Source organism: Cotesia glomerata, linkage group LG4, assembly GCF_020080835.1.
Source record: "Cotesia glomerata isolate CgM1 linkage group LG4, MPM_Cglom_v2.3, whole genome shotgun sequence".
Taxonomy (NCBI): domain Eukaryota; kingdom Metazoa; phylum Arthropoda; class Insecta; order Hymenoptera; family Braconidae; genus Cotesia; species Cotesia glomerata.
Window position 1 is genome coordinate 28,474,801 of NC_058161.1, and position 202,515 is coordinate 28,677,315.

Genomic DNA, 202,515 nt, shown 5'->3' on the forward strand with positions numbered 1-202,515 from the left:
GGTTACACAGAATTTCGTAGGACCATATTAAATATTCTATCCATAAAATTAACCCAATAATTAATTAGATGTAATAAATATATAATTATATATTGTTATATATAGTTAGATAGGATTATATTTGGCCATTTTTTATATATAATCATATACGATCTATTTATATATAAATATATATAAATATTTTTTATCGGGATTTAGATTATTTTAGTTTAATTTAGATTTGCCTTGCACGCAAATCTATTATTTATTATTCAACAAATTACAAAATAAAAAGTACCGACAATAATTTCGAAAAAGGAAAATTTTCGTAGTGTACTACAGTCTTGCTTTTTGATAAATGTCTTCTTGTTCCTTGGTTTTCGACTCCCTGGTTGGGATGTTCGTACCTTTTGAGTGGGAGAGTCCCAGAGGGTAGTGAGGGTAGTTGCGTGCGCCTCTGCGACTTCTATCTTCGGCAAGCATCCCTTCTCGAGTTGGCAAAAATGGGACTATGCTGCGATGACGTCACGGCGACTCGACATTCTCAAGGTGTAACCTCATGCTGACGATTGACGCTGGTTATGAGCGTCAAATTGGGTCACGTGGTTAATTTAGGCCGTGCTGTCACCTGGAAAAATTTTAGTAGCGTTAAATCGTAAAAGCTAAATTCAAATTAGCTTTTTTTATTTGAAGGATTCAGCGGAACAGCGGAAATTTAAAATTTGTATAATCGAACTCGAAGGCAATCGATATTGAAAAAGTTAAGAATCTTGTTATCGTTTATTTTAAAAATAAATTTTTATTTAAACATTAGATTAAAGTTATTTACTTTTTTTTTTATAAAAATGGCACTATTTGAAGATTACGAAGATATAGAAGCGTTTTAAGATGTAAAGCTTAAATTATATAAAATCTAAAAGATAATATAGTAGTAGGAAATATTTTTACATTTTTTTTTGCAATAATAAAATAAAAATATGATTTGTTCTTATTTCTAGGAAATAGCACTTGTTTACGTTTGTGGTATATGTGAGGAGATTCGCAACAATTATTTAGATCATTGTTGTTTGAAAAAATATGAAAATCATCATATTGATGAGAATCATTATTGTTATCCTTTACTAGGTTAGTAACTTATCAATTTCTTAGATTATTAAATAAATAAATAGTATTGCAACTAACAAAATTCATCGTTTTGATGTATTTAATCTAAAGAGGATGGTATTACAATAATTCGGCGTGCTTTATTGGAAAATAGACGTGAGGGACTAATAAATGAAAAAAATTTATTCAGTAAATAAAGAAAACACTGCTGTCATTCGGATGTAATTTTCAATTTTTTCAGAATACGGAGAAATAGTTGGGAATATGGCCTCAAAAAAGCCATAGTTTCGCCGTAATTTGAATAAAGGAATGAATCCAAAATTTTTTTTGTGTATATTTTTTTCTACAATTTTGTACAATTAGTTGATTGCATAATAAAGTACTAATAATCCTTTTGCGCCTGATTGGTTTTCTTATTTCAGCTTCACGAATTATTTTTTGACACTGAAAATCCACAATTGATAATCATATTCACCTGTCATTGAAATTTTGATAAGTCACTAAAATTTGATGTAATTATTTATTTAATGTTTAACATTTATTGTTGTCATAAATTATTTTACTATTACCATGTGGTTTTATAAAAATTTGGTTAAAGATTACATATAGCTTCTAGGTACTGTTGTGAATCCGAAAGGATTGATCACAACGCTCTCTATATATTGAAATGAAATTTTAATGTTACCAACAATCAAAATTTCTTATTAAGCCTTTCAGCCTTGCGGATTCGCTTGAGACCTAATAAGTTTTCTTATAATTAATGAGACAATACCGTGTAGGAAATTCATCCGCTAAATTTCTTATAACACGACCTGCGGTAACGGAGAGTTTTTTGGCGTTGATAATTGTCTTTTGCGTAGAGACCCGCGAAAGAACTCAGACTCGGCCAATATAATCAACTTTATTTACTTACATAAATTCCAGTAATGTATTGGAAACCTTGGGTGGCCTCTTGGTCGCAAGTTCGAGGTGGCGGGTGATTATTATGTAATAATTATATTTATTTACACTGGTATTAGTTACGCTCGTACTGCCTTAATGTTCATATAATTCTCAAAGAGCTCAAAAGCATAGACAAGGTATTTTTTTGAGATAAGAGAGCTCAAAACAACACATAGATTGTATTTTTAAGCTCGAAGAGCTCAAAAACTTTGTAGGTGCAATTTTAAGCGCCCAGGTATTAACGGAATTGACGGGAAGTTGCAGGGATGGCCTTTAGGGTCAACCGTTTTCCTAATTTGTTTACTTATTATATCTCGATAACAAAACGGTGAGGTGCTACTTTCATTCTTTTAACTTAATCTAAAAACATTTTTCAACACTCTCCTCACTTTTTTTCCGATTCTGTCTAGTAAATTTTTTGATATAATAAAAAATAGTTGGGGAGACCGGACATTTTACATACTTTAAATAAAACATGACCCTCAAAATCGCTAACTTTGACTTTAAATATCTCGCGATCTAAACGTTCAAAAATTATGAAATTTTAAGAATTTATAAATAAAGCAATTCTAAACCTGAAAAAAAATTTTTTCGCCCTCATTCATCTCTAAAAACTGAACCTTTCATCTTATTGAATATGTCAAAATCTCAAAATTTGGTCACATATTTGTTTATTCTATAAAATAGAAAACAAATTTTGTTCGATTATGACTTTGTATAATTTGATAAACGTTTAGATAACGATTTTACTGCTGATGGATTATCGATGGGGAATATTGTTTTGTAGTTGCTTCGTTTATCTAATGACTCGGGTGTCATTAAATATCAATCAGTAGTCTCATTTCCTAAAGAGCAGACATCGTTGATAAATAATTCAATTGATACACATTGTACGACAAAGTTATTGTAGTTAGAACATAAGATCGCTGATTATCTTCGATTAAACGAGAATGCAGAACGTTTCAGTTACGGGTGTAATTTTTGTATTAGTTACACTGATCAGTGCAATTGATACAGTTGTAAGTTTTCAAGACAATCAACCATATCAAAATCAATTAGAGGACTGTTCAAAAATTTATAGATCGGTAAATATAAAAAAATCTATTATTGATACGTTAATATTATCATTATTAATTCTTTCAGTGCATACCTGGTGTGAAACTGTGCTGTCCTCCACTGACTTGTAGACCAGTGTTTATCCCTAATCTGAAATATCATTGTGTGCTATTTTCGGATAGCGTACCAGAAAAAGATGAGCTTGTGATGATTTGACAGAACAAATGGAGCCGTAATCATTTAAATGAAAAATTTTTATTTGTAAAAGTTATTAGTACAGTTAATTAATAAAATGGAATACATTTTAAGTACAACGCAATGTTTTATAAACGTTTTAATTGCAACAGAGTGAACATACTCTGACCGGGTCAGTTTTTACAGAATTCTTCTGGGAGCGACTGGCTAACTTCTCACAATAATTTTTAAATTATTGAAATCGAGTTGCTCTAGTAAATAAAAAAATTCGGCAGCAATAACTTAAGAATAAAGAAATTATATGCCTTGTAAATAAAAATATTATTATTATATTATTTTATTTTTTATTAATACAATTTAATTCTTTCGTTCTACATTATAAAGACAAATTGATATGAATTCCGTCAGCACGTGGTTTAATTTGATAGATATCAAACTATTGATAGATATCATACTAATGCTTATTTAATGTTGGGGTTTGTTGTATTTTTACTGCTTCCATTGTCTATTGGCTGATATCTTAACCTCATTAAAACTCGATCAGTAGTTGTAATATTATCCGTAGCATATAATATCTTACGTAGCTCGTCAATAAATCTTTGTATATTTACTCAAAAATGACTATATTCACTCTTGGATGATTATCTGAGTATTTTGCATCTGATTAGAAATTTAGGTAAGGCGTTGAATAGGCGGAAATAAGGCACGCCGAATTCCAAATTTGTGCCTCATAAGGCAGCCAAACTAAGCCTTGGTTAATAAAGTTAATAAAACTGTCATCTATGGAGTATTTTACGAATCTATCTGTAAACGTGACATATTTTCACATGCATATATAATTTATAATTTTAAATGCATCATTCAAAAAATCATCGATATTTGCCCTTAATCTTGATTCACTCCGTCAAAATCTCCATCCAAATCCTTAAGCTTAATTCTCACACGCATTTCAATCTCCCAAACGATTCGATCGACATTCCTGGCCAAAAGATCAAAGATACAAAGAATTCATTAGAGACCTATCTTGTAGAAAATTAATTTCTCTACAAGAAAACCATGGATATTTGCTCTTTATCTTGAATAACAACGTCAAAATCTCCAACCAAATCCTCAATCTTGAATCTTACCCACATTTCAATCTCCTAAAGGATTCGATCGACATTCTTAGCGAAAGGATCAAAGATACTAAGAATTCATAAGAGACCTTTCTTGTAGAAAATCAATTTTTCTACACGAAAAATTCCGATATTTGCCCTTTGTTTTAAATCACTCCGTCAAAATCTCCGACCAAATCCTTTGTCTTAAATCACACCCACATTTCAATCTCTTAAAGGATTCGATCGACATTCCTGGCAAAAGGATCAGAGATACAAAGAATTCATAAGAGACCTTTCTTGTAGAAAATCAATTTCTCTACAAGAAAACCATCGATATTGGCCCTTTATCATAAATTACTCCGTCAAAATCTCAAACCTAATCCTTAAGGGGTTATTTTAGTGTAGAGACATGAATTTTAGGTAATTTTGTAAGTGTCGTAAAAAAAAAGCAATCAATATTTTTACGATCCATTTTTTCATCAGTTATTTATTAATGTTTCAAAAGTACACAAAAAAAAAAAAAAAAAAAAAAAAAAAAAAAAAAGTCGAAAGTTTTGAAAACTGGCAGCCGATGAAGTGGGGGGCGTCAAAAAATTGGCAGATGAGTTTTGACATGATTTCAACCCTCGTAGTCATCTGAAATGGATAAATTAAAAAGATTGGTAATCTGCAATGATGTCGTAAGAATCAGAACTAGCGATGAGTGAAAAAAAAATTTTTTGACAAAATGGCGACTATTTTTTTGAGTTTCTCGAATTTCTTAAAAATAGTCAAAATTGAAATTTGGGAATGAGGCTAGTTCTAATTCTTGAGAGGTCTATAAAGAAGATTCTCTGAAAATTTCAAGTAAATCCGTCCAATAGAACTCGAGAAATCGTGACAAATATAATGAAAAAGTCTGTTCTGATAAAAACGCATTTCAAGTTTCGCGTTAAGTTTTTCACCGTCAAAGTCATGAAATGATATATTATACTTTCTTTTATTTAATCTGCCATTCCCACTAAATACATACACACACACTCATATCTATTCTATATATATATATAAGAGATTTCCACCTATATAGTCACTCATCACGATATCTCTGGAACCATTAGAGCTAAAGACTTGAAATTCGGTAGGAATATTCTTTTCACCGAGTAGAGGTCAGCTAAGAACGGATTTTACGAAATTCCACCCCCAAGAGGGGTTGCGGGGGTGTTAATTGAAAAAAATTCACATTTGAAAAATACAGCTCTTATAGGTATTAAACTTAGTCAGGATATTCTTTTTGGCATGTTTGAATTTACTAAGAACTAATTTTATGATATTAAACCCTAAGGGGGTTGTGCGGGGGCGTTAAAAATATTAAAAATTTGTATCTTCCAATCTATTGCTTTAAGAACTTTAAAACTTGGCCATAATATTTTTTTTTTGGCATGTTTGAGTTTATCAAGAATTAATTTTATGATATTCAACTCCAAGAGGGTTGTGCGAGGGCGTTAAAAATTAAAAAAAAAATGTGTATTCCAATCTATAGCTTTTAGAACTCTGAAACTAGGCTGGAATAGAGTTCGGGAATAATGCCCTTAGAAAAAATGCATGGTGTAAAATAAAAATAAAAAAAAAGTCAAAATATTTAATTAATAGCTGCAATAGATCAAAACTTGAAACGATTTTTTATTTCGTCCTGTTAAACAACCAAGAATAAATACTTATCTATATATATATAAGAGATTCCCACCTATATATTGACTCATCACGATTTCTCTGGAACCATAAGGCGTAGCGACTTGAAATTTGGTAGGAATATTCCTTTCGCCGAGTAGAGGTCAGCTAAGAACGGATTTTACGAAATTCCACCCACAAGGGGGTTGCGGGGGCGTTAACAATAGAAAATTCCCATTTTTAACCTATAGCTCCTATCGACTTCAAATTTGGTAGGAATCTCCTATATGTGATGTAGAAATGATCTAAGAGCGGATTTTACGACAATCTACTCCCAATATGGATTGCGGGGGTGGACGTTAACAATGAAAATTAAAAATTTCCGACTTCTAGCTCCTACAGACTCCTAATTTTGTATGAATTTTGTGTAAGTGATGTAAAAATAATTTATGAACGAATTTTACGATATCCCACTCCACAGAAGAATGCGAGGGTGGGTCTTAACAATGAAAATTTTAAATTTTTTAGCTGTAGCTCCTAAAGGCTCAAAATTTGATAAATATCTGCTATATGCGAGGTAGAAATGATCTAAGAGTGGATTTTATGACAATCTACTCCCAATATGGATTGCGGGGGTGGACGTTAACAATGAAAATTAAAAATTTTCGACTTTTAGCTCCTACAGACTCCTAATTTTGTATGAATTTTGTGTAAGTGATGTAAAAATAATTTATGAACGAATTTTACGATATCCCACTCGACAGAGGAGTGCGGGGGTGGGTCTTAACAATTAAAATTTTAAATTTTCGAGCTGTAGCTCCTATAAGCTCCAAATTTGAAAAGAATCTGCTATATGCGATAAACTGAAACTAAGGAAACGACCCAAAGTCGAAGAAAGTATTTACTAGCGTTATAGATTGAAATATAGATTAACTATCAAGTTGAAATACTAAAATAAAATAATAAATTATAAAATTAGTGTAAGAAAAGTAGATTTAAGCGAAAGATGTATCAGAGTTTGTTAGACAAGCTGTACATCTGGTGCCAATAAATCTATCTATATATATATATATGAGATTTCCACCTATATATTGACTCATCACGATATCTCTGGAACCATAAGGCGTAGAGATTTGAAATTTTGTAGGAATATTCCTTTCGCCGAGTAGAGGTCAGCTAAGAACGGATTTTACGAAATTCCACCCACAAGGGGGGTTGCGGAGGCGTTGACAATGGAAAATTCCCATTTTTAAACTATAGCTCCTATCTACTCCAAATTTAGTAGGAATCTCCTATATGTGATGTAGAAATTATCTATGAGCGGATTTTATGATAATTCATCCCCAATAAAGATTGCGGGGTAGGGGTTAACAATGAAAATAAAAAATTTCTAAACTATAGCTCCTATAGGTTTCAAATTTGGTAGGAATCATTTATATGTGATCCAGAAATGATCTAATAGTGGATTTTATAACAACCTCCTCCAAATATGGATTGCGGGGGTGGGTGCTAACAATGAAAATTTTAAATTTCTAAGCTAAAGCTCCCACAGGCTCTAAATTTGGTAAGAATCTGCTATATTTGAGGTAGAAATGATCTAAGAGCATATTTGATGATAACCTACTCCAAATATGGATTTCGGGGGTGGGTGTTAACAATTACAATTTTAAATTTCCGAGCTATAGCTCCTACAGACTCCAAATTCGGTGAGAGTCTTCTATGTGTGATGTAGAAGTGATCTAAATGAGGATTTCAATAAATTCTACCTTCAATAGCGATTGCGGGGGTGTGTGTTAGAATTTTCAATTTCAATTTCCAAACTGTAACTTTTATAGACTCTAAATTTGGTAGAAATCTTCCGGTATAATTTTCCTGTCAAGTTCAGCTAAGAATGGATTTTATTAAATTCCTCCCCCAAAGGGGTTTGAGACGGTGTTAACAATGAAAAATTCCCGTTCTTAAACTACAGTTCCTATCGACTCCAAATTTGGTAGGAATCTTCTGTAAGAGATATAGAAATAATCTATAAACGAATTTTACGATACCTCACCCCACAGGGGTTGCGGGGATGGGTATAAACAATGAAAATTTTGAATTTTAAAGTTGTAGCTCTTACAGACTCCAAATTTTGTAGGAACTTTCTGTAAGTGATGGAAAAATATTTTATGAACGAATTCTACGATGTTCTACCTCAAAGAGAATTGCGGGGGCGTTAACAATAAAAAATTTCCATTAATAAACTACAGCTCCCATATATTCCAAATTGGGTAAGAATTTTCTGTAAGAGATGTAGAAATAATATACGAACGAATTTCACGATGGTTCACCTCACAGGGGTTTGTGGGGGTAGTTGTTAACAAATAAAATTTTTATTTTCCAAGCTATAGCTCCTACAGACCCCAAATTTAGTAAGAGTCTTCTACATATAATATAGAAATTATTTAAGAACGGACTTTACAACGAATTACCTTCAATAAGGATCGCGGGGGTGGGTGTTAACAATAAAAAATCTTAATTTCCAAAATATAGCTTCTAAAAACTCTAAATTTGGTAAAAATCTTTTATTTCTCATCTAGAGATCATCTCACAATGAACTTCAATAAAGACTATTTCCGATAGGAATTGTGGGATGGGTGCTAAAATCTAAAATTTTAATTTCCAAACTGTAACTTCTACAGACTCTAAATTTGGTGAGAATCTTCGTGTATGATGTCAAGTTCAGCTAAGAATGGATTTTCTCGAATTCTAAACCTAGAAGGGATTGCGGGGGTGTTAACAATGAAAATCTCTCATTTCCAAACAAAAGTTTCTATGGACTTGAAGTTTTGTTGAAACCTTTTGTTTATAATGTAGAAATTTTCTCGAATAGGATCTTATGAAATTCCTCTCCCATATAAGAGTGTGGGAGTGATAATTGTCAAAAAATTTATACTTTTCAAATACAGTTCCTACAGATATAGAATTTGATAGAATCGCAAGAGAAACAGGAACTTACGGGAATGGCCTCCAAGGCCAACGGATTTAAATATTTTCCTTTTTTAATAATTATATTTTCTCACAACAATCGTCTCTTTGGCAGCGGCAAAAAAAGTCATTGTAAAGTTTCCAAAATTTAACTTTACATGTAGCTATTCACTCAACGGACTAAGAATTTTACATACATTTTATTTTTGCTGATCACATAACCCATGAATTGTTCTTATTACCGGATCGCGGGAACGTAACAGATTGAAATGAATGCATTTTCTAAGCACTTGAGATGTGAAAAAGGAATTTGGCTATTTATTCTAAGAGAATTCGTTAAAAACATGTACAAATAAGTTTCTATGAAAAATTGATGTCACGGAGGAAATTTAAATTAACGGCAAAATTCGTCACGCTTTAAGCTAGCCAAATTTCAACTTCACTTATGAGACGCGCAATCACTTTAACTGAAACTTTCAATGATCATTTCAAATTTTTTTCTTTGTTTCAGTCATTATTCATTTTTGGAAAAAAACCACTGGAATGTCATAGTGATTGCACATTAAAATTTACAATGAATATTAGCTAGAATAATCACAGGGATAAAAGGAACGGGCCAATTTGATAAAATTTGAAATCTGTACAAATTTAAACAATACTCCCATTAAATTTCAAGTCTAGATCTCTAAAAATACAATTCTATGAAGTGCCCAGCGGAGCGGGCGGGTAACAGCTAGTGACTAATATATTATATCATATATAAATTTATTGCAACAATATATTTTTTCATATATTATATTTTCATACGGGTATATATAGATTTACTTGTAGAGAATTTGATTTTTTACAAGCAAGGTCTCCTATGAATTCTTTGTATCTCTAATCCTTTCGCTAAGAATGTCGATCGAATTCTTTAGGAGATAAAAACGTGGGTACGATTCAAGATTGAGGATTTGGTTGGAGATTTTGACAGAAAGATTCAAGATAAAGGGCAAATATCGATGGTTTTCTAGTAGAAAAATTGATTTTCTACCAGAAAGTTCTCTTATTAATTCTTTGTATTTTTGATCCTTTTGCTAAGAATGTCGATCGAATCATTTAGGAAAATGAAATGTGGGTAAGATTCAAGATTCAGGATTTGGTTTGAGATTTTGACGGTGTAAATCAAGATAAGGGCCAATATTGATAGTTTTCTTGTAGAGAAATTAATTTTCTACAAGAAAGGTCTCTTATGAATTCTTTGTATCTTTGATCTTTTTGCCAAGAATGTCGATCGAATCCTTTAGGAGATTGAAATGTGGGTAAGATTCACGATTAAGGGTTTGGTTCGAGATGTTGACAGAGATATTCATGATAAAGGACAAATAGCAGTGGTTGTTTCGTCGGTAAATTGATTTTCCACAAGAAAGTTTTTTGTGAATTCTTTGTATTTCTGATCCTTTCGCCAGGAATGTCGATCGAATCATTTGGGAGATTGAAATGCGTGTGAGAATCAAGCTTAAGGATTTGGTTGGAGATTTTGATGAAGTGATTCATGATAGAGGGGAATATCGATAGTTTTCGTGTAGTGAAATTGATTTTCTAGAAGAAAGGTCTCCTATGAATTCTTTGTATTTTTGATCTTTTGTCCAGGAATGTCGATCTAAGATTCAAGATTAAGTATTTAGTTGGAGATTTTGACGATGTGATTTAAAATAAAGGGCAAATATCGATGGTTTTCTTGTAGAAAAATTAATTTTCTACAAGAAAGTTCTCTTATTAATTCTTTGTATCTTTGATACATTTGCTAAGAATGTCGATCAAATCATTTAGGAGATTGAAATGTGGGTAAGATTCAAGATTAAGTATTTAGTTGGAGATTTTGACAGAGTGATTCAAAATTGAGGGAAAATATCAATGGTTCTCTTGTAGAGAATTTGATTTTCTACGAGAAAGATCTCGTATGAATTCTTTGTATCTTTGATCTTTTGTCCAGGAATGTCGATCGAGGATTCAAGATTAAGGATTTGGTCGGAGATTTTGACGAAGTGATTTAAGATACTAGACAATTATCAATGGTTTCCTTGTAAAGAATTTGATTTTCTAGAAGAAAGGTCTCCATCAGATACGATTTTAAAAATTCCCTGCATATCAGTCAACCTTTATTAATTAATATCAATATAATAGATAAAAGTTAAAATAATAGTTATATCTTAGTAGATGTCCAAATTCCTCAATTATAATAAAAACTAATTGATTTTAGTTTTTCTATAATGTTATTTAATTTGATAGATAATTCACTTGTTGTCAAACTAAGGCCTACTTAATATTGAGGAATTTTGTTTTTTTGCTGCTTCCATTGTCTAATCACTGATAAGTTATCAATTCATTAGTGATGACTCGCGTATCTTTAAAACTTTTTTACTAGTGTCACATTTTATAGTCTGAACAGCGTCGATAATATCTATTCATCAAAATACATACGTTAAATACCATCCTTTGTTTAATACTAATTCAACCCAATGTTTCGAGCATATTTATCACAAGAGTATATTTACTTACGGCTAATACCAATCGCATAGCCCTATTTTGAACCTTTTGAAGCCTGTCTAAGTCACCTAATGAATAGTTAATCATCACACTGCTACAATAGTCAATATAAGGAGCTATTTAAGTTTTATAGATTAGGTTTTTATAATCACTACGTATAGAATTTCCCAGACGATACATTATATTTAATTTTCTAGGCATTTTCTTAATAGTTTCATTAGCATTATCCTTAAAGGACAAGTTTTCATCTATTAATACCTAGATATTTAGTTTTTTCAACTTCAGATATTTTACAACCATTGAGTTTTATATTGCAACGTCCTTTAACATAATTATTTCTCTTATCATGAATTATCATAAAAACTGTATTTTTTAATATTGATCTTCATTTGATTCTTTAATAACAATTTATATAATAATGATAACCTCATCTTAAGAGTATTTTCAATTTCCTCTAAGTTGTCACTCGCAAAATAAATTTTGGTATTATCTGCAAAAAACCTACAGTTAACATATAAATTGTTAATTAAATTAATTAATTAATTAATTAATTAATTAATTTAATTAATGGAGACACAAATCCTCGAAGACTACGAATTTCACGTTGGAGATCTATCCAACAGCTCCAGTGACTTTCAAGACGACGGTACGGTTCAAACTCTCTGTACTGTGATAATTGTTTTAGTAAATGACAATATTCCTTAATTGGTGTTTTTATTTCTTCATCATCCTGTTCCGGCAAATTAAAATAATTTTGTAATTTTAAGTTAGTTTATTTTACAGAAGCAAAATAGTAGTTTAGAAGATTTATTACAGATAATATGCACTTGATATAAAGCTAATTTGAATGTTTAAAATTAAATTTAGAAAAATAATCATTCTGTTTTAAAAGTATTTATTAACTCCTTAATTTTCAATGATATCTTCTAGAGAATTTATATATCATAGACCAAGACATCGAAGACTTTGGATCGCGCTACAGTCCCATAGAAAAGGAATTGACACTCATCGAAATCCGGAACTGATAGTCTTCCAACGAAATTCATGTGGTTGTATTCAGTCTGGCAAAGTAGGGTAGGTCTGTTTATCTCGTCGGATCCACCATATACAGCTTTATCCAGTGTAAAGTCACGGGTTTTCCATTTGATGTTCTCATTGGGCTGAAGGAGCTGAAAATTATCGTTCAAGTAGTCTATTAATAGATTACTCGTAAAAAATGATTCGGATAATAATCGCTTGTAATTCGATAATAATTTTAATTTCTAGACATTGATTTTCTGACCTGGTCATAATTGACCTGATTTAGTCACATTAATAATTTTTTGAACGAGTATTATTTTCATATATTACATACGTCGTATTTGCTGCTCAATTCAACATCACTCGACCACATCGGTCTGCATTCCATGTGTCCGGGTCTGGTTCTTTCTAGTTTTCCCATTACTGTAAAGTCATTTGCATGTAGACGGCAAATTCCGTTTGACCACCCTGTCGTTACTGTCGGCCCATAGCAGACCACGACTAAAGAAAAAAATTTTGTTTCACGTTGAAATCAAAAAAATTCATTATCCTAATGCTAATTATTTTATATAACTGACCTCCAGATTTATCAAAGCACAAATTATTCCCAACTTTTTCTTCGTCAGGGGCAGAGCAAGTTCCGTTTTCACACCGCAAACGGGTGCTTAGACACTGGGATGAATCGTTACATTGCGCGTGTACTTTGCCGTAGCACTTTTTACCCTTTCGGACGTAATTGTTCTTGCATTGACATTCATAATTGACACAATTAGCAAACTGATCTTCGCAATTCTCGTTCCGGTAACATGCTTCGATGATTTCTGGTAAATTTTATGCTTAAATTTTACGCTTAAATGTTATGAGAGGTTTACACGCACACACCCATACACACAAACACACATATACACTCACACACACACTCGCGCACGCACACACACACACACACACACACACACACACACACACACACACACACACACACACACACACACACACACACACACACACACACACACACACACACACACACACACACGATTATTGATAATTTTCAATTTTCTTAGCGGGAAATTAAAAATTTTCTTACCTTCCACCGATGTGGTTATTGATCCTTGACTGAATTCATGAGCTTGGATGACTTGAGTCGAAAACAAAATCACTTCGATAAAAAAAGTCAGGGGAAAATAAAGATTAAAAGTCTTCATTTTAGCTGTAGAAATAAAAAAATAGCAATTCATTGTCCATTACATATAAGTGAGAATTGATAAGTAAGAAAAATATTATAGTAATACTCACAATGGTAGTCGATTATTTGGAATGGAAATAAAATAAAATTGTCCGTATTTATATACTCGAATTGTGTGCCTTGGTATTCTCGAGGTGGATTTTTATCAGACAAAAAGTGCTCCTAAGGAAAAAATGTACTTTACGTATCAATATTGTTTGATAATCGTAGCTACTTATATATATATATATATATATATATATATATATATATATATATATATGTATATATATATATCTATATATATATAAGCAACTTTTTTTTTTTCGACCGCGGTAAACTTGAAAACTACTGGACCGATCGGCATGAGACCATGACCATTCGACGCGGAATTAATTGTAGAAGGTTTTAGGTTATTCATTTTTTAAATTCCATCAACCCTTTCCCATTTTTTTTCAAATTTATGTGGATAGTCATTTGTTTCCGCTAATAAAACAAATGAACAGCGATATTCAAGCGCATAAAGACAGGCAAACTTAAACGCTTCTAAACGCGTTTCAACACACAGCCTCCCACGCACTCCCACACATTCACCCACGTATCTACCCACGCACTTCCCCGCATCCACCCACGCACTCCCACGCATCCACCCACGCACTTGCACGCATCCACCTACGCACTTCTATGCATCCACCCACGCATCCACAAAATTATGACACGAGACGATATTTTTAATTTTTAAAAATATAAATAAATTAATTATTTTTTATGAAGAAAGGCTCATGATATCAACTTGATCATTCATTTTTTATAGGCTATGTAAAACTGTTATTTCATTTAAAACAAATGACAATCTTCTATAATTTATTCGACTGTCTTTTGAAGAAAAACAAAAGAAGGTAGAATTATTTATAGGTTATGTAAATATGTGATTTTCTCTACTATCTTTTGTTTAAAAACAAAAAAGAATATATCTGTCATTTGTTCGTTTATGTTTTGTTTAGTATTAATTGGTTATGATACGTTTAGTATTTGTTGGTTAGTTGAATGAAGAAGAGGGTCTTCAATTAATAAAGGTTAGTATAATCTATATATATGGTAGAATCTCAAGAGAAACAGACGAATATCGGGATGGCCTCCAAGGTCAACGGATTTAAATATTTCTCTTACTCAATAGTGATATTTTCTTACAACAATCGTCTCTTTGGCAGCGGCAAAAAAGTCATTGTAACGTTTCCAAAATTTAACATTACATATAGCTATTCAGTCAACGGACTAAGAATTTTACATATATTTTATCACATAACCGATGAATTGTTCTTATTACGGGATCGCGAAAATGTAACAGATTAAAAGCATTGCATTTACTAAACACATGAGGTGTAGAAAAGAAATTTGAGACATAGAAAATATGAAAAAAATAAATAAAAATAAAACATAAAATTTAATTTCTTTCTTTTTCAATTCGCCCAGCGAAGCGGGCGGGAACCGCTAGTATATATATATATATATATATATATATATATATATATATATATATATATATATATATATATATATATATATAATGAATAGTAGTATTAAAAAATAATCTATCAGGAACAAAGAACAAAGAAATATATATATAATTGAATCATTTAAAATTTCCAACCAATTATATCATCAGCACCTGACCATTAAAGTAATGCGTTAATGAGTCTCCTTGTTATATTTTTATTATTGTAATAAAAAACTTAGTTATGATTGTGCACTAATGAAAAAAATTCCATTCTCGAGTAATGAATTTGTTGGCATAGGAAATTCGTTAAAACTAATTTTTTTTTTTAATTTTTAATTTTCTGAGAACAAAGCATCAATATATACGATATAATCGGCTTTGTCTCTAATCTAACTTTTACAATTCTTAACGGATCTTTATGAAACTTGGAACACGTATTCTACCGATAATTTTCGAGGATAAGTTCTAAGATGAGCCAAATTGGTCGGTTAGTTTCGCAATAAGAGTAGATTCAGATTTCAAAAAGAAGCTACTAAAAATTTAATTTTTTTTGCTTCTTCTCGTAAAACTTTCGAATGCAATAATTTTATCAACTTTTATTAGATACATTTTGTAGCTTATTTCATAACCTTTAATTTCTAAGGTCGCAGAAGTGTATAAGTCGACTGGAACTAAAATAAGTTACTATCAAAAATTTCAAAAAATCGCCAAAAAATTAACCCAACTTCCATGACCCCTTACTCAGCTCGTCGAGCTGAGTCAGAAAATGTAGTTGGTTCAAATGTTTATATATGTATGCACAAATATCCTGAGTATCACTCATAAAATGTCTAACGATTGGTTTTAATATAATATAGGATATCAGTTATAAGTCGATGGCAGCTACTAAAATACACAATTCTGTATTTACAAAAAGACATTAGTATGATAGTACGGTTAATATATATTACATTAAATCATGTATCGATGGAAGCTCATTTTTTATGAAGATTTTATATAATTTGCTTTTTTTATAAAGAACGTAATAGTTTTTTTTTAAATTGAGAACTCACTCAAGAATACCATTTTATTTGTTATTTATAACATTTATATTATTTGATAGGTTTTTTCTATATGTAGGAATTTCTTATAAATTCGTTTCAAAAATGGATAAAAATAACTGCTCGTGTTAAGGAGAATCAAATTAGTTTGAAATAGTATAGCAGATGCTACACAATTTTCTGATAAACGTCAATAGCCATAAATCAATTAGAAATAATACCATAGAATTCGATAAATGAGACCGAAAAAAACATCTAACCTCTTGTGAAAAATATAAATTAATTTCACGAAAAAATGTGGATGAATAATAATATGAGATGATGAGATGATAAATATTATAAAAACGAACAGTAGCTGTTCTTTGACATATTACAGCAGAATGATTATAACCACTTAAAGATCTAATACTATAAAAATTATAAAACAATGATCACATTATGGAATTTGATATAATTAATTGCTGCTAACGATAAGGTGTGACTATTGATAAAGTCTCAATGGCACATAAGCATTAGACAATAGAAGCAGCGGAAAAACCAAAATTCCTTATCGTTAAGTACGCATTCCGTTAAATAGTAGTCTATTTATCAAATTAATGATCCAATTAAAAAGACTGTGTTACCATTCTATAAAATTAAATAAATAATTATGGTGTTATGTCAAGCACATTTTCGTTCTTTTTTTTCGTAATTACTATTATGTTTTTTTTTCTATTTTATTTTTATGGCCTTAAGAATTTCCCGGGCCCCATTTAAAAGTAAGTCAGAATTCGAAACTTTGTTTGTTCAGGAATTAAAGTAATGTTAGTCGTCGTAGTATATTCTATTTCCCATAACTCTTAATTCGATAATTAACCATTGTAAAGAAAATATACTATAAAAAAAAAAATTTGTTATAATTTTTTTCTTGGTTAAGTATTCAATTAACTTCGAGTTTTATTGTAAGACATTTAATCGTTGGTTGTCTTTGATAAAAATTTTGGTTGTTTATTATTATTCGCCTATAATGTATATAATATTTTATATATATATATATATGTCGGAGATAATATCGAGCTGGGTTTTCCTAGAGATAGGGAAATTCCCAATATTTTAGTTTGTCTGTTAGTTTGAAGCAAAATTGTAAAGCATAGAATATTTAATAATTATTTATAACTTAAACCGATTATAATTTTTATGGTTATGGCAATGGGCTTGAGTCCGGAATGACAATGGTCACCAAACGTAGCCGAGGTCACAGGATAGAAGTAAAAAGTATACAGTTAAAGATATCGACAGACAATGAGGGCTGTCGAAATATTTTTTGAGAGAAGAAGTACTTAGGGTACTGAGACGAGTAGTTCTCGTTGAGCATTGATCAAGTAAAGACATCGAATATATCCTGCTGACCCCGGATTCGTTCTCGGTCTCATTCCCCAGCGCTTTTACCTTGTATATTAATTATATTTGGATAATTAATCGTAATATTGTTTATACAAGTTAGCGTACATTATATTTCAAAATTTAGATCAGTGTTATATTTTAATTATTCAAAATTAATAAATAATTGAATAAACGAATCCAATGGACTGTGCTAACGCCCCTAATAATGCTTTTCTGACATATATATATATATAATTGTACTACGTGTGCCCCATCCGCATTATGTAGCACAAAATCTATGTCATTGAGGATCTAATATCTTTTTGACTAATCATATAGTCAGCCTTATAGTTATCTCTGTTACAAATAAATTTCTTATATTTCATCCTTGATGATTATTATCTACCTTACGAAAAAATAAATAATATTCCGGTTTTAATTCTTACGCAACAATTGATTTAATATTAATAGTTTTTATTTCTATTTGAAAATAAACGCCTCTAATAGGGATGGAAACATAAGCTGAAGGATTGATTCTCGATTCCGATTCTTTTTTCAGAAATTTCGATTCTCAGATTCGATTAATCAATTTCAAGAATCGATTCTTTCAAATAATCGATTCTGAGTAAAATTTTTTTTTCAATTAAAATTTCATAAATTTTTTTAATTTTAAAAAATCAAACTAGCATAATAAGGTAAAAGGTACAATAAAATTCAAATTTAAAAAATATTATTACATTTTATTAAAAAAGTAACATTTGAAAACAATAAAGTTAGTATTTTACTCATATAGTTAATTAAATATTATTATGATAACCACGAATTTGTAAGATAGATTTTAAGATAACCAACATATTCAAATGATTGGGTGATAATGTACTTCTGAGCTGATTTGCAATCAACCCTGAGTGTGAAAATAAGCGTTCACACGGTGTTGATGTTGCAACCACACTTAAGTATTTTATAGCTACAGTCGACAAATAAGGGTAATCAGATTCGAGCGATTTCCAAGTTACAATCAGGTTAGGATTAGTTTTCCAGTCTACTGTAGATCGATTAATAAACTGCATAAGTTCGATAGGCAGACCGCCTGCTTCATCACTGTCAGCGACTTGAATGTTGTGTTGCACAGCGTCGTCTAAAAAATCCCACAGATCATTACTACCTGAAGATGGTTGATGATCTGTAAGATTATTTTCGCAGGTAATCACAAGAGTTTTCGATGACTTAATTTCTTTTTTCAAAATTTCACCTATACAGACAAGATCTCAATACCATATTAAAATCATATACAAATGAAAATAAAAATTTTCTCAAATATTTGAATTGAACGAAATCCGATTGAATGCGAACGCACAGAGAGCGCTAAATTTAAAATATTTTCATAATGAAATATAAAATTACTATGGGCCATTTTTTATTTAATATATTGATGCTATAGTGTTATTACTCCGGCATTAAAATAAATTATAGACTCGATCACTAAGAATCGATTCTGATAACTGGAAATCGAGTCTAAATAATCGAGTTTTTTGACCACAGAATCGATTCTCGGGTAGAATCGGAATCGATTTTACCATCCCTAGGTTTTCCCAGCATTGTAAAGAGTATTTCCAAAACGTTCGGCATCTTATCCTAAGTGACCATTACAATTAACGTAGGTTTATTTTAACAAAGAAATTTTTTCTTAGCATGTCTAAACTAACTGGCAAGTACTAAAAGTTTTTATAAAAGTTTTTCCTCGAGAATTTCCGGTAATTATAAATTCGTCTATACCCTAAAATTTATGATAGAAAATTTCCCATACTTAACAATAGAATTTAAAATAGAAAGGTTTATAATTTTTTAAAGATTCTTATTTTTCTTACCGATACTATTACAAATAAAATACATATATATTTTAAATCTTTCTGGGTTTTTCTCGCTGTCATTTATTGCAGCCATCTTTTTTATATGTAATTCTATATTAATATTGAGACAATGCAAATTGTCCACTTGATTAGCTGCGCGACATTCTCTTGAAAATCGTACTATCCTAATCGAACTCGGTCGATATTTAGACGCCGTAAGGGGAAAGTAGGGGAAAAACCGAATACCCGACGCACTGGAGCATCGACCGGCACTTCGACCTCGTCAGTCATAGTATATACAGCACAGTTTTTTACACGCTTTTTATTAGCTTCACTTGTATGTCAGTTTGTCAGTTTGTCAGTTTGTCAGTTTGTCAGTTTGTCAGTTTGTCAGTTTGTCAGTATGTAACTCTCCTTCGCATAAAGAGACTACCATAATGATATTATTTAAATTTTGATTATTATCAACCTAGAACCCAGGTGATGACCTTCCTAGTCATCCTCTGATGACCATCCCGAAGTTATATCTCGAAACCAGGTGTTTTCCTCCGTAGGTTTTCATCGGGAATGGCACAGATAAACCCGTGCATCAACCCGGAATCCTCTGATGACCATCCCGAAGTTATATTTCGAAACCAGGTGTTTTCCTCCGTAGGTTTTTTACACGCTTTATATTAGCTTCACTTGTATGTCAGTTTGTCAGTATGTAACTCTCCGTGGGTAATTTGCGCGCCTGAATATTTTTGATAATCAACAAATAATAGTTTAAAAAAACTAAAAAATCACGCTTTTATAAATAAACCAAACTAAAAGTAAAAATAAATAATAGTTTAAAAACTAAAACACGCTTTTTATAGAAAACCAAACTAAAAAATAGAAAATAAATTTTAATAAATTTAAATTAAGAATAGTGTTAAAAATTTCAATAAATATAAATTAATACAAGTGTAAATAAACAAATGTATTTTATTTTAAAAAAAGCGTGGGGTGCATGGTGTCAATAGTTATAAATATTTAATTGACAGATATGAGTAGAGTGATTATCATTTTGATAATATCTTAAAAAGCACCCCACGCTTTTTTTAAAATAAAATACATTTTTTTATTTACACTATTATTAATTTATATTTATTGAAATTTTTAACACTATTCTTAATTTAAATTTATTAAAATTTATTTTCTATTTTTTAGTTTGGTTTTCTATAAAAAGCGTGTTTTTAGTTTTTTTAAACTATTATTTATTTGATTGCTAGGTATTTACTACCGACAAACAAGACACTAGCTGTCGATCCTTTACGTACTAATTATCCTTATATCAATATTATAAAACATGTAATATCTAGGTATTCACTACCGATTCTCTGTATCTAGACACTAGCTGTCGATTCATTTATTTTAAGTGCATTACTGGTTCATAACTAAATTTATTATAATCAGTGTAGTAATTATTGTTAATATTTTCTATTTGATTTATCTGAATATACTTGTTAATTGAATATACCAGTGTAAATAAATATAATTATTACATAATAATCACCCGCCACCTCGAACTTGCGACCAAGAGGCCACCCAAGGTTTCCAATACATTACTGGAATTTATGTAAGTAAATAAAGTTGATTATATTGGCCGAGTCTGAGTTCTTTCGCGGGTCTCTACGCAAAAGACAATTATCAACGCCAAAAAACTCTCCGTTACCGCAGGTCGTGTTATAAGAAATTTAGCGGATGAATTTCCTACACGGTATTGTCTCATTAATTATAAGAAAACTTATTAGGTCTCAAGCGAATCCGCAAGGCTGAAAGGCTTAATAAGAAATTTTGATTGTTGGTAACATTAAAATTTCATTTCAATATATAGAGAGAGCGTTGTGATCAATCCTTTCGGATTCACAACAGTACCTAGAAGCTATATGTAATCTTTAACCAAATTTTTATAAAACCACATGGTAATAGTAAAATAATTTATGACAACAATAAATGTTAAACATTAAATAAATAATTACATCAAATTTTAGTGACTTATCAAAATTTCAATGACAGGGGAAAATGATTATCAATTATGGATTTTCAGTGTCAAAAAATAATTCGTGAAGCTGAAATAAGAAAAACAATCAGGCGCAAAAGGATTATTAGTACTTTATTATGCAATCAACTAATTGTACAAAATTGTAGAAAAAAATATACACAAAAAAAATTTTGGATTCATTCCTTTATTCAAATTACGGCGAGACTATGGCTTTTGAGGCCATATTCCCAACTATTTCTCCGTATTCTGAAAAAATTGAAAATTACATCCGAATGACAGCAGTGTTTTCTTTATTTACTGAATAAATTTTTTTCATTTATTAGTCCCTCACGTCTATTTTCCAATGAAGCACGCCGAATTATTGTAATACCATCCTCTTTAGATTAAATACATCAAAACGATGAATTTTGTTAGTTGCAATACTATTTATTTATTTAATAATCTAAGAAATTGATAAGTTACTAACCTAGTAAAGGATAACAATAATGATTCTCATCAATATGATGATTTTCATATTTTTTCAAACAACAATGATCTAAATAATTGTTGCGAATCTCCTCACATATACCACAAACGTAAACAAGTGCTATTTCCTAGAAATAAGAACAAATCATATTTTTATTTTATTATTGCAAAAAAAAATGTAAAAATATTTCCTACTACTATATTATCTTTTAGATTTTATATAATTTAAGCTTTACATCTTAAAACGCTTCTATATCTTCGTAATCTTCAAATAGTGCCATTTTTATAAAAAAAAAAGTAAATAACTTTAATCTAATGTTTAAATAAAAATTTATTTTTAAAATAAACGATAACAAGATTCTTAACTTTTTCAATATCGATTGCCTTCGAGTTCGATTATAAAAATTTTAAATTTCCGCTGTTCCGCTGAATCCTTCAAATAAAAAAAGCTAATTTGAATTTAGCTTTTTACGATTTAACGCTACTAAAATTTTTCCAGGTGACAGCACGGCCTAAATTAACCACGTGACCCAATTTGACGCTCATAACCAGCGTCAATCGTCAGCATGAGGTTACACCTTGAGAATGTCGAGTCGCCGTGACGTCATCGCAGCATAGTCCCATTTTTGCCAACTCGAGAAGGGATGCTTGCCGAAGACAGAAGTCGCAGAGGCGCACGCAACTACCCTCACTACCCTCTGGGACTCTCCCACTCAAAAGGTACGAACATCCCAACCAGGGGAGTCGAAAACCAAGGAACAAGAAGACATTTATCAAAAAGCAAGACTGTAGTACACTACGAAAATTTTCCTTTTTCGAAATTATTGTCGGTACTTTTTATTTTGTAATTTATTGAATAATAAATAATAGATTTGCGTGCAAGGCAAATCTAAATTAAACTAAAATAATCTGAATCCCGATAAAAAATATTTATATATAAATTGGTTATATATGATTATATATAAAAAATGGCCAAATATAATCATATCTAATTATATATAACAATATTTAATTATATATTTATTACATCTAATTAATTATTGGGTTAATTTTATGAATAGAATATTTAATATGGTCCTACGAAATTCTGTGTAACCAATTAAAATGCAAAAAAAAATATCTAGATATAATTTTATAGCTATAACACCAGCGGTCACCCATCCAACTATTAACCCTGCTCAATGCTGCTTAACTTTGGTGATCTCCGTGCGTCTTGAAGTGTCTGTCCGCTGTGCTACTGTCTTAGATGATAATGATTCTATGATCGCTACATAATGTATCATATGAGTTTATCATAAATGGAATATAAAAATTGATTTTAATATAATATAACACTTATTCAAATAATAAAATAAATAATGATTTTACTATATTAGGTAGTAGCAGAGCAGACCAAAACATCTCATAGGAAATGTGACAAATTTTGTATTTCAGAATTATTCAAACGTAAGTATAAACGCATCATTTCACACTTTTTGTGATTACCAAAAAAAAATTTTTTTTCAAAGAAAAAATTTTTATGTCTGTTAATTATATATAATTATATATACTTATATATAATTATATATGGGACTATATACAATCTTGCATGGCTGTGTATTGCTCCATATATAGTCATATATAATTATATATGATTATATATAACCTCATATACAATTCCATATATAATCATGTATGATTATATATAATTCTATATATTTATATAACAAAACTGTTCAGTCGAATTAACTAAAAATTTAAGGTACAATAACAAAACAAATTTGTTAGTATAATCTATCAATTACTTATTATAACCTAATTTTTTTTGTTACTGTAATAACTAAAGATTTGTTATCCCAGAGCCAACATAGCGATTTGTTGCCTCAACGTGTCTCATGTTGCCCCAACCAAAAATTTTTTTTTTAAAATAGTCGAAATTGTTTATAAGTGAAATCTCTTTATTACTTTAAAGTTTTACATCGACATGTTTCAACATTGAAGAACATAACTTCATCGTCAAGTTTTTAAGGATATATCTAAAAAATTTATATTTATGAGTAATGGCAATGTTTTTATCGACCATTGTTAAATTAGTAATTAATACCTGAATATTCATGTAAGCTTTTTTACACATTGAAAGTATGTCTTCACACTTTCCTCTACAGTGTTACCTATTGAAAATATTCAAACGACAATTGGATTGAGAAAATTAAAAAACTGATTTAATTAGTAATTTTTAATCAATAAAATTGAGAGTTTCAAGTTATTTAGGAAGTATTGCACTTACTTGCTGTCGAACTACAACTTCCTATTGCGTTAAATACCGCTTCAAAACGACTTTTGCTGAATCCTGGCGGAGAATATTGCCCAATTATTGTCAGTACATTTTTAATTACTTCCACGTTCAAAGAATTATCGCTGTTAAACTGTTGAAAAATCATGACACAATATCATAGCTTACTTAAAAAATATTTCGTGTAATGTGAACATCTTTGAGAGTTATTATAATTCAATCCTTACCGCTTTCAATTTGCGAAACACACAAACAAAATAATCGACCTCGCCTTGTTCTTTATCAGATGATTTAATATAAATGTCCTCACAGTCGGCTCCAGCGTTATCGATCTCTGTGAAAGATATCTGAAAAAATAATTTTTAATACTATTTGAAACATGATCGATTATCACCTGATCGTGAAACGTTGAGAATTATTGACTTACTGCGCTGACACTGGACAACAGAAGTTGAATGCAGACAAATATTACAAGGTGATGAGCTAACATTCTATCAAATTTTTAAAGCAGTTGCTTATTCTTATACACAAAAAAGATTTTTGTTTTTACTGAGAATAAAATTTGGTTTATATACAGTTGTCTTCAACGTTAACTTGAGCTTAACACTGTTTTACAATCTCCCACTCTCTTGAAACTTATCAATAAGAACAATCTACATAAATAGGGTGAATAGTAGTGGTAAAAAATAATCTATCAGGAACAATAGAACAAAGGAAAATTGATAATCGAATCATTCCGAATTCCCAACCAATTATACCATCAAAAACTGACCATTAAAGTATTGCGATAATGAGTCTCTTTGTTATATTTTTATCATTATTATAAAAAACTTAATTATTATTGTGCACTGATAAAAAAAAAATTCCATTCTCGAGCAATGAATTTTTTCGAGGTAGGAAATTCGTTAAAACTACTTTTTTTTTTCTTTAAAATTTTTAATTTCCTGAGAAACAGCATCAATATATATTTGATAATTTATTCAAACACAAGACTATCTTGACTTGAATTAAGAAAAAATTAGGAAAACGGTTGAGACCCTAAAGGCCATCCCTGCAACTTCCCGCTAATTCCATATGACGTTAGCTGTTTTATGCTTTTGAGTTCTTCGAGCTCAAAAGTGTAAGATAAGTTAAGTAAAACACTATTATTTTAATTTTTAAATTGCAATTACTTTTGAATGAATCAACCAATTTCGACTAATTGAGCGGCAATCGACGTTGTTTTTTTAGTTTTAATAATTAGTTCCTTCGATCAAAAACTTGAATATCAATGTGTATTCGGCGGTAAAATTTTTAAAACTTTTATTCATTAAAAATTTTCCACCCCAAATAGGAAAAAAAATAGTACATTTCAATGTACATTAAAGACTTGTTTATCCAGTAGAATAAAAAACTTATGGAACCAAGCTCTAAAACTGAATAAAAGCAACTTATTTACTATCACGGATGGAAATTTTATTTAATTATGAAAAAAAATCTGCCATTGATGTTGTCTGATGTTTTTTAATTATTTGCAATCATCACTTTCTTGACATGGTTGATAAGTATCGTTTTCTATCTAGTGTATATACAGAAAAATATATACCAATACATCTTGCAAACAATAGTTGTTAGCCATCATACTTTTATACACTGATTAGAATAACGAAAATGAAATAGATAATTATTTTCTTCATACACGCGCTGCATTTTGACAATGAGCTAAGTCATTTAACTGGAATATTTAATTATTTATTTATAGAAACATTAGTTTCTACATTCATAACTATAACCGTATGCTTGTCAAGTCGCATAATTGTAGAAGGACAGAAAAATTATGGTTTTATCTATATTACAATAACTTGAACATCAAAGTTTATTCGGCGGTAAAATATCAAAATCTTTTATTCATAAAAAATTTTTCACCCCAAATAGATAAATAAAAGTCTGTTTCAATGTACATTAAAAACTTGTTTATCCAGTAGAATGAAAAACTTATGAAACCAAGCTTTATTGTTAGTTTATCTATCAAATTTAGAATTAATGATCAAATTAAAAGGACTGTTTCCCCATTTTATAAAATTAAATAATTAATTATTGTGTTATGTCAAGCACATTTTCGTTCTTTTGTTTGTTATTATTATATATTTTTTTTAACAAATATACAAATCGAGCATAAGAATTGTAAGCTAACAAATAACTAGACTTTAAATAAAATAAGTTGAAAAATAAAAAACCAAATGCTCTATTGATTATAAAAGAAATTATTTAATATTAAAGTTAATAACTATTAAATAAAATAGAAATAATAAATCAAAAAAATAGCATTGTACATGGGAACGTATGTGTGGGAGCGTACGCACATAGGCTAGTGAAAAATGTCTAATACAGCGGGAGATCAAGGATCTGGTTTGGTTTTGGTATAGCTGGAATAATACTTTAAATTAAATGCAATTTTGTAGCAAAAATAAACTAAGAACTTTATTTTAACACTGTTTGCTTAAAATTGCCGAAAAATCCAAAAACTATAATTTCCAAGAAGCCGAATCAGTTAATCATCAATCAGTGATCTCCTTCCGCGACCGACGCTCCCGAGTCGGAAAACCCTCGATGTAATTGACGGCGACGCGAAAATCAATCGACACGTGAAAAGAAATAAGAAAATAGCAAGCTGTAATAAATTTAGTTATAGGACAGGGTAAGGCAGAAGAATAGCAGTATGTGATCGCAAAGGACATCGAAAAGAAATAAGAAATTACATAAAGGTCAAATAAGCAATATAAAATTTAAATATAATTATGACGTTCTTATGACTCATTGACAGTAGCCCAAGAGATGAACACGTGTCGCTTTCTCCCGGGTATAAACAAAATAATGAATAAATTCCTTAAATCTAAGTAAATAATAATGATTTCTCAATCCCGACGGCGAACAACGACAAGGCGCTCGTCGAAATTTGTTCTCGTTAAATGCAAATGAAGTCACTCTTCGGCCGAAAGAATAACAATAATAATCATTTACAAAATAAAATTTGACGCGGCTCGACGAGGACAGAACATATACCTTAAACAATAATAATCGAGGCTGGCTGACGCTTCAGAATAACAACAACGCTTGATAACAAATTATAATTAAAATTAATTTAATATAATTATTGTAATGTAGAAATTACACCGTTTTAAAATTTGGAAATTTCGTAGTCTTACTAAATCTTTTTGAAATTACTTTCGAACGCGTTGTGATATTCAATTTCTGTGAAATGCATTTAGAATCTTAGAAATTAAGGTTTAATTTATGTTTACATGTTTTCCCAAATCAAAAAATATACATCAAAGTAATTTTTAAGAAATTTTACTTTTGCAGCTGCTTTGTTTACAGAAATAAATCTAACTTTCATTTCGGATGCTGAATGGCCTTATATAATAGTCGCATTTAAAATATTCTTTTGCGCTAACGACGCATCTGGTATTTTTTGTTTAATTAACTAAATAATAAATTTTCATTCGTTTAATTTGGTGAAGATGATATTGCTGTGTCAAATATTATTTTTAATTTAATCAAATTATATTTTTAATTACGTTATAGATGCCGTTGGTATAATAAAGTATAGGTATCTCTTATGATAAAGTTTTTGTGACTTATGAGTCGTCAGACAATAACAGCAACAGAAAAACAAAATTCCCCAACATTAAAAAGGCATTAGTTTAATTAGTATTTGAGAATGGAAGCGGTAGAAAAAAAATATTCAAAAATAATAACATCATTCGTTTAATTGTAAGTCAAGAATATATCGAATTATATGATGTAAAGACGAAATTAAAATTAATTGTTCTCCATTTTATAGATTAAAAGATTTTTTTTTTAACGAAATTCAGAATTTGGACATTTATAAGAGTAAAAATATTATTTATTTTGTTATGAATTGCGCTGATATTTTTAAATGAAGATTGATTGATAGCAAAGGATGCTTTGAGAATATAACAGAACAAACAAGAATTATTTCGTATACTGCTTTTACTGGAATGCATTGCTGTCGAAATTACCCATATGAGCTAACTCACAAGCAACATTTTCCAAGCATAAAAAAAATTATAAAAGCGTTTGAATAGCTGATTTGATGATTTTCAGCTGAAAATCTTTTATATAGAATAATAAATTTACATTATATACCATACGACGCACTAGAATACACATCAGACATATTTGACTTTAACAGTTATGCAATAATATGCAGTCATTTCATATTAAATGAGTACGAGAATTAAAAATCAAACTATTAATGCAATTGAAACATTAATAAATATAACTTATGGATTAGTTATCAAGAGTGAGTTACTACTTTATCAGCCAATCAAACAAAAAATTAAAAACTACCCCGAAATCCGATTTTTGGGTTATATTTAGAAAATATCAAAATAATATCAAAAAATGTTTAGAACAAAAGTAGTAGAGTACGAAATTCAAGACCAACCTAATTGCTAGCATTTTTCATCTAAAACGCACCCTTTCATCTTTAAGACGATTCAGAGTAGTAAAGAAATTAAAACTTAATAAAAAATATAAAACTTGAACTTTTCAAACATTGTTTCTTTCATTTTTTTCAGAAAATCATAAACAACAATCGTAGAGAAAATGAAAATTTTTTTTTTATCCCTTATATTTAAAGTAAACGGGTGAAAACTGATTTTGCCGAATACCTTTTTTTTCATTTATAATGTTCCTTTCGATCACAGAGGTACAATAGAGTAAGCATTGGTAATTTTATTTAAAGAATTTTTTCAAGTCTTTGAATTAATTTTGTAGGAAAGGATCAGTTGAAATGACCAATCGATATGTTTTAACACATTTATTCGTTCTACGACGTTTCGTCATATATAACTATAATTATAGGAAAAGAAACAAAAAGTAGCTTGAACTCTCGCGCGCTCTCCGATATTACACTTTTTGACCAGTAGAGTGCACATGTTGGTCTTAAATTAATACATATCAGCTAATTGGTTTAGTAGAGAAATTCAAATGACTGTAGAATATTAAATAAGTTTTTTTTTTTTATTTGTAATATATATCAGTAACGTGGTAATCATTGATAGGAATTACTAATTTAGTTACATTTTGAGCTTTTATTTATTCTTACTATTTAACTAGATGACAACCGAGAATTGTAACATATGCATTGCTGCATTTCATTATTGTATTGTAACGAATTTTGGTATGACTATGTTTTAATTAATTATTCGAGGTACATTTATATACATTGTCATCATTATATTGTATTTATATATATCTGATTGTTTAAATTTATCTGTCAAAATAGACACTTGAGATACCCTAGAATTTATTATTAACCAGTTATCACATCATATTACGAATGTTATGTCAGACTAAACACATAGGTCAATTTTCTTGCATTATTGCAATTCAAAACAGAAATAGAAAGAATTATTTCTGGTTTATTAATACGCCTTCGAAAAATTCCTGATTAATAAAAAATCTTTATGATTAAATATCACAATGAGATAGATAAAAAAAAATTACATTTTTTTCAGTATAAATTCTGATTTATTATTTCATTAATTTATCATTTTATCTTATAGAATGGTGGCACAGTCTTTTTAATTGGATCATTATTTTGATAAATTTGATAGATAAACTAACAATAAAATTAATGCGTACTTAATGACAAGGAATTTTGTTTTTTTCAGCTGCTTCCATTGTCTAATGCGTATGTGCGATAAAAACTTCCATAGTCACAATTTAACGTTAGAAAAAAAATAATTATATCAAATTAGACTTTTCATAGTTTTAGATCTTTAAATAGTTATAATTATTATGCTGTATTATCTAAAAGGATAGCTACCGTTCGTTTTTAAATTATCTCATAATCTCATATTATTATTCATCCACATTGTTTCCTGAAATTAATTTATATTCTCTACAAGAGGCTAGATGTTTTTTTTGGCCTCATTTAGCACATTCTATGGTATTATTTCTAATTAATTTATGGCTATCGAGGTTGATCAGAAAATAGTTTGGCATCTGTTAAACTATTCCAAACTAATTTTATTTTCGTCAACACGAGCAGTAATTTTCATCCGTTTTTGAAACGAATTTTTAAGAAATTCTTACCTATCGAAAAAATTAATCAATTAATATAAATGTGATAGATGACAAATGAAATGGTATTCTTGAGTTAGTTCTCAATTTAATAACTCATTATTACGCTCTTTATAAAAAAAGAAGAACCGTACTATTATACTAATGTCTTTTTTAAAATGCGGAATTGTGTATTTTAGTAGCTTCCATCGACTTATAACTGATATCCTATATTTCATTAAAAATCAATCCGTAGACATTTCGTGTCTGATACTCAGGACCAAGATTCTGATGTCGCTAAAATAAAAAGACAAAGTATAATCAATTTGACACCACCTATATTTAGTTTAAGTTTGTTAAAATTTCTTTTCTTAATCCCTGCCGTTGCATGGATTTCCGCATTACCTATGACTGAACTTTTGCAGTAGATGAATTGTTATGATGAATTTAGAATATAAATAGTAAGGATGATAATTGAATGTTTTTCATAGTGCAAAGTGGGAAATTTTTTTTATCAAATATAAAAATATACTATGATATAAATCTTAGACATATAGATTGTCTCGAAATTTATATTCTATTGAATAAAATGCAATTTTTTTCTATCAAGCTCTTATTAAGAAGCTTACTGACAAAATACAAATATAACTTCAATATAGCTATATTCAATATAGCTATATCTCAGGTATCTATTTTGACAGATAAATTTAAACACTCAGATATATATAAATACAATATAATGATGACAATGTATATAAATGTACCTCGAATAATTAATTAAAACATAGTCATACCAAAATTCGTTACAATACAATAATGAAATGCAGCAATGCATATGTTACAATTCTCGGTTGTCATCTAGTTAAATAGTAAGAATAAATAAAAGCTCAAAATGTAACTAAATTAGTAATTCCTATCAATGATTACCACGTTACTGATATATATTACAAATAAAAAAAAAAAACTTATTTAATATTCTACAGTCATTTAAATTTCTCTACTAAACCAATTAGCTGATATGTATTAATTTAAGACCAACATGTGCACTCTACCGGTCAAAAAGTGTAATATCGGAGAGCGCGCGAGAGTTCAAGCTACTTTTTGTTTCTTTTCCTATAATTATAGTTATATATGACGAAACGTCGTAGAACGAATAAATGTGTTAAAACATATCGATTGGTCATTTCAACTGATCCTTTCCTACAAAATTAATTCAAAGACTTGAAAAAATTCTTTAAATAAAATTACCAATGCTTACTCTATTGTACCTCTGTGATCGAAAGGAACATTATAAATGAAAAAAAAGGCATTCGGCAAAATCAGTTTTCACCCGTTTACTTTAAATATAAGGGATAAAAAAAAAATTTTCATTTTCTCTACGATTGTTGTTTATGATTTTCTGAAAAAAATGAAAGAAACAATGTTTGAAAAGTTCAACTTTTATATTTTTTATTAAGTTTTAATTTCTTTACTACTCTGAATCGTCTTAAAGATGAAAGGGTGCGTTTTAGATGAAAAATGCTAGCAATTAGGTTGGTCTTGAATTTCGTACTCTACTACTTTTGTTCTAAACATTTTTTGATATTATTTTGATATTTTCTAAATATAACCCAAAAATCGGATTTCGGGGTAGTTTTTAATTTTTTGTTTGATTGGCTGATAAAGTAGTAACTCACTCTTGATAACTAATCCATAAGTTATATTTATTAATGTTTCAATTGCATTAATAGTTTGATTTTTGATTCTCGTACTCATTTAATATGAAATGACTGCATATTATTGCATAACTGTTAAAGTCAAATATGTCTGATGTGTATTCTAGTGCGTCGTATGGTATATAATGTAAATTTATTATTCTATATAAAATATTTTCAGCTGAAAATCATCAAATCAGCTATTCAAACGCTTTTACAATTTTTTTTATGCTTGGAAAATGTTGCTTGTGAGTTAGCTCATATGGGTAATTTCGACAGCAATGCATTCCAGTAAAAGCAGTATACGAAATAATTGTTGTTTGTTCTGTTATATTCTCAAAGCATCCTTTGCTATCAATCAATCTTCATTTAAAAATATCAGCGCAATTCATAACAAAATAAATAATATTTTTACTCTTATAAATGTCCAAATTCTGAATTTCGTTAAAAAAAAAATCTTTTAATCTATAAAATGGAGAACAATTAATTTTAATTTCGTCTTTACATCATATAATTCGATATATTCTTGACTTACAATTAAACGAATGATGTTATTATTTTTGAATATTTTTTTTCTATCGCTTCCATTCTCAAATACTAATTAAACTAATGCCTTTTTAATGTTGGGGAATTTTGTTTTTCTGTTGCTGTTATTGTCTGACGACTCATAAGTCACAAGAACTTTATCATAAGAGATACCTATACTTTATTATACCAACGGCATCTATAACGTAATTAAAAATATAATTTGATTAAATTAAAAATAATATTTGACACAGCAATATCATCTTCACCAAATTAAACGAATGAAAATTTATTATTTAGTTAATTAAACAAAAAATACCAGATGCGTCGTTAGCGCAAAAGAATATTTTAAATGCGACTATTATATAAGGCCATTCAGCATCCGAAATGAAAGTTAGATTTATTTCTGTAAACAAAGCAGCTGCAAAAGTAAAATTTCTTAAAAATTACTTTGATGTATATTTTTTGATTTGGGAAAACATGTAAACATAAATTAAACCTTAATTTCTAAGATTCTAAATGCATTTCACAGAAATTGAATATCACAACGCGTTCGAAAGTAATTTCAAAAAGATTTAGTAAGACTATGAAATTTCCAAATTTTAAAACGGTGTAATTTCTACATTACAATAATTATATGAAATTAATTTTAATTATAATTTGTTATCAAGCGTTGTTGTTATTCTGAAGCGTCAGCCAGCCTCGATTATTATTGTTTAAGGTATATGTTCTGTTCTCGTCGAGCCGCGTCAAATTTTATTTCGTAAATGATTATTATTGTTATTAATGTTATTCTTTCGGCCGAAGAGTGACTTTATTTGCATTTAACGAGAACAAATTTCGACGAGCGCCTTGTCGTTGTTCGCCGTCGGGATTGAGAAATCATTATTATTTACTTAGATTTAAGGAATTTATTCATTATTTTGTTTATACCCGGGAGAAAGCGACACGTGTTCATCTCTTGGGCTACTGTCAATGAGTCATACGAACGTCATAATTATATTTAAATTTTATATTGCTTATTTGACCTTTATGTAATTTCTTATTTCTTTTCGATGTCCTTTGCGATCACATACTGCTATTCTTCTGCCTTACCTTGTCCTATAACTAAATTTATTACAGCTTGCTATTTTCTTATTTCTTTTCACGTGTCGATTGATTTTCGCGTCGCCGTCAATTACATCGAGGGTTTTCCGACTCGGGAGCGTCGGTCGCGGAAGGAGATCACTGATTGATGATTAACTGATTCGGCTTCTTGGAAATTATAGTTTTTGGATTTTTCGGCAATTTTAAGCAAACAGTGTTAAAATAAAGTTCTTAGTTTATTTTTGCTACAAAATTGCATTTAATTTAAAGTATTATTCCAGCTATACCAAAACCAAACCAGATCCTTGATTTCCCGCTGTATTAGACATTTTTCACTAGCCTATGTGCGTACGCTCCCACACATACGTTCCCATGTACAATACTATTTTTTTGATTTATTATTTCTATTTTATTTAATAGTTATTAACTTTAATATTAAATAATTTCTTAATATTAAATAATTAAATATTCCAGTTAAATGACTTAGCTCATTGTCAAAATGCAGCGCGTGTATGAAGAAAATAATTATCTATTTCATTTTCGTTATTCTAATCAGTGTATAAAAGTATGATGGCTAACAACTATTGTTTGCAAGATGTATTGGTATATATTTTTCTGTATATACACTAGATAGAAAACGATACTTATCAACCATGTCAAGAAAGTGATGATTGCAAATAATTAAAAAACATCAGACAACATCAATGGCAGATTTTTTTTCATAATTAAATAAAATTTCCATCCGTGATAGTAAATAAGTTGCTTTTATTCAGTTTTAGAGCTTGGTTCCATAAGTTTTTTATTCTACTGGATAAACAAGTCTTTAATGTACATTGAAATGTACTATTTTTTTTCCTATTTGGGGTGGAAAATTTTTAATGAATAAAAGTTTTAAAAATTTTACCGCCGAATACACATTGATATTCAAGTTTTTGATCGAAGGAACTAATTATTAAAACTAAAAAAACAACGTCGATTGCCGCTCAATTAGTCGAAATTGGTTGATTCATTCAAAAGTAATTGCAATTTAAAAATTAAAATAATAGTGTTTTACTTAACTTATCTTACACTTTTGAGCTCGAAGAACTCAAAAGCATAAAACAGCTAACGTCATATGGAATTAGCGGGAAGTTGCAGGGATGGCCTTTAGGGTCTCAACCGTTTTCCTAATTTTTTCTTAATTCAAGTCAAGATAGTCTTGTGTTTGAATAAATTATCAAATATATATTGATGCTGTTTCTCAGGAAATTAAAAATTTTAAAGAAAAAAAAAAGTAGTTTTAACGAATTTCCTACCTCGAAAAAATTCATTGCTCGAGAATGGAATTTTTTTTTATCAGTGCACAATAATAATTAAGTTTTTTATAATAATGATAAAAATATAACAAAGAGACTCATTATCGCAATACTTTAATGGTCAGTTTTGATGGTATAATTGGTTGGGAATTCGGAATGATTCGATTATCAATTTTCCTTTGTTCTATTGTTCCTGATAGATTATTTTTTACCACTACTATTCACCCTATTTATGTAGATTGTTCTTATTGATAAGTTTCAAGAGAGTGGGAGATTGTAAAACAGTGTTAAGCTCAAGTTAACGTTGAAGACAACTGTATATAAACCAAATTTTATTCTCAGTAAAACAAAAATCTTTTTTGTGTATAAGAATAAGCAACTGCTTTAAAAATTTGATAGAATGTTAGCTCATCACCTTGTAATATTTGTCTGCATTCAACTTCTGTTGTCCAGTGTCAGCGCAGTAAGTCAATAATTCTCAACGTTTCACGATCAGGTGATAATCGATCATGTTTCAAATAGTATTAAAAATTATTTTTTCAGATATCTTTCACAGAGATCGATAACGCTGGAGCCGACTGTGAGGACATTTATATTAAATCATCTGATAAAGAACAAGGCGAGGTCGATTATTTTGTTTGTGTGTTTCGCAAATTGAAAGCGGTAAGGATTGAATTATAATAACTCTCAAAGATGTTCACATTACACGAAAGATTGTTTAAGTAAGCTATGATATTGTGTCATGATTTTTCAACAGTTTAACAGCGATAATTCTTTGAACGTGGAAGTAATTAAAAATGTACTGACAATAATTGGGCAATATTCTCCGCCAGGATTCAGCAAAAGTCGTTTTGAAGCGGTATTTAACGCAATAGGAAGTTGTAGTTCGACAGCAAGTAAGTGCAATACTTCCTAAATAACTTGAAACTCTCAATTTTATTGATCCAATTGTCGTTTGAATATTTTCAATAGGTAACACTGTAGAGGAAAGTGTGAAGACATACTTTCAATGTGTAAAAAAGCTTACATGAATATTCAGGTATTAATTACTAATTTAACAATGGTCGATAAAAACATTGCCATTACTCATAAATATAAATTTTTTAGATATATCCTTAAAAACTTGACGATGAAGTTATGTTCTTCAATGTTAAAAAACATGTCGATGTAAAACTTTAAAGTAATAAAGAGATTTCACTTATAAACAATTTCGACTATTTTAAAAAAAAAATTTTTGGTTGGGGCAACATGAGACACGTTGAGGCAACAAATCGCTATGTTGGCTCTGGGATAACAAATCTTTAGTTATTACAGTAACAAAAAAAATTAGGTTATAATAAGTAATTGATAGATTATACTAACAAATTTGTTTTGTTATTGCACCTTAAATTTTTAGTTAATTCGACTGAACAGTTTTGTTATATAAGTATATAGAATTATATATAATCATACATGATTATATATGGAATTGTATATGAGGTTATATATAATCATATATAATTATATATGACTATATATGGAGCAATACACAGCCATGCAAGATTGTATATAGTTCCATCTCTATAATAAAAATACATGAGAGTGTGAAGTTAGTCAATAGTCGAAACTCGCAAATAAATAGGACCTGATTCCTTATTGGTTAAAATTAAAGCGCGCGCGTAGCGCGCTATTTAAATTTCTAGTATATAAATATAATTAAGTATATATAATTATATATGCTTATGTATAATTAACAGACATAAAAATTTTTTCTTTGAAAAAAAATTTTTTTTCGGTAATCACAAAAAGTGTAAAATGATGCGTTTATAATTACGTTTGAATAATTCTGAAATACAAAATTTGTCACATTTCCTATGAGATGTTTTGGTCTGCTCTGCTACTACCTAATATAGTAAAATCATTATTTATTTTATTATTTGAATAAGTGTTATATTATATCCAAATATATATTAAAATCAATTTTTATATTCCATTTATGATAAACTCATATGATACATTATGTAGCGATCATAGAATCATTATCATCTAAGACAGTAGCACAGCGGACAGACACTTCAAGACGCACGGAGATCACCAAAGTTAAGCAGCATTGAGCAGGGTTAATAGTTGGATGGGTGACCGCTGGTGTTATAGCTATAAAATTATATCTAGATATTTTTTTTTTGCATTTTAATTGGTTACACAGAATTTCGTAGGACCATATTAAATATTCTATACATAAAATTAACCCAATAATTAATTAGATTAGGCGGTCTGCCTATCGAACTTATGCAGTTTATTAATCGATCTACAGTAGACTGGAAAACTAATCCTAACCTGATTGTAACTTGGAAATCGCTCGAATCTGATTACCCTTATTTGTCGACTGTAGCTATAAAATACTTAAGTGTGGTTGCAACATCAACACCGTGTGAACGCTTATTTTCACACTCAGGGTTGATTGCAAATCAGCTCAGAAGTACATTATCACCCAATCATTTGAATATGTTGGTTATATTAAAATCTATCTTACAAATTCGTGGTTATCATAATAATATTTAATTAACTATTTGAGTAAAATACTAACTTTAGTGTTTTCAAATGTTACTTTTTTAATAAAATGTAATAATATTTTTTAAATTTGAATTTTATTGTACCTTTTACCTTATTATGCTAGTTTTATTTTTTAAAATTAAAAAAATTTATGAAATTTTAATTGAAAAAAAAATTTTACTCAGAATCGATTATTTAAAAGAATCGATTCTTGAAATTGATTAATCGAATCTGAGAATCGAAATTTCTGAAAAAAGAATCGGAATCGAGAATTGATCCTTCAGCTTATGTTTCCATCCCTAGGAAAACCCGGAGATCTTTATTTATCACTCTTTTTAATATCATAATCCCCTAAGTAACTTATTTTCCAAAACGTTCGCTTAAAAAAGGGATTGCTCGAGTACTCAAGTCTAGGTCATAATAAAAACCAAGCATCCATGCGGGTTGCATATAGTCTGAGAATGTCGAGTCGCCGTGACGTCATCGCAGCATAGTCCCATTTTTGCCAACTCGAGAAGGGATGCTTGCCGAAGACAGGAGTCGCAGAGGCGCACGCAACTACCCTCACTACCCTCTGGGACTCTCCCACTCAAAAGGTACGAACATCTCAACCAGAGGAGTCGGTACTTTTTATTTTGTAACCTATCGAATAATAAATAATAGATTTGCGTGCAAGGCAAATCTAAATTAAATTAAAAAAATCTGAGCGTATTTAAATTCATTAAATATTTATAAAATTTATTTTAAATTATTCAAATTTAAATCTATTCTCCCGCCTTAATCTATTTACTGCGAGTTGAACGCCCTACCGCGTTCCAACGGGCGAATTAAAAGAACTCAATAAATTTACGATAGCCAATTCGGGGCTATACAACAGTACATACGAGATATCGAGATATCGAGATATCGACTTTCGATATTTATACATTTTTTTGGCCGCTGATTTTTTTAATTTGACGCTGGCGTATGACGCTAGACATGTCTTTACTTATTTCAGTTAGGTAGAGCTATAGTTTGACGCTCAAAGCTAGCGTCAATCGTCATCATGAGGTTACAACAACACAACTTCTACTCGACGTCATTCCCACCCGCCACATCATTATCTTTAGTGCCACCGTATCTCATACTGTCGGTCGAATTATTTTTCAAATTTTATGATAGTTATATAATTAAAAATAGTAAAAAATAAATAATATCTTTTAATCATTCTATCTTTAATTAGTCCAACAAAATTTATACTGACTTCATTGTTTTATAATGGAGACTTGGCTTCCTGTCGAAATATGGATTTATATATTTGAATTGCTAGATCTCTCAAAATTGATGGAGTTAAGGTTAGTGAGCCGATTTTTTTACAACTTAATAGAATCTTACCTCAATACATCACCAATATGGAAAGATCTTTCGGAAAACATGATGTACGATTATATGAGTTTGACAATGCAGCGAGCTTATCCCTATGTTTTTGAGACGCATGACTGGCATATTGATGATCCAATATTGTGGCGAGGAACCTACTTATCATACAAAAAGTGGCAATTTATTCTCGAAAACGAGCATGAGAAGGACTTTATCGTTCCAATGTCAGGTCGTGGTAGGATTACGTGTATCAGTACTTTTGGTAAGAAAAACAAATTAATTCAATTTTTAGTTTCAATAAATGATAGAAGTGTTTTAAAAAAGCCCTTATGGAAATGATCGCTAGATAAAACTCTAAATAATTCTAACAAATGGAATTAAAGATTATTAAAATACTTTTTTAATCTTACAAAACTCTTGAAAAGTCTCTATAAATCAATTATACTCTGCATATATAAGTTATTTTTTTCTTTGTGATTTGTGACAGATCTGAGAGACTTATAAGACTTTTTTGTAACTCCTGCTTCTAAAGTTCAACATTCGAGCGCTGTGTGTCGGGCGTAAAGACCCATATTCTGATTATGTTTTAACATACTGTAGTAAGCGTGCGTGAAAGTAATAATAATAACTTACTGTAGTAAGCGTGCGTGAAAGTAAACGAAATATAGATTCTCAACGAACTAGCCGTGCGTGAAAGTAATTTACTCTAGGAAATATCTGTAAATTAAAAAGATTATATGATTAACACTCTACTGTATATATAAAGAATAAATGCGTAGAGGGATATTCTCGCGCCTGCGTAAAGGAATCAGTCATTCATGAGTTATAAATTTTGTTCTCATTAATAAATTTTTCATAAATTATTCCAACTTGTAACAGGGTAAATTACCCTTAATCGATAAGTCATCAGAGATCGATAACTTTTCGACTAGCATTTGAGCGCATCGATCTTCGGGCCTAGAGAGAGAGCAGGAGGGGGTATTTTTGGGGTCGTTATATAGACGAGCCATGCGTGGTGTCCGGAGAAGTAGTAAAGTGTTGGAACGAGTAACATCAAGAAGTCCAAAGAAGGAAGCGAGTATCAACCATAGAGTTTCTTCAACCAAATTTACACCAGGTATTGGACTTTGGTAATGATGAGCCTTGGGGCCATATACCTGGCTCATCAAACACACTACTTCTCATTTTATTTATTCAAGTTTGGATAATTCAATTGTTTAATAATTTTGCTTAATAATAATTAATTATTTTAATCAATTTAATTTGTTAGCTTGTGAACAATTCCTCCTGGGGATTTTACACCCGAGGAATGTTCTAAATTGTTAATTCAGCTGGTTAATAATTATTAACATCTTAAGATTGGCTAAATTAAATTCATCTTTTGATTAATCAAATTTAATTAATTTCTGAACATCGAGAATTATTCCAATCAGCAACTCACGACTGGTCAAGCTTCGGTACCCGAGGTCGAGCTTAGTACGCTGTAACGAACAACGGAGTCCATTTTGAGCGCGCAAATTCCTTGAGAATTTTGTGACGCAGTAAATTTACAATATTAACAACTGGACTATTATTATAAATTATAACAATTGAATTATCATTTATTAATATTATTTGTTACAAAAAAAGTATTATTTATTTAATATAATTCATTGAGAATCGGCTACTGAGTTTCGACGCAATTGAGATCGAATTAACCGTGGATAATTTTTCGTGAATTTATTTTATATTGAGACAAATTGTTTTATTAATTATTTATAAATCGAAAAATTCCACGTGGTTATTTATATATTGAACTATGGAAGACTAAAATTATTATTGGAAAATTAAGTATTGAGAAAATTGCGACGAAATTAGAAATTGAAATAACCGCGGATGATTTTCGGAATTTATTTTTACATCGATATAAAATTGTTGTTAATTAATTATCCAGTCGACAATAACAATAATAATAATTGTCTAGTCGGAAATTTCACGCGGTTGAATCTGATATTGAAATTGAAGCCTGTGAAAATTATAATAAGTAAAATTTAATACCATTATTCCGGTAGAAATTGTTATAAAACTATTTATTGTGTGGATTACGTCCGAGAAATTTAGTTAATTTTATAGAGAATATTCTGAGGATTATACAATGTACTGAGTATTAAACTCGTGGTAATTTTGAAATAAGTTTAGGCGTTGATTTTTAAGTCGGAAATTTTAAGTAGTAATTATTAATTGTGAAAATTGTTTACGATTTTAATCTCGAGCTAATGACTGAAGGAATTTTAGTGATAAAATCAACGTTGTAAATTTTTGGAGTTAATTTTGTAAAATTTTAATTAGTCAAAAGTAAAGTAGAGTCGGTGTGTGTGGAGAAGAGTGGGTTGTGAGTGGGTGAGTGCTACCAGCGTTCCTTCGCATACGATTAGTCTCTTTGCGAGGTGTTTCGCTGGCGTAGAAGCCGTTGTATAGACGCCAAGTGGGGTACAGCGGTAGTAAGGTAGAAACCACGGTATAGTCGCTCCATAAGAGGGTACTGTGGGATTAAGCAGTTTTTTTTGTAAGCTCACGGGAGGACATCGGTCTATGTTTAGTCACTGGGTCGACTACTTTCGTGAGCCGAGTTAACGAGCCTTTGCATACGATTAGTCTCTTTGCGGGGTGATAAAGCGGTAGCGTGGAGTTGAGGAGAGTAGTAATAAGTTTAGTTGTAAGTGAGTGTGTGTACGTGCAAGCGCACGAGTTGTTAAATTCTTTGTTAATAAATTTTGGTACCGTTGTTAAATAAAAATGTATTCATTTTCAGAACCACCTTCCCCAACTCTCTCTTCCCTGTAGATTAATAGAATCAGCTTTGGTATCCGGTTCCAGGAACCGAGAAAATAATCCTGGTGGCGCCCTGGTAAATCTTAGAGTCAATTGTTGAATATATTGTTGTTGTTAAATTTTACTAAGGGCCAAATGAGCGGGAATTAAACCACCCGTTACAATATATATATATATATATATATATATATATATATTGATGCTGTTTCTCAGGAAATTAAAAATTTTAAAGAAAAAAAAAATAGTTTTAACGAATTTCCTACCTCGAAAAAATTCATTGCTCGAGAATGGAATTTTTTTTATTAGTGCACAATCATAATTAAGTTTTTTATAATAATGATAAAAATATAACAAAGAGACTCATTAACGCAATACTTTAATGGTCAGTTTTTGATGGTATAATTGGTTGGGAATTCGGAATGATTCGATTATCAATTTTCCTTTGTTCTATTATTCCTGATAGATTATTTTTTACCACTACTATTCACTCTATTTATGTATATTGTTCTTATTAATAAGTTTCAAGAGAGTGGGAGATTGTAAAACAGTGTTTAGCTCAAGTTAACGTTGAAGACAACTGTATATAAACCAAATTTTATTCTCAGTAAAAACAAAAATCTTTTTTGTGTATAAGAATAAGCAACTGCTTTAAAAATTTGATAGAATGTTAGCTCATCACCTTGTAATATTTGTCTGCATTCAACTTCTGTTGTCCAGTGTCAGCGCAGTAAGTCAATAATTCTCAACGTTTCACGATCAGGTGATAATCGATCATGTTTCAAATAGTATTAAAAATTATTTTTTCAGATATCTTTCACAGAGATCGATAACGCTGGAATCGAATGTGAGCAATTTTATACTCGATCACCTGATAAAGAACAAAGCGAGGTCGATTATTTTGTTTGTGTGTTTAGCAAATTGAATGCGGTAAGGATTGAATTATAATAACTCTCAAAGATGTTCACATTACACGAAATATTTTTTAAGTAAGCTATGATATTGTGTCATGATTTTTCAACAGATAAACAGCGATAATTCTTTGAACGTGGAAGTAATTAAAAATTTAGTGACAATACTTGGGCAATATTCTCCGCCAGGATTCAGCAAAAGTCGTTTTGAAATGGTATTTAACGCAATAGGATATTGTAGTTCGACAGCAAGTAAGTGCAATACTTCCTAAATAACTTGAAACTCTCAATTTTATTGATTAAAAATTACTAATTAAATCAGTTTTTTAATTTTCTCAATCCAATTGTCGTTTGAATATTTTCAGTAGGTAACACTGTAGAGGAAAGTGTGAAGACATACTTTCAATGTGTAAAAAAGCTTACATGAATATTCAGGTATTAATTACTAATTTAACAATGGTCGATAAAAACATTGCCATTACTCATAAATATAAATTTTTTAGATATATCCTTAAAAACTTGACGATGAAGTTATGTTCTTCAATGTTGAAACATGTCGATGTAAAACTTTAAAGTAATAAAGAGATTTCACTTATAAACAATTTCGACTATTTTAAAAAAAAAATTTTTGATTGGGGCAACATGAGACAGGTTGAGGCAACAAATCGCTATGTTGGCTCTGGGATAACAAATCTTTAGTTACAGTAACAAAAAAAATTAGGTTATAATAAGTAATTGATAGATTATACTAACAAATTTGTTTTGTTATTGTACCTTAAATTTTTAGTTAATTCGACTGAACAGTTTTGTTAAATCGACAAGTACGTCTGTTAAAGCAAAACGTCGGAAATTGTATTTTTGCACCGAAAGTGCTTATTACATTTTCAGGCTAAATTTAGGACCAATCGTCGTCAGACTTTCCAATAGAGACTATTTTTGTCTATAATTACTAGTCATCAACTAGTTACTTTATAGTCAATTGAAAAAAGTAGTTATTGAAAACTAAATTTTTTAATATAATTACAGTTTTCCACCGAGACGAGCTTGTAAATTTTTTTAGGCTAAATTTACGACAAAATGTCATAAAAATATTCAGCAGAGACAATTTCTGTCTAAAACTACTTATCATATAGTAGCTTCTTTATATTCAATTCTAAAAAATAGTAATTTAAAACTCAATTTTTGAGGGAAATTGTATTTTCGCACCGAGTGGAGCTTGTAAGTTATTTTAGGCTACATTAAGGACAAAATGTCATAAGTCATAAGTCGCACATCCAAGTAATAACCACGCTTAATGCTGCTTACCTGGGTGATCGCCCAAATCAAACGTGTGCCGCTCGGCTAACTCTGCCACTTACATAAAAGTAAAATTCCAAATATAAACCTGCAGGGAAAAACAAAATGAAAACAATATACGTAATGTAATCCTGAATTTTCAACATCTTAACTTCAATAAATTTAAACTAAAACTTACTATAAACATAATAATTAATAGGATGAAGTATCAGAAACACTTGAAGTAGACGTATGAACTCGGTCAAGTCGTCAATATATTTGGAGTTCATTAAGAAATTAATCTATATTATTTAAAATGGGAACCTATCAAAATAGACACATGGAGTAAACGTATCAGTTTCATTAGTGCATTTACGGTTGGTTAACAAAATCACCGGTAGTATTTAAAAAGTGCCATTCGACAGCCGAAATGGAAGTAGATTTCATTATAAATAAAAATGAGTGCAACAGCAAATTTCATATTTAGCATAGCGGAATACGACTTACTTTTAAGACTACACATATGATATGGTACTCAAATTGAAGCTTATTTAAAGAGCTTTAAGATTCAACTACCAGAGATTCAATAAGTTTTACCATTCCAAAGTTATTCGAGTTAGAAAGTGAGAAATATAAGTTTTATAATTTTGAAACTTTTCGAATATTGGCATATCTAAATAATTTTAAGACGACACATATGATATATATAGTATCTTCAAACTTGACTTCGGTAAATATATAAATATATATATATATGAGGGTCGATTAAGAAAACCACCAGTAGTATTTAAAATAAAAACCTATGGCGACTAAGACCTGGAGTGAAGGTATCAATTAGGTAAGGTCATTGGTAGATTTAGGGTTGATTAAAAAATCTACCTGTAATATTTAAAATAAAAACCTATGGAGGCAAAGACCTGGAATGGAGGTATCAATTCGGTAAGGTCATTGGTAGATTTAGGGTTGATTAAAAAATCCACCTGTAGTATTTAAAATAAAAACCTATGGAGGCAAAGACCTAGAATGGAGGTATCAATTCGGTAAGGTCATTGGTACATTTAGGGTTGATTAAGAAATCCACCTGTAGTATTAAAAATAAAAACCTATGGAGGCAAAGATCTGGAGTGGAGGTATCAATTCAGTAAGGTCGTTGGTACATTTGGGGTTGATTAAGAAAGCCACTAGTAGTATTTAAAATAAAAACCTATGAAGGTAAGCACCTCGAGTTAACGTATTAACTCGGTAAGGTCGTTGGTACATTTAGGGTTGATTAAGAAATCCACCGGTAGTATTTAAAACAAAAACCCATGGAGGCAAGGACCTGGTGTAGAGGTATCAATTCGAAAAGGTCGTCGGTGCATTTAGGGTTGATTAAAAAATCCACTGGTAGTAATTACAATAAAAACCTATGGAGGGAAAGACCTGGAATAAACATTCGAAGTTCGTCCAAAGTACCAGTGTACTGTGGATACCTCTAAAAGTTTCAAGCACCAGTATTAAAAGTCAAAAGCTATGAAGAAAATCACTCAGATATATTTATTTCAATATTTTCATTTTTCCGCAAATCAGCGCCATCTGTAAAAAAAATTTCTCCGGTAACGAAAATTAAATTTTTATAGTTATTTTTTTAATTACCAGAGACCGCTAGTTTGATTTTCGCTGACTGGGACAATAAAAAATGGGACATTGATCAATTGGGACATTGCTCAGCTGGGACAATGACATATTCCCCTCGTGTCAACCGGCTTCGCTTTGCAAACCACGCTGTAAATTACAAATCCGCTTTTATCTTAACAATCCGCTATTAAATATATTAAATATTGAGTGTATTTAATGTAAATAAATTCCTAGTGCTATTTTTTATAATAATTTACGCGTTTTAATTGAGATATTTAGACCTAAACCTGATCCCCGCTTTTCCGCTCTTTCAGTAATTATTCAGTAGTAAATGACTAAGAAATATTTTGCGTGGTGGTTAACACCGGGGGATAGATCGAAGTAGCGATCACCGCTCAAGTTTTTAGGTTTGTAGCTGATTTTTCCCTCCTCGTGTCGTCTTGTGACGTCACGGGGCTGCACATTAATTTAGCTAGTGTCGGTAACGAAAATTTCGGGTGATAGTTCGCTAGGCTGGTAACATCGGGGCATTTTGTAGTGTCTCATTATATATATATATTTAGTGTCTCAATATATATATATATATATATATATATATATATATATATATATATATATATATATATATATATATATATATATAGGAGATCCCGTTTTTGAACTCACTGATCACGATATCTCTGAAACTATAAGGCCGATTGACTTGAAATTTGGTATGAATATTTCTTTTGCCAAGTAGAGATCAGGTAAGAACGGGTTTTACATAATTCCACCCCCAACGAGGATTGCGGGGGCGTAAGCAATGGAAAATTGGTATTTCTGAACTACAGCTCCGACAAACTTGAAATTTGGTAGGAATATCTTTTCTGATACGCTGAGGTCATCTAAACTCACATTTTATGAAATTTACGCTCCCAAGGGGATTGCGGGGGCGTAATCAATAGAAAACTGAAATTTCAAAACTATAGCTCCAACAGACCTAAAATTTGGTTGGAATATCTCTATTTAATACATTATGGTCAACAAAAAGCACATTTTATGAAATTCTACTTCAAAAGGCAATTGCGAGGGGGGAGGGGCCGTAAAAAATGGAAAATTAATATTTTCAAATTTATTAAGATATATTCAGAAAAACAAAACTTTTAGAAATATTTTCCATGTTTCTCACCCCCAACGGTTGATACCTTCTTTTTGTCGACAGATCACAACATTGACATATTATAATGGCAAAACAAAGTTTTATTATTACAAAATAACAATGGAAGGCAATCGTTTGTCTAATATTTCGCCGATTGCCCGGTCACGATCATTTTATATGCCACGGTCATTACGTCCTGTTTTGGATAATGTAGTACCTGTAGCATCTAGCACTTACTTTGGAATTAGGAGTAAGTTTTGATGTTCTCCTAAATTTAAACATTAATTATCTAAACATAAATTAACACTTAATATTATAGAGAATAAAATCGGATCAACTCATTTTCGTGTCCATAAATGGTATAGAATCGCCTTGACCGAATATTTTGGATGCTCTATCACGTCGGTCATGATTCATGCAGAAATTCTAATATTTGGTCTGGAAGATGGTAAGCCAATATACTTTTTTGATAATTAATTATTCAATTGTTATATTTTTACAGGTTCTATTCACATGATCCATATTGGTCATTACAATGACATTTTATCGTTGGGAAAACAAAATCTCATAAACGCCACAAAGATCCAAGTGGACACCGAACCTATTATTAAATTGAATGTCTTAGAAGTTGACAAAAAACCTTGTGTCGTTTCAAGTACTGAATCCAGAATTCACTTAATAAATTTTTTCTAGAGAATTATATATTCGGTACGTTTAACTTTTATCGTGAAAATCACGAATTGCTGTATGAGCTGTGTTTAATTATATGATAATACTGTTATCAACAAACGGAATCGTATTGAACCGTATTGAACATTCTATCCGTTTCAATACGAAGTATATAGTATAAAGTATAAGCATACAGTCGCATTTTTATTAGTCATTCTACAATAGTATTAAAAGTGGAGTAATTTGTCATCTACATTGTATATTTGATATTATTAAATTCAGAAAAAATTCCTGATCATTCGTAAATATAAATTGTGAAAGTGCATTGATTATTTAATTAATATTGGCTTTTATATAAATTCATTTTGTTTTCGAGGTTAGTTGTGCAAGTGAATTTTTGTTGAATCAGTGCCGAGTGCCGTCACCTATCTCAGTCTTTAAATACTCACTAACTGTTTTACCTAATGTCTTGCATACTTTGCTTCGGTGATATTGAAGATGCAGCATATGCTGTTAAATCAGGTGATGACTGTAAACAAAAACATAAATTCCACGTCACGTGTGCCAAAATAAAATACAATCTCCAATCTTCAAGTGAGGTTGTATCTTTTATTAAAAATAAATGCCCAGCATGCGTTGAAACAAATTTTATGGTGGTTATGTCATCTTTTCAAATGCAACTTTCAAAATTAAGCAAACTAGATAAACTAGATGGACTTGAGAACTCAGCGAAGTCAATGCATGAAAAAATTGACTCTACACAAAGGCAACAGGAAGATTTAGTTAACAAGTTTAGAGATTTAGAACATAGAGTAGCGACCTTGGAAAAACATGAAAGCTCTAATGAACTCAGAGAAATATCGGAAAAGGTATTGAAGACAGCTGAAGTTATAAACAAAAGTAACTTTGAATTACGTGCATTACAGATTGAATCTGATTCATTAGCCGATGAAATTGCGATTTCTGGATTATCGGAATCTCCAAATGAGAATATACGATCGGTTGCTAACAATTTGTTACAATATTTGGATATACCAGTTGTCGACTCATGTGTCAAACTTGTTAAGAGGATAGGTAAACCTATGGAACAGACGTCTGGGCGTGTAAATCAGCGACAGCGTGATGTCCTAATCAAGTTTGAATCTAAAAATATTGTTAATGACATAATATCAAAGTCTAAGACCAAAACTATACCTGGTAATGCACTAATTAAGAATTCTAACTTCCCTGCGGACCCTGTGCGTGTACATCGAAGACACCCGTCATCTCTGTACAAATTTAGGCAACTTATTCTTAAAGAATTTAACAAATTATCTCCGAAAAATGTTTGGATTACAGCATCGTCAGTGTTTGTACGGTTTTCCTCGGAAAAACCACCACTAAAATTACTTCCGTCTTCTGGAATGGAAATACTTCGCAAAAATCTCGAATAACATAATCTACTATCATCACCGCACACTAGTCACTGGAGTCAATCATCATTAACTGGCTACAAAGAATCATTGAACATTTGTCATATCAACATTCGTTCACTACACAGCAACTTCAATCAATTTAAAGAGTTTTTTAGGATACATGACTTCGACATAATCACTGTTTCTGAAACGTGGCTTAATTCAAATATATCTGATGCTCAGTTTTCACTTCCTTCTTTCAAATTATACAGAAACGACAGAACCAATAAACGTGGTGGAGGAGTAGCAATATATGTTAAATGCAGTCTCTCATCGCGCTATGTTTTAGGCTCAATATACACAGAAAATAAAACTGAATATTTATTGGTGGAAGTCTGGCATTCTACAAGGCATAAATTACTAGTAGGTGCAGTATATAATCCTCCTTTATCAGATTGGGCTCCTCCTTTATCAGATACCTGGGCTCATAACCTGTTGTGTTGTAACGGGGTGGTTAGCCCTGTCCAATTGGTCACCCCTTTCCTCTTTGAAAAGGGCGCAACTGGGATTTTATACTCGGTGTCCCAGAAACCGGGGAGCATGAGAAGGAAAGATCGGGTCGTGAGAAGTTGAGAAAGGCTGTAAAAGTAATGCTGAGAAACAATTATTAACAATTAACAATTCAATTATTTATTCAATATAAACAATTTAATTCTAACAAAATTTCTTAAAATATTGCCCTTAAAATTAACCTATCAATCACTAAATTGTGAGAACCTCTCACCTACGCAGGCACTTGCCAAAACTTACAACTAAATATCATTAAATTCTTTTAAACATAGATCATTACGCATCTATCTTCTTAATTTCTTAAACCCTCGTCCAACTGACGGAATAACAAACAACATATTTTACCCAATAAAAACTTCTTAATTATTCAATTATCTGAATTAATTTCACATAAACAACCTCGTCTACCTGGTGGAATGCCATATAATACCATAATTACCTAACTTCCATATAAAATCGTTCACCGACGCTAACTTCATTCTATAGAGTTCTCTACTTTATTCATACATCTTAATTACCAATAAAACTGAATCTCAAAACTTCGCATTTTCCAAAATTACCAAAATTACGCCTAACAATTACTTAACACAAAATTCCGACCTTCGATTTTAATTCATTAAATTCTTTAATCCATCTTCTTAACTAAATTCATTTCCAACTTACTTAACCAAATTTTCTACTAAAGTTATCAATCAATTTATTCTACTAAACCCACTGATTTATTTCATTTTTTGATCTCCACTAAATAATCTTTAACAAAGTTCACTACATAATTTTCTTAACAAGTTCGGTAATCATTTTCTAAATTCACTAAATTTCTCAATAAATACATTCGCTAAATTAACTAAATTAATTAAATTTAGCCCACCGGCCTAAATTTAATTTAACACAATTTCTTAAATCCAACTACTGTAATTCTAAAGCGTCTCAACAAAATTTACAACCGTAGAACATTATAGAATGACCTTCATTAACTTAATTACGCATTTTCATTTCTTATTCAAACTTTGTCTTGAAAATTCTTAACTAAAATTAATTTATTATAGCCAACAGGCCTATAATAAATTACTAATAAATTCTCTACCAATAAATTAACAATTAATCAATTAAATTTAATTTTCAATATAAAAGTTCAGCGACAAAACTAACTACTTGACCTTGACAATAAAAACTAAAGTACGAATTCGCTAATATAAAAATGACCGCTCGAGAAATTAAATTTAATTATTTCAGCCTCTTAATTAAATCAATAATCAAATCTGGTCTACAATAATCGAAAATACCTGGAGACTCAATTATTGTTTTATCCAACGACGACTGATACTCCAGTCCAACTTAGCGGGCTTAGCTGCTTGGCGTCTTGTCGTCTCGAACCAGGGTGCGGCAGGGTTGTCCAATTCCAAAAATGCCCCGATAACTTCCTCTGCAGTTGCTCTTTATTCTCGACATCCAAATTTGCACTCTACTGACTTAAACTGATCTCAACAAGGTTACTGATTCACAAGGGCAAAAGGCCACTGGCTTCCAGAAGGGAAAAAGCCTCCATGTCCCTCCTGTCGACTCTTTTATAACCCTCCAATTCCGGCTCTCGAACTTTCCTATTGTTATGCCCCGCTTTATTTTACGGGGACAGTAGTGGGGACTTTCGATTAGCACGCCCGGTGACAAGTCGAAACTACTTGTCAAAAATCGAAAGGTAAGGGAAAGCCCTGACCTACCGTACGTTAATTAAGTGGTCGATAATGACCCCGGGAAGTTCGATTTTCCCTGTTACAGTGTCATAAAATGTTAGAAACGAAGTCGTGAATAAATAATTATTTAACTAATTATAAAAACAATTATTTAATAAATTACAATTTTTAATTAAATTTTTGTTACAATTAATAACAACTTACATTATTTACACTAACTCTTAATATAGACACTCGAATATTTGGTCGGTAAACTGTATAAGAATCACCAGATATGTAAACGTTGATCGGGCGATCTAGATACAAGAAAAAGTTTATTAAATAAAACTAATCTGATAACACGTTATTCTTACCGAAGTTACTAGTGAACCATCTATCGTAAAAAGCCCAAAGACAGAATTTGGTATCCTTCTGTGCATAATTTCAACCGAAAACTGTTCCAACTGAAAAATAAAGATTTTTTTATAATTCTTGGGATCCATTCGGTTTTGACGTAATTGTCAACTAGCTGTGAATTAGATGTAAAAAAGCTGTAAATTGACGAGTACGGCATATCAACGGTTTTATAGCAAGAAATTCATCAGTAAAAAAAAAAAAAAAAAAACAGTGAATGTTTAAAAATTGCTATCTGAAAATAGATTGTGACTACCCGAGTAAAAACAGAATCTCGCCGCACCACCGCCGCAACACCGCTGCACGGCTTTTTAAGCGCCGCACCACCGCTGCACTACAGCCGTGACAATTTTGGTTATTTTACAAGTGCCGTATCACCGCCGCACCACCGCCGTGACAAGTAAAGAATTTATCTATTCGCCGCACTACCGCCGCACCAGCGCCGTGACAAGTAAATAAATTTCTATTCGCCGCACCACCGCTGCACCACCGCCGCACCACAGCTGTGACGCGCCCGGGTAAAAATAAAATTATTAATTTTTACGAAAAAATAATAAATTTCGTTCGACCGCCGCACCACCGCTGCACCACCGCCGCACCATACCACTGTTTGATGGTATATACATTGAAATAATATATTCGTTGATCATTCAAATAGCTTAACTAAATTTTTTAAGTTAAGTATGGCTTGCAGTGCAGTTGGCAATGTTCGAGACTTCCATGCAGACGATCCAGGTTCGAATCCCATCACAGTTCAATTTTTAAAATTCTTTCAGAGTATTTCAATAGGCGTACCGCTTCTGTGCAACCCGAGGACGAAATTAAAAATCTACATCAACAATACGACTAAAAAAATCAATAATTTCGCGGTGCTTTGGCCGGATTTAAAAAAAATTTTTTTTTTTAATATTAGGCATTCGATTAAAAGGAGGTTGATCAATAGGTCTTACATAAAGATTTCTAGTCGCATTATTTATTAATTAATTATTGCGTGATAAATTAATTATGATACCATTTTTTGTGAAATTGTAGGTATGATTTAGCATTGGTGCGGCGGTGGTGCAGCGGTAGTGCGGTGATGCTAGGGGGAGTAAATTTTTAGCGTGCGGCGTAATAGTCCGCCAAACGGCGGTGGTGCGGCGGTATGGTGCGGCGGTGGTGCAGCGGTGGTGCGGCGGTCGAACGAAATTTATTATTTTTCCGTAAAAAATAATAATTTCATTTTTACTCGGGTATTCGATATAAATAATCCGTTGATTCGTAGTCAATAGATAAATAATTAATCATAACATAACATCAGGAAATTGACAATTACAGTTCACAGTATATTCCAAATTGAATCTACTTTTAATTCACATTCAATTTACGTTCGATTTATAATCGATTCAGATTAAGTGACAGTCATTGTAAGTTTGCCACACTTTTGCTATGATGAGAAAACCGCAATAGATGCAAAAAATATTTCATTACCTCAGATTGTATCCCCCCGTGCATAGAGTAAACGTCCATGATTTTGTAAATAATCTCCCCTGTTTTCTGGATCTAAAAAAATCACAACACACGAATCGAATAAGATAAGACAATGGTCGAGAAAAATTTTTCCCGGGTAGGACTGAAAGTAAAAGTTTACAAACCTCGAACGTGAATTGACTCATATGATGCGCCAAAACAAGAATAACAAATATTTCTTTCGCCAAAGTTGCTGGTTCGCTAATCAGTGTCATAAGATCGATTTCCGAGGAACAGATAAACATTCTTTTCGCAAAAATGAATGAATAAAAAATTAACCTCACACAAAACAATACAACGGCTAACAAAATTGGCCAAGAAAAAAAATTGGACACATCTTTACACACTTGATACAACTTGCGTTGCTGTTTTCTGATCAAAATTAGAGTTTTGAGAGTCATTTCATTCTGTGAAGAACTTGTCAAAAAAGTTAGATCAGTTTTTTTATCCCTAAAAATCGAAGTCAGAAGCATCTCGTTGATGAAATCGTATCGTTTGGTTATGAAATTGATAAGCAGCGCGTACAAGAGAATTAAATTATTGATCATGAAACCCGAAGTTATGATTACAAACAACCCGTAACTTCTTAACTTAACGATAATATGTGTGGTATGAATCACTGAAAACAATATTTGCGGAATGAACAATGAAATTTCGTAATTGAGGTTCTTGTGCTTCCGTGAAACAGAACGGTTGAAGCTGTCAGTCAAGTCGTATTCTATTTCTACTAGTTTGCCGAGTATTTCAATTGATTTCCGTTGGTTGAAACAAAAGTAAAGCAAAATTACAGGAGTCACCCATAGAATAGCGAGGGAAATCCACAATGCTAAGAATTCTTTCTGTAAGTATACACTAAACTTTACAATGAGGGATACTAATTCTACGACCATAGGAAGTAACAAAACGAAATTATAAATTGTGCCTTTCCATGAGTGATGAAAACTTATTTTTGGCTTTCCGAGGTATCGCTTTCGCAGAAAGGATACTCTAAAAGGCGCGAGGCCGAATATCTTAAAGAACGCTGCTATGAAAAACATTGAGGTTAGTTTGGATTGCGAAAATTTACGGGAATTCATTGTCACGTTTATGGTGAGAAGCGCTGTGACTGACTGCTTCTTCGAACGTAAATATTATTAAATGGAAAGGGGTGCTTTTGCTTGCTACGCTTAGGGATAAGTTATAAAGGTCAAATTTAAGGGTGCTTTTTGTCACAAATAAATATAAATATAATAAATAATTAATATACCTTAAGTAATAATGTAATTTTTTAGAGTGTAGGACTGTTTTTCATTTTTTTAATTGAATTTTCTATGATAAATTTTGAATTAAAAAAAAAATTATTAGGTAAATTTTCTCGTAATAAATGAGTATCGAATTTGTCCTCATGGTGGAATGCTCATTTAATTTTGCTGTCATATAACCTAGCTAGTCAAATAAGTCCCGAACATAAAAATATCAGTGGTTGAAAAATTCACATAGATGCCAATACACTTCTTGCAAAAATAATTTTTTAATTTTCCGGTGATTTTTGTCGAGCTGTATCTCAGTGAAAAATGGTCGTAGATACTTTTTAAACGAAGCATTTTGTAATCCTAAAAGATTCTAATTGCAGGCCTCATAGCGCGAAGCGCGTGAAGTTGTGCATTACACCCGACTCGTCAAGGTTAAACAATTTTGTGATCTTCAAATACCTCTATCACAACCATATTGCACTTATACAATAATATAAGTAGATGTATACTGAAAAAACACTTAAATTAAATCATCTTGTACTTTCTAAAATCATTTCATGTTGGACGTTAAGTTATGTAAATCTCTCATAATTTTTTACGGATTATCCGATTCGATCGAAATAAGCGGCGTTCCAAAGAGATCCTTTGCCCCTAAAATTCTGATACTAGTTTACAGAATTTGAGTGGATGAATTTTGAGAAATCTCAAAAATAAAATTTCCAAAAATTCGTTTTTTTGAAATATCATCATTAGCAGTCTGCGTGCAGTATGGAAGCCACAATTTTTATTTGAAATCAATGGCACAGAAAAGTTACTTCATTTATATTGTTATGTCCACCCGCATTTTTTTCTTTTAATTTAAATCACCCGCGCAGATGGAAAACTTCTCCATGCGCGAAAGCCACAATAAAATGTAAGCTACGTGACTGCTGGTTGACATAGCGGGGACTTCTGCAATCTCAGCAGCGCAAGTTTTTAAAAAGGCGATCAACAGCCAAATCCAGGTCTTTGAGCAGTTAATTCGACTTCCGCGTTTAACTGACGGGCCCGTGCCTTGTAGAGTCCTTTGCTTTAATTTGCTCCGCACTTAAAGGAAGTTTGGACGCGGTTTCAACCGGCAGGCCACGTATTAGTTTTAAGTGTAAACCATGTCTTAGTTGGTTAATTCGACTTCCGCGTTTAACTGACGGGCCCGTGCCTTGTAGAGTCCTTTGCTTTAATTTGCTCCGCACTTAAAGGAAGTTTGGACGCGGTTTCAACCGGCAGGCCACGTATTAGTTTTAAGTGTAAACCAGGTCTTTGAGCAGTTAATTTGACTTCCGCGTTTAACTGACGGACCCGTGCCTTGTAAAAGTCCCTTGTCTTAATTTGCGCTGCACTTAAGACGAGTTCAGACTCGGTTCAACCGGCAGGCCACGTATTAGTTATTAGTATCTACGAGTCGGGTTTCTCAAAGTTCTAATTTGCCCTGCACTTAGGCGAGGACTCGATAAATAGATAAAACCTAGAAAGTCAGATCCCAAAGTCTTAATTTGCCCTGCACTTAGGCGGGATTTTGACAAGTAAGAAAATCTATAACCGGATTCTCAAAGTTCTAATTTGCTCTGCACTTAGGCGAGAGTTCGGTTAATAAGTATAAAAATCTTTTAATATAATATCTTTTAAAGCTAAATTTGCGCACTTTACCCTACGGGGGACTGGAGGACGTTAGCTCAAATAAATAAAATTCATTAACATAATTTACGATTAAAATTACAATTGTGAAAGTGTAAAAGTTTTGGTATTTATAAAAATAAATCTAAAAAAAAGAAGTGAAATTCCATTTGAGTTCATAAATTTCATAAAATAAGAAGCCCTTAGAATAAGCAGCCCAAATCCATCCAACTCCATCCGCTGCGAGAATCAACCAAAGGGCTCAATTAAGGAACAGGCGCTAATAGCTGCCCTGAAATCACAGATCTGACCATCAACATAGTTCCTGTAAACGGTAAGTACATCTACTCTCAGTAAATCTGTGAACAGTCTCAAACGAAGGCGTGGTAAATTCGTATATCGAAAACGTCCCACATAAATAATTAAAAACAACGGAATTAAAACCTCCGTTGCGTATTCTTTAAACTGTTAGTCCAAACCTCCACCGTTTACGCTACCGCTCAAAAAAACGCTCTTGGACATAACAATATTAGGGATGGTAAAATCGATTCCGATTCTACCCGAGAATCGATTCTGTGGTAAAAAAACTCGATTATTTAGACTCGATTTCCAGTTATCAGAATCGATCTAGAATCGATTCTTAGTGATCGAGTCTGTAATTTATTTTAATGCCGGAGTAATAACACTATAGCATCAATATATTAAATAAAAAATGGCCCAAAGTAATTTTATATTTCATTATGAAAATATTTTAAATTTAGCGCTCTCTGTGCGTTCGCATTCAATCGGATTTCGTTCAATTCAAATATTTGAGAAAATTTTTATTTTCATTTGTATATGATTTTAATATGGTATTGAGATCTTGTCTGTATAGGTGAAATTTTGAAAAAAGAAATTAAGTCATCGAAAACTCTTGTGATTACCTGCGAAAATAATCTTACAGATCATCAACCATCTTCAGGTAGTAATGATCTGTGGGATTTTTTAGACGACGCTGTGCAACACAACATTCAAGTCGCTGACAGTGATGAAGCAGGCGGTCTGCCTATCGAACTTATGCAGTTTATTAATCGATCTACAGTAGACTGGAAAACTAATCCTAACCTGATTGTAACTTGGAAATCGCTCGAATCTGATTACCCTTATTTGTCGACTGTAGCTATAAAATACTTAAGTGTGGTTGCAACATCAACACCGTGTGAACGCTTATTTTCACACTCAGGGTTGATTGCAAATCAGCTCAGAAGTACATTATCACCCAATCATTTGAATATGTTGGTTATATTAAAATCTATCTTACAAATTCGTGGTTATCATAATAATATTTAATTAACTATTTGAGTAAAATACTAACTTTATTGTTTTCAAATGTTACTTTTTTAATAAAATGTAATAATATTTTTTAAATTTGAATTTTATTGTACCTTTTACCTTATTATGCTAGTTTTATTTTTTAAAATTAAAAAAATTTATGAAATTTTAATTGAAAAAAAAATTTTACTCAGAATCGATTATTTAAAAGAATCGATTCTTGAAATTGATTAATCGAATCTGAGAATCGAAATTTCTGAAAAAAGAATCGGAATCGAGAATCGATCCTTCAGCTTATGTTTCCATCCCTAATTTATATGTGTATCTTCCATATGAACCTCAATGCCAAAAAAAAAAAAATGCAAAAACTTGCATTTTTTAGAGGGCTGTAAAATTAAGTCGTGATTTTTTACCACTTTTTCATACATTGTTTATTAAAAAAAAAAATAGTTTAAATAAAAATATCGCTTTCGATTGAGGTTCATATTCAAGGCAATTGTATAAAGAAAATTATAAGCCATATCGCAAGATGATTGGATTAAAACTCTTTTGTCCCTACCATCTCAAATATGTGCTTAAAAAATAGTTAGTGCATATAGTTAGCATAAGAATACATTTAATTTGTTTTTGCTATCCATACTTATGTATCAGCTACAAAAATTAGATGATGAGGGCAAAAACCGAAAATACCCAAAGCGCAAAGACTCGCTAATCCAACTATATTAAGCGTCGACATTTTCTTAAATTCCAGAGCTCAAAATTTATGAAGAAAAAAATAATTATTAAAATTACCAAGGTTTATTTAACTCAGAATTTTTCATGTATCAAAAACATTTTTTCGAGTGTATTTCTTGAGATCAAAATCAAATTACTTCTTATCAAATTACTTCTAATCAAATTACTTCTGTTAATCTAACTCAAATGTCAATTGTCAGATTGTCAATTTCGCCGAATCAAATAAAATACACTATCTAAAGATATTATTATTAAAGTGAAATGTTTCTTTTAGTTTTAAAATTATTGTAATTCGAAGAAATTACTTTTGTTTGAAAAGTTGTTTATTTCTCCATAATTATTTTCTTTTAATATACCATTACTTTGTAATATTTTAATAAATTAATTTTTTTTTTCTTCAAGAGAATGATTTCACAAGATAACGAGAAAAACAATTCAATGGTTCTTAATTTCAATGGTTTTAATTTTTATTTTTCATAATATAACATTATTAGTTATCATACTTAGTTGAATTTTTATAAAATTTTGTTAATAAACATCATAAAATTCTTTTGACTAATTAAATAAATAAATGAGTCAAAAAGAAGAAAATTCCCAATGAAAATTAATGTAAGAAATTAACGCATAATGTATGCAATATTTGTTCAATGGATATAGGACAAGGTTCTAACTGATGCCAAGAGAAATCAATAATAATCTCTAAAATGAAAATTTATGAGCGTTTGAAGTTATTCAATAGTTGGAACTCAAAAAAACGAGAAAAAATTCATCATTGTTCAAAATTAAAGCGCGCTATTCATATTTCTAGTAAAATATCCCGAGTAAAAACAGAATTCCGCCGCACCACCGCCGCAACACCGCTGCACGGCTTTTTAAGCGCCGCACCACCGCTGCACTACAGCCGTGACAATTTTGGTTATTTTATAAGTGCCGTATCACTGCCGCACCACCGCCGTGACAAGTAAAGAATTTATCTATTCGCCGCACTACCGCCGCACCAGCGCCGTGACAAGTAAATAAATTTCTATTCGCCGCACCACCGCTGCACCACCGCCGCACCACAGCTGTGACGCGCCCGGGTAAAAATAAAATTATTAATTTTTACGAAAAAATAAATTTCGTTCGACCGCCGCACCACCGCTGCACCACCGCCGCACAATACCACTGTTTGATGGTATATACATTGAAATAATATATTCGTTGATCATTCAAATAGCTTAACTAAATTTTTTAAGTTAAGTATGGCTTGCAGTGCAGTTGGCAATGTTCGAGACTTCCATGCAGACGATCCAGGTTCGAATCCCATCACAGTTCAATTTTTAAAATTCTTTCAGAGTATTTCGATAGGCGTACCGCTTCTGTGCAACCCGAGGACGAAATTAAAAATCTACATCAACAATACGACTAAAAAAATCAATAATTTCGCGGTGCTTTGGCCTGATTTAAAAAAAATTTTTTTTTTTTTAATATTAGGCATTCGATTAAAAGGAGGTTGATCAATAGGTCTTACATAAAGATTTCTAGTCGCATTATTTATTAATTAATTATTGCGTGATAAATTAATTATGATACCATTTTTTGTGAAATTGTAGGTATGATTTAGCATTGGTGCGGCGGTGGTGCAGCGGTAGTGCGGCGATGCTAGGGGGAGTAAATTTTTAGCGTGCGGCGTAATAGTCCGCCAAACGGCGGTCGTGCAGCGGTGGTGCGGCGGTCGAACGAAATTTATTATTTTTCCGTAAAAAATAATAATTTCATTTTTACTCGGGATAATACGAAAAATAAGAAGATAAATTTTTAAAACAAAAAAACAATATAGGGTAAATACGGGCCCAATAGATAGACGGTTAAGCAAACTCTCGTGTTCTATTAAAAAAACAATATAGTAATATATAGATAAGTTGTGATAAAGTAAATTATATTTATGTAAAAATATATAATTAACCAGAAAAAAATAAGCAAAACTTCATAAAAGGTTGTAGTAATTAATAAAAAAGAAAAATGTAAGAAAAAGTCCAAACCCCCAATAGATGGACAAAATCTCCAGTAGATGGACAGTCAATACCAATAGATGGACACTACTTACAAGCGATATTTTCAATTCATTATTTAAGGTAAAAGCCCCAATAGATGATCACTCCATGTATTTGTATACCTATATTTGTGAATATAGACATACAAATACATAGAGTGATCATATACTGGTACGTGATCATCTATTGGGGCTTTTACCTTATATCAGAAATAATTAATTTTAAATATTATTAATTAACTTATTAATTAATAAATAAGTAATTTTATTACTTTTGAACACGTCATGTTTTCTCATGCAAAGTAACATATAAAATATATTAATATAAAGAATACTAATAATTAATAAATAATGAATATAAATTTATAAAACACAACGTTAATAGTATATTACACCCCTTGGGAAGGAAAATAAGAAAAGCCTCAGATCACATGTAATTGTTGGCCGAGGCGAAGCCGAGGTCAACAAACATGTGATCTGAGGTTTTCTTTTTTACTTCCCAAGGGCTGTATAATATTTTTTTGTCCGAGGAAGTCGGAAAGCGGCAACTTTGTTTAGCGCAGTGAGACCAAAGTTGCCACTTTCCGCCCAGAGTTTCAAAAATTTTCGTGTAAAAGTGGACACAGAGAACTTTACATGGTTGAGCGAAATTTTTTCCGAGTAAACGATATATCCGTGTCACGAATATTTTTTAATACTTATTTGATTTCTCAAGACTCGAATTTTTTTTTTTTATTCAATTTTTTCCATAAATTTAGTATTTTTTATTTGGATTTTTCTTCAAAATTTCAATTTACGAAATTTAGATTTTTTTTTAAATTTCAACTCTTCTAAGAATAACATTTTTTTAATCTATATTTCTTTTTAATTTCAATTTTTTTCGAAATTTGAATTTCTTTTATTTAGCATACTAACAACATTATGAAACTTGATGTAAAATACTATTAGTCTCGTCAATGACAATCATAAACTGATTTAATTATTTCTAATACAATGTTTTATAAGTAGCAGCACTAATTTCAGAAAATTATTTTTCAAGTAATAGTGCAATATTTAAATGACTGACATTTAATTTCTTGACGCAAAATCATAAGAAATTATACGTTTACTCGCTTGACGGTTTAAAAATTTAGAGTTCATGCCACATAAATTGAACTCGGTATTTTGTTATCATTTTCACACTGTCATTTATACTGAATGAAGCTGAAAATATTTTTACAATGGATAAAAGTACCTAAATTCATGAAAAAAATATAAATGAGTAACATGAGCACTGAAAAAAAAGTATTTCTTGCACCAAGAAAATTTTTACGGAGGCCAAAGTTATATTGGAGCAAGAAGAAGTGTTTTGGTCTCAAGAAATTTTGACTTCATTCACGGAATTTTCAGTCATCTTTAATATATTCTTGGTCCAAAGAAATTTACCTTTGAGTCGAGATGTTTTTTCTGCAGTGTATGAAAACATACATATAAAAAATTTATATCCCACATGTATTTAAGGGCATAGCCGGATTAATATGGGAATTCTGCCCCCATGGCTTTTTTGACTCATACTTAGGGGGTCGATTTGGTATCGAATGAAAATAATTCACACCAATTTTTAGCTCTTTAACTCAAACGGTATTCGAGAATTTCAAAAAAACCTGTTTTTTCAAAATTATTTTTATTTTTATAGTAAAATTCGGAATTGATTAATGATGATTTTTTTCCTAATTCTTACGAGTCCAAAACATGAAAAAATCATATGATCATGATTCTCAAATAGAAAACCGATTTTTAACAGAGAAAAGGAAATTATTTTTTTTTTTTTCAGCCTTTTTGAAATATGTCACTCACCAAAATTCGTCAGAAAATGTCTTTTATACTCCTCTATACTCAGGAATTTTTTTGAATTTTTAGAAATGGTGGAACAATTAAAAAAAAATTAAAAACTCATTTTTTTTTCAAAATCTTGCGTTTTAACAAACTTACATTTTTTTTAGTAATGAAATATTTTAAGAAATATAAATATAATATAAAAATTTCTAAAATATTTCTAAAAATATGTATTTTTCTTAAAAACGTAAATGAAAAATGTTTTGTATGTTATTTTCTAATATGTTAGATATATTCATTAATATTAAGAAATTATAAATTTTTATTATTAAAAACGGACTTAAATTTGCAAGGTACCGGTCTAAATTAACTGTTCACCTCTTTCTAATTCTTACAACATTTCAAACCAATTTTTACTAATATTTAGCGATTAATTGTAAATTAGACATCTTGTTAAAGAAGTTTTATACTTGATAAATTTTGATAAATCGATAATATTGAAAAAATACATCCCCCAAATTTTATCAATATTATAGAAAATGATGGTTTGTCACTGATTTAGAAAATGACTTTCAAATTACGTCAGTATTATGTACAGTTGTGACATATTACGTTAAATAATGACTCACAAATGGTATCGGTATTACGTACGACCGTGACTTGTCACTGATGTAAACACATGATATTAATCTTATGTCAAGATTACGTACAAACGGGACTTGTCACTGATGTAAATGCATGATATTAAACTTACGTCGTTATGACATACAATGATGGCATTAATGTAACGTAATATTGTAGTTTATATATTATGTCAGTTGTACATAATATCTAAGTCATTTCCGTGATATCATAGAGAAGTAAGAAACTTACATCAGTACGATGTCAAAATTATATCATATATTTTTACATCATAATTGGATCACAAGACAGGTCAATTGTACGTCATATTTACGTAAAATATTGTGACATTCCTATGACTTATATAAATGACGTCATATTAAAGTCATGTGTTCACTGGGATATTTATATTTAAAATTTTAAAAATAAATTTAAAAAAATAAGCATTCAATATTATTAATTTTTGCTTTATAATAAAAATAACTAAAAACAAAGAAAGGATTCAATTTGGATTCTTCCGTGCGAATTTAGTTTCTGAATTGCTACCTAGGTAGGTAGCCAAATTCGGACCGAATGAGGCTTAGATAGTCACCAGCAAGTGTGGTTTCCAAACCACCGCCTAAGTCGGAAGCCAAGTTAGGCCCAAACTCGCGACTGCGTTACTTCCGGGACGTGGACCAACTTTGGCTTCCTGGTTCGGCGCGAGCTTGGAATTCGGCATGCCTAATTCGAAACGAATCACCGCCGAACTTAAATTTCTGGTCGGGTTAATTTAAATGATTTTTTACTAATCATTAAAAAAATATTTTTAATGATAAATATTTCCATTCACAATTAAATTAAATTTTTTAGTGGAAAATTTTTTCATTAGAGAATTGAATTTAATGAGTTAATGAAAATATTTTTCATTAAAATTTTCACAACTCTGATAAGTTATTAACTTAAGGCTAGTAAGATCTTTATAAACTTTACAAAAGGTAAAATAACACGCTGGATTTTTTTTTTGGCTTTGAACTTCTGGCAGGGGACTGTTCTTAAAATTCCTGGAACAAACTTTGGTTTAAGTTAATGAATTTAATGAAACAAATTAATTTTCGGTACTTTTTTATTGAAAAAGATTGTTAGTTAACTAATTAAGTTTATAAACATTATGGACCAAATTATATATTATGGACGAATAACTTAAAATTTAATCTTAAAGTTTTAATTTTGGGAATGAGACAGCCTAGGGTACTGTTATTTCGGTGGTTTATGAATTTATAGCAAAAAAACCAAAATTAATTTCATTTTAGTTTTCAATGCATCAAATAGAAATGTTTTTTTACTTTTGTAACAAAATTTTTTTGGTAACAAAAAAACAATTTTTCCTTACCGAGAATCACCCATATAATACTTCGGCTTGCCGACATGATGAAATCTCTAGCGACGTAAGACTTAAGGGGAAACACCACTGTGACGGTCGAAAAAAAAAGGTGATTTTCAAGAATTTTTTTGACAGGGAAAATAGAAGAATTTGGAGATCGGATTTTTTTTTTAATTTTTTACGTTTATATTAAAGACTATTACCTTAAATTTTTATTAAAAAATGTTTAATTTTTACAAAGTTATTAACAATTTCGTAGAGCACTAGAAAAAATTTCCTCCTCCATGGTTGCATTGATAACTCAAAAACGGATCATCGGAAATAAAAATCCAAATTGCTTTTTAGTCAGTAAGGATGGAGTTATCGTTGCACGTACGGAATTGTGAAAATTTCAATTTTCAAAAAAATGCCGACGGATTAAAAATTTTCTCATTATTTTTACTGTTTTTTTTTTTTTTGTTTTAAGCCGGCTAAAAAAATCTGTAAAATCAAAACTTTTTAATACATTGGTGTTTCCCCTCAACTAGACTCTAGCGCAGCGACATCCTTAAGCTTGTTGACCAGAAATCTCTAGCGAAGGAAAGCTTGACTGGATTGCTGCAGTGGTATGCTCTTGACTGTTGACTTGAAACTTGAAATATCGGTCATTGAAGGTCTTGACTGGAGTACAACTTAGCTTCGAGCTTCGTCCCTTTCCCTTCTATTCTATGCGACCTATTAAGCTTCCGCTTCAATACCCCACTCCTTGTCTCTTTCCTACTAGCAAGCGTCTATATTTTTAGGACCAATGTCTTGCAGCCATTCAATCCCCTCCACTTACTGCAGTCATAGGAAAATTTAAGTACCTTCAATTAGTGTAGTTACTTACTTTAATTATTGCAAGCTAGACGAAGTGGTTAGATCGTTCAGTGCGGTAATAATAAATACGAAATTAAATTTCAAGATGTGTTTGACGAAAGCAAAACTTTTAAACAAGAAAATCTTAGACTCAAAATCACCTACGAAGAAGAAGGCCATCACTTCGCTATTCAGGAGAGTCATCACGGGACCTCAACTTCAAGCTTCTGCCGTAAAGGATCCGACTGTGCCAAAACAAGAAGAGAAGAGAAAGATAGCGGAACATAATCTTCTTTCAGACATTGGAGAATATGTTCCGCCAACCAAGAAAAGAAGGATTGTTCATCAGTCAAAAATCATTGAGCCGAATAAAACTTCTGTTTTAGAAATTATGGAGCTCCTTGATTTGGCATACGCTGATGAGCAGAAGAAGAAAAAGATTGAAAAAATGAAGGAAGCTGCTCAAAAAGAAAGAAGAAGAAAAGTCGCCGAAAATGTCAGGTGCCAAATGTTTATAGCACAGAGGGAGGCTATGATTGAAGTGGACCAGTTTTTCCGAGGTAACTCTTCAAGTTAAAAATTTTTTCAAAGTATATTTATTTAAAAATATTTAATAGAGTTGATTATTTTTATCAATTAGTTTTATAATAATTTATTAAGTTTATTTATTTATTTTTTTTTTTTTTTTTTAAATAATATCTTCTGTAATTTTTTATGAGAATAACTTTTCTTTACATGCAATGATTATTTAATCCTTCAAAGATTATTCAAACATGAAGTTGAATTATACATGTAGGATCAATGAGTTTGTAAAGAAAATTATTCTAATTTTTAAAAAATTTGCTTTTTACGGGAACCGGATCCTTTTTCACTCAACTGCCGATATCTCTGGAGCTACTGGTCGCCCAGCAAGCGGACAAGGGGTTTCGTTTTCTGCAGAAAATTTTCTACAAAAATCTGTCATGGTTAATTAAAAAAAAAATTTTTTTCCACCTGTAACGTTAACGTAAAAAAAGAGCAAAAAAAAATGCCATTTTCCCTTTTTTTGGTTAATCGACTGTTAATCAAGAGGCCTATTCTGACTCACCTCGCTAAAGTTATGGACACATTTAAACCTTGATTTTCCCTAAAAAAATTTTATTGAATAAATTTAAAGTTGATACCCCTAAGGTGCACACATAGGGTCTCATTTTTTCTGAAGAATCATTAACACACGTGCATAAGCACAAAAGAAGCGTAAATCCGACCGTGCAACCTCCACGTGGCATGCTTTGGATAACGCTAATGCCGGCGGTGAATCAGTCATCAATCAAAATTTTTGTCAATAACCTTGATTTCCTTAGAAACACAAAAAAAATTTTTTTTTAATTTAAAAAAAAAAATTTTTTTGGATTTTTTTTTTGTTAATTAATCTTCAAAAAAGATCTTCAGAGCAGACCAAAACATCTCTATAACATAAACGTTAAAATATAAGTAAAATGTTATAAATTTAGTAGTTTGTGTTTGAATCAACCAAGAAAATAATCGAAGCTTGCGAGGACCAATTAGATCTCGAGAAAAAATAGGAGCCTGCGAGGACCAATGAAATATTTGATACAGTCCCCACGCAGTCAAGAAAAGAATCGGAGCTTGCGAGAACCAATAAAAAAAACATAATATAGTCCCCAAGCAGTCAGCAACAGCAAACACAAGTAGTGGGAGAAGTCCCGCAGAACCGCGGAGGAGGGAGAACCACGGAGTAGTGCGCTTCGCGCATCTTCCCCCTCCACCAAATTCAACGGGTTAAAACACGGCGCACTGCCGTGGAACTTCACTGTGATCCGAGGAGCTGAAGAAGACGGACCAAGCCAAGGAGGACTAAGCAGCAGATTCAACAGCGAAGTCAACAAAGGATTTAACAGTGAAACCAACGGCGGATACAGCGAGATACATACGGAGAAGTGAACAGCGAGTTTACAATCGAGAACTCGAGGCAGAGTTCAACAGCGCAGGTCAGCGGGGAATCAAAAGTCGACGAAGCCGAGGTCGAGGATTTGGAAGGCATCAATCGCGGGGACAGTGACAAAGTCCGGAGACAGGAAGCCACGTCCAAGTGTTCAAGCGGCGTCAACGACTAAGTCTAGGTCCAACAACGGTAGATCCAAATCCGAAGACTAAAGCGGTGAACGACGGAGTTCAACGCGAGACCCACAGCGAAAGTACCCAGGAGGATCAGACGTGCTGAGTTAGTAGCGGAGTTAATTTTTCTGGAGATCGCCATTTTTTATTATATTATTTATGTATAATTTTGCTGAACAAAGCTAAAATTTGTACATTTTAAAACTGAGGGTTATCTCTGATGAAAAATCTGGTTCCCGGCGAGCTATTCTTTTGCCTAGAATAAATAAAAGTATTGCAAACGTAAAGATAATTTTCCTTATTGGAGAAATTAAATAATCGACACGTTACATCTCATAGGAAATGTAACAAAAATTGTATTTCAGAATTATTCAAAGGTAATTATAAACACCATTATGCACTTTTTATGATTACCAAAAAAAAATTTGTTTTGACATAAAGAGGTTGAGATTAATTTTTATAAATTTTGAGGTAGAGGGGTAAAATAAATAAAAATTCAAGTTTTAAAATTTAAATTCGTATTAACGTGAGTGCAATGATAAAAAAATTAACTTGACTCAAGAGCCTAAATCTTGAACTAAGTCAAGAAATTAATCTTGATGTAAGTAAATTTTTTTTATCATAAGAATTTATTCTCTTGACTCAAGAAAATCATTTTCGTCAAAATGGTATTCTTGGTTCAAGATTTTGGCTCTTGAGTCAAATTAATTTTTTTATCAGTGTATACTTACACTGTCAACAAATTCTTAAAGGTATTAAAAGTCTCAAACAATCAAGTTGTAGATATTATAAAATAAAACATTTCTATGTTCGAGATACAGAGGTAAAATTTAATTTTTCGAGTTATGGAGGGAAAGTATGTACATAAATAACTTGTGGGAACTCACTAATCATTTCGACTTATAGAGGTTAAAAATTTCGAGCAACGGATTGTAATTTCAGCCTACAAGTCGTATATTTGTCCGCTTTTACCAAAGTTAGGCTGAAATCACCGTTTTAGAACCATAAATTGAGCCTACTGAGCCTACATCTCTACTGTAAAAAAGATCCTTATTGGTTAATTCTTTTTAAATAAATTTTAAATAATAATTCTCTTGTATATTTAGCTAACTCGAAACGCATAAAAACAGCCCCCCTTAGTATCGGATATACACATTCGTGGCGCTGACGGTAAATAAGTTTTTCCCCACCACGGCTTTACACTGAGCGATATATCTTTTCAATAATCGACTTACTGGATTCATAGTTCGGGCTTAAGTGTAAGTGCACCTTAAGCACAAGCTTAAGGCAGCGTTTAGATTCATATACGGCTTTCTTAAGATATACTTCAAAATTTGATCTTAGCTAAGACATGTGGCTGGGATAAATATTCATAATTTTAACTTGAGACAAGCTTGAGCATTAGATATTTCTGATGTATTCATATTCAAATAAGACGGTCTTATAAAATACCTTAACTTTACTTTTCATCCAAATAAGAGAGTTTTTTTCTAAGTCATCATTTTAGTTGACTTGAGACAGTCTTAAATGTATTTACAGTGAAAAAAGTGGTTAAAATAATGAATTTTTTGGGGTTATATAATATTGATATCGACGATAATAATGATATCGACTTTGATTTGGACGACGATGATTTAATCATACGTATTCCAAAACGTTATATTCGAGATGTGCAAGATCCTTTTGATTTTTATTCAGACATCGAATTTAAGCAAAGATATAGATTTGACAAGGATAGTGTTAAATTTGGAATATTACCTCTCATAGAACAAAATTTAAGTAAAGTCAATAAACGAGGATTACCAATTCCACCAATTTTTCAATTATTAATATGTTTGCGATTTTATGCAACTGCAAGTTTTCAGGTAATTATAAACTAAGTGAACAATATTTATTTCTTATTTACAGTTATTAACTTAGAGAACGCTGAAAAGAGCGTTTTTATTTTTTAAACATATATATTTTGATAAAAATATTCTTACAGCTCATTTTAGGTGATACCATGACAGTATCACAACCAACAGTTTCCAGAATAGTTTTTCGTGTGAGCGTTTTAGTTGCAAGCAAAATTCATGATTACATAAAAATGCCTCGAACTCAAGCAGCAAAATTAGAAAATCAAAGACTTTTCGAACGTTTGGGATTTGGTAATGGAGCAATTGGAATACCCGGGGTTGATGGAGCAATTGATTGTACGCATATCCGATTAGTTCATACAAGGTTTCAAAATATTAATGAAATCTACAGAAATCGAAAGGGCTATTTTTCTCTGAATGTACAAGTAAGTATTCCTTTTATTTTCACTAGTCATTACAGACTGAACAACTTATAATTTAATAATTTTTATTTTCTCGTAGACGATTGTTGGCCCACGAATGGAATTTTTAGATATTGTTCCAGAATGGCCTGGTAGCGCGCATGATAGTCGAATTTTTCAAAATTCTCGAATTTACATGAGATATTCTGAACGTGAATTAACTGGGATACTTGTCGGTGATGCTGGATATCCATGCCTACCTTTTCTAATGACGCCCATTGCCAATCCAGTTACAGATGAACAAATAACGTAAGCAGCGATAAATAATATTTATTTTTATAACAGAGAATTTTTATTAATGCACCAAATTTTACCCGAAACAGCTATAATAATATTCAGAGTAGAACTCGAATAATAGTTGAAAGGACCTACGGTGTTTGGAAGCGAAGATTTCCTTGTTTATCAAGAGGATTAACGAATAAACTTATTTGTTCAACGACAATTGTTGTAGCTTGTGCTGTGTTACATAATTTGTCGTTGATATTCAATGATAAATTACCCGACGATGATTTACAAGATGACCAGCATGAGGAACTCAATGAAGAAATACCTGCCCCTCTACCAAATTTGCAGCCTGCTGATGGTTTTGCATTTCGTGAAGCAATTATAGAACGTATGTTCAATGGATAAGATCTATACAGTTTTAATATTTTTTAAATAAAATCGTTTTTATATTTAATGAAAATAATTTTTTATTTATTAGAAAGTCAGTCCCTAGTTTTAAAAGATTTACAATTCATAGTTACTTTAATTTAAAAAAAAATAAAGCAACATAATAATTGCTTTGCTATGAAGCAAAATAATCATAATAACAATAATTATAATTATGTACATGACATTATTTTTTTTAATTCATTCAATTTATATGTCATAGAATATTGACATTTCAAATTTCAGTGGATGAAAACCACTGTGCCCGGGCTTGTGCGCGCCACCAACCTCAGTTACTATAGTTTTGTTACCGACCGCGTGATTAAACGTACCCTGATAGCCAAGTTGGTCGCAACTTTCCGTCGATTTACTGCCGCAACTTGTCACCAAGTTGACGGCAAGTCTTGGAAATGAACTCGGTTGTTCACCAAGTTGACACCAGGTTGTCGGCAAAAATTGCTTTTGAAACTCTTTCGCACCAAGTTGACGACAAGTTTCTCAAGAAATTTGGCGACATATTGCGGCAGTAGATTGGTCTTGTTTTTCTCAGAAACTTGTAGCCAACTTGACGCCAACAGTTACAAATTCGGAAGTTGACCGCAAGTTGTCGCTAAGTTGGTGGCAACTATCTGAGACCAACTTGGTTGGTCTGAAACTGTGGCTATCAGGGTATATAAATAATTAATTATTTTTGCAAACATAATAAACTGCAGAGGGATTATTTTTGTGGTTTCTAATTCAAAATTTTTCGCCCTTTAATGCAATACCAATATTAATAAGGCTTTACAGTAATATATATGAGTTATTTGATGAAAATACGCACACGGTGTCTATCAGCGACCCTATAGTGTAATTTCATTATTTATTGAGAAAACGCGGGGAAGTTGAACTTTTTGATTATTATTTTCGTAATCTACGGATTTTTTAACCTAAAATGGAACAATAAAATTCCACTAGCGAGTTACTTTTTACAACGGGTAAGAGTAAAGTCAGTATACTGATAGCCATTTTATCTCAAACTTTTATTCAATCTACTGCCTAAATTTGTAGCCAACTTGATGAAAAAAGTTGCAAACCAAACGTTTTTACTTAAGTTGTCTACAAGTTACACTGCAATTTGACGTCAAGACTTGCAGTACAAGTATTTTATTCAAGTTGTAGTAAAATTGTAGTACAATTTAACCAAAAGTTCGGTGTTAACTTGTATTGAAATTGGGGCTGTAGATTTTAGTCAATTTGTTTACAACTGTTGTACTGTAAAAATTTACGGCAAACTTGATGTCAAGTTAACTGTAACTGCTGAAATCCAACTACTTTTAATCAAAGCGTGGCTATTAGGGTATATGGACTGCTATTAAAGTATAGTTGTAGCGTGATAGGCATTTCAACAGAAAATTATGGAATTTTTTTTATCAAAAGATAAATATATTAATAATTCACTACCAAAATTTCAGATCAATTGACCACACTCCCTGATAGCCACACTTTGATTAAAAGTAGTTGGATTTCAGCAGTTACAGTTAACTTGACATCAAGTTTGCCGTAAATTTTTACAGTACAACAGTTGTAAACAAATTGAGTAAAATCTACAGCCCCAATTTGAATACAAGTTAACACCAAACTTTTAGTTAAATTGTACTACAATTTTACTACCACTTGAATAAAATACTTGTACTGCAAGTCTTGACGTCAAATTGCACTGTAACTTGTAGACAACTTAAGTAAAAACGTTTGGTTTGCAACTTTTTTCATCAAGTTGGCTACAAATTTCGACAGTAGATTGAATAAAAGTTTAAGTTAAGATGGCTATCAGGGCCGTTTTTAAATAATTAATTTTCGAAATTGTATCTTTTACCCTGATAGCCACAGTTTCAGACCAACCAAGTTGGTGTCAGATAGTTGCCACCAACTTAGCGACAACTTGCGGTCAACTTCCGAATTTGTAACTGTTGGCGCCAAGTTGGCTACAAGTTTCTGAGAAAAAAGAGACCAATCTACTGCTGCAATATGTCGCCAAATTTCTTGAGAAACTTATCGTCAACTTGGTGTGAAAAAGTTTCAGAGCAACTTTTGCCGACAACTTGGTGACAACTTGGTGAACAAGTTGACACCAACCGAGTTACTTTCCAAGAGTTGCCGCCAAGTTGGTGACAAGTTGCGGCAGTAGATTGACAGAAAGTTGCGGCCAACTTCGCTATCAGGGTACACGTAGAGGTATAGAGAGATGGTAAAGTTAGTATTAAATCTTTGGCCCACTCGAGTGGTACGAAAGATTTCATACTAACTTTACCATCTCTCTATACCGTAGAGCTCTACGTTTAAAAGATGCAATTTCGAAAATTATCCCTGATAGCCAAGTTGGCCGCAATTTAACTTTCTGTCAATCTACTGCCGCAACTTGTCACCAACTTGGCGGCAACTCTTGGAAAGTAACTCGGTTGGTGTCAACTTGTTCACCAAGTTGTCGGCAAAAGTTGCTCTGAAACTTTTTCACACCAAGTTGAAGATAAGTTTCTCAAGAAATTTGGCGACATATTGCGGCAGTAGATTGGTCTTGTTTTTCTCAGAAACTTGTAGCCAACTTGACGCCAACAGTTACAAATTCGGAAGTTGACCGCAAGTTGTCGCTAAGTTGGTGGCAACTATCTGACACCAACTTGGTTGGTCTGAAACTGTGGCTATCAGGGGCAATTGATCTGAAATTTTGGTAGTGAATTATTAATATATTTATCTTTCAATAAAAAAAATTTCATAATTTTCTGTTGAAATGTCTATTACAATACACTATCTTAATCCATGTTTTCTTAATTTTAAATTACCGCGCCAATATAATGTTTATAACGCTGTTGTATGATTCTGCACGGAAATTTTCATCATCAACAAATATAAGAGAGAAATCTCTGTTATCAATCAATAATAACTGACTAAGTTAATTTTTTAATTTTTGTATGATTTAATTATAATCGACATAATAACTTAATTACTCAGAAATATTTATTTTCTTGGGAATTATAAAAAATTTACTTCTGTAATTTTTTTAAATTTCCATAAAATTTTTTAAATAAAAATTTCAAATTTTACAATCCCCTAAATTAAAAAAAAATTTTCTACAATTTTAAATATCAAGTAAAAAAATTATCCGATCTTTTTAGTTTAAATTCTTAATAATTAAAAAATATTCAAATTTTCCCGCCAGAACTCTAGAGCGCTAGCATCGACACCAATCACACTAATAAATAAAAATAAACAAAAATACTTATAAAGAAAAAATTCTTTAAAAAATCTAAAATAGTAATCTGGAGGAAAAAAAATAAAAAAAATTAATTAACACTAATAACAATAAATAATCCAAAAAATAAATACTTGTATCTACTACCCGTCGAAAAAATTCCGGTAGACACTGTAGCGAGTACAGTAAATTCCAAAAGTAGGTGAGTTAGTAAATAAAAAATGAATTAACTCACCCAGTAAAATACCCGTCGAATCCTATGGGGCATCTAAAATAATTTTTTCCTCATAAAAAGTTATCTCAATTTAGTTATTACAGTTTTCCTCTAAAAACCTTCTAAACTCCATTAATTTAAATACTTAGCTGCTAATTTTGGATATTAATTCCGCCATTTTTCTCCACAGACTGTACCAACGGACGCTACGGTGCCGCCAGCTCTCCGCCAGCCTCAAGAGTGAGACGCAACGATCAGAGACCCTTGAGTCACATCCAGATTCACTACACATTCAGTTGCCAGCAGAACGTACATCAGTAACAACCTATTCCACGTAAAGTCAAAATGGCGGACATAAGTAAAGATGAGCTACGCAAAGAAATCACCGGTAATAAATAACTCATTTATTTATTAATTAATTATATAAAAAATATTAATTCCATTAATTATTTTTATTTTATTAATAATTATTTTAATCAATCACTAATATAATTTTATACTTACTCAATTTATAGGATTTTGTGTTTTTGGTTTTGTGCGAGTTAGTTGGCGTACCCCACGCCGGCCATTGCAGTCACATTTTATTTATTTACTTCTTTATTAATTAATTATGTGTATTTATTTCTTTTTTAATAATTATTAATTATTTTATTAGAAAAATAATTATTTTTTATAAATTTATAAACTAAAAAATTTATTTTAATTATTTTTTTTTCTAGATTTAGTTTTTAAAAGTTGCCGCCATTTTGTCATTCTTTTTTTTGTTGTGTTAATTTAGGATTGTTGGAAAGAAAATGTAAAAAAAAAATTCCCGCGTTGGTTAAAATTTGACAAATTGATGATTAAATAGATGGCGTTTTTTATTTATACACTGGGAGGTATTTTAGTGGCAGTTGTTGTTAATTTTAATAATTAATTGTTGATCAAATTGTTGTCGCGCGACTCATTTCTTATATCTATTGTTATTTGGGGGAATTTCGAAATAGCAGATGGTCGATGACGCTGAGTATTGATATGGAGGTGGGTAAAAAGGGTATGAGTGTGTTGTAGCGTCGTGTGGTGTCTGCTGGTAGATATGTTCGTCGGTTCGAGTCTACGTTCGATATTCCTACGACGTATTTGCAACGACGCGGGAAACCAGTAGATGCGCTCTGTTGCTATGTTGGGTCCTTTGTTTTACGCACCCTAGTTTTTTTCGGTGTATTTTTATTTTACTTTTGTATTTTTCCGGGTTTTTTGTTTTAATACCCAAGTTAGAATTGGCGCGCAAAAATATAAAATGGCGGCATGTTTTAAAAATGGCGGTTATAGAGTTGGTTCATTAGAAATCGATTAGATAAGTGGAAAGAAAAATTTATTGATTTTTATGAGCTGTGGTAACAGTTTTTTTTGTTAGGAAATTAAAAATTGTAATTTATTAAATTTTTTTTTTGATTCATTTTAAAAATTTAATATTACACGATTTTTTAAAAAATTGTTGGATTTTTAAATTAATAATTTTTTTTTTATGAAATTTTTAGTTGAAAAATTTTTTAATCAAAAGTATTGAGATAATTTTTTTTTTATTATAAATTCAAGATATTTTTAATTTTTTAGAAAATTTTTAATAAAAAATTTTAAAAGCATTTTTTATAAAATTCAAAAAAATTTTTTTTTTTTATATTTTTTGGTTGCATTTTTATTAAAATTAATTTAGCAAATATTTGATAATTTTTAGAGTTATTGTAACAAATAAATTATGGCAAAAAAAAATACTGACTTGTAGAAATTTTAAAAAGATAAAAATTGATTTTTTTTTTTTTTTTTTTTTATATAAAATTATAAAATGGTCAAGTCACTATCAATTTTAATATCATTAATTTTTAAGTAATTTTCAAAAATAACTAAAAATATTTTTGTGAGAAATTTTTATTAAAATTAATTTAGCAATTATTTGATAATTTTTAAAATTATTGTTACAAATAAATAATAGCGGGAAAATTTTTTTTTTTAAATATTGACATTAAGAAATTTAAAAAAATTAAAAATGCAATTTTTTTTTAATAAAATTAAAAAATTGTCAAGTCCCTGCTAACTTTATTATAAATTTTTTCAAAACACTATTGTATTTTTTTGAGTAATTTTAAAAATAACTAAAAATATTTATTATGTTAAAATTAAATAAATTTTTAAATAAAATTTTCTAATAAAAAATAATATTTTCCAGCTATTCTTAAGGATGCTGATTTAACAGCCATGTCTGCTAAGAAAGTGCGGCAACAAATTGAAGAAAAATTAGACATTGACTTATCTGAAAGGTAATATTACATTTTTAATAACTTAACTAAGGACATAGAAATAAAAAAAAATACAATTTTCTTTTCTCAAATGGAAAAAGAAGATTCAATTGTCCGATATTAATTGCCAAGGGTCTCTACGTGTTATTAAAAAAAAAAAAGAATAATTACGTCGTTCCCCCTTGCACATTTAAAAAATTAAAAAACTTTTAATTTAAAAACAAAAATTCATTTATTTATTTATTTATTTATTTATTTATTTATAAGTAAAAATTGATAAAAAAAAATTTATAGGAAAAGGGAAGTCGACGATTTGGTGATGGAGCATCTCCAAGAAAAACAAGACGGAGGCAAGAAGAAGAAGAAGGCAGCCAGCGAAGAGTCCGAGGGAGAGGAGGAGGAGGAAGAAGAAGAAGAGGAAGCCTCTGAAGAAGAGGAGGAAGAAAAAGAAAAGAAACCAGCTAAACGTGGTCCTCCCAAGAAGACTGCAACTAAGCGCAAAGGATCTTCTGATGACGAAGAAAGCGGAAGCGATGATGACGCTAGTGACGAAGAATACAGTCCTAAGAAAGTTGCTGCCAAAACAGCTAAGAAAGGTTCGTTGATTTTTTTTTTATAATTTTTCAAATTATTAATTGATTGATCATTTTACAGGAAAACCAGCAGCGAAGAAAGGAAAGAAGAAGGGTAGCGACAGTGACAGCGACGAAGACTGGGGTAAACAAAAAAAACCAGCCGCTGGTGCCAAAAAAGGAGGTGTTGGTAAAGGAAAAGGTTACACGAGAGCCATTACTTTATCTTCAGAATTAGCGACTGTTGTTAATGCTGAAAAAATGGCGCGCCATGAAGTTGTTAAGAAAATCTGGAGCATCATCAAAGAAAGAAATCTTTATGTAAGTTTTTTTTTTTTTAATTTTTTTAAATTTTTTAGTAAATATTTAAATTGATCTTTTAATTATTGAATAATTTTTTCATAACAATTGATATTAAAAAAAAATTTCGATTTTTTTTCACTTTTATGCGACTGAAAATCAAAAAAAGAACTTTGGAAAATTTTTTAGAAAAATAGAAATTTTAAAACATTAATTTTTTTAATTAAAATAAATTTTTATTTGTTAAATGTAAAAATTCCAAGTCCAAGATAAGTTTATAGAATTTTTGAAATTCAGAAAATTTTTTATTTGAAAAAAAAAAAAAAAAAGTTTTAATATATTATTAAGAGAATAAGCAAAATTTTTTATGGTTAAATTTGGTATCGTTGGAAAAGTTTTGACCTGGAGTTGGCCCTTTTTATAGTTTCATATCATTCTCACCAATAGTCAATTTATGATGATAAGTATTTCGGCTGCATTTGAAAATATTCTATCTCTAGATGAATAATTAAGAAATGACCTTGTATCTTGTGAACTATTAACATTTTTAAAGATATAAGCTCATTCCGATGTTACATTCATCAAGACCTTTCATTTGAGTACCCACATGAATTTTTCATATATTTTATATATTTATATATATTATATATATGTATATATGAAAAATATATCAAAATTGCATGTGGGTACTCAAATGAAAGCTCTTGATGAGTGTAACATCGGGATGAGCTTATATCTTTAAAAATGTCAAAAGTTAAAAAAGTACAGTGTAATTTAACAAAAGTCATTATTTTATAAATCAAAATTCTATTTATAATTCACATAGTGACTGCAAGATTGCTAGTTCATATTTATTAAGACTTAATAAATATATAATAAAAATCACTTTAGTACATTTATATAATGAAAAAATATTAATTATAATTATTTTTAATTACAGGATCAGAAGAATAAGCAATTTGCCATTTGTGATGACGAACTCTTCAAAGTATTCGGTGTAAAACGTTTCAGAACCTTTGGTATGATGAAGTACCTTAAAAATCATTTCTTAGACTAAGATAAAATAACAATAACAATTACAATGAATCAATATTAATTATTACAATAATAGTAATAATAATTATTATTAAATATTAAAACCAACAACAACAACAACCAACAACAAACGAAAAAAAAAAAAAAAACAAAACAATTTTTTTTAAATTAAGTTTTTCCGCCACAACTCGTCGCATGATCTCCGACACAATTCCTTTTATATGTTTCTTTATTGACTATTGATTAATTTTAAGTCTCTGATTCAAGGTAAATTCATAACACAATTATGATGTTCCAAGTAATAAAATTTTTTTGTTAATAGTCAGCCCATCATAACATCCATTAGATCCGGGGCATTTTATTGTTTGTAATCCCTGAACTTTTTTTTGTATATTTTTTACGAGACAAAATTATTTAAATAAAATAAATTTAAAAAAAATAACACTTTATTTTCATTCCAATTAATGGTCGGGCTGATAATCGACGAGTGAAAGAGAATGTTTTAAAAGAATGAATGTTTAATTGATTAAAAAATAGAAAAGTGAGAGTGTGAATGCCAGTTTTAAATCATATTTTTTGTTTTTTTTTAATTGTATAATAGTAAAATCTAATTATACAATTCACTTGAAAGTGTGACGATAACACGTGAATTTAATTAATAATTAATTTTTAACTTCCGAGTGAGCGAATTTCATTAAAAAAATTCAATTTTAATGTAATTGTATTACTAAAAAAATAAATGTGTAATTATAATTCATATTACTTGTCTTTTATTTCAATTTGAATTTCGCGGGCTTTTAATTCCAAAATGGCCTTGAGGGGGAAGGGGATTTTTTGAGTTTTATGGGCAAAAGTGAGGTTAGGAGACCAATTTCGGCCGAAGACAATGAACAAAAATCAAATTTAATCTATCAGAAGCGTAATTAATAACTTTAAGTTGATTTTTTGGAGGTAGATTGTCAATAAGTTTTTGGAAATGCATTGTATTGCACTCGTTGTCTCTAACTGTTTGACTAGAAGTACTTTTCGGCACAGAAGCTTGAATACTTTCCGACCTTTTGAAGTATGAGATACTTGTCTGCGTACTTTTGGTCACACATTTTAAAATATTATCCTGAAATTTGAAATTAAAAATAAAAAAACATTTTTAACAATGATTAAATTAAATTATTACCAGTTTTAAATTATATTTTCTTTTTTAATTGTATAATAGTAAAATCTAATAATACAATTCACTTAAAAGTGTGACGATAACACGTGAATTTAATTAATAATTAATTTTTAACTTCCGAGTGAGCGAATTTCATTAAAAAAATTCAATTTTAATGTAATTGTATTACTAAAAAATAAATGAGTAATTATAATTCATATTACTTGTCTTTTATTTCAATTTGAATTTCGCGGGCTTTTAATCCCAAAATTGCCGCAAGGGAGGAGGGGATTTTTTGAGCTTTATGGTAAAAAGTGAGGTTAGAAGACAACTTGGACCAAAGGCAATGAACTAAAATCAAATTTAATCAATCAGAAGCGTAATTAATGACTTGAAGTTGATTTTTCGGAGGTAAATTGTAAATAAGTGTCTGGAAATGCGTTGTATTGCACTCATTGTCTCTAACTGTTTGACTAGAAGTACTTTTCGGCACAGACGCTTGAATACTTGCCGACCTTTTAAAGTATGAGATAGTTGTCTGCGTACTTTTGGTCATACATGTTGAAATATTAGCCTGAAATTTGAAATTAAAATCAAAAAATCATTTTTAAAAATAATAAAAATAAATAAAATTACTAATTTTAATGCACTGTAGCGATGATTCCAGAGGCTATGATGATAATCAGGATCAATATACGGCTCCAGGATGTGAGTATCCGTTTGCACACACTGATCTTGATGAACCTGCAAGTTATAATCTTGCGTCGTGCTGAAAAATTGTAATTTGAATTAATTTTCAGTAATTTGTACTGCAGAATTGAGTTTTTTTTTTACTTTTCCTGGTTATTTAGAGCTCCGATGTCTTCATGGAGGTGAAACAGATGAATGTACTCCGGGTTTTTTCTCACAAAGTCCAAAGCTTCGTACATGAATCTGTTCAAACAATGCTAGTTATTAAAATTGTGCAAGATAATTAGATAGCGAAGAAAATAACCTGCTTGGATCTTCTCCGAATTTCTTCGCAGCTTCATCAGAAGAAAAAGCAAAGTATCTAGTTCGCCATTTTACGATGCCAATGTTGGGATTTCCGGGTATCAGAGCTCCGAAACCGACCACGAAGGTCCAAGCGCAGAACCCCAGGAATTCAAGCTGGATATCTTGGAAATTTTTTGTGGTGTTCGGGTATAAAATTACACAATCTCCGCATTCATCTGTTGAAATTTTAAAGGGTAATTTATTTGCTTGATAAGGTAAAATATCCAGTACTTGAACACTTATAAAAATGGGACCAGCACTTGAACAGACTTTTTGAATTGTTGTTATACAAAATCCGTATATTTATTATGAGTTATATGTGCATATTATAATTATTAAATAATACAGTAATTGATTTCTGTAAGTTTTTTTCAATTATAAATCAAAAAAATTGTATTTTTATTAACTTAAAAGTTGACACGTCGAGAATAGCCGATAGATGCTATTTTTTTCATGAAAAAAGTACTAAAAGTACTTGACAATTTTTGGTGTGCTTATTGCCATACATTTTATTAGTTCAACTATTGCTCTCGAAGTGTTCAACTACTGCGGCTTGTCAGAAGTGATTGTTCAACTACTACTCCTTTCATAGTCTATCTTAAAAACGTTGTCAAAATATAAATATTCAATTGTCTGTGTTATTTTGCGCTTCAGTCAATTCAAAATTGTTTATATTTTCAGGAAAATCACTAATTTTTAACGAATAATTACATCTTTGTGTCTTAAAAGTAGGGTCAAATACGTTTTACTTTTAAACCTGTTATACTACTGGGTACTTTATCTTATATCATTTTAAGTAAAAAAAATTAGGAAAACGGTTGACCCTGAAGGCCATCCCTGCAACTTCCCGCTAATTCCGTTTATACGTGGCCGCGTTTTTGATCTCATCCATCTCAAAATTACAATCTGTGTGTTGTTTTAAGCTCTCCGAGCTCAAAAAGATACCTTTTCTATGCTTTTGAGCTCTTTGAGCTCAAAAGTCTGATAGAAGTTTCATGGAACACTATTTTTTGAATGTTCATACCGCAATAACTTTTGAATGAATGAACCGATTTTTACGCGGTTGGCGGCATTCTACGTAGTTTTTAAGCCTTATAAATAATTTTAAGTTTCAATTGGTCAAACTAGAAATTTCGGAGTAACTCTGAAAAAACACTTTTTTCGGTTTTCTTTCGTTCACGATATCTCTCGAACGAATCAACCGATTTTGACCAGCTTGGTGGCAATCGACGTGGTTTTATGATGTTAAGAGCTGATTAGTTTTTGGAATCGATCGGTAGAGCTGTTTGAAAGTTATTCCACAAATGTCGAAGTTATGTTGAAAAATCCTTATTTCCAAATATTTCGTCGAGGATATCTCTCGAACTAATCAACCGATTTCCACGTTTTCGGCGGCAATTGACGCGGTTTTTAACCTCTGAAATTATTCTATACCATCAAAAACGATCCGAGAAGAAATGACGAAGTTATGTGAAAAAAACAGTTTTTCGGTTTTATTTCGTTCACGCTATCTCTCGAACGAATCAACCGATTTTGACCGGATTAGCGCCGATCGGCGTGGTTTTTTGACGTTAAGAGCTGATTAGTTTTTGAAATTGATCGATCGAGCCGTTTAAAAGATATTCCAAAAAAACCACTTTCAAAAATGATTTTTTTCTAATTTTTTTTGAGATTTTTCAAAATTTCTCAAAATCTATCGGTCCGAATCGGTTCAAATTCTCAGGAAATCTAAGTTTGGCGAAGCCCTTTCGAATGGCACCAACCGCGATGAAATCGGTTCAACCGTTCAAAAGTTATAAGTGATTCACATACTTACACACACACACACACACACACACACACACACACACACACACACACACACACACATACAGACATAGTGACAACCTCGCGGGGATAGTCAGGGAAGCTTCCTGTGACCTTCAAACGTCGAGATCTGATGAAAACTCGATTTTTGCAAAACGGGGTGAAAACAATAACTTCCCGATTTTTGAAAATCTGAGATTTTTAGCGGGAAGTTAAAAATTAGGAAAACGGTTGACCCTGAAGGCCATCCCTGCAACTTCCCGCTAATTCCATACTTAGGCGCTTAAAATTGCACCAATGACGTTTTTGAGCTCTTCGAGCTCAAAAATACAATTTATGGGTTATTTTGAGCTCTCCAAGCTCAAAGAGATTGTTTTCCTATGCTTTTGAGCTCTTCGAGCTCAAAAGTCTGATAGGGATTTGGTGACACTATTTTTTGAATTTTTAAACCGCAATAACTTTTGAATGAATAAACCGATTTTCACGCGGTTGGCAGCATTCGACGCAGTTTTTTAAGCCTCACAAAGAATCTCAAATTTTGAATTGATCGCGCTAGGAATTTTGGTGTTATTCCGAAAAAACACTTTTTTCGGTTTTCTTTCGTTCACGATATCTCTCGAACGAATCAACCGATTTTGACCGGACTGGTGGCGATCGACGTGGTTTTTTGAGGTTAAGAGCTGATTAGTTTTTGGAATTGAACTATTAAGCCGTTTAAAAGTTATTCCAAAAAAACCACATTTGAAAAAATTTTTTTTTTCAGTTTTTTGAAGATTTCTCAAAATCTATTGATCTGAATCGGTCCAAATAGTTTTCAAAATCTAAGTTTGGTCAAGCCCTTTCGAATGGCACCAACCGCGATGAAATCGGTCAAGCCGTTCAAAAGTTATAAGCGGTTCACATACTTTCACACACACACACACACACACACACACACACACACACATACATACATACAGACACCGTGACAACCTCACGGGGATAGTCAGGGAAGCTTCCTGTGACCTTCAAACGTCGAGATCTGATGAAAACTCGATTTTTGCAAAACGGGGTGAAAACAATAACTTCCCGATTTTTGAAAATCTTCGATTTTCTTAGCGGGAAGTTAAAAAAAAACGTTGAAAATTTTTGGTGTGCCTATTGCCACATATTTTATTAGTTCAACTACTGCTCCCGGAGTGTTGAACTACTGCGGCTTGTCAGAATTGATTGTTCAACTACTATTCCTTTCATAGTCTATCTTAAAAACGTTATCAAAATATAAATATTCAATTATCTGCGTTATTTTGCGCTTCAATAAATTCATAATTGTTTATATTTTCATGAAAATCACAAATTTCAACTAATAATTACATGTTTTATATTAGAAGTAGGGTCAAATACGTTTTACTTTGAAACCTGTTCAACTACTGGGTACTCTACCTTAGTATGATTAGAAATATAAAAAAATTATTAAGCCAAAATTTTCTTATTAATAAAATCGGTTACTCTTGGTAGTCACATGGTGATTGCAACTTGCTAGTAAATAATAAAAAAAATAATCTTTAGATTACTTATGAGTTTTCCCATGGAACGTTCAAGTCTTTCGGCGTCAGAAAGAATCTCAGAATCCTTGATGAATTTTTCTAGACGTATTTCTTCATAAATTTTTATGTTCTGCGGTATGATTATAAATAAAATTTATTATTAATTCTAATCTACAAAAATTAATTACTTATTACCTCAATACTCAGCAAGTTTAACTGCTCAAAAAATTTATTTATGTTATTTAACACAATTACTTCATCTTGCAATCGCATCCAAATGGAAGTCAAATCCATAAATTGTGGCTGAAAATAATTAAAAAAGTAAGTAATTGCATGACTTAAGCGCGATCGCGCGAGGGCATAGAAAATTAATTATCAATTTTAGTGAAAAAAATCCTTTTTTTTTTTTTTTTTTTTTTTATTTGTTTAAAGTCGCATAAACTACTAAAGTGATGAGCGACTACGGTAGGGGGTAAACTTTTGAGATTGAAACTCGTTTTATTTTTTGGGCTGAGCAGAATAATACACTTAAATATTGAAAATTTCATTGGTGTACGCCGGACTCGAACCCGGTCCAATGCTTTGGTAAGCAAGGGCCGGATCCGATAGGGCTACTGCGCGCCTTTTTTAAAACTTATGGTGGTGTGGTCAAGATAACTAAAAATATATACAATTTTAGGACTCATTTTTTTTCAGCCCTGTCATTAAACTTTTATAAAGAACCCTATTCAATATTAAAGCTTGATATTGCTTCGTTTTGTTGCAATTAAAACATTTTGATTGGCATTCACACCGAATTTTCCCATTCTGGTCGGCCATATGTTTACTTTTTTAGTAAACAGAGTTCTCAGTGATTCTGCGACCGAGACAACGTATGTATGCGTATCAACTTGTAAGTAGTTGATATAACAGAACACGTGTAAAATGCTGAAAATGCGGGAAAGCGGAGGATCAGGTTTTGGTCTGGATATCTCAATTAAAACGCGGAAATATTATTATTAATATGCACTAGAAATTTATTTACACTAAATACAAATTATATTTAATATGTTAATTTGCGGATTGTTTAAATAAAAGCGGATTGATAAAGCACTGCGTGAATAATAAAGCGAAGCCGGTTGACACGTGGTTGAACATACTGCCGGCACTGGAAAAGCGGAGAATTAATTGCACAAATAACACAATTTATCTGAAACAGACTCCAAATAAAATAAGCACAATTTATTAAAGCGGATTAATAATCAATTGAGCGAAAAAGCGGAATTTTATAACTCAAGCGAATTAATTTAGCGGGATAGCGAAACGTTCGACTCAATGGCGGTGAAGCGAAAGATAATAATAATAATGCGTCTTCTTCCTCGTCGACTTGGGGAAGAAGGCTGATTGCGCATGTCAGCGGAGCGATCAGCCAATCACACCACCGAGACATGGCGTGATCAGTCAAGCTAAGCTTTCATAGGCGGTTAGTTTTGGCGGGAACTAGCGGTAAACAGGTGCGGCTCGTGAAATTGGGAGTCCCCCAGGGGCGACTTTTTCGCGGCTGGGCCTGTTCACTGAACAACACGTAAGGGTGTTTTATTTGCATCATAAATAATTACTGAACGCGGGAAATTAAAAATAAATTAACAAATATTTAATTTTATGTAAAGCATGAGAGCTTAAGGCCTGCACATTTGGATTTTTCAAACTTTTTATTGAATAACTCTAATCTAACTTTTACTTACATAAACTTGGACAATAGGGATCGCTGTTCGGAACTTGACGGTATCGTGTAACTTGTGCAATCGGGACTGTAAGTGTTCCATCAGATTTTTAAACTCGTCTTCAATGTTCTCTAAATCTGACAAAGTTTTTCTAAAAAAAAAAAAAAATTACTGAATTTTGATTAATTTATCTGATGTAATTAAATAGAAAACTAAAATTACCTGACATAAATTTCCTGCTGCCGACACGTGGTAAGTGTACTGATAATCAATTTTAAATCATCGAATTTTTGGTCATCAAAATAAACCGATTTCTTCTTTTTATCCAACAATTTGAGAAGACTGTTATCCACCGCTGCCGTTAAGCGGTAGACCATGATCATCAAATTTTCAAGAAGTTCAAGCGTTGAGTTCCGGGATTTTTCGAGCGACTCTTGGAGAATTGTTGGTACTGAAAAAATTTATTTGTTTGAGGAGAGATTTTTGAGAAAATGAAGGTAAAAGTACTAATTATTGGTTCTATAAGGGACACGGTTAATCGTGTCAAATATGGATGAAAGTGCCAAAACAAAGCTCCTGTTAAAAATTCTATGAAAATCAAATAAATCGTCTCAACCTAAAATATCTCAGGAAATGCCCCAACACAGCTTCTGTTAAAAGCGGAACTCAAACTTCCAATTTTAAAAGGTTCTTCACGGAAATTGAATTTTGGCACACCCTAATATAAACGATATTACGCGGCTTGTTAGCACGATAGCGTTGACAATTTCTAATCGATTCTTCTCAAACTCAACATGCTTTATCTATCGATGAAGATGAAGGTTAAGTTTGAAGATGAGCTTAATCGGGTGAGTGGTTTGGAAATGACAGGATTTTTTAATTTTCGAAAATCGTAAAAATCGATGTTTTTACCACTTCAACTTGGTGTAATTACTGAACCTTAGAAGTAGTAATAGCCTCAATATTACTCATTTTTAAGTTTGGAAAATCCAAAAGTACACGCCTCATAACGTTCATTCATTTTTTAAGAAAAAAATTTATAGTGTAATTAATTAAAAGAAAAAAAAATTATAATTAAGTAATTTCTTACAGAGTATTGTTTATTTTTTTTTTTTTTCAAAATAGTAACATAAAATGATTTTAAAAAGTAAAAGATGGTTTAATTTAAGTGTTTTCTCGGTGTACATCTATACTTATTATTATATAAGTGTAATATGGTTGTGATAGAGGCATTTAAAGATCACAAAATTGCTTGACCTTGACGAGTCGAGTATAAAGCACAACCTCACGCGCTTCGCGCTATGAGGTGTGCAAAAAATAGTTTTAGTGTTGTAGCCGTGTTTTAGAGTGCTTGACTGTATTATAGTATAAACATGATGTAGATTAAAATTAATTATAGAATTTTTTCTTAATCAATAAATTAAGTTATATATTATTATTAATATTATTTTATAAAAAATACATTTTTAACTTCCCGCTAAGAAAATTGAAGATTTTCAAAAATCGGGAAGTTATTGTTTTCACCCCGTTTTGCAAAAATCGAGTTTTCATCAGATCTCGACGTTTGAAGGTCACAGGAAGCTTCCCTGACTATCCCCGTGAGGTTGTCACGGTGTCTGTATGTATGTGTGTGTGTGTGTGTGTGTGTGTGTGAAAGTATGTGAACCGCTTATAACTTTTGAACGGCTTGACCGATTTCATCGTGGTTGGTGCCATTCGAAAGGGCTTGACCAAACTTAGATTTTGAAAACTATTTGGACCGATTCAGATCAATAGATTTTGAGAAATCTTCAAAAAACTGAAAAAAAAATTTTTTTCAAATGTGGTTTTTTTTGGAATAACTTTTAAACGGCTTTATGGTTCAATTCCAAAAACTAATCAGCTCTTAACCTCAAAAAACCACGTCGATCACCACCAGTCCGGTCAAAATCGGTTCATTCGTTCGAGAGATATCGTGAACGAAAGAAAACCGAAAAAAGTGTTTTTTCGGAATAACTCCGAAATTCCTAGCGCGATCAATTCAAAATTTGAGATTCTTTGTGAGGCTTAAAAAACTGCGTCGAATGCTGCCAACCGCGTGAAAATCGGTTTATTCATTCAAAAATTAATGCGGTTTAAAAATTCAAAAAATAGTGTCTTATCAAATCTCTATCAGACTTTTGAGCTCGAAGAGCTCAAAAGCATAGGAAAGCAATCTCTTTGAGCTCGGAGAGCTCAAAATAACCCATAAATTTGATTTTTAAGCTCGAAGAGCTCAAAAACGTCATTGGTGCAATTTTAAGCGCCTAAGTATGGAATTAGCGGGAAGTTGCAGGGATGGCCTTTAGGGTCAACCGTTTTCCTAATTTTTTTTTATTTGAGAAATCTACTTCCATTTCGGCTGCCGAATGGCCTTTTTTGACGTCGAAAGTAGAGCACTACCTCAACGCTTCGCTTATGAGACGTGCAAAAGTTAGTACTCATTTGACTCTAGTATAGTGCATTAACTTAAATATTATTTTTAAATATGTTTTAGTAGAGGAAAAGAATTGATTTAAAGGCTAAATTAACACCTATACAAAAAACCGAATTTCCTACGTGTTGGTTATCAATTGATAATAACGTTAATTCCGAAATACGTCATAAAAAATCCGATACTATTACCTTATCATACATTTGTATCACGTTTAACATAAAATGTATCGATAAGAACTATGTAGTTTTTCTAAACTTAACTCCTAAGCCACCAATAATTCTTCTGCGATCTAATCTACCCAAAATACCACTATCAAAACAATTGTTATCATTTATCATCTTCACTTATCATTCGTTGACGTTAACGCAATCGACATATTGCCCATGGTACAACTTTTAAAAATAGGGTTTGCAGCTCGAACCATATGAATAGCGTAGAATAGTTAGTCGTGCCCAAACTTAAGAAGAAATCGGTTGTTTTTTACCAAAGTTCCGAAAATGATAATAACAAAATTAACGATCATAACGATTATCAACTACCTGGTAACATTGATTTTTTCAATTGAATCATGTCCGAAGTACACTTATCGGCCGAACGAGTATCGCAGAGAAATTTTAACTAGACTTCCAGACAATCAACAATTACGCAACCTTTCATTGATAGGAACTCACAAATCGATGGCAACCACCCAATTCTGGCTCGCTCGTCAATTTCAAACCTTGAGTTTGAACGAACAATTGGACTACGGGGTGCGTGTTTTTGATATCGATGTCCGTGCAACGACTTATTCCTTTGCGATCCATAACCAAGCTTACTTCTTGGATCTCATGTTTGGAAAAGGCGTTTTTCAAGTTATCGAAAAGTTCTTGATCGATCATCCAGGAGAATTGGTAATTTTGATACTACACCAAGAATACGAGCCGAATAGTGACGTCACGATGACCAATTGTCAAATTCTGGAGGCATATCGTTCTACTGTAGGCAGATACAGAATTAAGCTGAATTGGTCGCTGAAAGACACCGTCGGGCAAAATAGAGGAAAAATTCGGATGGCTACAAATGGAGATCCCACTTTCTCGGAGTGCACTGTGAATATTCAAGAGATATGTTTGGAGCACAATGAATCAATGGTAGATATTGAGACTCTGTGGGACTCGATAACAGACTTGCAAAGGGCGAGTTTTGATGACTCTTTTGATTAAAAATGTTTTAAAACAGTAATACCTTAGCAGGTTTTGTGACCCCCTAACCAAGGTATACTATTTGCGCCAGAGACCGTCTGGACGCCATCAGGAGAATTATTCGATGTTGAATTCACTCGGCCTCCTGGAACAGATATAACAATAAACAAATTTATTTCCAATGACTCGACAATGAACTATTTAATCACATTGAATAAAGGAGAAGGCTCGCAAGGAACCCCTCGGATCTACTCCTCCTTTGAATCTACGAGACGACTTTATTCTGAATTAACAAACAAATGATTTGACCAATTTAATTGAAGAGTTTAATAACAATGAAAACCCAAATAATTGATCAAACGAAGTTCAGGCTGCTTACGTCGCGGTTCCGTGAAAGTAACTCGTCCTCCGTGGGTAGGCTCTCCATGAACAACCAAATTCCCGAATAGCTTTTGGACTGGTCTTTGCAACGCAGGTTCACACTCAACTAAATTAATTTGGATGCTAACTGTTCGCTCGCAGACCAAAGACTAATTAAACTAAACTATCTTAAAAATTAACTTTTAAATTAATTAATAACATTTTTGAGCGGCAGGATGGCTGTTTTTTTTTAAAAATGTAGATTTTATTTATACTCAAAAGAATACATAAGAAATATTTAAGTCTAAAAATTACATCAAAAACTTTAACAGTAGGTAAGAATAAATTATGGCTGGCTACGTTTAGTAGATCTCGCTATTTACAAAAATTAAACTACAATGAGTTATTAAATATTTAGGTATATCAATATTTAATTTAATAACATAAGAGTTAACCAAGATGAATAGAATTGATGTCAAAAATTACCCGAGAAAAAATGTTTTTATATAATCATATATAATTGTATATAATCATATATGATTATATATGGAATCACATATCTATATATATATAAGCGAAATACCACTCACTCATCACGAGATCTCCGAAACTATTCGCCCGATTGACTTGAAATTTAGCATAGTTACTCCATTCGTGATGTAGACGCTCACTAAGAACGGATTTTACGCAATTCCTAGCCAAAATGAATTTTTCGTCTACCATCACATATGCCCGTCCCTCCCCTCCCTCTCATTCTTCTCCTCCCCTCCCGTGCCCTATAATCTTTCCCCTTCCCTATATCTCTCTCTTTTTTTGGGAGCGAAATATCATTTTGACCCTCTAATCTAAGAAACCATCAGTGGCACCCGTAAATTATCGAACTCAACCCCCCTACAACCACCCACGCTAATCAACCTTTGCCATGGTTACCATTGTCATGGTTATCGTTGCCATGGTTACCGTTGCTATGGTTACCGTTGCCGTGGTTACCGTTGCCATGGTTACCGTTACCATGGTTGCCGTTACCATGGTTACCGTTATCATGGTTACCGTTGCTATAATAACTGTCAAAATGATTGATTTTAAATTTTATCGATTGACTGTTGGGACAGTAGGAATTCATAATCATACGTTTTTTAAGAAAGAATAGCTAAATCATTAATAACTGAAATAACTTATATGTATTGGAATAATCATGAAGGATGAACTCGATTATATCATAACACAGATAAATTAAACATAAATATTATCAAGTTGATATTGTTAAATGATTATACTGATTTTAATGATTAAAATTAAAATGGTAAATTGTGTCTGATGCGTCTTCTCTAAAATTTTACAACGATATCGTTAAATTATTATAAAAAGCGGTCGATTTAAGATAATTTCTAATAAAATGAGTAATAATAAATATGTTGTTTAATACCACTTAATTTGTTATGAATTTATTAATAACTAGCTGATACCCGCCCGCTTCGATAGGAATACAATAAATTTTTATGGTGTAACCTAGATGAAAAATATAAACAAAATGGTTAATTTCAAAAAGATAATGAATATAAATTTTGAATTAGAGAAAAGTGATTGTTTGTGATGACCGGTGTTAGCGAGTATTAAATATATGAGAAAAGTATTTTATTATTAACATTTTTTAAAATTAAAAATTATTGACATTTTTAAAATTAAATAATACTATGAAGCGGAAAAGAATAGGAGTTACGGATAATTATTACGTGAATCGTTCCAACATTCACGTAACAGAATAATGGAGGAGGAAGAGATTGAGAAAGAAATAGGAAGGACCTTCTTAATAAGAGTTTACAGAATATGCGAGAAAAAATTCAGATAGCTCGGACAGGGATTCGAACCCAGAACCTTCCGGTGACATGTCGGCTACTCTACCATTTGACCTATCCGGTCTAGACTAAATGTTTAGGATAACATTATTATAATGGGAACGCATCTCACTACACAGTACGTCATGGGTGATGCGGAAATCTGTCTAATGACAGATTTACTGACTAACTGACCCATTGATTGATTGATTATTAATAATAAAATACTTTTCTCATATATTTAATACTCGCTAACACCGGTTATCATAAACAATCACTTTTCTCTAATTCAAAATTTATATTAATTATCTTTTGAAATTAATCATTTTGTTTATATTTTTCATCTAGGTTACAACATAAAATTTTATTGTATGCCCAGCGAAGCAGGTGGGTATCAGCTAGTATAATTATATACAATTATATATAATCATATATAATTATATATAATCATACATGATTATATATGGAATTGTACATAAGATTATATATAATTATATATGACTATATATGGAGCAATATACAGCCATGCAGGATTATATATAGTTCCATATACAATTATATTTAAATATATATAATTATATATAATCAAACATGATTATATACCGAATTGTATATGAGGTTATATATAATCATATATAATTATGTATGACTATATATGGAGCAATATAAAACCAAGCAAGATTATATAGTTCCATATATAATTATATATAACCATACATGATTATATATGGAATTGTATATGAGGTCATATATAATCATATATGACTATATATGGAGAAATATACAGCCAAACAAAAATATATATAGTTTCATATATAATTATATATAGTTATATATAATCATACATGATTATATATGGAATTGTATATGAGGTCATATATAATCATATATAATTATAAATGACTATATATGGAGCAATATACAGCCATCCAAGATTATATATAATCCCATATATAATTATATATAATTATATATTCTTATATATAATTAACATATATAAAAATTTTTTCTTTGAAAAAAAATTTTTTTTTGGTAATCACGAAAAGTGTAAAATGATGTTTATAATTACGTTTAAATAATTCTGAAATACAAAATTTGTTACATTTCCTATGAGATGTTTTGGTCTGCTAATAATTATATAGAAGCATATGTAATTCATTTATAATTATATAGATGTATATATAATTCATATAAAATTATATATGAATCATATAGAATTCTATATAATTTTTTACTCCAGTGGGTATTTTGTGATTACCATAAAACATTCTCTTTTTATATCTAAGAGTCTGTTACACCAATGATTAACAATCTTTTAATATATAGTATTTTTCGGATGAAATAATAGGAATTATTAATAATAATTTTATAAATCTACATATAGATACCATTATTATATATAAATATTGACAGTTAATAATTAATAAATTAGATAAAAAATTTTGTTTATTACGAATCGATCATGTATACGATTTACATTACTTGTAGTTATAATAAACTTTGTTCTCCAAGTAAGTCTCTTAGGTAAACGGGTAGTGAATTAGTCGTTCAAGCGGTAGGACCACGGTTCGATTCCCACTCGCGCTGATTTTTTTTTTTCCTATGGAAATAATTATATATAATTATACTTAATTATACATAATTATATGGGGCCATTTTTCATTTATAATTATGTAATATAATGATATATAATTTTTTTTACCGGGGCGGGTACATAGTCTGATATACTTATATCAAGGCATATATAGTCTGATCAGAAAATTTTTTCACGGGCTGCTATTACCTAATAGTAAAATCATTATTTATTTTATTATTTAAGTTAAATTCAAGACTTTAAAGAACGGTAGTTTTTTGTGATTTTTCATAAAAAATATAAAATATTTTCGTAATACGTTCAGAAACCTACTTTTTTATTGTTTTAATCGAAAGATCATTATTTTTTCAATCAAATTCAATGAAAATAAAATTTTTTTTTAAATCGTTAATTGCATAAAATTCTTAACTAAATACACGGCTGATGGAATCTCCATATACCTACATGTAAAAATTACAATTTTCAAACCTAATTATTTCATTAAAAATCTCGGAAACCTATTGTTTTTTTATTGTTTCATTAATTATATATTAGGCTACGTAGATAGAATTTACAAATTTTCAGAAAGTTTTAAAAATTTGACTACTTCGCGTGAATTATCTTAAACTTTAACTTCATAGATTAGATATCTATATTATTATTCAGTTACTTTATTCAAAAGTTTTTTAACTTCAGTCAATAAAACATTATTTAACAAGAAATCCTTTAAAAATTAAGAATTTCTTAATAAGAGTAAAAATTTATATAAAAAATATTTTTTTTCATAATAATATTTTCTTAATAACTTCTTGCGATGAAAAATGATATGTATTTACTATCCTAATCTAGAATTATAAAAAAATTTTCTACCAAGGATAATTTTCGGTCGTAAATGTTTCATATCTTCCAACAAACATTTTGTAATTTTTTTTTAGTAGCGTAATGAAGTTTTTATTGGTAGGAAAGCAATGCGATGCTTCGTGCTTATTTTATGATTCATTTGATAGTAAGAAAAAAAAACTTAGTATTCCATCATACTTATTCGATATCTTCTTTAAGAACGTTGGAATCTCTCACCACTTAGTGAATACATTTAAAATGACTTCACATATTATAAAAATATTGTTAATTAGTATCGTTTTTACGATCTCCTTAATATCCTCCATAGAAGCATGTTGGTCAAAATGTCCGGACTACGTGAGTAATTACAAAAAACATGTACCCCGTAAGAGAGTCATCAGCCATTTATCGGATTCGTTGAAATTACGCGAATTGGCGCTTATTGGCACACGGCATTCAGCATCAAATAGCGCAAAATTTGAGACGCAAGAGTTAACAATCTCACAGCAGCTAAACTACGGTGTACGTGTGCTGGATAGTGCGATTTGGTCTTCGTCCAACGTATTCTGGTTGTATGGTTGGTCAGCTTATTTTATGCCCTTCGATGAGTTTCTCAGAAAAGTGAATTCCTTCCTAACCGCTAACCCTCGAGAATTCGTGATGATACTGATGCGCGAAGAATGGAAGCCGAAAAGTGATGTGACCAAGAGCTACTGCAAAATAGTTCAATATTACCGTGATTTGGCGGACGGACATCGAATTGTAACCAAGTGGTCGGTGGAAGACACTATTGGTCAACATCGTGGGAAAATTCTACTAGCTGGGTTAGATTTGGCATTCAACAAATGCGATTTTGACGTCACTAATAACTGCCGAGTGCAGAGAACATCAATTCCAACTGATAGTACCTCGGATCTCGAAGACAAGTGGATTGATGTCAAGAAATTTCACGACCAAATTCATCGGAAGAATAGTGGACATTGTTTCATCAATTTCCTGTCTGATTTCTCGGATGGAAATACTTGGAGATTAGCGGTTAGAGGTTATTATACGAAGAGATATATTAAATGCGAAGCGCCCATCAACGTCCGCATGGCAAGTTATTTTTCTAACCCTCATCGTGCACTGATTATTGTCATGGCGGATTATGTCACCCAAGATTTAGTTGATAGTATTTTGAGTACTAATTTTAAAGGTGATTCATTTTACACCAATTATACTGATGATTCCTAGTAAATCGTATGAATTTTTACGACTCTTATAATAAATAGATAATTTCCGGGTAAAATAGAAGTATGTTATCAATTTAACCCTTTTTTGCAGATAAATTAATTAATATTTCAATACTTAAATGTTATTGTTCAACTGCTCATGCGTTGGAATAGACCATGGGCATGCGTGGAACACATTCCAACGTATGCGCGGGACGGTCTCTTTTACCCAGATTCCGATTACACGGCACTATTACCCAGATCCCTTTGACACATATCCCGATTACGCAGATTGTGATTAAACAGATTTTCTATTACACAGATTACTTATTACTCAGATAACCGATTACACAGAAAATCTTTAACGCAGATCCCGATGACGCAGATAATTTAAATTTTTAAATGATAAATGTCATAATAAAGCCAAGCACTAAAAGTGCCTGAAATTTTTAAATTGCCGCCATCAAAACATGCCGGATGAGCATGTAATCTAGCTATTGGTTGAATTTAAGGTTAAAGGTGTGCACGGAGCGCTTTATTGAAGTATCTACAGTGTATATGTGTAAAATCCCGCGTTGGTTGAATTTTTTATTAGATACTTGATATAATGAATCAACAAATGAATCAACAAAATTACAGGTTAAAGATTAAAGCTATATAGGTAAGTAAACATATTTATTATTTATATTAAAAATTCGGGTTTGAAGTTTAAATATAATTAGTTCAATTACCCCCAAGCGGGGATGAATCGAACCATTTGACGCGTTTGCATAAATTAATCATTTAAGAATCAATGTTGTTTATTGACTAATTTATGGATCGATAATTAGAGAAGACATAATAAATTACCATTCCAAGAAAAAAATATTATTTAGTTTTAATTCGAATAATAAAAATTGATGAAAATTTTTGGGTTCAATTGACCCCTTCTCCCTACATTGAGTTAAAAACTTTATAGATTATAATCTTTATATATTAAGAAATATATAAAATCAATAGTAATTAATAAATTTAAAAACTATTAAAAATAATACAAATATTTATTAAAAAAAAGTAAAGTTATATATCCTAATACAAAATTGAGATGAAATGTATGTGGCATCAAACTATTCGTAACGTGATTGGTCGAATATATCATAAGCATGAAAATATATGCAAATGCTACAGTCAGGCGCGCGCTTGCGCGCGCAAATTCAAATTCTAGTATATTATATATTAAAAGATATATTGAAATATATAAAGAAAATGTACATAAGTGAACATATGTAAAAATTAAAATAGGACCAAATATAAGAACGAATCAGGGTAAATTTTTTCGATTTGAAAATCCCTCCTAAATAATTGGATCGATTTATGTATTATTTTGAGCTCTCCGAGCTTGGAGAGATAGCTTTTCTATGCTTCTTCGAGCTCAAAAGTCTAAAAATTATACTATCTCATCAAAAACGATCCGAAAAGAAATGTTATGTGAACTTATGCAAAATTATGTAAAGTTATGTGGAAAAAACACTTGAACGAATTGATTGAAATTATGTGAAATTATGTGAAGTTATCTCTTGAATGAATCGACTGAAATTATGTGAAATTATGTGAAATTATGTGAAGTTATGTGCAGAAAACACTTTTCGGTTTTCTTTCGTTTATGATATCTCTTAAACGAACTGGCTGAAATTATGTGAAATTATGTGCAGGAAACACTTTTCGGTTTTTTTTAGCTCATGATTTCTCTTGAACGAATCGACTGAAATTATGTGAAATTATGTGAAATTATGTGAAATTATGTGAAGTTATGTGCAGAAAACACTTTTCGGTTTTCTTTCGTTTATGATATCTCTTGAACGAATTGACTGCACTGATAGAAGGATTTATTTGTATTAAATAATATTTGTTAATAGCTAACAAATCATTTATTAGAGACCATTTTTTAATGTTAAATAAATATTTCTTAGTATTCAAAATGATTTGTTTGTATTCAATAAATCTGATATTCATTTATTAAGTATTAATAAATCTTTTTAAATACTAAGAAATATTTGTTAAGGCCTAACAAATGGCTTCTAATAAATGATTTGTTAAATATTAACAAATCTTTTTAACTATAAACAAATCTATTAGTGTGAAGTTATGTGAAATTCAATTCTATGTCAAAAGTATAGAAAGACTATCTCTTTGAGCTTGGAGAGCTCAAAATAAGACATAAGTTATTTTTTTGAGCTCGAAGAGCAATTATTAGTGCAATTTTAAGCGCCTAGGTATGTAAGTGGCGGGAAGTTGTAGGGATGGCCTTCAGGGTCAACCGTTTGTCTAATTTTTTTTTTCTCGGAATGCTAATTTATTATGTCTTCTCTAATTATCGATCCATAAATTAGTCAATAAACAACATTGATTCTTAAATGATTAATTTATGCAAACGCGTCAAATGGTTCGATTCATCCCCGCTTGGGGGTAATTGAACTAATTATATTTAAACTTCAAACCCGAACTTTTAATATAAATAATAAATATGTTTACTTACCTATATAGCTCTAATCTTTAACCTGTAATTTTGTTGATTCATTTGTTGATTCATTATATCAAGTATCTAATAAAAAATTCAACCAACGCGGGATTTTACACATATACACTGTAGATACTTCAATAAAGCGCTCCGTGCACACCTTTAACCTTAAATTCAACCAATAGCTAGATTACATGCTCATCCGGCATGTTTTGATGGCGGCAATTTAAAAATTTCAGGCACTTTTAGTGCTTGGCTTTATTATGGCATTTATCATTTAAAAATTTAAATTATCTGCGTCATCGGGATCTGCGTTAAAGATTTTCTGTGTAATCGGTTATCTGAGTAATAAGTAATCTGTGTAATAGAAAATCTGTTTAATCACAATCTGCGTAATCGGGATATGTGTCAAAGGGATCTGGGTAATAGTGCCATCTGTGTAATCGGAATCTGGGTAAAAGAGGCCGTCCCGTATGCGCGGTAGAACAATTAATTTAGCTAAGTTCAACCATAGTCCTCTAAATTAAAATACATGAAAGTCTTGAAGTTAGTCAAAGGTCGAAACTTGCAAAAAACGGGCCACGATTCATTATTGGTTAAAATTTAAACGCGCGCGTAGCGCGCTATTCAAATTTCTAGTATCAAAACTAAAAGCGAATAATTGTAAAATATTTTCTTCAAGAGTTGATATATTGTAAATTTAAAAATGTTTGGTAATTTTTTTGTGAAAATAAATTTATTAAAACTTTTGGTACTCAAACGTCAGAAACTTTTTTCCGTTATTATCTTAATTCAACAAAAGTGATGTTAGCTATAAATTTGGTCCTTGATGTATCATTTGCTCATTCAATTACTAAAGAAATATTATTATCAATTTTTATCTTTTATTTAACTATTTCTTTTTATCTATTATTCAACAAATAGACATCAATTGTCATACAAATGAAGATCGAACTGTAAAAAATTATTTTAATTCAATTAAGATATTCCCTTCATGAAAAAAATGATTATGATAGACGGTTTTGTTCAACAATTTTTTAAAATCCATCTTCTTAGGTTTTGTCCTTTATCCTTCCAATCGATAAGTACGGTCACTCAAATTAAGGGTATATTATCGAGTCGACACAGAAAATTTGACAACCATAAATTCTATAAAGCTAATGATAATCTCGTTTTCTGCTAAGAGCTTTTTTTTTTTCTTTAAAAACTAGTTTCTAGGTTAAAAATAGCAAAAAGTGAAAGTAAAATACCGAAAGAATATTATATCTCATTCAAATACCGTTTTATTCTTAATGTACTATCCCTAGTAGAAATGAAATCAAGTTTTTAGCCAGTAACTGGCCAGTTTTACTAGACTTAAACCAGTAACTGGCCAGTGTAATATCCAGTTTCTGTCTAGTAACTGGCCAGTTTTACTAGAGATCTAACAAAACATTATGGCGGCTTTAGTGAAACTGTCAGTTTCGAATTCTGAGGTTATTAGGCGTTATTAAAATTGTCAAATAAATTCAAAATAATGTTTAATAAACGATATGATATAAAAAAGTTTCATTTATGTGTACATTATAAAATAGATAACATCATTAGATTGATAGACTAATAATAAATCTAACAGTAGAATAAGAAAATAATTATTTTGAATTGGAGATTTGTTTTTAATGCCCACAGTCGCAATTTATATATTGTGTCATTTTTTTTCACTGCATCCATTTTGAAATATATACTGGAAATTATTTACACGTTTATAAACACTAATTTTGATTGATTTATACTGTTTTTTAATAATAATAATTACAATAATGATGCGTACAGGTTAACAAAAAAAATAAACAAACATACACACACTAGTAAAGATACACTGTCGGTGTAACTAATGTTTATGACTTAGTTGTAGGTGGCGCGATTTCAAGTTTTTACTCGATATCACTGGCCAGTTACTGGTTTATGTCCAGTGAAAACTCGATTATTTCTACTAGGGATAGTCTTTAAAAAAAATTTTTTTTTTCATTTCTAAAGATAATTGCACCTTTTGACAAAAAACGTGACAGAAATGTCTATAAAAATATAAAAATTTTCCGTCTTAAATAACTTATGATATTTATAATATTTTTAACTTCCCGCTAAGAAAATCGAAGATTTTCAAAAATCGGGAAGTTATTGTTTTCACCCCGTTTTGCAAAAATCGAGTTTTCATCAGATCTCGACGTTTGAAGGTCACAGGAAGCTTTCCTGACTATCCCCGTGAGGTTGTCACGGTGTCTGTATGTATATGTGTATGTGTGTGTGTGTGAAAGTATGTGAACCGCTTATAACTTTTGAACGGCTTGACCGATTTCATCGTGGTTGGTGCCATTCGAAAGGGCTTGACCAAACTTAGATTTTGAAAACTATTTGGACTGATTCAGATCAATAGATTTAGAGAAATCTTCAAAAAACTGAAAAAAAAATTTTTTTCAAATGTAGTTTTTTTTGGAATAACTTTTAAACGGCTTTATGGTTCAATTCCAAAAACTAATCAGCTCTTAACCTCAAAAAACCACGTCGATCGCCACCAGTCCGGTCAAAATCGGTTGATTCGTTCGAGAGATATCGTGAACGAAAGAAAACCGAAAAAAGTGTTTTTTCGGAATAACTCCGAAATTCCTAGCGCGATTGATTCAAAATTTAGGATTCTTTGTGAAGCTTGAAAAACTGCGTTGAATGCTGCCAACCGCGTGAAAATCGGTTTATTGATTCAAAAGTTATTGCGGTTTAAAAATTCAAGAAATAGTGTCTTATCAAATCTCTATCAGACTTTTGAGCTCGAAGAGCTCAAAAGCATAGGAAAGGAATCTCTTTGAGCTCGGAGAGCTCAAAATAACCCATAAATTGTATTTTTAAGCTCAAAGAGCTCAAAAACATCATTGGTGCAATTTTAAGCGCCTAAGTATGGAATTAGCGGGAAGTTGCAGAGATGGCCTTCAGGGTCAACCGTTTTCCTAATTTTTTTTCCGCAAGAGCAAGTGAATAAGGACGCATACTATATGTTTTAATAAAAGAGTGACAGAGTCCAGTAGTTTGCGACGCCACCACCGAAAGATGACCAACTATTGTATGGAGGGTCTTCCCTGATAGCCACCTTAATTAACTCAAACTTTTATTCAATTTACCTCCGAAATTTGTAGCCAACTTGATGAAAAAAGTTGCAAACCAAACATTTTTACTTAAGTTGTCTACAAGTTACACTGCAATTTGACGTCAAGACTTGTAGTACAAGTATTTTATCCAAGTTGTAGTAAAATTGTAGTACAATTTAACCAAAAGTTCGATGTTAACTTGTATTGAAATTAGGGCTGTAGATTTTAGTCAATTTGTTTACAACTGTTGTACTGTAAAAATTTACGGCAAACTTGATGTCAAGTTAACTGTAACTGCTGAAATCCAACTACTTTTAATCAAAGCGTGGCTATCAGGGTTATTATGTGACTGAACAGAAATTTACAGCTAGAAATTTAAACTAGCGCGATCAATTCAAAATTTGAGAACCTTTGTGAGGCTTGAAAAACTGCGTTGAATGCTTCTAACCGCGTGAAAATGAGTTTATTAATTCAAAAGTTATTGCGGTTTAAAAATTCAAAAAATAGTGTCTTATCAAATCTCTATTAGACTTTTGAGCTCGAAGAGCTCAAAAGCATAGGAAAGCAATCTCTTTGAGCTCGGAGAGCTCAAAATAACCCATAAATTGTATTTTTAAGCTCGAAGAGCTCAAAAACATCATTGGTGCAATTTTAAGCGCCTAAGTATGGAATTAGCGGGAAGTTGCAGGGATGGCCTTCAGGGTCAACCGTTTTCCTAATTTTTTTTTTTTCATACCCGGGGAAAAAGGTTTAAATCTGACCAGATATAATTATATCTGATCAGATATGGGATTGGAGAGATAATCACATCTAGTCATATCTGATCAGATCTAAATAGATATAACTATATCTGGGTTGAAAAATACATCAGACATAAAAAGATTTTATTATATCTGGCCAGATATAACTATATTTGTTAACTATTAATAAATACTTATAAACTATTTTAATAAATATACTTTCCTCCCAAATAAATATTTATTGAATGTTGAATAGTATATTACACACCTAGGGAAGTAAAGTAAGAAATGTCTCAGATCACATGTAATTGTTGACCGAGGCGAAGCCGTGTGATCTGAATTTAAGTTAATATTTGCAGCCAATTAATGTAACAAAAATGTAATTTTTCAAAGAAAATAAAACTTCTTTAAAAAAAAAAAAAAAAAAAGTAATGAATTAGTCTTTCAAGCGTCAGGTCCCAGGTTCGATTCCCGCGCTCGCCGTTGTTTTTTTTTTTTTTTACGGAAATAATTTTATATAATTATATAGGGCCATTTTTCGTATATAATTATGTATGAGTATATATAATTATATATAATATTTTTTACTCAGGCAATTTAAAGAGCTGACCAGATCTGATTATATCTGGCCATATCTGTTTATATATGGCCAGATCTAATCCGTTTTTCCCGGGTAGTTCAATAAAATTTCTATTGGTAGAGAAGCAATGCGGTGTATCTGGCTTATCTTATGACTTTACTCTTTGTAAAAATATTTTTAACTACTTATGATAAAAAATAATTTTATGCATTGTTTAAAATTATTTTAGATTATTTATAGTCTAAATAATCATATAATCATTTATTTATACTTTATCGAGTTAAAATTAATTTTAAATTAGTTTTAAATTTTAAATTTTAATTTTACCAATATTTACATACTGTCATGTGATTTTATAAGAATCAAAGTATTTGAGACTAGAAAAAATTGCTAAAAAATAACCTGGTAAAAAATATAGAAAAACTAGGTCTTAAACGAATTTTAAAATAATAAAAATTATTATCTTCACTTCGCGTGAATTATCTTAAACTTTAATTTCATGGATTAGATACCTATATTATTATTCAGTTACTTTATTCAAAAGTTTTTTAACTTCAGTCAATAAAACATTCTTTAACAAGAAATCCTTTAAAAATTAAAAATTTCTTAATACGAGTAAAAATTTATATAAAAAATATTTTTTTCATAATAATATTTTCTTAATAACTTCTTGCGATGAAAAATGATATGTATTTACTATCCTAATCTAGAATTATAAAAAAATTTTCTACCAAGGATAATTTTCGGTCGTAAATGTTTCATATCTTCCAACAAACATTTTGTAATTTTTTTTTAGTAGCGTAATGAAGTTTTTATTGGTAGGAAAGCAATGCGATGCTTCGTGCTTATTTTATGATTCATTTGATAGTAAGAAAAAAAAACTTAGTATTCCATCATACTTATTCGATATCTTCTTTAAGAACGTTGGAATCTCTCACCACTTAGTGAATACATTTAAAATGACTTCACATATTATAAAAATATTGTTAATTAGTATCGTTTTTACGATCTCCTTAATATCCTCCATAGAAGCATGTTGGACAAACTGTCCGGACTACGTGAGTAATTACAAAAAACATGTACCCCGTAAGAGAGTCATCAGCCATTTATCGGATTCGTTGAAATTACGCGAATTGGCGCTTATTGGCACACGGCATTCAGCATCAAATAGCGCAAAATTTGAGACGCAAGAGTTAACAATCTCACAGCAGCTAAACTACGGTGTACGTGTGCTGGATAGTGCGATTTGGTCTTCGTCCAACGTATTCTGGTTGTATGGTTGGTCAGCTTATTTTATGCCCTTCGATGAGTTTCTCAGAAAAGTGAATTCCTTCCTAACCGCTAACCCTCGAGAATTCGTGATGATACTGATGCGCGAAGAATGGAAGCCGAAAAGTGATGTGACCAAGAGCTACTGCAAAATAGTTCAATATTACCGTGATTTGGCGGACGGACATCGAATTGTAACCAAGTGGTCGGTGGAAGACACTATTGGTCAACATCGTGGGAAAATTCTACTAGCTGGGTTAGATTTGGCATTCAACAAATGCGATTTTGACGTCACTAATAACTGCCGAGTGCAGAGAACATCAATTCCAACTGATAGTACCTCGGATCTCGAAGACAAGTGGATTGATGTCAAGAACTTTCACGACCAAATTCATCGGAACAATAGTGGACATTGTTTCATCAATTTCCTGTCTGATTTCTCGGATGGAAATACTTGGATATTAGCGGTTAGAGGTTATTTTACGAAGAGATATATTAAATGCGAAGCGCCCATCAACGTCCGCATGGCAAGTTATTTTTCTAACCCTCATCGTGCACTGATTATTGTCATGGCGGATTATGTCACCCAAGAATTAGTTGATAGTATTTTGAGTACTAATTTTAAAGGTGATTCATTTTACACCAATTATACTGATGATTCCTAGTAAATCGTATGGATTTTTATGACTCTTATAATAGATAGATAATTTCCGGGTAAAATAGAAGTATGTTATCAACTTAACCCTTTTTTGCAGATAAATTAATTAATATTTCAATACTTAAATGTTATTGTTCAACTGCTCATGCGTTGGAATAGATCATGGGCATGCGTGGAACACATTCCAACGTATGCGCGGTAGAACAATTAAATTAGCTAAGTTCAACCATAGTCCTCTAAATTAAAATACATGAAAGTCTTGAAGTTAGTCAAAGGTCGAAACTCGCAAAAAACGGGCCACGATTCATTATTGGTTAAAATTCAAACGCGCGTGTAGCGCGTTATTCAAATTTCTAGTATCGAAAATAAAAGCGAATAATTGTAAAATATTTTCTTCAAGAGTTGATATATTGTAAAGTTATAAATGTTTGGTAATTTTTTTGTGAAAATAAATTTATTAAAACTTTTAGTACTCAAACGTCAGAAACTTTTTTCCGTTATTATCTTAATTCAACAAAAGTGATGTTAGCTATAAATTTGGTCCTTGATGTATCATTTGCTTATTCAATTAATAAAGAAATATTATTATCAATTTTTATCTTTTATTTAACTATTTCTTTTTATCTATTATTCGACAAATAGACATCAATTGTCATACAAATGAAGATCGAACTGTAAAAAATTATTTTAATTCAATTAAGATATTCTCTTCATGAAAAAAATGATTATGATAGACGGTTTTGTTCAACAATTTTTTAAAATCCATCTTCTTAGGTTTTGTCCTTTATCCTTCCAATCGATAAGTACGGTCACTCAAATTAAGGGTATATTATCGAGTCGACACAGAAAATTTGACAACCATAAATTCTATAAAGCTAATGATAATCTCGTTTTCTGCTAAGAGCATTTTTTTTTTCTTTAAAAACTAGTTTCTAGGTTAAAAATAGCAAAAAATGAAAGTAAAATACCAAAAGAATATTATATCTCATTCAAATACCGTTTTATTCTTAATGTACTATAGTCTTTAAAAAAAATTTTTTTTTTCATTTTTAAAGATAATTGCACCTTTTGACAAAAAACGTGACAGAAATGTCTATAAAAATATAAAAATTTTCCGTCTTCAATAACTTATGATATTTATAATATTTTTAACTTCCCGCTAAGAAAATCGAAAATTTTCAAAAATCGGGAAGTTATTGTTTTCACCCCGTTTTGCAAAAATCGAGTTTTCATCAGATCTCGACGTTTGAAGGTCACAGGAAGCTTTCCTGACTATCCCCGTGAGGTTGTCACGGTGTCTGTATGTATGTATGTATGTGTGTGTGTGGGTGTGTGTGTGTGTGTGTGTGTGTGTGTGTGTGTGTGTGTGTGAAAGTATGTGAACCGCTTATAACTTTTGAACGGCTTGACCGATTTCATCATGGTTGGTGCCATTCGAAAGGACTTGACCAAACTTAGATTTTAAAAACTATTTGGACCGATTCAGATCAATAGATTTTGAGAAATCTTTAAAAAACTGAAAAAAAATTTTTTTCAAATGTGGTTTTTTTGGAATAACTTTTAAACGGCTTTATGGTTCAATTCCAAAAACTAATCAGCTCTTAACCTCAAAAAACCACGTCGATCGCCACCAGTCCGGTCAAAATCGGTTGATTCGTTCGAGAGATATCGTGAACGAAAGAAAACCGAAAAAAGTGTTTTTTCGGAATAACTCCGAAATTCCTAGCGCGATCAATTCAAAATTTGAGATTCTTTGTGAGGCTTGAAAAACTGCGTCGAATGCTGCCAACCGCGTGAAAATCGGTTTATTCATTCAAAAGTTATTGCGGTTTAAAAATTCAAAAAATAGTGTCTTATCAAATCTCTATCAGACTTTTGAGCTCGAAGAGCTCAAAAGCATAGGAAAACAATCTCTTTGAGCTTGGAGAGCTCAAAATAACCCATAAATTGTATTTTTAAGCTCGAAGAGCTCAAAAACGTCATTGGTGCAATTTTAAGCGCCTAAGTATGGAATTAGCGGGAAGTTGCAGGGATGGCCTTCAGGGTCAACCGTTTTCCTAATTTTTTTTTTTTCATACCCGGGGAAAAAGGTTTAAATCTGACCAGATATAATTATATCTGATCAGATATGGGATTGGAGAGATAATCACATCTAGTCATATCTGATCAGATCTAAATAGATATAACTATATCTGGGTTGAAAAATACATCAGACATAAAAAGATTTTATTATATCTGGCCAGATATAACTATATTTGTTAACTATTAATAAATACTTATAAACTATTTTAATAAATATACTTTCCTCCCAAATAAATATTTATTGAATGTTGAATAGTATATTACACACCTAGGGAAGTAAAGTAAGAAATGTCTCAGATCACATGTAATTGTTGGCCGAGGCGAAGCCGTGTGATCTGAATTTAAGTTAATATTTGCAGCCAATTAATGTAACAAAAATGTAATTTTTCAAAGCAAATAAAACTTCTTTAAAAAAAAAAAAAAAAAGTAATGAATTAGTCTTTTGAGCGTCAGGTCCCAGGTTCGATTCCCGCGCTCGCCGTTGTTTTTTTTTTTTTTTTACGGAAATAATTTTATATAATTATATAGGGCCATTTTTCGTATATAATTATGTATGAGTATATATAATTATATATAATATTTTTTACTCAGGCAATTTAAAGATCTGACCAGATCTGATTATATCTGGCCATATCTGTTTATATATGGCCAGATCTAATCCGTTTTTCCCGGGTAGTTCAATAAAATTTCTATTGGTAGAGAAGCAATGCGGTGTATCTGGCTTACCTTTTGACTTTACTCTTTGTAAAAATATTTTTAACTACTTATGATAAAAAATAATTTTATGCATTGTTTAAAATTATTTTAGATTATTTATAGTCTAAATAATCATATAATCATTTATTTATACTTTATCGAGTTAAAATTAATTTTAAATTAGTTTTAAATTTTAAATTTTAATTTTACCAATATTTACATACTGTCATGTGATTTTATAAGAATCAAAGTATTTGAGACTAGAAAAAATTGCTAAAAAATAACCTGGTAAAAAATATAGAAAAACTAGGTCTTAAACGAATTTTCAAATAATAAAAATTATTGATAGTTTTGCATTAGTTAGTAAAAATGATTATTGTTAATATAAATTTATATGTAATAAAAGACCTGTCAATAATAGGATCAATGGTATGTCAATAATCGGCTCTTTGAATTTTTTGCGCTGTTAATAATGCATATATTCGACCTGTTGGTTTTAAGTTGATATAATAACTATTAAATGTATTGCTATTAAAGTTAATTAATTAAATTATATAAGTAAAAACAATGACTAAGGTGTCCTATAAAAGGAAAGTTGACAATATTGATTTGAAACATGATAAAAAAATTCAAGTATTCATGGTCACTCTTATAGTGTCAATAATGGGGACTGTTACCTTAAGTAAGTCAGTTCATTCTATAATATTATAAGCAGCCATAATTGCTTATAATTAAAAATAAAAATCAATGACTGACGTGACTCTTCTTTCGTTCATGTCAAAACTAATTACTGTCAGTAAGCCGTTTATTTGCGTTGTAATCGACACATGTAATTACTTAAGCGGCAATATAGTTAGGATCAGTGCAAACAATAAATACGGAAGTAAACTACTTCTATGACCTGATTGGTATAGAGGTAATCTATTGAAGAACATATTATTATACAAAGCTATTAACTCCACGTAATTATATTCATTGCATTATTTTTTATTAAGTGGCACGATTGATGACAACAGTGGAGTAAATTTTTAAAATGATTGCTCTTAACTGGATTCAATTATTTTTTTATTTTTTATTCTTCAACGGTGTTGTTTTAGTACCGAATATGAACATGAGTTTCGAAGAGAACCGATTTTCCGTCTTGTCAGGAATTTTGGTAAGGTCCCGAGTAAAAATGAAATTATTATTTTTTACGGAAAAATAATAAATTTCGTTCGACCGCCGCACCACCGCTGCACGACCGCCGTTTGGCGGACTATTACGCCGCACGCTAAAAATTTACTCCCCCTAGCATCGCCGCACTACCGCTGCACCACCGCCGCACCAATGCTAAATCATACCTACAATTTCACAAAAAATGGTATCATAATTAATTTATCACGCAATAATTAATTAATAAATAATGCGACTAGAAATCTTTATGTAAGACCTATTGATCAACCTCCTTTTAATCGAATGCCTAATATTAAAAAAAAAAATTTTTTTTAAATCAGGCCAAAGCACCGCGAAATTATTGATTTTTTTAGTCGTATTGTTGATGTAGATTTTTAATTTCGTCCTCGGGTTGCACAGAAGCGGTACGCCTATCGAAATACTCTGAAAGAATTTTAAAAATTGAACTGTGATGGGATTCGAACCTGGATCGTCTGCATGGAAGTCTCGAACATTGCCAACTGCACTGCAAGCCATACTTAACTTAAAAAATTTAGTTAAGCTATTTGAATGATCAACGAATATATTATTTCAATGTATATACCATCAAACAGTGGTATGGTGCGGCGGTGGTGCAGCGGTGGTGCGGCGGTCGAACGAAATTTATTATTTTTTCGTAAAAATTAATCATTTTATTTTTACCCGGGCGCGTCACAGCTGTGGTGCGGCGGTGGTGCAGCGGTGGTGCGGCGAATAGAAATTTATTTACTTGTCACGGCGCTGGTGCGGCGGTAGTGCGGCGAATAGATAAATTCTTTACTTGTCACGGCGGTGGTGCGGCGGTGATACGGCACTTGTAAAATAACCAAAATTGTCACGGCTGTAGTGCAGCGGTGGTGCGGCGCTTAAAAAGCCGTGCAGCGGTGTTGCGGCGGTGGTGCGGCGGAATTCTGTTTTTACTCGGGGTATAAAAAATTTTGAAATCTTTCTTCTAATAACCATTTCGTTTTAGAAACATCTTATGGACTGCAATCATGATAATAGAAGGGCCATAATCAATTGTGACACTGATAAAAATCTGATCAAGTCATTTTCTGACTTAGAATCAGCAGTTACTATTGTTTTGAATTGTAATTTATCAGCAGTCAATCAACTTACTATTACAAAACGGAGTTCGTTTATTGCAGCATTTGATGGTTCTTTGCATGAAATCGACAGAATTCTTCACAAGTTTAACCAATCACCGTGGTGGAATGTTAATTCTATATTTTATATTCTAAGTGGATCAAAAAATGGTTGTAGTGATGGAGAACAAGTTCTAAAGATTGCTTGGAAATTGAATATTCTAAATTGTTACTTTGTATGCTTTGATTTTACGCGAAAGCCATTTATTTTTACTTTTAATCCTTATTCAAAATATGCGCCGGATCCATGGAAAATTGTTCGAGAAATCACAGAAAAATATGATTATATGGCAATATACAATCGACCTTTCACTAAAAGTGAGTAAATTCAGTTCTAGAAATATGTTTATTATGTCACCCATATAGCAATCTTTTTCAAGGCTTGAGCAAGTCTGGTTTCAATTTTAATAGTTGTTAGTGTCTTTTTTTACCTATGGGTCTTGCTCCAGATACATGTAGGCAAATTCAATTGACAAGTCTTAAACAAGTCTTGTACAAGAACTTTGAGCCAGATAATAGCTCAAGAATTGTGTAAGAAAGTTGAGAAAATCTGAAGATGCTTGTCGATAAACTAACCATATCAATTCATAAGAAAGACTGACACCAAAAGCATGCTGAATATATACTTGTGCAAGACATGCTCAAATCAAATATTTTCGAATGACCGTTCGCATCATTCTACCGCTCCTAATATTTACTATAGGATCAGTGCATCTCATTCAGCTTAACCTTTTAGAGTATAGACCTACTATTTTATCGATAAAGACAAAATTATTTTAAAATGAGCACCACTGAATCAATACATCTTCAAGTAGTGGAGGGGAAAATGTGCTATAAAATATATAATGCATCATGCATCTTGAGCAAATCTTAAACAAGTCACGCTTCAACATTTGCTGTTAGTTTTTGGTTTACAAATGCTTCGGAAATGAACATATTACTGAGAATTACGGATCTTTAGCAAATCTTAAACAAGTCATGAGTAAGTGTTTGTTGTGAGTTTCTGATTCAAGGAATGCGTCAGAAAGTTTTTCAATGCACCTTGCATTAGACTTGTCTCATATTCTTGCACAAGATGTCTTGAGCTAGTTATATATAAATCTTGAACCAGTTCTTTCGACATGAACTTGAGCAAGACCCATAAGTAGAAAAAGACGCTATCAACTAGGGGTTTGCTCACGACGCTGGCCCCTAAATCTTGCTGAAGTACATTTTACCTGGGCAACAATTCGAATAATTGAAATAATTCACAGGAAATATATGCACGAGCTTGAGTTTCGATCGGACTAAATATTTAGATAAAGCAGTATTAAATGTAGCTCTCTGCCTACCTTCATCAAAATCTTACCTCCTACCGAACTTGAATGAAGAGAACCACAATTTAATTTATACGCACTTTGAAGGTGACATGTTAAAACTGTTAAAAAAGGGACTTAAAATTACCCTTAAATACAATTACGACGTGGAACCGATTGAAGATCCATCGAAACCTCGTGGTGTGTTGATCCGTTTAATAAACAAAACAACTGACGTCGCTATGTGTTTGGCCACTCACGAAATCATATTTGATCTTCTTCCTAGCCATCAAATTATTTACACTGGTTATACAATTTTCTCGAAAAATCGTGGACTTCGCAGCCCATTGGAAAAAATGTACGATTTCTACGGACCAATGATGATCACAGCTACAGTTATCATTTCAGCAATCACCTATTTTGTTATTTGGTACATCAATAAATTGCGAGGTCATTGGTTCGCTATTTTCGAGATTTTCCGTCTCTGGACTTCGACATCACTTTACTCAAAAATTGATTCTCTGGCTCTTCGAATTTTTTTTGGAGTAATATTTATCTATTTTTTGATACTTCAGGCAACTTTTAGCGGACATTTGTCTAAATTTCTCACGAATCCTGAATTGAGACACAATGCTGAAACATTAGAAGACTTGAAAAGCAGAAGATATGGAAAATTTTGCTATTCTCCACCCAGTAGATATTTATTTGTAAATGACAACATTTTAGAGCTGAAGTCTACTCCTACAATATTTTTCAAGGGTATTGAAGCAGTTTTGAAGAATGAAATGGATGCAATGATTGGCATTCACTTTGGTTTCCTTGTTGGTTTCAAACGCATGAAGTTGGCGAAAGATACTTTCAAAAATTATTACCTGTCCAAAAATTTCATTAGAGATACTTATGTATTATATGCTCTTCGCCATGATTGGCCGCTCAATGAAAAATTTAATAACTTCATAATATTGCTGGAAGACACTGGAATTTTACTGAAGCTGAAGAATGATTTGGTTTCTGATCTTGAATTGCTATTAATGCCAATTGAACTCAATCCTGAGTTTAAGCCTATTGATCTAGAGTCGTTACTGTTTATTCTCTATTTTTTGGGAATTGGGCTCACTACAGCTACTTTTTGTTTCATACTTGAAAGATGGCAGACAAAAAAACACAATTTTTATTCATTTAATAGAAATCGAGCACATATGATTGAAAAACGAAGAAGGCGAGAATGTATTATTAGTGTTTAAATCCTTATCGAGGGTTTTCTGACGCAACCTCGTCTGACGCAATTTCAAAAATGACAAATTTAGAGATGAGGTAAAAAATGGCTTATAAAGAATTAATCCTACATCTAAAAACAATATTTATCAATTGTATTACCTAAAAATACTATCATGTTTATTATTAATCTGGTTTATCTTTTTTTTTCAGTAACGCGTTTATAGTTAATTAGCAATTTTTCAATTGAACCTTTTCATTTTTAATAATCGAGATACGTGGCGCTCCGTTTGCAACGGGATTTTTGAACGGAACTTGGCGCCAGATTCTACCGAATCTGTAGAAATTACCGTGATTTGGCGGAGCGACATCTAATTGTAACCAAGTGGTCGCTGGAGGACACTATTGGTCAACATCGTGGAAAAATTCTACTAGCTGGGTTAGATTCGGCATTTAATAAATGCGATGTTAACATCACTAATAACCCTGATAGCCACACTTACTATATAAATACTTGTAGTATAGAAAGTTTGGTCAAAGTTAACGTTAAGTTCACTCCAAAACTTGTACAGTAAAAGTTATATACAATTTGTGTTGAAGTTGTATAGTAACTTAACGTTAATCTACTGCCGCAATTTGAATCTAAGTTTTAACCAACTTTTAATCTATAAAAAAGTTATTGTTAAGTTGGAATGATTTTTTAATAAAAAATTACTGTAAAATTTATAAAAATTAAAAATGAAATTTTTTATAAATAATTTTTTGGAACAAATTTATTTATTTATTTGTTAAAAAAAAATTACAAAATAGTCAAGTGATTGCTAACTTCAATGTCATAGCTAGAAACAAAAAACTATTAAATTAATTCAATTCACTCACTTTATATTTATAATTGCAAATACAATTTTACATTTTATACACTATAGAAATATTTTGTCAGATATAAGTGATTAAAGCGTTCCGCGATGTGTGTCTCAGATAGCTCATCTGGTAGTGAGCTGGGCTCGTAACCAGACGATTCGGGTTCAACTCAGAGCCTTAACTACGCTTCATGGATTCTTACGTCGACCACTTTTCTGGAAATCTGGGAGACTATAGCGAAAAACAAGGAAAATGATTTCATAGGTAGTTTGAAATTTATGGACATTTTTGTCATGTTCTTTGACGTAGATGGATTTATCTTTTCAAGATAAAATTAGTAAACATAACTAATTACATCGCTGCAACAGTAAACTTGGGCATCACAAGGATTGGAAATCTAGATTGTGTGTACAAGTAATATGCATAAAAGATAATATTATTACAGGAATTAAATATAGCGTAATGAAAAAATGAAGTATTACGATTTTCTTACAGAAAATGGTAACTTTCGATATTAATATCAAGTGGCCACAATTTAAATATTTTCATCTGTGACTTCAGTAATAGTTATATTCGATGTTTCCTCTGCCGGTATTACTGTGACGATTGGTCGATGATAACTAAAGTACGTTACAAAAGTATTGGATGAAACATTATCAAGATATCTCACAAATACAGCATCTATTGTTGTTCCATATTTGGTAGTAGATTCTCTTGGATTGTTGTTGATTTGCAATTGAAATTCTTTTTGAAGAAATGTCATTAATGGCATTGATTCAGCTCTTGCAAAATTTACATTAAAATCTCCAGCTAAAATTAATGGTAGTTTATGTTTATTCGTTTTAAAAATTATTGAACCTCTTTGACTATAAGGAAATAACCTTTCATGTAAAAATGAAATTATATGATCCATTTTGTTATTAGGTGAAATGTATACTACAATCATAATTAATTCACTTCCGTCTTCTAGTTTAACATGTGAAGTACACATATCACCAATAGATGTTTGGGAAACATGAACTTCTGTAGCATTTTGAACTGCTAGATCCATATTGAGTGTAGTAACATGTGAAGTGTTGTTGTTTTTGTAAATGGCCACTCCAGCGGCTCTAACATTTTGTCGTTTAAATTTTCCAATACAATGAAAGTTACATAAGTCAACTGCTTCATCTGCAGGACACCATGTTTCAGTTAGTAACAAAAAGTTACTATTTCTGCAAATATAATCTTGTAAATCAGCAGCATGTTTTCTGAGGCTTTGACAGTTTAAAGTGTATATGGCTAATTTATTTCTGGAGTTCATAAAATCAGTGATCAATCCTTGCAATGTAGTAAGTCTGTTTAAAGATAATCTTTCAAATTCGTGCTGTAAGCTGGAAACTGATGGATCAACTCTCCTTCCATGATAAAATCTTAAATCATCCGTACTGTTACATATAAACAACCCTTCAGCACTTCGCACTTCGTTACTCGTGTTAAAGCTACGTAAAGTAATGGAATACTATGACTTTTACTATACTCATACACCACTTCGTCATAAGTACCTCCTTGAGACTTATGAATAGTCATAGCACATCCTGATATCAATGGAAAATGATTTCTTTTTCCCACAATAGTTTTATTATTATTGAGTGATATTGTTGAAGTTCGACGCACAATAGGCACAGCACGTTTATCGATATTATGTTCTGCAACAAAGGCAGCGGCTTTTCTTCTAGCCACTGTACCAGTGTTTTTATCTGGAAAAACTAGCCGTATGCGAGTAACTTGATTTTCTTCGTTTTGTTCGATATGAATAAGGTTTCCAACGGTGCCATTAGCTAATCCGTCTACCACGTCTATGTTAGTTGTAATAATGTAAGGTTTGCCAATAAAAATAATTTCGTATGGCAACCCTCCTGTATCAATCACTGACATCTTGTGTAATTTTTTTCTCGTATTCGCTTCCTGCTCATGATTAGTACAGCCAGAAATTACGTCTATTGCAATTGAATCTATTTTATTTTCAATTTGTACTCAAATCTTAGTTAATTATTGCAATATATGACTAAAGATTTGCAAATATAAAGTTTATTAATAAATTTTCCCATATTAATTCCTTCATGAATAATAAAAAAATAATTAATTGAAGATAATATTTATATAATTATTAATCTTAATATAATTTATATAATTACTAATATGATTAATATGAATATAATTAATTAAATATAAAAATATAATAATTACATTTATGGACACTTGAAAAATACGATCTACTTACTGATGACTTGGTGGTATGCCATAGTGTAGTTTCACTTTCTTTGCACAGGGTTGATCACTTTGATCTTCTGAGTTATCACTATCACACATATTTTATTGTCAAAAATTAAAATAAAAATGTTTCACATCAAAATTAAATAAAACGCAGGTTATGTGTACCGTAGTAAACAACAACGTCGAACTGAGTGAGAAGCCATACCGTACACTCTACTACATATAAAATATATATATATCCACAGATTCGGTAGAATCTGGCGCCAAGTTCCGTTCAAATCCGTTGTAAACGGAGCGCCAGACTACCGAGTGTGTTTACTGTAAGCAGAACGGTATTTCGAGGTTGCAAAATTTTATTTAATTCTACGGTACTTCTTGTTCCTAAATTTTATATTATAACAGTAATTCATACTTTATTTTACTGATATCAATTAATTATATTCAATTATAACAATTAATCTACTTGAAATTATTAAATTTTATCAGCACAAACTATAGCAAGCTCAAAAATTTCGATCCTGACTTTTTTTCGATGTAAAAAGTGACATGCCACAAACTAAGTAATTCGAGAATGGATGGTGATAGTCCAATAGATGGGAAACTACAGTTAAAAAAATAAATTTCACAGCTTGCATCTACACCCGCCAGGGTGCGCTGCAATTATTTTTACATAAACTGTAGCTTCAAGGGGATAGTTTGCTATAAAAAATGCAGCCAACTTGAAATTTAAGTTGGTACCAATTGCAAATTTTTATTATAATTACAAAAAATACTAAAATCCGAACGAAAACAGTTTCACTGTAAAAAAGTCGCGCCAAGTCCACGTTCATAAGACTATTAAGAAAAAAAATTTTTATTTCTTTACAAAAAGATATAAAATAAAAAATTAAAAAATCCAAGTAACCGATATGGTTGTATATGATTTTTGGACATTAAAAAAAATTTTGTTGTAAATTTAAAAATTAAAAGAAACAATTTTGGAACGTACTTGGTGTGCGTCATTGTGTACTTCAATTTTTTTTAAAAGTCCTAGTAGATAGATTTTAGGAATTTCATAAAAAGTGAAATATTTCGTAACCACGCACACTAAATATCTGATACTAATTTACAGAATTTGAGTCGATCAATTTTGAGAAATCTCAAAAATAAAATTTCCAAAAATTCGTTTTTGGAAATATCTTTTAAACGGCTCAACCGATCAATTCCAAAAACTAATCAGCTTTTAACCTCAAAAAACCACGTTGATATCCACCAGCCCGGTCAAAATCGGTTGATTTGTTCGTGAGATATCGTTGTCGAAAAAAATTGGAAAAAATGTTTTTTTCAAAATTTCTATGAAAGTTTTAGTCTGACCAGTTTACGCTTAAAAATTTTTCAAAGAACTCAAAAAACTGCGTTGAATGCCGTAAACCGCGAGAAAATCGGTTAATTCATTCAAAAGTTATTGCGGATTGAAAATTCAAAAAATAGTGTTCTATAAAACTTCCATTAGCCTTTTGAGCTCTTCGAGCTCAAAAGCACAGAACAGCGATTTATTTGAGCTCGGAGAGCTCAAAATTACACAAAAATTATATTTTTGAGCTTGAAGAGCTTAAAAAATAAGTGAATTGTTGAGCATTTAGGTATGGAGGTAGCAGGAAGTTGCAGAGATGGCCTTTAGGGTCAACCGTTTTCCTAATTTTTTTTTCTACTCTCAGCTTATAAAAAATTTTTTCGTCTGATTGTCTTCAGTCGTGAACGTTTTATTTTATTTTTTTTTTTTAGTATTATTTCTTTCGAATAGCTAAATTGAATTCCTATTTGAAGAAAAACGATGCAGTGTTTCAAGATTATCTTATGACTAATATGATAGTATGGAAATAAAACTTTGTGTTTAGTCATACTTAGTGAATTTCTTCTTCAAGAACGTTGCAATATATAACGACATAGTGGGTATTGAAAATGGCGTTAAACTTTGTAAAAATATTTTTAATTAGTATCGTTGTTGCAACTTACTTAATATCCGCCGTAGAAGCATGTTGGTCAAAATGGCCGGACTACATAAGTACATAAAAAAAAAGTCCGCATGGCTAGTTACTTCAGTAACCCTCATCGTGCGCTGGTTATGGTCATGGCAGATTATATCACCCAAGATTTAATTGATAGTATTTTAAGTACTAATTTTAGAGGTGATTCATTCTACACCAACTTTACTGATGATATGTAGTGAATTATATGAATTTCCATCGCTCTTATAATGAATTGATAATTTCTTCGAATAAAATATTAGTTTGTTCTAAACTGAACCATTTTGCGCAGATGAATTACTTATCTAATTGTAATATTGACGATAAAATGTAATTGGTATAGATTTTAACTTTAGATTTTTATCCTCGGTCAAATTTTAAAAATTAATTTTTAAGTATTACATTAATATTAATATTAAATATTTAATAAAGTACTTACAATTATCGATACCTTGACCGCCACGCTGACAATCTTTGTTGAACAATCTGATTCCTGCAACGATGCTCATCAATTCAATCAGTTGTTTGTTTTTAGCCTTTTGCGAATATGTTACAAAATTGGTAACTTCTGAAGGTAAGTAAACAGTTTGTAACGCCATGGCAGCTTCTCTGATACAATAATCAATTAAATAATAGACGAAAAGTTTGGATAATCCAAAAGTGCACGCCTCATAATCTTATTTTCCATAATACAATTGATTAAAATGAAATACAAATACTTTTAAATCTTTTGCGTCATTGTTCACCCACAAAAGAAAAGGTACTGCGCATGTATTATAAACAAACCTTATTTACATAGATACAGATATACAAACGATTAGTGGATTTTTAGTTTATTGCTAATTATAAATAAACTACCTAGAATTAGACCGTGATTTTTGAAAGGACTTAGTTTTAAATCATACTGAAGCGTATAAAAAATAAGTGGACTTGATCAATTAACTTAAGTTTTTCGGCAGTTATATGACCACGCTAGTTTTCATACATACACGGAAAAAAAAATCCTATGAAAAATTACAATAGTAACATCGTAATCCAGGACTAGACTTTCAGTAACTTGATTTTTACGATGCTGCCTTCTACAGAATACAATTTGACTTATTGAAAATTACGATGTTATTTAGTAAATTTTTAACTTCCCGCTAAAAAAATCGAAGATTTTCAAAAATCGGGAAGTTATTGTTTTCACCCCGTGTAGCAAAAATCGAGTTTTCATCAGATCTCGACGTTTGAAGGTCACAGGAAGCTTCCCTGACTATCCCCGTGAGGTTGTCACGGTGTCTGTATGTATGTGTGTGTGTGTGTGTGTGTGTGAAAGTATGTGAACCGCTTATAACTTTTGAACGGCTTGACCGATTTTATCGTGGTTGGTGCCATTCGAAAGGGCTTGACCAAACTTAGATTTTGAAAACTATTTGGACCGATTCAGATCAATAGATTTTGAGAAATCTTCAAAAAACTGAAAAAAAAATTTTTTTCAAATGTGGTTTTTTTGGAATAACTTTTAAACGGCTTTATGGTTCAATTCCAAAAACTAATCAGCTCTTAACCTTGAAAAACCACGTCGATCGCCACCAGTCCGGTCAAAATCGGTTCATTCGTTCGAGAGATATCGTGAACGAAAGAAAACCGAAAAAAGTGTTTTTTCGGAATAACTCCGAAATTCCTAGCGCGATCAATTCAAAATTTGAGATTCTTTGTGAGGCTTGAAAAACTGCGTCAAATGCTGCCAACCGCGTGAAAATCGGTTTATTCATTCAAAAGTTATTGCTAGAGCTTGGAGAGCTCAAAATAACCCATAAATTGTATTTTTGAGCTCGAAGAGCTCAAAAACATCATTGGTGCAATTTTAAGCGCCTAAGTATGGAATTAGCGGGAAGTTGCAGGGATGGCCTTCAGGGTCAACCGTTTTCCTAATTTTTTTTCCGCAAGAGCAAGTGAATAAAGACGCATACTATATGTTTTAATAAAAGAGTGACAGAGTCCAGTAGTTTGCGACGCCACCACCGAAAGATGACCAACTACTGTATGGAGGGTCTTCCCTGATAGCCACCTTAATTAACTCAAACTTTTATTCAATTTACCTCCGAAATTTGTAGCCAACTTGATGAAAAAAGTTGCAAACCAAACATTTTTACTTAAGTTGTCTACAAGTTACACTGCAATTTGACGTCAAGACTTGTAGTACAAGTATTTTATCCAAGTTGTAGTAAAATTGTAGTACAATTTAACCAAAAGTTTGATGTTAACTTGTATTGAAATTGGGGCTGTAGATTTTAGTCAATTTGTTTACAACTGTTGTACTGTAAAAATTTACGGCAAACTTGATGTCAAGTTAACTGTAACTGCTGAAATCCAACTACTTTTCATCAAAGCGTGGTTTATTAGGGTTATTATGTGACTGAACAGAAATTTACATATTCCTTCCGATAGCGTAAGGAGATAAACCTTGAACTTGTCGCGGAGAGGACACCGATTTTTCGGTCATACAGAATTATTTTTTCGGTGACCTAAATTTCTTTTTAATTTGAGTGATAGAAATTTACGATGTTGCGTCGTATAAATTACGATGTTTGAGTTCTGGTCCGGCACTACAATGTCCTATACTAAAAATTACAATGTTTTCATTGTAATTTTTCGTACAATTTTCTTTCCGTGTACATTTGACAGCCGGACGTCCACAGAATAATTTTTTTAAACATGTTTTTTATTTATTTAAAAAGTTTAATGTCTTTTTTTGCTCGACGGGCAGAAAGCGTCAACTTTTGGCCCGCTGCGCTAAACGAAAGTGCCGCTTCCTGCCTTCGTCGAGCAAAAAAATAGTATAAACTCCACGGGAAGTAAATAAAAAAGCCTCAGATCACATGTTTGTTGACCTCGGCTTCGCCTCGGCCAACAATTACATGTGATCTAAGACATTTCTTACTTTACTTCCCTAGGTGTGTAATATACTATTAAAAATCTCATAAGTGTTGTAACTAGTGTTTTTTCATTACATTTATATGTAAATATTGTCTTACAAGTGCGATAGAAAATAAATAGAGACAATTTTTGTTCAAGAAATCGCTTGATTTTTGTAAGGCAAGAGTAAAGCACAACCTTATCCGCTTTGCTTTTGAGGCGTGCAATAGTCGAATAAATAAACTAATTATATTTGATTTATAGCCTTAATGTTTTAAAGATAAGAAATACATACTTCAAGACAGGCGGTGTCATTGTATTTCCAAGGCCGCTCATCATCGTAATGACGATTAAAATTTTTTGATAAATTTTCTCGATATCTCGGTCAGCAGTCACGCGAGAAATTTTACAAATTTCACTAATTAATGGACATAATTTTTTTTCTAGTCGTTGTCGGCATTTTCTTATTACATCACCTGGAAATAGATCTTCAAGTAATTATAAATTTTTTTTTAAACTATTTCATAACCTTTTTTATAATAAAGAATTTTATTCAATGTGACTTCATTATTCAAAATTAATTGAAAAATAATATATACTTTTATTCAAATAATAACGCGCAAAATTTAACTGCATTTTCAAAGTTATCAAACTTGGATTTTTCTCCAGTAATTTACTAATAATAACACTGATTTTTTTGTTCATGTCTTCATTCAGATTATAATGTGGATTCAACTGATGCAAGTTAGCCTAAAACAGTCAAGCAATTAATTACTTCTAACATAATATTCAGGAGGTTAGAAAACTCTTTTTTTTTTTAATACTTACAAAAAATAGAACAAATTCTTTGGTGACAACAACATTTTTGTCGTGACAATCGTCGATGATTATATTTATAATGTTTTTCTTAGCGAAAGTAACTGACTCATTCATACTTACAGATATATTGCACTAAAAAAAGTAAAGCTTACATGGAAAACATACTAAATGTTTGATCGATTTCTCTTGGTTATGCTCAGTAAGAAATCTATTTAAAAAAAAAATTCATGTTTGAATAATCTTTGAAGGATTAAATAATCATTTGTAGAAAGAAAAGTTATTCTCATCATAAAAAATTTAAGAAGTTATAATGGTGAAAAAAAAAAAAAATAAATAAAATTTATGCAATTGACTCGATAATTATTATAAAACTAATTGTAAAAAAGATCTACTCTAATAAAATTTTTTAAATAAATCGACTTTGAGAAACAAATTTTAATGTAAAAAATTATCTCGGAAAAACTGGTCTACTTCAATCATAGTCTCCCTTTGTGCTATGAACATCTGACACCTGACATTTTCGGCGACTTTTTTCCTTCTTTTTTCTTGAGCATCTTCCTTCATTTTTTCAATTTTCTTCTTATTAAAGCCATATTAAAGCAAATTTTAAGGGAGTTGGTAAAGAACGGATAGGGGAAAGGGGGGGACCTACTCAGTGGGAATTTTTCCGTAATTGAAAAAATAATCAGACAGCCCAGACTGGGAATCGAACCCAGATCTCTCGGTTACGCGCCAAGGGCTCTACCAGTTAAGCTATCCGAGACTGGGATAGCAGACGCTATCTGCTCATCAGCGTCTGCCAAGTCAAGGAGCTTCATAATTTCTAAAACAGAAGTTTTATTCGGCTCAATGACTAATGGCTGGTGAGCAATCTTCCTCTTCTTGGTTGGCGGAGCATAATCTCCAATGTCTGAAAGAAGATTATGTTCCGCTATCTTTCTCTTCTCTTCTTGTCTTGGCACCGTCAGATCCTTTACGGCAGAAGCTTGAAGTTGAGGTCCCTTGATGACTCTCCTGAATAGCGCAGTGATGGCCTTATTCTTCGTAGGTGATTTTGAGTCCAAGATTTTCTTATTTGAATTGTTAGATTCATGACAATGATGTAGATGATGACGATGATGATAGTATGATGATGAATGTTATAACGTTAATTAGAATAATTGATTTATTTAAGTATCCAAATGATTAATAATTAATGAAAATTTTAACCCTAATAGTTAAACTATTAATAATGTATATTGTATATTGTTGCGGATATAGTGGTCGAAGGATTCAATGGTAGGGATATAATCCCTTGAGGATATAATGGCACAGATATAATGTTGCAGATATAATGTCACGGATATAGTGACGTAGAACCAATAATGAGACTTAATTAAAAATAAAAAAAAAAATATTTTTTGTGTCAAATTTTCTGGGGAAAAAAATGGTTATAAATATTTATATTAAATTGTTTTTTCGGGTCTATTGATATTGAATATTCAAGAAAGTACTTACAAATATCAATATTGGTCTCAAAAATATAGACGCGCCAAAAAAACAAATCCAGGAGTACGAAGAGAAAGAATAACGAGAGAGGGAAAAATCGGAGCTTGCGGACTAATAAGAGAGAGACTGGTAGTGGGGTATTGAAGCGAAGCCTGATAGGCTGGATAGAACATACGAGAAGAGGACGGAGCTCAAAGCTAAGTTGAAGTAAAGTCAAGGCCTTCAACGACCGATATTTGAAGTTTCAAGTCGGCAGTCAAGAGTATACCACTACAGTAGTCCAGTCTCTTATGTCGCTAGAGGTTTCATCAAGTTGACAAGCCTGAGTATGCAACGAACTATTTATCGCCATTGTTATATGTAATTCTGACAATTACAATTTATAACATTATTTATCTTCTTCAATTTGTACTAAGCAAGATCAATGACTACCCGAGAAAAAATTTTTCTATATAATTGTATATAATCATATATGGAATCACATATATAATTGTATATGAGGTTATATATAATCATATATAACTATATATGGAATTGTATATGAGGTCATATATAATTATATATGACTATATATGGAGCAATATACAGCCATGCAGGATTATATATTGTTCCATATATAAGTATATATAGTTATACATGATTATATATGGAATTGTGTACGAGGTTATATATAATTATATATGACTATATATGGAGCAATATACAGCCATGCAAGATTATATATAATCATATATGATTATACAGTAGAACCTCGTTAAGTCGAACCTCAATAAGTCGAAAACCTCCTTAACTCGAAGAAATGTTTCATCCCCTTCCCTCCAAGCCCCAAAACCTCCGTTGCTCGAAATTTTTAACCTCTATAAGTCGAAGTGATTAGTGAGTTCCTACAAGTTATTTATGTACATACTTTCCCTCTATAACTCGAAAAATTAAATTTTACCTCTGTATCTCGAACATAGCAATGTTTTATTTTATAACATCTACAACTTGATTGTTTGAGACTTTTAATACCTTTAAGAATTTGCCGACAGTGTAAGTATACACTGATAAAAAAATTAATTTGACTCAAGAGCCAAAATCTTGAACCAAGAATACCATTTTGACGAAAATGATTTTCTTGAGTCAAGAGAATAAATTCTTATGATAAAAAAAATTTACTTATATCAAGATTAATTTCTTGACTTAGTTCAAGATTTAGGCTCTTGAGTCAAGTTAATTTTTTTATCATTGCACTCACGTTAATACGAATTTAAATTTTAAAACTTGAATTTTTATTTATTTTACCCCTCTACCTCAAAATTTATAAAAATGAATCTCAACCTCTTTATGTCAAAACAAATTTTTTTTTGGTAATCATAAAAAGTGCAAAATGATGTTTATAATTACGTTTAAATAATTCTGAAATATAATTTTTGTTACATTTCCTATGAGATGTAACGTGTCGATTATTTAATTTCTCCAATAAGGAAAATTATCTTTACGTTTGCAATAATTTTATTTATTCTAGACAAAAGAATAGCTCGCCGGGAACCAGATTTTTCATCAGAGATAACCCTCAGTTTTAAAATGTACAAATTTTAGCTTTGTTCAGCAAAATTATACATAAATAATATAATAAAAAATGGCGATCTCCAGAAGAATTAACTCCGCTACTAACTCAGCACGTCTGATCCTCCTGGGTACTTTCGCTGTGGGTCTCGCGTTGAACTCCGTCGTTCACCGCTTTAGTCTTCGGATTTGGATCTACCGTTGTTGGACCTAGACTTAGTCGTTGACGCCGCTTGAACACCTGGACGTGGCTTCCTGTCTCCGGACTTTGTCACTGTCCCCGCGATTGATGCCTTCCAAATCCTCGACCTCGGCTTCGTCGACTTTTGATTCCCCGCTGACCTGCGCTGTTGAACTCTGCCTCGAGTTCTCGATGTTAAGCTCACTGTTGACTTCTCCGTATGTACCTCGCTGTATCCGCCGTTGGTTTCACTGGTGAATCCTTTGTTGACTTCGCTGTTGAATCTGCTGCTTGGTCCTCCTTGGCTTGGTCCGTCTTCTTCAGCTCCTCGGATCACAGTGAAGTTCCAGTTCAGTTCAAAGAATCTTTATTGATATATTTACAGTTACAAGTTTTGTTTACAATATTGTTGCTTATAATTCCTGTCTTAATGGACTCTACTTATATTAAAATTTACATTACATATATTTGTGAAGAGTATGTTATTTTTTTTTTTTTTTATTTAATATTTATTTTATTTTTAGGAAAAATGTTATCAAAACCTAAATTAATCATCGTTTATTGCCTTACTTACTAGTTAACAAGGCCTTACTTACTAAATAAACTATATATATAAATAATAGTAGCCCTTTGGCTTATTTCTTTTTAATTATCATTTGATGAGGAACTTTATATTTGTTCCATGGGTTATATTCAATATTACATATATTACTTAGAATTTCTAGTGTGTTAAGTTTATTTTCATAGAATTTAATAGTATGATTTTTTATTATTTCTTTAATCGTAGGCATGTTTAATTCTTTATGTAGATCTGTTATTTTTGTTCTAGGTTTTGCATTATTTATCATTTTTAAACATTTATTTTGTATACATTGTAGCTTATTGTAGTGATTTTTACATATGTTACTCCAAATAGGGCAAGCATATAATAATATTGGTCTTATACACATTTTATAGATAATAAGTTTATTTTTTAGCGTGACCTTACTATTTCTGTTAATTAAAGTATATAGCATGGATATTGCTTTGTTTGCCTTATTGATTATTGCTTGTATGTGTGCTTTGTAATTTAATTTGACATCCAGAATAAGTCCTAAATATTTCGCCTCGTTTACCAGACTAAGTTCATTGTTATTGAATTTAAGTGTGTTTTTGGGATGTTTTTGTTTATATGTAAATATTTGAATTTCTGTTTTAGCTGCGTTAATTTTTATTTTCCATTTAATGAAGTATTTTTCGAGTATATTTATATGTGTTTGAAAATTTTGAAGGATTACATCTTTGCACCAAGAGGATGAAAGAATGAAGTGAAGTTCCACGGCAGTGCGCCGTCTTTTAACCCGTTGAATTTGGTGGAGGTGGAAGATGCGCGAAGCGCACTACACCGTGGTTCTCCCTCCTCCGCGGTTCTGCGGGACTTCTCCCACTACTTGTGTTTGCCGTTGCTGACTGCTTGGGGACTGTATTATGTTTTTTTTATTGGTTCTCGCAAGCTCCGATTCTTTTCTTGACTGCGTGGGGACTGTATCAGATATTTCATTGGTCCTCGCAGGCTCCTATTTTTTCTCGAGATCTAATTGGTCCTCGCAAGCTTCGATTATTTCTTGGTTGATTCAAACACTTAAACTACTAAATTTATAACATTTTACTTATATTTTAACGTTTATGTTATAGAGATATATTGGTCTGCTCTGAAGATCTTTTTTGAAGATTAATTAACAAAAAAAAAATCCAAAAAAATTTTTTTTTGAAAATTAAAAAAAAAATTTTTTTTTCGTTTCTAAGGAAATCAAGGTTTTTGACAAAAATTTTGATTGATGACTGATTCACCGCCGACATTAACGTTATCCAAAGCATGCCACGTGGAGGTTGCACGGTCGGATTTACGCTTCTTTTGTGCTTATGCACGTGTGTTAATGATTCTTCAGAAAAAATGAGACCCTATGTGTGCACCTTAGGGGTATCAACTTTAAATTTATTCAATAAAATTTTTTTAGGGAAAATCAAGGTTTAAATGTGTCCATAACTTTAGCGAGGTGAGTCAGAATAGGCCTCTTGATTAACAGTCAATTAACCAAAAAAAGGGAAAATGGCATTTTTTTTTGCTCTTTTTTTACGTTAACGTTACAGGTGGAAAAAAATTTTTTTTTTAATTAACCATGACAGATTTTTGTAGAAAATTTTCTGCAGAAAACGAAACCCCTTGTCCGCTTGCTGGGCGACCAGTAGTTCCAGAGATATCGGCAGTTGAGTGAAAAAGGATCCGGTTCCCGTAAAAAGCAAATTTTTTAAAAATTAGAATAATTTTCTTTACAAACTCATTGATCCTAAATGTATAATTCAACTTCATGTTTGAATAATCTTTGAAGGATTAAATAATCATTGCATGTAAAGAAAAGTTATTCTCATAAAAAATTACAGAAGATATTATTTAAAAAAAATAAATAAACTTAATAAATTATTATAAAACTAATTGATAAAAATAATCAACTCTATTAAATATTTTTAAATAAATATACTTTGAAAAAATTTTTAACATGAAGAGTTACCTCGGAAAAACTGGTCCACTTCAATCATGGCCTCCCTCTGTGCTATAAACATTTGGCACCTGACATTTTCGGCGACTTTTCTTCTTCTTTCTTCTTGAGCAGCTTCCTTCATTTTTTCAATCTTTTTCTTCTTCTGCTCATCAGCGTATGCCAAGTCAAGGAGCTCCATAATTTCTAAAACAGAAGTTTTATTCGGCTCAATGATTTTTGACTGATGAACAATCCTCCTTTTCTTGGTTGGCGGAACATATTCTCCAATGTCTGAAAGGAGATTATGTTCCGCTATCTTTCTCTTCTCTTCTTGTTTTGGCACAGTCGGATCCTTTACGGCAGAAGCTTGAAGTTGAGGTCCCTTGATGACTCTCTTGAATAGCGAAGTGATGGCCTTCTTCTTCGTAGGTGATTTTGAGTCTAAGATTTTCTTGTTTAAAAGTTTTGCTTTCGTCAAACACATCTTGAAATTTAATTTCGTATTTATTATTACCGCACTGAACGATCTAACCACTTCGTCTAGCTTGCAATAATTAAAGTAAGTAACTACACTAATTGAAGGTACTTAAATTTTCCTATGACTGCAGTAAGTGGAGGGGATTGAATGGCTGCAAGACATTGGTCCTAAAAATATAGACGCTTGCTAGTAGGAAAGAGACAAGGAGTGGGGTATTGAAGCGGAAGCTTAATAGGCCGCATAGAATAGAAGGGAAAGGGACGAAGCTCGAAGCTAAGTTGTACTCCAGTCAAGACCTTCAATGACCGATATTTCAAGTTTCAAGTCAACAGTCAAGAGCATACCACTGCAGCAATCCAGTCAAGCTTTCCTTCGCTAGAGATTTTTGGTCAACAAGCTTAAGGATGTCGCTGCGCTAGAGTCTAGTTGAGGGGAAACACCAATGTATTAAAAAGATTTGATTTTACAGATTTTTTTAGCCGGCTTAAAACAAAAAAAAAAAAAAACAGTAAAAATAATAAGAAAGTTTTTAATCCGTCGGCATTTTTTTGAAAATTGAAATTTTCACAATTCCGTACGTGCAACGATAACTCCATCCTTACTGACTAAAAAGCAATTTGGATTTTTATTTCCGATGATCCGTTTTTGAGTTATCAATGCAACCATGGAGGGGGAAATTTTTTCTAGTGCTCTACGAAATTGTTAATAACTTTGTAAAAATTAAACATTTTTTAATAAAAATTTAAGGTAATAGTCTTTAATATAAACGTAAAAAATTAAAAAAAAAATCCGATCTCCAAATTCTTCTATTTTCCCTGTCAAAAAAATTCTTGAAAATCACCTTTTTTTTTCGACCGTCACAGTGGTGTTTCCCCTTAAGTCTTACGTCGCTAGAGATTTCATCATGTCGGCAAGCCGAAGTATTATATGGGTGATTCTCGGTAAGGAAAAATTGTTTTTTTGTTACCAAAAAAATTTTGTTACAAAAGTAAAAAAACATTTCTTTTTGGCGCATTGAAAACTAAAATGAAATAAATTTTGGTTTTTTTGCTATAAATTAATAAACCACCGAAATAACAGTACCCTAGGCTGTCTCATTCCCAAAATTAGAACTTTAAGATTAAATTTTAAGTTATTCGTCCATAATATATATTTTGGTCCATAATGTTTATAAACTTAATTAGTTAACTAACAATCTTCTTCAATAAAAAAGTACCGAAAATTAATTTGTTTCATTAAATTCATTAACTTAAACCAAAGTTTGTTCCAGGAATTTTAAGAACAGTACCCTGCCAGAAGTTCAAAGCCAAAAAAAAAAATCCAGCGTGTTATTTTACCTTTTGTAAAGTTTATAAAGATCTTACTAGCCTTAAGTTAATAACTTATCACAGTTGTGAAAATTTTAATGAAAAATATTTTCATTAACTCATTAAATTCAATTCTCTAATGAAAAAATTGTCCACTAAAAAATTTAATTTAATTGTGAATGGAAATATTTATCATTAAAAATATTTTTTTAATGATTAGTAAAAAATCATTTAAATTAAAATATTAAATTTAATGATTAATGGAAATATATAAAATTAAAAATTTTTTTTAATGATTAATGGAAATTTTCAAAATTAGATATTAAATTTAATCGTTAATCGAACTATTTTTCAACTTTCCGCTATGAAAATCAATGATTTTAAAAAAATCGGGAAGTTAGTAGTTGTACCCTGATTTTCGAAAATCTTCAAAAAAATTTTCGAAAGAATTCAAAAAAAGTATTTTTTTTAAATAATTTATTCGATTAATGTCGGATTGTTATTGTAGTCGTAATTTAATTTATAGCTTTTTATTATCGGCGTCGATTGCTATGAAGAACGTCGAAATCGGTTAATTGGTTCGGTAGACATCGTTGTTGAAAAATATAAAACACTAGCAACCTGCAGTCACTATGTGAACGCCGAGAATTGTCAACTACAAATAAATAAAATTTGCTTAATTACATATCGACTTTTGTTAAATTGCACTGTACTTTTTTAAATATTGATATTCTTAAATATATAAGCTCACTCCGACATTACACTCATCAAGAGCTTTCATTCCGAACACACTATTACATGGTGTGATTTAAATTGCTTGAAGTTAAATGCTTCAAAAACCAAAGCAATCATCTTTGGCAGTAGACTAAAAGTTAGCAATGATTATTGTATAAATGCAGAGAATATTTTAGTTGATAATTGCGTTATTCCTTATGTTAATACTGTCAAATATCTAGGGGTCATTTTAGATAATAATCTCTCTTGGGAACACCAAGTATTAAAGACTTGTAATCAAGCTATGAAAACGTTAGCTCAACTTAAAATTAACAATGAAATATTTAATGAACAATTGCGAGTAAAATTAGTGACTACACTTATATTCCCGATTTTTGATTATTGTTGTGCTGCGTTTACCAACATGTCGAAAAAGCTGCTGCTTAGGTTGCAAAGAAAAATGAATTCTTGCGTAAGATTTATTTTCAAATTATCCAGATATGAACATGTAACCCCGTATTATAATAAATTAGGGTGACTAAAATTAAGTAAGAGAAGAGATTATTTCATAGCATGTTTGTTTTTTAAAGAAATAAGGCTAAATTATCGGCAGTTGTTTGGCCCAGGACTTCAATATCTTAATGTATCAATGCGTAGAGGTGACATTAGAAAAGATTACTAGCGTTTGCCAAGAGCAAATAGTAATATGTATGAACAATCTTTTATAATCAATGGTATACGTATCTGGAACTCTTTGCCACCTGGGCTGACAACTGTAGATAATCTTCCTGAATTTCAAAATGCATCTTTTTCATTTTTTCTGGCTAATGACAATTAAAATCATTATTATATTTGTTTAATTAATTATAATTTCTGTTTCAAAGTGTCTCAAAGTGTTTATAAATTTACTAACTAACTACTGTAAATTTATTAAGTAACTTTATTGTATTTAGGTAACTTTAAAACCTTGCTGTTGTTATATTATCAAACTCACAGTACTATTGTAATTGTATTTTTATACTGTATACTTATATATATATATATATAATGTATTGCTTATTGATGGCCTTGAGGGAGCTTCGGCTCTAAGGATAAATAAATATATATCCAGATAGCAAAATGACGTATTAAGTTATTCCAAATGAGCTCAGATTTCTGATTTGGACGTCAGAGTCTACGTCTAAAAGACGTCTTTAAGACCTTCTGAAGAGGTCGAATGCGCCGCTTATTGTAGACTTTAAGAACTCATCAAAACGAGCTCTTAAAGAGCTCTTTTTTCTGAACTCGCACAAATGAATGATTTTTTATCTCTATACGCTATTATAATGATAACAATAATAAGAACACAACAAAAATAATATTAATAATAATAATAATAAAAGTAAATTATGAAAAATAATTCAGAGTTTTATGAAGCACCGATGCTGATTTCGAATGTTTATTATTTTAGTTAGACCTAATATTGTCGGTTTAAAGAGAGAAAGTGAAAGTCGCAATTGCCGTAACTAAGATTCGAACCCGAGTCGCGCGCGTGCTAGATCGATACCTAACCCCCTACGCTGTTCAAACGATATGTCGTTACACATCTCATTATTCTTATAAGCTAAGTTTATATAGTGATGAAATGTTGCGATCATTGTCTATATTATTTATTCTATTTAATACTGTGTATCGATAGAGAAAAAGTAACTTTTACGAATATTTATATACTAAAAAATATTCAAAAGTCTACCTGTAATATTTTTTTAAATAGTCTATATAAATTTTGTTTACTTTTCACAATATAAAATCCAATAGATAAATTAATGAATATTAAAAATTCAACAATAATTAATAAGTATATAGTTATAAGATATCGTTAAATTCCAATAAAATGTTTAAAATTGATACATGCAAAGTACTCCTTCATTGTAGAAAGTTCACATAATTTTTCAGATTAGAATCCAATTTTATTATTTTATCTAAATTAGTTTGATTACGAACCAGATTTTAACATTATTGCCTATTACTTCATAATATAATTTAAAATTTTTGAAAAATTTAATTAACCTGGATTAAGAGAAATGAGTTAACCTATGCCAAGTGTATATCGCTATATATTAATCTATTCAAATTGTTTTAAATCATTTAATTCGAATTATTTTTAATCATTTTCAATTTAATTTCTCAATCAGGAAAGTAATAAATGAAAAATGAATAAGATTTTGACAGCTTTATATTAAAAAGAAATTTGTGTTTTTGTTTATAATGTCTATAAGCTCATTATACGCAACTCAAAAAGAAGTCCAAAAAAGGGACTCAGTTAGATGTCAGAAAATTGACTCCAAACTTATGAGTTCATTAAGAGCTCTTAGTTCTGACCTCGTAAAAAAGAGCTCCTTAAGACGTCACATTAGGACTTCTATAAGAAGTTTTTTAAAAGACTTCATACTGAAATCTTTCTGACTTGGATGCTGACTGGGTATCTATCTATCTATCTATTACATTCAATTATGAATGACAATACTTTGATTAAAATTAAATCGAATGATCAATGGGAAAATTCACCATTAAAAAATAACTTTTAATGGGTAATGAAAATATTTTTTTGCCCTCTGGGCGGAAAGTGGCAACTTTGGTCTCACTGCGCTAAACAAAGTTGCCGCTTTCCTCCTTCCTCGGACAAAAAAATATTATACAGCCCTTGGGAAGTAAAAAAGAAAACCTCAGATCACATATTTGTTGACCTCGGCTTCGCCTCGGCCAACAATTACATGTGATCTGAGGCTTTTCTTGTTTTCCTTCCCAAGGGGTGTAATATACTATTTCATTAAAGAATTAAATTTAATGGTCAACGAAAATTATTTCCATTTAAAAACTAGATTTAATTCTTAATGAAAATATTTTTCATTAATAAATTAAATTTAATGACCAATGAAAATTTTTATTTAGTGTCAAAGCTGCGTTTGTGCTGAAAATATGTGTCTGGGCCACTTGAAAACTCAGTCCCCTGGCAACTATTTTTATTTATAATTTATTTATAAAATTCGATCCATAAGTCTTAATATTATTCTAATTAATGTAAACATTGATTAGAGAACTTGAAAAGTTGAATGCATTGAAATAGTTTGCTTGATTTTTCTCAATTTGATAAAAAAAAAATATCGAAAAAGCGAAAATTAAATCGGCTGTTTAATTATTATGATTAAGCTTATAGTTTTGTAGCCCTTGTTAATTTTTTTTCTAATAAAATCAAAAATAATTTAGTCGGACAATTTTGTACAGATTCAAGATGTTTTGCCGCCAAGGCAAAGGAGAGTTGGTCACCCTGACTCTCATGACTATACTAAACCCTAACTATAGGGACCGAGCCCTAACTGTAGAGGCAGCACATCTGTCGGAAGTGGCGCACCCTGGTGTTAAATTTACACAAAAAACGGGCAAAAATATTGCAATTGTTAATGAAATAATAATGAAAAATAGGAAAAAATAATTAATTACAGTTTTTAACGGGTAACAACCGATCGTATTCAAAGCAGAAATGATTGAAATTGTGAAAAAACGTTTGAACCTAGATATTTATGGAATCTAGTTGAAGAAAAACATTTAAATACCTCAGAAAACATGAGCGCTAGGTTATGTCCCACTCCAGTTGCACTTCTATCGAGGTTATTTGTTTACCATTTTTCGACCGCGAACCACAGCCAGTCAGAGAAAAACATCAAAATTTCAGTAGTCAATTTATTTTACACTTTCAGTCCAGTGTAATCATATACTTAAAAGTATAACTAAATTATATTGATAAAAATACTGCCAAAAATCTATCCATTTATTAAGATAAAAATTAATAAAAAGTGAAACTCATGTTAAAATTCAAAACTTTTGCCCGTAATTTGTACATTTAAGTCACCAGTTGGCGTGACAGTCTAGAGGCTCGGTCCCTATACTCAAGACTTGACAAGAGTCATTTCTATGACTGTTTACCACGAACACGTCCAATAACACGTTTGTAATGGCTGCCGCACCTGCGCACCATGAGCTAGCGGGAAGAAGCCCGGCCGGCACGAAGCACGAGGCGCCAGACGCCATGTGCACAGTTCAGTTGTGTTTGGGACTTGTAACCGACACAATATACCCGCTAGCCTCACTAACACTGATCCTACTTTGTGCCTTTTTCTTTGTTCAATAATTTATATAACAGTACATTCGCTATTTGATTTCAATTCAATTCATTAAATTATTAATTTGTGTTCTTTATCGCCGTAAAAAATAATATAATTTCAGAATAATTAAATTTAAATTTGATACTTGTGACGCAGTAGTTTGTTGGCGTCGCAGCAATTGTTTAACTTGCACGCCGTGCAATAAAGAAGCGTGATTTCATCATCGTTAATTAATTGTTTTAATTTCAAGTCTCTTTGGACATAATTAAAAATAAAATAAATTTCTAATAAATTTAACTTCATAATAAAAATTATCTTGTAGAACAAATTATCAAACGTAGTGCTTCCCACGTGTTAAATATTGACATTATAATTGATCTAGACTCGCGTGAATATTTGCATTAAATTCAACCAATTTAAGTTCCAATTATTATCACGAAACATATTTAATCTAAATAATTAACTTTCAACTGATCTCAATTTAACTAACTAACTATTTCATATTCTCAATTCATAAAAACATTTGATCCTCTCGGATCTTTATCAGCAGGTTGACGGTTGACCTCAACAACCTAACGGCGGCTGAGATCATCTCTCACCCCTATTGTGCGCCTAGTACAATTATTTATACTTACACGCACACACAGTTTCACATCATACGCATCTGTATCTATCTTCGAGGAGTTTTTCTCTAGTCATTGCTAGAGTTTTCTCCCATTGGGGAATAAATTAGTTATAATTATTTACCCCAACATCGAGTGTTTTATTTTAAAATTAGAATTCCTGATCCTGATCCTAAATAATCAAGAAGAACAAAATAATTACGGAAACTCTCCTTCTTGGAGAGTTTGCGACAAAACATAAGACGTCCTTACAGACGTAATCACCCATATACCACTACTGCAAATTATAGTGAAAGCATACAACGCTCAAGGTTTCACGACGTCAACAAGCCAATATTTTATCAATTATTGGTTAAAAAAATCAAACGTGTATCGTTGCGAAAACATTTATTTAACAAAATATTTAACGATACATTTATAGTGACAACCTTACATACATGCACTGTACATATTCATCTCATCTCAATTCATAAAAAAAATAAACAAACAATCGTACATATTTTATAGAAGAAATGATTATCATCCATAATTAGGATGATGATCTTAAAATCGTAATTTAAGTACTTGATATGGCTATATGATTATACTCCCATTTTTATACAATAAAAAATAATAACTATAGAAGTGTATTAACATATTTAATCGATTATTCTATAAAAATATGTACATTGCATTAAATTATAAATCAAGCTAATATAAGTATTTAGTTTAATTTATTCACAGTACATGAAAAGTTATATTAGTTATTTATCAACATTTAAGTAGTCGCATGGGGATCTTATAATCAAACAGTATCAATTCATTAATCATATTCTATCCAACAATTTTCTGATTTTTGCATAAGCCTTATAGTTGTTTAGTGACACATTAGAAAATTTAGTTTCATTTTTTGTTTAAGAGGGTCTTCTGGTCTAGGCCCGAATTTCGAGCGTTTTTTGGCAGTCGATAAAAAAAAAGCATTTGATATTTTTACTGTCCATTTTTTTTTCAGTTATTTATTTATATTCAGAGAGTACACAAAATTAATTTTAAAAAAATATAATTTTTTTCTATTTAGTTATGCGTCCTTGAAGTAGAGGAGAGAAAAAAAAGGCCGTGTCTTCGTAGACATGATTTCTGGTTCCATGCGTTTTCATCCTCGGACAAAATATCCCCGACAAAATATCCTCGACAAAATATCCCCGGACAAAATATCCTCGAGACAAAATATCCTCAGACAAAATATCCTCGCTACAAAATATCCTCGTGACAAAATATCCTCGCGACAAAATATCCCCGTGACACAATATCGTTGCGCTATGTTGCACTCTTTTAACATGATTTTTGTGTGTATTTATTCGATAATAAACTAACACAAACGCGAATAATCGTGTCGGAGATATTTTTTATTGGGATATTTTGTCTGAGGATATTTTGTCGGGGATATTTTGTCCGAGGATGAAAACGCCTGATACCATGATTTCTACCCTTGTGGTCATCTGAAAAATAAAACAATGATGGATTCTTGATTAGTACAAATGTCGCTCTCGCATGAACCAACAAAAAAATGAAAATTTGAAATTTTTAACAATTTTAAAAAATTCGACAAAGTTAAAAAATTATTGAAAAAATTGACCTTTCTTTTTGATGGTTCATGCGAGAGCGACATTTGTACTAATCAAGAATCCATCATTGTTTTATTTTTCAGATGACTACAAGGGTAGAAATTATGGCTACGAGGACACGGCCTTTTTTTTCTCCCCTCTACTTCAAGGACGCATAACTCAATAGAAAAAAATTATATTTTTTTAAAATTAATTTTGTGTACTCTCTGAATATAAATAAATAACTGATAAAAAAATGGACAGTAAAAATATCAAATGCTTTTTTTTTTTTATCGACTGCTAAAAAACGCTCGAAATTCGGGTCTCTAGACTAGAAGACCCCCTTAAGGAGGTTCGAGCGTAACTTATGAGTCAAAATAATATTAAAATTTTTTTTTACTCTCAGTCTTCCCAATATTCGTCAAAATTCTTTATCTTAATTTAAAAGAATTTGAACAATTCAATAATTGATGATTTTTAGTGATTTAATAAAATAAAGTAATAAGGTAAAAGCCCCAATTATTGACGGGGGTCTAAATATTGACACCCTAAATTATCTTTAAATATATTAAATTATCTGTAATAAGAATAACGATCAAATAAATTTTTATTAAATTCTAATTAATTAAAAAATTGAAAAAAAATCACTTTCAGTTCAAAATATTAAATATTAATTATTAAAAAAAAAATAAAGTTACCACCAGTTTATCAAATCCGAACAAAAACAGTTTCACTGTAAAAAAATCGCGCCAAGTCCACGTTCATAAGACTATTAAGAAAAAAAATTTTTATTTCTTTACAAAAAGATATAAAATAAAAAATTAAAAAATCCAAGTAACCTTGGATATATGGTTGTATATGATTTTCTTATAAAGCCATATTAAAGCAAATTTTAAGGGAGTTGGGAAAGAACGGATAGGGGAAAGGGGGGGACCTACTCAGTGGGAATTTTTCCGTAATTGAAAAATTAATCAGACAGCCCAGACTGGGAATCGAACCCAGATCTCTCGGTTACGCGCAAAGGGCTCTACCAGTTAAGCTATCCGAGACAAGTACTGACTACTTTATTCAGTCACGTATATAAGACCCACCGAGCAAACAACGCCACCGTCCATCTTACGGTAAAGAGCCATATTAAAGCAAATTTTAAGGGAGTTGGGAAAGAACGGTGGGTTACTTGGATTATCATATACAACCATATACAACCGATATGGTTGTATATGATTTTTGGACATTAAAAAAAATTTTGTTGTAAATTTAAAAATTAAAAGAAACAATTTTGGAACGTATTTAGTGTGCGTGGTTACGAAATATTTCACTTTTTATGAAATTCCTAAAATCTATCTACTAGGACTTTTAAAAAAAATTGAAGTACACAATGACGCACACCAAGTACGTTCCAAAATTGTTTCTTTTAATTTTTAAATTTACAACAAAATTTTTTTTAACGTCCAAAAATCATATACAACCATATCGGTTACTTGGATTTTTTAATTTTTTATTTTATATCTTTTTGTAAAGAAATAAAAATTTTTTTTCTTAATAGTCTTATGAACGTGGACTTGGCGCGATTTTTTTACAGTGAAACTGTTTTCGTTCGGATTTCAGTATTTTTTGTAATTATAATAAAAATTTGCAATTGGTACCAACTTAAATTTCAAGTTGGCTGCATTTTTTATAGCAAACTATCCCCTTGAAGCTACAGTTTATGTAAAAATAATTGCAGCGCACCCTGGCGGGTGTAGATGCAAGCTGTGAAATTTATTTTTTTAACTGTAGTTTCCCATCTATTGGACTATCACCATGCATTCTCGAATTACTTAGTCTGTGGCATGTCACTTTTTACATCGAAAAAAAGTCAGGATCGAAATTTTTGAGCTTGCTATAGTTTGTGCTGATAAAATTTAATAATTTCAAGTAGATTAATTGTTATAATTGAATATAATTAATTGATATCAGTAAAATAAAGTATGAATTACTGTTATAATATAAAATTTAGGAACAAGAAGTACCGTAGAATTAAATAAAATTTTGCAACCTCAAAATACCGTTCTGCTTACAGTAAACACAGTCGGTAGTCTGGCGCTCCGTTTACAACGGATTTGAACGGAACTTGGCGCCAGATTCTACTGAATCTGTGGATCAGCTTACAAGCGTCTATTTTCTTAACAACTTTGGTTAGAAAAGCATTTTTTTAACTGCCGAGTTTAAATTAATTTTTTCATGTAATTATATGACCTATTTTTTTTTTTTAATTAACAATACATGAAATATTTATAAAATTGAATAATCGAAATTAATTGTATGCTTTATAATATTTAAATAATGGGAGTCAATAACTAGTTGATAATTTTTATGGTGAATCCCATATTGACAGCCATTACCAGTCAACAGCGCTATGACGCCTTTTTTTTCTAAGTATAAAATACGTTACGCGATTATATACAAGGCTTTTAACTGTCAAATAACTCGGCGTGTTTTGGTGTTAAATAAGTTTTTGAATAAATTGTAATATTTTTAATAATAATTAATCATTCATAGAAATTATTATTAATTAACTTTAATAATATTGATTACTTTATATCAAGTTTTGATAAATAAAAATATAACCAAATGATTCGACGCATGCGCAGTAGGGGCGTCAATAATTGGGGTTACGGTACGTCAATATTTAGATCAATCAATTTTTAACCCGTCAATAATTGGTGTATCCAGATTATATATTTAATTATTTAAAATGAATTAGTAAATATCACTGATTATCATTTTAAAAAAAGAAATTGATTAGTTAAAACATTACTTAAGACATTACCACAAACAAAATTCAACGATATTTATATTTGATTGCTTAAAAAAAAATCAAATCATAACTTTGTCTCTTATGGCGTCAATAATTGGGGCTTTTACCTTAAAATGACTTTGGTATTTATTACTTGCCGGATTAAATAAACAGATTTGGCAACAGCGCCTTTGATTATACCCATTACAAATACGTGAATGAGTGTGTGAGTTAAATATTTTTTGCCCTCCGGGCGGAAAGTGGCAACTTTCGTCCCGCTGCGCTAAACTAAGTTGCCGCTTTCCGCCTTCGTCGGACAAAAAATTAGTATACACTCCTCGGGAAGTAAATAAGAAAGCCTCAGATCACATGTTTGTTGACCTCGGCTTCGCCTCGGCCAACAATTACATGTGATCTAAGACATTTCTTACTTTACTTCCCTAGGTGTGTAATATACTATTCTCTTTGTAACTATACTTTTATCCTTTTGTTTTTTCTCAGCTGTTGACGCAACGTTGCCAAATCTTTATTCGAATAAATAGCTGACGATAAACGAGTTACAAACAAAATTTAACTTTGAATATTTCAAAAATTATATCGGTATAATGTATTATTATTAAATTTTTTTTATATTTTACAATAATCAAAGTTTCTTGTGTATATTTTTTTATTCATTAAAGTTGGGAGGTTAATATTTAAAAAAATAATTAAAGCCTCGACTAAACGTTTGTCTGCCATAAGAGCCCGTGTATAAGGAGATAAAAAATGTGATTTTTGAAATTTAATGTCTAAGTAACTAAACGGTGAATCTTTTTAAAATTTTTGGATTAGATAAATGGCGTTTTTATTTATACGTATACTTAACACTCCGTTGGTCGCCCTTTTTTTAGTTTCTCGCTCGCACTATAGCGAGTTTCTATAGGTTGAGTAGTTGTTAGGCGGCGATTCGCTCATAGCGCGACCAACGAAGGGTTAATTTCAAAGCTCCAAGTTGGAATAGTATATTACATACCTAGGCCAGTAAAATAAGAAAAGTCTCAGATCACATGTAATTGTTGGCCGAGGCGAAGCCGAGGTTGACAAACATGTGATCTGAGGCTTTACTTTTTACCGGCCAAGGTATGTATACTATTTTTTTGCCCTCCGGGCGGAAAGTGGCAACTTTCGTCCCGCTGCGCTAAACTAAGTTGCCGCTTTCCGCCTTCGTCGGACAAAAAATTAGTATACACTCCTCGGGAAGTAAATAAGAAAGCCTCAGATCACATGTTTGTTGACCTCGGCTTCGCCTCGGCCAACAATTACATGTGATCTGAGACATTTCTTACTTTACTTCCCTAGGTGTGTAATATACTATTTTCTGCTCGACGTAGCCGGAATGTGGCAACTTTGTTTAGCGCAGCGGCCAGAAAGTTGCCACTTTCCGGCCGGAGGGCAGAAAATTATTTTTCTCACCTCCGGGCGGAAAGCGTCAACTTTCGTCCCCCTGCGCTAAACGAAAATGCCGCTTTCCGCCTCCGTCGAGGAGAAAAATTGTATACACACCACGGGCAGTAAATAAGAAAGCCTCAGATTACATGTTTGTTGACCTCGGCTTCGCCTCGGACAACAATTACATGTGATCTGAGACATTTCTTATTTTACTGCCCTAGATGTGTAATATACTATTTCACATTAGATTCGCTCGAACCTCCTTAAATTCGAATAGATAAAAATTTATATAATTTTGCAAAATAATATTTTTCAAAACTACATCAATTTTTATATAAATTTATATAAAAACAAAAATGATGAAAAATATATTCCATAAACATAACTCTTAAAAATAAGTTTATAATTATATTTCTTACTAGTCGATAAACGGCTATTTAACGGCGAGAGTTAACTTTCAAAATCAGACTTGAGTGAATAAAAAAATTGTTTTTTTCAGTTATTTGGTTTGATAACAAATGATGAAAGTCTTAGACGTTATTTTGATATTGAGAAAAAATCTATATCAAAAGGAAAAAAAAATTTTTAACTATTCAAAATGATTTGAGCTGATTACTATATAGATAAGGGTAGCCCAAAAAAACGGACTATTTTTTAGTCTCGAGTGAAAAAATATTAGTTTTTGATGTTTTAAGATCCCTCTCCAAAGGACAGCTTAAAAAAAATTTTTTAAGAGGTCGCTCTAAATTTTTCTAAATTTCAAAAACCGAATTTTGTTTTTTTTTTTCAATTTTTTTTCTACGGTATAATTTTATAGACCAAAAAAAATAAGTTTCTGAAAGTTTCAGTTCAAAATTTAAATTCTGAAAGGTCGCTCATAACTTTTTTTTTTCTTTAATTAATTATTATTTAGAGTCGGTTTTAACTGCTGTGGCCATATCGCAGACCTTAACTGTTGGGAGTGGTACATTGGGGTCTTTTTGGTTTGTGAAACTCTTAATTTAACCTGCGCGGCACGGGTCATAATCTCTATATCATAAAAAAAATTCGATTTTTGACGATTTTTTAAATTAAAAAAAAATTTGGAGCGACCTCTTAAAAATTTTTTTTTGATCTGTCCTTTGGAGAGGGCTCTTAAAACATCAAAAACTAACATTTTTTCACTTGAGACTAAAAAAAAAAAAAAAAAAAAAAAATAGTCATTTCAAATTGTTTTTCTCAGCAAAGTAATTACACCAGATGACTTATCACATATTAATTGTCCAATAAAACATAGGGCTATAAATTTAAATATCAAAAAGCAAGCCTAAACTCGTATAATCATTTACATAAATTTTTCACAGAGAAGCCTAGTACTTTATTAACCATGGCTACTCTAATAACCTAGCCTTAAATAACCGGCTGATGCCAAACAATCTTTCCACTGAGACACCCAGAGACTAACAAACAATGTTTCGGGGAGAACTTTGTACTAAGAACAATGTCTGTATGACTAAGAGTAGTAGCTAATTCACATAATTTCCTCGGTTTATCAGGTTCCGGAACACAGGTCGACAGTTCCTGACATTCCTTAGAGAACCCGAGCAATCTAACGCCATAACCAAACGGCGAACAAATCAACCGTCCGTCTGCTGAAAAACACAACTCTTTGATATATCCTAACCCAAGATTGGGTTCTTGAATGTAATTTATCAGCCGAGGAACATTCTGATGGATCTTGTGGTTCCGAGGAATTGCATACGCAGCCTGGGTTCCTGATAGCGTAGAGTTGTTCGCAGAACTTCTTTCACCGACAATAAAAACAGTGTGAGGACGATCATCTCTTATTTGGCGTCTCATCACGAAACCTCGTGGATTACCAGATTGGTTAAGATTATTGATGATCTGTTCCCGTTCCCGTTCTCGCCTTGTTCTGTTCTCCCGAACTGCGACCAGTGCTTCCCAGACATCAGTGGAACTGACATGGAGTTCCATGTTAGCAGCTGAGAAGTTTCCATTATTATAAACATGATGGTGATTCCGGCGATCTTGTGGTTGAGGTTGCGGTAAGTTCCCTGGAACTCTGGGATCATTGTTTGCGTTCAGATTGTTCAAATTCGATCTTATTGCAACAACTTCAAAGTTACTGGGGATCCGGTTGTCTGGTCGCAGCTCTGATAGCCTAGAATTTGGATTGTCTATCACGAATGAGTACCTTATTGATGATTGATCATCGTTTGCTCGAACATCAGAGCTTTGTTCCGTGGAACCACTGGAACCGCTAGTGTTTAAATTGTAGAGACCGCTCAACCCAGCACTGGACGATTCCTTGTCCTGCTTTTCATCATCGGCGACAACTTGGTAGTCTTGAATGTCATGAACACAAGTGAACTCGGATTTCTCTTCATTTCCGACATTTCGTGACAACACGCACCAGCCTTGAGGGTGAACTTGAAGACTTGAGATGAATTCAGCGTCGTTTCCTTGCGGAAAATCTGTTATAAACTCAACGCGGTTATGGACGCGTGATGGCGAGAAAAGATGAGTGAAACTGGCAGCTGCCGGTAACGTCGTTTGAGATAGTTGCATCAGCCGGTAAACGTTTGGCTTGAAACCATCGAGATCTTGGGCTAGCGTGCTTAAGCGTAAGTTGTGGATTATTATTAAGTAGCCTGAAGTGGTGCTGACTAGAATTTTCTTTGCGTCAGGTGTCAACCGGGTTCGCATCAATCCATTTGTATGGAACACTTGAGTATATAGAAGACTGTTCTCTGTGGCACTGTTTATATCCCAAGAGTAGATGCTACCGTCAAAACCGCTGGTAAGCAGAAGCTGATCTTGCGGACTGTATTCTATGCTTTTCACCCATTTTGTGTGGCCCTCCAGGGAACGGATTTTGTGCTTGAGGTTTCGCGCGTCCCAAAGAGCCACGGAGTTGTCGTCGGAACAGGTTGCGAACATTCGGTGGTCGAGGAACCGAACGCAGTTCACGCAGTCGTTGTGAGCGTTGTCCAAAGCTTTTATTAGACGGCGGCCCAGTGGGTCGAACATCAGGATACTTTTCTTTTCACAAGCTGCCACCAGGAGTGAACTGGAATAAAAAAAAAAAAAAAAGAAATAAAGTAAGGATAAGTTTAATTAAAAGATATAAATTTCTGTCAAAAAATATCAATGAAAATTTACTTCTATCAAGAATTAGATTTTTTTGAGCAAGAGGTTGAATTTTCTCAGAAACAAGAAGATTTTCTTGACTTAAATAAATTTTCTTGGATCAAGATACATATTTCTTAAAGCAAGAGAATTAATTTTGATGGAATAAGTGAAATTTCTTGTGTGAAAAAAAAATTTTCTTTTCGCTCAATAAAATAATTAGGAAGAAAAATATTTTCTTGGCTCAAGTGAACCTTTTTATCTGTGTTGTTGGAAATTTTAACCATCTGAAAAGTACCTAACAAGCCAAAGACCTTGAAAAATAGGTACTCGGAAAAGCACGGACCGCGAAGAGAGCATCCGCAAGCCAGCTCAGCTACAGCTCTCCTTCCAACTCGAGCGAAGCCCTCTCATTGGTGCAAAGTTAACTTCCACTTCCACCTCGAACCGAGCCATCTCATTGGCTCACGCTTTATTCCCCCACTACCAGCAACTCAGCCACGACGACAGTATATCAATAGCAGCGCAACGGGCCTCGGCCCCAGATTTAACAGTTGACTCGATCATTCTTCGTGTTAGATTCGGCCACCGAGCTGTTCACATCGATAGGAAATATATAGTGCAACGTGATACATACTCTACAACCTGTAACGTCCACGTTTTCCAAAAATTATAAAAATAAATAATTTATTTGTCCCCGGCTCGAAATTTGCTCGCCGGAGTCCAGGGTCATAAACGGGGATTATTACATTATCAATAACAAAATAATAAACAAAACACTTTATTTTAAATAAATCAAAGAAAAAGGAAAACCTCTTTATTGGCCTGATCATGTTAATAAACGATATAAACAATATAAACAAATTAAACAATATAAACAATATATTAAAACACTCTTTTCACACATACTCGCGGTTCAAAATCGCGAACTAACTGTCAAGAGCTGGTTCCCCGCTTTCCCAGGAGACTAGCCGTCACCCCTGGACCTAAATCTTTACCCCGAGAGCGAATGGAGAGTGTCCTCTTCGCCCCCACCTACACGGCTTATGATCACCTACCGTACCTCAGCTGAAGGCTTCGGCACGGGGAGAAGCACTTTCATCCGGGCAGAAAGTGGCAACTTTCGTCCCGCTGCGCTAAACAAAGTTGCCGCTTTCCGCCTTCGTCGAGCAAAAAAATAGTATACACTCTACGGGAAGTAAATAAGAAAGCCTCAGATCACATGTTTGTCAACCTCGGCTTCGCCTCGGCCGACAATTACATGTAATCTGAGACATTTCTTACTTTACTTCCCTAGGTGTGTAATATACTATTTTTGTCCGACGAAGGCGGAAAGCGGCAACTTAGTTTAGCGCAGCGGGACGAAAGTTGTCACTTTCCGCCCGGAGGGCAAAAAAGCATTTTTTTTGCTCGACGGGCAGAAAGCGTCAACTTTCGGCCCGCTGCGCTAAACGAAGTTGCCGCTTTCTGCCTTCGTCGAGCAAAAAAATAGTATACACTCCACGGGAAGTAAAAAAGAAAGCCTCAGATCACATGTTTGTCAACCTCGGCTTCGCCTCGGCCGACAATTACATGTGATCTGAGACATTTCTTACTTTACTTCCCTAGGTGTGTAATATACTATTTCTCACCTCCGGGCGGAAAGCGTCAATTTTCCTCCCGCTGCGCTAAACGAAAATGCCGCTTTCCGCCTCCGTCGAGGAGAAATAGTGTATTACACACCTAGGGAAGTAAAGTAAGAAATGTCTCAGATCACATGTAATTGTTGGCCGAGGCCAACAAACATGTGATCTGAGGCTTTCTTATTTACTTCCCGTGGAGTGTATACTATTTTTTTGCTCGACGAAGGCAGGAAGCGGCACTTTCGTTTAGCGCAGTGGGCCGAAAGTTGACGCTTTCTGCCCGTCGAGCAAAAAAATAGTATACACACCATGGGCAGTAAATAAGAAAGCCTCAGATCACATGTTTATTGACCTCGGCTTCGCCTCGGACAACAATTACATGTGATCTGAGACATTTCTTATTTTACTGCCCTAGATGTGTAATATACTATTTACACAAACGGATACAAACTACTAGGAACGGCTAGAAACGGCTAGGAACTACAGTGCGATCCGGAATAGCAAGCGCGCAAGGCTTGTCTATTCTCAATTCTTAACGAACATTCGACATACTACGGACCATCTCAACCGTCACATCTCATCAAGGGCTTTATCAAACACCAGCTGTAAGCGCGCAAGGCTTACGTAGTAATTGTTCGTTATTAAACATCAAGCGCGCAAAGCTTGTTGTCCGCGGCCTGTATGCAAACAAATAGCTCTTCTCAGAACTCTTGAAACAAAATAGCTCTTTTTGAAGCTAAGCAACCAGCTCTTTTTTGAGAGCGAGTGACCTTGAGTCACCTCTAAGCCACTTCTGGCAACAAACAACTATTGCTGTACTGAACTTCTCGGGTCACATCGGCTCTTCTCAATAAGACAAAAGGCCTTTCTCAAGGCCGCCAACTAATTCAATTTACGTAAGAGCTCTTTTCAGAGTTAAGGAAAAGTTCCAGTCAAAAGTCCTCTCGAGTAGACAACATTTGTATATTCTTTTTTCAAAAGGTCAAATATTGACTTACACAAGAATTGTTTACTAATAATATTGTTGAATTAATTAATCTTTTTGGTATAATTTAAGTCTATAATTTTAGTCTTAATTCAAGAGAAAAATTTTCTCAAGGTGAGAAAATTTTTTTTTCAGCTGAAGTAGGTGGCGCTGCTTCCCTAAAGTATCTAAAAATCTTGATCAAATATAAAAATTTATTGTATCAAGTATTTATGAATAATTTGAATTAAGAAAAAATGACTTCCACCAAGAATAGAATTTCTCGAAAAATTTTTACTTCGGCCAACACAACTTCGGTCTTCTTTCAGGCACCCGAAAATTTTCTTGAGCTAAGAATTTTTTTCTCCAATCAAGAAATTTTTCTTTCTGTGTGTGTAAATATTATTCTACAAGTGCGATAGAAATAAATAGAGATAATTTTAGTTAAAAAAATTAGGAAAACGGTTGACCCTGAAGGCCATCCCTGCAACTTCCCGCTAATTCCATACCTGGGCGCTTAAAATTGCATTTACAACGTTTTTGAGCTCTTCGAGCTCAAAAATACAATTTATATGTTGTTTTAAGCTCTTCGAGCTCAAAAAGATAACTTTTCTATGCTTTTGAGCTTTTCAAGCTCAAAAGTTTTATAGAAGGTTGATAAAACACTATTTTTTGAGTTTTTAAACCGCAATAATTCTTGAATGAATGAACCGATTTTCACGCGGTTGGCGGCATTCGACGTAGTTTTTTAAGCCTTATGAAAAATTTTTAAGTTTATATCGATCAAACTAGAAATTTTGGAGTAATTCCGAAAAATCACTTTTTTGGGTTTTCTTTCCTGCACGATATCTCTCGAACGAATAAACCGATTTTGACCGGATTAGCGGCGATTGACGTGGTTTTTCAAGGTTAAAAGCTGATTAGTTTTTTAAGTTGGTCGATAAAGCCGTTCAAAAGTTATTCCAAAAAAACCACTTTTGAAAAAATTTTTTTTTTCAGTTTTTTTTAGATTTTTCGAAATCTATCGGTCCGAATCGATCCAAATTGTATCCAAAATACAGTCGACAAAGATTTGAGTATTTATCATTTTAATACCGGAGATTTTAATACTAATAATTTTAGTTCATTTGTTTTTTCCTAATTATAATAATATTTAAAATTGTGATATGTTTGAATAATGGTCTAAAGTAAAAAAAAAAAAAATAGCTGTTTTATGCTTTTGAGCTCTTCGAGCTCAAAAGTCTTATCAAAGTTCGATGAAACACAATTTTTATAATTTTCGAATGAATCAACCGATTTTCACGTGGTTGGCGACAATCGATGTACTTTTTTGAGCTCTATTAAAAAAGTAGCTGTTTTAAGCTTTTGAGCTCTTCGAGCTCAAAAGTCTTATCAAAATTTGATAAAACACGATTTATTCAATTTTCAAACTGCTATAACTTTTGAATGAATGAACCGACTTTCACGCGGTTGGCGGCAATCGACGCAGTTTTTGAAGCTCCATGAAAAATTTTCAACTTTAAATCGATCGAGCCATGAATTTCGAAGTTATTACAAAAAAAAACACTTTTTTCGATTTTTTTCGACAACGATATCTCACGAACGCATCAACCGATTCTAACGTTTTTGGTGGCGATCGATGGGGGTTTTCAAGGTTAAGAGCTGATTAGATTTTGAGACCGATCGGTTCAGCCAATTCGGAGATATTTAAAAAAAATTAAAAAAAAAAAACAACTTTTTTTTTCACTTTTTTTGGATTTTCTCGAAATCTACCGGTCCGAATCGGTCCGAAGCGTACAATAAAATAAAAATTTTTTAATTTATGGTTAATGTCAACACCACCTTTGTGCTTAGTAATTCATAATAACTTAAGGAGAGTCTAGCGGCAACAATAACGTAGTATTTATTATCCACGAAAAAAGAATGTAAATTACAAAATTAAATTCAAAGTTTAACAATTTTGTAAAATTATATAAGTTTTAATAAAGTTTAAAAGAATTCAAATTGCGCGCAGACGCGCGCCAATTAATCCTACACCAATAAGGAATCACGGGCCACTTTTTCGATGAGTATCGATATAATTTTGATACTAAACTAACTTTATTTTTTATATTATAGAATTACTATTCTGTAAAAATTTCAGGCGCTATTTCCAGATTAATTTTTAAGAAATATCGACTTATTTTATACTATTCAAAATTAAGATTCAAGGCGAGTAATTTAAACTTTCATATTTTTATAAATTTTTTAGTTGTCAAATTAGTAACAGCTTCACTAGGATCTCCTTAAAATATTTCCTGATTATTTTTTCCTTAAATGTGCAAAGAATCCATTTTACATAATATTAACTTAGTTTTAAAGTGAAAATTATCACGAAACTAAAATTATCCGACACTTAACCATTTTTTGGATTTTATTTGACGAAGAAATTATAAAATTATTTTTAAAAAATTGCATCAATAATTTTTTTCACAACTTCTAACTGCTGAATTTTTTAAATAATTTTTTAAAATTATCAAATGTTTCTCAACTTCAGTGTCATAAACTTGTCATAATATCAACAATAATAATAATATGATCTTCAAACATGCATGTCAAAAATTAATAGTTAAAACTATTTCTATAGAAAATTAATATGTACGCTTCAGCCCCAAACTAGGAGCTGGTTAAAGAGTCATACAAACTTTTATCAAAAAAATGATTCCAATAAAATTTCAATTTCAATTCTCGGACAATTTTTGATACATACCTGAAAAATAAAAAAAAAAATAAATACATGTGTTATATTATTATGACACTGAAGTTAGCTGAAAAAATTCTTATAAAAAATCAATAACAATAATAAAAATGCTTTTAAAAAATTCCGCTGATTATTTTTTTTAATTTCTACATGCAGAATTTTGTTTAAATATTTTTTTTTATAATAATTCAATTGCTATAAAATTGTAAAAATTTTTTTAGATCTTATTTAAATTCAGTAGGGTAAATGTACCAGTAGTTGACCGGCTTGATCCAGTAAATTGACCGGAGTGTCCCAGTAGTTGACCGATTATCAAACATTGGTTATTTTGTAAATTTTAATTAGTTTTTTATGTTTAATGTATAATATTTTTATGCTTATTTATTTAAATTATATTTGTATTGTTAGTAAACAAAATTCGTTTAGTTTAGAACAAAACTAATAATAATAAAAAAGTAACAGATTAGTAAATTAAACTTCGATTCAATAATGACAAAAGCAAAATATTTTTTTGAGACACACGTATGCAATTATTAAAAATAATAACTATTATTTTAAATAAATCATTTCTAATATCAACAAAAAAATTCATATTTAAACTTGTTACACTGATAGAAGGATTTGTTTATATTTAATGATGTTTGTTAATATCATAGGGTTTAATAAATATTTATTAACAGTTTATAAATTATTTATTAAATACGATTTATTAACTGTTAATAAATATTCATTAATGTTTAATGAATATTTGTTAACTTTTAACAAATATTTATTTAAAATCAAAAGCAAAAATAGCAATTTTCTTTTGAGACTTTTTATTATAACCCTACAGCTGGAATACATGATAATAATTCAATTCACTAAATAAATTAACGTTTTTAATATTTTAAAATATAAAAGATAATTATGAGCTGTGATAAAATTTGTTATGTTACAGTAAACGTTATTATAAAATAATATAATTAATGTAAATAATTTGTAAAGATTGCAAGCGAAACACAAATTCACTCAACAAAATATTTATTAATTGTTAATAAATATTGGTTAAATATAAATAAATACTTATTAATCTATATATATATATATAAGCAACTTTTTTTTTCTTTGTTATCGATAAACTTGAAAACTACTGGACCGATCGGCATGAAACTATGACCATTTGACGCGAAATTAATTGTAGAAGGTTTTAGGCTATTCATTTTTTGAATTCCATCAACCCTTTACCATTTTTTTTTCAAATTTATGTGGATAGTCATTTGTTTCTGCTACGAAAACAAATGAACATCACTTCTTCTTCATATTCGAGCGCACAAGGACCGGCAAAATGTCTAACTTCACTTCAATGCTTATAAACGCGTTTCCACACACCCTCCCACGCATTCACCCACGCACTCCCACACATCCACCCACGCACTCCCACACATCCACCCACGCACTCCCACACATCCACCCACGCACTCCCACGCATCCTCCCACGCATCCACCTACGCACTCCCACACATCTACCCACGCATCCACAAGGTTGTGACATGAATTATTAGACCGTTGTCTATAGCAACGGTTTTGTTAATTCATTTCTAGGTTATGTAAATATGGCATTCATTTATGCTACTATCTTTTGTTTAAAAATTATTCATCTTTCAAAGGTTATGTAAAGATGTCATTTATTTACGCTATCTTTTGTTTCAAAACAAAAAAGATTCTGTGTGTCATTTAATCGATTGTGTTTTGTTTAGTATTTATTGGTTATGATACGTTTAGTATTTGTTAGTTAGTTGAATGAAGAAGAGGGCCTCCAACTTATAAAAGTTAGAATAATTAATATATTCACGTTGATTATATATTTTATTTTAATAAAATATATTTGTTATTGGTGACTTCATGGATTTTTTAATCTATTAAAAATTTTTTATATGCATTCACAGAATCCCATCATGCCAAAAAAAAAGTTGCAACGGAAATGGACATACGGAAAAGTACAAAAGTTGAAATGGACGTAGATGACTAATTTGATGATAAATTATAATTAATTTATTTATTTATGTTCAACGGTTTAAGTGGATATTCTTAGATTTCAATAAAAATTATCCCTGAATTATGTTTTTTTTTTTAGAAAATTAAAAAAAAATTTCAGAAAAAAAAAATAAATAATAAATAAAAAATAATAAAAAATAAAAAATTAAAAATAAATAAAAAATTAATAAAAAATTAAAAATTAAAAATAAATAAAAAATTAATAAAAAATTAAAAATTAAAAATAAATAAAAAATAAAAAAAATCAATAAAAAATAAAGAATTATTGAAAAATAAAAAATAAAAAATTAAAAAATCAATAAAAATAATAATAAATTAAATTAATTTAATTTGATTTTTTTGTAGAATTGAAATAAATAAAATAAATGTAAAAAAATTAGAGAAAAAAATCAAAAATTATAAATTAAACTAATTACAATTACAATCATGTACAATTCGCCCAGTGAAGCGGGCGGGGACGGCTAGTTATTAATAAATGTACTCTTTTCTTCTAAATAAATAAATTAAATTAAATTATTAATAGCTAATAAATCCTTCTATCAGTGTACAAATTTAAACTTGACTCAACAATCATCTTATTTGAAAGACATTAAACAATAAGCATAAATACTTTTTTATTACTAATAATTTAATAATTATAAATTATTTTAAATAACAACACTTATGTAAACATAATATTATCACGTAAACATATTTATTTTGAAAAATAGCAGGTTCCAATAGATGACCGAAGTCATTTATTGATGGTACAACGGTGTTTTATTGTGCCAGTATCTGACCGGTCGTTGAATTGCTATTTATTTCACTAGAATTTGAATTTGCGCGCGCAAGCGCGCGCCTGACTGTAGCATTTGCATATATTTTCATGCTTATGATATATTCGACCAATCACGTTACGAATAGTTTGATGCCACATACATTTCATCTCAATTTTATATTAGGACTCAATTTTATATTAGGATTGTTTTTGTCAAATGTTATTAAAAAATTTGTTAAGAAACTATTAAATTAAGATTAACCTAATAGAAACTTTTTTGTTAGCTAAAACATGTAGTCGCCTCTCGGATACTCTACTATAGTAATAAAAATTAAATAAAATTTGGAATACCTATTCATTGTAATGTCTTAAAATAATGCAGTTAATAATAATTTTTGGACTTTTTTATGAAAGCGGTCAACTACTGGAACATTTACCCTATCATTTATTTTTTTCAATGAATAAAAAAAATTTTTTCAAAAATTAAACTTTTAATTAAAAAAAAATTTTAACTTTGAATTATAAAAATTTATAAATGCAATTTTTTTTTTTAAATAAATGTCTAGAATAAATTCCGAAGAATATATCATCTTCTTTATTTACATAACATACCCGGGAAAAAATGAATTTGCCTAATCATATATAGTTATATATAATTAGACCTGAATATTGGCCAGATCTAATCATATATAATCATATATAATTCGACATAATTATATATAATTATTTCTATAAAAATAGAAAAAAATTCACCGTGAGCGGGAATCGAACCGGGGACCTGACGCTTTAAAGACTACCACGCTACCTGTTTACCTACGAGACTTACTGGAAGAGTAAAGTTTGAAAATACCTACAACTAATGCAAATCGAATACATAATCGATTTTTATAAGTTAAATTAATTAATACAGTTCCATTATTTCATCCACAAAAAACTATAGTTTAAAAGATTATTAATCATTGGAGTAGCAGACTCTGAGATGAAAACAGAGAACATTTTATAGTAATCACAAAATGCATATATAATTATATATGATTCATATATAATTATATATGATTTCCGTATAGTTACACTGATATTGATAGAAGGATTTGTTTATATATTTAATGAGCTTTATTAACTGTTAATAAGTGATTTTTTAACATCATGGGATTTAATATATATTTATTAGCAGTTAATAAATTATTTATTAAATACGATTTATTAAATGTTAATAAATATTTGTTAACAGTTAACAAATATTTATTTAAAATCAAAAGCAAAAATAGCAATTTTCTTTTGACATTTTTTATAACCCGACAACTGGGATACATAACTGTAACACATGATAATAATTCAAATCACTAAATAAATTAACGTTTAGAATATTTAAAAATTTAAAAGATAATTATGAGCTGTGATAGAATTCGGTATGTTACAATAAACGTTATTATAATGTAATATAATTAATGAAAATAATTTATAAAGATGATTTTTGTTTATAAGCAATCTTAATATCATATGACATTGCAAGTGAAACAAATTCACTCAACAAAATATTTATTAAATATAATCATTGAAAAATGCTGCATCTAATTATATATTATTATATCCCTCGCGGTTTTGAGAATGCCGTAAAAATACCGTAATTTTTCGGCATTTATGCTCATGCCGTATATTTACCGTTATAATTCGGTAATAATGCGGTTAAACTATAGTTGTTTTGGCCAGTTTTTATACTGTAGTTATCCAGTATATATACTGCACTTATGCTGTACAGTTACCAAAAATATACTATACAATTACCGCATTAATGCCCAAATTTTACCCAAAAAATTCCAAATAATTACCGTAATAATACAGTAATTTTGCCGAATATTTTCTGACATAATGGACAATTGTTAAAGATTTAGTTTTATTTTAGTTCACTTCTATGTTAGAAATGAATAAAATGAAAAATTTTAAATTTTGCTTTTTATTCTCCATCGCTACTTTGCAAAAATAAATACTGTTTTTGAATAAAAAATATGTAGAATATTATTTTTTAATTAGGTATTTAGCAGTAATTAATATAAAATAATACATATGTTAAGTAAATATATTCTAATTTTAATTTCAATTTTTAATTTCTCACTTAGAAAATTGCAAATTTTCTAAAATCGAAAAGTTATATTATTTCACATATATAATTATATTATTTAATTTTAAATATGCTTATCGTAAGATGGACGGTGTGGCTTAATGTTTATAGAATAAGCAAAAAACAATATGGTATAGACTGGGTAGCTCAAATGGTAGAGTAGCCGACATGTCCTCAGGAGGTTCTGGGTTCGAATCCCAGTCCGAGCGTTATTTAATTTTACACAATTTTTTAAATATGGTTTTAATACAATCATTTTACCGCCTTATTACCGTAAATATGCCGCATTTTCAGCGTAAATATTCTAAATTTTTAGCGTAAATGTATGGCATTTTTACGGTAAATGTTCCGTAATTTTTCGATAAAAAAACAGACCAAAACAACCGAAAAAATGCTGAAAAAATACCGCATTAATACTATATAATTGCGACATTTTTTCAGCATTTACAAAACCGCTAGGGATATTAATAAATGTAAATTTATAATTTACATTTGATTAGATATAATCATATATAGATTTATATATAATCATATATAGCTCTAGATAACTCAGGTCTAATCAGATCTAAACATATATAGATTTATATATAATCAAATATAGCCATAGATAACTCAGGTCTAATCAGATCTAATTATATATAGATTATATATTATCGTATATAGACCTAGATAACTCAGATCTGATCATATAGAGACATATAAAATATACATACAATATTTTAGTTTATATATGATAGAATTTAAATTTGCGCGCGCAAGCGCGCGCCTGACTATAGAGTTTGCATATATTTTCATACTTATGATACATTCGACCAATCACGTTACGAATAGTTTGATGCCACATACATTTCATCTCAATTTTATTATGGGATTATTATATATATTTTATATAAAAATTTAGATATAATCATATATAAATATATATGATTAGGAAAAAACATTTTTTCCCGGGTAGTTAAAAAAATAAATTTCAGGGTCTTAAAATAATGCAATTAATAATAATTTTTGGACTTTTTTATGAAAGCGGTCAACTACTGGAACATTTACCCTATCATTTATTTTTTTCAATGAATAAAAAAAATTTTTTCAAAAATTAAACTTTTAATTCAAAAAAAAATTTTAACTTTGAATTATAAAAATTTATAAATGCAATTTTTTTTTTAAATAAATGTCTAGAGTAAATTCCGAAGAATATATCATCTTCTTTATTTACATAACATATTTATATTGAAAATAATTTTTTTTTATAAAATATCAGTTTGAAAAATTGTTATAAAAAATCAATAACAATAATGAAAATGCTTTTAGAAAATTCCGCTGATTATTTTTTTTAATATCTACATGTAGAATTATTTTTAAATTTTTTTCACAATAATTAAATTGCTATAAAATTGTAAAAAAATTTTTTAATGTGTCAACTTCAGTGTGATGTTATTATTTAGGATCTTTACCCGTCAGGTGAAAATTCAAGGTTGAAAACACCACCGTGTATTGCATTGTTTAAATTATTTCCATGGTCCCATGACGTAACTGGTTGAATTGAGGAATACAGTGTTTTGTAAAAACGATCGCCGTAACCTACTGGTGAATTTAATCCTATTTCGCGTTGACGTAACCACCATAAGCTGCTACCCGGTGAATCAAATTTTTTTATTTTTGGCATTTTACTGTAATTAGTGATGACTTATTTTTATTTCACTAATTTATTATTGTTTTTATAAAAAAAAAAAACACGACACTACAATTGATTATTAATGAATGACATTTATATAATTTTAAACTCATTTTTTATCATACAAAATTTTATTATTAAACTACACTATATAACTTCATTTTTGTCAGATATTATATATATACAACTAAGTGTGTATATATATATATTTGTCATCGTAAGGTTAGGACATTATTACACAGACAGTTGTTAGTTGTTGTTTGAGTTGTTTGTCCAATTAGTAATAAATTAATTTTTAGCTTTATTTTGATTTTTACTTACGTGGTCAGGTTTTTTATTTCTTCCGCTAGATGTCGGACTTATATTTTTACTTCAGTACAGTAGGTATATTATCAATAATTACTTAAGGTAGTACCCAGGGGCTGCTCACTTCTGATCCCCACCATACCCAATTTTGTCATTTGCAAAGACGAAGGACTACAACTTTAGAAAATGAAATTTTCCCTATATTTATTTCTGAAATATGGCAGCACTTCTAATAATAATAATATTCGAAATCCACAACCGGAAAATAACAATCCGCCATTCTTGTGGCCACTATTATTGCGATTACATGTGTTGATTTTGGTTATCTCGAATTTTTTGCGATTTAAAGCGTTATTCTTGACTTTTTATTATTATTCAGCTATCTCTAAACTCTAATTACTATTTGAGCCTATTTCTTAAATTAATAATTAATTTTTTCAAAGTCTTTAAATTTATTCTTTAGTAAAGTTTTATAACCTCTAACTTTTGCTATTGTTTACTTTGCGTTTGTTAATATCATTGCTGTCCAATTTTTTATTTAATAATTCACATTTATTTATTTTCTTTTTTAGAAACTTTTTTCTTTTATTTATATTATATTAATTAAATATTAAATCATTATTTTTTTGTATATTGTGAAATCACATTTTTTTATTTCCTTTTGTGAAAAAAAATGTAAATAAATTCCTCATTAAGTCTACACATCATCAAATATATTACTATTATTATTATTATTATTATTATTAATTTATTATAAACAATAAAAATGTTTTATTTTTGTAATTTATTAATCAATGACTTATCAACTTATAATAAAAGCCAAAATAATTTATTCCGTAGTTTTTTTTTCTCCTAAGTATAAATTTTGCTCATTTATTTATTATAAAAAAAAAAAAAAAAAAAAAGAAAGAAAACAATTTTGACATTACTTTAATTTTATTATTTATTTTGAAAAAAATAAAAAAAAAAAAATTCCACGGTAGCAAAATTCGAACGTGCGCCTGAACGTTGACAAGTCTTTCAGTGTCCCTCAGAGCTATCTCAGCTTACAACCAAATATCACATCAAGTAAATTTTAAGCCTCGAGCGTAAGTGGGTTTGTTTATTATTATTTATTATTTGGTGTATTTACTATTCATTTATTGTTTTATTGATGATTTTTTATTTTTCAACTGACTTCTATTGATATTTTATTATTTGTTATCATAATTCCAATAATAATTTATTATTTCGTTCCAATTTCCGCGCCTAAATTCTCTCCAATCACGTTACTCAATAGAGGGCGCTCTCAATTTCCTAAAAACTGCTGACATTTTTTCTATACTAACAAAAAAAAACTATAGATACATAGTGATTTCAATTTTGTAGTGGTATGAATGAATCTTTGCAAAGACAAAATTCGGTCCCATCTAAAAGCATTGAGTGAGCAGCCCCTGGTAGTACCCTCGCCAGAGTCGTTTTCTTAGGATTTTTTTTTAACTTCGGCAGATTAATATTCATATAATTCTGCGTCGATTGGCGCAATTTGAAAATTTTTGACCATTTAGTTTCAGAGATATTTAATTTCAAAGTTTGAGTTTTGAACGCTCTTTTACATTGCGGTATACGGGGTATCGAAAAGTTTACCTACAAACATTTTTATATCTCAGAAACTTTTCTTAGGATTCTTTTAAAAAACTAGAGTAACGTTAACTAACAACTAAACAATTTTTTAAAAATAATTTCATTGATAATTACCACACAGTTTCAGAGATATTTATTAATAAGTAATGAAAAATTTACCAGACTTTAGCCGAGGAGGGGATACGTTAATAAAACTGTGGCAACAACGCAAGTTTTGTGAGCCGCGAAAAAAATATGAGACGCGCATGCGCTGAAAAATTTGAAAAGTTTAATTTACTTTTAGTGTAACATTATAGTTATTAATTTTATTTATTTAAAAAAAAAAAGTAACAATGATTATTTTATGAAAATAAGTATTTTTCTATATTTATAAAAATTCAAAAAGTTAATAAGTTGAATATAATAATATATATTAATCTTTCATAAGTTATAAAAATAATAGTCAGATGAAATAATAAAAAAAATACTAAAATTTAAAATCCGTAAATACATCAACATAAAAAATTCAATTACTGATTTTTCTGAAAAAACAAAACAATATTGTCAATTATTTTTTTTCTATTTGTTATTTGCATATTTGCTAGTGATTTCTGTCGTTTTTCAAGGACTTTTTTTTATGAATCGTCCTTTATAAGTCAATTTTTCAGACATTGTAATTATATTTCCGAATAAATGTATGTAAATAAATAAATAAACGCATGTGTCAAAACAGAGGTTAATCTACAGTTAGTCCAAAACACTACAGTATAACCACTATAAAATATCTTAACGCTCACGCAGTGTTGCCAGACTTTTCAAACGATCAGTTTCTCGTTTGTGATTGGCTAAAATAAGTACATAAACAGCAAAAAGTTTTAGGCTTGTCAATAATGACTCTAAAGTATATGTACCATACACTCTAGCACAAACTTTTGACGGCGGAAGTCGCGAGGGTACTACCTTAAAACTACTGAATACTTATATCCGAACAAAAACAGTTTCACTGTAAAAAAACGCGCCAAGTCCACGTTCATAAGACTATTAAGAAAAAAAAATTTGTTTTTTTCTTTACAAAAATATATAAAATAAAAAAATAAAAAAATCCAAGTAACCGATATGATTGTTTATGATTTTCGGAAATTAAAAAAAATTTTATTGTAAATTTAAAAATTAAAAAAAAAATTTTAGAACGTATTTAGTGTGCGCGGTTGCAAAATATTTTACTTTTAATGAAATTCGTAAAATCTATTTACTAGGACTTTAAAAAAATTTAAATACACAATGACGCACACCAAGTACGTGCCAAAATTTTTTTCTTAATTTTTAAATTTATAACACAATTTTTTTTAATTTCCAAAAATCATAAACAATCATATCGGTTACTTGGATTTTTTTATTTTTTTATTTTATATATTTTTGTAAAGAAAAAAACAAATTTTTTTTTCTTAATAGTCTTATGAACGTGGACTTGGCGCGATTTTTTACAGTGAAACTATTTTTGTTTGGATTTTAGTATTTTTTGTAATTATAATAAAAATTTACAATTGGTACCAACTTAAATCTCGCGTTAGTTGCATTTTTTATAGCAAACTATCCCCTTGAAACTACAGTTTATGTAAAAATAATTGCAGCGCACCCTGGCGGGTGTAGATGCAAGCTGTGAAATATCTATTTTTAACTGTAGTTTCCCATCTAATGAAGGATTAATATGCATTCTCGAATTATTTAGTCTGTGGCAGATCACTTTGCCCATCGAAAAAAAAGTCAGGATCGAAATTTTTGCGTTGCTATAGTTTGTGCTGATTAAATTTAATAATTTCAAGTAGATTAATTGTTATAAGTGAATATAATTAATTAATAACAGTCAAATAAAGTATGAATTACTGTTATAATATACAATTTAGGAAAAAAAAGTACCGCAGAATTAAATAAAATTTTGCAACCTCAAAATACCGTTCTGCTTGCAGTAAACATAGTCGGTAGTCTGGCGCTCCGTTTACAGCAGATTTGAACGGAACTTGGCGCCAGATTCTACCGAATCTGTGGATCACGCCAAGTCCACGTTCATAAGACTATTAAGAAAAAACAATTTTATTTCTTTACAAAAAGATATAAAATAAAAAATTAAAAAATCCAAGTAACCGATATGGTTGTATATGATTTTCGGAAATTAAAAAAAATTTTGTTGTAAATTTAAAAATTAAAAGAAACAATTTTGGAACGTATTTAGTGTACGTGGTTACGAAAAATTTCACTTTTTATGAAATTCCTAAAATCTATCTACTAGGACTTTTAAAAAAAATTGAAGTACACAATAACGCACACCAAGTACGTTCCAAAATTGTTTCTTTTAATTTTTAAATTTACAACAAAATTTTTTTTAATTTCCGAAAATCATATACAATTATGTATATCGGTTACTTGGATTTTTTAATTTTTTATTTTATATCTTTTTGTAAAGAAATAAAATTTTTTTTTCTTAATAGTCTTATGAACGTGGACTTGGCGTGATTTTTTTACAGTGAAACTGTTTTTGTTCGGATTTCAGTATTTTTTGTAATTATAATAAAAATTGACAATTTTAATTTAATACATTTCCGGTGGCAAACTATCCCCTTTAAGCTATAGTTCATGTAAAAGTTATTCTTGCGCTGCCTGGCGTGTGTAATTGCAAGCTGTCAATAGTATATTACACATCTAGGGCAGTAAAATAAGAAATGTCTCAGATCACATGTAATTGTTGTCCGAGGCGAAGCCGAGGTCAATAAACATGTGATCTGAGGCTTTCTTGTTTACTGCCCGTGGTGTGTATACTATTTTTCTCCTCGACGGAGGCGGAAAGCGGCATTTTCGTTTAGCGCAGCGGGAGGAAAATTGACGCTTTCCGCCCGGAGGTGAGAATAGTATATTACACACCTAGGGAAGTAAAGTAAGAAATGTCTCAGATCACATGTAATTGTTGGCCGAGGCGAAGCCGAGGTCAACAAACATGTGATCTGAGGCTTTCTTATTTACTTCCCGAGGAGTGTATACTATTTTTTTGTCCGACGAAGGCGGAAAGCGGCAACTTAGTTTAGCGCAGCGGGACGAAAGTTGCCACTTTCCGCCCGGAGGGCAAAAAATAGTATATTACACACCTGTGGCAAGAAAATGAGAAATGTCTCAGAACAAAAAAAATATCTTTTCTGCCCTCCAGGCGGAAAGTGGCAACTTTCGGCCCGCTGCGCTAAACGAAATTGCCGCTTTCCGCCTCTGTCGGACAGAAAAATAGTATACAAACCTATGGCAGGAAAATAATAAATATCTCAGATCACATATATGTCGACCTCGGCTTCGCCTCGGGCAACATATATGTGTTCTGAGACATTTCTCATTTTCTTGCCACAGGTGTGTAATATACTATTTTTTCATTGTAGTTTCCCATCTATTATAAGATTAGCATGCACCCTTATATTATTTAGTCTCTAGCCGTCCGCTTTTTATATAAGAAAAAAGTTAAAATCTAAAAATCTGGGTCGCTATAGTTTGTGCTGATTATTTTTAATAATTTTAAATTATAAATTATAAAGATAATTGATAATAATCAAGTAATACGCGTAATAAAAAGCATGAACTACTATTATAAAATATCATATAAAAAAAAAATCAAAATAAATTTGAAAAAAAATTTGTAACCTCAAAAAACCGTTCTGCTTACGGTATATACACACTCGGTAGTCTGGCTTGAGAACGGAACTTGGCGCCAGACTCTATCGAGTCTGTTGATAATATATATCATAATAACAATAATTATTTTATTTTTTTTCTAATTATTTAAAAAAAATTAAATAATTAATTTGAAGAAATCTAATGAGAAGAAATAATCTATTTAAATGAAGTTTTTTTTTTTAATAGAAGGAAATTTTTAAAACTGACCTGTTATACAAAAAAAGGTTTTTCAATAAATATTATGTAACTAAAGAAGATGATATATTCTTCGAAATTAGTTTTGTAGAATTTATTCGACAATTATTTAAAAGAAAATTGCATTTATAAATTTTTATAATTCCATTTAAAAATTTTTTTTTTAATTCAAAGTTTGATCTTTTAATTTTTACAAATTTTTTTTTTCTTCATTAATTGAAAAAAAATACATGATACTGAATTTAACTGTGAAGAATTTTTCACAGTTTTATAGCAATTAAATTATTATAAAAAAAATTTTTTTTAATTCCACATGTGAAAATTAAAAAAAAAAAGTTATTAGTGGAATTTTTTAAAAGCATTTTTATTATTGTTATTGACTTTTTATAAGAATTTTTTCAGCTAACTTCAGTGTCATCATAATAACACGTGTATTTTTAATTTTTTGCATTAATTATTGTATTTATTTATTTATTTATTTTTTTTTTTTTCAGGTATGTATCAAAAATTGTCCAAGGTCGAGAATTAAAATTGATATTTTATTGGAATCATTTTTTTTGATAAAAGTTTGTATGACTCTTCAAGCAGCTCCTAACTTGGAGCTGAAGCATACATATTAATTTTCTATAGAAATAGTTTAACTATTAATTATTTAATAATTAATTTGACAGGCATGTTTGAAGATCATATTATTATTATTGTTGATATTATGACAAGTTTATGACACCGAAGTTGAGAAACATTTGATAATTTTAAAAAATTATTTAAAAAATTCAACAGTTAGAAGTTGTGAAAAAAATTATTGATGCAATTTTTTAAAAATAATTTTCTAATTTCTTGGTCAAATAAAATCCAAAAATTCTAAACAAAAAAAAAAAAAAAAAACCCAATTATTTCCTAATTACTCGCCTTGAATCTTAATTTTAAATAGTATAAAATAAGTCGATATTTCTTCAAAATAAATTTGGAAACATATGAAGTGGAAATTAAAAAAAAAATATATAATTTTATGAAAATAAAATTAATAGACATCTAACAATTTAAAAAAATTTTTTTTATGATACTAAAATTTGCAGACATTTGATAATTTTTGATTTTTTAAATCAATAAAAAATATTTTTAAAAAATTGCACTCAGAACTATTCAAATTTTTTCTTTTAATTTTTTTCAATTAAAAAATCATAAAAATTTTCTGATATCGGCTAATTTCAATGACATTATTAAAGTTAGAAGTCAATTGACCACTTAAATTTTTTTTTAACAAATAAATTTGTTCAGAAAAATTATTTTCAAAAAATTATAACACTAAAGTTAGACGACAATTAAAATTTTTTTTTTAATTATTAAATTAGAATAAAAAAATATTTTTTAGAAATTGCACTTAGAGTTTTTCAAGTTTTTTACAAATGAAATTTTTTTTTATTATTTTGCTATAATTTTTTTAATAAAAAAGAATTCTAAAAATTTTTAAATATCGGCTAACTTAATTTTCATAAAAAATTGCATTTTGTATTTGTTAAAATTTTTACATTTCATTATGACTGTGAACTTAGCCGACAACCGACAATCGATATTTCAGCGAGGAAATTGATTTTTTTAAATTAAAAAAATAGTAGTTGTTCTTTTTCTGAATACTTAAAAGTGCATTTATTTGTAAATGAAATGTGATTTTTTTTTTCGCGATGAAATTTTGAAAATAAAACTTTGACGAATGCTCTAATCAACACTTTTAGATAAAAAAATCTGAAATTGAGTACTAATCTTTTTTTTTTTAATAAATTTAGACCTGCATTTAATTATTCTTTTTGAAAAATCACTAAAACGTTGGGCAAGCAATAAAGCTTAGATTTTGAAAAATATTTGGACCGATTCAGATCAATAGATTTTGAGAAATCTTAAAAAAACTGAAAAAAAAATTTTTTTCAAATGTGGTTTTTTTGGAATAACTTTTCAACGGCTTGATGGTTCAATTCCAAAAACTAATCAGCTCTTAATCTCAAAAAACCACGTCGATCACCACCAGTCCGGTCAAAATCGGTTGATTCGTTCGAGAGATATCGTGAACGAAAGAAAACCGAAAAAAGTGTTTTTTCGGAATAACTCCGAAATTTCTAGCGCGATCAATTCAAAATTTGAGATTCTTTGTGAGGCTTAAAAAAACTGCGTCGAATGCTGCCAACCGCGTGAAAATCGGTTTATTCATTCAAAAGTTATTGCGGTTTAAAAATTCAAAAAATTAGGAAAACGGTTGACCCTAAAGGCCATCCCTGCAACTTCCCGCTAATTCCGTTAATACCTGGCCGCTTTTTTGAGCTCTTCGAGCTCAAAAGTACAATCTGTGTGTTGTTTTAAGCTCTCCGAGCTCAAAAAGATACCTTTTCTATGCTTTTGAGCTCTTTGAGCTCAAAAGTCTGATAGAAGTTTCATGGAACACTATTTTTTGAATGTTCATACCGCAATAACTTTTGAATGAATGAACCGATTTTTACGCGGTTGGCGGCATTCTACGTAGTTTTTAAGCCTTATAAATAATTTCTAAGTTTCAATTGGTCAAACTAGAAATTTCGAGTAACTCTAAAAACACTTTTTCGGTTTTCTTTCGTTCACGATATCTCTCGAACGAATCAACCGGATTTTGACCAGCTTGGTGGCAATCGACGTGGTTCTATGATGTTAAGAGCTGATTCGTTTTTGGAATCGATCGGTAAAGCTGTTTGAAAGTTATTCCCAACACTGTCGAAGTTATGTTGAAAAAATCCTTATTTCCAAATCTTTGGTCGAGGAAATCTCTCGAACTAATCAACCGATTTCCACGTTTTTGGCGGCAATCGACGCGGTTTTAACCCTCTGAAATTATTCTATACCATCAAAAACGATCCGAGAAGAAATGACGAAGTTATGTGAAAAAACAGTTTTTCGGTTTTATTTCGTTCACGCTATCTCTCGAACGAATCAACCGATTTTGACCGGATTAGCACCGATCGGCGTGGTTTTTTGACGTTAAGAGCTGATTAGTTTTTGAAATTGATCGATCGAGCCGTTTAAAAGATATTCCAAAAAAACCACTTTCAGAAATGATTTTTTTCTAATTTTTTTTGAGATTTTTCAAAATTTCTCAAATTCTATCGGTCCGAATCGGTTCAAATTCTCAGGAAATCTAAGTTTGGCGAAGCCCTTTCGAATGGCACCAACCGCGATGAAATCGGTTCAACCGTTCAAAAGTTATAAGTGATTCACATACTTACACACACACACACACACACACACACACACATACAGACATAGTGACAACCTCGCGGGGATAGTCAGGGAAGCTTCCTGTGACCTTCAAACGTCGAGATCTGATGAAAACTCGATTTTTGCAAAACGGGGTGAAAACAATAACTTCCCGATTTTTGAAAATCTGAGATTTTTAGCGGGAAGTTAAAAATAGTGTCTTATCAAATCTCTATCAGACTTTTGAGCTCGAAGAGCTCAAAAGCATAGGAAAGCAATTTCTTTGAGCTCGGAGAGCTCAAAATAACCCTTAAATTGTATTTTTGAGCTCGAAGAGCTCAAAAACGTCATTGGTGCAATTTTAAGCGCGTAAGTATGGAATTAGCGGGAAGTTGCAGGAATGGCCTTCAGGGTCAACCGTTTTTCTAATTTTTTTCTTATAAAGCATAAAGCCATATTAAAGCAAATTTTTAAGGGAGTTGGGAAAGAACGGATAGGGGAAAGGGGGACCTACTCAGTGGGAATTTTTCCGTAATTGAAAAATAATCAGACAGCCCAGACTGGGAGTCGAACCCAGATCTCTCGGTTACGCGCCAAGGGCTCTACCAGTTAAACTATCCGGAGACAAGTACTGACTACTTTATTCAGTCACGTATATAAAATATATAAAATAAAAAGATTAAAAATCCAAGTAACCGATATGATTGTTTATGATTTTCGGAAATTAACACCAATTTTATTGTAAATTTAAAAATTAAAAAAAAAATTTTAGAACGTATTTAGTGTGCGCGGTTGCAAAATATTTTACTTTTAATGAAATTCGTAAAATCTATTTACTAGGACTTTAAAAAAATTGAAATACACAATGACGCACACCAAGTACGTTCAAAAATTTTTTTTTTTAATTTTTAAATTTACAATAAAATTTTTTTTAATTTCCGAAAATCATAAACAATCATATCGGTTACTTGGATTTTTTAATTTTTTTATTTAGTATCTTTTTGTAAAGAAAAAAAAAAATTTTTCTTTCCTAATAGTCTTATGAATGTGGACTTGGCGCGACTTTTTCACAGTGAAACTGTTTTTGTTCGGATCCAACATACAACATACGACTTAGCCATTAAATGTTGACATTTAAAAATGGCGGCGTCCACAGGAGAATCAGTGGATGACCGAAATAATTATAAAATATGTATAATTGGTGGTGGCATGGCTGGTCTATCAGCAGCAAATCACTTGTTAAAAAATAACTTCAATGATTTTGTAATTGTTGAAGCGCGAAATAGGATCGGTGGACGGATCTGTTCGACAAAAATAGGTAACCTAACTTTATAACTCACTCATGTTTTTAAAAAGAATTTTCTGTACCATAATTTTCAATAATTGTTGCTTAAAAAAAATAAAAACGAATTTTTAAAAATGATTTCTTCCCTGTTTAGGTGAAGACAATATCGAATTAGGGGCAAACTGGATCCACGGAGTGCTGGGCAACCCTATATTCGAGCTAGCGATGGCAAACGGCTTGATAAACATAATAAACTGTCCAAAGCCGCATAAAGTAGTAGCAGCGATGGAAGACGGGAAGCAATTGCCGTTTGCAATTCTCCAGGAAATTTATGAAGCATATGTGTGTTTTTTACGACGCTGTGGTGAATATTTTTTAAGTGCTTACATGCCACCCGAAGGCATCAACAGCGTTGGCGAGCACATTAAATTAGAGTCTACGTTGTACTTGTCGTCGTTACCTGAAGATCAGCGTAAAACGCGGCAATTGTTGTTCGATTGTTTGTTGAAACGCGAGACTTGTATTACTGGCTGTGATAGTATGGATCAGGTTGACCTGTTGGAGATGGGCAGCTACGCTGAGTTGCAAGGAGGTAACATCAGTTTACCTGGTGGTTACAGCAGCATATTGCAACCTGTTACCAAACACATTCCTAAGGATAAAATTTTGTTGGGACATCCTGTTACTGAAATAAGGTTCATTTTTTTATTATTTTATTACTAATCAGAAAAGATTTGTAGAAAAAAAAATTTTCTTGATTCAAGAGAAAGTTTTGAATCAAGAAAATCATTTTCTGAATCAAATTCATTATCTTAATTTAAGTAACAAAAAATATAACAGACAGAAATTTTTTTAGAATTTTTTAGCAATTAAATTAGTATGAAAAAAAATTATTAGTAGAAATTTATTAAGCATTTTTTTTTATTCTAATTAATTTGTTATGAAAATTTTTGAAAATGACAGTTGTCAGCTAATAATTAACTAACTTCAGTATCTTAAAAAAGTTTTCTTAGTTTGAGGAAATTTTATTTGATTAAAGAATTTTTTTCTTGAATTAATTTAATTTTTTGTTTGTGTACAATAAAATTATGCGCTCTTTTAATTTTACAGAGCCAAAAAAGCGTATAAAAAAAATTTTTTTTTTTCTCTAATCAACTTGAAAATTTTTATAATATATAAATCTGTAGGGAATATTAAACGTTTAGAACTTCTGACTATAAAAATTGAGAGTTTTTGAAAATTCGAAAAATTATTGAATTTGTTTTAATCAGTTTTGATTTAATTTCAACGTTTTTGAAACAGAAAATTAGGAAATAAAATAAATTTTTGTTTTTATGTTTGCCTTTCTTAATTTACATGATTCAAGCAATAAAAATGGTTTTATATGCCCTTTTGGCATTTGTAACGTGACATAAATTTATACTACACTTTGAGAATTTTTTTAAATAAGAATTTTATTTATTGATTCTAACTAATTAGTCAATTATAATTGTATCTTATTATTATTATTAATTTTTCAAGTAACAAAAAAAAATATTTTCTAACATTGAAGAAATTTTAGAGAAAAAATTTTTTGATAAATTTTTAAAGAATCAAATTTCAACGTTGTACCTAATTTGGCCTTTTTTTCGCTCATATTTCTTAAACATAACTTTAAAACTTTGAAATATAAGTTAATTATAAGTTAAATATAACTTTGAAATATCCAAAGAATTCTAACATATTATTATTTAATATTAAAAATAATACTATGAATATTTAATATGGTAATTAAAAAATGAGAAATATTTATATTTAATTTTTTAATTACATTTTTTATGAATGACAAAGCAAATTTTCAATTATAAATAAAAAAAAATTCAATTCAAAACGTTCAATAATTTTTAGCTACACTTATTTTTAGCTGTAAAACTTATTTAGTTTGCAGTCCCGTGTAAAAAAAAATTGTCCCAAAAATGTCCCAAGCGTGGGACATCCAAACGTGACACAATTTGGGACAATTTTGGGACATCTTAAAAAAAATTAAAAATTTAAAAGTAGTGCGTTTAAGTAATTTTTCGTCGATTTTAGGTATTTTTTTTGAAGATTTTCAGAAGACTTCACAATTTCATGACAATTTTAAACGGTTTTTAAATGATTTTGAAGAATATCTTCTTTATTTTGCATTTTTGTTTTTGCACATTTATTTTGCACAGCTGTAGATTTGTCTAGAAATTAATGAATGAAACATTTATTGAACATTTTTGGGACAATTTTAGGACATTTTTAAGACATTTTTGGGACAATTTTAGGACATTTTTGGAACATTTTTTTAATATTTTTAGGACAATTTTGAACGTTTTTCAAATAATTAAAAAAAAAAAACAATTTATTTTTGCACGGTTGTAGATTTGTCCTAAAATTAATAGATGAAAAATTTTAGGACATTTTTGGGACAATTTTAGGACATTTTCTGAATATTTTTAGGACAATTTTGAACGTTTTTCAAATAATTAAAAAAAAAAACGTGGTGAAAAAGTTCTAAAAATTTTCGAATTTTGTTGTAGAAACATTACAGAATTGTCCCAAAAATGTCCTAAAATTGTCCCAAAAATGTCCTAAAGTTGTCCCAAAAATGTCCTAAAATTTTTCATCTATTAATTTTAGTACAAATCTACAAGCGTGCAAAAATAAATTATCTTTCTTGAAATCGGTCAAAAGTGTCGTGAAATAGTTCTAAAAATTTTCAAAGTTTGTTGTAGAAACATTACAGAATTGTCCCAAAAATGTCCTAAAGTTGTCCCAAAAATGTCCTAAAGTTGTCCCAAAAATTTCCTCAAGTTGTCCCAAAAATGTCCTAAAATTTTTCATCTATTAATTTTAGGACAAATCTACAACCGTGCAAAAATAAATTGTTTTTTTTTTTAATTACTTGAAAAACGTTCAAAATTGTCCTAAAAATATTAAAAAAATGTCCCAAAAATGTCCTAAAATTGTCCCAAAAATGTTCAATAAATGTTTCATCCATTAATTTCTAGACAAATCTACAGCTGTGCAAAAATAAATTATCTTCTTCAAAACCATTTAAAAACCGTTTGAAATTGTTGTAAAATTGTCATGAAATTGTGGTCTTCTGAAAATCTTCAAAAAAATACTTAAAATCGACGAAAAATTACTTAAACGCACTATTTTAAAATTTTTAATTTTTTTTTGAGATGTCTCAAAATTGTCCCAAAAATGTCCCAAATTGTGTCACGTTTGGATGACATTTTTGGGACAATTTTTTTTTACACGGGGTAATTAATAAAAATCACAATGCTGATCACTAGTTTATAAACCTATCAGAGATTAGAGTGCTGTTAAAATTATACGGCCCCAGCTTGTTCAAGTTCTGGGTACCACTTTGAAAATTTGGAGGTATTGCTAGACGCTAAAATTTAATCTAAAAATTATAGTTTGTCTTTGCAAAAAATATTTATTATTTAAAAAAGACTATTTCATTGGGTGGTACAATTTTTTTATGAAAAAAATAGCATCTATCGGCTATTGTAGACTTTTAAGTTACCAAATATATAATTATTTTGATTTATAATTAAAAACTTAGAAAAATTAATTACTGTATCATTGAATAATTATAACATGCGTATAGTAACCCGAGGCACACGGCAGATTATTATTCGGCATGTTCCAGCTTCGGCTCGGAACTCGAGCAAAGGTCAATAGTCCTACAAGCAAGTATCCAGCTAGCGAGCTATTCAATATACTGCCAAAATCCGCGTGGTTTAACTTCCCGCTAAAAATCTCAGATGTTCAAAAATCGAGGAAGTTATTGTTTTCACCGTTTTGCAAAAATCGAGTTTTCATCAGATCTCGACGTTTGAAGGTCACAGGAAGCTTTCCTGACTATCCCCGCGAGGTTGTCACTATGTCTGTATGTATGTGTGTCTGTGTGTGTGTAAGTATGTGAATCACTTATAACTTTTGAACGGTTGAACCGATTTCATCGCGGTTGGTGCCATTCGAAAGGGCTTCGCCAAACTTAGATTTCCTGAGAATTTGAACCGATTCGGACCGATAGAATTTGAGAAATTTTGAAAAATCTCAAAAAAAATTAGAAAAAAATCATTTCTGAAAGTGGTTTTGGAATATCTTTTAAACGGCTCGATCGATCAATTTCAAAAACTAATCAGCTCTTAACGTCAAAAACCACGCCGATCGGCGCTAATACGTTCAAAATCGCTTGAGTCGTTCGACATATACCGTGAACGAAAGAAAACCGAAAAACTGTTTTTTCACATAACTTCGTCATTTCTTCTCGGATCGTTTTGATGGTATAGAATAATTTCAGAGGTTAAAAACCGCGTCAATTGCCGCCGAAAACGTGGAAATCGGTTGATTAGTTCGAGAGATATCCTCGACGAAATATTTGGAAATAAGGATTTTTTCAACATAACTTCGACATTTTGGAATAACTTTCAAACAGCTCTACTGATCGATTCCAAAACTAATCAGCTCTTAACATCATAAAACCACGTCGATTGCCACCAAGCTGGTCAAAATCGGTTGATTCGTTCGAGAGATATCGTGAACGAAAGAAAACCGAAAAAAGTGTTTTTCAGAGTTACTCCGAAATTTCTAGTTTGACCAATTGAAACTTAGAAATTATTTATAAGGCTTAAAAACTACGTAGAATGCCGCCAACCGCGTAAAAATCGGTTCATTCATTCAAAAGTTATTGCGGTATGAACATTCAAAAATAGTGTTCTATGAAACTTCTATCAGACTTTTGAGCTCAAAGAGCTCAAAAGCATAGAAAAGGTATCTTTTTGAGCTCGGAGAGCTTAAAACAACACACAGATTGTAATTTTGAGCTCGAAGAGCTCAAAAAGCGGCCAGGTATTAACGGAATTAGCGGGAAGTTGCAGGGATGGCCTTTAGGGTCAACCGTTTTCCTAATTTTTAACTTCCCGCTAAAAATCTCAGATTTTCAAAATCGGGGAAGTTATTGTTTTACCCCGTTTGGCAAAAATCGAGTTTTCATCAGATCTCGACGTTTGAAGGTCACAGGAAGCTTCCCTGACTACCCCCGCGATGTTGTCACTATGTCTGTATGTATGTATGTGTGTGTGTGTGTGTGTGTGTGTGTGTGTGTGTGTGTGTGTGTGTGTGTGTGTGACTATGTGACTCGCTTATAACTTTTGAACGGTTGAACCGATTTCATCGCGGTTGGTGCCATTCGAAAGGGCTACGCTGAACTTAGATTTCCTGAGAATTTGAACCGATTCGGACCGATAGATTTTAAGAAATCTTGAAAAATCTTAAAAAATAAGAAAAAATCATTTTGAAAGTAGTTTTTGGAATATCTTTTAAACGGCTCTATCGATCAACTTCAAAACTAATCCGCCCTTAAGCTTGAAAAACCACGCCGATCGGCGTCAACCCGATCAAAATCGGTTGATTCGTTCGAGAGATAGCGTGAACGAAAGAAAACCGAAAAACCGAAAAGTGTTTTTTCACATAACTTCGTCATTTCTTCTCGGATCACTTTTGATGACATAGCATAATTCATAGAGCTTAAAAAACCGCGTCGATTGCCGCCAAAAACGTAGAAATCGGTTAATTAGTTCAAAAGATATCGTCAATAAAAGATTTGAAAACAAGTGTTTTTTTAAAATCCCTGGGACATTTTTAACTTCCCACTAACAAAATCGAAGTTTTTCAAAATTAGGAAGTTATTGTTTTCACCCTGTTTTGAAAAAATCGAGTTTTCATCAGATCTAGACGTTTTAAGGTCATAGGAAGCTTCCTGACTACCCTCGCGATGTTGTCACTGTGTCTATATGTATATATATATATATATATATATATATATATATATATATATATGTGTGTGTGTGTGTGTGTGTGTGTGTGTGTGTGTGTGTGTGTGTGTGTGTGTGTGTGTGTGTGTGTGTGTGTGTGTGTGTGTGTGTGTGTGTGTGTGTGTAGTCGTTAAAAGAATTTCAATAGAAAATAGCAATATATGTATATTATCCGATCAAAAATTAATTTAGAAAAAATGAAAATAAAAAGAGCTAAATAAAATTTACAAATTAAAAATCTATGTAATTAAGTATTGATTAATTATAAGAACATAAAATCAAAATATTACACATACATATAGAGCAAATATACTCTCAATAGTTGGATCTTTTTCAACACTACCTTTTGATAAATATTCTTCCACCAAAATTTAAATCTATGTATTAATTAAAAATTCAATAATTTATTTTTAACTTCCCGCTAAGAAAATCGAAGATTTTCAAAAATCGGGAAGTTATTGTTTTCACCCCGTTTTGCAAAAATCGAGTTTTCATCAGATCTCGACGTTTAAAGGTCATAGGAAGCTTCCCTGACTATCCCCGCGAGGTTGTCACGGTGTCTGTATGTATGTATGTGTGTGTGTGTGTGTGTGTGTGTGTGTGTGTGTGTGTGAAAGTATGTGAACCGCTTATAACTTTTGAACGGCTTGACCGATTTCATCGCGGTTGGTGCCATTCGAAAGGGCTTGACCAAACTTAGATTTTTAAAACTATTTGCAATGAGTCACAGCAATAGACTTTGAGAAATCTTCAAAAAAACTGAAAAAAAATTTTTTTTCAAATGTGGTTTTTTTGGAATAACTTTTAAACGGCTTAAAGGTTCAATTCCAAAGACTAATCGGCTCTTTACCTCAAAACCACGTCGATCGCCACCAGTCCGGTCAAAATCGGTTGATTCATTCGAGAGATATCGTGAACGAAAGAAAACCGAAAAAGTGTTTTTTCGGAATAACTTCAAAATTTCTAGCGCGATCAATTCAAAATTTAAGATTCTTTGTGAGGCTTGAAAAACTGCGTCGAATGCTTCTAACCGCGTAAAAATCGGTTTATTCATTCAAAAGTTATTGTGGTTTAAAAATTCAAAAAATAGTGTCTTATCAAATCTCTATCAGACTTTTGAGCTCGAAGAGCTTTAAAGCATAGGAAAGCAATATCTTTGAGCTCGGAGAGCTCAAAATAACCCATAAATTGTATTTTTGAGCTCGAAGAGCTCAAAAACGTCATTGGTGCAATTTTAAGCGCTTACGTATGGAATTAGCGGGAAGTTGCAGGGATGGCCTTCAGGGTCAACCGTTTTCCGGTTGATATAGACCGGATAGCTCAAATGGTAGAGTAGCCGACATGTCTTCGGAAGGTTCTGGGTTCGAATCCCAGTCCGAGCTATCTAATAATTTTTTCTCGCATATTTTATAAACTCACATTAAGATGATCCTCTCCACATTCCTTTCTCAATCCTTCCCTACCAATATCCTGTTACGTGAATGTGGAACGCTTCACGTAATAATTACCGTAACTCCGATTCTTTTCCGCTTCACAGCATTATTTATATTTGTATAAGGATAACACGTAAAATCGTGAAGCGTTCCACATTTTTACAAATATAAATAATGCTGTGAAGCGGGAAAGAATAGGAGTTACGGTAATTATTACGTGAAGCGTTCCACATTCACGTAACAGGATATTGGTAGGAAAGGATTGAGAAAGGAATGTGGAGAGGGTCATCTTAATGTGAGTTTATAGAATATGCGAGAAAAAATTATTAGATAGCTCGGACTGGGATTCGAACTCAGAACCTTCCGAAGACATGTCGGCTACTCTACCATTTGAGCTATCCGGTCTATACTAAATTTCCTTTCGCTTATTTTATATACATTAAGCCACACCGTCCATCTTACAGTAAGCATTTTTTACAAATATAAATAATGCAGTGAAGCGGGAAAGAGTAGGAGTTACGGTAATTATTACGTGAAGCGTTCCAAATTTTTTTTTTTTTTTTAACACAAAAATCATCTTAGTAGAATCTAGCGCGCGATATACTGGCACTAACTGTAAATTGGCTTACATCAAATATGAACTCTCTGATCCGAATTTATACTCAGTATATCGATGCAACAGACGCACTATTCACAGAAGATCACGTGATGGTGGCGTATCAATTGCGACTCGCCAATCTCTTAAAAACCTGGATATTTGATACATCGCTGTTATCATCGTATGAAGACATTGGTGCCCTTGGAGTTCGTCTAGTGGTGAATTGAGGACCAACTTCTTTTGATTATTCAATTTAATAACTTTAGTGATCTACATAAATTTGAGCAGTATAATTCAGCCACTAACTATCAAAATAATTGTCTAGATTTAATCTTGTCAAACTAATCATAATCTTAATCATAATCTCTATGCAAACTATTTTATGAAGTGGCCTTAATTTAATTTATGTCTATAATTGCTCAAACTTTCCTCATACAATTTTGTTACTTTTTTCTTTTGTTATTTTTTATGTTTATCTACTCGAGTAGCCACGAAGTGATTACTACAATCTGAATTTATTATTTAATTTCCTTGGTTATCTTGTCATTACTACTAAAATAATTTTAAAATAATAACTTTGTAAAAATTATTAACCCTGTTAATGGCTACGGCTGTTGGGTTTGTATTACAACAATTCGAAAAGTCTGTTCAAGCATTGGTCCCATTTTTATAACTGTTCAAGTACTGGGCACTTAACCTTATGTAAAGTGTATATTTTTTACAAAAAAAATAAATTTTACCAATTTACAGATGGCAATCACCAGCAGAGGATGAATCTCCAAAAAGTTCGATCCGTGTAACCTGTTCAAATGGAAAAACAATAACTGCCAATCAACTAATCTGTACATTACCACTAGGGGTATTAAAAAAGCACCCGACAATCTTCAACCCACCGCTGCCGCAGTACAAAAAAGAAGCAATCGAGAAACTTATGTTCGGCACGGTGGACAAAATTTTCCTCGAGTACGATCGCCCGTTTCTGAACCCCGGAGTGTCTGAAGTGCTTCTTCTGTGGGACGATACTGCGAGTGACTCAGAAGACACCAAGGACAAAGACATCAGCAAGACGTGGTACAGAAAAATCTACTCGTTCACAAAACTCTCAGAGACATTATTGCTCGCGTGGATATCCGGTCGCGAGGCAGAGTACATGGAGTCGTTGACGACCAAGGAAATATCTGACGCGTGTACAATGATCCTCCGAAAATTCTTGAACGACCCGTTTGTTCCTCTTCCGAAAAACTGTTTAAGAACCAGCTGGTTTTCTCAGCCCTGGACTTGCGGGTCTTACACTGCCGTAGCGACTGGTTCCAGCCAGCTGGATATTGAAGCTCTTGCGGAACCTCTGGTCGCGGAGGATCCGGATGATCCCGAGGCTGGGAGCAGGGAGATTATTATTGCCTTCGCCGGCGAGCATACGCATTCTAGTTTTTATTCTACTGTTCACGGTGCGTATTTGACTGGTCGCACTGCTGCGGCTAGTCTTATTGAGTCGAAGAAATTTTGCAATGAGACTAGAGTCAGCAGTGAGCAAAGGTTGAGTCTTATTTGTGAGGATACTAGTGATCTTAGTTCGTGGATTCAAGGCATTTCACTTAATTAATTTAGGTATACAATTTTTTTTTTTAATTCAAAGGAATCTTATTGTTATTGTTGGAAAAGTTTTAGTCAGAGTATTAACAATCAGGCTTTTTATAGAAATTAATTCATGTGTCTTTATAGTTTTTATTTTTTAAGATGCTGAAAAGTTACCGGGAAAAAAATTTTTTTTTATCTAATTACCGATGGAAAGTTTCCGAACAAGCTTCTTGTTTCTAATTTTTAATTTTATTTTAATTTAATTTTTAATTTAAATCAAACTGCGTTGTAATCTGCATGCATGTTTTTATCGTCCCATGTAGGGCATTTTGAAAATATCAAAAATATTAAAAAATTTTTCATTTTTTTTTTAGATTCAAGCAGCAATAAAAAATCTTAAAAATTAAAATTTTCAAAATCCCCTACGTGCAACTATAGCTACTGAATAATAACTTGAAAAATATTATAAATTTTCATATAAAACTCTAGATACATATTTTTAAATATATAAGCTTTGATTTAATAGAAAAAAAATTTTTTTTTTATTTTGAAATTTCACAGTGGCTATCGCCCTTAAATATCATACATAAACTAACTTGATCGAATGAAGAAAATTCGATGTTATTTCACAAATTGTGTACGATAGTGTCTTTGATTTTTCTCTTGATTTATTGTACTTTTAATAAATTTTCATCTTATCTGAAAACTTTCTGTCGGTAGTTTATATAAAACAATGTATAATTATGTGTAAAAAATGCATATAATTTTATATTAACATACATTGTTTTATGTAATAGTATCTTCATTACGAATAATTGTGTAATTTAACTGAAAAATTATAATTATATATAATTTTAAATTATTACATAAATAAATATATGAGGTCATACAAAAATATATGAATTAATAGGTCACTAAAATTCATATAATTTTATGTAATTATATCCTGCTAGATAGAAGTATATTTAATTATATGATACAACGCTTAATTATATCATCTCAAAACAGATGTATAATTTTATATAATATCATACATAATTGTTTATTATTGTTTATTGAATTTAATATAAGTATGCATAATTATATAGAACAATGTATAATTATATAAAATTGTAGGTCATACAAAATTATATGCCATACAAAGTTAGTTATATAATTTTACATAATTGTATCCAGATAGATAGAAGTATATATAATGATAGAAGTAATTATATGAAACAATGAATAATTACTAATAATTATATAAAATTATATTTCATACAAAATTATATAATTTTACATATTTTAAAAATTCGCTATAATTTTATATAATATTATATAAAATTGGTTATTATTTTATTCAAATTGAATTTGCTATAAGAATATATAATTATATGAAACAATGTAAAATTATTAATAACTATTTAAAATTATACGTCATACAAAGTTATATAAACTTACTATAATTTTATATAATTGTATCCAGCTGGATATAAGTATTATACATAATTATATAAAACAATAAATAATTTCTGATGATTGTATAAAATTATGAGTCATACAAAATGATATAATTTTACATATTTTAAAAATTCGCTATAATTTTATATAATATTATACAAAATTGGTTATTATTTTATTCAAATTGAATTTGCTATAAGAATATATAATTATATGAAACAATGTAAAATTATTAATAACTATTTAAAATTATACGTCACACAAAGTTATATAACTTTACATATTTTAAAAACTTACTATAATTTTATATAATTGTATCCAGCTGGATATAAGTATTATACATAATTATATAAAACAATAAATAATTTCTGATGATTGTATAAAATTATGAGTCATACAAAATGATATAATTTTACATATTTTAAAAATTCGCTATAATTTTATATAATATTATACAAAATTGGTTATTATTTTATACAAATTGAATTCGCTATAAAAATGTATAATTATATGAAACAATGTAAAATTATTAATAACTATTTAAAATTATACGTCATACAAAGTTATATAACTTTACATATTTTAAAAACATACTATAATTTTATATAATTGTATCCAGCTGGATATAAGTATACATAATTATATAAAACAATAAATAATTTCTGATGATTGTATAAAATTATAAGTCATACAAAATGATATAATTTTGAATATTTTAAAAACTCACATATAATTTTATATAATTATATTAAACAATGTATAATTATATTATGTCAAATCTGGTATATGATCTTATATAATATCATACACAATTATTAATATTTATATTTATCATTATCAATGTAAAATTATATAAAATTATAAGTGACCAAATTTCATATAATTTTATATAACTAAACAAAAAATTTTTCCCGGTAAAAAAATTTAGATAAAATTATAAATTGTGTTTATAAAATTATTCAGCAATTGTAAAAGATCTATGTTATTCAATTGGTAATTCGAAAGACAATTGTTTGTCGTAAAAAATTTCTAAACAAAATTCTTAAATTATTGCTTAAGTATTTTGTTATGCTTAAACTCTTTGTTTGTAAATATTCAAAGAAAAAAATTAATTTGATAATTATAAAAATAATAATGCTAAAAATAGAGATTAAAGCTTTTGTACATATTAATTGCCTAATTAAATATTAAATATAAATAAAAAATTATTAATCTAGTCACTAAACTGAATCGAATTGTCACCAATAATAATTTTTTTTCTATTATTTTTTTTATGCACAAAGCCAAAGGACAAAGCAATTGTTAGGTTAATAAATTCTTTGCATTTTATTTATAAGTTGAACTACCATTTTGTAATTTTTGTTTGCTTCACGGAATTTATTTAATAAGAATACATGTACAGAAATATTTAAAATAAAATTGTATAATTCAATTAAGACATAAGTATTTTAATAAATAGATTGTTTATTTATAAATATAAATTATTGTAATATTTAATGTAAGATAGAGATTAATTATAAAAACTATTGAGAAGAATAAAAAAATGTGTTGAAGTAAAATTATAATTTTTATTTTAAAATGAGAAGACATGTAGTTGGTACACTATTTTATTTTTTTTTTTTTTTTCATTTTAAACATAAAAAATACAACGAAATTAGTTAAAATTAATTAACATGCACATGAAAAAATAAACAAATTTTCTTAGAGATTATTAATAATAAAATAATTGATTATAATTAATTATTTATTTATAAAAATACGCATCTATTTTTTATAAATAAATAAATAAATAGTAATAATCATTATCATTAATAATTTTAAAGATTAGTCAACTTAAAAAAAATAGTCTGGCACATAGAACGATTAAAAAAATAAATATTTTCTTCATAACAACGACGATTAGATAAAAAAAAAAATATTAATTTATATAAAATTTTTCAGGAACTTTTCATGTTAATACCTCGTTTTATTTTTGATTCGCTTTCATTAACAGGAATAAATAAAGGGATTTGTTGAAAATTTTTAAGATTAAATTGGTGTTTTAATATTGACTATTTTTTGTGAAAATAAAAAAAAAACTTTCAATAAACTACATATAATTTTTTATAACAAAAAAAATTTGCAACAAATCCATTTTCACACAATTTTACAACCCAAAAAAATTCTACAAGTACTTGAATTTTAATAGTTTATAACTCTGCAATAAATTTAATAAAAATTTTTTTTACTGTGTAAAAAATGATATCTTAAAATATAAGTAATAAATTTCGTTTAAATTCACAACTTTTTTAGTAAAACTTGATTTAATTTTTTTAAATCAACCGTATAAAAAAATAAAAACTTATTTCAATTTTGCATAAACGAATTTGAAAAAAAAAAAAAAATTTTATCATAATTTTTTAAGCTTATCAATACAAACTTTCGATAAAAATTTTTAATTTACCAAACATTTATAGAGAATAACTCACGTATAATTTTTTTTTTTCAGGAAAAATACTACAGCCTTAAAAAATTCAATATTGAAAAAAAAATGTGTCAGAAAACTTAAATAAAATTTTAAAAATTTTTAAAATATAAAAAAAAATATTTATAATATTTTTCCTGAGTACAATAACTTACACCATAAAATTTTTTTGTAATAATCAAAAAACTTTTCGAATTTTAATAAAAAAAAAAAAAAGAAAACTTTCAAAAGTAACTCTTAGATTAAAAAGCTACCAGAGCTTTAATATTAATTGAATAGATACTTTAGTTTTAAATATCCTTAAATTACTTTTTTCTTACAACGTAAAGTTCTAAAAAACAAAATTTAATATATATGTATCCTTTTCTAAAAAGTTTATTATGTAAATATCTTATTAAGCATTTGATTGCTATGATATATCAATATTAGTTAAATATATATTATTATAATATAGTTTAAAAATAATTATGCAGGTATAGCGTTTCCTCTGAGGTAGACCAAGTTAGCCAACTAATTTAATTATTAATTAATATACGTGTTACTTATTATTAGATTATTAAAAACTATTACTTTTCAATTAATATAACTTTTCAGTTTTTAAGAATAGACTCCATTTCTTTATCAATACGATAAAAATATAACTCTTTCTCAGTAGATAAAAAATCATATTAAATTAGAATAGGCATTTTATGTCGTAGTATATTTTTTTTTTTTTTTTTTCGATTGGTGATGATGATTTTAGTGATGATTCAGGTATCAATTTTTTTTTTAAAAGTCGTCAATACCGCCGTCGGGAACTCCAGATTTTATTTTGTCCAGAATTTTGTTAACAAATTCAGTCGAATGATTTGCAATACGTATTTCTGAAAAAATTTAAAGTTTTCAGTTAGATTATTTTAATCATTTAAAAAAATTTTGTAAATAATATATAAAATCATATAATTTTATATAAATGTATAAAATTTTATGATTTTTAATATAATTTCATATACTTTTATACAAGTATAAGAATTTTTGCTATATATTTTTATACAATTATATAAAATTATACAAAAACAATTCAGATAATTTTATATTGTCTTTTTATTATCATATTATATCTTATGTGTATATAAAATTATATGAATTGTTTTTTATAAAATTTTGTGCTTCTCTATAAAATTATATGAAATTTTTCCACATACATTTATACAATCATATAAAATTATATAATTTTGTATGATTGTCTTTTTTATTTTTATATTATATTAAATATAAGTTTATAAAATTATATGAACTTTTGCCACATACATTTATACAATAATATAAAATTATAAAAAAACAATCCGCGTAATTTTATGATTGATCGTTATATTATATTTTCATACAAGTTTATAAAATTATATTGTTGACAAAATTTTAGGTTTTTTGATGAAATTATATGGATTTTTTTCAATATATTTTTATACAATCATATAAAATTATATAATTTTGTATGATTGTCTTTTTTATTTTTATATTATATTAAATATAAGTTTATAAAATTATATGAACTTTTGCCACATACATTTATACAATAATATAAAATTATAAAAAAACAATCCGCGTAATTTTATGATTGATCGTTATATTATATTTTCATACAAGTTTATAAAATTATATTGTTGACAAAATTTTAGGTTTTTCTATGAAATTATATGGATTTTATCAATATATTTTTATACAATTATATAAAACTATACAAGAACAATTTATATTTTCTTTATTATAATTGTTATATTATATTTTATGTAAGTGTATAAAATTATATTAATTGTTGTAATATAATTTTATAATTTATATAAAATTAAATGAATTTTTGCAATATATTTTCATACAATTATACAAAAACAATCCGTATAATTTTAAGTGATTGTTTTTTGTATTATTATGTTTTATTATTTTTTATATGAGAGTATAAAATTATATGAACTTTTGCCATCTTTTCTTATACAGTTATATAAAATTATATTAAAAAAAAAACCGTACAATTTTATATGATTGAGTTTTTTTTAATCATATGATATTGTATGTGAGTGTATAAAATTACATTGATTGTTTTTATAGAATTTTATGCCTCTCTATAAAATTATATGAACTTTTGTCATATACACATATAAAATTATATAAGAACAATCCGTATAATTTTATGATTGTTTATTCATTACATTATATTTTTATGTAAGTTTATAAAGTTATATTGTTGACATAATTTTAAACCATTTTATGAAATTATATGAATTTTTGTCATATATTTTTATATCGCAATAAAAAATTATATAAGATTAAACCGTATAACCTATATGATTGTCTATTATATTATTGTATTATTTTTTATATAAATATATAAAATTATATAAATTATCATATAATTTTCTATCATTGTACAAAATTATAAAGATTGTTTTCATATAATTTTATATAATTATAAAAAACTATATATAAAATATTTGCCGAGTTTAATTAAATATTTTGAAACTTTTCCCAATTTTTTGTTGTTTTTTAAAGAAAAAAAAATTCTATGTTTAATTTCAAGAACTTTATTTCTAATAATTAAAATATAATTATCCATAAAACAAGATCTTTTTTAAAAAAGCTAAAAAAATTGAACTTAGAGCGAATAAATAAAATAATAAACAATTAAAAAACTTACTCGTAGAAGATTTGCAAATTTTATCCATTTGTCGTGTTAATTCTTCCTGTTTCTCCGAACTCTGCTCGGTTAATTTAACCGCCAATATCGTCTTTATCTGTGCAATACCATTGATCAGACGTTTGTGCTCAATTTCAAGTCCGTGTAACTTTATTTTATTAGCTTCATGCTGAGCTTTCTTTTTCAAACGACAAGCGCGTGAGGCAAGTTTATTTTTTTCTTTGCGTGTTTTAGGCCGAGCAGGAAATGGCAGTTCTGATACTGGGGTCATGTCGTTAATAATACGGGACAGTTTGTCCAATTCTTTACCAATAATGTACAATTTACGTGGATTTGGTGTTAAATCATTGCCATCACCCTTGCGCGCTTTACCGGAGTGTTTAATGCCACGCAGTGAACAGCTGGGGCTGAAAACGGGGTCTGTTGCTTGATTGAGCACATGTGGATCTTCTAGACGTTTGTGTGCTATCAAACGCTGTCCTTTAGGTCCTTTTGCTTGTACGTTATACTGCCAGAAATATTTTTCCTTTTTTGACATTTTTGATGGTCCTGAGGATGATGCTGTTGGGTCCCGGGAATCTCTAATACTGCTATGATCCTCGCCGTCACTTCCTGAGTCTTAAATTATAATTAAATATATGGATAAAAAATTATAGTTACTAAGTATTAAAAATTAAATGTATTTGATTTTTTTTTTTTTTTCAAAAAAAATATATAATTATTAAGGCCAAAATTTTTACCGCAATTTTAAAATGAACGATTTAAATTTTTAATATTACGGCTAAAATTTTGGTCCTATAAGAAAATTTTTCAAATAAAAGTTGATCATAATTTAATTTTATAAAATAAATGTTTCTTATGATTTAAAAAAAAAAACCAATATTTTCGCTGTGATTCCAAAATTAAGATTCATTATGAAGGGTTCAAATTTTTTGATAATTATGAAAAATTACGGAAAAATTATTGATACTACACAGAAAGAAAAATTTCTTGGCTGGAAAAAAAAATTCTCTTGAATATTTGATACCCATTTTATATTATTTTAGCGTGCAATTATACATATTGAATGAAAAAAAAAATGACGAAATATTATTTGATCTTCCCATTTGACGTTTTAGTCAATAAAAATATTAATGAAAATTTACTATCGAGATATTTAATTTTTTGGAGGAGCAAGAGGCTGAATTTTCTCAAAACAACAAGATTTTATTGACTTAAATAAATTTTCTTGGATCAAGATACGTATTTCTTAAAGCAAGAGAATTAATTTTGTTGGAATAAGTGAAATTTCTTGTGTCGAAAAAAAATATTTTTTTTCGCTCAAGAAAATAATTAGGAAGAAAAATATTTTCTTGGTTCAAGTGAACCTTTTTTTCTGTGTTCAGATAGAACATAACAGACATTTTTTTTAATTAAATTAAATTTTGAAAAATTTTTTTAGAGGACCCATATTTTTGTTATAATATCAAAAATTTGAACCATTTATTAATTATATATAATTTAGGGATGTGCGAATAGTGTTCGAATCGAATATTCGAATAGTTCAAATAACTAACTAATTTTTGTGTAAAAATTAATTCGTTTTAATTCATTTGACTAAATGATGTCTTCATAATTATTTGATGGTAAAGTCAGCTTATTATTTGTAATAAATATTTCTTGGTGTATTCATACCCCCTGCCTTTTTTAATAAAATATTTTATACATATGATATTTTTCATATTTGTGAAATATGAGCTTACATAATTGAAAATATCATCAGTGGACAAAATACACCGTCATTTCTTAATTATTGACATTTTTTTAAGTGTAAGCTCATCCTAAAGTTAAGCTAATCGAGGCCTTTTATTTGAGTATGCACACGAATTTTTTCATATATTTTATATATTTTACAAATATGAGATATATTATAATATGTATAAAATATATGGAAAAATTCGTGTGGGTATTCAAATGAAAGGTCTCGATAATTGTAACTCCAGCATGAGCTTAAATTGTTAAAAATATCATTAGTAGACAAAATTAAACGTAATTTCTTAGTTATTGACATTTTTCAAGATATGAGCTCATCCTAATATTACGCTCGTCGAGACCTTTCATTTAAGTATGCACACGATTTTTTTCATATATTTTATATACCTATGGGATATTTCTCATATTTGTGGAATATATAAAATTTATAAAAAATTCGTGTGGGCTATATAAATATTGCTATAATATAATATAGTTATAGACAATTTATTATGGCACGCCGTTTTACTATTTAATAGAAGGAAAAAAATGATCTTAAAATTAATAACTAAAAAGAAAAATGCATATTTTATGTTAAAACATAATCAAAATATAATAGATTAATTTTATGTTCATACTTAAATTTTTTAAGGAATAATTATTATGTAGGGACATAATAATATATCAACGAATTAAAATTCTGAGTTGAGCTGATGACAAAAAGAATATTTTTATTATGTGTCATGATAATTAAAAATAAGAGTTTAATAATTATGTGAGGACATAATTTTAACTAACAATTTTTTTTATGTAGTGATATAAATTAAATTGGCTCCTGTAGATTTATATTTTTGCAGTAATTATTTATAACATTTTAATTTCTTTTAATCGAAAATTTAATACAAATAAGAATTAAAATTATCCACATAATAGAAATTCGGAATTAAAATTATGTACATAATAAAAATGTTATAATTAAAATTATGTACATAATAATAATTCAGAATTAAAATTATGTACATAATAATAATTCAGAATTAAAATTATGTACATAATAAAAATGTTATAATTAAAATTATGTACATAATAGAAATTCAGAATTAAAATTATGTACATAATAATAATTCTGAATTAAAATTATGTACATAATAAAAATTCTGAATTAAAATTATGTACATAATAAAAATGTTATAATTAAATTTATGTACATGGTGGTAATTCAAAATTAAAATTATGTACATAATAGTAATTCAGAATTAAAATTATGTACATAATAAAAATTCTGAATTAAAATTATGTACATAATAAAAATGTTATAATTAAATTTATGTACATGGTGGTAATTCAAAATTAAAATTATGTACATAATAGAAATTCAAAATTAAAATTATGTACATAATAATAATTCAGAATTAAAATTATGTACATAATAATAATTCAGAATTAAAATTATGTACATAATAAAAATGTTATAATTAAAATTATGTACATAATAGAAATTCAGAATTAAAATTATGTAAATAATAATAATTCTGAATTAAAATTATGTACATAATAATAATTCAGAATTAAAATTATGTACATAATAATAATTCTGAATTAAAATTATGTACATAATAAAAATTCTGAATTAAAATTATGTACATAATAAAAATTTCATAATTAAAATTATGTACATAATAATAATTCAGAAATAAAATTATGTACATAATAAAAATGTTATAATTAAAATTATGTACATAATAGAAATTCAGAATTAAAATTATGTAAATAATAGTAATTCAGAATTAAAATTATGTACATAATAAAAATTCTGAATTAAAATTATGTACATAATAATAATTTGGAATTAAAATTATGTACATAATAATAATTCAGAATTAAAATTATGTATATAATAGTAATTCAGAATTAAAAATATGTACATAATAAAAATTCTAAATTAAAATTATGTACATAATAGAAATGTTGGAATTAAAATTATATACATAATAATAATTCAGAATTAAAATTATATACATAATAAAAAATGTTACAATTAAAATTATGTGCATAATAATAATTCTGAATTAAAATTATGTATACATAATAATAATTCAGAATTAAAATTATGTACATAATAATAATTCTGAATTAAAATTATGTACATAATAAAATTCTGAATTAAAATTATATTACATAATAAAATTTCATAATTTCAAATTATGTACATAATAATAATTCAGAAATAAAATTATGTACATAATAAAAATGTTATAATTAAAATTATTACATAGACAGAAATTCAGAATTAAAATTATGTAAATAATAATAATTCTGAATTAAAATTATGTACATAATAATAATTCTGAATTAAAATTATGTACATAATAATAATTCTGAATTAAAATTATGTACATAATAAAAATTCTGAATTAAAATTATGTACATAATAAAAATGTTATAATTAAAAATTATGTACATAATATCAATTCAGAATTAAAATTATGTACATAATAAAATGTTATAATTAAAATTATGTACATAATAATAATTCAGAATTAAAATTATGTACATAATAGTAATTCAGAATTAATATTATGTACATAATAAAATGTTATAGTAAAATTATGTACATAATAGTAATTCAGAATTAAAATTATGTACATAATGGAAATGTTTAAATTAAAATTATGTACATAATAAAAATGTTTGAATTAAAATTATGTACATAATGGAAATGTTTGAATTAACATTATGTATTGAGATAATATTAATTGCTTAATATCATTATGTTACAAAATCATTATTATGCATTATTATTATTTTATTTATTTTTAGGATAAAAACTTTAAATTAAATTTATGTTACTAGATAATTAAAATTCGTTATCGGTATAATTAATTATGGTGGGACATAATAAAAATTGTTTGAATTTTAGTTATGTAGTGTCATAAATTTTTTTGAAGTATTCATTATGATTTCACTTTTTACTAAATTCTGTGAATTTTTATTATGATCAACCATAATAAAAATTTTGCAAAAATTTTTAAACTGTTTTAAATAAAATTAATCCATTTTTTTTTATGCAGATATATCATTTTAATATTTTTTATTATGCTATTTATAATGAAAAAAATATATTTTATCGTTAATCATAATTGAATTGTATTCATTATAATTATGTCACAAGATAATAAAAATGTTTTTATTTTTTCTTAAGAATAATTTCTAATCATTATAATTATGTCGCTACATAGTTATAATTCGTGTTTTTTACTACCTCTTCCTATGCATAAGCATTTAATTTTATGTCGGGACATAAAATAATTATATTTTTATTATGTCAGTACATAAAAAGAATTCACTGAAAAAATTCTTTTTCGAATTAAAAATAAATTTCTTTTTTTTATGTTCTGCAAAAATATTACCTGATTAAATAGTAAAACGGCGTGCCATAATTTATTTAAGTTTAGAGAAAAATAAATTAATTAAAATAATTCTAGCTAGAACAAGCTGGGGCCGTATAATTTGGTCGACCGACAATTGATCCCAGGACAACTTATCCCGCGATGTTGTGTCAGCGTCATAATGTCGGCGACAAATTTGGGAATTGGGTGAATAAAGGATAAAGGGGGAAGGGGGGGGGGCTTTTTTTACCCAGTAGGAATTTTTTGGTAACTGAAAAAATATAATTCGGACAGCCCGGACCGGGACTCGAACCCGGATCGTTCGGTTACGCGCCAAAGGCTCTACCAGTTAAGCTATCCGAGACACTGTCCGTAACTACCATTCAGTCACCTATTAAGACCTGATTTGAGTAAACACCACCGTCCATCTTACGGTAAATAACAAATATTAATTTGTAGTTAAATTTGTCGTATAGACAAGTCAGTGACACAATCGGGGGTGAAATGTCGTGGGACCAATTGTCGGTGGACTGAACTTGAACAAGCTGGGGTCGTATAATTTTAACAGCACTCTAATCTCTGATAGGTTTATAAACTAGTGATCAGCATTGTGATTTGTATTAATTACTGCAAATTAGATAAGTTTTATAGCTAAAAATTATTGAACGTTTTGAATTGAGTTTTTTTTTATTTATAATTGAAAATTTGCTTTGTCATTCATAAAAAATGTAATTAAAAAATTAAATACAAATATTTCTCTTTTTTAAATAAACATATTAAATATTCATAGTATTATTTTTAATATTATTCAATAATATGTTATAATCATATAATAATAATATGTTAAATGTCTGGTACAGTTCTTGAAAAGTGTGCATCAACTAGAATACTTGGTGTTACTTTTGACAATAGGCTTACATTTGCATTACACATTAACAAAATTATTTCTGAAGCCTGGAGAACTTTTGGATTTATCATACGCATATCAAAGAACTTTACGAACCTGAAGGCTATTAAATTATTGTATAATACTTTCGTTAGACCTAAGCTAGAATATGCCTCTCTTGTCTGGTCACCTATCCAGTTGGGACAATCTACCAGACTTGAAAGAGTACAGAGGAAATTCCTAAAATTTCTTATTTGGAAAAGGTCTGGGGAATACCCATTGCGCGGTACAGCTGACCTTGCGCTTTGCAGTGAGTGTGATTACCACACACTCGCTGAGAGGCGCATTTGTGCTGAATTTGCCTTTGCTACTAAGCTCTTCAATAATCTGGTGCATTGTCCACAACTTCTAGCTATGTTCAAATTTAAAGAGCCGATTCTAGGCTTGAGAAGTCATGTGCCTATGTACACGTCAGTAGCTAGAAATAATTTAGCGCAGGCTGCGCCAATTTACCGCATGCCCGAAACGGTAAATCGTTTCTATACTTTAGAATCTTCTCTTGATCCATTGAGCTGCCCCAATGGGTATGTAAGTGGAGATGACTTCGCGCAACTCAACTTAATTTAATTCAACTTAACTTGTTTTATTTTCCTTTTTGGTATTTTTTGCTGCTCCGGAAACATTGATTCTCCAAGTTATCATATCATATAATTACACCTGTTTTACTTTACTTTCCCATTACTTTTACTTTATATTAGTATATAATTTAAATTTGGTCATCTTGTCATACTTTAATCATTATTGTAAATTAATTATAAGTCTATATTCATGTAACCCTGTTAATGGTTTAAACTGTTGGGTTTATTATTCAATAAAATAAAATAAAATAAAATAAAATAATTCTTTTGATATTTCAATAAAACGTTGAAAATTTTTGCAGTTATATTAAAATATAATTGAATATAATGAAATAAATGATTGTTTATAATTACGTGGGAGTCCGACATTTATCTAAGAAATACATATCTAGCTTAATATAATCATATTTGACCCTAAATGCCTTTTCATACATGATTGCATTAAGCCAACCAAATTAGAATCAATAAATAAGATTCAGAATTCATAAAAAACTGAAAATAATAAAAAAAAAGCATACCATTATCACTGCTGTAGTCATCATAATGATCACTATCATCATCACTGTCCTCATAGCCTTCATCATGACTAAGTGGATCCAATTGTCCAAGCGGATCAATTTGAGGATCTGGACTTAGAGCACCACCAGTGCTCAAGCTGCTCATTGACTCAGCTTCAGCGACTCCAATACTCGATGTGCTCAACAAATGACGCCTTGGTTCACGTCTGGCCCATATTTGCTCCAACCCTAGGCTCTGTGTTGGCGCAGACATAGATAATCTTGATACTTTTATTTTGCTGTTGTTGACAATGTCCATTGGTACTGGGTCCACTCTTTTTATCGGGGTCATAGTATTGCTTTCAACTTTCCTCATCAGCAATTCGTGTAAAGTTGAGGTTGGACCAACTGTTATAGGTTTGTTGTTCATTGTTGGATTGTCGACAGTGATATTGACATTGGTAGGTACCATATGTGGCGAAGTAGATGAGCTTGCTGTTGAACTTCCAATGTCGTAGCATGAATCCATTGATTCTGAAAAAAATTCAAATTGAAAGTTCACTTGTGAGCTTTTAAATTATGTCCTAAAATTAATACATTTTCTTTAAGTTTATTTAGTGCCTATTTGTCTTATAAAAAATTATATGTCATTTTTTTATAATCAAAGTCTTAAAATTGTCATCTGTGGCTCTAGTTTTTTTTTTTTTATTTCTAGGTATTTCCAGTAGCGCAAGTATTCAAATAATAACATGAAATGAAAAAACAGTAGTTTAATAATAAATTTATTACTTGATGGAAGCTTTTTTTTGAAAATTAAAAAAAAAAAAGTAGGATTAAGGAACCAAATATTGACCAGGCAGCATAACAACTTGATCTAAAAAAATCTAGTAATTTAATTTTATGTTCAGTACGTGATTATTAATTTTTAATTATACTTAAAATAAATATTTACGCATGCACATAAATATATGCAGTTATTATGATAAAAAAAAAATAAGTTTGTGTACAAATGTCAGAAAGTTGTGAAAATTAGTCATTAGAACTTAACTTCGCCATGTTTTGTACGAACATTTATGATTAATTTATATAAAATTAAATACTTAATAATCTATAAATAAATATTTGTCAAAAAAATTGATTATTGAATATTAATAATCAATAATTTTTGTCAGAAAAAACATGTTAATAATTGAAATAATACTCCGGTCAAAAATTAGTGTTGTAAGTTGTTCAATGCACCTAATATTAGTATAGCTTCGGCTATTGATCTTAATATAAGTACTGAAGATAATATTGTTTAAGAAAACAGAACAACTAACAATAATACCGAAGTTATTAACACGTGTTGAACTTTAATCCGTTATTTATAAATAATTAGACGGTCAAAAATTTTTTTTTATTTTCTTTTAAACTTACAACAAATTCATTAATAAGCTGTTAATTTTTTTAAAGTTTCTGACAATAAGTTTTTTTTTTTAATAAAAAAAACGACTACTCTAATTAAAAAAAACTTTAAACACGTTTATCTCAAGACTATGTTTTTTTCTGGTTGACTTAAATATCTCCGGAACGACCGATCTGATTTTAATGAAATTTAAACGACATATTCTACAAAATTTTGATTTATACTATTTTTTTAGGACTAAAAACTGTGAAAAAAAGCCTCATTTTTCAGTTTTTTTTTTTTTTAATCTCCATTTTGTTATTTATCAATAAATATTTGTCTCCGTAGCTGATGCAATAGCTACTTATAGATTAAAAGTAAATAATTTTGGTTTCTGTTTTTTAGATGAGCCGTTATCAAGTTATCATGTACGTCAGCTTTATATCAACGTTTTGGAGGAACTCCGTTCACCCGTTGTTTATTCATATAAAAAATACTAGCAACCTTGCAGTCACTCTGTGACGGCCGTGACTTGTGAACTATAAATAAAATAAAATTTTGCTTTATTAAATAATGAATTTTGTAAAATTGCACTGTACTTTCTTAAATATTGACGTTTTTAAAGATATAAGCTCATCCCGATGTTACACTCATCAAGAGCTTTCATTTGAGTACCCACATGCATTTTTCATATATTGTTCATATATACATATATATTAGGGTGATTCAAAAAAAAAAGAATATTTTTTTCGTTTGGTACTCTGAAAAATAGGTTCCTAGACACCTCTAAGAAAGCCTCTCCAAGCATGAGTTCTTAATTGTAACGGGAAAGTCCTCCTTCTTACAGCTTTCTATTTTTCTTATTATCAGATAGAAAAATTTATATCTCGCTTCCAACTACTTGAAAAAATATTTTGTTCCTTAGATTTTGTAGGAAATTGAATGCTCTACAAAAAGGTCTCTTACGATTTTTCGTAAACCCAACCGTTTAAGAGATATTAAAGGTTTAAGTTTGATTATCATTGTGAATATTTTTTATTTTTTATGAATCTTATAATTTAAGGAAAAATAATCATTATGAATGATGAAACTCATAGTTTTGTAGGAAATTTACTGCTCTATAAAAATGGTCTCTTATGATTTTTCGATCAAGTTGAGCGTTTACGAGATATTCATCGTCAAACATCAATGCATATCAATTTTTCTAGTTTTTGATCAATAATTCGAAAAATTTCAATTTATTCTCTGAGTTTCAAGGAAATTTAGACAAATTTGAGTTTTATTATAAAAGCAACTCCTATAGATGTTTTCTGTTCAAAAATTCATTTGAAAGTTTTTATTCTAATAATATTTTTTTAATTTTATCTTTAATAATTTAAAATCTTAATCGCGTTGTCATTTATTATTATGAAATTTGTTCAGTGCGTATTTTTAAATTGTTTTCACAAAATATACATAAAATTTTCGTTCGAGGGGATTTTTGTTTTGAATTTTTTGAAAAATTTATTCGAGTACAAAAATATCAATTCATTGATTTCTTCAGCAACTTGTGAAAAAATGATTTTGCATTTATGGTATTTAAGTGATGAACTTGCCATTTTATCATTATTTGACGATACCGTTTCATTGGAAGTAAAAAAAAATATTGTTGGAGCTGCTAATACTCGTAACGGTACAGATTTTAAAGCTAAAAATTTATAATTGATAAAAACGATTTGAATTCATTAACGCAAAAAAGTCTGAGTGACTTTGTTTCTAAAAAGTCTTTAAATCTCTTTAAAATCTTTGATTTACCATATGACTTCCTTGATAAAGATATTGAATCGTGGCCTACTAATGACAGTTACATTGAAAATAAAGAATACTTTAACCAATTGAAAGTTGTTAATGATTCAGCAGAACGAGCTGTTGCATTAGTTAGTGAGTATAATCAATGCTTGACAAAAAATGAAGATCAATTCATTACTTATTGCAAGTTATCAAAGAACATCGAAAAAAATACCCAAACTGCAATAGAGGAAATTATTTACAGTAAAAGTGTACCGTTATGTTGAAAATATTGAAAATTATATGGCAGTTGATAATTAAATAAATAAATTCTTCGATAAAAAAGTGAAACACATGTGAAACACACTAAATTGAATTATATATTTAAAAAAATGCACTAATTTTTTGTTTTAATGTAATCAAACATGCCCAAGACTAAAAAAACTAATTAAAAAAATAGTTCATAACATATTTCTATTTATAGAAACTCAAATTTGTCTAAATTTCCTTGAAACTCAGAGAATAAATTGAAATTTTTCGAATTATTGATCAAAAACTAGAAAAATTGATATGCATTGATGTTTGACGATGAATATCTCGTAAACGCTCAACTTGATCGAAAAATCATAAGAGACCATTTTTATAGAGCAGTAAATTTCCTACAAAACTATGAGTTTCATCATTCATAATGATTTTTTTTCATTGAGTTATAAAATTCATAAGAAATAAAAAATTTTCCCAAAAATAATCAAACTTTAACCGTTAATATCTTTTAAACGGTTGGGTTTACGAAAAAATCGTAAGAGACCTTTTTTGTAGAACATTCAATTTCCTACAAAATCTAAGGAACAAGATATTTTTTCAAGTAGTTGGAAGCGAGATATAAATTTTTCTATCTGATAATAAGAAAAAATAGAAAACTGTAAGAAGGAGGACCTTCCGTTGCAATTAAGAACTCATGCTTGGAGAGGCTTTCTTAGAGGTGTCTAGGAACCTATTTTTAGAGTACCAAACGAAAAAAAAAAATATTCTTTTTTTTGAATCACCCTAATATATATATAATATTTATAAATATATAAAAAATTGATGTGGGTACTCAAATAAAAGCTCTCGATGAGTGTAATTTCGAGGTGAGCTTATATCTTTAAAAAAGTCAATAGTTCTCAAGATACAAGGTCATTTTTATTTTATTTTAAAAACCGGATTTTATCATATATCTATCCTAGAGACAAAATTTTTCTTATTCTCTTAATAATATAGATTAAAAAAAAAAAGTTAGATATTTTTTGTGTTACTCAAGAGTGTATGTGTTGAGCTGAATAAATTTTTTATTAATATCAATTGCTTGCTATAATATTTTGAGCCAAATACTTACCAGCAATGTGACTGGCGCTTGGACTAACATAAACAACTTCATTATCAAAAGTCCCGGCAAAGTTCGTCGAATAGGTCGTCGATGGTTTGAAAGTAATCGTACCGCTAGGATAGCTAGCAGCGAAACCGCTGATACCAGTTGTCAGTAAGCCAACATTGGAACCAAGAACAGGTGGTGCAGGTGCAAGTGGAACAGGTATCTGTGGAACGACAGTTTGTGGTGATACCGGCTGCATGCGTTCTTCAGGCAGGAGTAAATCGTCGAAATTCAAATCACCGAGCAGAATGTCATCGTTGGCGTTCAACTCCGCCAGTGTAGGACCTTGAATTAGGTCGGCTTTGTCTACTTGGAATATGTCGTCGTCTTCCATTTTGAATGTTATTCCGAGTTGCTCTGGGTCTATGGAGTAGTCCTCAGGCTCGACACGGCAACCCCACATTGAGGGCAGAGTCAGAGGTGATGGCGAAAATTGCTCATAGATACCACGAACTCCGCGATGGCTTCCTGGGATTGGTACTGACGCCGATGCTGATGTTACTTCTAGGCCACTGGGCTCTTGCTTTATTAGGTTGTTCATTTGACTTGAGTTGAGATCATTTAGTACGAATTCTTGAAAACTATCACCCATTTTTGTATCTGAAAAAAATTTTTCAGGTTACAGATTGAAATTTTGGAAATTTATAAATGTACTTGAACACTTATAAAAATGCGACAAGTACTATATTTTTGTTAACTTAAAAGTTGACATGTCGATAATAGCCGATAAATGCTATTATTTTCATGAAAAGGATACTAAACCGTAAACCGAATAATCAGTAAAAAAAAACGGTATATCTTCATTTTAATTAAAAAAAATTGTACCATCTAATGAAATAGTCTTTTTTAAATAATAACATATTTTTTGCAGATATAAACTATAATTTTTATATTAAAAAATTTTAGCGTCTAACTATACCTCCAAATTTTCTAAGCGGTATCCAGAACTTGAACGAGCTGGGGCCGTATAATTTTAACAGCACTCTTTAATCTTTAATAGGTTTATAAACTAGTAATCAGCATTGTGATTTGTATTAATTACTGCAAATTAGATAAGTTTTATAGCTAAAAATTATTGAACGTTTTGAATTGAGTTTTTTTTATTTATAATTGAAAATTTTCTTTGTCATTAAAAAAAAATGTAATTAAAAAATTAAATACAAATATTTCTTTTTTTTAAATGAACATATTAAATATTCATAGTATTATTTTTAATATGTTATAATTCTTTAGATTGTTCAACTACTACTCCTTTTATAGTTTATCTTAAAAACGTTGTCAAAATATAAATATTCAATTAACTTTGTTATTTTACGCTTCAATCAATTCAAAATTGTTCATATTTTCATGAAAATCACTAATTTGAACTAATAATTACTTCTTTATGTATTCAAAGTACGGTTAAATACATTTTACTTTGAAACCTGTTCAACTACTGGGTATTTTACCCTAGTTATAAAAAATTATATAAATTTTGATCCCATGTCATTTTATAAAATTATATGGATTTTTGTGACAAGCAATTTTATATAATTGTCTAAAATTATATGAATATTAGTATCATAGATACTGTCTAAAATTATACAAATTCTCGTCGCATATAATTTTATGTAGTTGCAAAAATTGATGTAAATTTTTGTTCCACATCATTTTGTAAAATTATGTGGATTTTTGTCACAAGTAGTAATTTTATATAATTATTAGCTCCAAGATTTTTGCCGCAGACTCAAAATAACAATTTATAATTAATGATTAAAATTTTTGATATCTTGGCAGAAGTATTTATCCTTTGTTACTGTAAGATAGACAGCGCAGTTCTCGGTCCTGTGACTGGATACTTAAAAAAATTTTTTCAAACAAAAATTCAAAATTTAATTTTATAAAAAAAATGTCTCTTATATTCTATCCGTAGGGTCAATAATTTTACCGTAATTTTAAAAGTAAGATTCATAATTATCAAGAAATTTGAATCTTAATTCTGAAATCACAGCGAAAATATTGTTGTTTTTTTTTTTTTTTTTTTTTTTTTTTTATCATAAGAAACATTTATTTTACAAAATTAAATTTTGAAAAATTTTCTTATAGGACCAATTTAAATAATTTATTTTAAAATTGCAGCAAAAATTTTGGCATTAATTATATAAGTTAGTCACATATAATTTTACATTATCATATGAATTTTTGTTATATATAAATTCAGATAGTTGAATAAAATTATATGGATTTTTATTACAACATACCATTTCACATAATTGCATAAAATTTTATTGGCTTTAATCACACATAATTATAAAAAATTATATGAACTTTAATTCCATATGATTTTATATAATTATATAAATTTCTAATACAAAAATGTATGTCATTATATAAAAATTGTAAGAGTTGAAATTATTAAATTCGGAGCAAAACAAAGTTCTTTTCTGAAGGATTTTTTTTTAATCTCATAATTATAAGAATAAATATAACGTAATTTGTATTTTCTTTTCTTTGTTAGTTCTAGAGACGCTTTAATGAAAAAAAATTTTTCTATTGCGAAGAAAAGATAGACAAATTCTGAAAAATTTCTAAATTAACTTTTGTATTTTTATTTTTAATTAAGAAAAAAATATTTTGATAATTTTGAAAAAATCTGGAACAATCCAGTTTAAATTAAGGTAAAATTACAATTGTTTTAACTTTTAATCCTTGACTTCATATAATTTTATGATCATCAGATGATACAAAATCCAGTAAGGTTTTTAACAATGCAATTAACTCAATTTGCTGATAAAAAGGAAGTCACTAACAAATTCTTGTCACTATCAAATCCAATCTCAATTCTCATCTAAGAATTAGAAAGCTAATCAATAATACAAAATAAAATTAATTCTAAGCTAAAACTTGCTTCTTAAAGTATAGAATTTTAGTACCTTACACAAATTAAAAAAAACAATTTATAAAAAAAAAAAATTTATAAGAAAATTTCATAACTATTCTCATGGATTCGAAAATACTACTGTACTTCCTTTATTCATTCATAAAAAGTTACAATCACCCTACTATTTATCGCTAACAAGCATGCTCATAGTGTTCCAGCTGCCTATCTCAAGGTTATCTGAGGGGAACTATTTTCCATGAAAATACTTTCGGTTTTCTTCTTCTAAATAATAACAATAATTATCTCTTTATTCTGTATTAAATTCTTATTTCCTTGAAAAAATTCCTGTAATCTTGAACCTTCAAATATTAATTACTGAAATTATAAAGCATCTGACAATTTTTTCTTGTTCTTCAAAAATTAATAAAATAAAAATTGCTGTTTTTTAAATTTCATGCAGAATTTTTTTATATTTTTATAACTATTAAATTATAATAAAAAATTTCCACATCTAGAATTTGAAAAAAAATTACAAGTACAAATTTTTTTTTTTATAACTAATTTTTAATAAAAATTTTTGTCTGCTGATTTTAGTCATAAAAAAAAAAAATAAAAACTGTCATTGTTAATTTTAGTATAAAAATATGCTCATAATTTTCATAAAAAAATACCGCTTACTTGTAAATATAATAAAAAAAATTGCGTAATATTAAAATTCATATTTACATTAATATAATATGAAGTTTAATCAAATGATTTTCATCCGTCTGCTATTTTCCATACCTAAAAAAAAAAAATACAAGACATAAATTTCCAAGAAAAAATAAAAAAATAAAAAAAAAAAAAAAAACAATGTAATTCATTAAAACTTACATTTTTTTTACATAAAGTGATGAAATATCCAGTGGAATTAGGTTAGAAAATCTTATGAGTAAGAATCACTACTGATCACAATAATAATAAATAATAAACTCACAGTATCACATAATTGAAATTATTATTATAAATATTTAATGATGACCATGACTTGAATAAAATTTGACAGTGAAATTATTTCTATTTTTAATCACAAAAAAAATGATTAAAAAAAATTCAGTGTTTTTGTTATTGTTATTGTTGTGGAAAAAAAAATCAATTAGTGAAAACACACCCCCTCTGTCGTTTGTTCAACACAATTAGACAAAGGTCAAATGGAACCCAATGTGTATTTTACTTGTTAACAATAACAATAACAATAATCATAATATTAAATATTAATAATAATAAATTAGTATGTTATGTTGTATACCGAAGAAACACAAAACACATATATAATTTATCTACACGCGCGGATGTGGGCGTAAAAATAAAAATCCAAATACATATGGCTTGGATGTGCTGCACATAGTAAACACAACTATAACTACGGAATAAACTTTATCTCTCTTGTTATTGCTTGTTACTTATTCAACCAATGAGAACGCGGGATGTCAGCTCACGTCACGAAAATTTTATTATTTTCGTCTATTTTGTCCGCACAAAGAAACCACGCGACTGCTAATGTGCAGCTATTTATTATTTATTATTATGTTGTTTAACTGTTGATTGTAAAATGGTTGCCTCAGAGTTTTCTTTTATTTTAAGGGGAAATTCACTGTACTGTGAATTTATTAAACATGGTTAATCAATCACGGGAAATTATAAATTTATTTATTAGCAATTTTCGGAGACACTTTTTTGTGAGATGTTTACGTTTTTACACTGAGATCATATTTATGTATCGAAACACGGGGATCGATTGTTAGGAGGTTTTTTTTTCACTTGGAAAATCGATTGTGTAACTTCGATTTTTGTTGGAATTTAGTTCTGCGCATGCGCTGATTAGACCGGGAAAATTTTAAATTGTTTATATTTTTAACTTATGAAAATTAATTTAGCAGACATTTAATCAATTTTTAGAATTTTTTTTTTATCAAATAAATTATGGAAAATAAATTGACATGTAGGAATTTTTAAAAGTTAAAATTGCAATTTTTTTTTAAATAATTTTTTAAAACAAATTTGTTTGTTAAATAAAATTAGAAAATTGTTAAGACTGCTTACTTTCATATCATGTTTAACTTTTAAAATAATTTTATGATTAAATTGAAAGTCATACGCAACTACCCAGATAGCAAAATGACGTATTAAGTTATTCCGAATGAGCTCAGATTTCTGATTTGGACGTCAGAGTCTACGTCTAAAAGACGTCTTTAAGACCTTCTGAAGAGGTCGAATGCGCCGCTTATTGTAGACTTTAAGAACTCATCAAAACGAGCTCTTAAAGAGCTCTTTTTTCTAAACTCGCACAAATGAATGATTTTTGATCTCTATACGCTATTATAATGATAACAATAATAAGAACACAACAAAAATAATATTAATAATAATAATAATAATAAAAGTAAATTATGAAAAATAATTCAGAGTTTCATGAAGCACCGATGCTGATTTCGAATGTTTATTATTTTAGTTAGACCTAATATTGTCGGTTTAAAGAGAGAAAGTGAAAATCGCAATTGCCGTAACTAAGATTCGAACCCGAGTCGCGCGCGTGCTAGATCGATACCTAACCCCCTACGCTGTTCAAACGATATGTTGTTACACATCTCATTATTTTTATAAGCTAAGTTTATATAGTGATGAAATGTTGCGATCATTGTCTATATTATTTATTCTATTTGATACTGTGTATCGATAGAGAAAAAGTAACTTTTACGAATATTTATATACTAAAAAATATTCAAAAGTCTACCTGTAATATTTTTTTAAATAGTCTAAATAAATTTTGTTTACTTTTCACAATATAAAATCTATTAGATAAATTAATGAATATTAAAAATTCAACAATAATTAATAAGTATATAGTTATAAGATATCGTTAAATTCGAATAAAATGTTTAAAATTGATACATGCAAAGTACTCCTTAAATGTAGAAAGTTCACATAATTTTTTCAGATTAGAATCCAATTTTATTATTTTATCTAAACTAGTTTGATTACGAACCAGATTTTAACATTATTGCCTATTACTTCATAATATAATTTAAAATTTTTGAAAAATTTAGTTAACCTGGATTAAGAGAAATGAGTTAACCTATGCCAAGTGTATATCGCTATATATTAATCTATTCAAATTGTTTTAAATCATTTAATTCGAATTATTTTTAATCATTTTCAATTTAATTTCTCAATCAGGAAAGTAATAAATGAAAAATGAATAAGATTTTGACAGCTTTATATTAAAAAGAAATTTGTGTTTTTGTTTATAATGTCTATAAGCTCATTATACGCAACTGAAAAAGAAGTCCAAAAAAGGGACTCAGTTAGATGTCAGAAAATTGACTCCAAACTTATGAGTTCATTAAGAGCTCTTAGTTCTGACCTCGTAAAAAAGAGCTCCTTAAGACGTCACATTAGGACTTCTATAAGAAGTTTTTTAAAAAACTTCATACTGAAATCTTTCTGACTTAGATGCTGACTGGGTATGTACAATGGTAAAATATATAAGGGGTATTCCATACCAAATCGACCACTTTTAAATCCGACCCCTTTAGATTTAGCTGAAACTTTACTATTCTTTTCTACTCTTTGAAAGACATTTTTGAGAATTTTTTCAAATTTTTTTATCCAACTCAAAGAAAGTTATGAATTTTTTAAAAAAATGGCTTTTTTGTTTTCAAATAGCCATAACTTTTTTAGACATTGACCTTTGGGTACCTCCTATTCTTTCCCGCTTCACAGCATTATTTATATTTGTAAAAATGCTTGAAGTAAGATGAACGGTGTGGCTTAATGTATATAGAATAGCTAGGTAAGGGTTTTCCCTTACTTTCGATTTTTGACAAGAGTTTCGACTTGTCACCGGGCGTGCTAATCCAAGATTCCCCACTACTGTTCCCGGAAGAAAACGGAAAGCGGGGCGTAACAATAGGAAAAGTTCGAGAGCCTGAAGCTGAGGGTTGCATAAAGAGCCGAGCACGAAAAGCAAAATAGAGGCTTTCCCTTACTGGAAGCCAGTGGCCTTTTTGCCTTTTTGTGAGATGGTAGGCCTTGTTGAGAGTTAGATAAGTCAAGGGGAGGTGCAGTTTTGAACGCCGACGATGAAAGCAACTACTGAGGAGTTTATTACGATGCATTTGGAATTTGGACAAGCCCTGACCGGGAAGCTAACATAATTGGTTTGAGACGACAAGACATAGCTTGGCGGAGCCAGCCAAGACTGGACCAGGAGTATCAGTCGTTGGATAAAACAATAGTGAGTCTCTAGGTATTTTCGATTAATTTAGGCCAAAATTGATTATTAATTTAATTAAGAGGCTGATATAATTTAAATTAATTTCTCGAGCAGTCATTTTTATATTAACAAGTTTGTACTGAGATTCATGCATCAAGGTCATTTAGCTAGTTTTGTTGTGGATATTTATTAAGGAATGAGATTAATAGTTTTATTTGTGAATTTACTGTAGATAAATTTAATCAGTAATTTTACAATATAGGCCTGCTGGCTATAATAAGTCAGTTAAGTTAATACTTTCGGGATATAAAGAAAAGTAAATTTGAATAAGAAATGAAAATGCATGGTAAAGAAATCAAATTGAAAGGTCATTCTAGAATGTATGTAGTTAAAAGTTGTAATTGAGACGCTTAGGATTCGAATAAGTTGATGTTTAGAATTTTTGTCTAGGAAGATTAAATTTAGTAAAATCCTGTAATGAGTTCAGTAGAATTTATTAATTGAAAATATTAGTAGAAAATTTAGTAAGTGAACTAGTACAGGAATTTGAAGTGATTATGTAATGTAGTAAGATTTATTTGCAGTAAACAAGTATTGACATAAAAATTAGTAGATTACGATAGTATTTGTAAAGTTTTTGGAAGAAATTAAATTTAGGCCAGGAGTGGATAAGTATACAATTGAATTGTTTAAGTTAGAAAAGAGGCTGGTCGATTTATTAAGCAGTTGAAGTTGAATTAAGAGATAATTTATTAGATAGAAATCGATAAGAAAATTTGGTGGGTGAGGTAAATTTAGTTAATCTGGAGATTAAGAATTTATTTAAGGAGAAAGGAGGTGGTTAAAAATTTTTATTTAAGAAAAGAGCGAGAAATGAAGTTGACGTCCGGTGGATGGTTTTATGTGGAGTTGAATAAAGAGATTATGGTGTTCCGTCAGGTAAATCAGGTTGTTTGTGAGGAGTGGTTCGAGATAATTGGATAATTAAGAGGTTTTAAATGGGTAAAAACATGTTTGTTTTGTTGTTGCGTCAGTTGGACGAGGTTTTAAAAAGTAAGAATCTGAGGTAAGTTTAAATTTAGAAATGAGGAATCTAGATACGTGAATGGTCTATGATTGAATTAGGAAGTGGGGATAGAGTGCGTAATGGTCTATGTAGAGTTAGAAATTAGAAGATAGATGCGTAATGATCTATGGTTGAAAGAAATTTAAGGATATTTAGTTATAAGTTTTGGCAAGTACCTTACTTGTAAGTGAGGAGGGTCCCTCACTGAATTAAGTAATTGATAGGTTAATTTTAAGGGTAATATTATTAAGGAATTTTGTTAAGAAATAAAATTGTTTATATTCGAATAAATAATTAAATTGTTAATAATTACAATTTCTCAGTATTTAAATTTTCAGCCTTTCTCAACTTCTCACGACCCGATCTTTCCTTCTCATGCTCCCCGGTTTCTGGGACACCGAGTATAAAATCCCAGTGGCATACTTTTCAAAGAGGAAAGGGGGTGACCAATTGGACAGACTGCTAACCACCCCGTTACATTGGCATGCCCAACAATTTAACAACCCTTGAGAAGTTTGGGAAGGGTTAAAAGTACAACGAGAAAAATTTGATTTGAAGAAAAAATAAGTTAGTTGAAAAATTCGGACACAGAGGAATGGGAAATTAGAAAATTTTTTATTCGTAAATAAGAAATAAGAGTAAGTTGGAAAAATTTTTATAGGAAAGGATTTAGAAAATTTTAGTTGAGAATAAAATAGGATAGAAAGACCGAATATAGAGTGAGGGATTAAGAAAAGATAAATTGGTAAGAAGTGAAAACTGAAAATAAGGAGTTAGAGATTAAAAGTTCTTGAAATAAATTTTTGTTTACAAGTAATAGGAAGATCATTTAGCTAAATATTTTAAGTGGACTAAAGTAAAATAATTTAATGATCTCTCTTCATAGAGATCTCTTTAAAAATTAATGTTTTAGTACAAATTTTAGTTTTCAAGGTAGAGAATTTTATCTCTACTCAAAATAAATTTGGATGGATTATCACTTTCAAATACAAAATTTTACCTAGATTTATTATAAAATCTACTATACCAATTAATAAGTAGTCTTTCTACAATTTTATTAATCCCTATTATTATATTTCATTAGACGTTGAAAAGAGACAAATCAGATAAGAATGACTTATTCAAACATGGCAAACACACAGAGATTAGATGGACGTAGAATGTCTGCGAGAAGGCCATGTGCAAGGCCGGATTAAATTCATGGCTAACCAGGGCTCCCGACAGACATATTTCTATCAATACACCAACGTTGTCAACAGCTACAACTACGACTTCAACAGTCACAACTACGATGGTAGCAGAAGTCTCCGATAACTCCAACAGTTCAAAGCGGGTTCCTCACAGAGCCAACAATGGAGTTACTCCAAGCAGAGTACTCCACGGCATGGAGGCGCTTTTCCCAAAACAAGGAACAATACTTTTGCACCACCAGGGGACCGTCGTTCCAGAGGAAATTAATTTTACCCCTGAGGATGCAAAGCTTTCAACCGTTTAGACCAAGCGACAGAAACAGTTAGATCGAATGAGTACTGAACAGAGGACTATAAATCCCAAAGAAAATTCTCTAGCATACATTATCGTCTGTCGCAGATATTTAGGAGGATGTGGTTCATTCTATAAACGTTGATTTGATAGAACAGGGAATTGGCAGCCGTGACAATTCCGTATGGAGTCAAATTACTCCAGTTGATTTCAACGATTACTTGACTGTCAACTACGAGGATTACTTAGCCCTCAGGGTCAAGGTTTTGGCAGGGGGGATGGAACAGCTCATCCGTCGGGTCAGAGGAAATCAACCGGAGAATAACAGAGACAGGACTGAAGGGCTGAGCAAAGAATATTCCTCTATATCAAGAGAAAGGATCAATTTTCCCTCAATCACCGAACTGAATCAGCTTCACCTTTCCCAGAATCAACAACAGACAGGTGCACGAGGTGAGCTCTTCGTTTCACATAACCGAGATTAGTTTTGGGACAGAAAGAGTCAGGCCTGACTCCCAAGGCCAATACAGGAGCCGGGGATGGCTCTACTCTCCAAAGTCCATACCAAAATTTGAACAGAGGCACCAGGTACGCTTTTATGCGAAGAAGGACCTGCAAAGATGTTTTATCAGAGTCAAGGGAAGCTTGGTAACCTGATCTTTCCACAAGATAGAATGTCTCTGTCGAGAGGGGAATTTCCTACTGCATGCGGTCGAGGCAGAGCACACGTGAGGCTGGACAGAAGACGAGAGTCCTGGGTTCCATGGGGTACATGCCTCCGAGGGAACACCAGCACGCTGGTTTGATAACAACTACCAGCGCTGGGGTTCTTTTATACTCAATTCAAGATGGAATTCCGCAAGGCTTTTGGTGAGATTTCGCAATGACAGATTACCAAATAATTCACGATATTGGTAAACTGAGGATGAAACCCGGGGAAAATTTCACGGAGTTTGTGTTAAAGGTTCAGCAAGAAAATATTTGACCATGATGAGTCCTCCATCCATAGAGGATCAAGAGACAAATATTAGAAACTATCTAACTGATGAACTGCGAACTCACTGGAACTTTCTCTAGGCCAGTATACTCATGCGAAGACCTTTTGAACGCTCTGCATGAAGCCTCAGAGGTGCATCGAAGAAGCTGGCGGACAGTCTTGTCCAGACTCAGAAACAGTAAAACCCCAGGAGAAGACAAAGGGTTGGGGTGATTGGGCCTACAAGTCGAAAAAGAGGGAGCTGCCAGGAAGAAAGAGTTGGAACTATCCAGGCTACAGAACTCCAAGCTTCACATCGTGCGATAGCATAAGTATGGGAGTTCAGGGTGAGGAACAAGCCAAGACCATTATCGGCAGCCTCCCATAGATTTCCAGACTCCAAGAATTCCCAAGGGCCGTGTTACAACTGTGAAATTGTTCCTGGACACTTCACTTTGTGGGTTGCGAAAACCCTAGACAAGATGTCTGTAACAATTGTCTCAAAAGTGGTCACACACTCGACAAAACTGTCCGCTGTTGACAATCGATAACCGTAGGAAAAGCTCTTTGGATAGTGTAAGCTGGTGAGGCAGTGTAATGATCCCAGAACTGAAAATGAACAGGAAACCCTCTGGTTTGTCCCTAGGTTCAGTCGGTTCAGTTCGTTCAAGGAGTAGCAATGGGGTCTAGTGAGGGTTCGATAAATGTTGAGACATCTGGCTGCTCAGAGCTAAGACAGGCTGGCTACCTTGCTCTGATTCAGGCCCATCAACATCATCTGCGGCATAGTCTGTGGACACAGTTAGCACAATCAACGCATCTCTTTATTGAAGATCAACCAGCAATTATAAAACAGGGCAGTAGAGCTGTTTGATGATCCTAGTTGTA

General features: G+C 30.3%; 10 protein-coding genes and 1 long non-coding RNA gene across 15 annotated transcripts; 7 read left to right on the plus strand and 4 right to left on the minus strand.

Annotated features, from left to right (window-relative positions):
* Positions 1 to 23,906: 23,906 nt before the first annotated feature.
* Positions 23,907 to 25,072, minus strand: LOC123262509. The gene is made up of 5 exons (XM_044724759.1): positions 24,699 to 25,072; positions 24,499 to 24,618; positions 24,266 to 24,404; positions 24,083 to 24,149; positions 23,907 to 24,014 (listed from the first exon to the last, which is right to left on the minus strand). The coding sequence occupies exons 1-4, from the start codon at positions 24,759 to 24,761 to the stop codon at positions 24,091 to 24,093; spliced, it is 381 nt and encodes a 126-aa protein (XP_044580694.1). The 5' UTR covers positions 24,762 to 25,072; the 3' UTR covers positions 23,907 to 24,014; positions 24,083 to 24,090.
* Positions 25,073 to 35,308: 10,236 nt separating this feature from the next.
* On the plus strand, positions 35,309 to 36,095 carry LOC123262510. Its single transcript, XM_044724760.1, has 5 exons — positions 35,309 to 35,406; positions 35,487 to 35,606; positions 35,701 to 35,839; positions 35,916 to 35,982; positions 36,051 to 36,095. The coding sequence occupies exons 1-4, from the start codon at positions 35,344 to 35,346 to the stop codon at positions 35,972 to 35,974; spliced, it is 381 nt and encodes a 126-aa protein (XP_044580695.1). The 5' UTR covers positions 35,309 to 35,343; the 3' UTR covers positions 35,975 to 35,982; positions 36,051 to 36,095.
* Positions 36,096 to 42,206: 6,111 nt separating this feature from the next.
* On the plus strand, positions 42,207 to 43,145 carry LOC123262508. The gene is made up of 5 exons (XM_044724758.1): positions 42,207 to 42,372; positions 42,453 to 42,572; positions 42,667 to 42,805; positions 42,919 to 42,988; positions 43,057 to 43,145. Exons 1-4 carry the CDS (start codon positions 42,310 to 42,312, stop codon positions 42,978 to 42,980), a joined length of 384 nt encoding a protein of 127 aa, XP_044580693.1. The 5' UTR covers positions 42,207 to 42,309; the 3' UTR covers positions 42,981 to 42,988; positions 43,057 to 43,145.
* Positions 43,146 to 68,103: 24,958 nt separating this feature from the next.
* LOC123262477 (putative nuclease HARBI1) lies at positions 68,104 to 69,543 on the plus strand. Its single transcript, XM_044724714.1, has 4 exons — positions 68,104 to 68,391; positions 68,511 to 68,807; positions 68,884 to 69,092; positions 69,167 to 69,543. The coding sequence occupies exons 2-4, from the start codon at positions 68,529 to 68,531 to the stop codon at positions 69,471 to 69,473; spliced, it is 795 nt and encodes a 264-aa protein (XP_044580649.1). The 5' UTR covers positions 68,104 to 68,391; positions 68,511 to 68,528; the 3' UTR covers positions 69,474 to 69,543.
* A 3,624-nt stretch (positions 69,544 to 73,167) lies between these two features.
* On the plus strand, positions 73,168 to 77,511 carry LOC123262478 (upstream activation factor subunit spp27-like). Its single transcript, XM_044724715.1, has 5 exons — positions 73,168 to 73,325; positions 75,144 to 75,234; positions 75,508 to 75,809; positions 75,868 to 76,106; positions 77,026 to 77,511. Exons 1-5 carry the CDS (start codon positions 73,283 to 73,285, stop codon positions 77,140 to 77,142), a joined length of 792 nt encoding a protein of 263 aa, XP_044580650.1. The 5' UTR covers positions 73,168 to 73,282; the 3' UTR covers positions 77,143 to 77,511.
* A 333-nt stretch (positions 77,512 to 77,844) lies between these two features.
* Positions 77,845 to 125,020, minus strand: LOC123262433 (cilia- and flagella-associated protein 206-like). Of its 3 annotated transcripts, none has more exons than XM_044724640.1 (13): positions 124,889 to 125,020; positions 119,132 to 119,330; positions 118,903 to 119,053; positions 118,599 to 118,779; positions 115,842 to 116,011; positions 84,563 to 84,791; positions 84,362 to 84,491; positions 82,833 to 82,940; positions 82,665 to 82,767; positions 79,265 to 79,481; positions 79,105 to 79,203; positions 78,907 to 79,039; positions 77,845 to 78,234 (listed from the first exon to the last, which is right to left on the minus strand). In XM_044724640.1, the coding sequence occupies exons 2-13, from the start codon at positions 119,234 to 119,236 to the stop codon at positions 77,980 to 77,982; spliced, it is 1,881 nt and encodes a 626-aa protein (XP_044580575.1). In that variant the 5' UTR covers positions 119,237 to 119,330; positions 124,889 to 125,020; the 3' UTR covers positions 77,845 to 77,979. The 3 variants fall into 3 exon arrangements, with proteins under 3 accessions (XP_044580575.1, XP_044580577.1, XP_044580576.1); XM_044724641.1 differs by lacking the exon at positions 77,845 to 78,234 and adding an exon at positions 78,485 to 78,844; XM_044724642.1 differs by lacking the exons at positions 118,599 to 118,779; positions 118,903 to 119,053; positions 119,132 to 119,330 and having other exon boundaries at positions 124,889 to 124,978.
* Positions 106,119 to 110,310, plus strand: LOC123262431. 2 transcript variants are annotated; one of them, XM_044724638.1, is made up of 3 exons: positions 106,119 to 106,594; positions 107,551 to 108,087; positions 109,023 to 110,310. In XM_044724638.1, exons 2-3 carry the CDS (start codon positions 107,607 to 107,609, stop codon positions 110,306 to 110,308), a joined length of 1,767 nt encoding a protein of 588 aa, XP_044580573.1. In that variant the 5' UTR covers positions 106,119 to 106,594; positions 107,551 to 107,606; the 3' UTR covers positions 110,309 to 110,310. The 2 variants fall into 2 exon arrangements, with proteins under 2 accessions (XP_044580573.1, XP_044580572.1); XM_044724637.1 differs by having other exon boundaries at positions 106,119 to 106,589; positions 107,598 to 108,087.
* A 1,099-nt stretch (positions 125,021 to 126,119) lies between the features above and the next one.
* LOC123262549 lies at positions 126,120 to 130,456 on the plus strand. The gene is made up of 3 exons (XR_006508986.1): positions 126,120 to 126,215; positions 127,045 to 127,046; positions 130,446 to 130,456. It is a non-coding gene; the product is annotated as an uncharacterized LOC123262549 (long non-coding RNA).
* Positions 130,457 to 139,081: 8,625 nt separating this feature from the next.
* LOC123262432 (DDB1- and CUL4-associated factor 10) lies at positions 139,082 to 153,233 on the minus strand. Its single transcript, XM_044724639.1, has 2 exons — positions 152,729 to 153,233; positions 139,082 to 140,982 (listed from the first exon to the last, which is right to left on the minus strand). Exons 1-2 carry the CDS (start codon positions 152,938 to 152,940, stop codon positions 139,302 to 139,304), a joined length of 1,893 nt encoding a protein of 630 aa, XP_044580574.1. The 5' UTR covers positions 152,941 to 153,233; the 3' UTR covers positions 139,082 to 139,301.
* Positions 153,234 to 163,075: 9,842 nt separating this feature from the next.
* Positions 163,076 to 172,818, plus strand: LOC123262445 (spermine oxidase). The gene is made up of 3 exons (XM_044724656.1): positions 163,076 to 163,294; positions 163,416 to 163,956; positions 171,883 to 172,818. The coding sequence occupies exons 1-3, from the start codon at positions 163,117 to 163,119 to the stop codon at positions 172,733 to 172,735; spliced, it is 1,572 nt and encodes a 523-aa protein (XP_044580591.1). The 5' UTR covers positions 163,076 to 163,116; the 3' UTR covers positions 172,736 to 172,818.
* Positions 172,819 to 177,090: 4,272 nt separating this feature from the next.
* Positions 177,091 to 194,880, minus strand: LOC123263040. 2 transcript variants are annotated; one of them, XM_044725562.1, is made up of 6 exons: positions 194,722 to 194,880; positions 194,575 to 194,631; positions 190,953 to 191,588; positions 186,448 to 186,960; positions 179,286 to 179,903; positions 177,091 to 177,477 (listed from the first exon to the last, which is right to left on the minus strand). In XM_044725562.1, exons 3-6 carry the CDS (start codon positions 191,578 to 191,580, stop codon positions 177,383 to 177,385), a joined length of 1,854 nt encoding a protein of 617 aa, XP_044581497.1. In that variant the 5' UTR covers positions 191,581 to 191,588; positions 194,575 to 194,631; positions 194,722 to 194,880; the 3' UTR covers positions 177,091 to 177,382. The 2 variants fall into 2 exon arrangements, with proteins under 2 accessions (XP_044581497.1, XP_044581498.1); XM_044725563.1 differs by lacking the exon at positions 194,575 to 194,631 and having other exon boundaries at positions 194,722 to 194,872.
* Between the last annotated feature and the right edge of the window lie 7,635 nt (positions 194,881 to 202,515).

Excerpts from the sequence above, each read along its gene's own strand:
- LOC123262433 (XM_044724640.1), bottom strand. The coding sequence starts at position 119,236 with ATGAATGAGTCAGTTACTTTCGCTAAGAAAAACATTATAAATATAATC. Across the intron at positions 118,780-118,902 it reads GCGTTATTATTTGAATAAAA|GTGATGTAATAAGAAAATGC; the intron begins GTATATATTATT and ends ATCTATTTCCAG. Across the intron at positions 79,482-82,664 it reads TTCCATGGGAAAACTCATAA|ATGAATGCGGAGATTGTGTA; the intron begins GTAATCTAAAGA and ends AAATTTCAACAG.
- LOC123262431 (XM_044724637.1), top strand. The coding sequence starts at position 106,467 with ATGATTGCTCTTAACTGGATTCAATTATTTTTTTATTTTTTATTCTTC. Across the intron at positions 106,590-107,597 it reads CCGTCTTGTCAGGAATTTTG|AAACATCTTATGGACTGCAA; the intron begins GTAAGGTCCCGA and ends ATTTCGTTTTAG. Across the intron at positions 108,088-109,022 it reads CAATCGACCTTTCACTAAAA|GAAATATATGCACGAGCTTG; the intron begins GTGAGTAAATTC and ends AATAATTCACAG.
- LOC123262432 (XM_044724639.1), bottom strand. The coding sequence starts at position 152,940 with ATGCCAAAAATAAAAAAATTTGATTCACCGGGTAGCAGCTTATGGTGG. Across the intron at positions 140,983-152,728 it reads CTTGAATTTTCACCTGACGG|TTCACTCCTGGTGGCAGCTT; the intron begins GTAAAGATCCTA and ends TTTTTATTCCAG.
- LOC123262510 (XM_044724760.1), top strand. The coding sequence starts at position 35,344 with ATGTTAGCTCATCACCTTGTAATATTTGTCTGCATTCAACTTCTGTTG. Across the intron at positions 35,407-35,486 it reads TGTTGTCCAGTGTCAGCGCA|ATATCTTTCACAGAGATCGA; the intron begins GTAAGTCAATAA and ends TTATTTTTTCAG. Across the intron at positions 35,607-35,700 it reads TGTTTCGCAAATTGAAAGCG|TTTAACAGCGATAATTCTTT; the intron begins GTAAGGATTGAA and ends ATTTTTCAACAG.
- LOC123262445 (XM_044724656.1), top strand. The coding sequence starts at position 163,117 with ATGGCGGCGTCCACAGGAGAATCAGTGGATGACCGAAATAATTATAAA. Across the intron at positions 163,295-163,415 it reads GATCTGTTCGACAAAAATAG|GTGAAGACAATATCGAATTA; the intron begins GTAACCTAACTT and ends TTCCCTGTTTAG. Across the intron at positions 163,957-171,882 it reads CATCCTGTTACTGAAATAAG|ATGGCAATCACCAGCAGAGG; the intron begins GTTCATTTTTTT and ends ACCAATTTACAG.
- LOC123262509 (XM_044724759.1), bottom strand. The coding sequence starts at position 24,761 with ATGTTAGCTCATCACCTTGTAATATTTGTCTGCATTCAACTTCTGTTG. Across the intron at positions 24,619-24,698 it reads TGTTGTCCAGTGTCAGCGCA|ATATCTTTCACAGAGATCGA; the intron begins GTAAGTCAATAA and ends TTATTTTTTCAG. Across the intron at positions 24,150-24,265 it reads AAGTTGTAGTTCGACAGCAA|GTAACACTGTAGAGGAAAGT; the intron begins GTAAGTGCAATA and ends TATTTTCAATAG.
- LOC123262478 (XM_044724715.1), top strand. The coding sequence starts at position 73,283 with ATGGCGGACATAAGTAAAGATGAGCTACGCAAAGAAATCACCG. Across the intron at positions 75,235-75,507 it reads GACATTGACTTATCTGAAAG|GAAAAGGGAAGTCGACGATT; the intron begins GTAATATTACAT and ends AAAAATTTATAG. Across the intron at positions 76,107-77,025 it reads TCAAAGAAAGAAATCTTTAT|GATCAGAAGAATAAGCAATT; the intron begins GTAAGTTTTTTT and ends TTTTAATTACAG.
- LOC123262477 (XM_044724714.1), top strand. The coding sequence starts at position 68,529 with ATGACAGTATCACAACCAACAGTTTCCAGAATAGTTTTTCGTGTGAGC. Across the intron at positions 68,808-68,883 it reads ATTTTTCTCTGAATGTACAA|ACGATTGTTGGCCCACGAAT; the intron begins GTAAGTATTCCT and ends ATTTTCTCGTAG. Across the intron at positions 69,093-69,166 it reads GTTACAGATGAACAAATAAC|CTATAATAATATTCAGAGTA; the intron begins GTAAGCAGCGAT and ends TACCCGAAACAG.
- LOC123262508 (XM_044724758.1), top strand. The coding sequence starts at position 42,310 with ATGTTAGCTCATCACCTTGTAATATTTGTCTGCATTCAACTTCTGTTG. Across the intron at positions 42,373-42,452 it reads TGTTGTCCAGTGTCAGCGCA|ATATCTTTCACAGAGATCGA; the intron begins GTAAGTCAATAA and ends TTATTTTTTCAG. Across the intron at positions 42,806-42,918 it reads ATATTGTAGTTCGACAGCAA|TAGGTAACACTGTAGAGGAA; the intron begins GTAAGTGCAATA and ends GAATATTTTCAG.
- LOC123263040 (XM_044725562.1), bottom strand. The coding sequence starts at position 191,580 with ATGGGTGATAGTTTTCAAGAATTCGTACTAAATGATCTCAACTCAAGT. Across the intron at positions 179,904-186,447 it reads TGACTACAGCAGTGATAATG|ACTCAGGAAGTGACGGCGAG; the intron begins GTATGCTTTTTT and ends TTATAATTTAAG. Across the intron at positions 177,478-179,285 it reads AATTTGCAAATCTTCTACGA|AAATACGTATTGCAAATCAT; the intron begins GTAAGTTTTTTA and ends AAATTTTTTCAG.